The 240377-nt window shown below is 43.1% G+C and overlaps 6 protein-coding genes across 7 annotated transcripts; 3 read left to right on the forward strand and 3 right to left on the reverse strand.

The window, feature by feature from the left end:
* Positions 1 to 11884: 11884 nt before the first annotated feature.
* On the reverse strand, positions 11885 to 123048 carry ephb2b (eph receptor B2b; the record flags this gene model as incomplete). Of its 2 annotated transcripts, none has more annotated exons than XM_079156953.1 (16): positions 11885 to 12018; positions 12972 to 13127; positions 14001 to 14194; positions 16042 to 16191; positions 16557 to 16772; positions 20108 to 20355; positions 20511 to 20633; positions 22169 to 22236; positions 23462 to 23570; positions 25765 to 25927; positions 27181 to 27305; positions 39554 to 39889; positions 41692 to 41847; positions 68188 to 68872; positions 79248 to 79312; positions 122997 to 123048. In XM_079156953.1, 16 exons carry the CDS (start codon positions 123046 to 123048, stop codon positions 11910 to 11912), a joined length of 2955 nt encoding a protein of 984 aa, XP_079013079.1. In that variant the 3' UTR covers positions 11885 to 11909. The 2 variants fall into 2 exon arrangements, with proteins under 2 accessions (XP_079013079.1, XP_079013078.1); XM_079156952.1 differs by having other exon boundaries at positions 22169 to 22233; positions 79233 to 79312.
* A 32769-nt stretch (positions 123049 to 155817) lies between these two features.
* Positions 155818 to 167255, forward strand: lactbl1b (lactamase, beta-like 1b; the record flags this gene model as incomplete). Its single annotated transcript, XM_079186114.1, has 7 exons — positions 155818 to 155877; positions 157539 to 157707; positions 159381 to 159487; positions 160225 to 160382; positions 163545 to 163792; positions 164810 to 164915; positions 166277 to 167255. 7 exons carry the CDS (start codon positions 155818 to 155820, stop codon positions 167253 to 167255), a joined length of 1827 nt encoding a protein of 608 aa, XP_079042240.1.
* A 2573-nt stretch (positions 167256 to 169828) lies between these two features.
* On the reverse strand, positions 169829 to 175162 carry nmur3 (neuromedin U receptor 3; the record flags this gene model as incomplete). Its single annotated transcript, XM_079157171.1, has 2 exons — positions 169829 to 170247; positions 174319 to 175162. 2 exons carry the CDS (start codon positions 175160 to 175162, stop codon positions 169829 to 169831), a joined length of 1263 nt encoding a protein of 420 aa, XP_079013297.1.
* A 20134-nt stretch (positions 175163 to 195296) lies between these two features.
* On the forward strand, positions 195297 to 196452 carry LOC306715777 (guanylate cyclase activator 2B-like). The gene is made up of 3 exons (XM_079186250.1): positions 195297 to 195443; positions 195641 to 195833; positions 195950 to 196452. The coding sequence occupies exons 1-3, from the start codon at positions 195369 to 195371 to the stop codon at positions 196006 to 196008; spliced, it is 327 nt and encodes a 108-aa protein (XP_079042376.1). The 5' UTR covers positions 195297 to 195368; the 3' UTR covers positions 196009 to 196452.
* Positions 196453 to 200148: 3696 nt separating this feature from the next.
* Positions 200149 to 203258, forward strand: LOC306715684 (guanylin-like). Its single transcript, XM_079186132.1, has 3 exons — positions 200149 to 200277; positions 200520 to 200706; positions 202406 to 203258. Exons 1-3 carry the CDS (start codon positions 200206 to 200208, stop codon positions 202474 to 202476), a joined length of 330 nt encoding a protein of 109 aa, XP_079042258.1. The 5' UTR covers positions 200149 to 200205; the 3' UTR covers positions 202477 to 203258.
* A 17773-nt stretch (positions 203259 to 221031) lies between these two features.
* alpl (alkaline phosphatase, biomineralization associated) lies at positions 221032 to 237094 on the reverse strand. Its single transcript, XM_079185648.1, has 12 exons — positions 236975 to 237094; positions 234465 to 234631; positions 230961 to 231080; positions 229583 to 229698; positions 228326 to 228500; positions 227041 to 227216; positions 226306 to 226446; positions 226084 to 226153; positions 225811 to 225945; positions 222810 to 223001; positions 222572 to 222691; positions 221032 to 221918 (listed from the first exon to the last, which is right to left on the reverse strand). The coding sequence occupies exons 2-12, from the start codon at positions 234535 to 234537 to the stop codon at positions 221653 to 221655; spliced, it is 1584 nt and encodes a 527-aa protein (XP_079041774.1). The 5' UTR covers positions 234538 to 234631; positions 236975 to 237094; the 3' UTR covers positions 221032 to 221652.
* Between the last annotated feature and the right edge of the window lie 3283 nt (positions 237095 to 240377).

Below are 240377 nucleotides of genomic sequence, written 5' to 3' on the forward strand. Positions count from 1 at the left end.
ATAATCCACTACAAGTAAAATACCTGCATTAAAAACCTTAGTTAAGTATGTTATTATCAGCAAAATGTACTTTAAGTGCAGAAAGTAAAAGTACCCGTGCAGTAAAATGTACATTATTTGCCCCTGACCTGTAGTGCAATCTGAAAATCTCCCCCTGACGTCTGTGTCAGTGATATCCGGTTTATCCAAAGACGAGGATTGTAACCAATTAGATGTAGAGATAAAATGGAGACTGGGTCCACCCACTTACTGTCAAAAAGAAAAACTACTCGCGAGCGAGAAGAAAAAAGACTCGAGAGCGAGCAGAATAAAGTTTCGCGAGCGAACAAGCTTCTCCAGCGACTTTTGCTCGCGGAGTGATATAAAAGCGCTCGTCAAAGTAAAATACGCGCGCGCATGGATCTCATTTGCGCTCTCGGATTTTGACAGTGATTTGCCTTCATACAAACGGGCGGGTAGACAATGATTTGGCAGTGAGTGAGTGTGTATGTGTGTGTGTGTGACTGGGGTTTAAATAGTGGATGCAGCAGAGTGAGAAGTGAGTAATGAGCTGACGAGGTGGGTGTGACTGGCAGGTGCGCTGAATAAACTGATTAGGTGAGTGAGAGATGGACAGAACAGGATAATGGTGGCAGAGCTGTGACATTTACGTTTTGTTTTGTTTTGTTTTGTTTCGTAGTAGAGATTTATTATCCTTAAGTCCACACTCCAGATCAGTGGGTGGCGGTAATGCACCCGAAAGCTATTTGCCAACCGCCATAAAAATCAAAAGAAGAAGAGAGCTGTGACACATTATTGAGCCACTTTGGGGAGATCGCAAACGTGAAGTTCATGTCAGACAACCCCAGAATGAATGGGACCTGGGTGCTTTTTGTGTAGACAAATGAGCAGCTTTACCTCCTGAGAAAAATAAAGAGCCTCATCCACAACCATCACAAAAGACTGCAAGCCACCATTGGTGCTAAAGGGGGCAATACACAGTATTAAGAACTACGGGTGTGCAAACGTTTGAACAGGGACAATTTCTTTATTCGCTTTAATGCAATGTCTTCTTTATTGGCTGTGCTATTCTGTGATGACTTGTGGGTTAGTTGGAATCCCGTTGACAATAAAAGAAATGGGTTTTGACTGCTCACTCATGTTGTCTTTAAGAATGGTAAACGTCTTACACATTCTGCCAGGGTATGCCAACTTATGAGCACAACCGTACATTGAGTTTTATTGCATATTAATAAACCTTATTAGACATGGAGCTGAATGAGGAAGCCTGGCAGTGACAACTCAAAATCTTTGCAAATATATATTGTTGATATATAATCTATCCACCTTTTATTATTGTTTCTCTATATTTTAATACTCTTTTCATCTATCGTAGTGATTCTTTTTCTGAATGGGTCCAAGTACATTTACTTATGTACTGGGCTTAAATACAATTTTGACATACTTGTAAATTAATGAAATATTTCCATTCTACTACATTTCAGAGGGAAATATTGTATTGCTTCACTAAATGTGTTTGAGTAGTACTAGTTACTTTTTACATAAAACACATGTTTACATATTATGTACTTTTAATACACCTAGTAGTACATAAAGTATTTCAAAATTGCTCCACATTGACAAACTGGCTCCTACATGTATTCGCAAAAACAGAATTCTACAACACACTGAAAGGAGCAAGTCAGCATGAGGAGTAATTTGGCTTTTGAAGTAATCTTGCTGTACTTCTGTACTTTTACTTGAGTATCGTGTACAGATGGTAGAGCTCTTTGTGAATGTTAAATAAAGTTGACTTGATTTGAAAATGCACAGTCAAAGGAAAAGATAAGACATGCGGTAATGCTGTATCTTTCCCACTAGATGGCGATCAAGATCTATTATTTTAAAAGCCTCTTGAGTTGCACCGATTTATTTGGACTGCTAATTTCCATTTTATGTTGCATTATACCTCTACTCCACTTCATTTTGGAGACAAATATTGCACTTAGTTTGTCTGATTATTATCAATACAAACAAAATAAAATCAACAAAAAAAAGATGATGCATCTTTATGTAGAGAGCCACCCGGCAGTGAAGTAGTTAAAAAAATCAGGCCCACATTTACCAGCTGCAACATTAAAGTGATACACACATTAACACATCAATAAATATAATCCAATCATGTATATTATGCTGATACGGGACATTCTGCATGATGAGTACTTTTCGTACATTCCTAAAGTGTGCTGTTGCCACTTTTACTCCCTGTGAGTGAAAGATGACTTCTTCCACCACTGCATAGATGAGCTGCATGCCTCCCCATCCATCTCACCGCCTCTCGCGGAGTCTTGCCTCCATGCTTTGCGCCCTCCTGCTGCTCGAGGCAGATATGGAGCTCGGCCTAAAAACCCAGTGAGCACTTCGCCTCGAGATGGGGAAAGATATCCCCTTTTGGTTCTGCCCGACATGATGTGGCATATGTGGGTTGTGTAACTCAAGTGGAAGGGAAATAAGAAGAGCAGAGGTTTGGGGACTAACGGTCACGGAGAGTTCACATGTCTCTCGCATCACAGTGCAAATGTTTATTCTGCACTTTGATGGTTGCGCTCTTAATTTGACAGCAAGACAGTATTTATCATCTCCACATGTGTAGCACAAATGTCCCTTGTTTTATAGACTGGTTATTTGTGAACCGTAAATATGACAGGGAGTGTCTTTTTACTTCCCTTCTCCGTGCTCTACACTGGCTCCCTGTAAGAGCTCGCATCCAGTTTAAGACTCTGGTGCTAGCCTACAGGGCAGTGAAAGGAACAGCTCCTTCCTATCTCCAGGCCATGGTCAAGCCCTACACCCCCGCCCGACCACTTCGCTCTGCTGCCTCGGGGCGATTGGTTGCCCCGTCGCTCAGAGGTCGTTGTGGCCGATCGACCCGGTCACGGCTTTTCTCTGTCCTGGCCCCACGATTGTCGCTGCCCATCATTCGGCGCAGGCTGAAAACTCACCTCTTCAAGAAGTACTACCCTGAGCCTTCCACTTAGCACTTGTCTTCGTATTAGCACTTATTAGCATTTATTGTATTAGTTTGTTGCACTTATTGTATTCGTATTAGTTACTGTACTATACTTTTGCTCTGGTTTATGCTCTTAGATGCACTTATGAGTAGTTCTCTTGAATACCTATGTTGAATACACTTATTGTAAGTCTCTTTGCATTAAAGCGTCTGCGAAATGACTGTAATGTAATACACATGAATAGTCATATTGAGCACTAATTATAATCTGTTTCTTTGCAATTATCTCTGCATATAAACACTCCTCACCTGCAGTGCAACATATTTTTTCCTGAAAGTTTTTGAGGAAAGAACTTTGCAATAAATGATCATTAACACCGATAACGACGCTGCCGTCTGTCCTTGAGTGACGGCTTCTGTTCACAAGTGTCTTTTGATTTTCCTTCCCAGCCCAGAACAGTGTGGATCAAACATGGTTATTATTTACAACCAAGGCCCCTGCGAGGCCCGCGTTAACCTCTCAGTCTTATTTACTGTTGCTGCTGGGCTGTATAAGTGCAGTCAGAGACCCGTTAGACTTGGATGTAATTCTCCGTACCCCAAGCCCAGATGTCCAGATTTTCTCGGACGCATTAATTCACCGATCCAGGCAAAGGGGTCTTTTAGCAGTCTGTGCTGCATTAGCCACTGTCTCGTAACTCTCTTAAAATCTGGCTCCTGGGGTCGAACTTTTGAGCTTCTTGCCAATTAAGGGCAGCCGTACGGTAAGCAGATCCATTCCTCCAGTACCCGGAGAAATCACTCCGCCTTATTTCATTCTAATTCCACTTTCCATCATGTTTCGAGGAGCGGGACATGATGGGAATGGCTTGTGACAGTTCTGACCCATTTTGGAGGTCTTTCCACACAGCGTGAGCCCACGTCGCTCACGTTGGCCTTAATGTCCTCGCGGGCCGCAGTTCCTCATCTCACAGCCACCATTTTGGAAACTGTGCAGTGAGCCTCCTCCCTCCCAGACAGAGCGGTGAACGAGGACATTTGCCGTAACACTTTGAGACAGAACAGCAGACACCAACCTGGTGGCTAGACATCAAACTTGGAAAACACACCATGCTGTGGGCGAATGCTATTGTTCAACAAGGCATGTTTGTTGTTTACTCATTTGTTTGATTAACGTCTATATGATACATTTGTAATATCTTTTAAGAAGTTTTCGTCATGTTAATTTGCATTTATTAAAGGTTCATAAATCTGTAATAAGGCCTTTGTATGAACATCTGTTTGGGTTGCCAGAAATAAAGAAATGTTTTGTTTATCCTCCTCCAGCTTAATTTATCTTGTTTTTTTTAGCTGCTTTTAAATTCATAAGATGGAAACATCTAACAGACCATTTATCTTCTGGGAAAATGGCTGCAGACCATCTGGACAAGAAATAAATAAAGAAATCCATATTTACAACTAATTAACATTTCCAACTGCTGACTGGGTGGTTTATTAGAGAGTGAGAAACCCACAACTCTTTATTATTGGATTACTCATGTTTTGAGTTGTTTTGGTCCAGATGCTCTGCAGACGTTTTTCAGAAGAGGTACGTACGACTGGCGGTAAATGAGTGGGTGGTTCACCACCAATTACTGCTATTTCACATCAAACGCTACGTTGACAGTGTTGCTAAGGCATTTCTAAATAGTCACTTCAGCTCAGTGTTTTGGGGATTTTCTGTTCAATTTACTTTAAAGCATTACTTAATTCTTCATAGGTGATGGCTGGAAATTCTTAGTCTAATCTAATAAATACAAAATACATTTAGCAAATTGAGGAATTTATTCATGTATGACAGACGTCTATAATTGAACATTGTAAAATAACAATACTAATAAACTTTTGAATAAAACATTTTTTTTTATAAATTAGTTTTCAAAGTATATTCTATGGGGCAAATAAAAAATTGCATGCTGATGACATGTTTGAAAGGAAACCACTTTTATTCAACCATAAATAAATAAATAAATAAATAAATATAGAGAGCCGCTGTTTACTGTGTTGTAAGAGCTTAGCAATTACATCACAACATACACTGATGCATATGAGTATTTTCATATGGGCGAATGAGTATAAGCTTCTATAACTCTGTTTTATCCTGAAATGAATAAAGAAAAAAGAGGCTCATGGTTGAATAAGCTGCCAGGACGCTCCAATCACTGAATTATCTTCATACCAAAGAGTTTGATCATAACATTTAATAGCATATTTGTTTCCACTCTTCCGGCTCAGAGGAGGGCAGGATGAGATGGTCACAGGGCCGTAGCTATGAATCGTGGGCCGTGTGCAGAGGAGGCGACTGCAGGCACCTCTACACCTCCCTCTGATCCACCACCATTCAAACCACGACAACACAGCCTTTGTCTACTCGCCTGCAACTCAAACCAACCGCTCATCAGACATGACGTGCTGGGCCTATTCCTCAAAATATTGCCACTGTTTGACATTTAATCAGTCACCTGACACTCTGTAATCTCTCCCCCGTCCACACACACACACACACACACACACACAAACACACACTATTCCTACCCCACTTGTATATTATGACCCTCAGAGCTCAGATAAGGAGCCTCTCCATGTTGGTTCCCATGCTCGGCCATGGAGGCCTCCCCCGGGTCATCAAGGTGTATGAAGGTGTGTGTGTGTGGGGGGGGGGGGGGGGACATACGGGTGGTCGGGACTGGAAGTAAGAAAGGGTTTTGGTGTGCCGGTGGGGGTCCACCCCCTCCACTGAACTCCTGAACCCCCTCCCCTCCCGCTTCACGGGGTGAACCTTTTAACACGCGCCATTCTCCGCCGGGTCAGGCCGAGGTCTCCAGCCTTTCACACGTCAGCCGCTAATGAGGTTTCAAAATCTCCGAGCAAGGTGAGGGGAGTCTGACCTCCACTCAAGAAACTGAGCCGCGTTGAGACGGCAGCACTGTTGGTCAAATCACTTCTGACATTAAACCGCAGAACAATGTGCAGCAGTCTGGACACGAGGGTACACTGAGAGAAGTGATGCTCGCTCAAAGGCTCAGTCTGATCTCAAACATTATCTACGTTGCTTTTTGGTAAGTCCACCCATTCAATAACGGATCTACTCGAGAAATGTGTTAACTCTAGCCTACTTTTAGCTGAAGCACTTAAGGCACCAGAATATGAATCAGAACTTTGGTTGTTTTTGGTGTAAAGATCGGAGAGCTGCAGCATCTTTCAGTGTTTTTCAAATGTTTACTTTCAGAGAAGTTGGATTGTTTCTTCAGTCATTTTTGGAACTCTTTAGTTTGATGTGAGCTGAAAACTGATTGTCTAGAACTTTGAAACATGTCCTATTCTTTCTTTCTCTTTAGACATAGACTAGACTGGAAGTCAAAAGTTGTGTATTTAGAAATTATAGGAATCTCAACTAGCATAGGTTTAAAGTATCCAGGTTGTCAAACTAAAGTTGCCTTAATTTTAGGCATTTTTAAAGGTTTATTTTTCACCAAAAATAACTGTTAAAAAACAGATGCTGCACTCCCCCTTATAATCCTAAGAAAATGCTTTCTTTCATATTTCAACTACTTTTTAATATTAAGCTTTTTAAATGTTTTTAGCATTTACAGCAAGTAGTTCATGGGAATTAAATCTCTTCTGCAGTGTGTCTATCTCTATATTAAAAATCAAGATCAATAAGACACATTTATTCACAATTTAATAGATTGAAATATGTAAAATAAAGCTTTAACCACACCAGCCAAAAGCTGAAATGGCAGCTACTGTCAGTGGCCTGTTAGCTTTAGAAGGAGCTTAGCTGTTTTTTTTTAATCTCCGTCCTGATTTGATTTGACAACAATAACTTTTAGTTATGATCTAGAATTAGTTTTTACCAAGATGCCGCATCATCAAAATGTACATTTACAGATAATAACGAGGAAAAACAAGAAACTTTCACGAAGGCTACACCAGCTAGCTTGGATGCAGTACAGCCCTCTTCCATCAGCTGTTCCTCTGTGACAAAGAGCTCAATAGTGTGATATAGAGCAGATTAACAAACCAGAGTTCAGTAAAGTTTATCATTCTGTTTTGTAATAACTGCACATTTAAAAGGCAGTTTTCACAAACATAACATTTTTATTTTATTTTAAAACAATAAAGCAGTTAACACAATTTTAAAAGATCAAATATGGAGTTCTGGCATCTTGGCTATTACTAAGAATAATGTTACATTTATTTATTTTTATCAACATTATCATCTGATAATTTATAATGAAATTACAAAAAAGGTTATTAACATGTATTAATGGTCCCCTTTTTATATTAAAATGTCAGTTAGGTCCAACTGTAATGTAGATATGTTTTGGTTCTTTTAAGAATAAACATTAGTCACCAGTTATGTGAATTGCGCTGAACATAAGTAGTGGCTACACTATCATCATAAATTTTAAAAAATAGTTTAAATTAACAACGAATAAACGGACTACCCATCACTGTTTTATAACAGATCTTATTTTTTATTGAGGAGAGTCAAGTTGGGCTTTCCATTTTTAGAAAATAAACCAATGACAATATTACAAATAATGAAATTGTTACATCATTCACAGGGTTACAGTCAATATACATTTATACAGAAATACAGGAGCTCCCACATCAGTCACAGTGGTCTGAACCGGCACTGGGTTACAATGTGGGCTTTAGAGGACCGGGGAACACGTGGCGATCCCCTGCCTGTACTTGCCAACAGCCAGAGTGGTAGTGGGAGGGGAGGGGAGGGGGGGCAACAGAGGGAGACACGGGTCATGTTGGGGGGGGGGGAACACAGGTGGCGTAGTGGTCCGAAAGTTTGTCCAACAGAGGGAAAGACGGGCTTGTTCTGAGCAGTGTCCTGGACACTGGACCTTGCAACCCAACGAGCTACAGCCGACCACCGCAGCAGCAGAGGGCGCTCTGGCGCTTCGTGCTGCACCCGGGGAGAGAAAACAAAAAAACGCGGGAGCCATTTTCTGTCCGCCACAACAGGAGGCAGACCTCTCGCGCTGACCGTGCTGTAGTTGGGCGGCGTTCAAACGCGGCCCGGTGGGCACAACCTGGCACGGCTCGTGTTTATGCACGCTATCGTGTAACAGGAAAATTGGCACGCTGGCGGTGAGGGCAGGACTGAGTGGTGTTCACGGTGCTTCACAGATGTAACAGGAGAGAGGACAGTATATTCTGCTGAAAGTTGCAGTTGGCAAACGCTGTGCGAAACACTCACGAGCGTCACGACCACACGGCATCTACTTCAATTTCCAGAGGAAAGAAAAAACTTTCAAAACTTTGTTTTTTAGACTAGAGTAGCTGGAGTCAGCATGTGTGGGTGGCAGATTTTTGGTGCTTTAAAAATGTACAGTAAAACTGCATTAGAAAAGTTAAATACATATTGTTTCTGGTAAAGTGAACTGCATTGAAGGGTTGATAAGCAAGTGAACGTAACCTAAAGAGCAATAATACCTTTCTGTATATATACAGATCTTGAATTGCTATACAGTGGATTTAAATTTCCCACTGATCCAATGTTCAGCGTCTTACTGTGAAAGCCATTTACAGTAATGGAAAATAATTTAACTTGAATGAAATATTGAGTTTGATTTCACGGAGGCGATAAAAGAAACATCACCATGTCGAGTATAATTCCTTTTAGAAATATGCCCTCCGTATAAACTTAACCAGATGATATAAATTTCAATTTCTATACATTTTTCTATCATCTACAATTTGGACATCTGGGCTTTTTTTTCACAGCTTGAGCTTTGGAGGAGTCAGAACCACTTGAACCACTTGACATAAGTGAGTCAATTACTTCCCCCGCTATCATCGCTCGGCTCAAAGAAAAAAAAGACATTGTTGCAGTTCAAGCTATCAAAATCATACGATACATAAATACTTAATGCAGTGCTTTCAAACACTCCACATTCAATCAAAAGTTTTAAATACTGACAGTCTGCAACATGAAGCCAACTTCAGCACTATTTTATGTCTAAGCAATAAGCATGCCCGTCCTGTTTTTAAAGTAGTTCCTTGAAGCAAAAGTTCAAGGATAATTGCTTGATTAATAACTGAAAATCCTGGCAGCGTCCGTGGACGAGCATCCGAATGAGCTTTAATGGGGCCGGAGCAGGAACTCGCCGGCCTTCTGTGTACTTTAGATCCACTTCCTGAACAACATTAAGCGTTTTTTCCTGACGGTGGAGTATTTTGCCGTACCGTGAGAAGACGCGCAGCCGCGGCCTGACGAAATAAAACCGATGAGCTGTTAAGTATTGAGAAATGGAAAAAAGGAAGACGGGTCTAAAGCTCAGTTTGTAAAGTAAAACTGCATGTTGGCATCGGTGGCATTGAGGTCCACAGGATTGTGGGTGCAGAAAGAGAACAAAGAATTCTCTGGAAGGGCCGGGGAAAATGACAGGTAACTCTCTTCCACCAGGGCTTTGGAGCGAAAGCTGTCTGTAGAGACGCCACAAAAACTCAGGTCAAGTCTGAGGATTTGGTTCAAGCAAACATGGAAGCATTGTTGAGTCTCTTTTTTTCTCTTTCTTTTCACATACTTCAGTGGCATGCAGCACCAGGACAAGACAAGACACAACTGCCCCACTGATGACCGTCAGTTCGCCTGCTGCTGTGGATGCTTATAAAGTCGCAGAGACAAAACCAGACAACTGCTGAAAGCCGGCTGTGTGGAGATCAGACAGGTGGCTGACAGGCATTAATGTGATCAAGGGGAGAGGGAGAGGGAGGGGGGAATCGGTGCCTGGATAGAGCGGCTGTGATCTGCGGTGCGGCCGCCCCGCTGTGACCGGACACATCTGACCGATAGCTCACAGCTGGACGTCCATGTCTGCCTGTCGGGTCTCGGAGCGGAGCCCGGTAGGAACTCTGCACTGCTGATATCATTTAATGGCTGTGTACACAAACCCACGCCTGCTTCACTGTCTCCAGGGAATCCCGGCATTACGCCAGGTTACAGATGACCACGCAAACGATGATTGGCAGCCGTGTACTCGTGAGACGGCGTGGCACAGTAAGAGTGTTGTACTGTCTGCAAAATGAAATCCAAACCGGTCACAGGGAAATGCTGTTTATCTACATGGTTTTGTGCACCAACATGATTCATGTTTCATCATAAATGTATAAGCATTGATGGAAGATCCAGAGTGTTTGTTGGAGTCAAACAATAGACTCGTTGCAGAAAAAAAACAAAAAACCTAAAAGGTAATAATAACTCAATAATATCCATACAGAAATTGCAAAAATATAACACGTTTTGTTTTTTTTAATTCGACAAATGCCTGATTGTAAAGTCTATTCATGACTGCGTGTGGTATCAAAACTTGAATACTTTAAACGTAAAAATGTCTTTTCAAAAGGAAAACTGGAAGAAGAAGAAGAAGAAGAAGAAGAAACACGGGATATAATGCAGGAACATTATACTCTGTAAAGTGTGTCAAATCCAAGCTCTTACCAAACAGAGTAACTGCAGCAAATCAAAGCACTGTGAAATTAAGCACTCACTCAGCATGCTATCAAACACGAGCCCCGGCGCTTCGGGAGCCACTGCTTCTTTGTGCACGTGTGTGTGTGTGTGTGTGTGTGTGTGCACGACACAGACGGTGTCGGGGATGGAGGAGGATGCTATAACGGGACGTACTGTGTGTGTGTGTGTGTGTGTGTGTGAATTCTGATGTAAACAGTAGAACCTGTTTCTTTTTGTGTGAATCTATGTAGGATGTTGTTTTCTCCCCCCCCCCCTTTTTTCCAAAAGCTTTTCACAAAAGAAAGGAAAGAACGTGATGTTGAAAACAACTTTAAATCCTCCCTGTGTTCAGTTGTTTCCGCTCCCGGACTGATCAGTTCCGACTGTTTCTGAGTCACCTTGTAATGGCAGGTCAAGTGCATCCGATATGTACAGTACAGGATCCAGGATCGGGGTGCAAGAAGGGGGAAGAGTTCTATTTGGCAGGCTGTGAATACTTCACTCTGGAAGAAAAATAAAACAAACTTGTCCTTTTTTTGTCTATAGTGAGAGGAAGCATGGTGAGACGGAATTCTTCATCACAAAATTTCACACAATATAGAAAATGACTTGCAATTTTTTTTCTTTTTCTTGAGTGTTGATTTCACTGTGTGAACTGTCTGAATGAATGTGTGTTTGACATCAGTCTATGCCACATGTTGTCCATTTCATGTTGAGGAGTGCTCCTCTCTGCTTTGCCTTTCAGGAGGCCGCTGAGAGCCGTTTCCTCATGATGTCCAAAATTAAAAAAAGATGCAAAGAAAATATCCACACCTTGTTGAGGATGGCCTCGTCTCCCCAACTCTTTCTGGTTTCATTTTTTCTGTTTTTTTTTGCCCTTTTAAAGGGAAGCTTTCCTACTCACTTCGTCTAGTGTACAAGCTTATATCATCTATACATTTATTTAAACTCCTTGCCTTTTCTCCGTTTTCTTTTTTTTTCTTTTAAAAAATTCTTTACAAAGTTATCAGAAGAAACCAAAAAAAAAGAAAGTTCAACGTCAAATAAAAACTGGTGGAAGATTAAAAAAATGTGTTGCTGGTCACTTCCCGTGTTTCTGGCTCCATAGATGGGTCTGCTGTGTCCCTCTGATGTCACTTGGACTTTAGTTTCCACGACTCTCCACAGCTGATCCCAAAGATGCAGCGATGCAGAGTCGCGGTGAGGGGGACCAGAGGACAGAGGGAAGTGGAGAGGGGGAACGGGAGGGGGGGGGGGGGGGGGGGGTGAATGGTAGTCTGGTGGGAAGACCAGATACACTGTAATGCTGGAAAAAAAAACAAAAAGCATCCACACTGTCCTCCAGCCAGAGCCCTGCATCCTGACCGCCCCCGCCCCCCCCCTCCTGTTCTCCGCTCTGGAGGGTCAGACCTCCACTGACTGGATCTGGTTCATCTGTGCCCGCATCATCTGGACGCTGTTGAGGATCTTCTTCTGATGGCCTGCTAACGTCACACCGACCCCGAGGATGTCCCTGTGAGGAGAGACAGATGTCAGGGCTGTGTTACCACAGACTATAAACACTCCTGCCGAATATATCTACGGTATAATAGCCGTGCATTCTGTCCATCATCAACATCATATCGCAACAGACGGCATGACGAGCAGGCTAGCAGAGAGAGCAGCTGAAAAGAGGAGACGACAGCAACGTAACGGACAGGAAACAGCTGCGTGTTCATCCGTCTTTGAGGCCAGCAAGCTTTTATAATCATAGAAAAATGTTTGGATTACCAGTTTAGTGTATTTTTCTGACTACTGACTCATGCAGTAACCCCCCCCACACACACATCCAATTGTTATACCACCAGAACAAAAGCAAAGAATTACAAATTCACATCTCATTAACTCGAGTGTGTTGTAGACGCAACATCAAAGCGGCAAAAATAAACAAGTTCCCGTCTGTATCAAGGCAGCGGCATCAGCTTTCTTATCCATTATTCTCTGAATGCTGAATCTCAGCAGTAATCACGCTTATTGGATTACACGTTACAATCTGTTTGGTTCTAAGAATTGAAGCTCAACATCTCCGCGGGTTAATCTCTTTTATCCAGAGACAGGAAATGATTTTTATCGGTTTCTCTACAGGTGGCACTCTTAACAAGGTTATATCTCGTGTGTAAGGAGGATTGTTCTCCGAGCATTTTGGCTTTCCTCTCGATCCTTAAACCGAGGTCAGAGAGAGGCCTGCTGAACACATGGCAGAGAATAAAGGGCGAAGTTATGGCTTTGAGCTATTGTGCCCGCTGTTCAGCCTCGTAACTGCAGCGTTACGATCCGCTAATTACATGCAGAGCAGCTAGCGTCTTTTATAACGGGGCCAGAGGCAGAGTCTGCTGCTTGTTCAGGTTTTAGGGACATAAACGAGACTCTGCGATGGGTTTCCTTGCAGTTATCAGAGCCAGAACGGGAGGAGTCATTAGCACTTACTCCATGGTCATCTGGGACACCACATCAAATGTGGAGTAGTCGGCGCCGGCGAAATTGTCTTTGTACTGGCCCATCTTGATGGCATCCAGCCACTCGTCCACAGTGCTGAAGCTGGAGAAGTCTGGGATGCTGCGGTCCAGGAGAGGGAGGTGGACACTGAGGGGGACACAAGCAGGGGCCATTAAGAATAATGATAATACAAAATGGCAGGTTTCAAGTCGTAGACAGCCCGGACCACCTGCATGTAATTCAATCGTGAATTATTCCATTATGTTTTTCAAAAGCACAGAACTCGGAGAATCCCACTGGCCTCATCCATGAACCAATATTTTCCAAACTGATTCCTCACAAAGTGTATTTTCCAAATGAAGTGATAGGCTTTAAGGAAGCCAATATATCCACTCAGTGTCTGTGGAAAATCTGGCTCTCGGTCCTGCGCGCCACCACAAATGAAAGTACAGACGGGGGATAATGGAGATCAGTAAACCCCTCGCTCTCAAAAGGAAACTAACACCCGGAGCAGAAACGCTTCAGAATGTTTTGTTTCGAGCGACGCACAACTGCTTCAAATCCAGGTTTCGCCTGAAGCATTCGTGGAAAGGATTTGATCTATCGAACCCGAAAGGCTTTCATTTACATAACCGCTCGGCGCCACGAGAAACGAGAGACACTGCGATCGAGGGCAACCGTGCCACGGATGGCACTTTTGGCAGGAGCAATGGATTTCCTGTTAGGAAGAGGAAAGGCTTCACATTGAGCATCAGATGCATTATATTGTTCAAGATGTTATCCACATCAATGTGAAATGATGCTAAAAAACCAGAGGCCTGCAGAGACGAGATAAAACACACATGGCGATCTCGCACGCTGAGTGAAGGGCAGAGCAGGGGGGGTAATGAAGAACACACTTTTTTTTTAACACTAGCCTGCACCATGTGTTACGACTACGAGTGAGACCGACGCACAAAAAGCGAACACAAGTAAATCACACGACAAACAAATTTGATCAACAGCCTGACTGCCGCTCACCCTGAAGATAACGGGGTCATGGCCTTCAGCGCGTTGGGATTGCGGATCATCTTGTCGAGGTTGTTCACAATCTGGCTGAACTTGGGCCGGTTGTTGCGGTCCTTCTGCCAGCAGTCCAGCATGAGCTGGTGCAGCGCGCTGGGACAGTCCATGGGTGGGGGCAGCCGGTAGTCCTGCTCTATGGCGTTGATGACCTGCAGGGGGAGACAAAGATCTCTAACGGTTGCTATGAGGCTCTACAAAGAGGGGATCGATTGATGGAGAGGAGAGAGATGGTACGATCCAGTGTAGAGAAGTACTCATTCTTTACTTCAGTAAAAAGATAAAGACAAATACAGTCCTCCACTCTAAAACCTTCTGAGGTAAAAAGTACAAAAGCATTTGCAACAATTTGTTAATTGTAATGAATTGATGTAGAAGTAGCTGGTTTAGATGGAGCTCATTAGAACTACCTTTATATACTGTTAGCTTGCTCCAAAGGTTCACAATGATGATTTATGTGTAAGAAAAAAAAAGTTTTTAATCCTGAAACTCATATCTAAGCTTTGTTTTATTTTAAATTTGTGAAATGTTGAACAATTTAAACTTCTCACATGGTTCCATTTTCACAAAGTAAGAGGGTGGAACTGCTAACAACTCACAGACATCTGAAATGTGTCAAGAGGCCCCGCGTAGATACTTTACAAAGAGTCACAAACCAAAAATAACTGAGAACCATCGGTTTCATCTTTAACAGTTAAGTGTTTTTATAATCGTAGCCTGAAAGACAATTCACTGTAGCTGTCAGAAAGAAAGAGTAGTCTGAAATGTCGTCAAGTAGAGTATAAAGTAACATGAAATGTAAATACTGAAGTAAAGTACAGGTACCTCAAACTACGTGTGTGTATATATATACACAGTATGAATAACTGTGCTGAGTTTCTTTCCATTCCTCAAACGGTCCAATTGATAAACATCCTCTCTTCTTGTATAGAAGTCACGGGGACATAATAAACATGCTGTGATAGAGTGAACGGTCTTCTGATGAACCTAGAACTAGAGCATCTGTTCCTCTCACCGTGTGGTAAAAACTACTACTTTAGTCATTACTGTGTGTTACCGCCTAACAGTCACTACTGTTAAATTAACGTCATTACTTAAACACATATAAATGTATAACGACATCTATTTGTGGACAAATCACCGCGTTAGTTCTCCCTGTGTGGAGTTGTTAAACACCAGTTAGGTCATTAGGAACATAAACCTTATTCCACCAACTTCACATTCCTGCCAGATGTGACCTCATGTCTGGCCTTCACAAAGTGTGTAATGCTCTCTCTCTCTCTCTCTCTCTGTGCAAAGCCACATTCAAAATGTGTCTGGCTTGGACCCGGTGATGTTGTTGGTCGAGGGGCACACGGAGGAGGTGCACGGTTAACGGAGTGAAACAACCCGGAGGACACTTGTGAGGAGGACGCACAATCCCCTGCTCATTACCGGGGCCATTAAAGGAGCTCCATTCAGACTCGGATTAATCTCATTCATGAGACCTCCAAACGGGGACCCCGATGGAGCAGAAACACTATCTGGAGCTGCTAATAAGATAACCGTTGAGGTCCTCGGTCCCTCTCAGCACATTAGTGTTCTCACTTTCAATTTGAAACTATTTTCATTATCTCTCTCCCCGATAATTTGCTCTCTCCTGCGCTACCCAGAGGGAGATAGGAAATGGAGGCTCCAGTCAAGAGCAGAAATTGTCCGCTGAGCACTGCTGCCGTGCATTTCAAATGATCTGATTATGTCTCTGTGGCGAGTGTGGGGGAATTTTCATATAAAACCCATGAGTGAAAGCTGCTGTTTAGCTGCGGGAAAGCAGATACAATGACAACCCGTTTCTCTGAGGAGTCTGAGGCTGTAGTGGAACTCAGCCAGCAGATGATGTATGTGTGTAGTGAGGCCTTGTTTCACAAAAATGTTTTAACAGGGGGGGGGGGGGGGATTTGACTGAAGAATCAACAGCAATTTTAAAAACTAAAGGACTAAAGTCAGGGTAAATACATACGTCTTGATTGGTCATGTCCCAGTAAGGCCTCTCTCCGTACGACATGACTTCCCACATGACGATCCCGTAGCTCCACACGTCACTGGCGGAGGTGAACTTCCTGTACTGGATAGCTTCGGGTGCAGTCCATCGGATAGGAATCTTCCCTCCCTGCGAACACAAAAGAGCGCAACCTCAAGAGCGGGAAGCGAGACCGAAACCCGACCGGCACAGTGTCCCGGCTCCGGAGAGAGAAACACTGTTGACGGCAACAATGACGACGGTAATCCAAACTGGGAGGTGGATGTAACGAAAACCCCCTGAGAGTAAAGTGGTGGACATGAAATACTGGAGGAGGAGGAAGGGATGAACAGCTGAAGGGATGATGTTTGTATTGACAGGGAGGGCACTGTGGTGTACGTCAGATGAATGGCATTCTCAATCGGGGCAGTTAGTCATTCACAACATAATTCAACATGTATGAGAAAGGCTGTTTGGACTCTGTTGTAGTCAGGCGAGACTCGGATGTTTCTTACCAGAGCGCTAGTGTAGGTGGGGTCCGATGTATCATCCTCCAGGAAGCGCGAGAGACCAAAGTCGGACACCTTGCACACCAGGTTGCTGTTGACCAGGATGTTGCGGGCAGCGAGGTCGCGGTGCACATAGTTCATGTCGGCCAGGTATTTCATGCCCGAGGCGATGCCGCGCAGCATACCGACGAGCTGGATCACCGTGAACTGCCCGTCGTTTTGCTGCAAAACAGACACATATGTGCATACAATTTAATATTCTAGTTTATGTCAAAGACACACAAACGGTGGACTCTTATAGCATCACAGACGGGCGTTGTCTCCACAAAAGAAATATGGCGTCTGAATTTGAACAATGACACAAACACTTCACAAAGTGGCTTTAAGGCAAAATATCGAAAATACTTTTTGTTTGACTCAATCAAATGTAATGACTTTCTTTCTCTATGCACCCCCTCTTAACAAAAGGTGCCATTAGTAACACAAAGTGATTCCCTTTTTGTCAAATTGTAATTCTTTCTTTTCGACATGTCATGTGTAACCCAACCGTGTGTGTGGCTGATGTAGAAAGGTTACTTTGCAGTATTAGTTTCTGTGACGAGGCCCTGCAGGACACTAACGGCCAGGTTTGGGTTGGGCTCAACGGGCCTCGGCAGGACTAAGCTGGGTCTGGCTGTCTACAGCTGTTCCCCCTCCACAGCCTGGTGAGGGCTATACCCCATGCATGGGGAGCGTCTGGAGCTGTGGTGCAGCTGTGCCTCCAACTGTGCACACCTGCAGTCTCCCCACCACCCACCACGACGCCCGGAGAACACAGGATTCCAGAGAACGGGGCTCTGGAGCTCGGGGGACGGGGTGTACTGTGGACAGACGGAAAGGCCACGAGAGGGAAGTGGAAGGGCAGGCGAGCAGCGCCCAGAGCAACAGCCACGTGAACGGTGTGCACGACCGCTCCACCGGCCTATTTCCTTTTCAAACGCTCTGCTGCTCATTAATGGGAGCGGATGCTTCTCCTCACGTCAAGCTGCTGTTCCTCGTGTCACGCAGCAATTAAGCAGAATGCATTATTCATGAAACCGTCCTCTCTAATACACATTGCAACCTGGAGGAATCTGTGTGCTTGCATTTATTTTAATTGGAAAGATTCTTCCAAAGTCTTTCTTTGAGGTCAAGTTGAGTGGAAGAATAAACCTAGGAGCTGTGTAGAGCTGTGTGAATAAAAGGTCTAGCGTGATTTATTTGTATGTCGATGATGTTTTATTTCAAAGACGGACTGGAAATAATGTGCAGGTGCTTCCTAAGAAATAGGACTCCAATCGGCCATGTGGTGGCGCTGTAATTAACGAGCAAAACCACCTGTGAGTTTTATTCAAAACCACTAGGGGCGCAACAAATGCAAAAAGTTAGTGTGGCACGACACACATCAGACTATAAATCATAAATTGTTTGTCCAATCAGTACAAAACTAACAGGATATGTTTCATGACAATATTGACCCACGTGTGTAAAACTATTTAGAAATCTCTCAATAGGGGGCGCCACTAGTTCCAAACACGTACTTGGGTCTGGCACGAATTTAACCAAACATCTCCAAACTTGCTGGATATTATTAATGAAGCTGTTGAAACATTTCCCCAAATGCCAAGAAATGGGACTTAAGAGTGTGCATTTACTGAAAGGCTGCTTACATTGTGATGATGAAGCAAGTGTGTGACTGGTCTCACTCCTTCTTTAGACAGAATTAAACCAGCTTAAGGAGCTTTGTGAAGCCGCTCCCTTCTGCCTTTTTGGATTTTGGGAATAGAACAAGGGCTTGAACTCGCAGCTCTATTTCTCTTTCGCTGCTTGTAGTTTGGTTCCAGAGAGCAGTTCAGCTCCCATCGATCTATTCTCTTTGTACCCAGCAGGTTTTTCTGCAGGAGGCAGCGGGGGGAGACGATCCTCCGGCAGGCAGCTCGGCACAGACTCCAGTGACCATTTTAAACACCCGCCCACCAATCACCTCAGAGAAGACACAAACCCCTGTTCAGAGGCTTCGACGCTGTCAGCAATTGTTGTCATAAACTGTCACCGTGAGGTGCCGCAGAGGTTCCCCCGTTGTTTTGAATACAATGTGCAGTCAAATATGCTTAGCAAACATCTACATATACACAAACACCCTTCACCGCGAGATCAAATTCCGAAAAAGAGCTGATGCTTTGTGTCTCTGAGGTCGGAGGCAGAATGCAAATAAAGGCAGAGTCTGAGCAGTGTGCTGACGGGAGCCTGCACGTCTTCTTCTTGAGGGGTTTTGATGTAGGCTTGCAGCAGAGGGCTTAAACTGACTATCACGGTGGGTATTAAACTGGGGGAACTCGTCGAATGAGGTAGAGACTGTAATTGAAGAACTGAACAGCGTCATTAAATCGCCTGAAAACAGTCATTCACATGAAATGTAATGGTTCTTATTCACTGTGTGAATTATTTACTGTCTGCTACATGTGTGGCCAAAAACGAGAACTTTCTATTGTACAGTGCGATTGTGCTATAATGCATAACTTCAGGAAAGCCAATGGCTTCAGTTCATTTATAATGTGGCAGTCTCACTATTTCTGCCAGAGATACTACATCCCCAATTTCCATAAATCAGAGGCCCTTTGCTGCTCCTTCCAAAAATGTGAAGAGAGTTATTAGTGAGCATGAAAGCACACCAAAAAGTCATATAAGAAAAAAAATAAAGTTTGCATTTCTCTAACATCCCAAGATAGATGGTGAAAGGCCGTGTGACATCTCATCTTAGAGGCAGATTCATTTTTAAACATCTGACATCTCAATTTAAATTATTTAAATTATTTATGCGGGTCATAAATGGGGGAGCATGGTCGCTTCACTGTAATATCTCTCTCTGGTTGCATTATGAAAATTAAAAATCCCATGAACTTCTGATCTCTGCATATTTCTTGTGAGGGGGGAAAACGAGTGTGTGTTTCTGACATGCATCCACATCCAGTGCTGCACAATCAGCAGTGGACGAAATGTGCAGTGAAATAAACGAGGGAAACATCAAAGAGAATCCTAAGTCCTGGACTCTAACGAGCAAACGAGGAGGAAAATATGAAATGTATAGAGAACATGAAATATATCAATACAGGGGGATCACAGACATCTGAGTGTTAATAGAGAAGCATTACTGCATAGACCGAGAATACCTCTGAGGAACTCATGATTGACAAGACTCTGTGAATAATGTTTGCTTGAAGTGGGATTACTGTGCATGAGTGTATAAACCAAGTCTAATTACTGGACCAATATGTGTGTGTGTGTGTGCAACGAGGATATGAATCCATGTTTGTCAGCTGTCCTAATAACTAAAGTTAAGTGCTGCTCTGGCGGAACAATCCATCTTTTTTATGTCAAAATTGCACTTTGAAGGAGTCTTCAGATCTTGTTAGTAGACCACTGCAAATTAAAACTGCAGGATTGGTTCAAATAAATTGTAAGATGTTTTCTACAAAAGGTCCGTGTTCTAGGTGAGACTTAGAATACAATGCAAATAATCAAAACATGCGGTTGCTCACTCTGAGGAAGGAGTCCAGAGACCCGTTCTCCATGAACTCGGTGGTGATCATGACAGGACTGCTCTTGGTGACCACGCCCTCCAGGTGGATGATGTTAGGATGGTCGAACTGGCCCATGATGCTGGCCTCGCTGAGGAAGTCCCGCCTTTGTTTTTCAGTGTAGCCAGACTTCAGGGTTTTTATGGCCACAAACATCTCCCTTTTACCCGGGAGCTTTAGGTTACCGCTGCACACCTCTCCGAATTCTCCTGTGAAGAGCAATGGTGCCATTAAATTCAAAGCACAATGAGTGAGCAACACAAGCAGTTTTTGTTCCTCCATTTGTATTTAGAAATCAACTAAGACCCGAGCTACTTTACAGTGTTACATTCCGTCCACGTCTCAGTGAGATTTTTTCCATTACCTGCACCAATGACCTGTTCAATCTTCACACAGGATATATCAATCTCCTTGGCAAACTCCCTCACAGCCTCGTTGGGGTCCTCATATGTGAACGGATCAATATAAATCTTCATTCCTGGAGTCACTTGGAAAAAAGGAAAGAGCCTCTGTAATATTTGATTTTTGTCGTCACGCTTATACACTCCTACGGGCTCGACAGTCCAACGCATTCAGCCACATTAACAATCAATTCACCTTGCATTCACACATTACTGTACAATTATGTGACTTTCAGACGGTGAAGGTTGAAAGATGGTGTGGTTACAGTTGTGTGTAGCCAGCAATTCAGCCAGCAAGGACATGGTACCTGCAGTCTTCTTAGCTGTGGTAAGGCACGTTAATATATAGAGATATATCATCTGCTGTGAGTCATAGTGCCATTAACACTCGGGAGAGAATCCTGGACCCTATATCAGCATCGCTCAGCTCCACTCCCAAGAAATAAATTGGCTCTCCTAAGCCCTGACGCCAGGTAAATTGGCTTAAGGTGGCCTTTAAGTGTTCGGGGACTTAAGTGTCCTGAGTTTTAAATCCGATTATTCGGCTCTCACCTCCACATCAGGCCTGAGGCTATTTCAATGGATACTACATGCCTGGGCTGCTGCAGAGCCAGAGGAGCATGCGCGCCGTCTCAAAACCTGGCACACGAACGCTGAAGCAACGTGCCGCAGAGATGAACAGATGGAGAGGATCTGACCAGGCAAACCCCCCCCCCCATTACTAAAACCCTAAAATCTCTTCCCAAGCCGAAGCACTGTTCAACAGACCACCCTCCTATGATGCCAAAGACCACCAAACACAAGGGCAGAAGCCTGAACTGAGACTGGCGTGAGGACGGGATGCTAATAGCTGTGAAATACCAGAATGTCTCACTGGCACACGTCTCACCGGATCACAGACTGGACTTCTTTGCACAGCGTGATCGGATTATATTGGGAAAGCTCTCACCTTTTTTAGAAGGGAATTAACATACAAAGGATGAAGCGGGGTAGTAATTACGCAATGAAATAAACAAATTAAGATGGGGTCATAAACTTGAGGTGGGATCTGCGTTTTTTTCCAATCATGCAGGAGAAAGATGGATTAGCTTTAATATCTGAGGCGGAGCCACGGTGAAATGACTCCTCTGCTCTTCGTTTCCGCATTATCGTCAGTTCAGCTCTCTCGCTACTGTACTCTTAAGAAGACAGAACATCATTGAGGGCTTCCATTCATCCACCGAGTCTTTTGACATTTTTTAACAATGGCAAATGACTCATGTGGCATTAGCATGCTAATGGCGTTAACGGGAGTGACGACTGACCTATTTCGACCACAATGGATTTAGTTGACTATGAAACGTGATGATGCACAGAGCACACACTTGAACATTGGTTTTTGATGTGGTTAAATCCAGGCTCCGAGTGAGCAGAGTCAGACAACAGGCAGGATTACTAGTAAGTAGGAGGGGGGGGTGATGGGCAAATGAAGCGGCGCTGTGCTGGGCCGTAGCCAAGGACACCAGCCTGCAAGGTGGTAGCCATGGAGACAGGTGTGTGTGAGGCAGCGGAGACGACTGTGTGAGACGGTCGTTATGGAGACAGGTGTGCGTGATGCTGAGGGGAGTGGTGGTTTACTCACTGTGGCCGCTGGTGTAGTGCTGCAGTTTGTCTGTGTACTCTGAATCAGTCCGGTCAAAGCCACGCCTCCTGGGGGGAAAGACAAAGAACTCTAGCTCCGGTTCAAAAAGAGAGAGCAGGGAGGGGCAGCAGCACAGATCAAACAGCCCCCGGGTCTACCTACACTAAAGATACACCGACACGGATCAAATGAAGAGCCGGGAAAAGCATTTTTCTGTTTTCCTTGTTTGGAAAAGGAAGCCAGCCACACAACACAAACCTGCCCTTTCCTTTCCAGTGCACAACAGCTGGTTAGCGGCATGAATTGTTTCTAAATGGATGTTACATCTCACAAATTCATACTATGGGTAGGTAAACATGGTGAGCAAGTCATTATTACCAATTTTCATCTGGATGGGATTTTGTGTGATGCATTGTGGTACAGTTTGGTAACATTACTGCCAAAATAATATAGTAGTTCTACACAGTTTGTCAGCCAAGCTTGAACTGGCGAGCAGCCTGACGAGGACATATTAAAATATCTTTTTAACTTGTGTGATCTGGCCATCGCAGTGCATTAGAAGCTTTTTATTTCCTTAACTGTCCCGACTGGCTCTCAAAACTCTCAATCACACACACTCTTTCATTTTGCCCTGGCGACGTTCCCAAACGATCCCACAATGCAGCGCACAACGTCTATGTCATTAAGCCGTCACTGTCCACGAAACAAATGTACTGGAGGGAATCTACGTGTTCTGCTAGTAGTCGGAAATTCATCTCGTACAATCTCTTGTGTGAATCAGAAAGCTGTAAAGGAGCCGCGCTGCTGTTAATAGCAGTGGCCCCGGTGGGAAGTGAAACTCTGACCTTGGCAGAGCTACAAACATTTGATACCCGCTGAGCAGGAGCACCTACAGAACTTTAATGTGAGCAATGTTGACTTTTTCTTCTGTTGAAAGACTGGAATTTATTAAGAATGAATATCTTTTGAAACCAGATGGTTTCCTCTCTACAACTCACATTTACAGTTTTAATAAGAATCTGCTTTGTTGGCCAAGAATGTGAACACATACGAGGAATTCAGACTTTCTTCTTTGCTCTCAGTGGACTTGCACGCAGCTCCAAGAGCCATGTTCGGAAGATGGATGGCAATAGACTTACAGCTCCAAACAAGAATACAAAAGTGCAAGCCAACAGACCTGAATAAAAGCACAGCAGCTAAAGAAGGAGAGGAGTCCTCTTTACCAGCTAGTGCAGCTGCTTTATTGGCTCAAAGGCTCGTTTTTTAAAAAGACTGGGACAAGGACTGACTCACCGGTTACAGACGATGATGAGGACGACCACAGCGATGAGGAAGACCAGGCCGGCAGCTGCCGAGCCAATGATGAGCGGTAGCTTCTCCTGAATACTGGTGTTGTATTCCTCTATAGAAAGAAAAAACAAACGCGTACATTAACAAAGTGCCATGCGCACACACACACACACACACACACACACACACACACACACGCTGAAACATATGGGGAAGCATCTGAGCCACTACATATGGAGGGAGCAATGGGTGACAGACAGACATACGGCTGGGTGAACCACTGATCATCTTGGCATCTTGACTGGCAGCATGGACCCTTTCCCAAAGCCCACTGAATGTGCTCAGACGCCGCGGATATGGACAAATCATCTGGCAGAAAGCGTGTGAAGTGAGCGGAGAGAGCATGTTTGGGCGAGACCCAGACTGAGCGGGCAGCCAAGAGCAGGAATCCAGCTACTGAACGGGCCCACGGAGGCAGAGCCAGGCTCTCCTCTTGAGCTCGGCACATGACACACGACTGCACAATTTCTGCCAGATACGGGTCGGTGAGATGCCCCGTGGTTCTATGTGCTTGTGGATGGTGGATGGTGTAAATAAAGCATGGTGTGAACATTAAGTGTTTAAAAATACTCAATAATGTTGTTTTCCTTTTAAAGACTTATTATATACAATTACAACTGTGTTTCACGATGTTAAAGTACTATTTGTTTATACACCAGAATCCACTTGAGGGGCCCACAGAAAGAGTTTTAGTGTTTGACAAATACATAAATATAGTTTTTTACTAACATTCTAACTACTCTTAGCAGCATTCATGAAATATTGATACAGTGCTTTTGAATGCCAATTCGAGGGTTTTAAACTAAAGTGTCTTTAACCAAAGCACGAAACTCTGCTGAGGACTGTTGGTTTATCACACGCCTGTCCATCTGCACCGTTTATAACCCTGAAATACTGCAGGCCTGAAGTACCACCAGCAAACTACTTCAAAAGAAACGATGAGTCACGAGTAACTGTGAAAACTGGGTAAAAAACATACAAATCCAATTTGCAGAATTCTTTCCATCGTCTTTTATTTAACGTTTATATTTGCAGAACACATTTAAACGAGAGCCTGAATATTGGTATTATTCTGATATTGGTAGCCTACGTATAACACTGAATCTAATATGAAATACGAGCGTGCATTCTGTTTGGTTACTGATGAGAGGAAATAAAAATGAATAATTTGATTCAATTTAATTAGTTTGGTCTCATTTATAAAGTATTTAACATTTGTATATGTTTTCAATAACATTTGCATAAAACATAGTTGTGGTTCAACAAAATTGCTGGATTACCTATTGAAGATAATAAAAGGGGATGCAGACCTGGCAGTAATCCATTTGTTTATAGATGAGGCCTATTGTGAATTGGGTCGCGATGGTTTGTCATTTTTAAAAAGTGTGTCCCCAAAAGAAAAGTTTGGAAAACACTGGTTTGACCTTTAGTGAAAGAGACTTATTTTCACTTTCTGCTAACTTTTTCCTTCTTCACTTTTTCCTTCCTTCACTTCAGCATTTTCAGCTGTGCTCATCACAAAAAGTGCATTGTTTTCTTCAAACTATGGTAATCAGTGTCTTCTACTTTTTGGCTGCATAGGCACATCAAATCCAGGTGAAAATCCCTTTGGACTGGTCTGCTTTTCTTTTACAAAAGAAACAATTATCGGCACAAACTGAAAACAGTGAGCCTGATACATGGTGGGTTTACTGAATATTTACAGTTGTGATATATTTTTAGTGCTGGGATCTGTGCATGTAGCAGCATCAGGGACGTTGGTATGAAGGTTCAGGCTAATGATGGCCCTGGGCGCTGCAGGCTGAAGGAAATGAGATGTGCAGCGGGGGGGAAAACCCAGACCTTAGCTCTAACATTAACCTCCATGACTGATGTTTACTGAATGTTACTTCTTCTACCTGTACACAGTACAAAGATAAGACATGTTCCACCTCATCCTTGACTTCAAGGCAACGAGCAAAAAGCTCTTTGGCAAGGAAAAATAGGACATTTGTGTACCACAGAAAGGAAAGAAATCATGAATGCTGAAATATGAATGCTGAAATAATTACGAGTATAATGTGTGTGGGATGTTTCCCACTCGTCTGCTTTTGGAGTGCTGTAACTGTTTACGCCACAACAAGATTTCCTTTCATTCCCGGCAGCTGTCTGCATCCATGCTACACTACAGGGTGTGTCGACGGGCCCGGGGCATGAGAGGCGTCAACAGCTCTGCGTGCTCCGGGGAACATTAGCTGAATTCTCACCCTCAGTCATGGTCTGGAAGTACAGTTTGCCACTGTAGCGTCCAAAGCCGGCCACGGTGCGGGCCCGGACCTGGAACACGTAGATGCTCCCTGGCTTGAGGCCGCGGATGACCACCGTGTTGGTCTGGCTCCGGATGGCGGTAGCGTTGTATTCCGACTGGTCCTAGGAGAAGGAAAAAAAGACGACATGTTGAATTTGTGCACATTAGTAATTACAGTCCAATTGCAAAGGCCAACCATTATGATGTGCCACGTGAATAAATTACACAGTAGATCAGGAGGAAGGAATGATGCAACAGTATCAGCACACACAGCACTCCATTTAAGTATTTAGTCATTTTATAGATCATTTTATAGATCATTTAGCCATTTATAAGGAAATAATACTTTAAGTGCCTTGTTACTAAGCAGAAAATGCACCAAACAGCATACGGATCAAATCTTCTCCTGGGGATCTTGTTCTGCACTGTAACTGAAATATTGAGAGCAGACATGGTACGGAGGAGAAAAAGCAGCGAGACTCATCTCGACATTTATCTATCAAACGCCAACAGTAACCACAATGGAAGCACAAAAGAAAAAAGCATTGTGTTTGATGGGATCTGCGGGGCTGTGGGGGAGGCACACATCCGGCAGATCCAGTTTTAAAAAAAGGTAGATTTGGTGGCAGTTTCAGGTCAGGCGGCGTTTCTGAGCCGCGCCTTCTGATGATCAGAGCTACATTTCACTGCTAGCACTCCTGACAGGTCTGAGAGCAGCGGAGACCGGGACTCTTTTTTAGCTGCTCCCTTCAACCCGCTGCACTTCTGAGCCGCAGCAGGGGCCGGGACAATTGTTTTGACAGCTCTCTCCAGCAGTGTTAGAAAAGGGAATTAGACTCAAAAGTGGAACGGCTCAGCATGTAGACGAAAGCTCGACAAACGCTGTGTGTGTGTGAGTGTGTGATTGTGATTGTGTTCCTACGTCTGCGAATGACTGTGTGCGTTGTTTTTTTGTTAGTGATCACTGTTCATTGAGTCAACGCGTATTTGCGACTGCGAGTGTTCTTGTTGAGAAAGTGCGGCGATTCGGCGGGAGCTTGCCCTTTCCAATACTATTTTTACAGCAGTCGGCGCAGCATTGTTTGAACCGCAAGTCTCTGCTCATCAATCCCCTGCGGCCGTGCTGCAGGGCTGAGAGCGGTTTCCTTCTCCAGTGACTGACCGTGATTATAATTGAAAGAGAACGAGCAGAAGTTCTAAGCAATGTTCAGAAGCTCTGTCTGCCCGCCTCCTACGATGTGCTGTTATGCAAACGAGTGTGTAAGGGGATACTTAAATGTACGACTGAACAAAAGAGTACCATTAGCGTAAAACTTGTGTTAATATGGATCAGTGAGGGCTTGGGAGGACCAATGTGTCGCTGCATCGCTGATACCTTTTCATAATACTGCAGCTCATAGTCCAGGATGACTCCGTTGGGCTGGTCAGGCTGGGACCAGGAGAGGGTGATGCTGTCCACCGTGCGACTGACCTGGTGCATTATGGACACTGTGGATGGGGCTGCAAGAGAGGAGACAAAGAGAGTTTGTTAAAGGATGAGGCAAATCATTCACTGCTGACTCCACAAGTCACGCACAGAGAGTTTTACAGCATCTTTAATCTCAGAGACAAACACCGGGTTCTGCAAAGATGTACTACGTAATGCCATAAAGTCTATGTAATGTACTGCAGTCTCACGGCATAGACGTGCACTGCAGTTTGGCAAGTTACAACACCGGATAAATCACATGAGCAGCCTCACGGGACTTCCCAGTGTCAACTGTGATTTTCACGTGATTCATTTACTCACGACAAACCGCTGATAACAGACCACCGTCTCCAAATAAATCATTTTGAAATCGCCGGGACCACCGTGCATTACATGCTAGCAAGCCCATTTTGTGGGCCACACAAACTAAACAAAACGAATCGCGCGCAAATCACAAGTCACAAAATGCAACACATCATTTCGGTGCAGCGTGTTTGTCCTCCGCTTTCTAATTTGACTTTGCGAGTTGTTTATGAATGTGAGATGACAGCTTTAAAGGACCGTAGCAGAGGGTCTCTATGCTACAAACCACATGTTTTAAATCACTGCCAACATTTATTTTTTTCATGTTCACTTCCCAGGCACACGCTGGTTCCCTTCGCCTTTTTGAGAAAGATCTAAAAGTCAACACGTTGAACTTTCAACTGGCTCTATCTGGATAGGCCAACACAACAGCATTATGTACCAGTATGTCCCCAGGTGACATTGACTTGGGCTCTGAAAATCAAGTTAACAATGCTGTGACATTTTAAGATCTGTGAGACAACTGGTGAACCGCAACCTTTACAGTGAATATATCTAACGCAGCCATTTGCTGGCTGATAATTACCATTTGAAGTTTGCAGCATCCCGAACTACACCATTCGCTTTTGTCAGCATATGCAGCACCACTCACTGATAACACAACTTCACAATAAAACCAGCCGTGAGACTGTGATGGATTTCCTTACGAATCGACTTTGAAGTTGATTTTTAATGCAGAGACAATATCTCTCTCAAAGACGGAACATCAAACTAAAGACGAATGGAAAACTGTGGGCTGCAATGTGAAGAAAACATTTTTTTGTGAAATGATTGGTCAAATCTAACACCATTGGTATGGTCCGGTTAACAAAAGCCAACAAATTACTTTCACTATATCTGTCTTAAATAATAAATAAATAAAAAGTAGCTTTTCTCTTAGTATTGGTCATACACTTTCTTAAAACAAGTGACGATGTCTAAAAAAAAATTCAGGATTTAGTTACTTTTTTCCTTTTTTTTGCATCAAAACAAGTACAAATAATTGAACCTCATTGCTTGAATTTATTCCCTTATATTCAAGTGAACACAATTGTTAAGACTTGTTACGTCATGGGTGGCCCACAATAGCCCTGGGACCTGAAACTTGGTACATTCTTTTCAGTACAACACTAAGGTCAGGGGAGCGTGATCACCTCACGTCCTCCAACAACCATTAAGATTAGTTCAGGGTGCCGTGGGTCAGTGTAAAGCTAAGAGAGGCTGAAGATAAAAAGCTCTGTCTGGGGAGCCTGGCAAGGCCTGCAGGCCTCTATGTCTGAGCCGCTCCGTGTGTGTGTGTGTGTGTGTGTGTGTGAGAGAGGGTAGGGTGGGCTGTGGAGTCGGAGAAGGAGGGGTGCTGGCCAGGATTTATGAACACCCAGCCCCACACTCATCCCCTACAGGCCCGTGCTGCACACACATGCAGCCCCTCAGCCAGCAGCACAGTGGCTCCCCTGAGTCCCAGCAATAAAGAGAGAAGTCTCTCCACCGGCACGCGTTCTCTACGGAAAATCCACTGACTGGGAAATTACAAACGGCCACGCCTCTATAATGAGAGATTCTAAGGCTGCATGTGTGTGGGTTTAAAATCCTCTGTATTGCAATGTGGACGCTGTTCATGCAACTACTGTCCTTCAGCAGCGGAGAAAATATAGCTTGTCAGTGACCACGGTGAGTCAGAGCCAATGATTTAAAAAAAAGTCCTTCATTCTCATCAGCTAATCAGCACTGCCTCGCGTGCCCTGTGACCCAAACAGAAGCGTCCACCTCAGGCTACAAATTATGATGTCTCATATAAACTCTGATGGTCAAGAGACTGAGCATGTCGTCGTGTGCTGCTGCCAGCAGATAATAAATAGATGTTCCATATTTCATCTCAGCAAAGCACTTACACAAGGATGGCCTGCGACTCTGCAGTAGAGCATACATCATAGGCGCTTTCCTGGAGCCGGAGGTGCGGTAATGTATACAGTATCCAGTCGGGACGCCATCTCACTGTGCACACGAGTTTGTTTGCAGGCGCAGGACGACAGCCTAATAAGGCAAACAGTTACTCTAAGAGGAGCTCACGAGTATCCCATTACGGATGTACATATATCCAACACTGCCACATGGCCATTTCCTGCATAGCATTTCCATTAAACACACGGCGCAGCCATGCCTAGTAACCTGATACAGAGCCAGGGAAACAAAGGCAGCTCATGTATTCATGTGCAGAGGATGGACGCATGCCAACATGAAAAGCTGTTGGAGGAGAACACTGTGGTTTTCTTCTGCTAGAGAACAACTTCCAGACAGCGGGGTGGCAGTCGTCATGTCCCGATAAGGTTTGGTGCGACGGAAAACTAAAACTAAAATGAAGACATGTTTTTTTTTTTTTAGTGCAAAGTAAATTCTCAACGTGTTGAAACATTCGGCTTGTAGAGAAAATCACAATCCAGCTGTGTTGAGTATTTCAAGTCAATTCAGCGCACGCATTTTAAGCTAAGCTGACATTCCTCCAATTGGCTGTGGAATGCAGTGGTGCGCCGAGTCAACATCTCACATATGAAAACCATTTTCGTACATCTAATTTAAGTAATCTACAAGTCTCCATTGTACTCCAAGACATCCCCCCCAACTTAATCTATAATTTACAGGCTTGAGTAAACACTTGGTTTGCATTGTGTCAACATTATTCACAGAGTCATGCCGCCGAATGCATGCTTTAGTTGTTTCAAGCCAGTTCCTTTGTTGTTACAATGATTATTTTTAAACCGCGTGGATTGCACCCCATTAAAGACAATTAGAAATGCAAAACAAAGATGTAAGAAAGTTTCCCCGTCATTTATATACTGGAGACCAGCTAATCATAAACCATGTCAAGTCAGATACATTTGTTCAAAGTGGGCGAGCTCCACTTTCACCAGGAAGCTGTATTTATAGGTTTCCTCAATGACTGCTCCATTCACGTCCTTAAAACCAATGAAGCGGTTATGATGACAAAGACAGGGATTGTAAGTTTACCTAATTAAATTAGATGGCTGAATTGGAACGATAAATGGCCTTGATGAACATGTCTGTAACAGGAGTTTCCCATATACGACCGAGAGAGAGAGAGAGAGAGAGAGAGAGAGAGAGAGAGAAGGAGAGAGGGAGAGAGGGGGAGAGAGAGAGAGAGAGAGAGAGAGGGAGAGAGAGGGAGAGAGGGGGAGAGAGAGGGCAGAGGAGGAGTCGCAGCCATAATTTCTCATGTCAAAGCTGGAGATGAATCACTGATGATTATTGATGTTTCATAAAAGGTGTTTCATTATCCCCGCTCCCCCAGACACACGGTGCTCAACGTGGGATTGTGTGTTCAACATCAGTCCAACTACCAAAAGACTGTGTTTGATTTCTTTTCTCCAATATATCCATGTCTGCAAAAAGAGCTGCAAAAAGACAATAAAGACTTTTAATATGCCGGGGGCCCCAGGGGGGGGGGGGGGGGGAGCTTTGGTGTCCATCTGAAACTTTCAAGGTTGTGTATCGCATGGCCTGATTGTGAGAGGATGGGAGGCCCCAGCTGTTGTCAAAGAATTAGGTTTCGGACCCCACATCATTACCCAGCCTGGGATCTGATATGAAAGGCTGCTTTGGAGTCTATTCTAGCATGTCGCTCTGGCCTTGGCCCAACAACACAGAACACAAAGGGCCCTGTTTTGCTCAGCATCTCGAATAGATGTCTCCGTGTTGTGTTTGAACACCTAGTGACTTCCCTAATCAATTAAAGATGGAGTGTACCGGAGATATTTCCGCTCATTTAAATCCAAGCCGATTTAATGGGCCGTGCTTCTGCTTAACAGGAGCGAAGGCTTTCATCCGTCCCATTAATTTATGCCTCTTATCTTTTATTACACGACACTCTTTTGGTGGGCTTTTCCACCTCCTCTTTGACCGGTCCTGTGTTTGGCTGGAGTTCTACTGTTAAGCCTCATTACTAAGTAGTACTGCTATGAGCATGATGGGCATATTCATTAAGCCAGGCCGGTGAAGTGAGACCATTGTGGCTGGATGGCAGCAGAGGGAGCTCAGTCATGGGTGCCCATGTTCAAAACACCCTCTTTGGACAGGCTTTCAGGAGTGTGTGTGGGGGAGGGGGGGGGGGGGGGGGGGGGGGGGGGGGGCGTTCAGGTGCTCCAGGACCTGAAGACACCAACAGTAACCGTCACACCGAGCTGTGCTTGGAGGAGCGGCGGTGGGGAAGTTACGGCAATCCAAATAGTGTCTTTTATTCTCTGCAGGTGAGACAACACCACCTCATGATTTGAAACCTTTTGCTTTGTTAAAAAAAAAGAAAGAAGGAATAACCACCATCTTTTGCTGTCGCATGCATCACAGGCTTCTGAGAAATGTTCAAGGCCTTTTATCTGTCTCTTTCTAACATCCTAATGTGTCTACAACCATGTGGTTCTGATGATTAGACGTTCTGGTGCAGAGAGCAACGCTATGATTTGGAGAAGATGGAGGAGGTAGCGAGAACAGGTCAGGGCTCGTAAATCCTTTTTTCCTTTTTCATTGTAAAAAAACGGTTCCCCCACGGCGCAGTCTCTCCCGAAGGGCCCAAACCAGCTGGTTCTCCACCAAGCAGCCTCCCAAACAGGCTGCCGCTGCTCCGCTCTCCCCTGACCGACGTCCATTTATGAGCGGCACATCGAGCCGTCTTAAAGGGAGAGGCCCGTATTTGCATGTACTTTTAGCATGCTGGCAGCCTGCCCTGTTTCCCCAGCTGCAAGGGATTGTGGGTTTTTACATCTATAAAGATTTTCCAGTGCAGTAAAGCTACAAAAGTGAGATTTCAGTTGATCAAGCTTTAAACCATCTGCATTGGAAAAGATTGGGGACTATAATACACTCGTATACACACACCATAAGTTAATTATAAAATAGGCACTTCAGGGGCTTGAAGAGTTTTCAGATGCTTGCAGAGGTTAGGGCTTAAATCTAAACCAACCATGATAAGTATGTATGGAGACAACGCTGCAGAGAGAGTTACTCTGCAGCAACTGAGCCATCATGCAATCCTAAAACGTACGCTTCCTTCGAGGTTCTGTTGGTGAATACAACCCTCAGTATGTGAGCCACTGAGCTTTTAAATTATCGAATAGTTGAAGAGTACATGTAGTTCTTTACTGCAGTGAACGCTATCGGGACTTCCACACAAAAACACATGGTTCTTGTGTGGTTTAAGTGATATTCATCCGATTGATGGATGGTCAAAACGTCTAACAAGAACCTGCACAGTGTACTACAGCTTGATAAAAGACTTCTGTTCATCCCGTCCATATGTTGTATTTAATATATATATCAGTTTTCAATAAACCAAACCAACGTTTTTTTAGTGATTGTCTAACATGGACCAGATTATGGTTCTTGAAAAGTTTATTTGAATACAATAAAGTTAGTAAGTTCTCGAACAAAACCTTGTGAAAGACAGATTGTAACAATACTTAAGACACAACAGTCTGCTGTAGTCTTTTAGTCTCTCGGGGGGCGATTTGGTCTGAACAGACACAATGTTTGAGCTGATGTGGAATGAGGATCTTTCCTCACACAGCTCTGGGGGAGACTGGATTCTGTTTAATATGCAAGCTGTTTGTCTGCATTCAAAACAACTTCCAAAACTGGCATCTGCGAGGAGAAGAAAACTCCACCAACCACGGACTGCATGTCAATATTTCCCATTGTTGGAAAGACGAATGTGGGCCACAGCTTTCTTTTTTTCTCTGATTTGGTCAGTGGCACGCACAAAAATGTTGACTTTTATCGAGTTAATAACTGATAGAGGAAAAGAAAAAGTAGAACATTGACAAGAGCAGAACAGAGCTGAATAGCTGTTATATAATTGTGGATTGACTTGATTCAGTCCATGGTAACGTGACAATTGCAGCGAAATTAACAAGAATATGTGCTACTACGTACAAGTGTGTGGAACACAATTCATGTGTGGTGTTGTAAAAATACACACCTCATTACACAGTGTGAGTATTATATTTAGTAATGTCATATCTAGGGAGTCCCACCACCTCCTACTGTCGCTGCCGAGCAGCTAACAGGAACAACATCAAGACGTGGAAGGTGCCTGTAGCACATCTGCTCCGGTTCGACTTTAATGCACAGAGATGACTTCTGGCTTAACGTGGAAGTCCGTGCTCGTCTATGCACGCACTGGGAGGTTTGCGGCAAACGACTGGCACACAATGGCGAGGATTATAAAAGATCATCTCTGCTTATAAAGTTCCTGACCCCAATTTACACATGAAACCTTTAGAGGATGATGGTGGATGCAGATCGCATGATCAGCGCGATGATCTACACGAGTGAATCGAGGCTCCATTAAAAGATGAGAGGCATTAGTGACATCTGAGTGGGAGCGGGGAGGGGAGGGGAGGGGAGGGGGGGTGGGGGTGGGGGGGCGGGGGAGGCAGCTCGTCGTGTTCAAACCAGAAAAAAAAACAGGACAATGACGTCCCTGTTTTGCATCCGCCTTTAAAGGAATACTTGAGCTGTATGTCACCACAGGAACTTGAACTTCAAGAGTGTGTTTGGCAAAGAGAACGGGGGAGAAAGAAAACAAGAGAGAGAGAGAGAGAGAGGGAGAGAGAGAGAGAGAGAGGCTTAAAGAGACAGAGAGAGGAGCCATTGTGTTTATCACAGATCCATTTTCTTAATTGGTGAAGTTAACTCCATAAAGTTCATATACAACTCTATAAATCTAACACCCCCGTGCTGATTGGGTCAAGACCCCTTTTTGCTTCATCACCTTTTATTTATTATCTCTTTCTTTATTTTTTGGATCGTCGTGATCCTCTTGTATGTACAGAGTAAATAAATAACTGCGTCGAATTATTCAGGCTTTTAAATCCACAGCTAATGCACTCAACAATAATGAATTGTAGGGTTCACATTATGTTCCCTCTGATAGCCCACTGGGGCGAGAGATCATGTCCTTTTAACCTAGATTAGCACACAGGCGATGTGCATACTCTATTCCTCTCCTCCCTGCACGGGCCTGAGCCCGCGGATCTCATCCTGAAGGAAGAGATCCATATACTGTGCACAGGAAGTCACTGAATGATTTATCAGTGATCAATTAGTGAACTCATTTTGACAAATCGTGTGCTAATTCTCTCGTGGGGAGTCCTGATTAAATTCATATCGCGTTGATAGGTTATTTAAAGTCATCTGATGCGCCGCGCTGTCAAAAACCTTCAGGATGCTTACTGCACGCTTATCTCACTCTCTCTGCTGCAGCGCTCTTCTGGGCGGGTCTTTGTAAACAGGTTGCTCCGTATTGACAGCAGCATGAAGACGGTGTGTGTGTGTGTGTGTGTGACCGGCTGATTACCAGTGTGGCCTCGTCTCAAGGCTCCGTCAGTGCTGGGCTCCAGGTGCATGCTGGGGCCTCCTGTCTGTCTGCCATGGCTGACCTACACCAGGCACCCACCATATGTGTCCTTCTTAACGCCTTCTGTCACTGTCACGCAGTCATGTACGCCGGTGGTCCCTGTCTGACTCTCTGTCTCTCAACCCTCTTTATCGCTCTCATGCATTGAGAGCTGAATGTTGCTGATGGTACAGCAGCCTGAACTTGTTCATATCGCTTTATTTTTAAAGTCTATATATATATATTCACTCACAATAGGTCAAATTCATCTTCTGCCATAATTATCTTTTACATGCTAATGACTTCATGTCGATATTGTCGCCCCTGCATTCGCTGCCATGAATGTGCCATTGCACCACATATAATCTCCTCTTTTTTTTCAACCGGTGACACTGGCCTAAAGTCAACAGTGTAGTAGCCACATTTGGCTGGCTGGTGTATGGACACATTTTGGCAGTCCCACCTGGCTCGGCACCACGGCTTTTCACACCACGGGGCCCGGTGGAGCGGCAGAGCCCCCGGTAGCCTGGTTACTCTGGGCCCGGGCAATTGGCAGGTAATTAAGTCATAAATCTTCCTCCCCCTCGACCACATGAAAAGGGACGCATCCGACTCCGCCGCGCACCCTCTGAGTAATGTGGTTCACTTCCACAATCGGCCAGTTCACCTGATAAGAAACCAATTCAGTCCGTCTGCTTCTGGATGGCATTAGCAGCAGACGCCGTGGCTCACCTTGAGTTAATGAAATGCCTCAACAAATATGTCCTCTGGAATCTAATACACCCGACCACTACAGAATGCAATACGGCACGAGCATATAGAGGGATCTAACTCATCTGTTGTGCAATTCAGAATTATCTCACCTCTGTGCACTGACATTGATTAAACAGCGGCTCCAGAGTAAGCTCGCAGATAACTGGCAGTCCCGTTATGAGTTAGCTAGTATGTGTTTGTCTTCTTCATTTAAAGCATCAGACTGAAATTAGTTATTTTGTAATCCATTAAAAAACTAAAATAGTCTTAACTCTACTGCCTTCATATATGTACACTTGAATATTTAGCGATAACCACAATCTGCATCTAAGCTTTTTCTAACGTAAGTGTTTACTCAGTGTTGACCTAATTAAAACCAGTTGCACCACACAAGCTAGTTTTTTGCTAGAGTGCTAATTTCTGACCCGTAGAGTGAAGAGATGAAATGGAGAGAATCCGAATATCTGAGCTGAAACTTGACGAATGAAGTCAAAATGTAAATCTTGACAATTTTAACAAAAGTAACACAAAGTACCTCAAAGTATCCAAACTTTATTCCAATTTAACTCAAATATTTGTATGTCTGGCCTTTGATTTCCCCTGATTGACCTCAGACTCTGGAGGTGTCTGACCCAAGGAGGCGCCGTGTCGAGTGTGAAGTCCTTTGGATGAGCAGGTGTGCAGAAAGCTGCAATCAGCAAAAAACAGGCATGTTTGAAACTAAATGTTGTGAATAATGTCCGTCTGGTTCGCGTAACATATTTCTCTCTCATTGTAAACTGTATGAATACCAGCAACTCTGAAACACATTTTCTATGTATTTAGACATAACGTTATAGCTAGATTTACACTTTTGCACCTCCTAAAATGCTACTTTTTGGAAATGATGCTAGCTTGTAATGCTACAGGGACTTTTTTGTTAACATAGTTCATTGTGCATATGATAATGTCGTGTTAATAATCCAGCGCCTCTAAAACTAGGACATCGCAGGAATTGGGTTGAAATGGTAAAGTGGTTAGAATGTGTACTCTGAGATGATGTAGGTACTTCAGGTTCTTCAAGCACAGAGAGGGGTACTCTACGCTGTTTCAATGACCGGAACTAAACATGCTGCAAGACAAGAGCCCCACTAGACTAGTGAGTCACCTTGCCAGGAGTTTCCAGGCTGTAATGTGGTGACTATTTCATTACATTTCCGTTGCAATGTTGTCCAATACTTTTAAATAGGATCATTCCTAAATGATCACCATGAAGCCACTGAACTGAAGAACATTTTTCGACGCATGTTTGTAATGCATCGCTGCAATAATATATTTAAATGTGCTCCCTCCCCTGTAGTGTGACCTGACGCCTACTGTTTGTTGAGTCACCACTCTCTCACCTGTCAGACCAGTTAAATCATTGTAAGACCTAGACACACACACACACACACACTCTATGGTTTTCACCCTCAGTCCCTGACAGAAAGCACCCTCCGCTCATTAAATGTCATGCAAAAGAGAAACATTTTATAGACAGCTCAAAGCCAAAGGCTTACTTGTGACTCATTATTATATGTATTAAAAAAAAAGGCTTGGAGGGGCATTTCAAGGCTTCTACATAATCAACACAACACAAGTTTTGGGGAGTTAGTCATATGCTTATTAAACGGGCTGGAGCGCCTTTCAGCGCGGCATCTGCCTTTGTGTGGCATTACAGTGTGTAATCAAGCGCCGCACTTTCCAGGGCAATCACGTCCTTTTATCGCAGAGGAACCGTCGCCAGCCACCTACGGAGTGGGAGGATAAGCCCTGTGGGTAATAGAGTGTGGTGGGTGCTTGATTGGGTATGGTGGCGAGTGAGAAGTTCTGCTCCCGTCTCGCACTACCCCCCCACCCCACCCCCCCGCACGCCAACGAGTCATAGCTGAGGACGGACTTCCACACAGGATGTGGGACTTACTTTCTATTCACGTGTTTATTCGTTGCTTTCAGCCTCTGACCAAAGCCTACTGAGAGATTGATCAACACAACAGACAACATTTCAAACACTTTGTTTTTGTACTTTGTATTTTTAAAATGTTTTCTTCATCTAACTCACTCTCGGTGTAGGAGCGAGGCACAGAACTGCCTGAGGTAATTAGTGGTGACATGATGTTTATGTAACCTCCAAGCCTCACAAACCAGATGCAATTATGGGCTCCTGGTCCCCGTGACCCCAACCCCGCCAAACTGCAACGCCGTGTCCCAGGGGTGAGCCTGGTTTCGCGGGGTGATGGGGGTGGGGGTGGGGGAGGTGGGAGGGCAGAGTGGGCGCAGGCAAGAGTTGAGTTCTTTTCACAGCTCCCTCTGACGGGAGCCCTCGCTGCCTAATCCAAAGTGACGGGCACTTCAGTGGAGAGGGCGCAGAGCCCCCCAATTTCCGCCCAGGACCCCACGGCAGGGGGAAGCAGGAGAAGCCAAAGGGTTGGGGTGGCAGACTTATTGTGGCCCAGCGAGAAAGAGCGGGGCAGGGGCCTCATTACAACGCTTAACTGCACTCACAGGCCCTCATTAACCCACCACACCAGTGACTCAAATCAAAACAGACAATAAAAAGAGGTCGCCGTTTGAATAAAGGCCCTCCATTCTAGCCCGACTTGGAGCTCCAGCATAGTAAACGAGTGCTTTATGGAGCTCTTACACACACACACATTTCCGTAAACATTGAAGTTTGCAACAATGGGTCATTTTAAGTGTAGAAAACCTCCTGTTAAATGTTGTCATCCAACTTGTATACCCTTTCCATTTGACTGCTTGTATGTAGGCATCTGGACATCTGGCAATTCCAGAGGAAAGTAATGAGAGAGGGCGAGTGTAGTAAAACCAAACCCAACATGTACGTTGTAATGAAACCACAGTAACCGTTCCTTTAGGGAGCTCAGTCGTAGGAGTCTGCCCTCAGTGGAGGGGAATGGATGATGCGACATGACAGGCACTTACGTACGTTGCTAATGGGATGCAAAGCCAGTGCAAAGATAAAGCCCACCCCCCCCCCCCCGCTCATCAGTGCTCGGGGAGAAAGGCTTGGCACGCCAAATGATGCGTTTCATAGAGACAATTAAAGCGCAAATCAATGCTGCTGCCTCTGTGAAATAATTAGAGATGCGTCCGACTTCGACCGCGGTCCCATAGTGGAAAGAATGCAAAGCTCCGAAAGTTGTGAGAAGAAATATTGAAGGAGATTTTGAGTTGTATTTCTTGAAGGTCCTGCAGATTAAAAAAAAGGACCTGGTTTTCATTATACCTCGGGAAAAAAACTGGAACACTAGCTTCTTTAAAGTAGTGTTTACTTTACAAGGCAGCTCACACACTGTGCGCATATACCTATATACCATGCTTACGTTTTTAATCCTCCTAATGTACTGTAGCACTATTGTACAATCAAGTAGGTGGATGGAAATGGAGCAGTAATCACTGAACAGCAGATGAAGTGGAGGAGAGGCAGCACCTAGCCTGTGATGAGGTCACTCTGTTGAGACCAGCAGGCCATCACATTCTGTCTGTCACATCATCAGCGGCACTCTCCCTCCCGTGTTAGAGCCCTCAATCTGCATACATCACCATGCAGGAGAGGAGAGAAGCCAACTCAGTGGAGGTCTATGCGCTGTGCATTATGTGCTCAGAGAGGAACGAGTGTGATGAAGAGGGGCATCAGTGGCAGAGGAGCAACACAGAAATAGATATGGGGAAAAAGAATGGAGAGAGGAGAAGAGGAGAGGAGACCACATGGGGAACATAAAGACAGATGGGCCCACTTACCAGCCTGGTTAGTGGTGATGTTGACTGAGGCGTACTGAGGGGAGTAGGGGCTCTGGTCTGACACTCCGTTGACAGCCTGCACCTCAAACGTGTACTGCGTGTGGGCCAACAGGTCGCTGATGTAGACCCGGGGTTCTGTCAGGCCCAGCTGACGGGGCAGAAACTGAACGTTGTCCCCACAGCGGGTGCAGCCTCCCCGGCCGCCGCCGCAGCTCTTGCAGATGATGTTGAAGACGACGTCCTCGCGGCCCCCCGAGTCCCGGGGAGGCGTCCACTCCAGCATCACGGAGGTTTCGTTCACACTGGAGATGACGGTCTGTGGAGCTGAGGGGACGGCTGGAAAGACACAAGAGACATTCTGCATGTTAGCACTTGAGTGATTCAAACGGTACACCGACACTTTGGGAAGTAAGCTCCTTGGTCAATTTGATAATTCCTTTTGTGGTTTCGTCACTACAAGGGACCCCCTATCACATAGTCGCAGTCATGTGATCTATTGTTAAGTTATACATTTAGCTTGAAGCTGCTTTAAATGTATATATAAAGGACTACATGCCATTGCATTGTTGTGATTTTATGATGGGTGCTGTGTTGCGTACTTAATGACATAGAGGGCATGGTTGCCACCTCTACTCAAATTACACAGGTAAAGAGAAACTCCACACGCTCACTAAAAGGCTTCTTATAGAACGTCTGAGCTTCCCTCGGGACGCCTGTTCACACTCTCTCATTCTCCACGCTGGTGTCACTCTGTTTTCTTAGCATCTACTCCTGACAGCCTTCTCGAGGAGCGTCGTATAGAGTTACTGCAGCGGAGGGAAACCTAGCGTTTCTCCCACTGAGACATTCTGAGCGGGCTGTAGGCATCGCAGGGTGGAAACTTTCCACATGGTGCAGCATGTTGAGTGACGGGCCCAACAAACAAACAATGGGAAGTGTTTACCCTTTACAGCCATGTGCGCCTAATTATGGAAGTCGTAGCCTCCAGGACTAATGGGATAAACAGCTCCACTCCGCCCACCACATCCTAAATCTGAATCGATCACTTCTTAGTTAACCTCCTCTTTAATTGGCAGCAATTAACAGATCTCCGGCTCTGGAAGGAGGCCCGTTTGGAGTGCCCTTCTTGGTGTCTCTCATACATGGAAACATAACTCCTCCTTGGCATCTCCTTCATGGGGGGATGAGCTGGCCCCCCATGAGCTGGCGGGCTCTGATGGGCCCATTCCCTTGCTTTAATCAGGCCTGGGCCCTGCTGCGCTTAATACGAGTGACGTGACGCTGCTGCTTTCTCATTCACAACAGCTGCTCGACTCCCAGAGCCAGGCTTATGCAAATGTCCTTTGTTGGAGAGCATCAAATCTTTTCCCTCCTCGCTCCCTTTCAACAGGCAGAGAGGGAGAGTGAGGGGAAAAAAACACGACCCAAACGTTGAAAGGAGCTTCTTTTTTTTTTTTCTCTCACTCACCCCTGTTTTGTTTTAGTAAGACCGCACTCTATGCACTGATCCTTTTGTCTTTCTCACATACACACATCCCCTCTCCATCCCTCTCAAATTGCTTCTCCTTCATTCCTTTTCCCTCATGCTTCCCCCCCCCCCCCCCTCACTTTTGCTTTGGTCTATCCTTCCGCCTCTCTCTCTCTCTTTCTCTCTCTCTCTCTCTGAACTTCGGTGTCAGCCTCAAATTCAAATTCAAATTCAAACAGCTTCATTGGCATGACAAGAGAGATTCTCGCCCGGGCTCATTCTCCGAGGCTGCCCCCTCACAGAACAACGCGCCCTGGCCCAGTAACCTCTGGTCTGGCTGTGTGATGTTGAGGAGGAGCAGCCGAGCCCTGTGTGTCGGGTCGGATCTGTGGACAGCCACACTATGGGCATGTCAGCGTCGCGTTTGTGTGAGGGACATCTCTGACAGGATTTCTCTGTTTGGAGTTACACAGACTACCACTGTCCTTTGATCTCCGGGGCCTCTTCTGCTTGCGGGTGTGAAATGTGTATGTGCCAAAAAAAAGTCCATATTTGAAATCAAAGACTTTGTGGGTACGTATTCATGTCCGTGTACTTTGTGGGTTGTGTTTCTATTTTCTTCGAAGTGCAAGTTAAAGTTCACACTTAAGAACCGGAGCGCCGTACGTACTTGTGCACGGCATCTGGAGAGGATCGGAGTCGGTGCGGTAGAATCCGTTGCGGCAGACGCAGTTCATGGCGCCTTCGCTGGTGGTGCGGCTGTTGATGGGACACTGCATGCAGGGTTCGTCTTTCTGTGTCGGTTTGAAAAAGCCCGACGGACAGGCTGAAAGAAAGAGGAGGACACGTGTGAGAATTCTGAATAAAGCACAGAGAATGTCAATGAATCTGTTTATTTTAAAGTGCCCATCCCCCAGAGAGTCTCTGTACATTGAACAAGTCAGTAGGAAAATAAAACAAAGGATATTGCATTTAAAGTACACACACATACACAGAAAAACAAGGATGGGGTTAGTTCATTTTTTTTAAAACAGATACTGTATGATCTCTGTCTGTATTGGGCGAGGAAAGCAATCAGTGATTCGGATTGTCAGCCGGTGAAATTAAAAGAGGTCAAGAGAAGTTTTTTCAGTCTGGATTCTAAAGTATCAACTTTGTGCAGCGGGAGATTAATCCAGAGAAGTGGAGCTCAGTGGACAAAGTCTTATTAAATGGAGGGATGGTTAAGCAACAAGGCAACGTAAAGGGTGCTGTGTGAGGATATAAGATGCTATGAGGACCACCACGAGAATGTCAGCGTCGGATTGCAATCAAATCAAAAACAAACAACATAATTCATAGTACAACAGCAGCAGAACAATACAATGGAACGGTATAAGGGCTTCAACTGCTGTTTTATTTTTTGATTCATTAACTTGTATGTATTCACACTGTATAAATACATACGAGCACGAGAAATGTAAAGTTTGACATTCTTTCCATTCTTTCATTTTTCCTGGTGACATCTCGCGTTGCAAGAGACGTCCAACATATACATCAGCGCAGCACCGTCATATAAATACACAGCCGTGAAGCCTCGCATGTGAGGCAACTGTAAGACGTGGCAACATGTTGTCAGCTTGCTTTGAATTATTCACCATGCTCCACTTGCTCGAGAAATCTGGATGTACCCTTCACTCTGTTAAGAGCCCTTTTAAAGGCAACTGTGGAAACCTGGGAGGGAACTTACATTCATGCTAGAGACACGCCGCAGCTGCCATTAAATACTCTACATGCATCTGGCTCTGCGTGTGGGTGAATGGCGGGGCTGTGTATGAGGAGAACCTGTTTGTACGTCTGCCATGAGCATCCACCAGTGATAAACAAACTAGCTTAGCTGTGAAATCCCCTCATCTTCTCCTGAGTCACATACCGCCTAAACCTTCACTGCCAAAAAAGTAACTGTTTTTCAGCATTTTGCACCTGCACCATGTCAAGAGCTTTTTTATTTTATTTGATCTATCTTTGGGCCAAAGCAGCTATGGTTTAGCTCGAGGTAACGCGGCTTACCACCTGCCCCGCGCCGATAAAAGAGAAAATGCAGAGGTGTTGAGACAGAGGTACAGTAACATGAAACATTCACACACGGGACCCACAGCGTATATCTGGAAATAAACCCCCGCAGGTCTGTCCGTGCTGTTGTTTTTCTCCAGCAACAGTGGAAAAAGAACAAGATTGCACTGCGTTCGATAAAAGGAAACAAAATGAAGCCGCTTTCCCATGATTTTATGGTACTTCTCCAAATACATTTCTATTATTTTTATTAAGTTAAAGCGCTTCATAGGAATGTTTTTTTAAGCAGATTAAGAAAATTCTAGGAACAGTCCCCCCCCCCCACACACACACACACATTTTCTGTACATTTCTAAAAACTTACTATGACCGCAGTGTTCTACATCGTAAAGTAATAAAAATACAGACACTATTTCATTCTGAGGCTGCACAGGCAATTACAACTTAACTGTAGCATCTGGAATATGGAAACATCTGCAGCTGCAACTCCCATTTGAAGGAGGCCAAATCACAGAGCAGAATTAATCCAGGTCCAATCCCAATGTTTATATTAGACGGACACACCACTGAACTACAGGCCAGGGATTAATGCTCTTTTTCCCCCCTTTGTAACTCAAAGCACATGACTCAGCGCCGTCACCTTCTAAATCTGCCCATTACAATGATTCCAAAACCATGCGCACACTTTTTCTTTTTTTAAAAAGAAAGCAATGAGCCGATATGTTTCTGCAGTTTTGTAAATTCTATTAGTCCAGCTGTCTTTCTATCCAGTGGTTCAATGTGATCGCCCAAACCATACTACTGGAGAGTGGGTTTGTTAAAAACAGCTTTACGAATGTAGTTTGACATGAAGTGCCTTTACTGAAAATGGTTTCTCTTTAACCAAAGATCTTTGACTTCAGCACAAGAGAAAGACGAGATGACAAACCTGCAGTTGTGTGCTCTGACATGTTACTTCTATTCATGCGACACATAAAGCTGTGCATCTGCTATCTTTGTTATATCATCACAAATGTCTGCAGATTTATCGATTATAGTGTTCGATTATCAAACTATTTTGATAATAGATGAATGGGTTTGAGTCATCTTTCCTTCTTAAATGTGTTTCCTGGTGCTTCTCTCTCCTGTAACACTAATCTTTGAGCTGTGGACTGAACAAGAACTTTGATGATGTCATTTTTCACCATTTTCTGACATTTCATGGACCAAACAACTAATCGACTCAATTTGGAAAAAAAACATCGTTGTCAGTGGCAGGAAGAGTTATTCTAAAGTAATCTTACAGATCACCTCACTAAGTATTCGCTCTGACATGTTGTTCTTCTCCCATGATTGATGGAGGAAAAGGTTTTTGGGGGCGCAGAGCGAAACATGAGGCCTGGACATTCACACTGCCCGTCAACGGGGTCTGTGAAAGAGGCCCGGGCAACAGCTACCATCGAACCTCTGCGGCACAGTGAGGTCTGTGGGAGCGCGAGGAGGCAGCATAAAGACGTGGTGAGGGGAGGGGGAAGGAGAGAGGAGAAGTGTAAAGATGGGAACAAAGAGACGAGAGGGGTGAGGCGGAGAGTGGCTGTGTTTGGGAGAGGTTTGGGTTTGTAGTTTTTTTCAGCAGAGGAATTCGGCGTGTTACTGTGCGCACAGTGCTGCGCACAGTAGGCAGACCGTGCATAACAACACAGCAGTGACTTCAAAATCTGCGTGGGGAGGAAAGGGAATGAATAACATTTGATAAGCGCCTATAAAGCCCCACGATGCCTTGCTACCGCAGTGGTTGTATTGAAACATGCTGTGGTAATTGTTGGAGGGCACAATGAGAACATCCCGAGATGCACATTTATTGTCTACTACGATTCATTTAGTGTAAAAAAAATGAATCAAGAAATAAAAATAGTTGTTTTATATCGAATGGGATTGTTTAACGATTGGTGTCAAATTTGGACAATCTTTTACTACTTTTACTTTTGCCACACTTTGTAAATGCCGCTCATACGTGAATGCAAAAATGGAAAGTGGCAAATCCCACCGATATCTCTCCGTTTTATATATTGGTGGTTTGTTTTGTCCAATATGTGCCGCATGAGTTGTGCTCACAGTATCGAGATGAAGTACAGTTCCTTAAAGAGAAGTAAACAGCATTGTCATTAAAAGCTCTGAGGTATTTGTGGCATTCGAGGCGTTTCCCTTTGTCACGAAGCTTTCTGGGAACCTCACGGAGTTAAAACAACAAAAGGTATTTGTGGAAAACCATCCGGTTCAATAGGACCCTATACGTCTCGGCATGCCCTCTCTGCCCGGCCACGCTCATTATTTTGGGGGAAATATTTGGGGGATTTCCACTTCATACCCCAGATGACAGATTTTAAGAGTTGCAAAGTTGTCTGGTGTCGGATGTGGAGAGCAGTGATTAAAAAAAACAGATCAGAGCTTTAATTCCCTACCTCCCTGCCTGCCCAGATTGCTGCTGTTGAGCTGTTTGATCACCATCCTGGCAGTCTTGCTCAACATGCGAGAGCTAAGGGCTGTTTTTTTTGGATGTTTCCTCTAACGTCAAAAAAATCCTTCTGGCAAGAAGAGTTAATTACGGCGCGAATATTCATTGACAACAGCTCCTCTGTTGTTCCTGCCTCTCATACTTGAAATATAAAGCGCACACACACTAACACGCGCTGCTATTAATAACATTAATATCATCAAACAAACGTGCCACCATCTCTGGGGACTAAAAACGTGGATTCTGGAACTGGGACAAACAACGAAATGTGGCAATAAGTCAAGAACAAATGCCTCACAGAAAGAGAATTTATAAACACTTCAGAATCAATTCAGTGGTAGTCGTGTCAAAAGGTCCAGATCACCTCAGATGGGTTCCAGAGACACTGCAGGCATATTCACTCTTAAACGTCATATTTGGAAAACGAATGAAAACTTCAGCCTTGCGCGGCGAGTCGGGTTTGCTCCTGTTTTTTGATCGTTTAAGCACCATTACTTTAATCCAACACTTTAAACTCAATCTGAATATCACCTCCCCCGCGCACATTCCAAAGCCCCAGCTGCTTGTGTCTGTCTAATGTTTACGACTTTTAATAATATACAGTGACATAAAAGCTTTAATTAGAGGTTTAACTAGACTCGCCGAATAAAAATAGTACCGCGAGAGGCGAGTCGCTGCGCAAGGGTGCTAGTCAGTTTTTACAGCAGGTAATTTGCTGGTTGTTTCAAAGGTTTCCTGAATATTACTGCCAGAGAGATTTATAGCACGTCGAAGACGAGACCTGCAGCTGGAAAAAAACCCACCTGAATCCTGCAAAGCAAGTGCGACTGTGTGCTATTTATGTGTGTGTGAAGAGAGGAGGAGCGCACAAAGAGACAGATGAAAGAGACAGAGAGACAGAAAGAGAAGCAGGGAGGGTTTTTTCTTCTTCTTTTTTTTCGACGTGAGCAGCTACTGGAAACACTCCCTGTGATTCGGGCTCCTCTGACCAAAATCAGCAGTCACGCGCACACAAATAACACACAGAGCGAGGGCAAACAAAGACTGGGCATTTGACATTTCCATCATGGCCGCCTGGGCAGTTTTGGATGCTGTGCGAGCACAACCAGACAATCAGCTGGCTGGAACCAGGTAATCCAGCCTGAGGCCACACCTATAGGGGAAAAGGGGCAGAACCCCCCCCCCCCCCTCCCTCCCAAAAATAAAAAAATAGCCCAACACTCATCCAGTCTCTTTCACCCACCATCTGCATCCACACCGCCCGACAGAGAGACTCTTTGTCCAGCAGTCTGGGGCATCACAGCAACAACAACCCCTGTTCATGATCAAACCCGCCCTCCCCCTCAAAACTATTAAATGAACACATCATTAAAGAAGAGCCAAGGGAGACAAAAGACAGGCAAGGTGTATGTGTGGGTGTGTGTGTGTGTGGTGTGAAAGAGAAAAGGCTGGAGGGGTACAAAAGGAAAAAAAAAAAATCAGAGGTGCTAGGTTTTGTGAGCACAGCAGGAAAAAGTGCTGAAAGCGGTGAAAATGGCCAGCGACAGAGGGATCGTGTGTGTGTGTGTGTGTGTGTGCGGATGCTGGGTGTTTCCCTGTATTCCATTGTGACCAAAGAGGCCGCTACAGCGTACAAGTTCGGGCCTCTATTTGCTTTGGTGCCGCCTGTTAAAAGTTATTTATACTAACCACCGCGGGGACGGATCAGAGGCTATCGTGACGCGAAGCGTTTCTTTTACGAGATGGACCGCTGTGTTCCTCGAGGGGGGGGGGGGGGGGGGGGGGGGGGGGATTGAGATTTAGACAACCGGTTAGCTTTTTGTAGTTGCTGTCGATTTACTTCCCCTATACGCCACCACAACTACAGACCCAGCCTTTGAGCCAGTCACATCTAAGTAGAGCGTAACCTTGTGAAACGGTCATGGCCACAGATTAACCAGAGGAGAGCAGCCACGAGTTGTATGTCCCCCCCCCCCCCTCTTGCCTCAGCCCTTCCATAGGGAACACAAGCTAGCACTGTTTGCAACACAGTGTCCCCGCAATTCAATTAGGACCGCGGTCCTCCTCGCCATCTAATTCAATCAGGCTTGTGCGAAAGCTATTAGGCAACTGGCATTTGCTTCACCCCACACCACACACACACACACACACGGGCGCACAAATGAGATATTAATTTCTCCCTCTAGGTTTCCATGTCTGGTGCAATTAACAGGTCTGGGACTCTAGTGTGGCTCCTCCCGCGCTGTAAGCCAGGACAGTGCCAGCGAGCGAGGGTGACCAGTGATGACCTACAAGGTGTAAATCAGACTCAAGGAGAGCCCGGGGTCATTAAAGAGGTTCTTTTCTAGGAAAATGTTCAACATTTGTAACTGAGACGCAGCACTGCATTACCAGATCACTTTAACAAGTAACTAACAAAAAAGGACCCGGGCACTTTCACGGTCTTACCCAATGAAAGGAAAAACATTGCAGTTACTTAATGATTAGTTTCCATTCTTTACTCCATTAACTTTAGTGGCCAATCTCCGACTTCAAGCTGGGAAAAATGCCCAAAATCAATGCTGAAAGACTCCCGGACTCGCCCAGAAGTCAGCTTTTCACACACACACACACATGCACACACGCTTACTGACCCAGACGTGCGTCACTGTGTGAACGCGTGTTCGTGTACAGTCAGGGACTTGTGTGGAGGGACAGGGAGATGATCGGGGAGGTGACTTTTCCCTCGGTGTCTCTCAGCATTTTCTGCTCTAAGCTGCATCTCCTCTGCAGTCGTCACAGAGCTCACATCCCCCCCCCGCCTCCCCAAATCCGCCCCCCAGCAGCCTCCTCCGAGACAGATTAGGAGCCAAAGTGAGCAGCGGATTAGCCGGAAATGTGGGACACCTGGGAAATGAGCTCCGAGGGCGCAGGGTCCTCGGGAGGGCTCAGGCTCACAGCAAACACACAAACGTGTGCACACACCCGAAAACACATTGCACTGCACACGTCACACGCTGGCACCTAGAGCTCATTTAATTCCATCTTCTTCCGATACAGGTACATCAACACATAAATAAGCACCATAAAAGGAGAAGGCTGCTAATAAACCCCATCTGGCTGCTGGCCAGAGGACAATTTCAGCTCATACAGCAGGGGCTTAAGCTCATATACGTGGCACATATACACGCTTTGGTATTTACAAGGACAACGAGAAGTGTGGAGCAGTAGCAGCTAAAAATACTCTGTAAGGGAAATATTAGTCATGTAACAACTGGTGCAAATTAATTTCCCACTAACTGACCTTATTCCTTCTTATCTCCTTAACGCTGGCCGTAAATAACGCCAGCGAGCAACGGGGCAAAAAAAAACAAATACTGTGAAATTGAAGCACATATATGCAACTAGGGCTGCAAGCAACCATATTTATATTTAATATTGTTGTTAGATTGAGATTGAAACGCCGATGAGAGTTTCCCAAACGCTAAACGAGTCTTCAAACTGCTTGTCCAACAGTCCGAAACTCCCAAAAGATTCAGTCTAAAATGATTTAAAACAGAAAACAAATTTCACATTTGAGGAGCTGCAGGTGGTGTACGTTTGGCATGTCTGCTTGATGAATGCCTGAAGCGATTAAGGCAATTAATGTGCTGTTGATCGAGTTAATCCCTGTAGTCGTACGTCAGCACTCTGGTGCGTTATATTGCACTGAAGCAGGCGTACGCGCAGCGAGCGACCGCGCCACCCGAAACACTCTCGCTGCCCGGAGATAGTGCGTCATTCCTCCCCATGTGGCAAACGTTACGCTCTTGATTCAAGAGCGCAACGCTGGCAGAGCGGGCCCTCTGTTCAAGACCACAGCGCTCTCATGATGATCATCAGGTCATAAATACCAAAGAAAAAAAAAAAAATCAGTGAAAACTATCTTAACCGCAGTATTTCCATACTGTCTGATAACTACCATCTGTCAACAGAGGAGGAAACAGAGATGAAAGGAGAGCATCACTGGAGCCGTGCATGCAGCACAGTAATAACGTCTGGAATTTTCACTGCGCTTCCTTTTTTCTTCTTCTTCTTCTTCTCCCACTTTTTTCCAGCACAAGGGGGGGGGGGGGGTCAAATGTGGAATGGTGAAATTACAGGCTTCTGAGCCAACACATACACGCACAGGGCAGGAACATGGACGAGGCCGGTGGGCGGTAGAGGGGAATCAAGAGGAAAGGGTCATTTTGTGCGGGCCGCCCACTTGACAGCTTGCTCTCCGGAGGATGTGGGGGTCCAATCAGGTTTGCCGGCGGACCCCCTTTCCGTACACCGGCCTGCAGATGGCCGGGGTGTGGCAGGAGGCAGGTCTCTTTGTCGGCATTAATCTCCATTTGAGACGGCTTGTCAACCTTCGGGAACCGCAGCGCGTTGGGGACTAGCTGCACTGTATTCCATTATTTGTGATGACAGATCGTTACCAGAGCCGGGCAAAAAATGTCAATTAATGAATTTGAAATGATGGCGTGGTCCTGCCTAATCTCTGTCCTCAGAGGGTGTAATTAATTCAGTCAAGTTTCTGTGGCCGCTTGCATAAGGGTCGGAATTAGCAGATGTATGCGTGGTGTTCAGTGGTTACAAAATAGCCTAATTCAAATTAATTCAGCTCAATAACTTTGTGTAACGATTAAGAATTAATTGCCTTGCGGCCCTGATTTAGCACGGCTTGATTAAACCACATTGCATGTTGTTTTAAAATCTGTTTACACAATAACAGCCTCTGTTCACCCTTCCACCACCAGACATGTCCCCCTGTCTTTGTGGGACTTCATGCTGTTACGTAAAAGTTCTTCGCCACCAGACAAAAGGCAGTTTGGCGTTATTTAACATCGCAAGCGAGCTGAAAGCCGAGACCCGTACTGAACTTTCACTGTCACGTGACACCGAGCGTCAGCGATTGTGCTCGGAGGGCCACGATGTTTCCCATGGTGGGAAACGCTGTCCTTTCATGTACAGCAGGGCCTGAAGGGGCGTACACTATGGTGAGATTGAAACAGGTAGGAAATGAGGAGACTCCGATGTCAGAGTGTTAAGCTGTCATTGTTGAGGCGAACAAAAGAATGTGTGCAGCCTCCACCCACCCTCACGCTCACGGAAACAACATCACCTGCTGCACCACAGGATGCGCCAAATAGCACAGCAACACCCACCCACTTACCGCAAGATTGTACTGAGGGTGCAATGATGAGTTCTTCCCCTTGAAAAACATCCAATTTCCCCCCCTGTGGACGGTCGCTCACGTACATTCCACATCATCCCTACTCTCTCTAAGCCTCTCTTCTTCATACATGTATTTTAAGGCACAGAGGGCTGCGTTTGCTGTACGTTCTCTCCTAGACGCGCACATCGATGTGTCTCTACTCTTCATGAGTTTTGACTGGGGGGCTGTCATTGCCTCGGCCTCCCCCAACCCCCGAATGCGCCCTTCTTTTTTCCCCTCAAGGACGGGCTAGTTGCTAGGGCAACAGGAGCCATTGCCATGTGAGGCAGCTTCCCCGCTCCGTTCCGCAGGCTGCACCCGGACCTCGCAGCCCTGATCACAGCCTCAGACTGCTGATGACAGGGGGGGGGCTGCATGGCTGGAGAGCGCTCGATGAGACGAGGTGGAGGGTTAAAGGTAGAGAGGGAGGAAGGAAGCGAGACGAAACGGAGAGGACGGATGACCTCAGTGACCCGCTGCAACGTCTGGAATTCACAAGCTCGTCTTGGCAGAGATAGGAAAGCAATGCAGGATGGATTACGCTGCCCAGTCCGTGAAATACACACACCTCGGTAGAGTTGCCCTCACTGTTTTCGGAGCTTGCCGGAAAAATTTGTACAAAAATCATCAGCTTCATGCTGATTTCAATCTTCCCTATCTGGTTCAACAGCCGGCATTTCACGGCCAACACAACAGCCCTTGCAGCTGGCATCCAGGCCTATACAGGTGAGACGCAAGCAGGGAGAGGGAGGGGTGGTGGAGGCAGCGAGGGGGAGAGAGAGGGGGTCTTTTGTGCCTGGAGGCAGATGTAGGAAATAGCTGACGGAGGCAATCACTTGTCTGTATGTGTGTGTCTTTCTGCGAGTCTGTATTTGTAAAGGACAGCACAGAGAGCAGAAGAGAGCAAGACAGAGTGCGAGAGCGAGGGGGAGAGAGGGAGAAGAAGGGGGTCTCTACCAGAGCCCAAACAAAGGCAGCAAGCGGCAGCTCCAAGCTCGGCGACAGAGGCTCCCTAAGGTGCAGTGTGGCTGATGGACAGGTGGCATAAAGGGGCTGCATGTTGTCCAGTCAGTAGGGACAAGCGGGGTGTTACAGGAAAAGGGGGAGTCTGAGGGGAGGAAGGAAGGGGAGAAGTGTGGGGGGGTTGCAAGGAGCAGCTGGTGCTGAATCCTGTCACTGTCCCTGTGTAACCCTCTAATGCACATATACAAACACGCAGAACACACACACACACACACCTCAACCAGAGCCGAGAAGATAAACAGTAACCTGAGCTGGACTGCGTGAGTATCGTGTTCATAGGACGGATTTTATATCTCCGGCCATCTCACCCTGGAGTGTATTTATTAAAGATGATATTAATTATTCTGACCACAAGCATTTAATGAGGCAGCAGGGAGTCTGAGTGGATTCTGTTATCCATCCACAAGACAGCAGCAACAACAGCTGTAATGCAACCAAGAAACACACACGCATGCTTGGGAAGTGTTTGCACACAAACTGAAGAATTATTGAAATGTTTCTTCTGGCTAAAACTATTCATTGGGAGTTCGGTTCCCTCTTGGTTTCATACTTAAATAACATAACTTCTATAACTTCATAACTTAAGCTTTTTGTGTTTTATTAACTGTCCCACAACTACGACAGGTGTTGTGAGCACGAGCAAAGTGCTCTGAATGAAACGAGGTGAAAGTGTGCCACTCTCTGGTCATGTGACCTGAATCAGGTCATCTCGTCAGATGGATAATAAGCTCATTCAAACCATGACAAGCCACGGAAGACTTAAACCACCAAAAGAGGATTGCACCCAATATCTACACTCAAAGATGCAACCTGAAGGGATTAAAACACACATGTGCACACACACACACACACACACACACAAACATACAAACACAAATACCACTTCGCTTCACTATTACACCTGCGCCTGAAAAGGCTGGTATTGTTGGGAGGACATTCATTTGAAGGCTTTAATGGCTGCTATTTAGAGGTGGAATACATTAGATAGCCCAATCATGGCTGCAGAGTGAGGTGGTGGCCCCGGCAAATGTAAAGTGAGTGAATAGATCGACTAATTAGCCTTTAAATATGTCATTGATTCATCTAAAACAAGGGATCCCTGAGCTATTCATCTGCCCGCTCTGCGTCTCCTCCTCCTCTATGACCACGTCCTTAACCCTGACAGAGGAGGGGCTTGGCTGGCTGCTCTCCCTTCCATTTGTCCTAATCAATGGAGGCTGTTCAGCGCAGACCCAGGGGGTCAGTGAAATTAAGTACCCAGCTCACACAGCGAGGGATAGGGCCAAGGCTGGGGCGGGGGGGCGGGGGGGGGGGGGGATAGGCAAAGCCCTCTGTTACCTTGGCAACTCGGCTGCTGCTGAGTTTTGCCCAATATTTTCCTCGAGTCCAACTCCCTGGTTCGTGCCAAAATGGCTGCCCTATAAGAATATTGCTTTGTGTGCTGTGCAGTCATTTCCCTCCATGTGCGCTCCTTACAAACACAGTCCAGGTATTGATTCATACAAAGCCCTGACATGAGTCATACATTACTCTCCACCGCTCAACACACTTTATCGCCATGATAAAGTTTCAAAGGCTTCATGGAACTGCAAATACATTTAAAACAATGAAACTAGAGAGGCAGGAGGATGTTAATATCTTTCTAAAGATGGGCAAAATAAGTCATATTTCCAATAGATGAAGTGGAGACGAAGTAGCGATTGGGTGGTAAGATGTTTCCTCATCTCCCCACACGGTATCTGCCAATGGCAAAAGTCAGTGTGAATGAGCTACAGGTGGAAATCATACAGATGTCTTTTCGTTATGTATATTCATATAATATGAAATTACCTGCTGAGTTTTTGGACCTGTTGGATCTTTATAGATAGAAGCATTAACTGACATTCTGAACAAGGAGCAGGGAGTACTGTTTATGTGTCATTGGACTGTGTGGATGTGAGGTATCTGTAGTTATATGAGGGGGGGGGCAAAATGCATCTCCCTTGTTTCCCTGCCATACCCAGGTATGCTGTGTCATAGTAGCAGAGAGAGTGCAGGTGCAAGGCCAGTTTATTTATATAGCATGATTCATACCGCTACTGCAATTCAAAGAGCTTTACAAATGAGCAGATAAAAGAATCATCAAAGGATAACCATAAAAACATGGATATGTGTTATAGTCTAGGCTGCCTGCAACCATGCCTCTTACAAAATCACCATCCAAGTAAACTGCACTCTCAACTGCGTCACAAGGAAAAACGTGTTTTGGTTGCTGTTTCAAACACTTTGTTTGGCTTAAAATTACTACAAAATTGAAACAAAACAAAAAAAAAAAGGCAGAAAAAGTACTTTGTTCCAAAGCATCACGAGCAGCAGTCTCCTAGGTGAACCTAAAGTTTCCGCACTATGCTGTTATTTAAAATGACAAAATGCATTCAACTTCAACTGTTTTGCATTGATTTCTAATCAGTAGTTTCTGGGATTTAAGGGAGGGAGGAAGCAACGGTTTATTTTTCTGTAAATTTCGGATTTTCTTTTCTTTTTTCTTGCCGGGCCAAAAGATTAACTTCAGCCTCAATGTGATGTTAAACGTGTTCTACAGTTAAACCCTTAATGAAGAACTTCACGTAGTAAACTTACTTGACAGTTTGAATTGTTTGTTTTGTCACACCCCTGCTAATAGCTTGGTGGTTTTACGCACGGTATATGTAAACCTTAGGAAAGTGCTCTTTGTTCACTTTGTCGGCTGCTTGATGGGGTCATTAATCAATACTTAATGAGCGCTGGAGCGTCTCTGGTGTGGCCGACATGTCGAACATTCTCAGTCAGACTGGATTAGTCGTATGACTAAAATTCACGAGTCATACATGTCACACACACATGCGCATATAACCTTAATGCAACCCACCTAGCCTGAAGGCATAGCTCTCCCCTCGGCACACCTCGGCACATTCCTGTACAGCATATCTGACATATCCATACAGGCCGGCACATATCATCTTTGATGGTAATGCTGAGGTGCTGAAAAGGTCATTGTAAAAAATATAATGGTTGAATCCACGCCTCTACCTTCTGGGGAAAGCTACTGTATTTACTCATAAGCTGGAAGGGATGTGAGTCATCACAACTGTGTCTGTGTGTGTTCCCTCTGCAAACCAGCAATGTAAAACAGAGGAGGGTAGGTAGGAACTATTCAACTGTAAACAAACACAAATTGGCGGCCAGTTTCGTGGCCGTGATGGTTGCTAAATGTTTGTGAAGGATTTATAGAAATTTAAGGCAGCTTGGAATGAGTGAGGGCTTGCAAAAAAAGGAGACTGGCAGATTAGTCTTGGGTTCCTGGAGGCAGCAGGATTATCCCAGGGAGGCTAGTGGGGGGTCATGTCAGTTGCACACGAAAATCCCCATCCGAAGCAGACCTGGATGAAATGCCTTGTGCAAAAAAATAATCTTTACACGTATTTCAACCTGGCTGCAAATACCAGGTGTGGTTTTCAGGAAAGAGCCAGACAGGACTTTAGTTCATTTGTGGAACATGTGTGTTCTTAATGGTTTGGGTTTCCTAAACCCCGATCATCCCCTGCTGCAAACACATCAGAATAAATTGGGGAAAATGATGTGCAAAAACTATTTCCGCAGGTTCTGGCGCAGATGATGATAAAAGAGGAGGGGCACGGTGAGTCTTGCTTTGCTGCCTGGAAGTTTGATGAGGAAATAGGAAGGGCATCCATCCAAGACCTTCGATTCGTGGACCTCTGCCAACTCCCCTTAACCGGAGGCATAAGCAATCGATCAAAGAGTAAGGAGAGTCTTTACTTGCAGTTCTGCATGGTGGTGATTTTTAAGGGCTCTTTCCTTTGACTGCAACAACAGCCTTTGATGAGTGTATCAGAGGTCCAATCTAACTGGCACGATGAGAATCTGCCCTAATATTTACTGTCAATGTGGTGTCTGGAAGCCAGATTAATATTAACGTGCCCAACTCACCGTTCCAGTGCCAACAGACCAGGTGTTTTATAAGAGGCAATAAAAAAACAAAACAAGTATAGACAGAGATGATTTTCATTGTCTACCCGCTGGCTGAGAAAGGACCAACGGTACCGGGCCGCACAGAAAGAATAAATATTATATTATTTCAGTTTTATTGATTATCAGAGTCTGAAACAAGTTTTATTTTGAAAAATGACCGGATTCTCTCGCAATTTCATCCGCCGGTGCCTCTCGACACATGGCAAGACGCTAAATATCAGGAGTATTTCTGACGTGCCAAGCCCGCTCTACAGAATATGTGGCGACAGAGGAAGATCAACTGCTGGAGATTGTAAATGACGAGGGCCTTAAAAGTATGTTTGAGACAACAACTCTGCTGGTGCTTTGGATTAAAATCCAGGCTGAGTATCCTGAGATCACCACTAAAGCACTGAAAACCCTGCTTCAATTTCACACATCCTTCAGCGTTATTGTGAGTTGTATTTATTTATGCATTTTATATTTGTTTTAATGCCGATCGTATCATTTTATTTCGTAGTGTTTATCCGCCACACCTTGAAGGCCGGTCCGTGAAAATATTGTCTTACATGAAACCGGTCCGTGGTGCAAAAAAGGTTGGGGACCTCTGGTGTAGAGAACCACCAGTGGCCTCCGAAGGGGTCAAATACCTTCTTATCAGCACACTAACAGGTTCTGGCTTGACAAGCTCAATTAGCCGGCGCTTGGTGCAGTGTATGAGGGAGAGCGGCGCTCTCAGCACGAGGCCCATATCAACAGAACCAGGGAGATGACAGACAAGCCGAGCCCACAAAGGCCTGATTGTGGCGGTGCCTGGAAGGTCGGTGAATGGGCGAAGAGGGAGGAAGGACTTGTGTTCCCGGGGGTTTTGTGATGTGGCCGATAAGAATCTCCCGGCTGAATCACAATGAAAGTCTTCTGGATACATTACTTCCATTGAGGTCAAAAATCCTTGAATGAGCATAACAAAAGAGATAAATGAGAGTTTTAAATGAGAGATTGTTCCATTGACATCTAGGATATACTGTCTCTAATACATAGCTTCTTTTTGCATACTCTAGCTAGCATTGATTGACAAGGCCAGACAGCTCGCAGCACGCCTTTGACGGGTCGGCTGTACTTTCCTTTTTTTTTAAATGGGCAAAAAGATAAATGTTGAGTTGTTTAGGCTTGTCACTTGACTGTTTTCATAAAAACACGGCAGTATTTCTGGATCTCAGCTGTCTTGAGTAGCACAACAGTGATCCTGTTGATGCCCATGCCTCTTGCAACACTATGCTGACAGATAACGAAAGCCATCAAAGCTATGATTTCAATCACACAACAGTCATTCCATAATGGGAGGCCTGCCTGCTGGCAAGGTAATCACACAGATGGAATTCAAGCTGTCTTCTGCCAAGCTTTCATTGGCCCTTTTCCCCATTGCAGCACTTTAATAGCAATGAGGTACAATACTGTGAATAATCCGTACTTAATCACGCTGCTTGCGGGCCCAGCTGATTCTCGTGATTTGTTGAGATAATAATGAATGAAGATAATGATGAAAATAAAAACAAAAATCGATGCTTTAATATGTACGGAGTTCCTGCATAGAAGATACACACATGTGCTCATGTTGCCAAGATATGTTGTGTCTAGCTGGGCTCAGAACATGTGGCTGTCTTTCTTCCTCCTGCAGCCTCGAGACAAAGAGCGCACAAAAAAAAAAAAAAAGAAAGTACTTAACTACAAGCAATCTGTTGAAATAGGTCATTATGGAGGAGGCATGCTGTGAATGCACCGCGTCCCCCAATCAATACGTGAATTGCTATATTTAGTAAGAAGGTCGCAAGGAGGAGTTATCGAGGCTGTATGCGGAATGAGAGACGTCAACGTTATGGGCTCGGTGCTCGAGTCGGGCCTGCTGATTTCAGATGCAGATGGCTCCAAAATGGCTTCTCTGGTGAGGGTTTCTCTCTGCGGAGAGCGGAGAGGTCCCTCGTGGCGCCTGAAAATGTCACATTCTGCTCAGTGTCAATGTCATAACATTACCTTTCAAGGTGCTACACTGGGCAAAGTAATCTGAAATGTCTTGTGGGGGGGGGGCATTGTTATTCTCTACTGCGTCAATACAATAAACCATACTGACTCAATTAGAATACTTTTTGTGTCTCATCTTTAGAAAAACACTCCCTCGACCATTCACCACTTTGACTTTTTTAACCTCAATTCCAGAACGGTGTAACGAAATAAGTTATTTGAGATTTTAAAAAACAAATACATTGAATTGTATATTTGATTATTTTAACACTTTAGATATAGTTTCCCCAGTATTATCTTGTGAAAGGTACCTCCTGCCACTGCTTTTACTAAAAGCTAAAAGGTTACAAGGTTAATTTATTGTTGTCTTTTAATGTCCTTCCGGCACTTCGCAGGCACCTCTTGTCACCAATATCCCTGATGCTCGGTAGATGGGTACCAATGATGTTCTGGGCAGTATTAACAAACACAATTTAAGTGACACCTGCCATTGACAGCTCTAAACTGAGCCAATTCATATCATACTGTAAGAGGACAGGAATCCACTCCTTTGCTCAGTGCATAACATCATGTAGCGTGGTTAAGACAGACATAGTATAGGTCTACACTGTATCATGATCTCTTCCTCTAAATCCTCTAAAAAGTACATCTTACTCCCTGTGAGCTTACACGGTCTGTCTCTTTGTTTCAGCCAAAATCCTCAACATCGTCGTGACTTTGCACGGTGGAAAAAAAAAAAGCAAAGACAAGGGGGAGAGCAGAATCAAAACAACCTCATTAATAACTGTGACTAATGCATTCCAGACGGCTCTTTAAGCCTGTTACTTCATTGAGAAGAGGTGCATGCACTGGGAGGGGGTGGGGGGGTCGAGAGACGGTGCCATACTGAAAACGGTGCTGAACTCTCCCCCACCTAAACCGCCAAAATAACTCTGGGGAGACCACACAGCCTTGAGATGGCCACAATAAACCAGAACACTGGTCCCAGCACGCACTGAGCAGCTCCCAGGCATCAATGCGCTGTAAGGCCAATCCAGGCTTTGTAGTAAACACTGGCGGGTGGTTAATGTACGGTCCGCGGGAGATGAGTGCGTGACTTTGTCTGTTGACTGAATCTCTCTGTTTCACTGCCTGTCTTTCTTAAGACTGTCTTCTCTCTCTTTGAGTCCGATACATTCCAGACATGGTTTTCCATGTTTTCAGTAAATAAGAAATCAAATCCAAACCCAAAGTACTTCATGCTATTTTTCACGTCCATCTTTAAGACCCATCTCTTGAAGGGTGATGGATCTTCAACAACCTACTTGAAGAGTTCTGCATTGTTATGAACTATAGTTTGAGATACTGGACTTAGAACCATGTGCTCAATAAAACAACAATGAACACACTGATCTATCCTTTGGGTAAATAAAGTCTCAGCTAAGTCTTCTCCTGGAAATAATTCTACTTTTGCAAGTGACCACTCTGAATGCAAGGAAACCACCTCGTTCTACGATTCACAGAGCACATTTAACGGTGCTAGAAATAGCCGGAATTGAAAGAATATACTTTGGCCAATCGAAAAGCAATTACGCCGTGATTACCGTCTAATTTTCAAACCTGATGGGGACATGAAAACATTATGATATCCCAGCACTGTACTTTAACTCATGCTGTGAGGTGCACAGGAAGCAATTGTTATTTTTTCCACAATAGAGCAGCCTTCTCATTAGCTTGTTGTTTACAGTCTCACCTCCTCATCCTCTTCCATATAAATCCAGTATAAACAGGAGAATCCCCAACAGGCTTTACAGTATAAACTGTGGGAAAATATCTCTAATCACGACGCAAAGACGTAGAGGTGGAAGACAAGAACAGGGAGAGAGAGGAGTGACGCGGTGGGATTACTCTCACCCATAAACCACTGGTACAGAGTACAATGTACTGGTATGAATATTCTAACTGACTAGATAAGGATTAGCCTGGTGGATTGTGCTACGCCTTTCATCTCCCAAAGCGTGGGTAAAAAAGAAAAGCCGTATCCTTTCGATGAACCCGGTTCTCAATAAGAATGAGAAAAAGCGTGTCGAACCGTACCTTTCAGCTGAGAGCTCGGGAATTCCACAGTGGAGAGTGGAACGGCTCATTATAGTGAGTAATATATTTGCTTAGCAGCTGCCCAAGGGGAAGTAAAAAGTTTTAACATCCAGAAAATTCTGTAAGTAGTCCATTTACAAAGCTTTGCTGTCCCCCGCAGCAAATGAACACCATCCCCCTAAACCAGGCTTCCACAATTAAACCAGGCCACTAGAGCCAAGACTGTTCTCCTGCCCGCCATCAAGTACGCTCATCCCCACGACTGACTGTGACGAGCAGCAGTAGGGAGGGAGAATGTTCAATACTACTGACAATTAGAGACTACAACAGGAAATAAAAACTAAATCAACAACATATGGAGCACTGAGAAAAGTTTGTCAACCAAAGGTTTATTGTCTTTCCTGGCTTAAGTTATTTTTAGCCATACTAGCGACACGGCTCTGGGGATTGCACCACTGGGGTTCCAGAACCGTAATATTTCAACAGTCACTGGAGGGAATGCCGTGATGTTTGGTCCAGATATTCATGGTTCCCAGACGATTCTCTTCTAATTACGTTGGCGCTCCGCTGCCTTTCTCCTCTGGCACCAGGTTGGCATGTGGTTTTGAGTGAAATGTTTTATTAACTATCAGATGGATTGGCCTGAAGTTCCGTTTTAACATTTATGCCATTTACAGGATGAACTGTAATCTCTTTGGGTTTTGACCAAATGAGATCTAAAGATTTGTGGTATGAAGTCAAGGTGCAGGTGTTACTCTTTCATCAATATCCCCTGGGCCTTGACACTCAATATAGTGAATGACATAATCAATATGTCTTATTTGCATGGAACCTGGCAAGGAAAACAAAGTAGAACCGTGCAGCGGTGGCTGTCGACAGGGGAGAGCTTAGCTTTACATTGACCGGGGCTTTAGAGGCATGTGTTCAATTTCAAACTCGGGAAACCTCCCGGGGAGCCTTGATGACAGAAAACTTGGCTGTCCAACTTTTGAGTTGACGTTAGCCCGGTGGATTTCTAAACAATTTCGGAATTAAATCCCAAAGTAAAATAAATCTCTATATATAAACGGCTTGATTCGCCTGTTGGTTTTGCTCACACACTGCAGAGGCCCCAGTGGGGAGATGAAGCTCGCGTGATCACCTCGTAGAGAGCCGCTGAGATTAACAGACATGTTGCCCTTCAATCCAAGGATACGTTTCTGTTTGTTGCTTTTTTCTTATTTGGTCTCAGGAATTAACCGTTAATTGAACTCAGCCGCTTTGTTTTCCTTCGAGAACGGCGGGGTGCACTTTCTGAATCTCAATCACTTTGATTGCGCAGTAATTAAATGCACAGGACTTTGTCTTAATGACACTGCCAGAGAGATACATTGGCTCCTGAGAGATTTAGAGTGCCATGCTGACTCATGGCCCGAAGCAAAGTGGACCTGGCAGTGTCCAGCAGATGATCTACTCGATGTATATCTGTGTATATATATTGTATCGAGTACTGAGGAAAGCAGCCTTATTTGTAGCTTGACAACCACACTTCAAAATCATCAAATGTGTTTTGAAAGACGCAGTATCAGGAAACCTAAGTAATCCCCGAGTTGAAGTCAAAACACTGGCATCCCAGAATGCTGGGGTAAGGAAGTTCATAGCATTTATATTCTGTGATGTCTGCTCAAAGGAGACGATCTCTCGTGGTTATTAGCGCAGTATTTCTGATGGGCAGTGAGGCATATCACACTGATAAGAGAAGGACGAGAGGAGAAAGAGAAGCTCTTTGTGTGTCTTTGTGAACACCCCCCCCCCCCCCCCCCCCCCCCTTGCCTTTCCATTCTTATCCATCTCTACTCTCCCATCTCGCCGCCTCGCCCCGTGCAGCCGTTTAATCTTTCATCACCTGAAGTTTAACAGGCGAGAGATCTTTGCTGTTGGGTGATGTTACTTATTTTAGAATCCATTATACTTCTGGAGTCGGGGTGAAATGCCTCTGCTCTGTTTAACTGTACTGGGTCAAAGGGGAGGGCCGACTGCACACTGCAGTCGTACAGTTACGTAAGTCGCTGTTGTCAAAGGTCTTCTCAAAGCAAACGACTGTCAAATAATCCGAATGAACTGAGCAGCAACAAAATGAATAGCCGGCGAGTTACATAACCAGCAGATGTTTGAGTCATTTCTAGGGGCACACATTCAGGTTGAGCACATGCCGCGACAGTGAGCACCTCGATGCTATGATGTCGTATGAGATGGAATGACCGTCGGGTGTGAAGCTGAATATAGACTCAATCCCTTTCTGCCTCTTAGCGAGTGACCGAGGGGTTAACTGTGTGCGAACAACTGTGCTCATCTCTGGGGCGAGGCGGGCCGCGGAGCACACGTGGCACGGCCCGCCGATGTCGAGGACGGATAAGCTTCCCTGCCCGCTCTCACTTTTGAGAATAGCTCTAATGTAGGTCAACGGCACACAACACAAGACGCCGCGTTTTTTTCTCTCGGTGTTGACCGAGTTCTAATACATCAGTGGAAAACAAGGTCACCGATCCTCGAGAGGGACTCCTGTCTTTAACGGCGAGCGCGGTTGTTTCTCATCCTTTTTATCCAGACAGATGCTCGATCCATCAGTTTCCCTCAGCCCGGGAGAGCTCTAACGGGACACGAGTCGAGGACATCCGTGAGAGAGAGCACATGGTGGGATGTTTTGACAAAGCCCCGGCCTTGTCCCTGATGAAAAAAGTGAGGCACATGTGGAAAGATCTCAACACAATACAGAGCACAGCTCCTATTTCCTCAGAGCAAGGACAGTCTGTCCAAGGAGGAATTCATCATGAGCAAAAACCACGAGGTCTCAGGGTTGTCCCCCAACTTCGCTCTGGTGGAGGAACACCAGGAAGCTGTCTGTGGTCATCGGGCTCTCCGGTATCTCGGGGCTCAGCGTGAGACATGAATAGGTGTTACAAGCAAGAACCAGAGCAGCAGGAAGCCTCTGCAGCAGACCAGAAGACCAATAGCGCAAAGGGGGAGGGGAAAAAAGAAGTAGTGGGATTAAAAGAGGTCGTACGGTCCTGAATTTGAGATTCAAAAGATGGTGTAGGATAATGAGGAATGTGACAGAGGGGGCATATGGAGCAGGGGCCGACATGTGCTAAAACATGTGGAAAACGTTTACAGGCTTAGGGGGGGCCGTGATCTTTGAGTTCGGGGAGATTCGCGGGGATCGCAGGTCACGTTATCACGTCGGCATATGATGAATGTGCTGTGAAAAATGAGGATGATAAAGTGGATGTGAGTGGGTGCTGCGTGAGCACACAGCCGTGGGTATATATTTGCCCATGCACTGTAACGTGATCCGTGCACTCGCTGTACTGCAATGTATATTAGAAGGGCTGTATTGTACAGTGATTTTTTTCATTAGACTTTTCCCTTCCTCTCATTAGAGCCCACCCACCACACACTCTTTTTATTTCCTCTCTCCTGCTGCATGGATGTGTGCAGGGTGCAGAACAGACAGAGAAAAAGAAGACTGGTGAAAAAAAACAGAAAGCACCTGGCCATACTGAAATCCTATCACAGGGGGGGAAGAGGGAATAAAGGCCCCTGAATGTTCCCTGGGGCCTCTGCGGACAGAATGACACGTCTTACAGCTCGCCTGTTTGCATCCTGCTGTTACATCAGCCACACATCTTAGAGGCTTTATCGGGTCTAAATGAAAAGATCAGTAATGGAAATTAAGTGATATTGCCAATGGTTCAGAAATGAAGGCCTATTGTCTGCGATGCCATTTAACAGACAAATGTTGCAGCGATGAACATCTGCTCAGACGATAATTTGTATTCCTTGTGCTCGACGAAACGGCCCCTAACAGCAGCCATCAATCTAAGGGAATAAGTGTGGCTTTTACTTTAACATAACATTGTGTGGAGGCCTATTGTGTAGGCAGGCAGACTGTTGACATTTTGCTCTCCCTCTCTCTCTCTCTTTCTCATTTTCTCCCACTCACTTTCTCCCCCCTCTCTCTCGCTCTGTTGCTGCAGCCCAATGTGAACCTGGCTTCATCTTTGTTTGCACAATGCAGCAAAAAGCCTTGAGGGGGGGGGAGGGTGGTGGTGGTGGTGGTGGCGTTTGTTTTGTTTTGTTTTGCTTTGCGTCTTGTTCCGGGCACAGAGGACAGTCGTCCAGTCATCAGCGTGGTTGCCCCCCCCCCCCCCCCCCGCCGCTCTGTTAGTCAATTAGAGCTGCCATTAAAGAGCGGCACCCTGGGAAATAAAGGCAGCGCCGTGGATTTGTCTGCGCTACGCTGATTTCCACCCGTAAACCCTCTCCAGACGACGAGATTGTAATAATTGGGATTCTGACAGTGGGTTAGGGGGACTCATTTCCTTCAGCCTCCTCCCCTCCTCTTTGCCATGCAATCATGTCTATCCTTCCCGGCACCCACCTTTTGCACTTGATCCTCCTCCCTCTCTTTATCTACAACCACATTTAGCCGAAGAATTACTGATGCTTTTCCTCCTTAATCTAATTGCTCTGGGTGCAACTGCGGGAGCCTCGCTTCCAAAGCAGCCACTTTCCCACCGCTGACTGACTGACTGTTCTTCCAAATCATACACACTGTGACCCAAAAATGACTTACTGACTTGCTGTGGGGCCTGTCGAGCATGTTCCGTACAACTAGCCGTGTCCCTTTTACAGTACATACCATATGTACTCAGCCTCCGAGTGTGAAGGCTTTGTGAGAAAAATGCAGGTGAGGATGCGGTTCATTTTGAACAGAAACACTCAGTATTCCTTAATAGCGAGTTAGAAATATGCACTATTGATTCTCCAAATGTGAATATAGATGGTGGGAATTTATGTTAATAGGATACTCTTGCTTCTCTTTACACCGTCTCTTTACAGAGTTCCTCTCTCTCAGGCTGTTGGTCTCACAGTCAACAACGATCATTCCTCACATTGTTTCCACTGAACTCCAGAAGTGGAGGAGCGTGCAGAAAATGTAACAGTTGCACTTTCTTTTTTTTCTTTCTTTTAACCGCTGTCATGCTGTGTGTTGTTACGTGTTGACTTTCCTCCCTAAGAGTCCCGGGCACAAGCTGCGCCGCTCGTTTTTTCGCGGTTTTCTTTTCCTTTACCGAACTCCCGTCATAACAAAACAAAAGAAGCGCAACAAAACAGATCGTCTCCATCTGAACCGTCGCTGCTCTTTAACACGAGCCACGCTCCCGCCGACGAGACCCCTTGAACTCACAATAGCGTGGGGGGGGTTAGATGATCAGATTACTGTGAGGCGCACACATGGGTGTTGTTAAGGGAACATGGCTCTCATTGTGTGTGGAGAGAGGGCTTCTCCTTCTGGCGCATCTCTCTCTCTCTTCAAGGCCGTCTCTGCTGAACAGCCCTGGTGCGGTTCCTTCACTCCCAGCACATCTTACTGAAACTGAATCTCACTTGTGAGACAATCGCAGGAGCACAAAAAGGCCTCAGCAATTTGATGGAAGCACCACCACCCCCCCCCCTCTCTGCTGTCAATATTTTGACACATTTCATGACAGCGTAATTATTTGCTGGGAGCCCTGCCAAGGATTTAATTGTTACATGCGTAATTACACGTTTAGTTGCGGGGATGTTGGAACAAAGCGCTGGTTGCGTCCTTAATATCACGACACAAATAGCCTCTTTCATCTTGGGTGCTTTAACGCTGTCTCTGTGGCTCCATAATCCGGCTATGAAAGAGGATATTCCACAAACCCTCTGAGGGCACCTCTCACAAATCAATTCATCACCCCATAATATCGGCGGGCAAAGGCGCATCTTTCATAGATCAATTCATTATCCGACTTCTGGCAGTTGAAAGGCGGCGGCTGACCGCAGTTTCAAGTGGCGAGATCAGCTTTCAGTGTTTAGGAAGACGACTAGCGAGCAGTCCAACTGGTGACGGCCTTCCGTCAAAAAGAAGGGCTTCTGAACAACGGGGTAGGCGTAGAATGATATCCTCTTTAACGGTAATGCTTTTATTTTCCTTCTGGGTAAAATACACACTTCCCCATTTGTTTGCGCTGAGGCTCATAACTATTGTATGGGGCCATAAAATCCATCTCCGTGCGTAGCATTTTGCTGCATTCCGCGGCTGCACTCTCGGATAATGCATTCTTTTTCATAAAACTTTAATATACAGTCGGCGTGTCACGTGAACGGGGGAAGACCGAGTGACGGAGAGAGTGTTCACCGATATGTGCTTCCCTCAAGAGTGGCTACAGTTAGTCCACGAGCCGTGCAGCGCTGTGACTGATGCAGAGGGGACAGAGAGCTTCTCTTCTGGTGCACTTTGGGTAGCAAAGCCAGTGTAGAAGCAGGTGAGAAGATATGAACCTGATGGCGGTCAGAAACGGAAGGCGACTTAAAAAAAAAAGTCCAATGCCCAGCTGCGCGAGGATATAAACGAATCAACATGCTTTCCCCGTTAATCTGACAGCATTCAATTGTATAATCCCGTTTAGCACAAAAACACCGTGACCGAGAGGACACCCCCGAGATGTTCCAATCCACCACACGCATTGAATTACACGAGGGTCAAAACACAGGCAGATTTGTGTAATAACGCAGAGTAGCCGTCTTCATGCGGCCTCCCGTTGGCCTGTATTCCTTCAGGAGGAGCCGGCGTCTGTCCTCATTAGCAGTCATTGAACGGTGCCTGGCAAGTGTTTGAGAGGCAGCACCCATCACGCTGCTTCTCCTCCCAGCACACACACACACACACACTGGGGCATGTGTTGTAATTACAGGCGCACATAAGAGAGGCAGCGATGAAACGCAGGTGGGTGGTTTGTTGTGCCGGGCTGGAGCAGCACGGCTCCAGTCGGCAGGCGACGCGCTGCCGTGCTGTTTCCCAGTGATCGGGATCCCTGAGCACGTTGGCCAAATACCACCTGCCAGACGGCGGATAGGGCACGGCACAGGTAAACGCTGGGCACATTGATGTTTTGAAAAGCCCGAATCGATTTGCCAGTGAGGGATTCCAATCTATGAGAAAATGCGGGCAATTTTGCAAAAGATCCTCTTTGTCCTCTTGGGTGGAAGGAGGCGTTCTATTAACAAAAGATCAGCGAGGACATTTTACAGGTCCAAAATTGCTGCTCTTATTTTCTTTTGAATTTCTGTTAAGCATGGGTTCCTCTGTAGCCTGAAACATTTTCATTTTTTATGATGAAAACAAGGGCCGTTACCAAGGACATGCATCTATGTATGCATTCACACACACACACATCCTCACAGACCCTTAACCTTTAAAAAAAGGAACTCTCTGCTGAGGCCAATGATGCCTCTCACGAGCGTCTATGAGAAGGGGTTGACTAGTAACGGAGGGGGGCGTGGTTTAGGTATAGGGGCCGGGCTAAACCACATCAATGAAAGAGGTTGTCTACGACAAGCGGCTCATGAGTTAGGACAGAGGGCGGGGCAATCAGTCGCTAATGAAAAAGCAACATAATGCAACTTTTTGTTAGAGGCCACTCTCTCTGCCACAGCCCCTTTTTGCCAGTTGGCATGGACACAAGCACACACCTCCAAACCACAATGTCAGCCTCCTGAAGGGGAAAGTGTGGCCACCAAAGGGTGGGGAGATATTTGTGGACCGACCGACAGAGTGAGTGAGCTACAGAGCGGTCTCTGAACCCATCACAGACTGTTTACCTGCATTCGACCAAAGCCTGCTCGAACGTGATTGGTCTACACTACAAACACTAAAATGTTGTCCCTTTGCCTACAGACTGTACATATGAGTGCAGAATGTGTGGAGACAGGCTATGGAGCTGCTGGTTGCAGCAAAAATAAAGCATATTAATTGACTGGGCTGGAGGTTCAATTGTAGATGTGCTACAAGGTTCACGTGATGGAAAGTATTAAATCAAATAAATATTTTTGAGCGACTCCATTTATGACGAATGTTCTGAAATCACAACTTCAAAAGGCAGCTGTATATTTTTCAGATCAAATGATCATGTGAAATACCGTATTCAGCAGTGCAGTTCTGTTGGAAGATAAACAGAAAGGGGTGCTGATCATTTGTTATGGAAATATGGCAGCTCCAGTTAAATAATCTATGCACAGAATGTCTATACCTTTCCATCATGTTTCTTTGACTACATGAGCATGGATCGCTGGCTTAAACCATCAATTGAATGGGATTGAATAGCTGCCTGCAGCTTACTGTGAGGAATAAACACTGTGTGGATCATATCCTTAAGTGTTTGGATCAGAGCGGACTGATACATAAGGATTGGCAGATTTGATGAAAACATGAGAGCAAAACATACCTCGACAAACAGTCCCGTTCTCCACGGCCTCGTTCCCAGCCTTGCACATACAGCGCCCGATGGGTACCATCCACTCTCCGTCTCCGTTGCAGTACAGCTTAATGGGCACGTCCACCTCCTCTGCGTTGGGGATGCAAACTCCTCTTGCGGCCACCAGGGAGGTGCTCTCCGCTCCCGAGAGCGTCTCCTGGAACGAGGCGCCGTTGGTGATGATGCGCGGGCACTTCCGGTAAAAGACGCGGACGGCGATGAGCGACATGCAGCCGCCGTAGTCCTGGAAGGCCAGGTAGAAGCCGTTTCGTGACACGGGGCCGAAGCTCCGGACCTCGGTGTTGATCTTCATCACTCGGCCCCCGAGGTCCACCTGGGAGAAGCTCTCGTCCGCGGCAATGGTGTCCACTTTGATCCAGGGATTCTCCATCCAAGCCGGCGAGGTTCTGGTGGCCGTGTCGGCGTCGGATTCGTAGTAATAGAGGTTGAACGTCTCTTTGCAGGAGCCCGGCACGTTGGGAATGCTGCTGCAGTCCCTCACCGAGAACTTCATCTCCACGTGGATCCGCTGAGCGCCGCGGCGTCGGATGTACTTTGTCCGTACCCAGTTGTTCTGATTGTTGTCGAAAACATTGCAAACCTGGTACGTCCGGATGGTGTTCATGTTTTCATCGTACCCGCTCACCTCCTCCCACTGTTGGAAAGACAGAAACGAGGAGTTAACACTATTTTGTAATAGATTTAAATACAGAATTTAATAAAAATAATTGGTAATTGCGGCACAAAGTTAACCCGATTCACTCAATTAGGTGCAATTCAGCTGTAAAGCAGTAAATGGTCTGTGTGTGTTTTCTATTAATACAAACTGCCATAGATCCCCCGCTGATACCTATTTTTTTCAGCAATAACAAGAATGTTTTCATGTATATTTTGTAAAACTTTGATTACTGGGAGTAAGCAGCTTAACCAATGTTTTGATTGATTTGATTACATGGTGCAAAGACACAAAATATCTCCACTAAACCAATTTACATGGATGAATTAGACGAGTCTGAAGGAACAAATGAGAAGCAGCCTTCCAGCATGTCCTTCCATTTCTTAGGTTAGTACTTAGTATTATACCAACTCTACTCATAGGCTACTTACTCTGACCCTTCTTCCAGTTAAATATGGTGTTTTTACATATCCATAATAGTCAGAGGAGTGGTGTATTTTAGTGAGATAGAACACATTAGGGTTCACTATTTGTGGATTATGTGTAAAATGACTTCGAGAGGTACATGTTTTATCCATGAACAGCTGCTCTGTGATTACTGAACGAGTGGGTGTCTGAACTGTGTGCCATCTGTTACCTGACACGTTGTACCATGTATTACTGTGACAGGTAAGGCTGGCATTATGAAGTCACTTCAGGCCCTACTTATAGCATCAATCACATTGACTTTTTTTCCGATCTTCTAAGAGGAGTCGCCCCCTGATGGTCATTATAAAGAATGCAAGTTTAAGGCACTTCTGCATTGGCTTCCTTTTTCAGACCCGGAGGTTTGCCGCCTGGTTTATTGCATTTTGGGATGTTACAAAATGTAACCCCTGCTCTGTAGAGGCAGAGAGCTTTGATGTTTAGCCTCTCACTGAGGAAACCATTCACATCTTGTAATGCTTTAAGGAAAACTGGAGAAACGTGACAATGAGTCACTTGAACAGAGCAGAGAGGTTTTCTGGTTTACGGTTTTTTATTGTGTCTTATTAGGACACATTCATCGCACACACTGTAATGGGTTACTGACATGCTCGTGAAAGCTCCTTTCACTGCAGTGAAGCACTGAGGAAACATGACGTGAATGTTCCACATTCAAAGTCACACTAAACAGACATAATCATATCACATGGGTCGTCATGTAAAAAACAATCAAGGGGCACATTTCACTCCAGATTTTCCGAGCATGCTATTCGACCTCAAAGTGCACATATTGCACACCAATGTGAGCGCTCGCTCTGACTGTTTGCAGCCTCTGTGGCTTCCCTGCCCCTTGGCCACGGATCAAACAAGCTTTAAACACCATGCGCTCTAACCACCGGGCAGGTCAGGACCTTGACCTCGGCATCTCAGCCAAGATAAAAAAAAAAAAACTGTTCTCAACCCCCAAGAGCCACTTTGCATCAGCTGCACCCTCTGCTTCCTCTACAACTCCACCCCCCCCCCCTTCACTCTTCACTTCACAGCTGATATAATTTCTCAAATTAGTGCCCACTTAGAGAGGATTTTGACGGGTTGGGAGAAGAAAGTCACCCTTTCTGTTACAAACCGACGTTCCATCAAACACTTTCTGACTAATTAGAACAGCTTTGGTCCTTAATTCCCATGTCCTAATTAATCAGTGCTAGTGTGACGCTCGGCTTGACCCAAACTCAAATTCAAACCACCACAAGAGCCAACCAAAACAGAAAAGACTGATGTGCAGCCAAAAATAATAATAATGAGCGTAAATAGAAAGAAGCGTTTTATCTGCATCTCACTTATCAAAACTGGGCTTTTCTTCCTAATGAGCACAGTTGAAGATTGTCGAGAGTGTTTTCTATGTTATATCAGAGTGCAGTGCAGTGATTTACTATCTAGTAGCTTTAAAATCATACGAGTAAATGACGATGGTGATGTGTGCAAGCGACAGCTTATTGGTGGTGTGCTTTAAGGATGGATCTGTCTTTTGGCCCGTACTGGCAGACGTCATCATCGCAGGTCAGGAGCAGCCATTGACCTTCCCACTTGTTGAGGAGCAGTGGGGGGGGTGCCAAATTAAACAAGAGCGGGCAGTCCGCTCCCACTGAGCGCGTAGGGGTCGGACAATCGCAGTTTAATAAAATGAATGCGGAGACAGGTGGGGGTTGCTGCTAATGAGGGACGCAGACAGGGGGAAGTGTTGGCAGTGATGTGGGGGGAAGGGTTGATCCAGGCTAAAAAAGCCCAAACAAAATGTGTTTTGATGGAGGGCCCCTTTTTGTCCTGTCATGGCCTCTTTGCCCCGCTTTCATCACGGCCAGTGGATTGAAGCAAATGGGGCATAATAAGAGCCCAACGATCAAGCGCCGAGTGTGAAATTAGAAGAAACGTCTTCATCTTCACAGCTCTTTCCCCCGGCTCTTTACTGAGAGTGCTGCAAAAAGGGTGGTCATGTGTTTTAAGTATAGGAGGTGGAGGTAACCCTGGTCGTGGATGTCAAGATGGATTAGTCGAAGGCGACGAGCTGCCCTCGGATGACGATGGAAACAAAAGCTCTCCGGATCCTGTTACATTTGGCATAATGCTGTTTTTCTTGTTCTCTGAGTGTGGAAATCAACAGCCATAGGGCTGAGTGCACTAAGTAGTGCCCCACCATAACACAAAATAAATAGATGTTTAGTGGCAGGATGATCAAAAGAAATTTTCTTCAGAACCAAAGGCATTCCAAATATTATCAAAAGCTAATTTGCATTTGGGAAAGTTCCGAGACATAAGACTTCAAGGTAAATAAGAAGAAATGTGTTTTTCATGGTACGCTGAATGTGCCTCCTTCCTCTGGGAAACACAGAAACAAACTCTCACGATAAATACAGAATAAATCGATGGTGTGAAACAGAACGCGCGACTGGCTCCAAACAAAAAGACATTGTTTCATGATTTAATTGCTCTCCTTGGGCTCCAATAAGCCTGGGTCCAATAGTGTTGGCAAATAATTGCCAGTGTGTGGTTTAACCTGCTGGGTGTTACAAACACTGGGAACGCACCTGCATGTGATGTTTAATGCCGTACCTACACAAGCCATTTGGAATGAACTGTCACTGGATAGTAATTCTGTTCTATTCAATTCCTTGATAGCCGATGGTTTCCATAGACAATGCACTCTGAATCTCTCTGAGAGTGCACACCTGCTGTTTGGATAAAGCATGTTGGATATAGATCAAGCAGTAACATGCAGCTGCCCTTCACTGTTCCCAAAAACTAATTCCTGCACCTTGATCGTCTTGCCAATTCAACTGATTGCTAACCGTTACAAATGTTGCCACACCGTCTCTTCTTAATGAAACTACTTTCTCACACCAGCCTTGGGTCCTCTGTGGTGTGTCTATAGTTTATGCTACGCTGAGAGACAAAGACAACCTGTCCGACGCGAGTATAGATCGTGGTGGTTAGACTACGACCATATGTCAAGCTGCTCCTCTCTTCCTCTGGAGTTGTGCGAGGCGCTACAGTTCAGCGACGCTCACTGGGAATGAGCTTCGGAATCGATATCTCCTCTGCCGCTCCGGGAGAGAGAGAGGAAAGTTCAGCTGACCTGCAATCCATACGTCTCCATGACAGTATGGTCTCTGCTTTATCTGTAAAGCCAAGCGCAACGCACCGTCAAGCCTGAATTATAGACTGGAGTTACCTCTATAGCTGAGGCCAGACTCCAAAGACTGATTTTTGCCAACATTAGATACGATTTTTAACCAATACTTTAATCCTAATTGGTACACGGTAAGGAACAACACATAATTCATGCATTTGTATATAGACTCTAACTATAGTTATAGCCTTGACAGCCACTTCCAACCGTTAATCCTGAATAAAAACGTAAAGAATCCTCATTTAAAACTGAGAGAGAAACCTTGATATTGACTTCACGTCAAACGATATCCACTTTCAAGGACGGTCAGGCGAGCATCAGCAGCCAACAGTCTGCAGACAGATGTGTGTGGGTATGGATTTTGATGTGTCATCCGTTATATTGCTCTGTTGGGACTACTGTGCTCTTACTGAGCGTTCATACTGCATGCAGCACAATCAAGCTGTCAGAATTCTCAATTTCCTGTGCATCTGTGCGACCAGCAAAACTCTAGCCAGCGAGCAGACGGTCAACAAGTTCGTTGGCTGTAAATGGTTGACCACAATTACACTCTTCATGGACACTGGTTTTCAACGACCTGTCAATTTTATTATTCATAAATAGATCTGTTTGGCAAGCGCAAGTGGAAGAGTTGTTGACGGACGTTACTGTTTGAATGACTGTAAAACTGTTGAAAACTTAATGGATGATCAAACTAAACAGAGAACTGTAAACAAGTTAGATTATAATATGGCAGCCAATAGACTAAGGGTCTATAGCCATCGCCATCAAAATGTTGGCAACGGAAGTGGCGTTTTTACCCCAGCCATCCAGATGATTTAGCAAGCTTTAAATATTGACAACAAATGTCTGGTTGTTGCATGTTCGGTTGTCAGAATCAATATTCCAACAGCAGACTCCAGTTCCGCAGAACTCCGAGAGGATCCCGACCGTTTCAGAGCGTGGAGTCTGGTTCAACGCCAAATGCATCCGTGGTTGCTCGTAGAAACTTATACAACTGGTTGGCGTACATTTTAGGTAGGCAGGTTGAGGCACGCATGCCGCCAATGGCCTGAGGTAGCTTAACCAATGGCACGCTAGCAATAAGTGTGTCAGAGAGTTTTTGAAAATGTTGAAGTGTGCTCTCATCCGCATGCCAAATCACTTTGTTCACAGCCATTGGCAGTTTTGTGGCCTGTTATTTATGGTGGTTTGATTGATTTTTTTCCACAAAGACCCACCTTACTCTACCTCTGATTGGCTAGTACGTTTTGCCTTATTCGCAGATTTTGTTGAGTTTATTGCTAATGAGCAATATTGGTGGAAGGTTGGCAGGGTTCATGATTTTAACTTATATGTGTGTGTTTGTATAGGTCTCTCATATATAAATACAATGTCCTGATTTTGGGAGAAAATAGTTCAAATGTTGCTGTATGGAATAAAATTGCAGATCGGTTGGAGATTAAAATGTTGATCTGATGTGACCACTAAAGTTGGTTTTAAAATTGATTGAAGGCTTTCACACGGACGCCTATGTTCTGTTGGTGTTCTATATGGTTTCAGATCAGTCTCAATAATTGCAAATGCACACAGAAAGACTCACAAATGCAAACAGAACAATTCACAAATATATTCGATTTACAAATGCACGCAGAACAATTCACAAATACATTCCAATGCACAAATAAATAAATTACGATTTATATAAATGTAAAAAAAATCACAAATATATTTCTGCATTTGTATGTATTTGTTTGTGGATCGCACTGCATTTCTTTGTAAATGGCTTCACATTTATTTGTGGGTATTATGAGACTCCCCTGACACCGCTGGATTCACAAATGCGTTTTTTTCAACATAGACCTATCTGTAGCCAATCAGATGTCAGCCTCATTTTCAACCAATCACATGAGCGCAGCTCCCCCCTCCCCTCCCCACGAGACTGTCAGCTTTGTTGAATCAGGAAATAAATATTGTAGCCGTCTGTGTTCACCCAGAGCTCTACGATCCCTCATATCATAATACCCACAAATAAATGTGAAGCGATTTACAAATAAATGCAGTGCGATCCACAAATAAATACATACAAATCCACAGACAAATACATACAAATGCAGAAATATATTTGTGATTTTTTTTTACATTTATATAAATCGTAATTTATTTATGTGTGCATTGGAATGTATTTGTGAATTGTTCTGCATGCATTTGTAAATCGAATATATTTGTAAATCCTTCTGTGTGCATTTGTAAATCGAATATATTTGTGAATTGTTCTGTGCGCATTTGTGAGTCTTTCTGTTTGCATTTGTGAGTCTTTCTGTGTGCATTTGCAATTATTGAGACTGATCTGACCCCATAGTTCTACGGCAGCAAGCTATTAAACACGTTGAGTGCAGCTGGACTAATTGTGTTTGTAGCGGCCATTTTCAAACTGAATGAACTCAAACCTCGTGTTTGACCACAGATAACGTAGGTGTACTTGTCTAGTGACTTATTTGCCTGTAATGTCTGGTTGGTGTAACGGTACACACTATGTGAAGAACACAGAAGTAGGAAACAGACGGTCCTACGGCCCACAACCGGTCAGAACATTGCGACGCATCAGTCAGCGGTGTGAACGCGCTGTCAGAACGCTCCGAGATTTCTTTGTTTTGACATGCCATGAACTGAGTATTTATCACGTCGTGTCATCACAGTGTTTGAGTTAACCTGAACTAGCTTCACGGTCCGGAGCCGTATTGCGTATCGGCGCTCCGTCACTGACACAAGTAAATAAATTATTCACAGGAAAGCGGGGAGTGAGAGCCGGTGGAAAACTCCCGGCGGCACAGTCGCCCCATTTGCAGTTGTGGGAAATCTGTCAAGAGCAAGAGAGCCTCCCCGAGAGGGACAGAGGACAAATGACACCCACTCTCTGCATTCAATTACTGAGAGAGAGAGAGAGAGAGAGAGAGAGAGAGAGAGAGAGAGAGAGAGAGAGAGAGAGAGAGAGAGAGAGAGAGAGAGAGGCCATGGGAGCCGAATCCTGCTGGAGACCGGGCCTATCATGGAGAGGAGAGACTCTCTCACACACACACACACACAAACTTAAGTAGAACTGTCTGTTGCAGTCGGCTCCAATTACCACTGTCCACTACTAATGCACAACATGTGAAACTAAAAGAACAATTCAATACTTCTCCCCCCCCCTCTCTCCACAAAGTTCCATATGGATTATGTTTGTGTGTTTCTTTGCGTTTAATTGCGAATCAAAGTCACGGTCACAAATTAGTGGTCACTTTAAGCCCCAGCGAGTCCAATGCAATGAAGTATGTTCAACAAATGACTTGTAAAGAACAAGAAAGGCTACGTGAACAAATAAGCATGCAGTCGGTCTGCCGCACAACCCCACGCTTACACGTAAACAACCTCAATCTTATTCCAGAGGAATTTAAACACAATATGCAGTAACTTCGTTCCATCACGAGGAAGTGATTTGCAGTGTTTTTGCCTTGCTGCAGAACTTCTGCTGCGTGTCGTGTCCCCAAGTGACACAAGCTATATCCTGGTACAGCACATTAAGACACATCCATAATGATAACACGCACCACCTCATTATGTCCGCCGCATATGCAGGAGAACTTGGTTTTCCCTGCGCGGTATAGCTCCTTGTGCTTCCTGTGGCCGTGAGTCTATTTCTGCTGTTGTCAGTACTACAGGAGGTCCGACCTGATGTTCACACGTCTCTCAGCTCCACTCGAGAGGGACACGTTGACCACTTAACCCCCACTCTGCTGGCTGGCCATGCATTAGAGTGTCGAGATCTCTGGGTAGCTTCGCAAGGACTGATGATAAAGGAGCTGCTCCAGTTTCTTTGCAAATATGCCGAGCAGTAGTAGTTTTTTCTCCTCTTACAACTACTTCTGCTGGTCAATGGATGTAGAACCAGAATGAGAGCTTCTATACATATTAGCATTGTTGTATAATTATTGTGTATGTGTGCAAATGGGGTTGAGTCGCCGTGAGACACGTATCTAAATGCTGGTCCGACTGCACCGGGTTCCCCTGTGTGGGCGGAGTGGGGCGTGCGATACGTGAGTTCTCACAACGTTCAGGCAGCCAACTTCCTGAAGCTCCCCGGGTTTAAGACTCTGCTTTGGTAAATATTTCGTCGCTTGTCTGTGTTGTCGGCCGCGCTATCGAGGGTAATGAAGACGTCTTGCTTGTCTGGCTCAGGGACAACGCGAGTCTGGCTGTCATTGCACGTGATTAAAAGGAAGGAACTGCCTCGCTGTACACACGGAGGGTTATACAAGTTGATTTACAGCAGTTTAACTGGATCCCTTCTGAAAAGCTGCTGTAGGAGGTTGATTTTATAGCTGTGCTCTAAGGGGTTCCACTTGCCTGCTTGCCATTGGCAAACACTAATTGGCCACCGATTGTTGTGTTTCTGTTACATAGGGCAAGAAGCTAAATGTGTACTCCAAAAATCTATAAATTGGGAAGTGTTGGGCATCTTTGAGCTGGGCTGGAAATGATACTGTTGGGTTTGTTCAGTTACTGTAATAAAGCTTTTATTTTACAGTGCAGTTTCATTATTAATCTGATATATAACTACATAGCATCCCAACAACTCAAAATGACCATATTTCGGCGACCGAAAGCTGATGCCTGGCCGCCCCTCTTAAGTCAGTGATGAGACCTGTAGGTGATATTGAAATAATAGAAAGGAATAACACCAACTGCCATAACATTTCTAACTTAATATCACATTGTTACTCGACGGGCCTTCCATTGTGTCTCAAAGTATCACGTGTCGAGTTCGGATATATTTCATGAAGCTACACAGAGTAGTGAAAGCCAACTGCTGGTTGGGCGCTCTGCTGGACGTCACTGATCCACCGGCTAAGCCCACGAAGCCGCGCATATATGTGTGTGTAAGACAATAGCTTCTGTAAAGCACCTCTCGCTGTTCTACTGAGAGGCAGAGCGAGCTCTGTTTCCACACCTGTTGCCCCGGGGCCACCAGGGACCGGCTATCTCCACTCTGCACTTTCTGCCGTGTCGTCGTAAAAAAACTCCAGCGCCCACGCTGATAAGACCCGACCTATACCTGACTAAAGCCGCCGGCTTAGGGACTTGTTTGCATTTCATTGCACCCCAAAGAGAAGGATATATATCGCAACCGCATGTGTTTTTTGGAAACGGAGCACGGACATAAGAAAGTCCTCGAAGATAAGCCTTTCAGCCAAACTCAATGTGAATGTATTTGATTTGGAGGAGGAGGACTACCGCAGAAGAACCAAGATGATCCTTGAAGAGGCCTTCAGTTTGACGTTTTAGGACCTTCATTTTACCTCACTTTGACCAGAGCGGGGGCTTTTCATTGCACAACAGTGACCTTCCTGGATTCCTGCGTGCATTCAACTGTATTTTGGTCTGAAGTTTCCACTTAGTATTAAATCCGATTATGAAATATGGTTTGAGTGACTGTTTTTGCTGAATCGAAGGTTTTCTGCAGAGATGAAAGGAGGACTTGATGTAAACTGTCTTTGGAGTCTCTCTGTGTAAATTGGATCCAGAGATGGCGAGCGGGGAGGAAAGCAGGCGTCCTTTAGCTTTGCTATTGATTGTAAGGAATTAGTAGGGAGGAGACAACATGCCCTCAGGTTGGGAGGGATGAGAGTTATTCTAAATTATCGCTGAGCAACTTTGAAGTTGTATCACAGAGCCGTCGGAGGGCAGCTCTATATGCTGCGAGTTTCTGCTTTCTTTTTTTTTTCAGCGCAAAAAAGACGCAGCATGATAAAAAAAGTATAACTCGAACCATCTTTAACGCCGACCACAGAAGCATAAATAATTGAATAAAATCGGCGGTGGTTTTTTGAAATGCAGCAGCAAATAAGTCTACGACATTTTTTCTCTCTCTCTCTCTCACTTTTGGGCTCACTCTAAGAAGTCTAAATGTTGTGGTGAGGAAAGAAGTGAAGGAGACTGAGACTCTGGTTTTGGCCGACTTTAAGTGGGCCTGGCTTGCATGTGGCGAGGAGGAACCGATGCCCTGGCACACCGTGTGGAAATACTGTGCATCAAACACCAACGGGGCCCATATAACACAGAGCTTCAAGCCTGGCATGTGAACACACGCCTTCAGCTTTACGATTGTTCCTTATTACTGTGTTTGTAGTGAAGCAGAAAGTTCACATGAGGTTAAAATGTACAAAATAGGGATCATGTTTTTTGGAGTGAATATTTATCTATTTTGGGGTAAAAAATTGATGAGCTTTTGTGGAAGTACGGTAATATGCAAAAAGAGAGAAAGTGGTGGTATCGTCAAATTCGACACCAATTAAAAAAAGTGTTCTTCTTCATGTTGAGATCGCATCTGACTTTGCGGTTTGATTTTCCCCCTTCAGTTTTTTTGGGAGGAATAATTGAGCTCAGTCCCCCGGGGACGAGGCCGGCTCATTAGTCGATCTCTGACCTGAGAGTGAGAAAACCAAACCACCGGCTACCAGCAGAAATAAAGTCATCATGGGGGACTGAACACATTTACACATTAGCTGCACTTAAATGTGGAACAAAAGAGAGGGCCGCCGCACACCTCACCTTTGTCGCGGTGAAAAATGTTCCAAAATGACTCGCAATTATGTTATTACTGAGATAATAATTCAATTAAATCTGCATTATCAGAAGCAGATGGTTGTGAATGTAGAGGCCGTCACTTACGCTGTTGTCGCTGGACCCTGACACGGGGTAGACCGTCCAGCCGAGCTCCGCCGTGGCCGTAGTGGAGTCCATAAGTGTCTCTGTGGGAAGAAGCAGAGAGAGACCGAGGTCAGATCATCTACAACAACAAGACATCATCGCTGCGGATCCAGTGTTGAACACACATATTATGAGCGGCAGAATAAAGGTTTACTTTGTGAATGTTTATTGAGCATTCAGTGGACATCTTCACATTTTGTCTGACCAACAGCTGAGGGCTCAAGTTAAAAACATAATAAACAGTGGCTTTTTATGACCATTTTCAAGAGGAGAATATAAGCAGACGGGCTACATATCTGAGTATTATGAAGGGGCGGTTAACAGCTGTTTAAGTAGTCGATCAGCAATAAATCAACAAGTTTGTATTGAGACAAAACAAATTTTAAAAGTTATTTATTAAGCAAACATGCTGGTTCAAGCTTCGCCAATGAGATAATTTGCTGCTTTTTTTGTTGTTTTATATCATTTAAAAACATTTTAGATTTGTGTACTGTTCTCTCTGCAGTTTCAATAGAAATTAGATATTTATAACCTAAATGATTTTTTTTGAAGAAAAGAAAAAGTATTGACATAGCAATCGATGATGAAAAATGATCATTAGCCGCAGGCCTACAAAAAAAGACCCACGGGATACAATTCACATGTTAATTCATAGGGAAAGATGTCACGGAAAGTCCGCAGAGCTATGCCACGGTCCATATGACTCGTGGGGGAAACAACAGGCCGGTGCAGAGGAGGGCCCACCCTGTGCTCCACGGATTAGCTGGTGGAAAGAAACACCTCTGGTAATTGGGGTCAAAGAGAATGTGCCTCCTGTCCGTCACGATGAGGCCCTCCGCGCCACGCATTCCGCCCAGTCCGACCCAAACGTCTGTCATGGGCTTACTGAACCATTCGCGCTGTCACCTAACGCTCCTGACTTCCTCTCTGCTTCTCCCTGCGTGCATCACAGAGGGCAGGTCTAATGAATTTCCCCCCGCTGATGAGGCCCTGTGTCAGTCCTGTGCTCTGGCGTTGAAGAGCAGCAGATGGAGAGAGCGTTCATCGGGAGGCGTCAGCTGCAACTCCGAAATGCCACGGAGGGATTTAGACCCCCCCTCCCCCCGACAACCACGGCTCCTAAACTCAGCATAAGTCACAGCCAGCAGAGTCTGCTGAGACATTACCCTCTGCTGCAGGCTCGTCATTAATATTGTGGTATGAACAGAGTGAAGTGGGACAGAGCCCCCTAAAATCAGATAATATGTAAAAGAATTTTTTCGAGAAACGTATTACAGGCAGTGAGTGAAGGGAATCAAAGATAGAGGATCTGAAGTTCCGCCTCACAGGATTTTGTTTAACGCTCGCGTGCGTTCGCCATCTCCGTACCAGCTTGAAGGGTATTTTAGAGACTTCCAGTTGTTTCACAAGCCTGGATTTCCTCTGATTTATATTCCTGCGAAAAGCCACGGCATTTAATTAACAGGCTCCACACGCAAACGGTTATTTCGGGGGCCTTCTGCTGACTTTCCTGCGTCTCATCCGCGCGCTACACTCGCAGAGCATAATTCTACATTCCACATCCTTTTCAGTTATCACCGAGCCCAAATCGTATAATTAGGCAGACGAGACTGCAGTTGAGCAGCTATTGATAACCTTGTGTGTGACTCAGAGCCGAGCAGCATGCATGGGCGTTAGGGAGCGAGATGGTAATTATCCCCCATAATGATAACGATAATTACTGGAGGAGCAAAGTGAGAATAATGAACCCCCTCTGTGGTGGTTTAAGGACTGTTGTGGGCGACTCTCACCTGGAACGTTAACACGGACCGGCGACACCCGACCTTCTTTATCTTTTTAGTGCCGGAAGCTGAACTTTTCCTTCTGCTTCTACCTGCTGCCTCTTCCTATCCACTTTCCTGTACTCCTCAATAACTCCCCCTTCACTCTTTCTCCGCTTTGACCCTGTGTCCCCTCTTTCTCCTTACGTCTACTCTCTCCCCCTCCTCCCCTCTCCCCCCGCTATCAGCGGCCCACACGCCGGACAAGCAGTATACCTCACGCCCCGAAAGACGGATCACTTTACTTCCTCTCGCTGTCTCCACTTCGGTCCGGGCGGCCACACCGATTCATTAACTCCCGTGGAGCAGAGCGGCACATATCTCACCGCCGTCGGCCCACCTGCTCGTTCACAGTCCGAACCCCAGAGCATGGCCGCTCAGCGAGACGCGCGTGGCCATTAATCAGTCTGAAGACGGGACGCGGAGCCGCTCGCCTGATTCCAACCGCATGAATCACTTGCTTCTTGTTTCGTGGGTGTGGATTTTAGTTTTCGCTCATGGGTCTGGCTGCGATGTGTACTGATACACTGTACCTACTGCACTACATGCTGTACTGGGTGCACAATAGACAACACACCATGTTGGTACAGAGGAACAGATGTCATCGATCTGTATTGTTTACGCTCGATGGAAGGCCCTGTGAGGTTCAAACCGTTACACCAGACAAAATAAAGGCTTTGAGGGCTTTTCTCCGGGCTCTGCCCAACGCCGAAAACACACGAGGCGCCATGTTTTCAATTATTTGTAGTAGTTCAATAACGTCTCAGGAGGAGTCACAGACTCTGTGTACTGGTTAGCTGCTGGTACTGTCTGGACGCACTTTGACGCCAAAAGTTAAACTATCCCCAACTTCAAACGCGTGTAGAAGTGGATTACGTTTGCTTTTTACGTATCATGACTCAGTTTAAAATGAGTCTGTGTAGAGAGGAGGTGGATGGGTCAAAAGTACTTTTGTTTAACAATTTGCACAATTTGTAGCTTTGTTTTAGTACTCATTATTTTCACAAAAGACAGTTAATTAGTAATATATAACAAACAAGTACAAGTCATATCAGTTTTTATTAACTGATGCAATATCAACAACGTAATTTATGAGCTGTGCTCTACAAAATATATATATAAAAACATCTTGCAGTTGGCTCACGTGATTTATGAAGTGTTGTGCGTGGCGCTGTGTGAACCTGTTTGTACTCTAATGGATTTGCGTGTGACGCTCAGGAAGACACATCAAGGGCTCTCAGCTCTGATGACAAACTGCAGCCTCTCGATGTCCAACTTGCAGCAGTGAAGTGTCTCTGCATCATTGGTGTGGAGCTGGAGAGCGATGCATGAAAGTGTTTTAACTGTTGGAGCTCGTGGGAAAACGGCCTCCATGCATGGCGCTCAAAGGCAGCAGCAATACTTCACCGTCTACACACAAATAGCTGTCGTAAATATGAAACTCATGTGCAAACCTTTCATATATTTTGTCTAAAATGGCGGAGAGTTCGGACCACATTACAGTGAGTAATCAAAGCTTGTGTGTTGTAAACTTGATGCCCCGGACCGTGGAGGGGGGCTATGAATATGCAATGAGACCTGGGAGTGTAAGGAAAGCCTGCTAGACAGAGAGTGCTTCCTCCAACACTTCCTGAGACTAAGGAGAGAGTTTAGAGCCGATCTGAGTGAGAGCTCTCCAGTGAGAGGCTGTCTGAAGTGACGCAGGGGTGGGGGTGTGGGGGGCAGGGGTGTCCTACAACAACACTCCTCTTCTCTAAGAGGGGTCAGTGCTGCATCTCGGCCTTCTGAACAACGCAACCGCATTCTCGTTGAGGGGAACAAAGAAGGAGCTGTTCACGGAGGACATTTATTTCAACTCAAACAACCGCAGCGAGAGAGAAAATAAACGTTTTTACGCAGACGGACAAAGACTTAAAGGGCTCGAAGTAATCTACAAGCTGTCGTGTTGCTGGATGAAGAAAAGAGAGAGCATCTCTACCTAACGCGCTGTGGTTCAGTGTGTTCATACATTCACTTTCTCTGTCTGCTGGTGGTTCTGTCTTTTATTTGTTTCGGTTGGTTTACGATGGCGACTGACCGGGAAATCAGGGGTGTGACCGATGGATGGCCAATTAGTTAAGAGCGAATAGATTTAAGATATATATAAGATAAGATAATACGATTTCTGAAGTGCACTGCCGTGACTAATCCCTTTAACTATACACCTTCCAACTTGGACACCTTTTTTCCCCGGACAGGGACATCAACAAGTGCCTGAATCTCAAACAAAGAAACCCTTTCTATCACACGTGCAGAGCTGGTGCCTACTTTTAAATGGCTGATTTGAGATATTTATCCTTGACTTTCTTTTTTCTCAGCATGAAGAATCCAATTCGACAAATTGCTCTGCAACTTATTGCATCACCGCTGAGGGAAAAAACCCTTCCTGCAAATTACCTTTGGCACGGCAGTTCAAACCGGAAACAACGGGAATTAACCAATTCTCTAACAAACTAGCCTGTATGTGGGACATGCAGTTTAATGAGTTGACCTCCCAAACAGCTCGCAGGCATGACTTCTTTTTTTTAATCTTTCTCGCCAGCAGAACTGTAGCCTCTGCTCTGTACGTAACAAATCCCTCAACATCAACACAAACCACATATGGTGCTTTCCACGCTCGTGATAATGTCAGCTAGCAGGGCTAAAAGGCAGCTAAACGTTCTAGCCCATAAAACCCACGCTGGGTCCGTTTAACTGCTGCTGAAGGGCGCATGTGCATTTACTCGCCTTTCACTAAACACCTGAAACCAAAGCATTTGACGGCAAATGTGGGAAGATTGTGGTCCGCATGAGTAACACGAGCAAGCTGTTCTTTGTGCTTAAAGACAGAACCCATGTATGGTGGACCCGGCACGGAAATCTGCCCAGATTAAGGGGCAAGGCAATGATATACCCCTGAGGGAGCCGGTGCAAGTCCAGAGACGTGATTCATAGCTTTAATGACGGACGGGGCTACTGTATGGCCGGCTGGAAAGAATAACATTCTGTTGCATTGAGAGAGAAGAAGTGGATGGAGCCCCCCGGTCCGGAGGAACTCAGCTCAACTTGTCTGTCAGCGCAAGCTGGGCCCATTAAGGTGCAGTAGAGCTCCCAGCACTGTCACGTAACAGCATATCCCTGTGTGTTAAATGCATCTTTAATCCCTCTTTTACAATGAAACAGAGGGCTTTGTGGACCATGTGGCACTGGCCCAAACCCAAGAAGCATGGCTTGCTTTTTTTTTTCAGAGGCAGGCTGGCTTGCAGCCCTGGGTATCTGGGGCCGCTACCCGGTGTGCCACTGGTGAGACATCAGTCTGTCAGGGAGATTTATGTGGTGTGGTGTGGGGGGGGGGGGGGGTTACTTGGTTACGGAGTTTGGGCTCCGATGTGGGTGTTTTTTCTCCAAAATCTGCCCCCACCTCATCAGGGCTGCAGAGCGGTGTGCTTTCCAAGGCAAGGAAAGATGAGGTAGGAAGCTGGGTAGGTTGATTTTGGCAGAGGACGGAGCGGTGTGAAAAATGGCACCGCACACACAAACTAAGTAAAGTCGAGCACTCTCGGAGCACTAACTGTTGACAGAATGATACAGCGCGGCGCTCCCAGGGGCCTGGAGCAGGATATACGACAGTAATCCCTACACAGCCGAGCTGTGTTATTAGTCAGTGTAACTTAAGTTGTCAGCAGGGCCAGGGAGGCAAAACGGACTAAAACTAATGTAAGAAAGCAAAAAATACTCCATGACTTATGACTAAGGAGGCTGTCTCATCAGGGACCCCAAAGTCCGGTTCATTTCAGATGAGTCTAAACACAATGCACCGCACTGAGGCCCAGTTTGTCAATCCGTGCCCCTGGTCCACTTGAAAATGTGGTCTTCAGTGCGGTTCATGCGTGCTCGGGTACAAGTCGCATCAGGTGGGAACACCAACTGTGCCAAAACACGTGGAAGTGGACTGTGATTTAAAGCAAGAAGAAGTCAATGAGTAGTTTTGACGAGGCCGGCCTTTTTTTCAACACCGCAGGATGTTGAAACAACTGTTACCGCCTCTAAGTCCGTCTCTCTGAAGAAGCAGATACTGGATCTGCTGCGGCATTTCCTAACATTTAATGTCTTTGTTTGGAACTGTTCAATTGCAGCCAACATTAACCCAGGGGCATGACAATGGTGTGGCTGATGCCCTCTGTAGCTCAGGATGACACCAGCATAGAGTGCTGCAGGAAGGAAATGAGTTATGCAGCCGTGGTGTAGTTCATCTATAGCCTCACGTTGGCTTTTTACTTCTGTCGATTGCGTTCATGCTTCAAAAATGATAGAAATCATTCGTGAAAATGATCTTGCTGAACAAAACGTGTAAGTATCATAAACCTGTGTTCTCCACACAGCTTATTTTCTGCAATAATCCGAAACGGAAGAATCCCATTGGCTTTCTTCCGAGGGAAACCAGTGTGATGCTTGTGAACTTCCAGAGTTGGCCTACAGCCTTTAATTCTCTCTCTTTTTTAAACATCTTCCCCTTTGTAACACTGATGTTTATGAGCTGCCATTTTCTACAATAGACAAGGATACTTGACCATAAATACAACGTATTAACTTCAAGTTGTTAACGTCTGCTTAGGTCAGCATCCCTGTACGCTCTCTGTTTGAGGGTTTTAGAACACACTTCCAGCTAGTTGGTTTGGGATGGCACATGTTATTCTCTTTGTTTGATCCCTTTTGTCTTTCTTTAAATAAAAGCTGCACACAAAAAAACGGACTAACAGCTGTGTAAAATACAAGTTAGCCGACAAGCTAGCAGGAACAATTATTTTCCCACAATCCACTTCTAAATGCAAGGCTGCAAATCCTGTTTCAGTAACTGTCACCGTCTTATCTCACCTGTGATTACAACAGCCCATTGTCACGCCAATCATCCCAAAGTATCGCATTTCCTTCCACCAAAGCGTGGTGTGTTTTTGCCATTAGCAGCACCTGTGGGTGTATCATTAGTGCCGTTTCACCATTAAAATGTAGTTAGTCCTGAGTGACACCATATTTCACAGCAGAGAGACATCAATGTGCGCAATAAATTGCGAGCGGGGAACGGTCACCTGGCCAATCGCGAGCTGTGTGAAAGAAACCTGGCTAATAACACAGGCTACAGGATTTATAAGTACACTTTCCATATTTCCCCAAATCCCCGACAACCCACCGAGACCTGTTTAACCGATCAGTACGTTTCAAATTCTACGATGGAAAATTCTGTAAAAATGAGGGTCCCTCATTTTTATAAGCAGCAGCTGAAGAGTACATGCGCATGACTGAGGGGGGGGGGGGGGGGGAAGAGGCCGCACAAATGACATTCATCCGTCCGTCCAATCATTCTAAGTGCCACATGAGCACTGCGATGTGCGCTGGAAATACCTGCAGCAAAGATCGTGTACAAATCGCTTTTCATCAGAGTGACAGCCCTTCAAATGCCGCTACTAATTCACTTGATGGAAGTAATCATCGCGGGGCCCTCCCACGCCTTGCCTACAAGCCATTAGTTAAAAGTGGATGATTAAAAAAAATGTACACAGCAAGCTCATGCAAGAACATGAAGCAATCCTTTATTTCACGGATGTGTGGTCCCCTGACTTCTGATTTTCTTAGTCTCTTCCCCACACTCGCCCTGATCCTTGATCAGGCATTGTGGGTAATGACAGAGCTATGGGGCCCTGTAGGAGCAGTACGACCAGGATGCGCTCGTGTTAGCCCAAAAAAGACAAGATGTGCCCCCCCCCCCCCCCCCCCACAGCTTCAAATACACTCATCTGGCTCTGTGGTTGCAAAGGGACTCATTCCCCCTCCTGATTTGTCCTACATGAGACGATGTCTGAGGTAGTCAAGGGAGCAGCTGTCTCCATGGCAACAGTGTTGATTGGCAGCTCTGGCAAAATGTTGGGTTAATTGAGGAGGTGGGTGACACCAACTGAGAAGCGTGAGGGAGATACGATGCACACAAAAGAAGCACTTTGCAGATGAACAAAGTGGAGACTGGTACGAGCTCAACTTTGGCTTGAAAAACAAGTGTCGAGGTGTGTTTGTGTGTGTTTGTTTGTGTGTGTTTGTGTTGAATCATTGTGCCGGCCTATCCTTGGCTGACAGAAGGATTCGCCCTCTTTTCGATATCTCGCCGGACTACCTCCTCGCACATTATTTGTGCCAAGCCAAGTGGTCAGAGTCTGACAAACCGATCTGGTTTACGGGCTCTTCTACATCCTTTTTAAAGAGCCTTTCATCCTCTGCGAGATCCTTTAAAACCCTGCTGTAAATTCCTGTGCAGAGGCCCCGGGATGCTCGTCATTTTCAAGTTTCGGTGATATGGTTGAACTGTTGACCTGCGAGCGCCCTGGTCTTCAGAGACATTTAAGAAGCCCACAATGTCCCGACAAATCAGAGAACCGGTCTAACGGATAAACGTCGAGATGAAAAGAAAGGAAACAATATTCTACAGCGGCCACACAATAGAAAAGCGTCTCTCTAAACGATAATGCAGGTAATAATCAGGTAAATAGCAGCTTTTAAAGCCAGTAAACAGCAAGTAAAACCCACACAAAAATGAAATAAACATCCTTTTTGTTTAAACAAAGACTAAATAAGAAGCAACATAGTTCTGCATGACCCACAGTGGTGTTGGTGATGTCTAACTGGCAAAGCAGCACATTTAGAAAACACCTTTTGGTTACCCGAGACGTGAACCAGTCATAAATCTAGCTGCATTTAATCCATTTAAAGCTCAACTTTCAAGCTATTTGAACCAGACGTGTATATTTAGCTGTATTGCAGCCTTCAACTTTCAGCCGCTCTACTTGAGAGCCACGAAGACTGTTCAAAGATTTACCAACACCCCGCTGCTGCTAATGACAACTGAAGACCGCAGCGTGTGCTTGACAAATTAGTTTTGCATCTCATCATATATCAAACAAATCTGTCTCAAAAACACTTCACAGTGTTTTCTTTTCTTTTTCTTTTTTTTCCCCCTCCCTCCGATGGAGTTTCTGGGTCGAGTGCTCGGGGAAGGAGAGTGAGAAAGGTCCTCAGACATCCTCGCGTTTCATGATAAATGTGACTCATCTGGAGCTGTAAATGTTTCACGCAGTTTAAATAAATGAGGAGCGTTCTCCTCGCTTCCTGCTTCAAAACTGTGTTTGTCTCCGGCTTAGTTTTGATTACAGAGACACAGCGATGCAAAAGCGCCGTACTCGTGAAGGAATAATCAGCTGTAATAGAATGTACGGCAACTTCACTGACTGCAGTCAGGAAATGTGACACACACACATCTGTGTATTGGGGACCATGTGTGTGTGACTCTACCTGGAACTTAACATATTCTACTTAGTTCTTAAGGTATTGATCAACTATAGTAACTGCCACAGCCACAATAGTGCTTTCCAATGGATGGAAATAATAAAACATAAGATTTGTTTCATTTTGGGCTGAGAATAAATGACTGGATAATGCATTATACAGTGGATAATAAAGGAAGGATTATGAATATTCATGCATTAGTGTGATTGTGTGTTGATTTCCTCTGGTGTGGTTGGTTCAAAAGGCTCAAAAGTGACATCATCTTGTTAGAAAGATTATAAACACAAATGTGGAAAAATATCTCTCTCTTTCCTTTCACTTTAAATACACCGAAAAATGGAAATAAAATCAAAAATTGCAACGCAAAAATCAAGAAGTCCGTATGTGTTCAAGCACATCTGCAATGTGAACTGGCTGTACTCTGCTGCAGGATTTCCCCGCCACTGTTGCAATGCATTCTGTGAAATTAAACGCCTCCGCAAAAAGACACCGCAAACAAATCGAATGCACGCCGAGCAGGGAAACTTGGCATCCCCGAATAATTCACCCGTGCTGCTTGTAAGCCGCTAATGACTAGTTGTGTGTTCCGTCTCCAGGTGCAACACTTCCTGCCTCTGTGTCATGCCGAGGAATGTGAAACAGTTATTGATGTGTGAGAGAACATCACGGGGTCGATGCCGCCGATCTGCCAAGAAAGTCACCAGATCAGTTGTTTTCTCGGTCTGGGCTGATATCCCCTACACACACACACACACACACACACACACACACACAGGCACATCCACCTCCCACCTCTGGCAAGTTAATCAATGGCGTGACGTACTCTGCAAACATATTTCCTCACTTCCCCGTCGCTTGACTTTAGGCGCAGAGTCATACTTAAGACGAGGGGCCATAAATTAGGCGCGCGCACTAAAAAGCTAAGAGGTTGGTGCGGAAAAGGGGAAGGTGCTGTACGCGCTTCAGCGACTTGCAATAAAATAGTGCCGTTACGGATGATGCGGTATTATTACGTAGAGAGAGAGAGGAGGCTAGATGTCGGGGTGTAATAATGTGTATTAATGGGTTTGGTTATGTGTGTTTTACAATGCCTGCAGTCATGTAGGAATGGTGGAAGAGGAGTAATGATTTATTGTCACTTAGCAGTACACTACAGACACCGTGTCGGGCCTCTTCTTTACCTAATTTATCTCTCCTTCTCTTCCCCCCCCCCCGTTCCGTCTCCCCTGTTTCATCCTTCCCTGTTCCTTTCCTTGGTGTTACCTCTGCTGTGGCTCATTCGTATTGTTTCCTCCCCGCCACCCCTTCACATTGTTTTATTACACTGACAGGACACCCCATTTCCAGCCGTCGCCCCCTGCACTCCCCTGACCCGAGGAGGAGGCGAGCGCACCTCCCCACCAGCCGTGACTGTTTAACCGTCGCCACCGCTGTCTGTCGTCCCCACCACGCCTCTCCTGATGGAGACCACACATTTCACGGAGGAGCTTTGGTGAGATTCCAGACCCGTGAGCTAGCTCCTCTCTGCTCTCTCTGTGGATTTGGAAGAGTTATGGAGGAGAAGGGGGGTGGGTGGGGGGGTCATGACCCCCTGGAGGTCTATAAAGCAGGGGAATGGGAGGCAGTGGAAGGCAGTACCTCGGCCACATGCCTGCCTGGTGCACTGCTGGGACCTGCATCCAATCCCACGGACCAGCAGCAACAACAGGCCTCAGCGTGACCCAAATATCACTTACACTACACGGGCACTGCTGCAATCAACATGCTCTTAATCACCGGCTGCACGGCACAATGGAGATCGTGTGGGCCGATTCTCTCAGTCAAACCTACATAAAGTGGGAGATATCGGATACCAGTGGAGCACAAACAGAGAGCTAATGGTTTCATGGTGGTCAGCTGCGAACGAGTGGACGACAGCAACCGTATGAGAGAGGATGGATGGGGGAGACTTAAACAAAGACTGTTTATGAGAGGGGGGGTTTCTATGTCCTGTGTCTGTCCTCACAGGCTTACATCTCAAATCAACGTTTTCTAAGTGTATTTCCGAAGACATTTAAAGTCTTCGGGGACAGAATGAGGTCGTCTACAATTAAAATACGACTTGAATTACTGAGAGAGCAAACAAAAACACAATGGGACATTTTATGAATGGTTTTAAATTATGATAATCAATTCGCGTCCTTGTTTTACTGAATCATAACACTTTTACAAGCCGACTCGTCAATATTTCATGGATAGGGCACTGCAGCAAAACTGTTCCCTGTGTCTTTGAGAAAGTGCCGCGCAATCACAAATCCATATATTTCCTACTGGGGGGGAAATACAGATGTGGGGGTGGAAGCAGCTCTCAAAACAATAAGAGTTCAATAGAGAGATGCAGGTATGAGTCCTCAAACCTGGAAATGATTTGGCATTTGTTGCACTTCCGGTTCCCTCGTCTAGAAGTCAATGTTTGTTTGTTTTTAAGTGTTTGGTTGGTTAGACGCCTGAAAAAAGGTCTTTGGTCAACGGAAGCTGAAGGGAGTTAATTAAAGGGAGTTTGCTCTACAATATAAAATGTGTCTATAAATACCCCACTCATGAATTGTGTTAAAAAAGGCGGTTGCCTGCAAGTGGTTAAACGAGGCTATGAAACGCCATCACGCCGATCGTCCTCCATCACAGCCTCGTTGTGGTGCAGCTCGTTTATAGGCTAACGTTAGCTTTTTACTCATTCCGTTTGCATTCACGCTTCAAATCATAAAAGTGTTCATTGCTGTAGATTCTTCCTGAACGTGTTAAGTATCACGAACATGTGGTTGCCACAAAACCTATTGTCTGCAACGATTCAAAATCCAACAGAAAAAACATGTCATTTCGTTTGGGGGAATCGGGCGATGCTAAATTTCAGGTTTGGCCTTACAGAAATGTGTCATCTCTGCGGCACTTAATGTGTTGCGAAAGCGTACTTTGCTGTGAGAATGTGTTGTTCAGGGACATTCTTTCAAGCTGCACAAAGAAATCGCACAAGGCATTGTGAGGAAAGTGAAGAAGAAGACGAAGCGAGGACTTCTCTGCCTGTTTGGCCTTGTCCTTTTACACAGATAACAATGTGCCAGGCCAGCTCTGAATCAACTGAAGATTCCAAACGACAAGCATTTCCTGTTTTAGGATGCTGTCCTGTGCAACATCAGGCACAACTAGTTGCCTCGTGTGTCTGCAGCAGGAAGGTGTAAACTGACTCAGATAAATGTTTGCATTACAACCTGCGAGGTAAACCAACAGTGTCTGGCTCGAGTTAAGTCCAGAGGCGCTTTGTGGTCCTCTGTGGAATGCAAAGTCCTTCTTTGCTCCAAAGCAACCGGCCCTCCGTCTGTTTGTTTTGTAGCCATTACAGCCACTTAGCTTGACAGAGCACTTTGTTTCCCTTATCTCCTGAGCAGCTAAAACGTATAAGTGTTCTTCAGCGTCTGCTCAACCTTGGGTTTAACTCCTATCACCGCTGTTTACTCGTGACAGATCAAAGACCGATTGCTTTTGACTGAGCACTCGTAAAAAATAAAAAAAAGCCACGGTAAACTTCTGTCTGCGAGGGACTTTATGGTTTCATTCCAACAGGGGGAGAAGAAAAAAAGAAAAGTCATATTTCAGCACCTTCTGACAGGAGGAAGGCATCCAAACAGAGCTGGGTGGAGAGTAATAGCAGGAGATAGTGCAGAGACACCAATATTTATCCGTCTGACTGATTCGCCCGGTGCGGCTCGAAGCCGGCACTCGGTAAGTAAAAAAAAAGACATAACGGAGCGACTGCTTGTTGCTATGGCAACCGGTCAGCAGGGTGCCGAGGTGTGATGGACAGCGTGTCGTTAACAATGAGAGATGAGTCCATTCCCCCCCCCCCCCCCCCCAAGTGGAGATAGCACTGCCCTGTAGGAACAAGGGGGGGAGTCATAAAGGAAGCTGGTTATCAGCGGGAGAGATAAACCTGTTGAGACCGTCTCGCCATCCAGGTATTCAACGCTCTGGGGTCTGATTTACTTTACAAACACTGCCATCTTTGTTGCATTACAGTCAACAGCAAAACTAAAATCAGATCTCATTCTGCAGTTAAAAACCAAATACCAAAAACCTCTTTTTTTTTCTCTGAAAGCATCCTGAACCCCATCTGAAGAGCACGGCTGCGTCCTACAACAATACGAGAGATCTTTGGAACCGATTGTTCCACAACAGCTTCACTCCAAACGACCTCGTCTTTTTCCCCTGACACTCTGGGTTAGAAGGGAATTTGCAGATAATTAGACACGCATAAAAAACAGTAAACGGTTTTCGGAACATGCAGGGGGGCGTTTCTTTTAAAAAGTACAAATCTTCAGAAGGGGGCTTGTGTGTCGTTAGGGTCTGAGTAGTTTAAGATTTCTTATGTTGTTTTTTTAGGATTTGTTCATGCTGAATGAAACTTAAACTCACACAAAACACGAGATTGAAAGCGGTGTTTGTGGAGAAACTCGGATCCGTCCAATCGATCAACTCCTCCATTAGTCAACTAAATGGTATCGCTGTTAGTCGACTTAGGGATGTCTTTAGTCGAGGACGCTATTTTTGCTCAAACTCGACTTCAAAGAATTATGGTTGATGTTTTTGGGTGTACGGGGACAATTACTTTGTGGATCCTGAATCGAGTCTTCATTGCCGTTTGTGTGTGAAAGACCGAGAGACAGGATGTGTGTATGCGTCCGTGTCTTTTCAGTCTGAAAACCTTTTTTTATAAAAGGAGCTCACAAAGCCTCTGGATTGAAAGGCATCAACAGGTGGCAGAGAGGAACACTGAAGGCGGGGACAAAAGTGAAACGTCCTTGTCTCGAACACCAAAAGAACGAGTGCAGACGACAGGATCCGACGGGAACAAAATGATAGATAAATAAACAGATAGAGAGAGAGAGAGAGAGAGAGAGAGAAGGAGTGAGCCGGCTGAGGCACAGAGGGATTGATTCACAGGCGCGCTGCGCAGTTGGCATGCTAATCAAGCCTGTATGTGGTCGCGGGCAGGGTGAGAAGCGGGTGCATGAGGCGGCTTCACAGGCAGGTCATTTGCCAGCATTCAGCTCCCATCAATATCAGGACCGATTAATGAGGGGCCAGAGGGGAGAGCAGGGAGAGGGCAGAGAGGACTGTGTGGGAGGGGGGGGGGCAACGGCCAGGTGTCGGAGGAGGAGGCACAGAATGGGAATAAAGAGGGCGCGGGCAGTGATCCGCGAGGAATTCCAGCCGAGCGGCAACAAGAGTGGATGGGGGGGGGTGCGGGGGGCTGCTAGTCACGCACTGCAAAAAATGCCTGTTTAAAAAACTTGGTTCTGATTTCTTTTTAACACGCATCTTATCAGCCCAAATGAGGGAACATCATGTCAAGAACAAAGAGAAAGTATTTCCCAATCTTTATGGGCCACAATCCTTAAAACAAAAGTTTTACCATTCACAGTAAAATTAGCTTTAACCTTTTAAACCCTAAGCCTATTTTGAGCCCAAAGCTCGAAGATTTCATACCTAAACTCCTATCCAAGGTAAAAACTTATTTTGCAAAAAGATGGTATCGTGACATTCGTTGGGCCTCGGTGATTCCCTCCCCTAGTCTGAACTTTATTTCGGCCTGACTATTTTCATAAAAGCAATACTTTCTACTTCAAATATACAATTTCTTCCACGGACATTCATAATCATGCATGTGCAATATATCTGTAACGTTTTCTTTTCAACCCTCCAATATGCCGTAACATGTATCAACGTGTGTTTTTATCTGTGAGTATATTGTCGGCTCTGGACAGGACATAGAAGCTCTTATTGGCTCAAGTGAGGCGTCAATGAAAAGGTCTGAGTGCAGCCGCCATTTGTGGGTATTTATTGATATGATTATATCTTTTATATTAAATATTTTACTGGGTTGAATCATCTGGACCTTTTCCAATGTAACAAGACCAGTGGATTACTAATGAGGCTTCAGAGGTGAGTTGCCTCAATTTTGTCATCAGATGTTTGCTTGTTGGTGGTCTGGCAAAGACTCTTAGCTTTCCAAAGAGACATCGCATGAGGAACCAATTCATAAAAATAGCAGCTGTCAACACGGAGTAGTCGTGCGGGCGGTGTTAAGGAATGAAAAAACGTTACTTGTTCATAATGTTTCTCTGTATTTGTATCAAATCAAATACTACTGCCATCAGAACACATGTTCGACAGGAAGAACAAGGCTTTAGGAGCCAGCATTGGATTACGTGACTCATTAAGGTTTTCTTGCCGCGTGGAAGATACAAAGACATGACGCGGATAAAAGAAGGGGAAGTATGGCTTGATGTGCGTGTGTGTCTCTGTGGGGCCTTTTAATGTGTTGGCACGGAGGTTTAAAGGCTAAAATCATGTTTCGCCCTTGAATGGTGCCCCCCCCCCCCCCCCCTCCTCCTCCGGAGGGAAAGGTCCCAGTATGGATGACAAAGGGTCGTGTTCTTTTAGGCATCTACGAGCCCCGAGGTTGTGTTTTATTGCCGGTCGTGCCTGTTGTGCATGTGGGTGGCCGTGCGAGGAGTTATGGGTGGCGTGTGGATACGTGTGTGTACACCGATGCGTGTGTGTGTGTGCATGAGTGAGTGTGTATGTGGGGTTTTAGTGCGTGCGTCCGTGTGTTGACATGATGCGTGTGTCTGTATGTGTGTTGGCACAACAGCGCGTAGTGTGTGTGTGAGAGAGAACTGTGGGCCCAGGGGAGCAGGGATTTCAGGGGGACCACAAAGGGGGGGGGGGGGTTACAACCCCAGAGTGCAGTGACTCGCCAGGTCATGTGACCACTGGTTCTCACAGGGCCACTGGGCAGTTGGAAACAAGAGGGCAGCGTGTTAAGGCCGCATGCCTGTTTCATTGTTTGTGCGGGGTGCCTCACTGCTGAATGCAGACAAATCAATCCTGAAACATCAGCATCAACCCATCGGCACAAACCCCGGACCGGCCGAGGCGGGACAGAGGCGGCACTGTGCCGGAGTGTCTCTGGGAGAGCGCTCCCTTCTTATTTATCTGTCTGTGTGCCTCCTCTGTCTCGGGCTCTTCGTTTTTTGTCGGTTCCTGTTGTCTGTTTCTCGTGAGAAAGGACAGTATGTCTCCGTGCTTCTCTCTCTGTGTGCTCGCTCAAGAGTTCTCCAATTTGCTCGGGGGAGAGGTTGTAAATTCGACGACGACTAGAAAGGTACTCCATGTAAAAAAATGCAGAACGTACGAGCTGCAGGAACACAAAGTGCTAATTTGATATCCTCGGATTACGTCTCTGGTCCGACGCCCAGCAGGCGCATTCCTTCTCTGACGAAGTGCAAGACGGCAAGAGGAGCGGTGCACCAAGACGGCATTACAGTATTACCCAGGGTCGCATAAAAAACCTGTGTGATTGTGTTACCAAAGGTAAACGTTAACTTAGCAGACTGACTGGGAAAGCACTCAGATTTAAAAGGCCCCGTCCAGGATCGCAGTTGGAGAAGGGAAACACCCGCATATACTTAAGCCTCAGAGCTTGCTCAGTGGATTAGTGCCTTGCTCTATCGGGCGATGAGGTGATAGCTGGTAAAGATTAATGTCACTCAACTATCTTGAAGCTACGCGGCCATCAGGGATCCACACCAGGGACGGCAAAGGCCACGTCTCTGACCGAGTTGGCTTCCAGAACCGAAGCATGTACTCTGTGGCTTTTGACTACGTTTCAGAAGCCACAGAATAATTTGAAAGTCTTGCTCTGAGACACACTCGGCCTGCCAAACCGGCTGGCGGCGAAGTCTTTATTCGCTTTTCCCAATTCACAGCGAGCTAAAGATATCACAGATCGGTCGAGGTAGCCCCCCCCCGGCTCCTGATCGCTCCGCCGAGTTCTCGGGGTTGTGCTGGCGGTTATCGCAAGGTCAGCTTTCTACCATCGGCTAAATTAAACAAAATAAATAGGGGGGGATTCTGGCAGGACTCCTTGGGAAATAAAGGCCACCGCAGCTGTGAGAAAACCGCAAGACACAAAGGTCGCCTTGATTTCCAGACAGCTCAATGATTCCCAAGGGTGGGGACTGGGCCTGGAGAGGACAGTGTTAGGGGGGGGGGGGGGGGGGACACACAACTCTGACAAGTACTCTCTCTCTCTCTCTCTCTCTCCCCGGTGACCTGAACCAGCCCCATCCGCCACATTCAGGCGAGGGCTAAAAGGTTAATTGAAGCTCTGCGCTGCGCCTTCCCTCTGTGTAATTCACTGTGATTAATACATGGAGGTTACTGTCACACTCATTCACTAATTGTCCAAAAGCAGTACGTAATTAACCACATCTGCACAAAATGTGTCTGGAACTGTACAGAACACGGGGGCTGTGTCCGGACAACTACGTCCCACTTAGTCAGGATGCAGCCATCTCAGAACATCAGCTCTCTCGTTACACTGTCAGCCCGACTCAAAGGACTCCGTGTGCTGACAAGCTTTTTGTGTAAAAAGCCGTCTCTGCCTCTGCGTGTTGAATTCTTCCACGCTTTTTTACTTCAAATTTTTAGAGGACAAGCTCTCTCCTCCACCATCAGGAAGCAGGATTGCTGATTGGGGAGAAGACTTCAGAGAATCAACACCTTGTCGCTCAAAGCCCCCCCCATCGTGAAGGTATCCACCTGAAACTACACACACACACAAAACTTAACATCAAGAGACAAGCCAAAGGGATTACAGTGTACTCTCTTATAATGACTAACAATCCGATATCCAGGATAAACTTATCAAGTTTTCTTTTTACCCCCCCCCCCCCTTGTCTGGCTCTGTTCCCTGTCAGACAGCTCCTGTATGCAAAGCCAGCGTCTCTCTGAAGTGAGCGTGCCCTGTAGGTAGCTAAAGCGCTGCTTGTGTTATCTTTGTTTTGCAACAGCGGCAGATTTTCAAAAGCTTGAAAAGTAGCAGGGACAGTTTTTTTTAGGGGGGGGGGGGGGTTGCTTTCCTTGAGATAGCTGCAAATAAATACCAGAAATTACAAATATAATGTCAGAGTCTATAAGACTCTCGAGGGGCTTAAAATTGAATGGAGTCTCCGTTGTATGATTTTTGTCGACGATATGGACGGCCTGATTCCCCCCCGACGACGTGCGGCCCGGCTTATCTCTGGGTGTGCGTGTGCATTAATGTGCCCGTGTCTTCTCTCTGCTGGGGTGTGAGCCTGCATACGTTGAGCACGTTCTGCCACTGACCTCATGTCCCTGTGCGTATGTGACGTGTGTGTGTGTGTGTGTGTATGTGTGTGCTCAGTGCTCGGGGGTGCCCGGCCTCTTCCCCCGCTCCTTCTTGATAATGGTTGTATGTACATTATAATCTTGGATTACTCGGCTGACTCAGAGGAGGGTGCATGCAGACAGCCGTTTCAATACCCAGAAGCCCAAGCGGGAAAAAATCATTACCGTGCGCTTTCCTCCCATTTTAGCGCCGCTAACTCGAGGCGTCTGCAAAAGCACAAAACCATCCAGACTGAACCGAGACCAATCCGGGGAATGTAACGGATTCATTCTTCCCTCTTCTCTGCACAAAAGGAGACGGGAAATAGCAATCCAATTGAAAGTTGCCTCCTTTGAATGAAGGACAATGCTGGCACCGCCCAAAAATGTTTTGTGATGAGTACACAAACTGACAATGATTGCATTCACATCAATTAAAAATCACTTTCACCCTTAAGGTTTAATAAGATTTCCAATGTCACGTTTAAACAACAGTCTCCATATTTTCTGAGGGCATCGTTCGGAACTAATTACAGCAAAGTCAGACTCGCCTGCTGTTAATTGTTATTTATGAGGCTGAATTCATTTTGTGGAAGTTGAGGGCTTCTTTGAAATGTACGCTGACCTTGGCGATAGGACGCCGCACAGTAATGCATTCACACCTTTGGCAGATTTTATGCAAACTAAACTGAATATTTGATCATCGCCAAGGTTACATAGTTGGAGTTTTTTTTTATTTTCTGTGACTCTTTGATTCTGTTTGCTTTGTAGATGCTCCTATCTCATGACTTCCCACTCTGCTACTGTACAGAGAAAAGGTATCACAAACCATTCAAAACGTTTAAAAGCATGAACAAAATGGGATGTTTTCCCATGTTCTCGGGTTGTCGCCGACATCCAGCCTGATGAATGGAAATGCGTCTGCGGTCATCTCCTGGGGGAGCGCAGAGGGATTGTGGGTTGTAATTAATTTACTGCTAGATTACACTGGATAATGCCCGTATCATTGCAAAATCAGGCCGACAGTGGTCCCGGTGTAGACCGCGTGGGGCGCGTGTCAACACACGCAGGGAGACGTGCGTTAGTGTGTTTGTGGAGGCCGTGTGGCCCTCGAGACGTCCGTGAGTGAGAGCTGGTGTTTGATTATACACCAGCAGATGTACAGGCGGGCACACGGCCTGCATAACTCAGAGGAACCAAACAGCTGGAGCATAATGATGGAGACTCAGTGTGTGCCTCGAGGTCATGTGAGTCTTAAGCTTTATAACAAGAATCGTCAAAATAAAGCTCATTAAGTGGACAAAGGATTACAGTACCTTACCAAAATATTCTATTGTTTTGTGTCACTCATTCACTTCTTGTAGATGTTGCCGTCCTTTGAAGGAGAATGGAGCTCAGGAAAACGGTCTGAAGACTGAAGATTAAAGATTTTTCTTCATCTTTACGCCCAATCTATCAGAAACACGTGTTTTGCTCAGATATTGTTGAATGCTAGGGTGTTGATACCAATATTGGATATCGGGCCGGTAATGACAAAAATCATGTATCGGGAGACAAAGGGGCTGATTTATTCAATTCAATATATGCTATACACGTTATGTACTTTCAATTCCTGTTGATGTTTTCACTAATTAGTTGCTACGACATATTATTTTAATAAAAATTCAATACATTTTTACATGTATTCATTTGTTACATTTTGTTTTCCAAAGTTAGGAAAGCAATGTTTGGGAGAAGCCTTACAGCAGAATGATTGCAGTCACTTCCACACAGTGAATCAAACACTGGTATTAGATCCACTCAGCATACCCAGGTACGGCTCTCTGTATCTGGAAAGGTCGGATCGCTGCGTCCCTACTGAGTACACCACTTCAGAAAATCCTACATGAATATAAAACAGCAATAAATCGTTCGCCTGTATCTTTCATAAATTCTGCCTCTTAACTGCTGAAAGTTGCTGAGTGGGAAAGAAGTGACCAGAGTCTCTATTATTACAGCAACTGTTTCTCCTTCTTTATTCTATGTTCAACGAAGCAGAAACATGAAGGATTCATCCATCACCAACGTTTGCACACGGGGTCGGTCGTTGCTGCTCCGACCCGGACAAAAAGTTTTCAAGAGGAGAATTTCGGAAAACCCTAAAAGCATCGCGGCCCTCTGTCCTTCCTCTCACTCTTTTCCTGTCTTTTGATTTGCACTCACACAAAGGCAGTCAAAATGCAAAAAAAGAAAAAGAAAAATGCTTGACCATTGAACAGACGCTCTCCGCTCTGCATAAACTTCTCGGTTGCCCCTTTTGTCCGATTAATACCTTCATGTCTTTCACCCCCCCCCCCCCCCCCCCCCCCCCCCCAGCACCAACCCCACATCGCCATCCCAGACTGGCCTTAGTCCTCATTATACGCAGCTTCCACTCTAGTTCCCAAGATTAGGCAAATGAGGTCTATAGACCCCACTCCCTTTTCAAAATCAATCCTGACATTCACCAAAAAGTAAGAAGCACTTAATAAGTGCTATTTTACTTCCTCGTATAATCTCACATTGTAGTCTGATTTGATGTGAGCCACAATCACGGCAAGTGCCTCCTAAAATATCCTCCTTTTTTTCCTTCCTTTCTTAAATCCTCCGTGATAGATTGGGAATGAGCATTCCCATCAGTGACAATAGAACATTCTGGAGCAGAGGGGGGAAAAGCCCCGAACCCAAAATGAAGGCTCACGAAAACCGAACGCATCGCATGCAACGCAAACATCATCGAGCATCAATGGCATCGCTTCCTGTCGTTTCAAAAGCAGCGTGCAGTAATTCAGTATTGCTCACTTATTCTCCGGTGCATTCTGGCGGCTGATGGAGGAGAAATGCAGCAGTTTCTTGACCTATACTGGCAAATTCCATGCTTAGAAGTATAGGCTGTAATAAAGTGCATGCGTTCAAATGTCTGAAACATAGACGTAGCAAAAAAAAACACAATGAGCCATAATAAAGTGGGCACTTGGATCCAATTTTTGTTTCAATTCTTCAGGGACAGTATTCACTACTTGTGTGTTTACCATGATGGACACAAATGCAGTTTTCTTGTACTGTTGTCGTGTATTTTCTAATGAAAGATTTACTGTAAACAGTACACTGTAAATTCAGACCAGATGAGAGCAGCAGTCAAAAGCTAAAAAATAAAATTCTATATGATATGATTGGCCACATTGCACAAATTGCAAGTTCATTTAGACTGGGCTCAGTTGCACGCATTCCATTTCCAATTTACTTCCCGAGCACAATAAATACATTTGCTGGGAAAAGTCCAATCTTTCCTTATCAGATAATGAAATCTCATATTCGGGAGTCCCATATCCCAGCTTGGACTGCATCCCAGCAACGGGGATTTTCCATCAACACAGAATGGTACCGAGCCTCAGACGGATGAGGAGCTGATTACAGCTCTGTGGGTCCTCCAACAGCCTCGTGCTGCATTCACATGGAATCAGAAACACCATGCAATGAAGATGTGTTCCTTTAAATCATATCCCTTTTGTCGTCTGCCATGTGCCGGATTCCATGTCAATGCAGCATCAACCGCCTTCCACCTTTTCATTCCCACCAGCCATGACATAGTCAGCTGAGAGAGGGTCAATAGGGAGCGGGAACCTACTGCAGTCATCAATTTAAAATCAATTCAATCAGATGCTGCCCTTGTATTTATGCAAGAGTGTTTATCTTTCATGGGACAAATGTTTCCGTTTGTCTCAGGCTTGTATTGTTCACGTTACCGCAGCAGTGAGTACAATTGTATTAAAGGACTTCGTACTCCCATGACAAAGCATTAGTGTGTTCACATGCAATAGGAGTCCAAGCACAACGTCCTTGGAAGCGGTATATATGTTATGAGCCAAGTCAAACTCAAATGCATTGCCTTTGTTGAAGATGTGCAGTGTCTGGGTATTGTATTTGTGGCACATCCTCCTTCTTTTTCCATGTAGTTCAGCAGAGAAACTATATTATTGATCTGCAAGATTGAACTTTTGAGGATTGGGAGGAAAAACCTCTGTTATGTAGGTTTCTATGGATGGAACAAACAGTGCTCAATGAACGAGGGTTAAAAGCATTCAGTCTCACAGAATATACGTTGATCATGTGATCATGTGCTGCCTGTGACGTATAGATCCTAAAGACTGAATACATTTCATCACTCGTTTGTTACCCGGAAACCATCTGAGAAACCGAACGGAGAACGTCGGGCACTTTCAAAAAAATACTTGGCAGGTGATTGGATGAACCCTACATGTCAATCAAACTCTTGCCGAGGCCGGTCGGGAGAAGAGCGAAAACATATTTGCCGTCGAGAAAAGCCTTCAGTGCCGTCCTTTGCTCTGCTTCCAATGAAGGAAATACTCTCCAGCATCTACGCTAACCAGACACAACTAACTGAACAAAAATAAAAGAGTCCTGAGGTTGATGGAACAACTCTCTCCCCGGCTCATGGCATTAACCTTGATGTACACATGAGAAGGAGCAGAGAGAAAATTGTTGTTAACCCAGACAGAGCTCACTGCTTGACACTTGCTCCCAATTTATCGTGCTTTTGTGAGCTAATGTGGAAGAAAACGGGGAGGCTAACTCACTGTCTAATGGCTTCATGAACAGTACTTTGGTGGAATTCAAGAGGCGTGCATGAAGGAGACGAGGAGCAGAGGATGCGTGTAAGCCGTCCAATAAATCCAGAGCTCTAGCTGCATTTGTTTGGTTTATATTTGTCTGGGTTCATCCCTGTAGAGTAAGACGTGACGTATAGTTGGCAGGTAGAAACTCTTGCCTTAAATCCGCTTAATGCGGGGAGATGTTGCGGCCCTTTCAAACTTGGGAGAGAAGTGTGAATCCTAAGCAGGCTGCCAGGATAATAACAATTCATCATACACAGCTATTGGTCCGCGCCGAGCTGGACGGCCGCCAAAACAGCACTTTCAAGAGAGAAAAGACACCTTTGCCTTTTAAAGGAGCCATAAATCCCATTGATTGGAGTTAAATGCTTTCATTCTGTGGATACCGGCTATTACACCGAGCGGCGTGTAAAAGGGGGGAGAGATCATTCGGTAACAGCGAGGTACTCAACTAATGTTCATTTTAGATGAATTCAATATTAGGCTAAATGTGTAGAGCAGTACAGCAGATCAGGGGCTTCTGAAACCTCTGGAAACATGACTGTGCATATTTCCAACACGCAGCAAGTGTCTTGGGGGAAACGGAGCCTAACACGTGTCTTCACCTTTGTTCTCTCTGGTTATACCCCCAAATAGGACACATCTGTATCCTTACCTTGCATGGTACACTTTGCAGAGAGAGAAAGGAGAATTCAACAAATGCTGGTTCATGTCAGCATGTGGCAACATCAGCACCAGCCGCCTCAGTGTGTCCCAGAAAGAACAAAGACAAGAGACGGAGCATGTTGCTCTCTCACTGGAGGGAAACAGTTTTTCATGTCTGTGGACCACTGAGGCTATTTTTAGCATCTGCTTATTGCAGCAGAGCTCCGACACAGCTTTGACCCGAAAGACGGCTTTTTTGGGGGGTAAACCGTGACACCAAAGGACCCATGAAAGCTTTAATTGAAAGGGTATTACTGACAGAAAAAGAACTGCACAGACAATCATGAAGCTAATGGTGGTACACAGTTTACCCACCAGGTCTGAGAGAAGATAATGAGGGCCACTACACAGCGTCAAACTTCTAATTAGAGTCACTTCAATCCTAAAGAGCAAGCATAACACCAAATATGTCAAATGCACAGAACACAAAGAGACAAACTCGTCCTAATGCATTTCTTTGTTCTTTGTGACATTTAAAGTCTCCAGTGTGTCGGTAGCCGAAGCCTTTTCTCATACGTCTGATCCGTGTTCTCCATTAAGCCCAATCAGCAGCGTTAACGCTCTGAATAATTATGCTTTTCCTGGTTCTCCTGTGCATTTATCCAACAATCAGACTCGAGTCGGGTCAGGGGTCCGCTGTCCGCCGATCTCTCGTTACCGTCTGTGTTTATTATTGCGATAACGACACAAAATGAAATCAAGGACCTTGAACGTATCGGTGCGGGTTGAATGAGCAATTATTCTATAAAAGCCTGATTGCCTTCACTTGTTAAACCGAACAACACGCCAATCCACATCAATGGGTCGGCGAAAGCTAAAGAGGAGGAGTGATGATAGCAACGGATATAATCGACACTAGTAATAATCTCTGCATAACGAGCATTAAAGATAGAATAAAGAAAATTACTTTAATTGCTTGTTTGTATTTATTAAACAGTGAGATCTTTCCATTTACGGTCATTTAATATACTTTTTGTAAAATGACCAAATGAACACGTTATCCCTGACATGTCCCTTCTTACTGAGGAGTAAGACATTAGCTGAGGCTGTTTTCTTAGTGAGTTAGCTGAATTACTGTTTAGCTGAATGGCTTGTTGATTAGCCGTCTGGGGCAACAAAGGTCTCGAGTGAAGCCACTACAGATGAGCCCTCCCCTCCCCGAACGGTATGGAAATCAGCACAGCGAAGCCCCTCCGCTCTCACTGAGAGATGTATTGAGCCCGTCGATGGATCAAATCTCTGCAGTAATCTGTAGATTTTCTTTCAGAGAACCATAAACATGTCGGTCTAAGTGTGCGTATCTGTTCCAAGGAGTGCACGATGTGGGGCAATGATTAGGCGGAGCTGGCCAAATCCCCCCCGCTGATCGGCTCCGGGTTGATGTGAAAGCAGCTAAGCACTGGAAAACAAGGGCAGAGTTCCTTAAGCCACCCCGAGCAGACATGTCACTTACTGTATTAAGAGAAGGGAACAAAGGGAAACGCTAGAACACGCTGAGGAGAACTTATAGGGCCATGTTTCCCCCTGTGGTTTCAGTGTTGTTGCCGAGGGACATTACACTCCTTTAAATGCTTATCCACCCTTCTGTCTCTCTTTCGCTACAAAGTGGTGCAACTAAAACACAACTCTTACTCATGTGCAGCAAGAGACCAGAGAGTCCTCAAAGGGTTCACAAATGAGTAAGCTATCCTTACAGTCACTTGTTCCCCCTCTGGCCAGTGGGCTCAACAACAGGGACCGCACGCTGTCCCAGGGCAAGAAAAAGGCCCCGTCGGGCCAGTAGGTCGAGCAACTCAACAATTCATCCTTCCGCTTTTATTTATTTCATCTGTAAAAGATCTGTTTTCTGTTTTTATTTTATTTTTAAATGTACAGCGCAGTGCTTCTCTCTCACCTCTGTTGAGGTGTCGCACAGTACCACAGAACATGGCGACAGGTGAAGCGCACGCACACATTTCAGTCATCCTGGAGGCAGGAGATCAGTTGGCCGTCGCTCGGGGATGTGGGCGAAACTCCAGTTTCATTTACTGGAGATTAAATGTGACACATTAAACGAGGACATATAACTTTGCTCTTTGTCGTTATATGATAACAGCTAGTGATTAAATCTAGCAAGTAAAAACTGACTTTGGATAAGCGATATCTGGCAAGTGAACAAAAAAAACAACCTACAAACCCTTCACCTATTTCCCTAAAAGACAAATACAAATGCAAAGCCACTACTTTCATGCTTGCCATATTAGAAATGTTTCTGTCTCCACTCGCTCAGCTGTGTAACGTCCCTGCTTACCTCTCCAGACTAATTGTAGAGAGGAGGGGATGTGTCCATGATGACCCTACATCTAAAATACCTCCAACATATGCACACACACACACACACACACACACACACACATCTTCCTCATGGTGTCAGAAAATGAACTCCAGCCTACAGCAGCTGAGCCCATCTCCTGAGGCTGGCTGCCGTTAGGTAATAAAGGCAGCACACAAATTAGGACAGAAGATGACGTGCTGACTACTGCATTTGTAATGAGCAGATTAGGTAGGATGTTGCCCCTCCCCCCTGGTTCTAGTAGCAAACATCATGTGCCTTTGTAATTTATTGCTCGGACTCCATCCTGCCAAGCGTGGCTTTAATAATCAGCACATTAAATACTTGCTGCTGACAAGGAAAAAGGCAGTCGGTTGCAGTTAATTCAGGATTTTGCTCTCCGACAAAAATATGGGATTATTGTTTGCAGCGAGTCCCTCAGCAATCCCCAGACCTGAGTGTCGTGTGCAGGCTGTTTGAGCTAAGAGGAACTAATGAGTCATGCTCTGCTGATGGATCCGCTCTCTGTGGATGTGACGCTGTGTGTTTTAAACGGGGACGGGTGGGGGTTTTGGGATTAACCCCTCGCTGTCACATAGTCCCCGACCAAAGATGGAGGACAACAGTGAGCGTGTCACGGCAGGTTAATTCACTCAGGGAGCAGAGCGTGTTTACCGGCCCCGTTATCTACACGCCGGAGCATATGCTGCTCGCACGAGCGAGAGATCCTCGGTGCAGATGGTCGTCGGTGAGAATTCACGTCCGACTCCCACTCAGCCGTGTAAACTCCTGTTGGCTTGGCGGAAGGCGCTGTAAAGCCGTAAGCAGGGGGACAGAAATGAGCAACGACTGGTTCTTACATTGACTGAATTCAGGGATCATTGGGAGGAAGAAAGAAAAAGGCTCACAATGTCAAAATGAGACAATTTCTCCAATAATATTCATTTATTTATCATGTTTATTTGAAAGTTTTCCCCTCACTGAATTATTGACCACCTTTTTAAAAAGCAACATCTTGCCCACAGCGGGATGATTAATCAACCTCCATTGTGATCGGCCTGTAATTTGGTGAGCTGATGTAAAACACAGAATAGTGTGGAGGGGACAAACGCTGGAACAGGAGCTTCCACTGAATCAGTCGATCTGAGCTGTAGATGGACAACAGCCACATGGTGGGGGTGCTGTTTTCTATTTGGTGATCACAAGATGGACGCCTTGCTGTATGCCGAATACATGAATGGCAAAAAGAAAAAGTCACTTTCCGTTTTTCTGCAGCTCCTCCTGCGTGTGACAGCAGCTCGGCTTGACAACAGAAGGGCGTATCAAAGAAAACGCAGAAGAATCTTGGCTGCAGTGAGATAAATATAAATCCTCTCGACTGCTCACAGTATTTCAGATAATTATTGAAACTGAAGCACAAAAAGGAAAGCCGATAATTCAAACGGAGGATCATCTGCTGCTGCGTCGCTCTTGCCTGTTGAGATGGTATGAATGTATGAATGAACTCTTGCGTAGTGGATGAATAGACAGCGAGAGGATATTTGGCTGAATCAAACCGTCGCTATTTGAAGTGTGCCAAAGGCCCGGCTCCCGTTTCAAACTGATTGTAGAGCGAAGCGTTATCTCTGACTGAGAGCTGGAGTCCTCTGTGGCACCGTCGGAGAGCCGGACACTGAGGATAAAAAAAAAACGTCGCCTAGCCAGAGTTTTAATTGCAAATGGATGATTAGGGTTCAATGCAAAACTTAATGAATGCCATATTTAAGTGGTTCATCATCGTTTGCTTTTCCCACCTACTGTGCGTGGTGTCTGGAAAAAAATTCTCCTGACATTTTAGACAAGTGCCGGAAGGGCAATTACAACTATGAATTTGTGCATAAATTGTTTTCTTGGCGTATACGTCTACATGCTCCTGATTGTGTTTTTAGCATACAGCTGGTCCGTCTTGTGTTGGATGGATGGATCAATTATTCATTTGCGCTGCATTATGCTGTATTGTCGTAGTGTTGTGGCTCAGCACATCAGGCACCTCCACTCGTTATGCTCGTACGTCTAGCCGTGATTTGATGATTTGCAGGCTAGCCGTTTCCCCGACGGACCTCCGTGACGGCGCCTGCCACGGTTACTGGGAAATATGTGATCCAGCTGCAAAGCTTGGATATAATGAATGCCTGTTCGCTAAACCCAACCACACTTTGCTTCTGACACAACCTTGCACCTTCTCCAGAGGGCATCCCAGAGGAGCAATTCACTGTGTCAATGATAAAGAACCCCCCCCCCCCCCCCCCCCCCCCCCCCTTCCCCCAGCCTCCTACCCCCTTCCTGCAGCTCCCCCCAGCCTCTGCCTCTGACTGCTTCTGAGCGTAGGAGTGTGAGGGTAGCAGTCACGTTGCCAGATAAAGCGCTTAGGTAAAATGCCCAAGGGGTACTTCCTCTCCTGTTTCTGTTGGGATGCATTTGAACGCGGTGCCCAGCTGGTTTGGTAGGTGCTGCTCAAAAGCCGTCGGTACAAGTTCCCAGTCAACAGCTTGTGCTGAAATGTTTTAAGTGTGTGCACGGTGCATAAAACCTTCCCACCGAGCATGTTTTTGGTTGCGCCTGGGAGTTGGGATCTGGGATCTGGGCTGTGGCCGCAGTGGGAGGAAGAGGAAGAGCTAAGGGAGGAAGGTCGGGACTAAGCCGGGACTGGAGCCAGGCAGAGAGGAATGGGGCTTGGACTCTTTCGGGAGGGATGTGGTTGAGACAGCGCTGACTGAGGCCAACTGAGGCTTGGAAAACAGCAAGGAACTAAAAAAATCTTAAGTTATTTATCCATGTACTTAGCAGTTTTTAGTGAAAACACATGAAGACATGTCTGAATGTGACAGAGATAGTTGCCCTCTCAATGTAGTTTCCGATGCAGTTTCACCCCCTTTTGGACGCAACAAGAAAAACGATCGGTCTGTTTCTTTTGCCAAGATAATACCACCAGCTTTCAGAATCTCTAAACAAGGCTTCACTGGAAGCTAATTACATTATGTCATGGCTGATGTTCTTTCAGAGGAACATTTCAGTTTTAAGATAAAATGGCTAAAGTTAGTTAAATTGGACATTTTTGCCTGGAAAGAAAGTTGATTGAATAGAGACGAAAAGCAACAAAGACGTGGGTTTTCAAGGAGGAAAACAAAACAAAAAGGGACCATTACCGAGAGCTCCAATACTCCACATCTGCTGTAAAATACTCGAGCATGATATTAGTAATCAAGCAAAGTCCTCTGCTTCTGAATAAGAGCTGTTTTATCAGATCCAATTGAGTGATGAAGCGCTACGTCTGGCAGGATGATGGCTTCAGACAGCCCATTAGACCTGCTGGTTCTCACCTCCTCCTCACTCCCTGTGAAACGGACTTAACTCTTCCTCCGTCTGACACACGCTGAAGTGAGAAAAAAAAAGAAAGAAAAACACAACACCATTCACCGCACACATCTGATACTGCCTGCCTGACGCCTCCAAAAAAAAAAAAAGAAACACCCAGCACATATGTTTCTTTATGGCCACAGGCACAATCATGTCTCTCCTGACAACCTAGCAAAATGCCCTTAAATCATGTGGCGCCGGTGAAGTCCTAATCCCAGAGACAGAGCGACAGGTAATGTGTTTCTACGAAGCAGTGCGTTTCCATTCAGGCTCTCTGGGCTGTCAATGGTTCACATTAGCATGGGGATGACAGGTGGCAGTCGGTCGGGAGGAAGGCTGTTTTCACGGGACGGGGCCTGGAGCACGACAAAGGAGGTGAAGATGGCGTTTTGAAATTGGGCCGGTGAGGCTGTATCAGAGTTAGCTGTTGAGAAGTGCCCTCCAGCTACGAGTGAGAGTTCAGCACACTTCTTTTGTCGGACGGAGGATTTGGCGCTGCTGTGACTTGTCGAAACGCGAAAAACCCTCGAGAGCTACTGTTTCCTTAGTTAGTGCTGAAGTAATGACTTTCTGAAATGTATGATCGGATTCTTTTCATGCTTAAATGAACATTTTGTCAAAGAATAATGAAATACTTCCTCTGAAGTGGTGGGGCAGTACATGCTTCAGTGGACATGGTGTCCTGTGTAGAGGGCTGTACATGTTTGATCCCGTACAGTAAGCTGTCCATCAGTACCCAGCTGTCCTGGCTGCTTCCTCACTGTAAGCTGGTCGTCATTATATCCGTCTGTGTGGTGGTTGGAGTGCAGTGAAACATTAAAAACAGCACACTTACTGGGGATGGAGAGGCTCTTCAGACCCTTTTGGAAATTGTTCATTGGGGGTTTGTCAGGTTGCACCTGTCTTGTCCAAAAATTCCGACGCCATCTAATTCCATCACTTCAGTAAATACCGTTTGTGCATTCGTGTGGCGCAGTCCGTCACTGACATTTTCCACATCACAAATGTGCCACTAGATGCTTCGTCACGATGAATGTGAAATGTTTTGTTTAACTGACAACTTACAGTTCTCGTCTTTACGAGACAAAGCAGAGCTAACCTGCGCTGGTGCTCTTCTGAGCATTCAGAAATGATGTAAACAGTTTTAACCGTAATTACGGCAAGCCACTCGAAGCGTCGGTAGATAACATTAGAGACAGATTTAAGAAATAATCCAAAAAGAACCCAGCACTAGCTCGAAAAGCTGAGAACTATTGCAGGAATTTTGCGAAGTCTGCTACACTGACAGCACCGTCCCTTCAGGCTTTCCCCCAGCAAAATTATATATTACAAACATAAACATATCATAAAGAAGATAAACAACAAACATGGCTATTGTTTGTGGCTTGTGGGAGACTCAGAGTCGTTGGTAGGTAGACGGACAGGTGGGCCGTCCAATCATTTCATTCAGCCAGACTCAGCTGTTTATAGCAGCCTTGCAACAGCCCCACATACCAGATCTTTTGTTTTATTTTTCTTCTTTTTGTCAGAGCGTATGATTTATTGATTTCTGAGGACGTAAAAAGAATTTTAACAAATGGGACAAAGGAAATCTAAAATACAAACCCGTCCTTGAAGAAGCTGCCAGTTGCCATAATCTTTACTCAACAAAGGGATACTTAAGGCCGCTCAAAACACCTGCCTCAGGCTGCAACATGTACCAGAAGGAGAAGGAACGTACATTTCTTTCCCTTTGTGACAGCACACCTGTCTTTCAGTATGTGCGATAAGACACACAGGAGTAAAAGTATGAGGACAAAATGTTAGCTTAAAGGCCATCTTTGCCCTGACCTCGTGTTCACACCTCTCCACTAATCCAGCTTCAGGCCTCTGGTTTCCATGTTAATGCTGTAAACCGACGGCCCCACCCTGCAGGTGTTGGGTGTGAAACAGTGTGGACAGAAGTGTTCATACATCTGTGTGTGTGTGTGTGTTAGAGGGACACACAGACAGGACTGGAGAGACACAAAATGAGCATGCTAGTATCTGTGAAATACAGATTAATACGTGTTCATGCCAAAACCCTGTCTGTAAGAAGGAACACCACTAAACACTATTATGGGTCTCAATTTCCATTTTGGAAAAGAAAATAGGACGCATTACTGTCGGCACTGAGATCAAAGGATTCTTTTTGCGCCATGTGCTGTTTTTGCTGGTTCTCCCGGTGGGAAGTAAAGTTAAGTCACAAATTTAAAATGACCCAAAGCCTTTTAATTTTGCTCAGTGAGGCAAAATGAAGCGAACCCAAAACAACAATTGCATCTTTCTTTGTGTTAAAGCTCTTGAAGTCAATGTGCCCACGGGAAACGATCTCCCATCATGCATTCCTCTTAGCTGGCGACGTGAATAGGTTGAGCCACAGAGCAGGGGCATGTGTGCTGGCTAGCATGTGCAGGTCATGAGGCAAAATCTGTTTACAGCATGTGTGTGTGTGTGTGTGTGTGTGTGTGTGTGTGTGTGTGTGTGTGTGTGTGTGTGTGTGTGTGTGTCTTTGGCATTGTGAGAGGCTGTGTCAGCATGGCGCGAGACCTGAGGTCCAGCTCTACCTATCGCATCTCTCAACACCCAGAGAGTAGCGAGACCCCCCGGATGCCCCCCCCCCCCGTCACACAGATGAGGACAGACGGCTAATCCCGAACATGCTCTTTCAATCACTCCAACTAGCAGGCGTCCTGACAGCAGCGCCCCCCCCCCCCGACAACTCGCACAGGGCGCTGCATGCGTGTAGTGCGCCTGCCCGACCGCCACAGAGCGTCAAACCATTTCTAAAGGGAAGCAGATTGAAAAGTGCTCAGAGGAGGTGGAATCAGGCAGCATGTGAGGGACTGTGGCCCGGTTTTTAGGGGTTCCTTCCGTGCTGAGGCCACCCATGCCACACGTATATTTGTTCCCTTATGCTACTGTAAGGCACAAAATGGCTTGCAATATCCTTTGATATACAAATGTTGTGTTAAACAGCTGAAAGGTTTTGCACAGCAATTATTCTGTGTAAACTGACAACAGAGCGGCAAAACAGAAATATATTTCCATAAAGATCAAAAGAAAAATGTCAGCAGTTGCAAAACGTTGAAGCTTAGCCAGTTAATGGAGTATTGAAGGAACAAATGAGATTAATAATTTATTATTTTTGATTGATCGGCATTTTACAAGCAAAAATTAAAAAAATTACCTGGTTCCAGATATTCAAATGTGAGGATTTACTGCTTTATATTTCTGAATATATTTGTGTTTTGGACTGTTGGTTGGACAGCACAAGCAATAAAACATTTTAATTGTAACCTTCTTTTCTCTATTTTTTGACAACACTTAATCAATGGAGAAAAATAATGGCAGATTAATAAGTCCATTTAAATGAACACAGCTGGATTAGTTAGATAGTTACTGGTAGTTTTCTTTTTAAAGTTCTTAAACGAGCCCTCTTTCCAAATTAGTGAGGATTTGATGTGAGCTGGAAGGAAAACGTCCACGTATACCAAAGGCACGGCTGTTGGCCCGCTTTTATCTGAGCGTGCTGCTCCAGTGCTTCTTATTTATTAATAAAGCAGGACGAAACACAGACCAAACAGAGTAGCGCTTCAATTTAGCCGCTCTGTCTTTCCTCACCCTAACAACAGGCCAGAGACGAGATGGATTGCTCGCGTGTAGCGGTGCTTTCAATGCAAGACAATCTGTGGTGCCTTTATTGACGTCCATGCCTGCTTGTGTTATCCGCAGATGAAATACCTATTTGGACTGTATGAATAATAACATTCAACATGTTTAAACCTATCGTATGACATTGGTTTTGTTTAATGGTCTCAGCTGGATCTCTGTATTGATTTCACAGGCCCAGCAGGCCTCCTGAGATCCTCTATGGATTTCCCAGCTGCCCTCCCGATTGATCCATTGTTATTCCTCCCTGCCAGAGGAGGGCATGGAAAACACTCATCATTTCCCTGTCTCCTTATATAGGCTACCTGGCTCCTGTTTTGTAAGCCACGCTACCTCGCGGCCCCGTATTGTGATTCCAGACATGGTTTTATTGACCCCGGAGGACGTGTATCGGGTCTTTCTCTGGCAGCTCGAGAGTCGAGTGTTTCCTGCTGGAAATCTTTGAGCAGGTTTGGAATTAGAATAAAATAACGATGAATTAGTGGAACAAGAGGGGGACAATGTGTCGTGGCATTAACAGGAGCTCATACAAGTGCGAGTGTGCGGCAGATGCTGCTGATTGTCGCCCGCCCCCAACACGAGATCCACTCTCAGACAAGTGATTATGTAAATTCGGGTAAACTTTCTCTGCCCGGATGGTGTGTTTATCTCTGGCTTTGCTGAATGTGAAGCGGCTGCAATGAAGTGTCAATTGATGGGGCCCCGTAAACACCATCATGAGGGTATAATCTTTGCTGAGTCGAGGTTATTGATTTTGGACCTGGAAGCCGAGGTGGACTGATTACAGCGGTCGGAGGACAAAATACAAACGCTGTCTTTCATGCATCCAGATGATCCCTCTGTTTGAAATAAAATAAACCCTCACAGGAAAAGCACTGCGTGTCTCCTGATGATCTGAAATCTATTGATCGCTGACGGGGGCAGAGACGTATCCTCTCTAGTAATTTACTTTAAATAATTTGTCAAAACGTGAACAAAAAGAGACATTTCATCGTCTGACTCATCTCACAGTGAATGTTTAGTTTTAACAGGATTTTGGTTTGATGTGGTTAACACATTTCAACCCTTTTTACATCATATGAAATGCATCAGTAAATACCACCTCTCTGGACTTTTGAAGCATTTACCAAATAAAAAAGTCTCACTGGTTTGTTGTAGTCACCAGTGTGATGCTAACTTCCAGGGTTTGGCCTACAAAACCGTTCTGATGTTGCCTTTAACCTGGAAGTGTACTTTATGTATACAGCTTGCCTTGTAATTTACAGTTCAATTGATCTTGCATGGTTTTTAAGTTCATTTCTAATTATCTTCTACATTTTTCTGCTTCGCTGTACTTGTTTCTGTCCTGATGCTGCTTCAACACATAAACATCCCTTCTGGGGATCATTAAAGGCTCATCCTATCTTTCTATCTTATCTTTTAGTCCTTAAAATGTCATAAAGTCTTCAGGCAATAACAGATAAATATGCCTTTTAAAAATACGGTTTCAGTCATGAATTGATCTAGATTTGAATTTAAGGATGCTTAATTCCACATTTGATCTATTTTAAAGAGGAAAACAGAGTCTGCTCACTTATTCACGCCCACCACTTAAATGAATCATCAGTTTGTGGTATTGACTGCATAAATAAGTAACCGCTTAGAACAGCCAACATGCCTCTTTCTCACTACACTGTTCAGGTCAGGGTGTAATGTTTATGTCAGCAACATTTGAAGTCTATGACACAAATGGATAGAAGAACATACCACTCATGCACCAACCAATGTTAAATCACTCATTTCACTGACATATATCCACTTTTTGGGTCTCCCATTGTCGGGTTTACAAGGTTGCTGCATCTGATTGAATGCCATTTTTAAATGAATGTATGAAAACACAGGATGAGCTCCCGCTCGCTAAAACCAGACAAGTCACAGCCAAAGGCCAAATCAGCTAATTGCTTCATGTTAATTCCCTATTCTCCAAGCTAATGCAATTATGTGTGAATAGAAACCAACTATCACACTTTAGGACACAAAAAGTCATTCTCTCCCTTCCCCCCTTTGCTTTTTAAAAGTCATACCGTTTAATCTATTGGAATGTATTCATAAAGTGTCGTACAGTAAACGGGAGGTAGAAAGAGTGTTCTAGCGCCTTTGTTTCACCACCAAAACCAACATTTTATTTCACAGGATCTAGAGAAGTGGGCGTTCGGGTCAAAAAATATCGAAGGAAGATGGGGATTTTAAAAACGTCGTTGGCGTGATGTTGATGTAGCACAAAGCATATAAAGCCAACATAAGGCTTATGGTAAACTCGGCGGTACAAAAGCATAAGAAGATAATCCGAATAGGGGAGCTTGATGTATGTTATGGCTGCAGGATCTGCCTGTATCGCCAACACAAGACAACGGTCATCAGTCACAGCGGAGCAGAGGCTGCCTGGCCACCACACTAGTCAGACACAACATGTCTGCTTCCTGGTAGCACCTCGTCTGGGTGTGTTCTCTGTGTCCGAGTGAGGCCGATAGACGTGTTAGGCTCTGACAGCGGGACACTGCGTGCTGTCGGAGCTGCGATACAGCTGGCCAGCCACAGCCAGAGGGGGAAGAGAGCAAAAAGATGAGAGATGTGTTGGTGGCTCTTTGCAGTGAAAGATGATGATGATGCGCACAGCGCTCAGCACATAACTACCGGCAAAAAAAAAAAAAAAACGGTCAGTGCTGGTGCAGACTGAGAAGCTAGTTTCCACTGACGAGGGCGGATGGGGGGAGGGGGTCCTGCTGTTGATATGGGCCATGGTGGACAGACGGCGTGGGTCAGGGAGAGAGAATGGTGGGGGGGACGGACAGAGATGGACAAAAAACAAAAGGCAGATGTCACGTGGGTGTAGAGTCGCTGATAGATGTGATGTGTGGCGCAGCTCAGGTAGAAAAGGCTTCCCTTTGTGATGCAGATGACGACGCAATCAGCCCCGCTTTGTCACGGCCGATGGGCTCCGCTCCCGGGGACATTGAGAGCCAGACACTAATCCGCTGGGTTTGTGCTCATAAAGCCAGTGTCACAGTACCTGGGGTGTGTGCGGACGGGGGTCTCTGAAACGAGGTCTGACCTCTCTCAGGCTGCACTCTCCCTCCTCCCCCTCCTCCTCCTGTCTCTCTTTTTCTCCCCCTAGCTTAGTAGCATTGCTGGGTTGAATATCAAAAAGCGCCATGTTGTTAATGTGCGTTGCTCAATGTTCACATGGAGGATGTGAGAGGAACAGGGGGGGGTCGCATTAATCACTTCATCTCCGCCTTTCGAAAAAGAAAAGTCAGTTATTGTTTTTCACCCTTGATGAACAACAATGTTACTGCCAGGATGAGAAGAGGAGATTTAAAGCAACATAAAGACATAAAACACATTAATTCCACACAACGGCTGGAGAAAGACATCTGTCAAATTAAGGAGACGTGGACATAAAAATTCAGACGACAAATTAGGCCTCGATGTCGCGGGGCCATTGTGATTGTGAGCGCTAACACGTTTCCTGTTATGAATAATATCTGAAAATACATTTCACTGTCCCCTAATGATTTCTATTCCCAACGGCTGATAAATATGACTTACAAAGAGACAGCACGTTGCCAATTAACATGTGCTAATTAAGATAGCAGGATATAAGAACACCCTTGATCTAGATTCCTGTGTGAAATATCAGAGAGGTTACACGGTGGTAGAGCAAGTTTCTTCCATAATATCAGCAAGAAAACACCAAATGCAAACTTTGTTCCACGGGGTTGATTGAAGCCGGCCTATTGGTTCACTAACTCCAACAGAGTTAAACTCCCGAAGTGAATTTATAACAGCTGCCTGCAAACTTGAGTGGGTATACACAGCAGATCCTTCAGAACAGTTTGATCTGTTGTCCAGTTTTATATAACACCATCATCATCATACTCTTTCACTTTTTTAACAACGCTGTTTTCCCAACGACACGCTGAAACAATTATAGCCCTCCAATCGAACGGCACACCTGTCCTTAAAGCGCTGCAAGAAAAACAAATCTCAAGATCCCCAAACCACCCGATCCTTACGAAACAATACATTCCTGCACAATGCACCGCTTCACCATTCACAGCACACAGTAACAAGTTGGCAGCATGATTTGAATTGAGTTCTTCAACATGCATGTGTGCTTCATTTGGAGCACTTATTCTAAGCATTAATAATGTAGATTTGGTTTGTTTCCAAACAGTCTGGACTAGTATTAAGAGAAACTCGTGGGTGGAAAACATAAGCGCCAGAAACAATTTAAACAATCAAGGAAAGTATTTTAAAGTCATTTTGTGTATTTTTCTGGGACTAGCAATGAACTTAAAAATGTAAATCCCACCTATTAAGCACTTTGAGAAGGATGTATCAAATGCTACGGCTATCAGTTAACCTATGCATGTTTGTTTTTTCACCAAGCCTAAGCGGGTTGGTTACAGCTTTTTATCTCTGTGTGGTTAAGATTTATGAGATTGTAGAATAAGAGATCCTGTCAGACTTCGATCGCCAAGAAAAATATGTATGTACTTGCAAAGATTTCCTCATGGCTGTGAACCTGTGCTGATATGAATCACAGCTCTCAGGTTTTACTTTTCTTGGGGATAAACAAATAAATGAACCACAGTGTGATTCATTTTCTTTCCAGGTCCTGTGCTTTTATCTATTACATGTTTCCAATCGTTGCACAAATATCATTAGTAATGAACCAAGGAAGTCTAAAGAACCTCATATTCACTTTTAAAGGAACACTGTTTTCTGTTGAAAGCCTCGCAGCACCTGTTGATTATGAAAATATTTTCATTTTGTGATAGCATCAAGTAGCAGCCATATCTGACCAGCTGGTCTCTGCAAACCAAACGGGGCTGATTACAGACCAGAGAGACAGAAGATTAAACACCTGTTACTTCTTTCAGAAGCTATTAATAACAAAAGCCACTCTAAATCTGCAGTATGTGAGAATTGCTGATACAGTACCGCGAGCACACTGTACACGCACGTATAGTAATATTAAGTGCTAAGCCACTAGGTGCAGCTCACTTTCTGGCTTGGCTTCTGAGGTTGTCATTGAGGAGGTTCTACTGTGTTTTTAAAAGTCTAATAGTACTTCCCAGTGTGGTAGTTAAATGCAGGACTTCGGTAAACTGATCCTTCCACTCTGTACTCTGGAGTGCACTCATGGAGGTGAGTGTAAGCAAACTTGACACAAATATGATACGCAAACCGAGCATGTGGATCTGGGGGAGTTCTGCTGCAGCAACAACCAGAACCCAAGTCCTGTTCCCAATAGTGACGAGTCAGAATGTGCTTGGGAACATAGTCACAACACCAGCCCTCATCAGCCCGTTCAATCAGCTTATGTGTGGGAAACAACCCAAGTTGTGTTGTCGATCACACACTTTCAGTAGCAGACACAGTTTCTCATATGCCAATGATTACCTTTTTGGTCCACATGTTAGGCTATTATTTGCATTTTTTTTCCCACCGGTTCCTGAACATATCGGACGACACCGAGCACGATCCGACGGCAGTTAAAATAGGCCATAATTCCCTTTCTAATATCCATTTTATATCGCTTTAAAAACATATTCTTCAAACTACTGTATTCATTCAAGTTTTACAAGATAACATTTGAACACATCGTGATAATGTAATCTTTGCTCAATACTCACTTTTACAAAACAGAGCCTGTTTTTTGTGACTCAATGCAGCCTCTGTGCGTTCGGTGTTAGCGCCGTTATTTAGCCAATCAGCACTGCGCTACCAGCTAACATTAGCTCTACTGCCTATTTCAACATGGATTTGTTGTTCGCAGTGTAGCATTATCAGGGGTGTTTAACCACCGGTGTGCACCACTGGTTTGCACGTGTGCAGTACGGATCGGGCAGTGAGCGACGTGTGTTAGCGTAAATGAGCTGATAAGCGATATGATAACATGATAGTATTTCTGATACTGGTGTCTGTTTCACAAGCTAAAATGCCACCACTTTAGCATCACCTCCAGAGGGCAAGCATGTGTGGATTGGAACAGAAGAGTTGGCTCAAGACGGAGAACCACAGCAGTCAAACAGCTGAAAGCATGGAAACAGTGTGGAACCCTCCATCGCGTCTTCAGCTGAATCCTGAGTTAAATTGGTTGAACGAGCTGGAGCCAGGAGCAACACACGCAACTACTTTGCTTGCGGTGCCAGCTGGGACACAAAGCTACAACAATGAAATCCCACATGTGAAGGTTTTAATAAAAAGTATTCCTTCTTTTTTCCTGCTTAGCTTTTAGATAATGACCATTGTATACTCAGAGCTCTAATTATCTCACCGAAGGCTAGGTCTAACACATGCAGTGGCCGTAATACAGCAGTGCAGCTCAGTGTTGGTAACCTCATGCAATGGAAGACATTTCTTCAGCGAAGCGATGACACTTCTGCCTTAATCTCACCCCAAAGGTAGCCATAGATGTCTCTGAAATGTGACCCCCCCCCCCCCCCCTCCTCCTCTTCAAGTGAAACAACTGGTACCAGCACTAATTGAAATTTTGCATGCAAAGTGACAATGCCTGGGCCCTGGGCAGCATGGATTAAGGCTTGAATAGAGACAGATTCTTTGTGAAAGCCTACTGTGGCGGTTGGCGTGCAGGCCGGCTCCCTGCATCTGCTCATTGGGTGGACTGAGAAAACACTGGATTGTACACGGTCGCTCATTTTACCTTTTATCTAATCCTATTTCGAAGCCCACCTCCGTCCGTCTTTTGTTACTCCTCCACAAAACACAATGCTTCCATGTTACACTCACAAGTCTATTCCTCACTGAACAATTCCGGATTCAAAAACAGTTCCTGGATTTACATATGAAAACATCTTCGACCAAACTTGGCAGGACTTTCCAAACATTAACAATCGTACTGTTCCTTGTTTTTTGAGGGGGAAAAAAATGGCACAGGAAGGGATATGCAAAATACAAATGTAATATGTAATCTTCTGAACGAAAACTAATTTTAAAAAAAAAGTCAAAATTCACTTTAAACTGAGTGGGCTCCGGTGAAGGAATGCAGGCGCGTATTGAAATGCAATCAAACCTGCTGGACATTTTTGAAAGGCTCCACGCTGTGATGTCATTCTACCCCACTTCAACATCCTCCGCTGTGTTTTCTGTCCCGTTATGCTTTTTCTTCAAAGAAAAAAAAATGTGTCTCAAAGTCATCTATCATCCTGCTGACCCCCCGAACAACAACTTGCATACAAGTCCGGAGGAGGTTGTTATTGCATCATGGCAACACCAATCCTCCCAGAAAACATTTGCTGTTTGCACTGTACAAACAGTAATACCACAGCGGAAGGGGGGGGGGGGGGGGGGGGGGGGGGGGGTCGGGAAAAGCCAAGTGATCCATCTAGTAAATTTCATCTCCTCCCAACAATACATGCTACTAGAATTTTACTGCGGGGGATAAATCCGAGAATATCCACTCAACAGAATTAGATGAGTGGCTTTGTTAGCGTGGCTGTCGACTGAGCGCTGATGACAATGAGTGGGTAAACTAACGACGGGATAAATCCACAGCGTGTTTTCATAGACATGTTTGACATAGCTAAGCTAATTTCCCTGGCAGTACTACCGCCATTAATTTTTCGAAAAAGAGCCTTGTCTGTTCCTGTTTACTAAAGCAATAAGAAGTGGCATCGGTGGCAGATCACATTAACACTAATCAACGATTTACACTTGTTTCACATTCCGCTGGGTAAATGAAATGCCTTTTGAAAAATGGTTGCTGATGCAACGAACGGCATTCATAGTTGTCCGACATGGCGACATCACTAAAGAGAGTGTTCTGAATAGAGATGCCGACTTCACACGGTGTGCACTATTCACAAAAACGGACACTTGGGACACAGATAGGATTTTCTTCAGTTTGGCCCCCAGGTTTAATCCTCTAATCCTCTCCGGTATACGGCCCCCGTCTGATTTATTGATTATTTGTATAACAAGTCGTAGTCCTTTCATGTGTTTGTTCTATAGAAATTAGGCACACTTCAAGAAATGCTCCACTCAATGTATAGTAAATGTATAGTTCACGTTTACCCAAAGTATATTAAATGCTTTGGCGATCGACACATTTTGCAACACGACGGCGCAGTGTACTTTAGCAGGTAACGATCGTCAGTCCAAAACAGAACTACAGCATGCAAAGATGTCACTCTCTATTAAACTAAAACAACAATGGAGAAAATGTAGTGTCCCGGCACTAAATGTGTCAAAACGATCCAGTCGAGGCTTCTTTTTCTGTTGCATGCTGGGACGTGTTTTTTTTCGGATTATAGCTCCAGTGACCTCTTTTTCAACCCTTTATTTCTCATACGTAAGCCATCCTCGCAACTTCATTGGATGGTCGGCTAGGGTGATTCACAGGCTAAAATGGAGGGGGGGCTGGCGAAGGGACTAGCTTGTTTACGAATCAAACAGCGAAACACAAGACAATGCAACCTGCGTACTGTACGTCCAGCGTAACGCTAAATATCAACAGCAGCTTCTTAATCGAGCGAGAAGTGAACTTCAACACACGGAAATAAGTATTTGAATAACTGTGCCGATTGGTATTGGACTCGCTGTGTGCTCTCAGCCTACTCAAACGCTTCACAGCTGATTGTTACATGTGGACAAACAGTAACTGTGGCCATGTCTGCGTTTTAGAGGGAACCAACAAACATGGGGAAGTGGAACACGGTGTAGCGTCAATCTGATGTTATTTGTGGCATTTTTCACGTCCTGTGGTTTTTGGACAAAACAGAAAGAATAAAAAAAATAAATAAATAGGCCGGAACATTGTCAAAGTAATCATAAAAGCACGATATCAGTAATTAAAAGAAAATGAATCATATTGATTATTATGTGCCTGTACAACATGTGGAATATACAGTTACTTATTATGAAACGTATTTCTTTTTATTGAGGATTTTTACGTAAATGTAGTATATATCCATAAATTAAAAAAGTTATTCAATATATTATTTTAAAAGCTTCTTTATGCTTGCAAAATGTTCTATAATACAACAGAAAAAAATATACATTGAAACAATATATTTTATTATATTTCAAAAAAATACAATTTATGGATGCTGTGAAATATCTGTTGCCCGATGGTCCCTGTATTTGTATGGTGTGGTTTTAAAGCTAAGACTGGACCATACATATGATTCCCTAAAATAACAAGTGTGTGCTAAATCAATGTCTGCTGATAAAAGCTGAAATAAAATGTAAAAGCTATGACACAAATGCCAAAGCTATGACTCACATTGCAAAGCTGCCAATGAGAAATGTAATGTAAGCCTTCAGGACTGCTGTTAAGTCTTGGATGTAACCATAAACAGCAGCAGTCAGTGGAAGTCTGCATACATACGCATGACGTTTGTCAAAGCCGGTGCCAGTCCTTCATCGGGCCTGACAGCTCCGTCGACCTTCGCTGTGCACATTCAGGATGCTCAACAAATTAGTTTACAGTAAACAAAGCTGCTTTTTTTTCTCCCCCGTCTTTCTTTTTGTTGTTGTTTTAACCTGTGGTTGCATTTGAGTTGAGTGTCTACATAGTTTGTCAGCTCCACCTGTAATTATGAGGTTTAGTTCAACTGACCAGAGGAAGAAGACATGTTTGTTTTCTGACAGCATCATAAAAATAGCCTGAATAAATGTACGGCTGGGCTGTCACTTTCCATTCTTCACTGTGTATCCAATGTATCCTGTCCCTGTCACACGGAAAATTGAGTGCAGCCACATACAAATCACCTGCAAGTTATAATTCAAGTTGAAGACTGACACCCCCTAAATTAAAAGACACGCTAGCTTTCATAATCTCCAAATGTTTTTAAGAAGGTTCTGGCAAATGTCACAATAATAGTCCCTGTGGGTACTAGAGGGCCTATGTATTTGAATACGTATGGTAGGACCACTACTTTTGAGCACCACAGACTACTGTAAACACACACAGACATTATTTTCAACATTCAACCTGTTTCATTGTGCGTTGAGCCACGCTGCCTGTTCCTGCTTAGCCAAGCTTTGCGTACAAATGATGAGCGCGAGGACCAGACAGAGCCTTTTGTAAGTCAAACTATAAAAGGCATATAACGCACATTTAGTCTCGGACACGCCGGGATGGGGGGGGGGGGGGGGTGTAAAGGTGTAAGGAGAGGTTTTGTCTTTCACGTTATCATCACCCACTGAAACTAAAGCCAGTGGCACGCCTCTATGGACACGCGGGACGTGCGACCTACATGACATATTTAACGTTTTGCTAATTGTGCACCCCAATTAACGGTAATGACGTCCAACAGCATCCGCATACCTGCGGGTGATGCGGGAGCGTGTTTTTGTGCCACACCATCATCCCTCGTCGGCTGACTCCCAGCACCATAAACGGAATTGTTATAGCACATTAATGCATATTAATGGAGATGAAAAGTGGTTCATTTTCTGTTAGCCTTCTATCATAACAGTATCAAACGTCCATTCACGCGCTTTGTTTTAAAGTCAAAGACGGAAAGATGCGGCGTTAACCGTCGGGATGAAGACATTAGCTTACCTTCAACAGCTATTACGGCCGGTATGGTCCATAATATCCATAGAATATCCATTATTGGTCACTTATATCGCCCAGACATTCAAATAAAATACGTCCCGAAAGCCATTGACAGCACAGGCAGAGAGGGGACAGGCGGTCCTTCACCTCCAATAGAGCGAGCCCAGATAGCAGAGTAAACCAACTCAAATCTCAACCAAGTTTGGGCGAAACCAAAAATAACACAGACGGAGGGGAGCATCGAGCGACACTAAAAGTAGTTACAAATTTTAACGCTAAATTCATCCAGTCAGTCTTCTACAGAATATAAACAATATTAATAGGTGTATTATTAATGACGGAGTGTTTAATATATTTGAATTATCGATGCAGCCGCTCCACAAGAGGATCCTTCAACCCCTTCAAAGCCCCTTCAATTCTCCCCGCTGTCAATCATCAACAGGACAGTCCACGCCGCTGTACCTAGAGATAATTAAGTGTTTTGGGACCATGTGGGGCATTTATAAAAGATGGAGCCGCTTAATCTCACTGCCGCACCACTCGAAATGGAAATACTGGTCATTCTTTTGTCAGACAAAGCTTAAACGCGTCTGCGGGGTTCCTATGTGCTAAGAAGGGACTTCTGGCGCTGTAACAACAGGTGACGAACACGGCAGAACAATTAAAGTAAGTTTAACTATTTCTTTTAGCCTACATTTGACCTCTAATATTTATCGTTTAATTGGTTGCCACTTTACTTTGCACCAAGCATTTCTACTCAGTCCGTATGCCGCTATTTGTTTGAGTGGAAAATGTATGTAGGTAAAAGAAAAGAAATTGAATTACAATTGTATACTTTGATAAAATACGGGTATTGTTAGTTTTCTGCATGTTGATCAGTGGGTTTTTTTGTTGATAAATTGATTGTGGAATTCCGAACATAATTTATAATTATGGTCTACATTTTATTTCATAAATTAAATAAATGAAACCCTTATTTGTTTAGTTGTTTAGCATGTAAACACATTAATCCCATCGCTCAATAGATGCGTGTAATTACATACGGTATTATCTGTTTGTTACACAATTCAAACTATACCTCGAGATTGACTTGTACTATGATTTATGCCACATGTAAATCAGAATAATACATTTTTATTTGTCAGTGTGTATTTAAACTGACCCAATGGATTTCAAAACATGATGGATTTATATATATAATTCAATATTTGATTGCTTTTTTTTAGCTTCCACACATAATTTACTACTTTACCACCATTTTCAGCACAAGGCAGTTATATAATGTACTTTAGTGCACTGCTAATAAAGAAAATACTGAAGGCTTCAATCTGAAGGCCATAACTACAAACTATGGGGGCTGGTCACAGTTATAGCAGTCCTGCTGTAAAATAGTGCACTCTTGGATTAAAGTGAAGTATATAGCTATGATAGTAGCTGAGTTTGCATCTACTCAATTCAAAACTGCCATTGAGTGATTCAAACGAATTGTTAGGTCAATTTAATGACTTGGCAAGTTATAATACAAAAGAATGTCTACATGCTTTTACTTAATTAAGTGGTCCAGTAAAGGTTTGTGTCTGAGGGAGATGTCTAGTCATGACATGAAAATGAATTGAAATCTAACAATGAATGCATAATCCATAATGGCAGTATTGATTTGTGTTTGCGCAGTAAACCATGTTTACATTTGCATAATGTGAATTTCATATTAATTTAAACAGTCAAGCTGGAGGTGCTTTAGAAATATATGAAGTTGTTTCTTGTAGCTAAAACGCGGGGCAGCTAACCATTGTTTATGCATCACAAGGAAGGCATCATGTGACCGAACAGGCCTGTCAACCCGAACAGCAGTTATTTTCCAATAACAGAGCCAAAGAATCAAAGTCAGAGTGAAATATCACGTCCTCCAGAATGCAAAACGTTCCTTCCTGTTCATGAATCATCATAAAACCATATACCGTTGATGTAATGTTGGCCCAAAGTATTTTGAGACGCGGCACAATTAATCTCCACAAATTATTTGAATTGAGCTGCGTTTGCATTAAGTTGATTTAAGTTGGAGTCTGGCAGCCACATTACTGGCAATCATTTTTCCAACACGCCATAAAAATGCAATACGTAAAATAAATATGCATATTAGTAATCATAACACATTCAACTTTTATGAGTTTTCTGCTGATTTAATAGGATTACTCTTTTCCCAAAAAGGTCCAAGTTGTCAGTGACGGTTGGCGTAAAACAACTTCTGAATTTACTGTGCATCCTGCAAGCCATATTTTCATATCATAAATGTCCTGCCTCAGAAGCTGGTAGTAAAATTCCGGTTTCTTTACAGAGTTATGCTGGGTAAAGAATAAAACACAGGCTGGTTTTCATATGACAGGCATGGAGACAGATGCCATAGGGATACACTGAAGCAGCTGCAGAAAGGCTGTGTTTGAAATACAAAGATACCTGGAGAGAAAGCACGCTAAAGAAAAAGTCTAATGTACACAAATATGGCAAATAGCTTTTTGTACAAAGAAAGTGATGGACACCGAGAGGCAGACAACAAAAAAGAAAAAAGAAGCTGGCTTTCAGATGTGTTCATGAGGAATTACAATACACAAGGAATGGCTAAACCTGCCTGGAGAGATAGGCCAAGTGGATATGAAGTATGGAGCCACTAAAGCTGGATGGGAAAGAAGAATCTAGAGTAAATGATTTGTCATCAAACATGCCTTTCTTGTTATACGCGCCGCACCACTGCAGCAGCGGGACTCTCGTGGGTTAAATGAGCCAGGCTGATTTATTTGCCTCCACTGAGTTTGGCTGTATTGATTCCAGGTCACTTGACTGGCTGAGTTCAGATCATGTTCAGGTGACTACAACACAGATGGAACAAAACAGGCAAGGCACTGAGAAAAGCAGCTTTCCCCGAACTCTAATGAGTTCCATACAGGCTCAATATTGACTCGAGCCAGAAGAGAAGTGAAAGATGTTGCTGAAATGATATTAATACTGCCCACAGAGATATTTCTGCCACGCTAGCTTATAATGGCTGCATGGTAATAAAATATATATAATGCAAAGCAGAGATGTGTATGAATGGGGCATAAATCCTCTCATGCTCCTCAGTGGCTCTGATATCCAACATACTTTACTGTACCTATAATGTTCCCTGACACAGCACAGTCAAAACAGCGCCGTTTTACAGTAACAGTGGCCCCACCAGTCTACAATAAACACACCACATAACTCAAAATACATGCAACAAATTCCCTGTTAAATTACTCCCTAATAATACACACAAGGTGCACCGAGGAGAAAGGGATTTCAGCATGCAGTCCACTGTTATTATCACTGACGACATGATTATTTGACCAGCTAAATACTGTGAGGCAACGCTACAAAGCAGCAGTAATGCAGAGCCGTGTTTATGTGAAATTATTTAGCATGTTAGCATCTTTAAAAATCCCATATCATAATTTCTCTTTGTTTTGTGTGTATGTGTTTTATTTTACAAATAATAAAAATTATAATTATTCAAAAAAAGATGTAATAATGATTACATGAGAGGATATGTTGATTTTATATGTCATATGGAAAAATAGTTTCGTAATTATGAGAACATGTTTTTCTTTTAGACTTTGCATATGGACGACTGCATGTGAAGCATTAATTACTTATTTCATCTTTTTATGAATATCTATGTTATTTTGTGCAAAATATATATTTGCTATTATTTTATCTCAACAACTGGTACATTTGATTTTGATACATTCAGACATAAACTCATTTTTATGCATGTACCATCTAAAAAATGTTTACACAATTTATAGCAAATCCTTTTGTTTAATAATTATAATAATGAAAATGGTTCTTTGATTTAATAACTATTTAGCAAAATGGCCAGTGGTAGTCACGGCAAGTTCTTTATGATATTTATATTTTTTGTATCCAAGTTCTAAATATATAATTAATGTGACTAGTTTAATTCATGTTTCTTTTATAAATGTCTCAAACCTGCAATGAAAAATTCCTATTATGTGTCAATGTTAAAATTATTGTGTACAATTTTTAAAATAATCTGATTCATCAGAAATTATTTTTAAAAGTCAGAAATGAAATATAATTTAATACAAACTATATATTCATATTGACTGCATCAATGTATATATATATATATATATGGATGGTGATGGATATGAAGCTGTTCAGACTTAGACCCACAGGGATTTATAATGTAATGATTCAATATTGTACTTCAAACATCTCATAAATGAGAGATTTGAATGTAAATGTTTTCTATAAAATCAATGACATACAAAACCACGAGCATAACAGAAAAATAACTATAATATTTAAATGTTTTGGTCAGTAAAGAGGAGTTGTGTAACGTGCCATTGCATCAACACTGCCACCCAGAGTTTAAAAGCTGAACATTCAGTATTCTCATTCTTGAATACACTGGAAATCTTTCTCCAGAGATTATTCAGAGTAACCTGTTTCTGTTAACACTTAATTGCAAGTGCAGCTCTTGTTAATAAATGCCAGGCCTTATTAGTTTGCTGTGAATTGAAAATGATTATCTATCCACAGAAATTAAATGAAAAGGATTACTTGCTCTAAAAAACAACAACATATTTTTAAATGAATAATAATAGTTAAACTCTGAATATCCGCTCGTACGAAAAATATATTTTATAAAAATGTATTTTCATTTTTATGGCTTACTTGTTTTAGGGTAACTTAATTTAACTTAATGTAAACTAAACAAAAACTAACTGATTGGTGCTGAGTAATTACAACATACAGTAATATTCATGGTGCAGTTTATTTAAACTCACATTCATAGTTTAGCTGTGTTGGAGATCTTCTGACAATTAATCATCTATAAATGGATATACAACTTTTTTATATCAAAACAAATAATCATTGATTCAGATTATCTTAAGTTAAACACATGCTTTTATTTGTCGTTGAAGGTGAGAATGAGTTCCTGCAGTTCATGAACTTATTCGTATCCGTTGGAATATTTTGCCTAAACTTAAAGCCCATTCAAAACGAACACTCTGGGCTGGAATCGGTTTCACCTTTAGCCCCAAAGGGCTTACGGTGAAGTATCGCACCCAGTTGGCACCGGCAGCTGGATAAAGAGCGAGGAAATAAAATGACCCGCTTTCCATAGAAGTTGGTATGTGATCCCTGACCCTGTGCCCAGAAAGAGCCCCAGACTCCTCTAATCTAGACCTTTTGCACGTGGATTAACCTCAGCTGAGAGCACGTTTTCACAAGCAGGCGGAGGAGATTGAACTCAGAGGAAACAAACCTAACTTGGAAAATCCAGGTTTTTAAACATCTTTATTTATTTGTTTGTCTTAGAAACTTTGCCATTATTGGCTGAATGACATGTCACAGAGGACCCAAAATCATTCTTTGTCACTTTTGAAAAGGAAATATTTATTCAATGAAGCTAAAAAATAGATTGGCTCGCTGCTACACCCCACCTCACTGCAACCACCCACCACCACCTTCCCAGCATATTGGTTTACTCCTGCCAAAAATTGAATTCAATCCCACTAAGTTCCTCCAGCTTTAATTAAATAGACCAAAAAGCCTTGGCAGGATTTAATTTACTTTCTTGTTAAGTGAACGTTACAGACACAGTAGAACTTTCACTAGTTACACTGCCGGGACCTGAAAGGGGACTCAAGTCCGTCCCCTTCACTTCTTTATAATTAAATCACACACTTATCCAGCACTAACTTGTGGTTTTTTCCTGACAAATGAGGCGAAGTGAAGACTGAAATCAGTGTCTTCCTTGGTTTGTGGTGGGCCACCGACTCCTTAAAATGAAATGTGTATGAATGCCTGTCTGAGGGCAGACAACACTTTTTTATCATCATAATAAATCTAAGCGCTATTATTGCCATAAAACAGAGGCCCAGTAAAAAGTGATTCAGCTGACAGTCATGACGAAATGAATGCCTTGATAAAATGGCAGTCATCAATCACGGCTTTGGTTTTTTTTTCTCGAACGCCAACATCCCCTCTAAGCTCTCTACTAATTGATATGAACCGTTTACATAAATCAGCCGCTGTGTGTTGATGCTGCGCTCTGTTGTCGCCGTGGTTTGCGTTTCAGAACCCACACATACTGTAGATAGATACATGTGTTCAAGCCGTTCTCCTGTGATGTGGATAGTCTTGTTGTTTGAATAGAAACAGACTGGAATACGGTTATGAGATGTTAAAAGAGCTTTCGGTGTGTGGGTTCCTTTATATGTCTTCACTGAGGGGAAGTTGAACTGCTTTTGGGGGCCGCTCAAGAAATCGCTGATTTACTGTTGTAGATAAGTACAGAGTTTAAACGGTGTTTGAGATGATCCACAGTAGTTTTTCATCTGTAGCTGGAGCTTTCACGCAGATATAAGCTGCTAGATAAACTGCTGTAACACAATGGCATGGGGAGTTTTCTTTGAATAGAAAGGCTCATGGTCAAGATTAACAGTATTATGTGTAAATCCCCATGCAGCTCCTACATAATGTATATCATGTATCAAGTGGACCCTTGAACGCAATAGTTTGAAGTTATTATTATTTTTGTATTATTGTGTCATACTATGCTCAGCCCACATGCACTTACAGGACACCACAAATTCATACAATTCACATATAAAAAGGAAATAAAGAAAACCAACAACGTTCACAATCAAACCATCGATCTCTCACTGTCTACAACTATTCCATAAATAAATAGCAAAAAATATTTATATTACTGGAAAAATCTAAACAGATAATAAATATATATATATTTTTGAATAATTAAGAAATTAAATAAATAATCAAATAGTCCATCCCACCCTGTTTTACAGACTTTTGAGGGGAAATAAAATTCAGATATTTAAATATTTCAGGGTGATGTCGAGCCATTTCATGGAAAATAGTACCGTACAAAATCAGTTTTCCTCCTGAATATTTTTCCTCAATCGTTGGAGGAAGAATACCAACAAAGCCAAGATATTTGGCTTCTAAAAATAAAACGTAAATAAAAAGATGTAAATATGAGATAAAGGACCACATTTTTAGTTTGATATGATATAATCTTCCCTTAACATTACAATAGCGTAGACATTGTGTCGTATTACATTTGTATTTGTTTCTTATTTTATTTGTATTTCTTATACTATTATTCTTTTTTCTTACATTTTTGATGCTCAGACCTGGTGATGTGAGCTTGTGTTAAGCGTAGGCAACATTTTCTAAAAGATGTTTTTTATTATTTAATGTTTTACTAAACATATAACATAATTTAATAATAATAATATCACATAGCAGAACAAAAATACGCTTTGGGCACTAAATAGCCAGATAGACATTAAATATAGGGAATGCTGGATGTCATTTTCTGAAAAATGTAAATAAATGACTCCATCATGTCTCAAAGCCAGAATACAGTATGTGGTGCTGGTTCTGATCTTTTTTCTTTCCTCTAGACTGTCGGCCATCACAGAGCAACAGATGGAGGTGCACAACAGGATATTACCACTAAGAGGATTCCTCTTTCTTTGCCCGTCACTCTGGACTTTTTTTTTTTGCAGGGACAGACTCTTTCATCGTGACCCAGCTCGACTGGCTTACTGGAACTGGTGTAGAGTTGTTGGCTAAGCCCTCTGAAACACGCCACAACTAGTGTTGACCTGCTTGGCAAACAGAAATCCCTGATCAAGTCCGCTGTGATTGACATTAAAATAAGCAACCAGGTGGGATTAGAAAGTCCTGGTAGTGTCTTGAGCCTCTGAACTCTGACATTTCACCCGGAACTCTGAGGTAGGTGCCAGCTCTCTTTTGAATGGCCCTGTGTCAAGTTTACTCTCCTGTCCAGTACGTCAGTAAGACCCTTACCAGAGCTTTGTGTGCGTCCTGTTTGCGGGTAACTGTTTGAATTTAATTTGCACAGATTCATTGGTGATACATCTGTGTTATAAAACTAGTTTTTTTCCAAACAGAAATTTAGCTTTTCCCTGAAATAAGTGAGAATCTGATCAATGAATGTATTCTCTGAGCAGAGCAGTGTTACCTGAATTATGTTTTTTGTTTTTTTTCGGAGGTGAGAGGTGTTCCCTCTTCATGGTTATGAACACCATCTCCCAACTATTCATATTGAGATGACAGAGATGTTAAATAAGAGTAGACGGACATTCCCATGGAAATCAATGCAGCAGGATGGTCAGAGCGGCGGCCATTTTTGTGTACCATTGTAGCTGGCTAACTTCCGTATAAACTAAACCGAGGTGACGTTATGCAGTACGGACTCAAACAAGCAGCACATTTAACAACTCCATGCTCCATCCACACACTGCCACAGCGTAGGAGGCACTTTGCTATCACCAGATGAGTGACAACTTTGTTCAGTTCATTTTCTGTAACCACTGTAGCATTACAGCATGGTGGCATAAACAAGCTAGCTAACTAACTAGTCAGCTGGCCCCTGGTTAGCTAGCTAGCTTGTTAATTCCACCATGCTTTAATGCTACAGTGGTTACAGAAAATGAGCTAAACAGCGGGCCGGTGGCTAGCAGCAGCTCTGGGTCTAACGGCCCCACCGCCTCACTCGCCACTGCTCTGGAGAAGAACAAGCTACGTCGCTAACTAGCCAGTCGTCCATCTCCTCAGAGCTGCGTCCACTCTCTTCACGGCTAACTGCGACAACACTTTACGGCCCCACTGATGTGTGGTCACCATACAAACTAACAGCAATCGCCATTTACTTTTGTACTCATCATATTATATTTGTTCCACTCCAATTCTATTTCTGTGTGTTCAAATCAGCCATTTCCCATAATTTAGCGAGTGATGAGATGAATCAGTTTGGTAGTGATAATGCAATTGAAACCTCGTCATTCTGAAAACTCAGAATGTGTGGTATTATGTGCCTGATTGTATGGGTTAAAACATCTTATGAGGTTGGACTAGCTTTTTTTTTTTATCAGACCACTGAATGCGTCCTCTGTCTTTGGAAATACAATATTGCACAGAAAGCAAAAAAGGTTCAGTGTGGTAACTCAATTCCTTCTATAAACTTTATTGTGCTAACGCGTTGCAGAGAACTGCCTCTCTCCTCAGGGCGCACAAAGCATACTGACTCTTCTAGTATGTCTATGAACTGCCTGAAAGAGTTTTTTCTCCCCACTAACACACAGATGAAACCCTTGATATGACCGAGGTTGCTTGGTCACAGTACACATAATGGTTGCGAGTTTGGTTCCGTTGTTTTTTTTGCGGCACGGCATAATACATTTTATTGAACGGCTCAAGTTGCCATCCTTTGCGTTCTTAACTTTCGATGTGGTTTTTAACTGCATTGTGGTGGTAGTCTATAAAGCGGTATGGTTCTAGGGAATGTATTTGAATGTTTTTCTAACAACACCCCCTATAAACAGCACAGTGTTCTGCTGCCATGTATATTTCATGAGGAGATATCCATCAAATCGTTTGGTTATAGGGACCAGACGTTGCTTGTTTTGAATCCCTGTGTTTTATTACAAATAATGGAATTTGTTCGGAGTAGTGTTTCATTCAGATTATTACAAGTTACAGTAACTTCTTATTGTGAATTGTAAGAGAATTAGTTTGGAATGCTGTAGCATTAATATATAACTTGTACTGTATGTCTGTATATCAGTATTTCGTGAGCCATGTTGAGTAAGTGCTTTTATACAAGCACTGGCCTTCAACTACTCTACAGGTATTTCACACGTGCACAGTTCAATATAGACCTAATAAAAATCCCGCAGCCGTTTAATGACTTCATGGGATCTAGATGTAAATGCTTTCGCTGTTGGAAAGCGTAAAGAATGGTTAATTTAACTTGCTTGCTGCTCTGAGGGATATTACCACTTTATTGTATTTCCTTTGTATTTAACCTCAACCCTGAAAGGAAGGAGAGGGAGAGGAACTGGGAACCTCCTGGGGATCCAATTATATTTTCTCTCCTGTTCTCTTCAATAAAATTACTTTGCAACAAAGTCTCTGTCTCTGCTTTCTGAGTGTTGTTTCAGATTTTATCTCAATAGACTTGAGAAAAGAAATGTATGTTTCTTAGGGACCCTTATCTGACCTCTGTACATATCCGGTAACCACTTCACAATTTTAACCTAATGAACAATGATACAGAGCAAGAAGTACTTTCCTGAAGTCTGTGGTGGCAGCTCGATACCTGCAGTAAATCATCCAATTAAACTAAAAGTCATTCTACTCTCCAAACTAAAAACAATTGGATCGTATGCTACAGCTTAAAAACTAGAGGCTAAAATGTATCCTGCAGATCATGTTGAGTTCAGTAATGAAGTTTCAGCATCAACAGACATGGTAACTTTCCAATCCCAATAGCTTGTGGCTAAAGTCTTCCTTTACAGGCGAGCAAAAATTTGTCACGACCGACCAGAATTTATCTGGAGGCTTAAGGATCCTTAGATGACATTAAGCCGAGTTGACTTGCCAAAACAAGAAAAGAATGTCATTTTGTAAATCTGATTATAAAGTATTTCAAATTAAGCATTCAACAAGCCAATATGCAGAAATGTCCTTTGGCTGAACGTCCTAATATCAAGAGTAAGTGTGTAAACCATGTGTGTTTGAAAGGGTGGGGGGAGACTTTGTCCTGTGTGTGTTTGCGCATCCATGTATGTGTCAGCATGCATGCAAGTGTCCTGATGCCACAGCATGTGAACATTTGTGTGTGTGGGTGTGTGTGTGTGTGGAGAGAGGAAGCAGAGGGAGCTGAAACTGCAGAGCAGAGTGAGGAAATAGAGCAGAAGAATTTCGGGCCTGACATAAAGAAATCCTGGCTAATTCTGCCCTGAGATGTGCGAGGGCTGCAAAGAGCCAAGCGGTGCATCCAGAGGTCGTTCCCATGGCAACCTTTGCCCAGGGAGATCGCTGACCCTCCCGCCCCACAGTGCATGAGGAGCACAGATTGTAGGTCACATATGGCACCAGCGATCCAATCAGGCCTAATCTGGATCGACTTCTGGGTCATAAATTATACTGGATAGCTGGTTTACACTCAGGCTTATCTCATCAGGAGACTCAACTGTACCATAATGGCCGTGTTTATGGCAAGTTGATGAACTGACCCATTAAATGTCAACTAATGTTTTCTGTATCGGCAAAGAACAACTCGGCAAAGAACAACTCAGGAGCCGATGATACACTGCTAAGCATGAAAGCTTCATAATAAAGTAAATACAAACATTACCACATGTATACGAAATATGTAATCCAGATATTCAAGTATTTCTCCTTTAATTGTTAAATCTCTTAAACAATATATAATTAATTACATAAATATATAAATAATTACATTATTTTTTAATGTGTGAATGGCAGCTTCATATCACCCTCATTTAAAGAAAATGTACAGAAATATTCACACAAAAGTACCCTGAACTATTTAGCTTCACCCTATATCTAGATGCTAGTTGTCAAGTATTTAGAGAAATGAATGTGCCAAAATTAAAACTAAATGTTAATTACTTTGCATATTGTCTCAACAATTAGAAATTCTTGACATGATCTTTGTTTCTGTTATTATCAAATTATATTCAACCTCTGTATTTTTGTTGCCATTGGCTTGGCTTCCTCATTGTTAAGAACAAGAGATGTCCATCTAAGTAAGACTACTGGTTTGTATAAAGGATTAAAAAGGATTTAAATAAAATGTTTGGGGTTCTACAGATTCCAAACTGTTACACTATATGCGTAACAATAATAACAATTCCAGAATTTTTTTCACCATTATTTGAACTCTTTCCTTATGACCTTATTTAAACTAAATACGTAGAAAAGTGAAGCCGACAAAATAAAGACATTTTCAATACACCAAATGAGGAAATATTTCATGTGTAATGTGTTATTTGGGTTATATATGCATGAACAAATACATGTTTGCCAAATGTCATTCATAGTCAAAGAGATGTACATGATGTACATGTATATGTTGTTCTGGTGATGTTACTTTCTTTTGTGGTAAAGTACACCACAAGAAGATCTGACTGCCTCTCATAAACAATATATATCAGAGTTATTTGGGATTTTTGGAGGGGTAATGCTGCATAAAAAGATATATCAATGCCAATCACAGATATCCATTGTATTTAATGCTGTTTCACATCTGTATTACAGATGAATGTGTCATTCTCCGTGGCAGACTTCTAAACATGTCATTAGTTCAAAATTATATTTATGAGCAATTAAAGTATCTAATAGCTATCAAGTTTATAAAACAATATCAAGCATGTTTTTTAGAGCTGTTAAAGAGAGACCGGGGTTTCTAGGACCCAATTCAGTGAAAATAAATTGTATTTTAGAATGCACCTTTACTCAAATAAAAAGTTCAATTTCAGTGTGGAAGCTGTTAAAACATCTCTGAACACAGATGTAACATACTTCAACCACACGCAGACTTATCAGTGCGAGGAACTCCGGGGGAAGCACTTTATCTGGATGTGAGACTCATGCAGCAGAAACACAGATAGGATTTGAATGATTCATACGCCTCTATATTTCTGGAGTATTGAGAGAGTGCGGATAGCCGAAATCTGAGGGGCCATAGAGTTTTATGTGCCTGCTGTAAAGGGTTTCCAGATCCAAGCGCATACAGCAATGTGGGAGCTTAATACAAGCTGCCATTTTCTGAGGTTCAGAAAGCTGTAAAGTCCTATTTCAGGTCAAGTCAGCATCATGGTCTGGATCATCTAAATTCTTGGCACTCAGTTATTCATTAATACAACCTCGATCTGCAAATGGGAAAACATAAATTTTCTGCAAGCATGGCACCGAGGAAGTATTTGTGATTATGTTCTTGTAGTTCTCATCTCAGTCATGATTCAGCACTATAGACATGCTGCACACTGATGAAAAAACAAACACTGAATCTAATCTGGATGTAATAAACACAATGTTGGAGGAGACGGAAAAGCTTCTCGGTGGAATATAAATACTTCATGTGTGACAAGGTATTGGTTGTTTGCACGCCTTCTTTCTTTGTCACATTGTTTGCATTAAAATATGTGTTTGTCGGCTGGGGAAGCTGAACGAGGCGGCGCTCTGTGAACGGGATCAGTCTCAATCGGACAGAGAACAGCTCCTGGTCACTCCCCTCGCTCCATCACTGCCCCGTGGTCGGCAATTTCATGAGTGAGCTGGTAATAATCACGGGTGACTGGACTCTCACCTTTTTGCTGAGATCTATACATGGAGGCGCGCAAACACTTGTGAGGCCATATGGGAATGCTCGAGGTCTGAAGTCAGAGGGATCTCTACATCTGCTTCTCGTTGCTTTATCTGCTTCTTATCGGCTTCCAAGTTGAAGAAATTACAGATTACATTCGGCAAAATTGCTGTAATTATTTATAAAAAGAAAATGTAAATATAACTCACTGCAGTACAAATGCAGTCGTCACATGTTTTGATGATGTTTGTTGGAGCTCTTAAGAACATTTAAATGGTGAGACACAAATGTAATTGTACACACATGATGTGATGTCTGCAGTCTGGATTTAATTATTACTTTACTTGCATATTTGCAATACGTATTTCTACAGCTTTAGTGTATTTTGACAGTCATTCAACATATTGAGTGACTTTTTTTGGGGCAGCTCAAGTGGGAATTTGTTTTTGCAGTGTCAGTGTCTGTAGCCAAAGAGTACCGCATGACCAAAACTATACACTGCAGTAACCTGCGTCTCCTCCTCCCTGGACTGAGCCTCGGTCTTTCTTTCAGTTGAAGCTACTCTGCTCACCAGATCTTGACGTCTGCTTACACAAGAATAACTTATACCGAACACCACACACACACACACACACACACACACACACACACACACACACACACACACACACACACACACACACACACACACACACACAAAGAAAGCAACTGAACTGTCTCACTTCTTTTCCCTCAATGTCCTCCAACATTAACGCTTCAGTTTTGTTTTCATTTGGCTGATGTACGAACACTAATTTGAATATATTTTAATAAAAGAGGACATCACTCTTACAGTATAATCTGATTTATACTCCCCAAATGGCTTTATGATTTATTTACAAAAAGACAAAAGAAGCATTTGTAAAGTTGACAGTCGTCCAAAATGATTAACACGAGTCCAAGCAAAGTGTGCTCGTTAGAAATATTATAGCTATTTTGTGATATGTGTTTCAAATAAAAAAAGATTGTATTATTTATTGCAATGAAAAATATGTAATGAATAATAAAATTGTGTGGAATATTTTTGTTAGTGTTAAGCTACCGTGTGTTTTTATTTATGTGATTATTAACATAGTTTTTCTCTAAATTACAGACTAAGTTATTGGAATTTACTTTTGATATTTGTTTTAATGTTATTCTTCATGTTTTGTCTTTTATATAAATATCATCTGCAATTACCTATCATTTTTTGCTTTTATAAATGTAATATTTAAATGTAATTTGAATTGGCACGGCTGTGCTGACAAGACTCTGGGAAATTATCCCTCTATTTATATATATATATCTATATCTATAGATATAGATATAGATATATCTATATCTATAGATATAGATATGGATTCTGCCTAAAATGAAAGTTTAATTAACTCAATGTGGCCTTGCTGAGCTTATAAACAGTGGCCATCAGGTTCAGTCATAACACGTCAGTCAAGATATTTTCTGACTGTCACGTTGTCCTTCTGAACTCTGCGGCTGTATCTTTAAAATGTCTTCAAGGTTCACCGAGCTTGATGGAACTTTTTGGTACAGTCAAGTGCACACAGCATGAGTGATCAGACCTCTTCATGTTACTGAATCATGCAATGTTCAACCTCTCAGACGGCTTATTTTAGGAAAAGCTGCCTTCCCCGTCCGAACGCAAGGAAGAGAGGTACGGCGGGAAAGGAGGAGGAAAAAAGGTGACAAGAGCAGAACAGTGAGGCTAATGCAATCTGAAATGGCCTCTAATGCCCCGTTTCTAAATTGGAAAAATTGACCTTCCTCGTAGAGGTGACACGAGCCTGCACTCCGAGACGTTTCAGGGGCTAAGTGGAGGTTTTCGGAGCAAGCTGCAGCCGACCCTGGAGGCCAAGCAAATATTTCATGAGTAATTTAATATCTGGAACATGAGAGCGCGCTCCATTCAGGATGCTGGCCCGGATATAGACAGTGATCTGGGAAAAAGGAGGGGGAGAGAGGCTAAAGGGCAGACCAGTAAGTAGCGCTGCACATCAACTTTCCTCCGAGGGTGCTTGAGGGATACATACAGCACTATTCCACCACCTTTAAAAACGCATTACGCTGAGTACACTTATGCAAGCCCCCTAGTGGAAGATACATCAGCATCTAAAATGTATTTACACGTGAAGCTAGTTCAAAATGAAATAAAATGAAAATAATAATTGCATAATACTAGTTCTTCGCTTACTGTCACAGCACCAAGGAAATGCATTAAAGACCCTGACTACATAATGAGAAAGTTTTCCAAATTACTTAAAAAAGATCACATTCCTTCAACTCCCATAGAGTACTGCAGGGATGACGTCTTTTTGTCGGCCAACCCGGAAATGATCACACTGGTTCCCTTGATAAAAAAGACACATTTTTCCATTTTGGATTATTGCAGAAATTGAGCTGTGTGGCAAACACAACTTTATGATACTTACACATACAGGTTTTGATCAGCAAGATGATCTTCACAAATGAACTCTTTTGGGATTTTTGAAGCATTAAATGCAATCGGCGGTGGTAAAAGGCTAACGTTGTAAATGATACACGCCACAGTCGCATTACTCCAACGGCATCAACGTTAAGCTGAAGGTGGTGAAGCATTCAGAGCGCTGATGCTTAGTAGTCTCATTTAGCCACTTGTTAGCCACCGCCTTCTTTAAGACACACAAAAGCTTCAACATTTGTGATGTTTACTGGACTATTTTATGTCGTAGAACAACAAGTTAAAATCTCTTGTGTTAACCACAGACCTTATTTCAGACATAAAAAACATTGACTTTGAGTCAAGAGAACCGGAAGTGAAGGAATGCTCTTCTCACTTCTAGGTTTTAGGATTCATTCCTGCAGCACTCTATTGCAATGAATGGGCATCAGATACCATATGGCCATGCTTCCTGACCATGCGTGATATAGCATTGCTAGCTAGCTAGCTGCACACAACGGCAAGGATAAATTGCATTTAGGGATTAGGGATTATTCTGAGCTTTGTGTGGACTCTGTTTCTCTGAAAACAAAGGTTTTGGAAGATGTCTTTCACAGCAAAACCAAAGCGTGCGACAAAGGAAACACTTTGAAAAATAACAGTGATCATACAGTAGAGTAGCTCTGTTTCATTTCTGGAATTTGCCAGTCTAAATACAGTACGGTCGTTACCAGTGTTATTGATTACACCTGTGCTTTTCCTGCTAAGAAGACTAATATAATGGTCAGCACTGAAAAGGTCTAGAGCATAGAGGAGGATGCATTTGTAATTCCTGATTCTTTAAACAAACAAGGGGACTGAGGTAAAAAACTAACTCTATTCATGACATGAGGTCAACAGCTAGCTCTGGTGGATCTAGTGTGGGAGGGTGTCCTTTGGAAGCAGGGCAATGTATTTACTGACGGCTTCAGACAAAATGTTTGGGATGTTCATACCAAGCCGATCATGGTCACGTGGGACAAAAAGCTGCTGCTGGCACACACCCACACCCCCCCCCCCCCACACACACAAACACACAGTCATACTCATGTATAATTGAGAGGAAGGAGCTCCCAGGACGCATCGAGGAAACATGTCGACGCCTGGTTGAGAGCAGAGACGTCTGTAACCAAACAGGAGGGTTATTCAGCTGCGTGTAACACAATATGAAGCTGTGATGTCAGTCAGAAAAACTAGAATGTCAATGCCATTCCCAGCTAGATTTTTTACATTTATCTGAAGGGCAACCTACTGTACATATAGAGAAGAACAGCCTGCTGTTGACCTTATGGAAACAGTCTTTTTGTCCATTTGATAAAGCAAAATAGTCAAGAAAATGACTGAGAAATAAATTACAATTTGTTTTACAATATACGAAATACTGCTGCAATAATGGCTAATAAAATACAGTAAAATGAAGTTTTTGTGTGATTGTTAACATCTACACCGAGGTGTCGCCGCAGACTTGAACCAGCCCTGTGTTACAACGGGATTTCCCAAATTAGAGCTCCTCTCTCTTCACTAAGTGGCTCCTCAGTCGGCGACTCTCCAACGAATGATGTCTTTTTCTTCCACAGGAGGATGCTGCGAAGCTGCTGACATTAAAATCGATCGCCGTCAACGCGCTGCCAGTCTTTGCACCTCGAAGGGACATTGACGACCGTGGCAGACGAGGACACCCGGCCTCTGGTGTGATGCAGGAGACGGGAGGTGAGAGAATTTGCAGGTCTTCATGTACTCACCTGTCACTTCTCAGTCTCGGCTGCTTCCTGATGTGAGTGCACGGACACAGTTGTTTATGGTTTCATACTCAAGCCTGTGGTGAGATCATATTTTACAGTATATTTCTGTGTAGCAGAAATGCAATAATGCTTTTTTTGTTGCTTTTAAAGCTGCTTTTAAATATTAATTACAATCTGATTAAACGGTGCACTAGAGAATGATCTGAGATTAGATTTAATAGCAGTTTAATTCAGTTAAATAGGTAAGCTGGTTAATAAGGGAGACATAAAAATCCATTTCACAGGACAAACTTTAAGCATTTCCTCCTTCAAACGGTGCAAAAGATTACTTGAATTCTTTTCATATACATTTAAGTTATTTGAAGAAAAGAAATACACGTCATTGTTTGACTTATTTGCCACACAAAATGGCAAAATTGTGTGTGTGTGTGTGTGTTGGGTAGATGTGTTGTCAGCCTAACACTGGACGGTGAAGTGCTTGTGCTTCCCCAGCTTCGAGGCTCACCATAAGCCACGGCTGGTTGGATCAGGAGAGTCACGCGGGGGTCATGTAGAGTTTGGTCCCCTTAACTCTCCGATGTTAGCTGAAGCATGGAGGCATCAATGCTCCCACCCCTCGAGGCCCCGCTGCCGGCTAAATCTGTGTCAAACTGCATGAACCCGATACATCTTCTGTGCAGGGGGAAATAATGAGGGACGTCCGTTGTTGGCCTCTCCTGGTGGAGGCTGATCAATGGGCAGCCCACAGTTATTAAGCTGTGGGAAGGACAATCGACAGAATCTCAGAAGTGTGAAAACGCAGTTGACATTGGGATGGGACGGGCTCCAATGAGTCCCATGTGTGTACACCATTACTCTGAAGTGAAGATCATATTTTGATATTAAGCAATATCTTCTGATACTAATGATGAAGTCGGAATGAGTGAATTAAAGGATTTCCTGCTTCCAAACTCACTGAGACTCAATACGGTGTTTTCACTTCAATTTCCACAAATTTCTTGACACTTTTCCCGCAGTTTCCTGAAAAGGTTAGTATTTATCTATACTTAGAACCTAGTACTGCAAAGATCTGTGGTTCCCAATCAGGGGGTCAGGACCCCCACATGGGTCGCAAAACAAATCTGAGGGGGTCACAAGACGATTGACAGGATAAATTTAAAGGAAGAGTGTGTAACATTCAGGGGGATTAATTGGCCGCAATGGAATATAATATTCTTAACTATGTTTCAATCAGTGTATAATCACCAGAAACGAAGCATCGTAGTGTATTCAGAGTGATTTCAGAGGACATGAGGCAGGACTGATACTGACTGATATCTGTGTTCTTCATTCTTTATAAACTTCGCTCAGAAGTGTTATTCATTTTATTAACATTGTACATTTGTTTCCAGTGAGATATTAATGACTTTATATCGTGATGTTGTTGTTGTAAACATAACTGTTTCTGCTCTATAAACAATATTTAGGTATATTTTAAATTAAATATTTAGATGGTTGCAATCTGGAACGCATCACTAGATGCCAGTAAAACGTACACACTGGGCCTTTAAGATATCTTTTTTTTTCTTTTTTTTAACAATAACCATTCCTTTGCCACACACAATTATGTTTATTTAAATCTTTTCTGGTGGATACTGGTTAATGTTTTAATGTTTGGTAAAACCACAAATGTGATATGAGAGTTGAAAAATAAACATAGCTTTTTAGGGGTCCCAAGCCAAACCGTCTGGGAAATACTGGCTCAGATTATGTTTGAGTTTTTGAGAAAGAAGCAAGAAATGATGAGCAGTTGCTTCTAACAAGGTCACACATGCTGGTGGTACAAGACCTGAAGAGTGTGAAATGACTGAAAGGAGACGAAGATATTTTAGCTCCGCAGCTGATGGACGAAACCAGAATTAAACCAAGTAACTATTGGACATGTTTTCAAAAAGGATTTCATTGATACACTGTTTCTGCTTGAAATGTAAAATAATATGTTATGTCAAGATCTTCTGTATGGAGTTTGTTTTAGGTTCTTTCTGCCTCCTAGTGGTCAGAAATATCTTGACGCATGAAATATAAACAGGAGCGCTTTAAAATGACCCACGTTGTAAAAAGTGAGATTATTAAGCAGGTCTAAGTGTTATTGTGAATGTATTGAATTGCCTAATCCATGGAGACACACAGCCGTGTTCAGGAACAGTGCCTTTAAACCAGCTGTCATGGACCCAAGATGCCGCCTAGCAACTCAATTACGCTGAAACTTAAACGGAGGTGAACACAGGTATGTTCAGACAGTATGAGAAAAATAAAGAGCTTTTTGAACATTAAAGCATGTAAATGTGTTCTCGTAAAAAAACACATGTTTGAACCTGGAAATGATGACAACATGTCGCCCTTAAGGAGCGTCCAGTAATATCAAAGCCATTTATTAGCATGAACATCCCGTAATGCATCTCAAAAGCAAATAATTATACAAACCATATGAAAACATGCATGAAGCACCAAGTGGAATTGGCACCAGACGGAATTTTCCCCGAGTGCAGTGACATCCCATGAAATGCACATCAACCCTCCAGTTAGTCCTTTGCACTCTTATACCAAACCACACACACACACACACACACACACACACACACGCACTCATTCTCGATCTGTTTATGGTTTGCACAAGTGACTCTGAGGGAAATTTGCTGACCTACATAGATGCCTGTGTGTGAGTTGCTCTTAGTGGGAACGCTGCGTCCAGATGCCCTTCTCTGTGCTCTGGAGTGAAAATAGGTCAGAGGTCAGGAGAGAAGACCAATGAAAGAGGAGGATTCACACAATCATCAACGGGCTCCGTGGAGGAGAACAAAGAAGGGCTGCATGTTTCTGCCACGTTTGCACATCAGCGGGCTCTCTCTTGTCTGTGAGCCACACGTTGGACACCATGTGTGAAACTTCAGATCCACACACGAGAGAGCAGCAAAGCGGACAGCGAGTCTCAGTCTCATGCGCTGGAAGCTTTTAGAAATGTTCATTAGTACTTAGTTTGAGGGTCTGACATTGAGCGGTTTTCTAAAGGTCTTATGATAGACCCAGTGTTCCACATTATGCTCTGCTACCGGCGGTGAGATAAAGCATTATTACATGACACCACGGCGAAGGTCAGGGCCACCTCAGTCAAGTACAAGTCAATTCAAGGGACAAGTACACTTAATAGGCTGCTTCTGAAATCCCTCACTGTTTGCAATATGGTGCACACTTATCCTCCCGTTTGTTGGAGTGCGGTGCTGCGTTCCAGTCAAAGTCGGTGGTTGGAATTTCCCAGTTCACATTTCCAACTTCGGACCTCTAAGCGTTCCAGATACATATCGCCCAATGTAAACAAAAAACATGGCTGACCCGCTGATTTCTTTGGCAAGTAAACACACAAGTGAACTCTCAGCAGTGCAGCCTCCTTGCAAAAACAAAAACTGAGGAGAAACTAGAAAGGTGCTGTCAGTAGAGTGCAGATCTCCGCTGGGTGTGTCTGCAATGACCACTGCTGTAATGTTTGATTGGTAAATGCAACCCAGTTAAGAGTAGTGAGCGAGGACTCCGTCACTCAGTCAACGGTTGTATAAAACAGGAAATTAATGGTATTTTGAGAAAGTGTGAGTCAATGCAACCTCGAGAGGTCCTCGAGCACGCAGCCAAAATGTTATGCAGCTTGCTGCAGTAGAAAGAGAGATTAGCCGTGGACAGACAGACACAGAGGCGCTTACGCACTCACAGCACTCACATTGTTCTCAAGGCAGAGATAATGATAGAAAATGACACATGAGGTAACGGACGTCATTGAACATTTTATTTTACGGCGTCATATTTTGAAATCAATTTAAATGCAGAACGTGTTTTACTATAAGGTATGAGTTGTTTTAATTATATAAGAAAATAAGTTGCCTTTCAGTTGATTGTTTAGTATTGACAATATGCGCTCCCATTGTTGTGTGACGACCGCTTCTTTGTCAAGTCGGAGGAGATGGATTTGCCTCAAGTTAACAAGTAGGGAGTCCGACTTTGAGTAGTGTTCCTTTGTACTTTGTCGAGTAGGAGGTTGGACATTTTCAAGTTACAAGTTGTCTGGAACGCAGCATAACGTTTATGCTCCATATAGTGCCCTTGAAAAATCCAATACTACAAAAAGAAGTGTCCATGAGATCTGGATGTAGTGGTCACTACAGAGTAAAGTACTGAGTTTCACACTATAGGCTCAAACTAGAATATTGACAAAATGAAGTGCACTCAAACATGTCAGACTGAGTTGTTGTCCGTCATAGCTATTCACTGAGAAAATTGAGGAGAAACTCACAGCTACAAAAATGAAAACAATTGCAAAAATAGGTATGAAATCTTCATCAAAGTCACAGTTTCACTAAAATCTGCTGCCTCGTGCATCTTTCCCGAGAACCGAAAGAATAAAAGGATTTATTGTCCTGCAAAACCAGAACTGAATGCATTATTAGTATGTACAGTAGTAGGAAACTGGGACTGAGACAAATGGAGACCCTGCCAGGCAACAACAAGCAGTATATTGTTCTTTCCAGATCTGAAGATAACTTTAGAGCGTAATGTGTTTCTCATGAGGAGAGATCGCGTGGTCAATCTGCAGGAGCTCTATTTCTAAAAACCCAACTGTTCAGTGCAGAGAACATGACGCTACATTTCATAGAAGCAAGAAAGTCAAATCAGCATCAGACTTTCAGAAACAGAGGAGACACACTGCCCTGCATGTAGCTTTAAGGGGAGGGGAAAAAAACTACTTTTACAATTTATGATGTTAGCCATGATACACAATGATAGATAGTTACTGTGTTGGATTTATTGCGGCACTATTTGGCTTTCCCTCCTCTGATTAACCTTATTACTTACAGCTGTGGAGTCTGAGTCACAAGCCGGTCGTCAGGACGATTGAGCTCACCTGCTGTTAACCCGGCTTCAGCCCTTCCAGTCTGGTCCGCTCCACTCGGCTTGTTGTCTCTCTTTAGTTAGAATAAGAAGGCATATTTACGAGTCTCATGAGGCTGACCCTTTGTCCTTTCTTTCTTTCGCTTGTTTGTGACAGTAGCTACATAATAAAATGATAGGTCGATCATTTGTCCCAAAAATGTAACAAAAAAAGACCTTCCTCTTTAAAATGTGTTTTCAGTTTCTTGTTTTTGATACGTTTTCAAATGCTTGAGGGTGGATTACCCCCCTCTCTTAATAACAGGCCTGGAACTCCCTGTAATTGTTCATCATCTGGCCCTTATTGTGCAGAGTTTACATAGTTTGTCGGGTTCCAAAGACGCGAGGATTTCTGTGTGATGCAGTAATTTGAGTGTCACATGTCGGCGCGTTTTGCTGGAACGTTCCTCGCGCTAAACCGTCGCTCCCATGCGCTGCGGTCACGTGAGCGTTCTGGCAAACGGCACCGATTAATTTCCCACTTTTCCCCTCTCTCTAATGCTCCTGGCTCGACATGCTGGCAGGCAGCAGAACAGTTTGTTGCCATCCGCAGAGCATCACAAACCGAGACGCTGCACCCCCCCCCCCCCCCCACGGACCTGACTTGATTGCAATTTAGTATCAGGGATGGAAAGTCTTGCGGATTTTGTTTTTGTGTTGGTGGCAACTGTTGGAAAGACTGCTGAGACTTGGCACACAAATATCAAATTAAAAAAATAGAAATAAAAAAAGCAAGGCTGGGATCGGCCAAGACGCAACACAAGCCACCAGTGCTATTTACTTTAATAATGTTTTCCTCTCTGCCAGAAAACACGTGGCATTTAATAGCACACAATGCAGCACGTTTATAATACAGTCCCGTGATAATGCATCTCAAGCTTTCTGTCACACAGCAGACAGTCATGTTCTCTTGTATTTGCCAGTCGCAGGTATTTAGCAGCTCTAAACTCCACACCGGTGATCTGCTTGGTTAGCTAAACTGAATCTGAGACCGGATGGTTTAAAAAAAGAAAAGAAAAGTGGAGCACTATTGCCATCTAGTGGAGAACACATGCAACCACATACAGATTGTAATGAGGGAAGCCAAGAATGATTTCTAATGACACATCAACATTGTATTGGCCCAACACCAGGACCCTGAAACAGTCAAAATGTCTTCTGTGAAATGGCTTTATTGTTCTGTCTTCCAACAACATTTAGTGAAACCCACTCGGGGAGGGAGCGAGTTTCTGCATCTTCAGGCTGCTGCTGCTGCCTCGTCATGGACAGCTTTTTAATGTCAGCTCTCGTTTCACTGAACAGTATTCTGTCAAAACATGTCCGTCATCTATCTGTGGTTCATCTTGTTTGACCCAATGATCTGATGAGGACCTTGGCCTGACTGACTTGAAGACGAATAAGCTCTCAAAGAGTCGACCTAAAAGCTAGCTGAGTAATTGATACATCATTTTTAAACTATTACAATATAAATTATTATATAAAACCCAGAAACATCAAACTAATAACCTTACACCTTTGCATTTGTTTCCCTATTATAATGGTACATAGCTCAAATGTACTCATATTGATGATTTCAACACATAAAGTGCTTCTAAAAAAATAGATAAATATATATTAAAAATACAAATATAACAAATACGTGATAAATTAATCAAAGAAATAGCTCAACACTTTGGGAAACACACCAAAAATCTGCCAACCAGCTTTGAACGAGATATAACTTTAAAATAATTTGTGAGCTGTAGAAACAGTTTCCTAAAAATACATTTTACCGTGTTGATAACATCACAAAGGGATCATATTTTATTGTGGAATATCGTTTGATGTATCACAAATAACTTTCAAATGACTCCTGTGAATTTGTTACCATTGCACAGTCATGCTTGCGGCTTTACATTGTTTGTCATTGTGCTAAGCTTCAATGACATGATGAAATGTTTGATTATTAAATCTGTGTAATATAATCTCCGCTTGAATTCCTTTTGATTTCATGTGTTTCTACTTTACTTAAATATACAGACTACAACATATTATTTGAATTAAATGAGTCATGTAATAAATAATAAACAAATGTTTCTTTTTAAATTGTGCCTTAGACATTTGAATTAGTTTTCACCTGTTGAAGGTTAGAATGTAAATGTGACTGTATTCATTTCATAAAAGAACCTTGAAGGCATAAACTGTCTATTGATCTCACAGAGACCAGACATTGATTTCCAAGCACAAAAGAACCCAAATCAGTCGGTTTGCAGGAAGCACGAGCAATTACAAATAAACTAATCTTCTCTGGGTCTGACATTTCCTCTGAAGTTACTAGAGTCAGAATCATTAAAGCTTCCTCACCTCAGTCATCTTTTCAAACCTTTTAGGACAGCAAATTCAAATGAATCCAGAGTTATCCGACCACACTGGATCGATGTTTCTGTTTTACAGTGATTGATTTATTTTTAAACATATGATTAAAGCTGGTGTATCATCTTAATAAAATACCACACAGATATAGATGTAGTTTGCACATTGTCCACTAGAGACCAACATAACCTCTGCTGCTACCTCAGACTCTTAATGTCCTTCTAGCCTCGCTCTGAGTGGAGGTGAAGCGGTGAGCTCAAACACTTCCGATGAAGGTCAAAGGCAGTTGGCCTCTGACGTTTATACCGGATGCAACAGTACAATCATGAAAACAGTTCTACTGTTTATAAAACCCAACACATTCAGTGATAGTGATGTATGAACCAAAACAAAGATGAAATGCCATAAACAAGGGTTAGACCAATGTTGTTGTTAAAAATGAATTGGTACACAAACAGGACAACTAGATTCACTATAAAGCCTATAAAGGCTTACGGTTAACTGCCAAACACATTGTCTATCAACAGGAAGTACAACACAACAATTAATCAAGTTAACAAGAGTAAATAAAGTTAACAAGAGTAAATATAAAACGATAAAAATGCATAACAGTGGCCCAAAAGCTAATTATTAATTAATTACCGAAAAAGTTGCATTAGCAACACAAGGCTAGCTTGATTAGCAATAAACTAAAAATGTTCATGTAAATTACCTGCAGGTAGTCCTAATGGTCCAACAGGGTCATTTTGAGGGTGAATAAAAGGTTGTCAATATTTATCCGGTCGCAGATCTGACAAGACGGTGGATGTAACGATGTCGGTTAAACTGCTGTGGAACTGTGCCGGCAGGTGTTGCTACTACCAACAGGATATTTAACTAACTTAAACCAGCGCTTATACACTCTGATTGTGTGACGTAGAGTAAATGTGTCACATGTATATTTTGTGATTGTGACGGTTGAATATCTTGAATAACTATCACCATGTTCGGATAATTCCAGTATCATAATACAGGCCTAAGGTGCCAGAAATGACCTGTTCTTATTCAAAAACAGCTGTTTTCTAGTTAATACGGCACCAAAAGTATAAAACTAATACAACTATCACAGATTTGTTTTAATCATGTCCCTCTTATCAAGAAATAAATCTTTCTTTCTCTCCCGGTGGTCTCGCGCTCCCGTTCTTTCTGACATCCCAATGATTTTGTGAATGATGCCCCCCTGACTAACCCCACAAATATACTGTTTCAGCAAAAAATAAATTGAATTAAGGAAGAAATATGCTTTATGGGGACTATCTTTTTATTTCTGTATCTTTTGTTTCTATTGTTTGTAGTAACATTAGTTAGAAAATAGCAATACAAACAAGCTTCATTACTGTTATTATCATTTTAAAGCAACATTTGTCAAGAGTTTGTGTGAATACAACAAACCTGATGCGTCGAGTACATGTTGTACTTTCCTTGTTTACCACTGCAAAGGTCAATTAGAGCGTTTTCAGTAATGCACATGACCACTGTCTTTGATTATTGATGGAAAACAAAGGATTGGATTTTTCCATTTCCAGTAGCTTTACATTGTTAATGTTAAAATCTGAGGATTACTGAAGTCAGTTACAGTAATGAAGGAAAGAGTAGGCTCTCTTCATGCACTATACATCGCATTTAATGAATATAGAATTCATTAAATGGAGTAGAGATCAGAGGTGGACGTGATGTTTACACAATATCAAAAAAGAAGGTGGCAAAGGAAATGTATTCTCGGTCGATATTTAACGGTTGTGTCACACTTTTTAATAATATACTGCAATGTGTGTACTTTTCTGACTGCTATGTATAGATAATAATCCTGATGTTAATCAGAGGGAAGAGATTGTTCAGTGCATAAACAAAGAACATTTCATTTCATTAGAATATTCTCCAACATACATCTTCAAGTCCATTTGTCTTTGCTCAAAACCTCTGAGGGGACCAATCCCTCCACAACAACATACCTACCCTCCAGAAAATATATTACTGTGATGAAGGGATTATGTTTTCGTGGATATTCGATGGAGCAGCCTTTCTCATATCACCAGCAATCTTGTGTGCAATCAAAGCCCCGGTGAGGACAGCAGCTTGCAACTCTATGCAACAAGCCATGTTCACTAAAATGAGCTGCCTACATATTCAATTGCATACGTCTCTGCTGTAATTGCCCTCGAGCACTCGGTCCTTCCTACTTGCAGCCATTGAAAGACTGTTTACCATCTGTGTCGTCACAGACAACAAAGCGGTCTGGGCCCTTATCAGTTTTTATCTAAATGCATTTGAGTAACCAGTGGATGTTTTCCATGTTCCCCCTTCAATATCAAATGAGAACATTGCAGATAATTAGTTCAGGCGTCATCCGAAGCGGAGCCGGAGTCAGGGGGGAGAGAGGTCCACTTTAAGTGTCTTTAGATTTAGCTTTTGCTCATTTTTGTTCAGTGTTTTCCAAGAAAAACGGCTCCATCACGAGGCAAATAAACATGCATCTCAGTAATAGGACAGTAGAGCGAGCAAAGAGAAAGCTTTTAGGATACATCGTCTCGTCACATGATCACAAAGAGACTTGACAATACCAAACATACATATTACCCAAAAATGAGTAAACAATCAAGTTCATTTCATTTCTTTTTTTTTTATATAGTCTGAGGTTACGTCAACACAGTAGAACGGCAGATTGTGAAAGAGTCACGTAATGCAATCTATCTAGATATTTTTGTGTTGCTCTGAACAACGCTTTGTCGGGATGACATTTGGGCAACAAAACGACTTGGTTAGGTTGAGGAAAAGCTTCCTGGTTGGGCTTATAAATATAATATGTACAGTTAGGGTTAGGCAACGAAAGGAACGTTGGGTTAAGGCAACAAAACCACAATGACACTTTGGGACACGCGGTGTCAAACACCAGTCTTGTGCTTGAAAGACCGCCTTCTCTCCCGTTCAGCAAAAGTAGTCTTTATCTATACCTAAAACTACGTCACTAGCTCTGACGGTATAGCAAAGACACATGGATGCGTTTGATTTGTATATATGTCTATATTCCTGTGCCGTTTAAAGACACTAACTGCTCTCAGAGAGGGCTTCATGAACTAGTGAGGCGATCAGTCTGCAAAAAGCTGCCATCATGATTGAGCCACAAAGGGTTGTTTTTCTTTTCCGTTTCTTTGCTTATTTTGTATTCTATCCTAATCTGTTCGAGGATGTTCTATAAAAATATAAAACCCTACAACTGACCCGTAACCTCATTAATGGACTGTGTGATATTTCAGCACCAGTTGGCTTTTTGTTTTGTTGAGTGAACGTGTCCTCCTAAAACCTCACACCATGAAAATATTTTTAAAAAACACACACACATGCCACACACACACACACACTAAGAGGGCACTCATTTTTGTGCAATGGCAGATGTGTCCATTGGCTGCGATTGTTAATCCAGAATGCTGGGTTTGATACAAGAAGGATTTAACATAACCATGATACTGACATCTGTCAGCATCCTGCCTCAGGCTCTCAAACTCAGACGGAACGAAAGCGGAATATTTTTGTGGTATCGTTCTGATAAAAAGAGGAGCCGTCAATAGAGTCAGAACCTGAGGTAAGTGTTTGAAGGAATGAACCTATTCACTGTAGGATGCTTCATGGCCTAGAAAAGAGGCGCTTGGTTCATTACAGCTTATGTAACATGTTTTTCCACAGCCTTGATCCCAGTCGCTTTGTGCATGTGGCACATCACTTCATTCACCAATGTTCTGCCTTTCTTATCAACTGTGAAAAACAAACATGTATGAATACATCATCATCATGTGGGAGAGCTGTTCAAAAATCTGTTTACTGCATTTATTTCTGCAGAATGTTGTGGCTGTCATGACTGCAGCTAGTTGATGTTTACAGAGGGACACATACAGTGTTTGAATTTAGAAATTAATTCTAACTGCTCAGAAAGTCACTAATCCTATTGAAATAATAAGAATGATTGTTTGCTCTTACATATCACCACATTGCTCACGTGAAAAGGGAGAATCGAATTATGCTAACAGGGCACGTTTTAGTGATGCAGTTGCTTTTTATTTTGATATATCTTTTGACTGGAGCTCATCTTGGTGTGAGGGGCTAATTGCTTCATTTGTTTAAAATCGTATATCTTATCAGTCGGCACAAGCTTTATCACAGTCTCATCATGTCTACTTCTGATTAACTCACTTTTAGAGAGTATTATGCTGTTGTGATTAGCATCACTGAGGATAATGATCACATAAGTCAGTGGAGAGTTTTAACTGCGTAATTAAACCCAGGAAAATGTGTGAAGGCACACTCTTTAAACTCCATGCACGTTGAGATGAAGACCACAACAGTCACAGGTATTCCTTACAGAATCACACACACACACTCCCTGCAGCATGCAAAGACTGCGTAAACGGCATGCGTTGCCTCAATATAACAGGTAGGCTCGTGAATAGCATGAATATGGCAAGAGGGAGAATGCCAGTGGAGATTATGCTTTCTAGATTGATTGATTGAAATGAAATTGTAATGATGTCACTGCATTTGGGTCACTGCAGCAGGCAGAAGAGCAAGCAGCTCAAGAACACAGAAAGGCAAATGAAGAAGATAAAGCGTTATGCATTTAACAGCTTTCATCATTTCAACATTAAGCAAACAATCGCTGCTCAAGAGGCATAATCGATTAGAATAATGAATATGATATATTAATCGTAAAAACAAGGCAGTCCGATATGTGCATTAACTGAGGTTACTGATGTATTAGCTCTTGTGTTGTCTTAAGGATCAGAAATGAAAAAAAGTTCACAGGCAAAATATAATAAATAGAAAATCAGACAGTATAAACGTCTCTTCACAGCACTGTTTACTAATGCTAACGAATGCAGTCTGAGGTGGGGGTCATCTGCTATGAAGGTGCTGCAGATGGCCGTGTCCCCCCTGAGCCATGAGGGCACTTTCCAGTGCCAAACACGTTGTAGATGACCTTACTGCTTTACACCTTGTGGGTGGTGGCAATGGTGTAATGGGAAACGACTAGTATTTTGTAGTTGTATTCCACATTGTACAGTATATAAAAACTATGTTGCCATGAAGGAAAAAAAAAAAAATCCCAAAAAGACTTACAACTTGACTTGAAATGTAACACCCATGACTCGGGACGTCACTTGGACTTGAGCCTTTTGACTTTGACTTGATACCGTCCATTAAAAGCCAAAATATTAAGAAGAATGTAAATCAAAAAGTGTACAATGAATAAATGTGTTTCCTGAATCAACTAACTTGAACCCTTTTCATTCCAAGCTAAATTCTCTTTGTTTAAACCAGTCTGACAGCATCAGATGAAGTTTCAGAGGAGACCCATGAAGAACTAATGTTACTGAGCGGCAGTTGGAAAAGATGACGCCAGAGATTAATCGTCCACGTACAAAAGCTATGACGCGGCCAACAAAAAATGAATTGCGGTATGCAAAATGTGCGGGTCACTAATTACAGACAGACATGCAAACGGCATTACAGTTGGTGAAGAGTGCATTATGACTTGTTTAGGACTTGAAACTCAAAGTTTAGGACATGGGACTTAGACATGAGGCTTTCTGGTGACATGCAAAGCAATGACTTGGTCCCACCTCTGATCATCATGATTGTCACGGTCTGCCTCTTATCGTCTGATGTTAGCATTTACATTAACTGCTAACATGGCGGTAGACTCTCGATCTTGTTTCAAACACGATTCATTAATTTCCAACCAAATGTCCCTTTTAGCCAACTCTTAAAAGCTCTGGCCTCCTTTCAGAAGGTGAAAACAAGCAGTCTGTGTAACTGATAACCTGCCTTATACTGTGAACTTCACATTAATGATTAATGCCCTATACCCCGCTCTCTACAGTATACTCCATGTATTACAGAGATATAACGTAAAAATGTATATCGATCGGTTCCAACCACACGCTAATGACACTGCTGGAGAGATGCAGTCTGGTCAGCACTTCAGAAGCTGCTCTGTAAGCAGTTTGATTTGGGCTCATTAGCCGTGCGCCCACTGAATTAATAGCGAAATGGTGGGTCAGGTTTTACCTTGGCGCTGAATGTCTGATGGATTTTTTTATTGGCTTGGAGGACCTGAAATGTGGAGCCCATCTTTTTTTTCTTCTTTTTGGGTACAGCATTAAAGGCAAACATGCATACTCCTCTGTGCTACTTCTAGTTATAGCTGACTTTACCATCTCATTCATTTATTTATTTTAAGAAATCATTTCAGCAAAAAAATATCAACATTGTGTGAGAATTGTCATGCAGCGGGCGCCTTCCGCGATGGCTCATTCATCAACGAATGCTGGGATTTCATCTGACAAGTAAAGTTGCCTCTGAACAAAGGAAATATGAACGGGCCTGCAGGATCTGCTGCTTGTTGAACAAAAGGCAGAACATTTGTTGACTGTCGGGGAAGAAATCGTGGTGGTTGTTCAGATATTTATGAAAACAATAATAACCATGCTGAAGGTTACAATCAACTTGAATTAAAGGCTCTGTGAGCAACCTCATGTGGACTGTCTCTGTGAAGCTTTAGCAAAAACAAGACTCCTTTTAAACTTCTGTTAAAAAAATCAAACACTTCTGGTGCTGTGGTCTCTTTCTTCAAGGTGCTTCAATTAGTCAGCACAAGACGAGGCTCAGTATGAATGCAGGTAGATGGACAAAGAGAAAGGTTTGATGGAAAACATCATTTCATAAATCGTTGAAGGCTGACGACTTTATTAATTATGTCCCTGTAAAGAAACAGTACCAAGCCTTGCAACACCAACAGTTTAACCTGCTTTCACCATATATGCTGAACATAAGCTAGTTTCACAAGCTCCTCTATGTGTTTGAGCTCCCACCTTACATGTGTGTCAGAGTTGGGCAAAACCTTTAAGTTTAATGTTGACAGTGTGCCCCATCAACATTAATGTCGACATTAAAATAACGGATCTGTGCGACTATAACATAAATTTGATGTCATGTTTAATGCTATGTAGTCGCTCACACTTTATGTTATGCAGCCTGTGATTCACGGTGTAATTAATGCTGCATTCCATTTACCAAGGAAATCAGAATTAGGAGTTACGTCACACCCAAGTTGACTGCATTCAGTACAACAAGTGGGAACACTAAATGGCCATTTGATAACCAAACATTATGGCGGTGTTTTGCGCACACAAACACCGTAGCAGCATGTTCACAGGTAGAAGTTGGACAGTGGTGCATGTATGACTGATTCAATGAGACACAAGTAAGACGGAAGTGGCAATAAACAGCACATTACTACACTTTTTTACTGTTGATATGCAGAGCAGCCATCTTGGATTTTGATGTCCGGGTTGATAGAAATCCGACTTCAGGCGAAATTTCTTGGAACTCGAAAATGTCAATGTTCAAATGATAATGACAATAATGTAGACAGCCAGACTATAGAGAACCAAGGGAACAACAACTGGGCATTTTGGAGGAAAGAAGAAATAAATTACAACCATATAAAAGTTTAAAGAAATAACTTTTTTCTTCTTGTGTAATTAAAGAGTAAAAGGGGAGAACAGCCACACATTATATATCACAGCCCACTGTTACTGTGAATCGGTTGTACAATTCATCCCCACTCTCTGGGAGAAATGATTGCCTTTGGCAGCATCGAATACTCCTGTCAGTATAATCCTTTCAGAGGTGGGCACTTACAGTTTCACGAGTGGACAATGTTTCTCGGTCTCTTATGGCACCGCGTTATATCACAGCCGTCCTCGCTGCTGCAGCAAGGAGAAAATGTGCCACAAAAATAATCTTGGCTTCCTGTTGGTCTCACGTCCTTCTGCTCTACTTCCACATCTGTGGACCTTCTGGACAGAGAGCAGCCTCACCAGATGCATGGGGGGGAGGGGGGGGGGGGGGACACCGTTTTATGACATTAACCTTTTGTCTTACAGTAACGGAGCAAAAAGCAAACCTCAGCAAATTATGTGCAGAAGATATAACTGCTTGATTTTTATTTTTTTTATGTAAAGGTGCAGCGAAACCATGGGCAAGGCGGGGAGTAAAGTCCTGAGAGAAGCCTCAGTGGACGGGGTTCAAGCTCAGGTAAACAGCAATCACCTCACACACAAACAACTCATGCCTGCACACATGGACACACAAACACATGCAGGAATTGAACTAGCAAATCAATGCTTACTCACTGCAAAAAATGTGTTTAACTAAGAACACATTTCACTGCTGTGTATGCGCATGTGTGTGTGTGTGTGTATGCGTGTGTGTGTGTGTGTGTGTGTGTGTGTGTGTGTGTGTGTGTGTGTGTGTGTGTGTATGCGTGCGTGTGTGTGTGTGTGTGTGTGTCCTGACTGGTGAAATGGGCCAGCTGCTGTGCTCTCCATCTATCACAGGTTATGCAACCAGGATCATCCGCAGCTTGCTTTCACACTTCCTTTTCCCACATCGCATCATGATACCTATAATCATCAAAATGTATTACTGAGCTTTGGACGGGCCATTAATATCTTGTGAATAAACTGAGCAAAGGAATGATAGTCACTGGATGTACTATCAGTGGATGGATATAAATTATATTCAGGGTGTGTTTTACTTATATAAGCTACCTCGTAGAAGTTAATCAGATCTGCTATCAGGTTGAGTATAATTTAAAATCGTCATAGATGGTGTGATATTTTCTGGAAATTCAATGGAAAAAAACATTTATAGATAAAACAACCTGATAAACACCGGCTTTATTTTTTAATCTTGAGCGCACAAGATTTAAAAAAATATCTTTTAGGACCTTCAGGGACTTTTTCAGCTGATCGAGGGAATTGAATAAATACATTATACTTCATGGAATTTAATGCAAAAACTCTGCAAATCCCAAGTTCACCCTACACTCAAAAACATGTTTTGCCTATTATTCCTTCACCTAAAGATTTAACAAAAACAATATTCAAACACTCTTGGACTCTTGTTTGATAGCTGGCAGCGGTTTGAGTGAAGACGTCGTTGACAGCAGTGCATCTCATCCTCGGTCATTATCCAAATTCCCCTCAACATTCCAAATTGTCTGTCATTCCCTCACCCAGTTGATCCACACTCGCTGCACCAAAGGGATTGTACTTTTCAGCTCATGCTCCGGCTAAAAGGCGCAAAGTATCACCGCATCTCGACTCGTGCTGGCCGACTGCGCCATCTTGGTCAGCCTGTGCGGCTCGGTGGCGCGCTCCACAAGGCGAGGGCAGGACTGAAGTGAATTGATTCACAGGGATTAGGGATTAAGACTTCCCCCGGGTGCTTTGGTGGAGTAAATCTAGGGATTATGATGTCAACGGCCTGTGGCTGCAGGAGAGGAAATTGAAATGTGAAGGACGAGAGCGCCAATGGCCCAGGATTACAGCACAGTCAGTGACAAATCAGAGATGGGAGTCCGTGTTTGTGCCTTCACCTCCATGGGACACCATTTACTGCCTTTGGGCTGCAGGAATAATTTACATTTTGAGAATTAACTGTGTGCAATAAGAAGATTTCTGTGTCGCTGGTAATCCTTCCTGCTCTGGCCTGTGAAGCATCAGGTGGTGAGTACCGTTAAGTACAACAGGGAGCAAGGGGAAAGGGATTTGTGACGACTTTTTACAACTAGAATCAATAGAAAACATGGAGCAGAATATCTGGTCAAAGAATCCACAAACAGGAAACACTTTTAAAGGCTTAGTGCTAACCTTGTGTGGTGTGTTTTATGTGCCTGTCTGTTCGTATTCAAGCCAACTCCTGCTGTAGCTGCTCCTGCTGCCGTTAAATTCGAAGGACTCACCAAAACCAACAAGATGAAGGTGAAATGGACCCAGCTGGGTTTGGTGTTCTTCCTCGTTTTGTCACTGGTTATGACTGGATGCTTCTTCTGGCAATATCAGCTGCCAAAACTTTTGCCAGGTGAGTGCAAACGTGGGTTGGACCGCATTGTGTTGAGCTATGAGTTGTGTGAAGACTCCACCTTTTCTGAAACTTGAAATCAACAAATCCTTTAAAATGATTTCATCATCAGGATGCAATTATTCTTATTTTGGTCTGTAAAACCTGGAACATATGACTTTTCCTTATTTATTACATTCAACACTGAATCATAGCCGTTAGCTTGCAGCTAAAACTGTGGAAGCTCCTTTTTATCTGATCTGACGGCCACAGCAACAACCGATAATCTCAGCTCCAACGTTGATAATCAATAGATTATGCTCTCTTAATTAAAGAGCTATATATCTTGTAATCAGGAGATAAAACAATCTCTTAATCGAAAGATCTTTATCTTGTAATTATAAGATAAAGCGTTAGCTTGCTAAAATATTAGCCCACGGTGGTTTGTGCTTGCTGGGAGTGTCTATAATTACCAGCATCTTAACAAGATCTCAGTAGTCTGTGTCAGTTTAAACATATAGCAAGAAAAATCATTTTTCATTTCTCAGACGGTACAAGATGAATTTTGATATGAAAGACGGTTTGTCTTGGTGGTTACACATTGAAGTGTTTTTAATTGTTGTCCCTTTAATCCGGGGAAATCAGTGTACACGTCAAATACAACACCAGAATACATTATGTACCAGTGGTGCTTTAGATCAGGGGTTCTCAAACATGTTGGGGTCAGGGGGAGAAAACTTTCAAGGGCCTCCTCATAATCATAACCCAGAGTATGCATAATGCTTACTTCCATTCATGCCATTTCAATTTGAATCATGTTAATACCACGTTTTTGAAACAGAGGGTCATTTTATTCAAATGGCATTTGGATTCAACTTGACAGCATTTATAGGTCATTTTCAGGTCATTGATTTTAAAAGCTTTTTGGGAAATGAACAGTCGCAGACATTTAAACTTGAGTGAGTGCTTCATCTTTAAAATAATGATTTTCTATTGGGTCAAAGCTTATTTTATTGGTACTAATGTTCCTCCTCTGTAGATATACAAGTTTTTACGATACAGCTAAATTTGTATAATTAAAAGCCAATTATTTTTGCGGACCCCTGAGTGCCACGGCCCCTACTTTAAGAATCACTGTTTCCGATGAACGTTTTTGGTTGGGTTCTTCAGAGTCAAAAGTCTTTATTCTCCAAAACACAACCCAGGTTTATAATGTCTACTATATATGAATGTAAATGAGTAGAGTAACATCAGGTGATAGTATTAATGGGAAAAGCACAGCTCCACAGGCTCCCTTTTGTATTTTCCGATGTGCACTGATTCGTCTTTTATATTCCAAAAAATACATTTTTCACGTATAGCAGTCCTAGAATGAAAAGGCAAATAATGCCCTGAAGCCACAATGAAACATATTGAAATATCATATTGTTCGTCCAGAGTTCACAGTGGGAACCGGCAGCGTCTATCATATATCCTAACAAATTGTATCCCGTTAGATCAACGGGGTTCATCAGGAAGCGGAGAGAATTAATGAAGCCCCAAGCCAGCCAATTGTCCTGCATTACACTGGCCTTTGTGCCGCCGATACATTATTCTATCGAATATGAAGTGGGGATTTCAGTAGCCTGTCGCCCGGTGCTTCCTTTGCTCTTTCATTCTCTTTCCCTTTCTCTCATTTCCCACTCAACGCCCAGATGAAGGGATGGGTCGCAATGCCAAATCAGAGATGATGTGTCCTCGCTTCCCCGAGCCTCTGCAGCTGGAGCATCCGATCCCCGGTCTGAAAGAGGCCCTGGAGAAGGTGAGATGTGCCGTCCATCAAGCACAGATGTTATATTTCTATCATGAACACTGACGTCGCAGGAAATTTACAGGCCGACCGCGGTAATCCTTCACACCAAATGCCGTTGCAGTTGACAGAAGGAGATTAAAGATGTGGTGGATGAAATACTGAGCAGGGAGCCGCAGTGTTCCCAGTTGATCAACCACATGCAATGACATATATTAACACATCAGCTCCCAAAAGAGAAGAAATGAGTTGAAGGTGCACGTTGAGGGCTTAACTGTATATAGTGAAGGAATAGATGAACATCAGCATCAACATTTGACTCATTCATTCAAAGTTGAGCAGCAGTTTGCCAGTTCAATTACAGTTTCTAGATGCCTGTACTGAAAAATAAAAAAAAACTTCTTTCATCTCTTCAACCAAACACTTGAAGACAAACTGAAAAATGAAATAATAAAAAAACAGCATAATGACAGAGCTGTTGATGGAGCAGGCGGCATATTCAGCTTGTGTTGTTGTAGAGTTGTAGGGCCCTTAACTTAGGTTTTCAGTGTGAGAAGATCAAGACCACTCTTGTGTGTATGCTAAACACGTAGCTACAGTCAGCTGTCGGTTAGCTTAGCTTAGCATAAAGACTGGAAGCAGGGAGAAACAGCTGGCCTGTTTTCCTTAAAGTATTCTTCACAAACTTCCATCTGAAGTGGACACGTTTTCTGAATTGACCCCTCACGTCCTGCTCGGCCTCATTCCAGGTGGACGCTGTGCTTCGGCAGAGCATCAATCCCATCAGCCTCCCCTCTCTGTCGGCCATCGTGATCTTAAATGACACAGTTTTGTGGACCGGAAACTTTGGAAAAAGGAATGGCAGTGACCCTCTCTCAGGACCCCCCAATGAGTACACAATTTACAGGTGAGTGCTTGATGAAACACCAGGACAGCAGCCAAGGAGTGGAAGTCCCCACCAATAATAATAATAATAATAGTATCAATAGTCATGATAATTATAAAAATAAATACAATTAAAATACTAGTACCACTACTACTACTAATAAGAATCATAATCATAGTAATAATAATGTTTAAAGTTGCAAGCAGCGATGAACCAGGCCCATGCACATGTACGTCAGAGGTACTGGCGAGACGCTGGTCTATTTAGATTGTACTGATCACATTTGAGGAGGCTTTTTTGTACGTCTCCACATGTTACACATATTCAATTTCATAGAGCATGAAAGTTATAGAGCATAAAAATTAAGCAAGCAAGCCATTTTGTAACACCGAGCATATGACCCATAAAGTGTTCGCCAGTCCTAATGAGTGGGCAAAGTTATGTTTTCAAACAACTTGCGCCCCTCAAAAAGGCGATTCATTGCATAGAATAATAATAACAATAATAATATTAATAATAAAAAAATGTAAATCATGATCAATCAATTCAGCTTAATAGAATGAAGAGAGGCCGCTAAAAGTACAGATAATGAACTAGAATAAAATACCAAACAATAAAATAATGAACTGCAAATTTAAACCAATAAACGAAAAAGATTGTCGTGTGTAAGTCAATTATATATACTGCTTTTATTTATTTTATTTTTTTAAATGGAGCACGTATAACATGTCTCTATTTCCCTGTTTAGGATCACATTACAACGTTCTTTATATTTCACTTCTGGGAAATTACAGATCTGTAAAGTAAAGTGATGCATGCTTTATTTCCCATGAAGGTTTAAAAGCAGTTTCATCCAGGAGTAAAATTCTGGGGTAGAAATACTTAATTGTTTTTTCAAGTGTTGAATGTAAACTCCTCTCAAGGTCACTAAAAACCCAAAATGTCCACCTGACCTCAGTATCCTCAACAGTAGTACTACAGCCCTGATTATCGCTCCTCAAACACCTCTTTGATGAAGCTCTGCTTTGGTGCGTTTTTTTGTCATAATAATGTTGCTGGAGTCTGAAACACAAAACACATTTTTTGTCTGCTCTGCAGAGGAGGCAGTGTGTTTTCATTATGGGATGAGCATCATTACATCACTTTAATAATGGGATAGAAATATCTTTCAGCCAGTATACATCTGCACCGAAGTTCCTGACTGATGTGTAATGGATGTTGCAGCATGATGGAGATCATGTTACCCCTGGTTGTCTGATGATTACTCTAAAAAGGCTAAAGTCACAAATTAGAGTGTGCTTCTGCGCAGGAAGGGAAGCAACATAACAATCCCCCTTCCAAGGGAAAAGAAAGGGACAGGACCACGCAGACCGGCCAGACGGCATTAGCAGGGACAATTCAGCATTTCTTTATCAGTACGTAGATGTGTGAACACCTCAGTGGAAATAATCCTGTAGGTTGATCAATGATTAGACGGCCAATACACAGTTTGGTGTTTGGTTCATTCTGACACTAGAAAACTACCAGTCTGTCTCTCAGATTCCAGAAATCATTTAAATCTTCTCTATATGTAAAGCCCTCTGATAGGGTGAAGAGATATATGGTGTGGGGTAATCCCTGTGCTACAAATACTTTTTTGTTTCGACAGATTTAGACCAGAACTTTGTAGCAGAACCGCAGTTTGTCAAGAACTGGCCGACATGAAGCCAGTTGGATTTGGCAGTTATTAAAGTTATTTATTGTAAGAACAGATTGTTTTGATAAAGTTACCTCTCCAAAATAAAAATAGAAACATTACCTCAGGATCACAGTTCCTATAGTTTATTACAAGTCTGGTGCAATCAATAGACATAAAAGAGGATAAGCTGTCCACACAAAATGAAAGAGTATCAACTTTCATAGCAATCCACAGATTAACAGATGCAGCAGCTGTAACACTGGGCAAGTGTCAAACTAAGAAACACTGTCCTTAATTTGGTGATTTTAATGTTGCACTCCCATAAAGTTGGAGGCTTTGCTGAAAACGGATTGGCCCAAATTGATGCAGCAGAGGCCGAGATGTACAGACTTTTGGTCTCTAAACTGAGATTCTACAATTTCCGTTTTCTATTAAAAATTCTTCAAGCTCAATGCATGAAAACCAAGACGACATGATCGGGGGTTATTTTCTCTGATTTTAGAAAGCTCCTTCTGAGCCACAGGAGATTAACAACCATGTTCACATGCTGAGCGGTACTTGGGTGTAAAATTGGTGGCCTTTACAAGAAATAAGTAGATAATCTAAAAGTCCTCACTCAAATGTTACACATGTTGCGAAAATGCTAAAAGTCAGTTATATAACATATTTGATTCGACAACATATACACTGCCTGGCCAAAAAAAAGTCGCCACCTGGATTTAACTAAGCAAATAGGTACGAGCCTAGGTTCAGCAACAGTATGTGCTCAAAGAATGAGGTCAGCTGACTACCTGAATATACTGAATGACCAGGTTATTCCATCAATGGATTTTTTCTTCCCTGATGGCACGGGCATATTCCAAGATGACAATGCCAGGATTCATCGGGCTCAAATTGTGAAAGAGTGGTTCAGGGAGCATGAGACATCATTTTCACACATGGATTGGCCACCACAGAGTCCAGACCTTAACTCCATTGAGAATCGTTGGGATGTGCTGGAGAAGGCTTTCCGCAGTGGTCAGACTCTACCATCATCAATACAAGATCTTGGTGAGAAATTAATGCAACACTGGATGGAAATAAATCTTGTGACATTGCAGAAGCTTATCGAAACAATGCCACAGCGAATGCGTGCCGTAATCAAAGCTAAAGGCGGTCCAACGAAATATTAGAGTGTGTGACCTTTTTTTTTGGTGGCGACTTTTTTTTGGGCCAGGCAGTGTATGTGCACATACAATGTGCAGCATACGGCCCCCCCCAGCATAAGTGTCTCCGGAGTTTAACTTTTACAAGATAGAACATCTAATCGTGGGTACATGAATTGAGCCCTTTCAGATGAACTGTAAGTGCTCTGACTCCTTAATCAAATTTGAGTATTTCTATTTTTTTTTACGTACCATTGACTGTATATAAGAAGTTGTAAAGGTGGTCACCATGACGACACCGCTGTCCGATTTTCTGTCGGATTAAAAAACAACCACATTGCTGTGTCATCTGTCCTTCAGAATTGCAAGCCTATCAAAAATCTTCCCGACCTTGATGCTGTACAAACTGTGGGAAGATGGGAAGATCGGCTCCCTGGATGATCCTCTGGAAAAATATGTGGAGAACTTCACCATCAAAAATCCTCTGGGGAAGACGCGAGACTCTGAGCTGAAATACGTGACAGATGGCCTGATATTTCTGGACAGCGGGGAGGTTCAGATCCGCTCCTCATCAGTCACTCTGCGCAGGATGGCCAGCCAGCTCTCAGGTAAAAGCAGAAGGTTATAGAGAGCAACGTCAAAGTCAAGAGAGCCAACTTCTGTGGTGTGGCTGTTCAATCTATAGTTCAGGATGTGAAAAAGCATCTTAGATATGGGATTTATTGTAATGCTATAAACCCAAGGGAGATGACTCATTGAAACAAACACTTAAATAAAAGAGGAAGAAGAAGAAGACGCTGCTGGTATATTTGACATATACTGTTTTCTCTGATCAAAATGTGTGTTGAATGTAAACATCCAGGTTGCAGTTCCTTTGTGTTTCTGAAGTTTGAAGATTAAACTTCTTACTTTTCATTTATTGATTTTTAAGCTGAAACAATCAGTCAAATAATTTATGTTATTATATATCATGTTTTTATATCAGGATAATTGTCATTTTTAAGCAAAAATGCCAAACATTTCATCTTGTATCTGATTTAAATATCTAGAGGTTTTTTACTTTTGTTCAGACAAAAACAGTAATTTGAACACGTTACCTTGGCGAAACTGAGATGTGCTATTACAAAAAAGATGAAAAATAATCTTCTAGTTCGTATGTAAAGACTGCAATGGATACCTGCTACAGAAACATTTGAGCTGTTCAGATACTTATCATGCTGGAGTCAACAGTCACATCCATATGTTGTCACAGCAAACAATTTTACAATCGTCGCGCATAAACAAGCTTTTCAATCTGTAAAACTACACTCTGTGTAATGAGCTCAAATAAAAGATGAGGGAAACACCTGAAGCAAGACAAACTATGCGTCTTTAAATATCCCATTGTCTCCGTTTATCATCAAGGTATCAAACCTGAACATGATAATCACATTCAGAGAACTGAACCGAATTTGTCTCGTACCAGTACTCTACAAAGAACCACCTGACTGAAATAAAACATGAAGACTTATTTCATTGAGCAGGATAGAAGAACAGATGTCTCGCGCATACAAATGCAATTCATTTGTTACATTACCTGCCTTAAGTTTTTTTATATAACACTGTTGTATCGTGGGCTGATACAGGCCTACCCAGGAGACTTCGCGCCACAAGTCTGCTTTGGAAAGGAAAAACACAAACTGCAATCAATCTGCTGCAAGATGATGTCCTTGTCGCAGACCCAGGCACCAAGTAAGATTTGTTATGCTGAGTTGATTTCAGTATTTCAATATGTACATTTTTATTTTGCAAAGTGGGATATTAAATTGTGTTAGTGCATACATTTGGCACGGGAGGGCCTTAATCATTTGATGACGACAACATATTTTGTGTAATCTGTCTGATAAAAGAAAGTTTGACATTCTGGGAATATATATATGCCAATAACCACTTTCTTGTCAAGGGTTTGATGAGAATATTATTGGAATTTATGCATGGTGAACTTAAACCTACAGCCAGCAGCCCGTTTGCCTACCTTAGCATAAAGGCTGGAAACCCAGGGAAACAGCCAGCCTTGCTTTGTCCAAAGAGGAGAAAATCCATCGACCAGCACCTCAGAAGTTCACTGATTAAACATTTTTGTGGTTCTGTGTTGAATCTCAAAACTCCTTTTTTGATTTAAAATTATTGGTTTACATGCATGGATTCATTCAGTCAAAACTTGATTGCATTTGCAAAAATATGTGCCCTCAAAGTGTATGTGCCCTGTCAAAGTAGTGCTATGAGGTTGGATTTTACAGGGGCTGTGATAAATGCAAATGCCAATCGCACTGTTTTGTATGAAAAAAAAAAGTAATTTACTTAGATTTTAATAGTGGTGTTTTCTTTATACTATGACAGTTTTCCTAAAATTTGATTTAAAGTATCGCAATATATTGAATCGTAACCCCTGTGTCATGATACGTGTCATATTACCAGATTCTTGCCAATACACAGCCCTACTAATTATCACATTTGTGTCTGTTTAATCCGCACAAAAAGCAGCTAAAAGTGTTGTGGTTTATAAGGGATGTGTGCCAGACTCTTTCTTAGCCAGAAGCAGTGACTTCCTGAAGTCTCACCGGTTATTTATTTAGTTTTATTTATTCTATTTGCAAAGGCCCATGTGAAATATTAAACTTGAATGTTATTTAATGTATTTTATCAGAGTTAGTTTAAATTGTATTTTCATCTGCAGTTTCAAAGCAAGTTGTCAGTGCTGCCAGCCACATAACCCTTCAAAAAACCACAACTTGTGGCTTTTACTTTTCAGTTCTTGCACAGATGAAACAAACAACATATACCGCGTTAGTAAGTTTTAGAGGGTCTGGTAGGCAGGTTGGACGGAGCCAGGCTAGCTGTTTTCAGTTTCAAGTCAAGCTTCTTTATCCTACAAATAGTAGTGGTTTCAACCCTAACCGTAAACAACAAAGCTATTGAGCATAATCCCCAAAATATTGAACTATTTCTTCAAGATAGGTGTTGAGTTTGCACTTGTAAAATAGTTTATCTAATTTTTTGCATCAACAACCAGATTTTTGAAACCTCCATCTCTTTGACTTGCTACCTTCCAGATGTCACTACAGCAACCTTGCCTTCTCGCTGCTGGCTCACGTGATGGCCGAGCGAGTGGCCGCCGTTGACTACCAGCGGTGGATCACAGACAACATCCTGGACCGGCTGGGGATGGAGGACACCGGCTTTGACATCACCCCGGGGCTCCAGAGCCAGATGGCCGTGGGCGTGTACTCCAACGGGAAGCCAGCCCCGCTCTACGACCTGGGCTGGTACCGGCCTTCGGGTCAGATGTTCTCCACGGCCGCAGACTTGGCCAAGCTCTCCATGGTGCTGCTGGGCGCTTACCACCGCAAGATGCTGGAACCAGACTCATTAAAGATCATGCTAACCCCGCTTTTCAGGTGCGATAAGGACTACTTTGCCAACCGTACTGGGACGCCGTGGGAGGTGAATGAGCTCATGGGCTACGAGATGGTGCGAAAAGATGGCGATCTGGACGGCTACTCTGCCACCTTCTCCCTTGTACCCAGAATGAAGCTCGGTCTGGTGGTGCTTATGGCTGGCAGCCGGCCTCAGAACCAGGACTTGGTCACCAAGGCCTACAACCACATCATACCAGCCATAGAAAAAGCCTTCAGGGAGGGCAAGAAGGTCCTTTATCCTCCTCCAAACCCAGAACCTTACATTGGCTTTTTCACCTACAGCAACATCACCTTCTACGAGATAAAAGTCGGGTCCGACGGAGTTCTGATCATGCAACAGTTTGGGCCTCAGATTGAGGAGGTGATTCCAGAGAAGTACAGGACAATAAAGCTCAACTACCTGGTTGACCGGGTGTTTAGAGTGGTTTTTGAAAGAGAGTACCCTTGTGTTTTGCGAGTCGGGACGGCCTCAGTGTCCCTGGAAGCTCAAGATGGCCAATTGTTTAATTTCTACACGTTTGACAAGCGCGGTTTGTCCCCTGGTTTTGATGCACCGGGACTGAACACATACAATGTGGTCAGAATAGCCCGCAGGCCATCCTTCTCGAGCTGAACTGCAGTTGCGAGCTGAAGTCAACTGATGTTTGCTTGAGATACGTGAAGGACTGTAAAAAAAGAAAATGGGGCTGTGAATATTGAAAGACCAAATCATAAAGTCTGGGTCATTTTGGCGATCAAAGATGGGATTGTGCTCTTGATTTATAGAAAGCACAGAAAGGGACGGCAATATGTACAATGTCTTGCACAGAAAAGTAATGACTTTATGCTAAATGATGTGTATGACTGTCCTTCATTAGGCCTCCCACCTGAACATTCATCTTATGGTGCATGTGTTTTTCCTGCCTTCAATTAAACCGCTGTGTCATTGTCTCGGTCTCTTCTGTCCTTGAGTTTCACGAGAAATCACGGGCTCACAACAAACTTGTGTAGTTCTACCACATAAATATTTACATAGATTTCATTTTCAATTCTTGGACTATGATTGCAATTCCACAAATGAATCAGCTCATACATATTCATTGGTTAAATATATGTATGATTGGTTTTGGGGAAAATAATATTATATTTCTTTGTGTTACTATGAATTAGCTTGTGGCAGGTAGAATCAGGACTTTAAAGCTCCACATGAATATGCATCACTTCTATTTAAATGCAGATGTTGCCACGGAATGGAACTGCTCAGCACGCACAAAGATGCAAAATGTTGTGGCGCCCCAATTAGAGGCGATAAAGGACAGAGAGGCTTTTGGTTGCCTGTGTGACTCATTGCTGTTTTAGCCCTAAAAATGGACTTCAATTTGTCTCAACCTCTAACACCAAGAAGAAGAATATACTGCTCTGACTGAAAATGACAGATGCAAGCTTACAAAAATAACCCATATGGCCAAGGCCGATGTTTTACCGCTCATATTAGATTATGTGTCTGAATATATGATGGAAATGGGATAGACATTGAAAATGTACCAGGTGCAGTGAGTAAAATTGAGTCAATGTGAAGAAGTAAATCTACTGTGTCCACTTCATCTGGCTGTGGATGGAAATATTGAAACTGCCATTCAACTGTGAAATGCTATGTTGTCAAGGCCCACAGAGTTAAGCTTATTCTGATGGATGGTTTGGAGGAAAAATGCAGTCATGGCTCATGCAGTATTGTAACCCAGCAAAACCAACGTGTAAAGTACACCCCTTGTTGATTCTCTGATTTTGTTGAGGCTTGTTATTTGAGATAATTGACAGGCTTATGCAGCCTTCCACAAAGCAACAATCACACAATACAATCATGATGATGATTGTATTGTGTGATTGTCATGAAAGAAACAGAACAGCAAGCGTAACCGGGCATTACGATGGAATATAATAATAGCTATACGTGTGGACAGCTTTGACATATATTTATTTTAAATCAGGCATTTCACAATAGCCACAATCTTTTTTTTTTGCAATCACATTGAACAAGGACCAACCATTCAATCAAATCTTGTGCATGAGAAAAATTAGGAAAATCTCACAGCGAAGCATTACAGTCTTTGTTCACAAGAAGAAGCAGTTGACCTCTTTTTGCTGTCCGGCAACATATCAATTTTCCAAATACAAAAAAAACAAAAACAAGTACAACATGCATCATTTAGATTGGATTGGATTGTCCCAGTTTCCCTCTGGATTCTCCTTCTATGGCAGGGGTGTCAAACTCATTTTCACTCTGGGCCACATCAGCATCATGGATGCCCCCAAAGGGCCGGCTGTCAGCGGGGGGGGGGGGGGGGGGGGGGGGGGGTGCTGCTGCTTGCGGGAGGGCGACTGTTGCATCTCCACCACATCCGCTGGTAGTGGTGTGCGCGCGCGGATATCAAGTCTGACTTTACTTCTTTTTTGCTGGCGGATTCGCGGGCCACATAAAATGACGTGGCCGGGTGTTTGGCACCCCTGTTCTAAGGCATACAGCAATCACAGAATAAGACAGCAGGTGAAATATGCAGGCACTGTTGAACAATATTATTCATAGCAAACAAACAAATCAAAAGTTCACGTACAAGCTATTTGATGACATGTAAGTTTAAAGAAACCATTCAAAACCTTTGAGAAACGGCTTCACTTTCTCAGAGTGTTAAACGAGAATATAAATACCACTGGAGCTAGCAGACGGTTACCTTAGCATAAAGACAGGAAACAAAGGATATGAATCCGCTAATAAGCACCTTTAAATCTCACTAATTAAACGTTATAACCCTTTGTTTAATGCGTACAAAGTGTACAAACATCTTTTTGGTCTCATAAAACCCAGACGTGTCATTTTTCAAGGAAACGCAAGTGAGAGCGTCTCCAGCTTCACCACTTGTTTATATGATGTCGGTTATCATCGTCATCCAAAATCTCATTTTATTGGCTACATTTATGGAACTGTTCCCCAGTTCAAAATGAGTCATTTTGCAAGAGAGAAAAGAGAGGGATTTTTCTGAAAAATACTCACTTATGATGTTACACTTCACATAGGTATTTAGGCATGTAACACGAGCTAATTTAATAATTAACATAAGGAGACATTAAAATGTATTTTTCATTTGAATGTGTCCAAAATGTCCAACTATGGTTTCTCTGTTGCTTGTCAGCTTATTCAAATCTAGTCTGTTAGAACACAGAGGTCTCTTTACATGCACATGTGAGGATTGCAGTGTCCATGCTCAGTGTCATGTTAGGAGACAGCAAAGGGATGCAAGTGTTGGAGTCCTTCCCTTCAGCCTGAGCTCTGCCACTTGAGACAGAGGGTTCCACTAAAATCTTAGGGAATGGTGGCGAATCTCTGACAGAATTGTTATCCTCCGTCTGGGAGCAAACGAGTTCTCGGAAACACTCCCTAAACCGCGTGGAGAGCAGGCTGTAGATGATGGGGTTGACTGCTGAGCTGAGGTAGAAGAAGACGCCCGACACGATGTGGACGTACTGATAAATGTTGTACATCAAATCGGTCCACTGGCTGATGGAACTCCACAGGAGCCTCTCGATGTGGAAGGGCGCCCAGCAGACTCCAAACACTGCCACCACGATCGCTAGAGGATCAGGCCAAAGAGAATGAGGCGGATTAAAATGATTTTTTGTTGCAGGTTAAACACTTTTCTTTGTTGCTGCTCTCAATTATTTATAGATTAGTGATGACGTTGGTACCCTTATGGGAAAGATCAAATTAGATGAAGATACTGGAAAGACAATGGAGCTAAATGCTATAAGAACATCATCCTACAATGGACACTAGTGGGGATCCAGATTTACTGCAACACCCTGTTTTTGGTATGACAAATGAGCAAAGTTTATCCGTAATAAAAAATGACAACTTACACTTCAGTACACTCGTGGGTTTTGTTATAAAGACTTAATTGGTGTGACCAGTGCTTACGGTGGCTTTTATTTGCTGATGTAACCAAACTTTAGGTAAATGTTGCTGTGTAACAAAGTCAGTTCACTTGTAGAGCTGCAAAATGGCCATCAACTAAATTGGTGCCTTTTCTGTCCCCAGGAAATTACATGTATAAATATGCATGACAAATATCTGTGTAATACATTATATTATCAAGCAGTAATGAGTGTGCTCCCTAATTGCAATTTGAAGATACATCATGTAAAACCTCAATGAAAACTACCTAGAACATAACAAAAAATTGGATGTTAGCCTGTCCCCACTCTCTAACACTAAACTTCACCATGAAATATAATGATTATTTTCAATTTAGACAAATACATTTTCTCATCCTAATATTCATCAACATGTTAGTTGAAATACACATTTAGTTATGTCCCTGTGTTTTCACTTAGCCCTGTTACCCTAACACATTCACCTTCTAAAAGTTTGGGACATTACACAAGTCACATGATCAACAGGAAGTAGCATCGTTTGAGCCTCAATTTCTGGAACCAGTGTAGCACAAAAGTGGAATTAGCAAAATAGCTAGCTAGCTGCAAATCAGTGAAATGAAACAACTTCATGCTTCTTCAGCACACTCTTGTCACAGGCTATTGTCAGATGAGTCACAGTTTGTGCTTTTTTTCTGTTACCAGTGTAGCATGAGAGCATGGTGGAATTAGTAAGCTAGCTAACCAACCAGCCAGCCGCTAAATAAAGGAAAATCTAACAACTTGGTGGAACATTCTTGGGGGGTAAAAAATAACACCTCCTGAGGGCAATGGGAAGACCAAATAGTTCTCTCACTGCATTTCTTTCTGCATTGTTGATCATATTGTAAGAAGAATGAGAATGTAAATCTCAATGTACCTTACTGTAGTCTAAATTATGTTTTTTTTTTAAGAGTTTTGATAGACCACTTTGAGATGCAAAGTGTTCTCATGCTACTAGCATTGATGTCATGTAGCTACATTGCATGTATTTGCTAATCCTTTTACTTTCAGTCGTGTATCTGAAAATGTAATTTTGAAAAGTCACAAGGTGCATATGGCACCAACACCGAAGAATAGCCCAAAAAATTCCATTAATCAATTTGTTGATCGGCAGAAAATGTATCAGCAACTATATCAATTAATTGAGAAAATAACCGGCAGATTATTAAAATATTAAAATAATTGTTTACAGCCCTTGCTCACTGACTTCAACTCACTCTCAATCAGGTTGCTTAATGTCTTTGAAGCAACTGACTAGTTGCCACTCCTTTCCACAGTGGCTGCTGTTTCGCAAAAGCAGTGTTGTGTCACTTTAAAAGCCACAATATATCCCCCGAAAAATCCCACACATCCTTTAAAGGTGCTGTGTGTAGGATTTGTTTGCATCTAGCGGTGAGGTTGCAGATTGCAACCAAATAAAACTTCTCCTGTATGCTCAGCATGTAGGAAATCTACATTCTCCAACGTGAAAAGGTGAATGGCCCTATAGAAACAGTGTTTGGTTTGTCCCTTCTGGGCTACTGTAAAATGACGGAGGCCGGCTCTGTGAAACGTAAACACAATTATTATTTTTCAGGTGATTATGCACAAAAGAAAACGTACCTTTTAATATTATATTCCCTTTAATGTATCTTCCTAAATGCTACAGACTGTATCTTTAAAAGTTATTTTTAGATAAATATGAGAAGATCTAATGACATTTACTTAACAGGATAAAGCTGGAATAATATTGTCCCATTATAGTTTATTTTTATATGGCCTAAAAAATAAAACTCAGCACACAAGTGCATAACGTCTCCAAAAAATATGGCATGGTCATTTAACTTTAAGTGTGGCAGATAATGGCGATAATGCACTCATTCCATTCCTCTCTTAATCGTCCATGCAAAATGCTCTCCGCATGAGCTCCCTGAAGGAGGTGCAGCAGGCTGTTTGGCTGTTTACGATGCTGGGCATATGGCATCAAGCTAACTGACTTTGCTTTGTTGGGAGCTTGTTGGCTCATCACACATTGAGAGCTATTTATAAATGTGAGTGGCAAACATTTGACGCTTCGTCTCTTTTTTACCAACGAGAGTTTGTGAGAGAGGTTTATTCACTTTTTCCGTCGGAGTCGAGCTTAACGGTTGGGGAAAGAATCCTCTTATTCTACGTCCTTTGGCAGAATCACATTTATATTCGGATTCATCTTGTTCCAGCTCTTTCCTGAATCTATATGATGTTTAGACTGAGTGAAATATTCAAACCCAAGGCGAAATACCTCGGACGATTTGTACATTTCATGTCTGTCTGGCGTGTACTTTTGGAGACTTTTTGATCTTCACTAGAGCTCTTACAAGTATTTCTGTAAGTTTCAACATGATGAGTTCAAACTCAAACCTATGCTAACATGTTGATGTTTTTGCATACAATGTTGACTTTGTTCTCCATCGTAGTTTAGCCTGTTAGCGTGCTAACATTTACCAATTAGCTCTAAACACCAAGAGAAGCTGAGGCTGATGGGAATGTCATCAGCTTTGCCGGTATTTGTTTAAAGCTACAAGGAACTTTAACTTTGGGTTGATTTTGGCGGTCACTGTGGATGAAGGTGGTAGTGTTTCCCGAATCAGAATCGGAACTGTTTATTGCCAAGTACGTTACACATACAAGGAATTTGACTAGGTGAATGGTGCATAACAGTAAACACAGTGCAATAGTATGAGACATCATTTCAAAAATTATATTACAATTTACAAAATAAAATATGGTAAACAAATAAAGAACAGTATGTTAAAACAACAAGTATATTATTAAAGTGGCAATTGTATATTAATAGAGAAGATGTGCAAGGGTGTAATTAAGAAATGATCCTGGGGATGCAAGTGTCTGAGTCAGTGGGGGTCATGAGCTTTATTGATGAACCCAACTGCGAGCACCAGATTCCCTTTAGCAAACCGCTCATTTTACTGCAGCATGGTTTGACAGTCTTCTCCGCTCAGTCCTGGTTCTTTAAAATGTTTGCTGTTTTGTTTTAAGTCTGTTATCTGTGTTTTTATGTGGCTTTCATGTACGCTGCAGTCTTGACCAGGAATCCCCTGTAAAAGAGATTTAAAATCTCAATGGAAGTATCCTGGATACATAAAGGGTGACGAAAATATAATAAAAGAAAATTGCAGTGGTGGAACAAAGTGGTGGATCCACTGACTGCATGTTGTCTGTGTTCAGATTTGAGTGATAGTTGTGTTTTCTATTTTTATAACAGTAAATTGGCTGTAGACATACCTGACCGATCAAGACCATAAATGCTCTAATCTTGGCGGTTATGTGAGATTTCATCACAGTAAGAGACTGATTCAGGAAATATGTTTTCATGTCCTTTTAAGATGACTCATTGTAATTTAATACCACCTACTAAAATCATTTGATGATGGATATATCAATCTAGAATGAAACTCCTCATACAGAAAAGAAGGAATCAATTAATTTAGAGTAAAGAGACGTACAGTGGGGGTAGGTGGACTGTAAGAACTACATAAAACCTCATCAAGCCCCAATAGAGGATGTGACTCACTCCAGAATATAAATGACTCACACAAAGAATTGACAGTTCTCAGGTATTATTTGCTCTGTGTTTCCCTGTCTTTAGGTACATGCCTTCGCATTGCTATCACAGATTAGAGGCTATATGCTGCTCAACCATGACAACATTTCACAGTAATAGCAATGTTTTCTGAAGAGACAAAATAACTCACAGAGCATCTTGTTGATCTGCCTTCTGCGCCCGTTCACACTGATCTTCCTTCGAATGATACTGCTACAGTTCCTTGCCAGGTTCCCAACAGGCTGGCGCCTTTCCCGGCACAAGTGAAGGCCCATCACCAGGTACAGCACGCTAATCACCATCATGGGCACAAAGTAGAAGCACACCGTGGTGATCTGCATGAGCATGTTATAGATCCACAGGGGCTTCAGCACAGTGCATATAGCCGACTCCTCCATTCTCTCTGGGAGGTAGAAGATCCCGTGCAGGGAGGTGTTGGGGATGGCACATATCATCGAAACCGCCCACACGATGGTGATGACCCGCTTGGCGTGCCGTTTTGTCGACAGGTATCGCGTTTTGAGCGGATACACCACGGCTATATACCTCTCCACGCTGAGAGCCGTGACGTTGAGGATCGAGGCAAAGCAGACCGTCTCGAAGAGGAAGGTCTTGAAGTAGCAGCCACCCTCGCCAAAGGTGAACGGGTAGTTTTGCCAAAGGTCGTAGATCTCCAGAGGCATCCCGAACAACAGCACAAGGAGGTCCGACACGGCCAGGCTCACCAGGTAGAGGTTGGTGGGGTTTCGCATCTTCTTGTGCTTTGCTATCACTGCACATGTGAGCAGATTCCCAGACAAGCCGGTGATGAAGATGAGAAGGTAAACACTGGTGACGGGGAGGAAGAAGGGAGATCGTTTTGGACCCAGGATTTCGAAGAGGTTGACTTCCGTGAATTGGTCGTTGGTGTAATTCCCAGTGGCGTTTAGCGGCATAATGGTGTTGTGGAACAGTGTGGATGCATTCCAAGAGGAGTCCTGCAGCGAGAGCTCCATTTCAGAGAGGAAAACTGGAGGACCAACGAGGAGCTCTCAATACATCCTGCGCCAATTTCAGGGTTTGTTCACCACCGGGGGCCTGCTGTAAAAGGAGATAATAGAAAGATGAAACAAAAAGTGCCACCAGAAGAGGATTGCATTTGAGTTACAGCTGTGCGATAATTATGGGGGTCAGACTTCAGTTTACCATTTCTTCTTTTTCTCGTTTCACAAATCACACTTTTAAACTTGGTGATTCACTTAAACTCAGGAACCTAATTATATCTTACAGGCTTGAAAAGTTTTTAATCTTGAACCCTATCGAGCTGAATGAATATTAAATTAAACCAGAAATACATATCACTATAGGCAGCAACTATTGATTGTTTTAATTCATCTTCCCATTATTTTCCTGATTATATTTTTGTCTATATAACGCATGGCATCTTCATATTCCTTGTTTTATCCAAACATCAATCCAAAAACTCAAATACATTAAGTTTGCAATAAGATATGAGTCAAAAACAGGTACTCTTCATGTCTGGGGAGTTAAATGAAGAGAATGTGTGGAGTTTATGCTTGAGAAATCAATGAAACAATTAATCAATGGTGGAAATAATCCCCGATAAAGTTTCTTTCCCCCTTCTAATTGATTAAGCGATTTAAGGGGATCACCTGATGTAGAAATGCTCATCTATCAAAACACACTTAGCAGTCAATAAATGTTGTACACATCTATTTCAATATTATTTTGGTAAGCAACTACTTTATTATTGTTATTGTATTATCAATACAAATTCACTTTTCTATTTTGAAAAGTAGAAACTATTTTCTGTGAGCCAAAGTATGCAATTATGCGAACAAGGACACTGCAGACAGGAACTGCAGCAACATCAGACCTAATTTTGTCTGATTTTGTCTAATTTTGTTAAGACAAAATACATTTTCTGTTGGTCATGAATTAGGAAGAATAAGTTAAGTGAAGAAAACTAATTAACCTCATATGCAAATGATAATTACCCCTGCCTGTTGAGGATCTGTTGAGCCACACTAATATGGTGGAAATCATTATCATCAAAAGACTGACTACACTGGGGTGTAATTGGCATTACACGCGGAAGATGCTAATGACTTCTTCTAGAAGGTTGATTATGCCCCGCACATTTCATGCATCACCCTGCAAATCCAAGGTGTCAATTATTATGATATGAGGACTATCGTTTAGGAATATATGGTCAATTTAATGTCAGTTTGTCAAATACTTAACAGCATCCGTCAAAAAGCACACACAAAAAAAGATGTAAATACAACGATAATACAGTTTATGAACTTCATCACATATATAGCATCCTACAGTTGTTGAAAATATTTCAATATAAATAAACCTCACCTTGATGCTGCTGGTGTGCGACCCGCTTCTTAAAACGCGCTCTGATTGTGTTTGTAAATGAGGAAGCAAAACGGCGCAAATGAGACGAAGAACACTGCAGAAAATATATAAAAAAAAACACCGAATGCAGAAGTTGTTAGACGCGCTTCCGGTCGCTACAGAGGAGAGGAGACTGAAGGAGGACGTGCCAGAGAATAAACCGGTGAGATGTACAGAAAAGAGGTAGAGAGGGGGGGGAAGAGAGAGGGAGAGAGAGAGAGAGAGCGAGAGAGAGAGAGAGAGAGAGAGAGAGAGAGAGAGAGAGAGAGAGAGAGAGAGAGAGAGAGAGAGAGAGAGAGGGGGAGACCTCCCCCCCAGAAATCAGCAGTAGGCTATATTCTGTGTAGAAATGTCCACAAATTCCGAAATCTAGCTAAAGTAAATATGAGGCTTTTAATAACAGTCTGCTTCAGCCAAATCCATGATATTTTCCAAAGTTAGTCTTTTTTTAATACAGAATCTTTGTGTTACTGTCTCCCAGGCTGTTGTCATTCACTGTTAGTAGCTATACCTACGTTAAGTAATTCAGGATCATTTTTTTACATCACTCACAGTAATCAATTCATGTGTAATCTGCGTAATTGCAAGCTGGAGCAGGTGACGTAATATAAATTGCGGTAAAGTCTGCATAGGGAGGAAGTCAGGGTGGACGGTGGCTGTTGTTTGTGTACCGCATGGAACCAGAAGTCAGCGTTGACTTAATTGTCACGTGACGTTCATACTTTGTACAAGATTGGGAGTATTTTTGTTACCTCTTAACATGGCGATAGCTGAGGCCACGGCTCGCAGCTAACAGCGCTAACGGTGCAAACTATGGCCAAAGTGCTGACAGAGCACTAAAAGCCTCTGGGAAAATAATACACGCAGAGGGAGTCTTCAGTCTTTGCTCAGGTAGACATTACTCTGTTATAGCTTTACAGCAAATAGTTGTTTTCGGCTATATCAATGCTCTGAACCCTGTGAATTGCCCCTTTAAGTAACACCAGTTCCATAGTTATTTGAACCCAAACCAAGAGCTTTTTTAACCGAGTAGTTTTGTTGCCTAAACAGTGCAGGGGCTTGCACAGGCCCCTGCACTGATGGCCACATTTGTGCTTCAAAAATTGTGAACATATTTGCATGTCAGCCTAAAGCTTCCTTGAGTTTTGGGTCCCCAGGCCTGTTACCTGTTTTAGCTGGTAGTCCAGCCACATGCCTGCATGCAAGGAAACTGATTTTGAGTTTTAGCTGCATTATTTTGAATGCCCTCCAGCTATGCAAAGGGATACCTGACTAAATCATTTAAACCAAGCCTAAATATAGAAAACCCAGAATATCTTATAAAGGCTGTTCCAAAGAACTTTATTTTGAAATGCTCAGGAATACTTGAGCGGAGACTGAGTTGTGTGTCCTCTGGTACAATTAGCTGGAACTACAGGAGAACAGCATGTTTAAAAGCTTGACATCACAGAACGTTTCAGTTGCATCTGAAAATTGATCGTGTAAAATTGAAATGTCATATTAAAGCAGCCATTTAATGGAGGCTGCAAATAGCATCTAGTTTTCTGAAGTCATTATATCTGTAACGTAGCTGCAATCAAAGCTAAACAAACAATGATTAAACTGGAACTCCTTATGTTTGTAATTCAATTCTTAATAAACCCATCCGTCTGGACAAATGGCTGTAGACTTCTTCCCTGCACGATGATGAGAAATGTTGGTCACGTTGGGGCAATGTTGCCACGGTGCTTTTTAAACAGATCCAGCACACTGGAGGAGGCAATTTCCCACCATGTTTGTGGTTTGTTTTGCATCAAAATGAGGCACAATCACAGTAGAATCTCACAGATTTCTATCAACAGCAGAAGGACCATTTTTCATTCTAACAATGTGACCTGACTAGCAGAGTTACGATTATCCACGAAATGCAACATTCAATTTAGCCAAAAAAACACTCATTCGGTTCTCCTGAAGTTTTTTGGTTTTCAGATGTTTGAAAAGTTGCAGGTCTTATCTAAAATAAATTCTTCAACGTACGCTGCACAAAAGTTTATATAGATACATATTGTATATAGAAGAGAAAGCTATTGATACAGTAGATGGATAGAAATACTGTGATTCTGAATAATCCCAGCTTGTTTTAAATGCACCATAATTTAACTCACATCTGGTTAAAGGGTAACTTTTGTAGTTTTTAACCCGTACCCTACTTTCACATGTTTTTGTGTCTTAAGTGACTAAAAGGCATAAAAAATGTTTTAATTCTTCCAGTATTGAGCGTGAACGCTGTGAGCAGCAACCACGAAAAAAATGCTTGTTTTCGCCGCTGACATTCTCAGATTGTTATAAGTGCCTGACAACATTGTGGAATGGACCCTATACAAAGTTTTTTCTTGCCTTTTACTTGATCCGGTCTGTTTGTTTTTGTGTCCTGCTCGAGGAGAAGCCATCGTTGTGAAACGTGAATATCAGCATACTTTAGCTCAAATATCAAATTCAATTCAGACCCCATCCGCATTGTCCAAATCAGCTAAATCAGCCAAATCTTTAAGATAACACTAAATTACACTTTCTAAACTCCAACACAACAAACTGCCCCTCCGTAAAACGATACCTGGCAACATTTCAAAATGATACTTCTCCCAGAACGAGAATAACAATAACAATAAGGTGCAAATCCAAAATACATACGAAGATGCCAAAATCAGTATCATACAAATATAAACAAGTCAATAGGGATCATAAAACTAGGCCTGGGTTGCATAATAGGTGTACAGTATCAGATCTGAAGTATAGGGAGGTGTAAGAGTCATGTCCATGATATTGCTGGTTGTAAGGAGTTTAGTTGTCGTGATGAAAAACCCAATGTTGTCCATGAGAGAAAACTTTACACAGCATCGTGGGACTAACTACTAAACTAACTGAAAACACATCTGAGCTAATAATAGAATAATAGAATGATTAGATGACAAACAGGATGAGACAGAGAACATTATTATTAGCAGCTGTCCTGCTGCTAATACGATGCTTGAATATATTCTGACATTGTGACTGACATGTCGGTGTGAAATACAGTGTGTGTGTGTGTGTGTGTGTCTGTGTGTGTGTGTGTGTGCACAGGTGTTGAAACTTGTTTTGAAAACCACAACTTATACTTTAACGTTTGAACTCTTAAAATACAAATCAAACACAAAACAAGCTGAGACATTTCCTGCCGACCACATAGATGATTGATTGTACCTGCTTCTTTTAAATTCCAGAGTTTCACAGCAAAAAACAAACAACAAACATCATTGTTTTATTTGTGGATGCACAATAAAATAGGCTGACTGCTGCATTTCTGTGTGTGTGTGTATAATCGTTCTGTCTTTATCCTGCTAAGATGACCTCCTTACTTCAAATTCATTCTCTCCTCAAAACGCATGAAGTTGCGATTGTTATTACTACACAGAAAAATAAAGGTGAAATCTGGAACCGAAAATGGTTCTTCGGAGTGATGCCATAGAAGAACCATTTCTGGTTCCACAAAGAACCTTTCAGACCAGGGTTCTTTAAAGAACCATTTCCTTAAACGGTTCTTTAAAGAACCCACAAAGGTGCCTCAAAGAGCCTTCAAAAAATGGTTCTTTGAAGCACCATTTCTGGTTCTTTGAAGAACCGAAAGAAAAAAAGGTTCTCCAAAGAACTGTTTTCAAAAAAGTTATTTATGGACCCAAATTTCAAAGGTTCTTTAGCTAAAAACGGTTCTTTGAGGAACCGACTTTTGGAAAACATGAAAAAAAAATTACATTTAAACAGCATAACAATGGAATCAGGGTTCCTCGTCTTTTTTAAAAGATTATATTCCAGGCTCTTTTCCATGATGATCTATAAAATCATCTTTAACATGCACAGGAATTATGGCAAATAGATTTTTGGGTAAAACAAACACCTGCAGATGTACTGCACTTCACTTTATTGTCAGAAATCAACTTTGTACAATGTAAACCATGTGCTACGTGTAGTGTCAGTGAAATGTTCAGAGCATTTGCCACTCGCTGCACAGCTACAGGTACCCGCGTGTCCAACTTCAGGATAAATGCCTCCAAAATCCGTGCTGTCACTCAGGGGCTCGCCATCGCTGCTGCTCAGGATAATTGTGAGTGTTGGGTTTAGTGGTTCCTGAAACCAAACATTTGAAACTTAAAGCTATATTCTGTAAGTTTGTAATGTTTACAGATCAAAGCTTTCTGATATGCTTAGTTGCACATAACATGCTAGTTTGTTGACAATATTAAATGACTTCATTCATTAGATGTCATATTTTTGAAATTGCTCTTTATCTCAATTTGCATATATTAAAATCCAGAATCTGGCATTACCTTTTAATATACATTTCCCTTTTTTTAAATAAACAAATTCAGTTGCCCCCCACACACACAAATGACTGACCTTACAGTATCTATTGCAAACAGCTGTGATGCATGTTCTTTGAAGACAGATGGTCGGAGGAGTACGGCTGCATTCACCAACCGGCCTGCAAATGACAAATCATTTTCCTACAAAAGTCACAACTCTGATTCTGCAAAGTTTTGGCACAATCATACCAATTTCCTTACGAGTGTTGATTTTGATAACAGTATCTAAATGTCAAGTCAACTTTATAGAGCACTTCTACACAAAACCCAGTCTATGGGATCTTCTAAAAGGCGTAAAGGCTTAAAGTATTTAACATTGATTAATAGTTTTTTAAGCTATTTATTTGTTTCAAATTATTTGTAAACTGGCTACTTGTAAAACCATCTTGTTGTGCATGTCGTTGCCCCCTTGACCTTGAATATTATTAACTGAACATGGCACTTGAACCTCAAAACTAGTAGTCAAAGGAGGGTTGACCAAATGTATAGGATTAAACCGAGTCTTAGACTTGCAACACTTCTCTGAGATAAGGTGAGCAATATTCTGCTCTGGCAGATTTAACTGCCTCATGATATTTGATGAAGACCTTCAGGATATCATAAGAGACTTGTGTGGCTTACCATTTCGCTCAGCATCAGTTTAGCTCTCATCAACAGACTGCAGGCAAAAGGCTCTTCCGATTGCTCTTTGGTGCCATGGACACAAGCTGGCTTGAAAGCTTATTAAATCCTCTGATGACCAGCTCGTCCACGTCATCAACCTTAAGCTGAGGCCTCTTCACATAGCTATTACAAAAACATGCATATTAAATCATTTAATGCTATCAGCGTTCAGAAGCAAATATGGAATCATGATAAGTTGTTCTATTTAAGCATTGGTATAATTATCATTTACACATGGTTCGCATGGTGCGGGAGGACAAACCATTACACTTACATTTAAGAAAAGTCACAGCCTAGAGCCATAGGACCTACGGTCTCAACAATTCTGTAAATATGATGCAGCATATGAAGTCTGGAGCTGCTCCATAGACAATGAATGTGGGAATGATTTTCTTTTCTTTTTTATACCAAAATGAGCTTTATTCTATTGTAGTGCTCTCAGCTGTGAAAAACAAAATGTACCCATACACTCAGCATGCCCCTGGACTCCCCTAGAGGGTCTGAGGTCCACCCGCCACAGTCTCACAAAATCCTGCGGGAAACACTGCACCACGAGTTATATATGATATAAAACACTCACCAAGATTGGAATAGAGAAGCAGGGGAATTCTTTTAAGACCTCAGCAGTAGTGTGTTATAGTATATAGTGTCTTCTGTACTTCTGTACTCTCTGGAGGCATTGGCAAATGATGTCCAAGTTGGATCCATTGCATCTGTTTGCTAAGTAATAAACAATGACACAATTAGGACTGAGCTGGAGCATGAAGTCTGAAGCATAAGATTCAGTTTAGCATTACTCTTCTAGTCAATGAGAGAATACTTACATATCCAGATCCATAACTTCCCTTCAGAAAGGTTGAGCAGGACAGACTTAAGGAGCTATATGGGCTGCCTATGACAGGTGCCTTGTGGTTTACCAGACAACCCTCTTAACCCAGTGAGCCACGGTCGCCCCCTAATATACAAGATTGACATTCCAGATCAGCCCAATAAACAGAGATACCAACCTCAAATGATCAGAAAGTGCAGTAAAAGGTCTGCAAATATCTTTTGTTCATTATGTCCATGACACTGTGTCCTTAATGACCGTGAGTGGTGCAGCACTGCGCTGTGCACCATTTTGAGCTGAACCTTTGGTTGGACGCCATTTATATTTATATTACTGTCGCATGCTTTGGAAATGTCAGAAGTACTACTTAGCCATTATTTTTAAGTGGTTGTTACGTCTCCAGTCTGATCTGGAGCTTACAGTTGATAGGTACATGGTTTGCTTACATGATGTAACGCATCACACTTGTTGCTGTCTGTCGCCATCTTCTATTATGGAACACAAAGTTACATTGTGTCTTGGCTCAAATGGTCAAACAGCGCTTGAATAAGCATGTTTTTTAATTCTGTTTCTGGCATGGGACTTCAGAGCTGCATCCTTGTTAGTCAGTGCCGTGAAGACTGTTGGAGGAAACCAGACTTCGCAGTTTATAATTGGTTGGACAGCTGGGGCTCTCTGACTCACAGGGGCTTCACTTTCACTGCTAAAGGGGAGGAAAATCTGATTTTAAAATAAGCCAACATGTAAAAAATCTACCAAAAACAAGACAAGTAAATCCTTAGAATCTTAATTAAATGACATGGCTTCACTGTATAACGTAACTAACACTTTCAGCAGACAGGAACTTCACTTGGTCTTTTATTTTTGGAATGATTCGCTCACTCATACTTTCAGACATCTGGAGTGTAGGCACATCTACTTCATTCTCTACATTGTTGAACCAAAATCATGTGAGGAGTTGGTATGTGTTGCCATGGCTCATGTCCATGTTTCTGATTTAACATTCTTGCCTTGCTTAATGCTGAACATCCTTGAATGGCCGATTTATCAATGTTATGAGGTCTTTACCGTCACAACTACTACATATGTCCACATCATTCATTGGTGACTGTATGACTATAGTGCTTAACCTATTACTGTATTGCGCAAGACATTGAAAACGAACAGCTTATGCTCAAGTCTGGGTGAGCAGCATCCATCATTCCTCACTCATAACAGTGTTTCCTGGCCCGTTTTGGGGCTGACTACACACGACAGCAAGATCGATCCGTGCACAGTAAAGGCAACAGGTCTGTTCTATGCAATCGATGCATCATCATTTATTATAATTATACTCGTTATTTCTGGCCATTTTGATATACCCAATTAATAAACCCAATGTATCTTTCTATTCACAAAAACACACAGACACGCCGACGGTCCTACTCTCAATGCAGAGATAATGTTGCCACTGACATTAGCAGCACATGTGTTAATATTAACTTTGTTTTGACAGATACTGTGTGTTAAAATTATACTATTATCAGAAAATGTCTAGAGCTATCTTTGCACTTGTTTGTACTCCAGCACATTAACAGGTTTATTTGCCTTCGACCAAACAAATCATTGGCTATACAAGCACCAACATTTTAAGGTCAACTAACATTAAATCCATTCTTTCTGCCTGCTGGAACATAAGAGTCTGCCGTATAAGTTACATGTCCTGTGCTCTCCCTTGAGTCTTATTCAAACAGTGTCCTGCTTCTTCCTCCGCAGCTGGTCAGAAAGCATATACATTGAAGCTTGTTTGTGTCAATAATGTGTATTTACACAACATTCAGGAACTTGGCATTGCTTTAAGGTCCGCATACTTTATATAATCACAAAATGTGGCTCATAGTATACAGCTGCCTTCAGTTTTTGCTGCTCACTAAGCTCTGCGCGGATCAGCACAGCTCTGTCTGCACTGACGGCAGCCACAACGCTGCTCCCTCACTCTCCCTCACCCACTCACTCACATCGCTGTTAGCCAAAACACTATCATATATTATATATATATATCTATATCAGCTGGCAGCTAACTACCCCACACCCAGATCATGGCAAGGTAGTTTTTCTAATTGATACTATGCCCCACCATCCAATAACTCAAACATGAATTAAGAACCCTTTAATATCCTTCGTGGAACCACACTGCCTTTTAAAGAACCATTATTTTTCTGCTCTCCCCATACTCTGTGAATACCGTATTTAAGACCTTGTGTTAGTGCCAGTCATTGCCTCTTTTAAATCCATAGCACTGCATGCTGTTTGTATTATCATAAAAGAAAGTCTAGTTTTATTTAATGTGGCAGATCTGGCTTTGCTGCCGCCTTCCACCTGCAGTTAGAGCTCCGGCGAGACGAGGAGCCCAGCAGCATCTCCTCCTCCGGCCACGAGCAGAGCTTTGGCTTCACAGCTATGCTGGTACCCGTTAGGGGGTAAACACCATCACCCCGCTGCTGGAGACCCAGGCCATATTGATGGGCCTGCTGGAGGAAAGGGAGGCACGGCAGAACCAGAACCAGGAGTGAGCGAGCCAGACTGTCAGACCCCGCTGCAGTAAAAATGAGGGGTTTTCTAAAAGGACTCTGGTGCTTGGAAACATGACCACTTTTGTCCACAGGGACCACCAAAATCAACTCAAAATGAAAGTTCCTAATAGTAGCTTTAATATACATTTTGTTTAATTATAGCTGCTTTAGTTCTTGAGATTTTAGGATCTTGAGATTTTGTCTGATCCAGTTTTGCAGGTGTTCAGGTTGATTTTATTTTATATCTGTGCTTTTAAGGTCCATATTTCTAAAGTCATGTCATGTTTAATCAAATAACCTACTCAGCAAACATGGTGCCTTGTAATATTCCTGCAGAAGATCACTGTAAATAATGCACAAAGATGAGAAAACGGGAGGTCTAAGAGACCCAGCTAGTGATTCATTTCAGGTGAATTTTCATCCTACAGCTGCTTTTTACATCAAATGCTGATAGCGCTATGCAACTCACACAGGAGGGGCTATCACTTGTATTAGTCTCTAGCACAACTTGCTACCTTGAAATGTCATAACAATTTGAATATTCGACAGTCATGTCGGGACAAGAGACGGAATAAGTCATTTGTAGCCTTTGAGAAAAATACTGCATCAATGCTATTGATGGGTTGACCTGAAAAAACAAGAAGCTATTTATCAAATGGATCGATATTTTTCTGTCATGAAACGCAATGGAAAATAAATGGTCACAGACGGCATTGTCCTACAATATCTCATTTCAGCAAGAGTCTATGTTTAGTTGACAGCAGCGGTTGAATAAGCAGGACGCTCTTTCAGCTTTACAAACACAGTTATTGCCCTCGACACCTAATGACGCCAACAGAGGGCACAGTACGTTCAGGTTGTATCAGACCGCTCACACATCCAGGGTGAAGACAAAGTAACGTGTGTGTGAGTGTTTGCGTGTGCATGACAGTGTCATTTATGACCAGATTTATTTATGTGTTCAAATTAATCATAATCCACTGTAGATAAAACATATCAGTGGATAGTCTGGCATTTAAATTGAAATGTAGCCATACTTATTTACATTTGAAAAAAGTGCTATATATCCAAAAGGTCTATGGACCTGTTGTGCACTTTTGGTCTGAGGCTGTTTTTCCCGGCTTCTATGGAGCATCACTGTCATCTTTACTGGCTCTCTCTCTCACTGCCTGATGAAAGTGTGTTTCCAACTAACCGACAACAACTTCAGCAGCAGTTTAGAGGAGGCCGGTTCCTGTTTCAACCTGACAACACCAACATGCACAGAGACAAATCCACAAAGAAAAGGCTTGTTTGGTGTGGAAGAAGTCGTTTGGCCTGCACAGAGCGCAGACCTCAAACTCATCCGACACCTTTAGGAGGAAATGAAGCCAGGCTTTATCGCCCAACACACGTGGCCAAACTCACAAGGTTTTCCTGGTATTGATGCTACTGAGCATTAAAAAATGTGGTTTGACTCACTTTGGGTCCTCCTCTGAACAAGTATGTGACGTTTGACTTGAAGTTCAAATGCAGGAGGTGTAACCCACTCTCACTGATGTTATTTGTGCCACAAAGTACTACTTCTGCATACGTCTGGTGGGATTATGCTACCATTATTGAGGCTAAGGAGGTCTCCAAGTTTGAAACTCTTTTGACACATTTTGAATGTGCACATTCATAGAAAGTCAGTTAAGCATGTGGTAAATGTCCTTCTCCTTGGTCCATGCTTTCAGGATTAACAAGAAATGGCAGGCAGAGCAGGACAAAGTGACAAAGTGCACTGAGACATCACGTTAAAACTTTAAAGAAAGTGTAATAAATGTAAAAGACTACGCTACACCTGGTGCACTGAAGAGACAGCAGGGCCATTCATCTTGCATGACTCGTCCACATCTTGCAGCACTTCCTCTTATCTTTATCATAAGGACGGGTTTCACGACGCTTGTTTTCACAAGCGTCTGAAATATCCTCGAGGACACACATCAAAAGGGCTGCGCTCTTTGAGGTTATGATTTACAGAAAAAAACACAACAATCGGGATTGTCTGCCTTAATATAAAATGAGATGAATGCACAAACCTGTATGACAGAAAGCAGGTTTTTGTTCAATGAAATTGCTTATGATTGAATCATATGAGAATGAATCCTAGTTTATGCAGAGTGGTGCAGCCATCGGCTCATATAGTACCTCGATTGAAACATCAAAGGCTTGAACAGATTTATCTTTTTTAAAAGGCCAGCAATCTCAAATCAATTTATGTCTGAGTGGCTGTTTTTTTATTGTGTGCGGTCGGTAACCAGGGCAACGCAGGACATTAACTGACAAGTTCAATGGGTTTTATGTGTTACCATAGTGGCCACATCAAATATGAAACTCATACAATTCACTTAATCTCCATTTGAAAGCGCTTTTTTAAACTCATGAAACTATCTAATTACAAAGGAATGAGACTCCTCCGCCTCCTCCTCCTTCTACCTCAGATAATGTTACATCAGTTTCTCTTAAAACACAGATTTTTCAAATCTCTCTCTCAATCAGACTCCACCACTTCTTTCAGATCCTTTGCAGTCTGTCCAAATGTCAATACACCGAACGTATCAGGCAAAGTCTCACCCGGCAGGATCGTTACGGATATGTTGCTGCAATATATTATCGCGTGTTTATCGACTAGTGTTTTGTTTTCATGTTTTACAATGAAAATTGTGACCCACATTGTTTGGGTCGCTCAAATCAATCAGCTGTGGGCCGAATAGATTTACTTTTATACCGCTTGATAATTACGAGTAATAACTTTTAAATAATCAAATTGTAAAAGTCATGGGAGCCAGGACTACACATTTTTCCTGTTTCCTCCAGCTCCTCCATCCTGTGTATGTTTTTTGTCTTCTTTATTCGTCACACCACAACAGAGGAATACCTGAATACATGTATTGGCACGTATGGGTGGTTATGAGTGAAAATGTAATCATCTTTTATATCGGACGTTCTTAAGGTATTGTGGGGTATCCACAGCACATCTTGCTCAGGGACCCAGCAATCATTTTCATATTATCTCATGTCAGCCCCGAATCATGCCTATGTGGGTCATCCTCACATCAACAAATAAATAAACAAACAAAAACACAGTGCAGTCTGAGGATCAGCCACACTTTGATGCAGCTGCAGCTGATCAGGACACTAGATCTAGATAATAAGTTACTTCACTTGGTCAGATAAACACGGCTCTGGTTGTTTTGTGCAAGGCATATACTAACACAACTCTTTTTAAAATTCCCACACCAGATAAGATAACGCCAACGCCCACTTTAAATGTAAACAGATCCAGTGTCCAATTCCATCACATCCGTGTTTGTGTGGGAGTTTTGTTGTCATTAGCTTTGTGTATAACGTATCATTTTTCAGCACAGCGGTTCCTTTAACTTTAATTTAAAATGAAGCAATCCAAAACTGCTTGTAACCAGTTCAACCAAAGAGTAAATATGTTGCTTGTTTCATTGGAATACTTTAAATCAAGTATCAAGTCATTTTCATTAAGAATTAGAATTTTACTAATCATTTTGTGACCTCTCAGATTCATCACGCAGCCCATTGTGGGGTTCCAAACTGAGATAAGAAACCACAGGACTACATCTACCGTCACACATTAAGTTAAAACTATTTGTTATTGAAATGTGGACGTGGCATCCAGTCTTATTGTAACTTTCATTATATTTCAAAGATGTCACAATAGCTTTTGTTATTATTAAATATTTGGCTGGAAAGGCATTGAAATTCAGTATTAAAATAAATCCCATTATGCAGTAAGTCCCATATATTTTCTTTATAAGAAGAAAGTAAAGCCTCAGTCTCTGTCTGCTGATCTATTGATATTGTTTTCACTCACATGTATATTTGAGTTTAAGGTGCTGGGAACATTGATCGCAGATACAACCCTAACCAGTATGACGTCCAGCCTGCAGGGAAAATAAACAACGCTGATTTATTGTTGAGGTATATATCGGCCGGGTGTAAATCTGACGATCTTGATAAATCCTGATAAATCCCCACAGCTGTAGTCTGCAGGTGCTGGACGAGTCATCTGTTTTAATTTATGGCTTCGTAGTGAAGCCGCCACTGTTAGGGCGTAAACTACAGCGTGAGACTAATCAGAGACCCTCCATAACACGATACATTTCTTCACGCCATGACCAGACTGTAAAGTAATGTGGATATGAACGACGGGTCGGGAAAATCTATACATTGTTGATCCAAATGATGCAGTAATAACAAAGATGTTTTTGGACTTTTCATATGAGAAATCAATTTGTGTCTTCCTTTAATTCCTTGAATCCCAAAATGTGTACTGTAAGTGTTGTGTTGTGTGACCTCTGGGTGCAGTCATGTTCCTTGCACTGTGTCGGCAAAATGTACTCCAATAAAATAATAACAGTTAGAAATAACAGGTGATCAGCAGTAAATAATAACACAGAACATTACAAGACATGCATTAGTGTTTCACATCATATATATGTAGCAGCCTTTGGTAACACAGGTGTAATTAACAACATTAATTTTGGCCCTGTGCAAATGTGTGTTGGCCAGGGCCCTGGTGGTGTGCATGCTGGCGCATTGGTATGACTGTGACACACACAATTGAATGAGACCATATATAATTTATTCAATTAATTCAAAAGGGCCTATTGATTTTAGCTGTTGACTGGAGGGTTTATTCAGATCACCGATTGTGCAGGGTGTGTAGAGACCGGCTCCTAATTAAGAATTGAGAGCAGCTTTGTGCTTTTCCCCCTCTTGACCAATCAGGGGGTGAAGACACCCTTGCTTTAGGGCTTTAGGGCTTATTGCTTTCTGATTCTTATGCAGACCTCATCTCAACATATAGCGGCAGCCAGAAGCGCAGGTCTTTAGCCCCTTTTGAGATTTCTTTGTCGTCGTTTGCTTTTCTGATTGAGGGTTATTTTGAGCACTGTGAAACCTATAGCTGCAGTGAATATTAAAGAACACCCTTCCAACAAGATGACCTGCATCAGGGCAGATCTTAGTACAATTTCTGCGAGAGTTTGTCCTTGCCTAACGATATCCACCTGCAGGTTATATTTGCTTTCCTTATTATCGTTAGGATAAAAGGGCGAGGAGGAGTTTTTTTCTTGTCCAACTAGTCACAAAAATATTCTGACATTTCCGTTTCTAGAAGCCAAAAGTTAACTTCATTTACATTTCAGGCGTTTTGACATTTCAGTGTATAATTGCTGTTTGAGAACAGCTCATTATCTCTTTATTTGCCGTGCTATTACATAACGTGTTTGACGCGGATGATTTGCTCAGTTTACAGCTTTAGACGTGACAGTCCAGTGTCTGTTTTACAAACCTAAAGGCTCAGATAAGAAGAGGTCGCAATAGGTCGTGGCACCTGAGTAATTTCATATAACTCACTTTTATGTGCTTGACGTTTAGGGATTCAAAGGCTCATGCAATAACTCAGATTTAATTTTGTTCCTCCTAAATGTCAATTTTCATAAGGCAATATGTTCATAAAGGAATAGTTCCACATTTAGAATGCATGCTTCGTTTGCTATCTTCCCGAAAGTTAGGTGAGAAAATAAATACCACTCTCATGTCTGTTTACACAAAACTACAGCCACCGGCTGGTTAGCTTAGCATAAAGGCTATGTGAAACAGCTAGTCTCTCTGCCCAAAGGTAGCAAAATATGGCTACCAGCCCCTCAAACACTCATTAATGTTGTATGTGAAGTGTTTCTACATTCCCCAGTTTCCAGTCTTTATGCTAAGCTAAGCTAACCAGCTGCTGTCTGCAGCTTCATATTTACCCTGCAGACATTACAGTATTGATCGTCTCACCTAATACTCAGAAAGAAAGTTCCAAAAATGTCAAACTGATCCCTTAAAGCCTCACCCTAACCCTAACCCATCCATTACAACATGATTGTAATAAACAAAACTGGAATAAACGTTTAGAGTCAAATTAAAACAATGAGCCAACCAAGCTTGTTCACGAACAAAAGTTCATTATATGTAAAATGAGTAATGTCTGCTTCAGCCACTCCCAGTGTGTTTCCTTTTATCCTTCTGGGAATAAGGCAGCTCATATCTGCATTTGTCATAACGGCTGTGTTAGTCACACTATGTTTTGACTTCCTGTAGAGTGGCAGCAGGGATTGGATGGTGAGGTCCAAAAGTATTTAAAAATGAGGAGCTGCATTTGATATCAAGTTTGGACACCGTTTTATAGTATTAAGTTTGGTTTCATTTTTACTAATAAATATGTCAACTTTTCACATCAATCATCAGTGAGAGGTCTGACTAAGGAAGGCGAGGGCATATTTTTAGGGTTCTGGCGTAGCCAGCGGATATCCGGGCCAAGACAAATTGTCCAACTAGCAACTTCAGATGTGAGAAGGGAGTTGGAGTTTAGTGACGACGCGTACGACCGGATTGTTTCACAAGCTAATATTAAACCAAATATCACGGTCAGCCGATAGCCGGTGGGTTCCCAGATTGCATTATGGCCAATGTGTCACTTTTGCTCTCCACACGGACTGTTTGCCTGCATTAAACCGAAGCGTTTCAACCAAAATGATACAAAAATCTTGTCCTGTTGCCTACATATTCTACATGTGAATGCAGAATCTGTTTATAGAGATTAATCACATGTGACGGCTTTTCACATATAAGAAAATTCAAATAAATGACTTTGACACATTTTTTTGACACTTTTTCAGACATTTCACAACTTAGTTTAACATGTGCGGGTCGAGGACATTTTCACCAAAAAAGCTCTGACTCTATGCTCACGTGGAGCATTTAGCTGCTATTTCCTCCAGGAGTTTGTGAAAAGCAAAACCGACCTAAAAGAGAGTGAATACTGGAGTTACATTAACCAGGTGGCCAGAAACATGATTTCAAATGAAACCAATGTTGACTCGTGTAAGTATTTTGCTAACACTTTAACAAGATTAAAAGTTGCTAGTGTGTCAGTGTTGTGTTTAGAGCTTGTTTCGTTTCCAAGTGGCCGAAATCATCAATTAAAGCCGGTTTAAAGAATCTAGATCATTTTATTCTCAGAGGGGGTCACAGATTCACGCTCAGCTAAAGACATAAAAAAGGGTCCTGAGGGAGAAACACTGCTTGCTGACCCACTTGACTATAAGATGTCTATGGTGAGAGGAGGTTATATAAATACTCTATTCACATTCAGGCTGATGGTTTACCGCCCTCCAGCCTACATCTGTCTTAGCTGTCTGACTAACTGCCTTTTTCCGCACGACTTGGAGACCTTTTTGACAAGCGCAGACGAACGGTGACTTGAAATCAATACCGCGCTTGAATTATGAAGTCAATTAGCACAAATGCGTTAACAGCTTCTATGTGGAGGTTTAGGTTGATGTGAACAGGGGTCACTGAGTGCAGTGAAATGTCAAAATCCATCATCTGTAATACGCAAACACTTCTTCACATCACATAAAAAGCACGAAAATTATGAATATTTCAACGAACTTAAATGATTTAAGTGGATCGCCTCCCCCTAATTTCTTTTACGTCACACCATACCACCCACACATTTTGGGCAGGGTAGCCGCATTCATTGCAGCCTTTTCGGCCTGATTTCAAAAGTTGGGCAAAGCCTTACCTGTCTGAAGTAAAGGTTATTGATTAACAATGCAATCTCAGTGCCATATACCACTCCCACCTGTCTGCATGGACTGTATGATACAGTGCAACCGATGATGAGTAATGCAGACGACGCTGCCGTTTTTTGTAGTCTTTCATCATTTATTGATCCATTATCTCGACCTGCTTATCCTGTGCAGCATCACCGGGGGCTGTAGCCTATCCCATCATAGGGCGAGAGGCCTCTGTCACAGGGGCAAAATGTAGACGGAATACCATTCACACACCCAACATGCGTGTCTTTGGACTGTGGGCGGGAACCCAAGCATGCTTGGATTAAACCACTAAGGAAGGAAAATGAGCTGTGGGTCCCAGTGTAGTCCAGTTAACCCCCTGCAGCTTTCTGTGCTACCAGGCACCCTTCTGGTCTGAAAAGTGAAGCCATTGCAGAGTTGCCTTAAACTCGCATTGTTTTTCTAATGGCCATCGGGGGCAACTCCTCTGGTTGCAAGAAAAGTGATAGTATAGAAGTCTATGAGAAAATGACTCTACTTCTCTCTTGATTTATTACCTCAGTAAACATTGTAAACATGAGTTTATGGTCTCAATCGCTGGTTTTAAGTCTTCTTCAATACAGCATGATGTTCAGTTAGTAGATTATGGTCCATTTAGAGTCAAATAGACCATAAAGCAGGGTATGCTTTTGGGCGTGGCTACCTTGTGATTGACAGGCCAAAACGTCAAACTCAAGGCCTCAAAACTGCAGTCCGCAAACCAATGGGTGATGTCACGGCGACTACGTTCACTTCTTATATACAGCCAAATGCGTAGTGTGTATGTATTTGTTAGTAATTGTTAATTTGTTTGTGGCAACTTTTGTTATCATGTAATGAAGTAAATTAGCACACTTTTATTTAGCCAAATCTGCTTTGCAAACAAATGACACAAGAAAGGGCTTGAAATAGAAAATGTTACACTCATCAACAAGACGGGGATAGAAGAGAAGTTAATAATAGAGGTACGATTCTGTTGTGTATACAGTTTTAACAAAACCAATTAGCAATGAATTAAATACTTGTTGGCAGAATCAAGTTATTGTTAGTTTGGGTTTCTTCAGAGGAACTGTTGATAGTTCAGATATATTAACACCTTATCCTCTACTGGCAAAAATCACCTCATAAATAGCAACTTCACACATTAACAACTAACTAATTAGATGTTGTGTTTTAGTCACTATTATATCTGACAGAAAATGAAAGCTTGATGACTGCTGTTGAGCTGTAATGTGCCACCCTGGAAGACAGATACACCCTTCATGCTCTGGAGCAGAAATGTGCTCAAGGAGCTCATTAAAAACCTCATTGGCCTGTCACAGCCTTGTGTATGTGGGAGCGTGCATGGGTCCAACAATAAGCATATTCAATTGATTATGTTCGCAGCCTCCCGCTGACCTTGAGAGGCATAGCGATTAGTCGTTTCATTACTGGAGGGTCATAGTTTTGATTTCTGCAGCGTTATCGACCTCATTACTGAAGCTTTTTTTGCTAAAAGGACAAATCTTTAGCGTTGAGGGAAATGCATCTATTGGTAATTGTGTTGTTTGTGATCTACAAACTTCTTTCCTAGTCCCGTTCCCTGAAAGCTTTTTCTATACAGCCAGTGTCTTGTTGGCCTTAAAGCACAAAGGTAGCATGCCCATGTCTTACAAGTGTCCCCGATTATTAATTCAGATCTGGACAGACTCGAGAGCTTAATAAATAAATAAAATGAACTTCATGTATTCTGCAGCAGAGGCAGAAATAGCTGTCAACTCATCCACCAGTTTTCAGTAAATACCATCTGAATATGGCACACTACGAGCTAATGAGAGAGCTGCAGGACACTCTCGCGGGATAACATTATATTTGCATTTATATTTAATGGTTTCAGCCTAGTTTCCTCACTCAGAATGTAAGTTAGGCAGAACAGTATCAAATGTAACAGCATATATTTTCTGTAGTATACTGTACATGTATATATAACACATGGGACTTTCATTTGAATATGACATGATATTTCAATATTCATTGAAATACAGAGGACTGTCTCTTTGGAACAACCTGCTTCCATCACTGTAATCCGAATCTGCTTTATCGTAAAAAACATCTGAAAAGGACTTGAATTAGCAAAGGTTGTGTGTATCTTTTGATCCTTTTACCCTCCTGTCAAGTATGACTACTGATACCTAACGGGGAATGTCTTCATAAGCCACCATTGGCTTTTAACCTCTAATGCTATGTATAATGTTAAATATATAAAATGTTTAAAGGTGTTTTATGTATATGTGCAAATAAACAAAATCCAAAATGATCCACAGGTCTGTCAGACATGCCATCACATGAAACATTTGCATGGATGTGAGTAACAGGACTTTCTAACAATGGGCTGGTGTGGCTTCACCGTCATCAATGGAGCAAATGGTAACTGTTTAACCAACCAGATTTGTGATCAATTCTGCAGAGCAAAACAACCATAACAATATTCCGATGAGGCCATAGATTGATTTATGAATTCCACTTTACAGCCCTGTAAAACCCATCACTACTCATTAACCCGTGAGAAAAACTTTGCTCCCATTTGGTCACGTGACCGCCGGGCTGCGGGGCCAGAACCGTTTAAAAAGGCAGCTTGTGGACGGCGAGAGAGCAGACACTGAGCTGAGCACCTGCTGAGCAACATCACGAGACAAACAAAGACGCTGCAAGATAAACCGCTGTCAACTGTAACCATGAAGGCCGCTCTCGCCACCATCGCTGTCCTCGTCCTGGCTCTCGGCTGCACCTCTGAGGCTGTGCAGGTTGAAGTAAGTGTTGACATTTCTGTGTGCCTGACTGGCCTTGACAATGGCATTGTTCACGCAGACTGCTACAAACCTGCATTCTGTACTCTCGTGGATTACAAACCACACTGTTGACTTCATTATTTGCATATTTAGCAAACTGGGCGTTTTGGTTTGATTGCAGCTCTTTTAATGGCAACATCTGCCTTTTTTTTTTCAAGGAGAACGGATTGACTTTCTCTCTGGAAGCCATCAAGAGGCTCCAGGAGCTGACGGAGAGCAGCGATGTGACCGGACAACAAAGCCCACGACTCAGGGCGAGCTCTGGGTCCGTCTGTGCCGACCCCATGCTGCCGCAGGAGCTCCTGCCCCTCTGTAGGCAGAGGGGAGCATCTGCGTCCCTCAGCAGACTAGGTGAGACCATTATATACGGAGCAGCGAGTCTTTGTGATGCAGTTTTAAGTCCGTCGATCGCATGCTCATCGAAGTACAGGTGATTCAACAGTTGTTGTTTTTTGTCTTTATTTCAGCTATGGTTCCCTTGGATGTCTGTGAGATCTGCGCCTTTGCTGCCTGCACTGGCTGCTAAATAAACGCAGCCAGCCAGAAACATCTTGCCCAGCTTAAGACTTGTGATTCTTCTCCTCCCCCCTCAAAACCATGTCAGGGAATTTCTCAAATGTTTGTCTGCAATGTTGAGATGATGACTTTATGTTCCCTGACCACAGAGGCTCTGACTCTGGCCCATTGGGCACTTTATACATTTTAAAGTTGCCGTTAGACATAAAACTCCCCCAAAAACAAATCAGACAAACTGAGGTCTGTTGTTTTGTGAACTGTTACTTTGTACTTTATTGTCTGCTGACAGTTCTTTACCGTACATTATATTTTTGGAATTGACACTGTTTGTTACATTTCTATCTTACCAAGCTTTGTACCGTACACATATTTAAAATAGAAGTTTCTTTTTTCCTCATGTTTCTTCTTTTTTATTACCATTGTTTTGAATAAAAAGCTTTCATTGATACATCAATCCGTACAGTGTGCTGTTTCCTGCATATTCAAACACACTATTACTATCATTATTACTATTACTATTTGCATTTTATTGCCATTTGTAAAAAAAAAAAGAAAACGTTTTGTTTTAAAAAAATATACTTAAAGCTGCTGTTTTGGCCAATAGGGGGCTGAAATGAACCAAAGCTGACAGACACAAAGTCACAACCATCTGACCTTATAGCTTATAATGTTCATTTTAACACATCCAGCAGACACAGAGCAACATTAGCCTTCATTTGGAGTCGAGTCTGTGGACACCTGGCGAATGTAAAGTCAATATTTACTGGCCTTTTAGCTCTGTTTTGGTCTCCTCCTGGAAAACATATACTAGATGCTCAACTTTCCTTATAAGCTCCTCGATCGCTAGTTTTTTCTTTCTTTGGTGTGTTGCTACAGTAGGCTGTTACATCAGAGTTTGTTTGCCAGAACGACTGTGTAAATGTGCTGTGTTCGTTTGCATTCAAGCCTTCTTGCCTTCACGTCAGCCTCATATCTATATATGTCCATGTTCTATATGGTGAATAATTTATTCTGTGCATCTAATCTGACTCAGCCAAACTAGCTCATTATACAGGTGTACTAGGCACTAGTGGATTCTCTGACACCTACAATATACTCACAGCCTTATGAAGGTATACTCATTAATGTACTTCTGAGTGTGCATATCTGAGGGATACGAATGTACGTGATTATATGTGCTACAGAACTTGCTGTATAGTGCAGTACGTATGTGCAGCAATGCCTGCAAGGTCAATTCTGGTACTTTTTGTTGACTTAAATGGGAAATAAAATGTAATGAAATGTTGGAATTATACCTTTGTATACAAGAAGGGGATGCGTTAAATGTTGACGTATCTGAATCAAAAATACGTTAAATATATTTCATTTCAGCCTCATAAAACACACAATGCCACGGGATTAACATTGTGAAACAATTTATGCAACAAAACTAACTTGGTTAAGATGATAGGAAATATCATGGCTTTTGTTCAAATCATAATGTAACAACACAACTAGTGTGAATGCACAACTTTCTCATGCAACAAGCAGAACAACGTTACGTTGCAACCGTAAATGTTTCGTCTTGCTTTCACACACAAACAGCTGTCTGCTGGTTGTAAGTAGTTAGTGGACTTTCTTGCTTCTTACGTTATTATTACAACTTTCAATAATGTGATAATAACACCTAATATAAAAAATAACAGCAGCTCAATAGACTACATCACTTTCTCTGACTATGAACTATTAGAATGTATTTGACCAGTTTAAGGCAATAGAAAAAAATACATTCAATTCAATGGACATTTAATAAAGTGAGTCAGTATCTTTCCTCCAGTATATCCTCTTGGAAGTAAAAAGAAGGATTTAAAATATAATGTATAGGAGATAGAAATTGTATTTATTTATACACAAATACATATGAACAAGTAAACAAGTTGATTCAAATACAGAGAAAACATAGACCTTCCAGAGGCTTGTTGAACAAGGATTGTTTTTCTCTCAGTTCTGGATGATGGTGATGTCACATTGTTTGACATTCCGCTGCCTCTGAGTCTCTCGCTCATTGCAGGTGATTAATAATAATACTCACCAGACTTTACCGCACGTGGTGCAGTAGGTTTGCTACTCCGATGAGCAACATAATAACCGCTGGTACTATTTATCTACAAAGCCCTTGTTGCCCATATCTGTCATCCGAACGCTAATGTACACCAGTGAGTGGTTGACGCACCGCGAGCACAGAGCCTGAGCTCCAACTCTGTGGTTATATCAGTTGTATTGTTTTTTTTCTGACTGAACTGATTAAAGGGCGTTGCTGTGAAAGAATAGGCATGCTCAGTACAATAAAGGTTAATTAAATGAATAGAATAGAAGATAACAAACAAGTCGGGAAGCACTCACATGCGGTTTAAAAATAAAAATAATCTCAGATTCAGTTGTTTGACTTTAGATTGAACCCTGTTCGCTGCATACTTAAGTAATGTTTAACTTAAAGCATCAGTGAGCTTCTACTAATATTCCATTCACATCCCATTAAAAAAAAGATATTTTATTATTCTTTATGAAGACATACTGTGCAGATTGTCTTTCACCTTTTACATCAGAAGCAAAAATCTACTTTCACTTTTAGAAGGATTATTTCACTAAATTGTGTCATAAACCACACTGGATCCTTCCATTATTAACGATTTAAGAATGTAATGTAATGTTCATTTATGTCCTGCACATCCTTGACTTGTCTAGTTTGGGAGTTGTAATGGTCCAGATGGTGCTTCCATTCTCTATTTTAACAATGTCCAGTATCTTCAACATGTTACCTCTCAAACCTGAACATACTTATCCTTTGGGCCGTGGATCTTTTCAAACATGATTTTTCCCAGAAGCAACATAAATATATATGAACTAAAAGCTTCCCATTATGTATTTAAATGTCCTCTTGGACCTTCATAAGAGTTATATAATGTGTAATCAACAGAAATATTTTAGTCTTTATGGATTTTCTAAATAATACTTACTAGTTACTTTATAGGGTTTCCATTAACAGCCAGTGTGTGTGTGTGTGTGTGTGTGTGTGTGTGTGTGTGTGTGTGTGTGTGTGTGTGTGTGTGTGTGTGTGTGTGTGTGTGTGTGTGTGTGTGTGACAGTGAGGGACATTTCTTTATCATATAGAGAGTATTGTGATCCAACAAGTCCCAAAATATACTTAAAGATCAGATATTATGTATCTGTTATTTATTCATATTTTGGTGGTCTACTAGTGGATCTTTGCATGCTTCGTTTCTTTTTTTGTCATCTATTGCCATAACGGTTCATTTTATCTCATGTCCCTTTAGCTAGTTGCAGAGAGTTTGGCCCAAAATACAAAACAAGCAAAGTCTGTCTCTAAGCTATAAAAACAATAAATACACAAGGAATCGGAAGCCTTGATTTCCTCTTGTATCTCAGCAGAGTAAAACCTGCCAAAATTGGTCGATGTTGTGACTCTGATGCGACCTCTGAAGCAGAGTCTGAGTTCACAGAGTGAGGATACAGACTGTGACTCCCAACGACGTCACAGCTGTGGCTCTTATCTGTTGTCCGACTGAGGTAAAGGGCAGCTCCTTCTCACCAAAGTTAACCGAAACATCCAAGGGGAGTCAGTGTGTGATATCATTTGAATTGGTGGTACTGACTGTTTGAGCATTTCGAGGGTTTATTAGATGTTTGCATTAAGGTGGGTTTTTCCCGACACATAAAATTACCATTTGTCTCTTGAAAGCGTCCTAATTTGCAAATATCACAGCCATGCAAACAAGTGACCTATATTGGGACAGCTTTGTACGCTTCCTTATCAGACAGCTCTGTGACAAATATCTGTGGGCGAGAAACAAGGGGTGAGATTTATTAGGTGGCCCTGAGGCATTGTATGCGTTAGTGTGACACCCAAAGTCAATAGCAAAATATTACGGCTGACGGAGTAAACGACAGAAATAGAGGTTGTAAACAAATTTAGAGGATAGTGATTATAAACTAAAAAAGAGGATCCAAAGCGCTTGCAGGGCGTAAACCTTTGGTTTATCTTTGTCTTGTAAGTTTCCCTTCTACCTTTACTCCCCTCACCCTGCCAGTTATTTGTGTTAATAAATCACTAATCTGTCCTGACGCCTTCATAAGAGGCAGAGCCGAGACACAGCGACCACAGAAGAAACTCCCTTCGATACTGAGAGGCGCCTTGCATCATCTGAAAATGAGAGTGCTCAGCGTCGTCCTGCTCGTGGTGCTGTGTGTGTGCAGAGGAGCTCTGGGTGTGCAGGTTAAAGTGAGTATCACTTGTTCTTTGAAATGCTGTTGACAATTTGTTTCTGTTTCTCTGTCAAGGGGCCTTTTTGTTGTTGTTGGAAAAATGTTGCCGGGCAGATCTGAGGATGTGTTTTACCTCATCTTACTTAAACAACTGCATTTTAACACCAAATATTCTGTCTAGTCATGTTTTCCTTTACTATCCAGTCCTCTCTCCATTCCCATGACAAGACTCCACACACTCTCTTTCTCACCCACCAGGTTGGAGACAGCAGCTTCCCCTTGAAGGCAGTGAAGCAGCTGGAGGAGCTGATGGATTTAGACGGCAGCGTTAGCCCTCACCTCGCCGAGACCAGCGTTGTAGCCGTGTGCACTAACCCCGTCCTGCCGCAGGTCTTTCGGCCAGTGTGTCAAGGGAAAGGAGCAGGCATGGTTTTCTCCAAACTAGGTAAGACTCAGAAAAGGCCAAACAAACAAACAAACATAATGAAAAATGTGTGTAGGACATCAGGTTCACTTTGGCACCAACACATTCTGGCGTTGAATTACAATGTCTCCTTCTATTGTGTTGAAAACCCCAACAACAGCAACAGCAACAACTCTCAGTAGTTTCCAGCTGTGGCATTCAGCCCCAAGGCCATTGGTTCCCTTTCTTTCAAAGGGCTAATCACTGCTTAATTAAGAAAGCCAGGCACTGTTTCTAGGAAACTTAGCTCAAACTGGAGTAAATTGTGCATTTGTTCTGTTGTATTTTTTAATTAATACACATTTGGTGCAATACAGACTTTTTTCGACACAAAGACAATTGTCAACTATTTTTCAGTTTTGTTTTTTAATGGGATTTGCTGACAATAATCATAATAATATAATATCACCAAACATTTCCTCTAACTAAGAGGCTGCATCAACTGGAGCTGGTTAGCTTAGCTTAGCATTTAGACTGGAAACAGGGGGAAACTGTGAGCCTGTTAGCCTCAAAGTTGGAGTTCCTAAACTAGACATCACATAACAACTGAAGCTCACATTGTCAATGGTAAACCATCAACTTAAAGGCAGCATTTGCTTCTATTTAATTACATAATGCATACTATCATATGGTAAACCTGTTCTGCATGTAGATCGATGTCACAATCTGTCGCCAACGTAATAGATTACTAGCTGGTTACGGTAAACAGTCTCTAAAAGTTATCTTCTCTGCACAAAAGTTATTGAGGAAAATGGTAAAAAGGCAGATGGAGGTTGCAATGCTGAGAGTTCAACATGCCAAATAAACATGCGTTTGTCATACATGTCATACATGCGTTTTGTTGACATTTGGTGTCTTTCAAGAAAGCAAATAAGCACACTTCTCAAAATGTCAAATATCCCTTTAATAACCAAACTGCTCCACTGGGCTAGCTGCTCATTGTCACTCCCAACTTCAACCCGTGACGCTCTACGTGCCCCGCTGCTGCACAGGAAGTTAGGTTGAAGCACCAAAACCGCTTAGTTAGGTTTACCGAAAGAGTGTAGCTGACGTTAACTTGACTAACGTGTCACATGACTAACGACCGACGTGACATTATGACAACATTTACTTTTCATCTCCTTGACGACAGTCCTGTGTTTGTTTGACCCCCCTGCCCTCTGCCTTGTGTGGACTATCTCGATCTTTGTGATACGACAGTCGCTCCTTCTCATAATGTGGCTGTTGGGTTCACAATGGAGTTAGTAAAAATCACACAGTAAACGATCTCAAACTTGCTCTCAGGTACCCTGTTTGATCAACAGTCGTGTTACTGAGACACACGCTCGCTCTCAGACTTGACACTAAAGACACGGACGGCAGGCGCAGGCTTCCACCAGTTCGCTTGCATGGATTCCTCGGTTCCACTGTTTACACATGGTATTATGCACAGCCTGCAATTGGTGCATCATAAAGCGGCTCTGGAATGATAATGCCCGACGAGAGGTCGATGACAGGTTGTTCAAATAGTCTTCGGGGGCCATTGAAGCTCATCAGACACAGACTGCACACGGAGCTCATTATCAATATTAGCCGCAATTCATTGGACTTGAAAAGATGGCCCTCGGATGGTACAAAAAACACATTTATGGTCAGATGAATATCTATGTTGATATGTTTTTCTTTTTTCTGCACTTTCCAGTGTCAATCATCACGTCTTTGGATCCTTGTGAAATATGTGCCAACCCCTCCTGCTTTGGGTGTCTGGACTGAGGCTGCCATCTGCTAGACGCACAAACGCATCGATTGAGAGCATCTCGGGTCGTCGTCCGCCTGAGTTCATGTAAATTTACATGTGTAGAAGATTGGCAAAACAAGTCCCGTCACCCAGCAACCAAGCCCAACGGGTTTCAGGGCTCGGTGGTCAAAGTAATACATTTTTCTAGATACATAAAACTATGTTGGTCCCCTTTTTTGAAATATGTTTTGGTAAATTCTTTGGGCTACATAGTACCTTGTGAGTAAAGTGTCAAAGCAGAAGTTCCGTAGTGTTTGGATATTACTCTGTTGTCTTCAACATGCTTTCATATTGAACTTTTAATTTATTGAGTCTGATGCTGCTTCTTGACAATAGAAAATGTGTATTCTTTGCACGCTTGAAAGCTGTTTTTACTTGTAGTTTCAACAATACAGTGATGCTCACAAATTCAGCGTCTTACCTTTACACACACACACACACACACACACACACACACACACACACACACACACAAAAAGGGAGTATGCTGTTACAAACTGAATGGAGAAAACAAATAAAGGCCATTACATTTAGTCAAATGGAAACACTAAAGTGAGTGAGACTGATTCCACTTTTAAAATAGAAGAGTTGCTATCCAGCTGATGAATCACTCAATTCACACACTGGGTTGCAAAACCGATAACTGTCTGCGTGTACATTCTCTCTTACTGTGGTTTCAGACAATCTTCTTTCTTTTTTCTATCAAAAACTACTACTATTGCAAAATAAACATTTGAGACAATGTCCGACGGATTGTCTCAGTAACCACCATCACGCGGCTCTGATTTTCCGTGTGGGAAATCTTCTCCCACATGTTCCAATAAAATGTCATCTGGCAGCAGGATAGCCAACTGGAGCAGCTAATTTATGGAACAGCAATCGGGAATGTGCCCTACTGACACCAGGAATCAATGTCTATGTCATCAGTTCCTAACCCCTGTGCTTCTCAGCCATCAGGTGGCAGACATGGTCAACACTCATTACAGGAACTCCTATTTGAAACTGTTTAAAGCTATCCTGCTGCCTGCATTCTGGTTATCTGCACCCACTGATCTATAAACCCTAAAATGTGAGTTTATTATTATCATTATTGTTATTATTAGTAGTAGTAGTAGTAGTAGTAGTAGTTGCTGTTGTTGTTGTAGTAAGACCATCCACAAAAACAACATTAATCTCAAAATGAGAAGACATGATTCATGCCAGATTTATATGCTAATTTCCGTCTGCAGTCCCTGGGCATAGACACAGAACAATCGGCAGACACTAAATACATTCATTTATATGCAACACCATTACGTAAACCAATTGCTCAATATAACTTTTTTTGCACCATGGGAAAAAGACCCAAAGATTAATGGATCAATCAATATACTAAAGGGATCAGCCGCAACAAACGCTTAATCCTCAGTGGCTGACTGATTCCCCTCCAATATGCGCATTTAAATAATTACAAATAATGCTGGGCCTTTTTATTTACTGTGGTAGTGACTCACACAAACAATTGTAAAAATGAATGACAATCCACATACGGAAAGTGACAAATTCAGAAAAATGTACTGTAGTTCAACCTAGTTCTTATTTTAATATTTGGAGCCTTAATTGGTTAGAGGGAAGAAAACATTATACAGAAGTATGTTCATGGCTACACTCTTTTTTTCCAAGAAGTCAGTCAAATGTTTCACAGACAGAAAATCAGACAATGTAGAAAAGAATACGCAGCAAACAAAGCAAAAAGACAATAGGCCTGGTTAAAATAATCCTTGAAATACAATAAGAAGAACAAAACAGAATAAGCACAATAAAAGTAAAATAAAATCGTGAAACAATTCTTTTTTAATTTAATTTAATTTTTTTTTTAATTCAATTTTCTAAACTGAGAAACAGTAAGAGAGAGACACGTCTGCCAACAGGAGTTAAACGAAGGCGGAAGTAGCTGGGAGTGACACCTCTTGCCACAGCCTCATCCTCAGCGTATGTCGACCTCTGGCGGTTGTTAAGCGACGTCACAACAACGTCAACGTTCCAGAAATAATGGACTCTTCCAACTCTTCTCACGTGGTGGAACACATTTACCGGGTCAATTTGTTTTCTGTTTTTTAAGACAAAAAAACAAAACACTTCACCTTTTGTCAACAGAGTCGACGTAACGTCAGGTAAGTCTGCTGAAACATTTCGCGTTGTGCTTGGTAATTGCTGTATTTACGTTTGAAGCGATCCTTTATTTCTTTGGAAATGTTAACAAAGTATTGGAATGTCGCTGTTGCAACATGAGGGCTGTACTTCACAGACAGTTGGGACGTCTCGTGGATCGTCATGATCTACCTTCGGGATAACTTGAAATACCATACAACGAAATTTCGTTTCTGAGGGCTACCAAATGAAATTTCGTTGTATCACTACGATGACAATAAAAATCTCTGTGACTTTACCTTTAGAAACAAATCTTGCTGTAGAAACTGTCCCTTTTTTTCTTTATAATTTTGCAATATGTGCTCATTTGCACCACTAGGCTCGTTGGTCTAGGGGTATGATTCTCGCTTAGGGTGCGAGAGGTCCCGGGTTCAAATCCCGGACGAGCCCTCGTTTTTTTTTTTCTTCTACGGGAAAGCTCTTGCTTCAGGTTGGGAAAAAGCTACATTGTAGGCTACAAATGCTCTGCTAAAACAGGTAAATGGAATACAAACACACACACACACATATAACAGTTTGTTCCTGCTCTTCATTGAAGCTATTATGGTTACCCTGAATTAAACATTCAAACCCCAGACCCAAGACATGCATTATTCCATCAAATGAAAAATATTGAGGATGGCTTGCTATTATTTTAGACATATTTCCCCAAAATTTAACCTGACTAAACTTTGTAATCTCAAGTGGAAAATAAACGTCTGCCGGTTGGATCAGTGTTTAGCTACACAACATTGGTTTGTGCTGTGTGACCCACCGATTTATCTTTTACAACTGCCTGATCACATAACATAATAACAATGATTTTAATTTGTATTGCACCTTTCATACTCAAATTACAGCTGAAATTAGGCGACTTTAGACATACGACTATAAATGAAAGAAAAAGATTGAAACAACAGTTAAAACTTAAAAATACATCCAAAAAGATACAACAAACAATAAACAAATGACACGGGTTCTGAAATGAAATGATAATGTTTTATTTAATCAACAACAATTATGATAGTAAATTAAGTCTTTTATCAAGCAAAAAGGCAAAACAGTCACTGTTTCCAGCCTCTCAAATGAGAGGATTTCCACATTTCTGACATTTTATTTAAGAAATCATTAAGTAGTAGATCGACAAAATATTCAACAGATCTATTCATAATGAAAGTAATTATTTGTTGCTGCCTTAAATGACTTGGTGGAAAACAAATAAGTACATGTAAAGTACTTAGTTTTTAGGTAATACTGTATATTGTCGTAATTTCAGAGGAAAATATTATAATTTGTATACATTTGTTTGACAGTTATATTCTTTGCAGATTAAAATGTTCTAACACAAATCACAATCTCTGCCTTTGAAATATGATGCATTGCATGAACTAGCACTGGATAAAGTAGTTAAAATAGCTACAGCATTAAAATGTCCCTTAAACCCTGAACATTAATAATGCAGTAGTATAACTTGTATAACAATATAACACTGAGACTTGTCCCTCTTTAAGAATGAGTACTAATGATGTCTTGGTACATTTTGCTGGTAATTCCCACCAGAGGGCACAATTTACTAAACTTTCTTTTCTACATTCAGCAGACTTCATAGCATGTTGGGTATAACCTCTGCATACATCTATTATCCTCATGCAATATTAGAGTAAACAATGAATCAGATTACAAATATGACTGTAGTTATCTGTGTCCATGTTGTTTCTCGTTGTACGTGTCCTGACTATGTCCTGGCACCTTTTTATTGGAAAAAAAGGGATTCATGACAAGCGTACGTGTTCACACTTGCAAAGGTCATGATAACCCCTGCTGAGTTCCAATGAGCCATGAGAAATCATGAGACTCCCTTATCTTCTCTGTAAAGGGACTGTTTTATTTTCACAGCTTGTCTTAAATATGAACATTTGGTTCTACAACTTATACTGTTCAGGGCCAAGCTGCTGGAGTATCCCAGTGTGCACTTTGAGAGAAGTTTGATGACAGTCCATGTTCGGGCCAACAAGCATTTAGACAGAAAACCACATTCACGTCGAAGATTTAGAGTTCCCCTCTCACTTAACGTGCAGGTCTTTGGACTGTGGGAGAACATGTAAAGTCTATAAGGCCCGGCGGGGTTCAAACCCACAGACTTTTTGTTGTAAGGCTATCAGGGAAACCAAGTGAAAACATCTGTGTGTTGACTTTGAAGTCTTTACGCAGCCCTGAACCTCCTCTTCCCTTCGCCCCCGCTCACCCAACACATTCTCACTCTCAACTCGTCGAGAGGCTCGGTCAGTGGCCACATGCCTCAAACTGTATGACGCTCCAGGCGCCCCTCTAGCGTCGGTCTTGGACGTGTCAGGGACGGCAATTTCAGTGTGTCGTGTCCACAGGAAACGTACAGCTTCCGCTCGGGCTGCAGCTTTTGATTATTAAGGTAATCGACTATTCTACCGATACTTCCATTGATTAATCGGATAAGAAATACTTTGGCTTTATTATTAAAGAGCGAAAGTAAATATACAAAGAAGAAAAGAAATTCAGGTTTCAAATTGCAAACCCATTTAGTGCCTTTAATTACATTCTGGGTTTTAAATAAAACATTTTCTGAAATTCAAACAAATAAAGAAAAAAAATATTTCAAATGACTTTAGCAAAGGTACACATCTTATGGGCTACAAAGGTACTGTAACTTCAACTGATCGAACTGTGATGATGTGTTTGAATTCAAAATTCAATCCACAAATTACATTTCTCCAAACCAATAACTGTTTTGGGATCGCTATCAACAGCTATCAACCTGCGCTCCATTGATAGCGCCACTACACGAACACCGGGGTGCGGGGAGGATTAAACAAAGCCTTAGTCCTATGATTTTTACATTGATGATTGTTAGTAATCAAGTTACTTGACGAATTGTTTCAGCCCTAATGCAGTCTCTTTTCTAAATAAACGTCCAACGCTTACTTATGCAACAAAAGTACTTGGTTAAGCTTATGAAAGAATCGTATAAATAACTAAATTTGTCAGATAACTGGCGTTAGCTAAGTACTTAAAACAAAAGTAAGGTAAAAAAAACCTCAATGTTGACTTGTCATACAGGACACGAACAGCTGTCTCCTGAGTGAAAGTCCTGTGTTTGTACGTCTCATGGGCCAGAAGGTGATGGTTTTGCCAAAAACTGAACATGACAATGATGATAAAAATAGTAATGATTGGTTCTCCAGCTGGCTATCCACTCGTGTTGGCTCCAGGAAAGAGACGAAGAGTCCCGTTGTAACGTCAGTAGGCTAAATCCAGAATCCAGCAGCAGAAGTGAACGGCCCGCTGCATGGCGACATGCATAGCTCAGTGTTCAGCGCCCTGAAGCCCCGCCCCCCACTGCTGCACAGTGTGCCGTTTGCTTGTTTATTCAAAGGTTATAATTACTGAACACGTCACGTGTCCAAATTGCAAGGCACTCCTGCCGAGTGTGAAGTAGATCGGATGAACAGTACAGACAGACAGATTCCTTTCCTTATACTTTCTAGAAGCGACCAGTTAGACATCATCAAATCCACATCGAACAATGAAATTCCAAACCTCAAATACAGAGTAAATCTGTGCCACCTTTGTTCTCTGGGAGCGTACCTCCCTCTTTAAAGATTCATCCAAAGGAAAGTTTTGCAGCGGAACCACCAACCCAGTCTGGAGGAGGACGTTTGTGTCCTGAATAATAATCAGAGCCGTCTGACAAAGTCTGCGATCAGATCCATCTGACTGGCTGTGTTGGAAATGTTAACTGGTGTGAAAGACTTTTGCTCCCACCTGTTCCCAAGCTATAACAAAACACAATGCAGACACCTCTGCTTGATGTACGGGGACATGTAATGAATACAATCAGTAAAAGGTGAGAAAGTGACAGTTACAGCTAAAGATGAAAACAAAATGTGACTTTTAATGTCCTCTGATTAAATCATAGGAAGTAAGTTTTGACACTTTCTTTGGAGGAGTGTATCTGTGAATTAATAAATATGAATGACACAAAATCTCACTGGCTCATAGCACTTTGTCCTTTTGTCCCCTGTTTGAATAAGAATATGTACATACTAGATCCTCCTTGCTCTGGACACACATTTTCGTAAAGTTAGAAATTGAACCCAGTTCATCCAAACAACGTGTCGGGTCAACCGGCAGGACGGACGAACACACTGTCAATTATTAGTATGAGCAACCTTTGGACCTTTGTTACGTTTGGCCGGCTGAGGCGTCCTGCTTCGGCACATGGCTCTCACAGCCTTAACGCAAGAAAAAAGAAACAAAAGCAATCCGTGCACACTGGAGGCCATGCCACAGCAAACAGTTGCTCTCCTCTCCTGCAGGGTTCACAATAAGCAGAGATTTTCTTCCCAGAACAGGATGTGGCTGGAAGGACACGTGAGACGACAGAAGAACACAAAGTGAGACAGAGAGAGCTGTTTGGTGTTTTAGTTGAACCAACCAGTAAGAAAAATAAGCAGCAGTATCTCACTGTCTTTCCATCTCTCTCTTTATATGTTGCATTTCTTTCTTTATTTTTTAGCCACATTTACTATATGGGGTAAGAATTACAGCCGCAATCACCTCACTGATCCTTCTGTCATTCAAATCACGTCCGCAGCAACGTCCTTGTATTTTAGAGAGGATAAAGATATAGTTTATTATTTAACTTTTATGTGAAAATGGAGCGGGTAAAAGAATTAAAAAGTGACAGAAATATTAATGTCACCAACACAAATGCCTATTCGAGAACCAATGTGATGACAGAAAAAAGTGAAAGCCATCAGAGGAGCAAGACCCCATAAAAGCTCACAAATGGGCTGTTTTAATGCCAATAGATACTTTTTTTCTGGTTTTCTCTTTTGAGCTCTATAGAGTATATTTGTTTTCATTTTGGTAAATTAGCATCATTACAAGTATGCTGAATTAGCTATAAGGTACACATTTAGTACCAGAACCTGACCATGTTTCTTATCTTTTAGAAAATAGAAACAAGTGTATTTTTCTTTTTTATATATTTGCTGTTGTTGTAGTTTCTGTTTCCCTGCACCGATATGTTTTGCTGCAGTGAAGAGTTCATTCCAATTTATAGCCGGATGGACAGATAGGAGGTCTTGGTTTAAGCAGCATGGGATTATCTTCTGATTACAAACACGTTTTGTAACCGATACTTTAAATTACAACATGTTCTGTATTCAACATTTACGGCATTAATGTAGCAGCAACTATTAACAGCTTTATACTATACTATATACTGCTATATAACAACTAATTCCTTTGTAAAAATGAAGTGGAGTAATGTCTCTGAGCAGAGAATGAAGTTGCTCTGCCTCTGTGTTGTGTTGTAATCCGAGCTTCCCTGTGCTTTGTTTACATAGCTGGGCCAGCGCGCATGAACGCTCGGGTAATCACTGTTAGCACAGTTAGCTGCACGGCCGGCGCCATGTTGAGAGCCTTTGGGAGGCAACAGATATGCTCTCAATTTCACGTTAAGCACATTTTAATTACGGCCTTTTACTTTCCAACGCACTCTTGCTTAGACGAGCCGATTGAGATGAAGACAAAGACACAATAGTTTGTAGGAACTGGAGTTGATGAGAAACGCAGACTTGATGAAGTCTATAAAACCGTAATCTTGCCGTGTCCAAAAAAATGAAATCGTCAGGGGGCTGAGTGGTCAAATGCAAGCAGATGTCTGCCAGAGTTCACTCCGCAGAAAACTACAAGCTGTCGTTGATGGACTCAGTCTGTCGCAGGGAAGAATGCACGCGTAATAATTAACCCTCCAGGTTTGTTTCGGAATGAGTGGATCGTAACAGTCACTCATTATATTACACATCAAAGAGTCCTCTGTTTCAGCAGAATTTCAGGGAGCCATTCATACGCTGCCGTCGTGAACAAGCATGAGAACAAGCTGCTCTAACGAAGAGTCACTCGACCGTCAGTTAATTGCCTTGTAACGAGGCAAAGACCCAAAATATTGTCTTTTGATTGGGGGCATTATCAACAGTAGCAGCCTGTGGGAGAAGGGATTTGGGTTCAGCGATCGGGGTAATTGGATATTAACTGTACTCGGCAAGTAATTCTCTCCTGCGATCATCGGATGAATTCGGCAGTCCAAAGTGTGACGCTCTGCAACAAATCTAAAAGGCTAGCGATCCGGATTCTGACATGTGTGATTACTCAAGAGGGAAACAGAGATGTCGAGGAAGAGCTTGTGTGATTGCTTTTCTAGCCCTGCCTGTCTCTTGGGAATCTTTCTATCCGTGCATGGGACAGATCGTTGAGTCTTGATGAACAACACTTCGTTCTGTGACCACCTTGCTGCTTTTGACTGTCTGGTTAAAGCCGGATCCAGCGGTCTGACAGAAAATGTTGTGTGCAAGATTAAAAAATAGCAAAATAACAAAGATGCTGCCCTGTTTTAGTTCCCCCTCCCCCCCCCCTCCCCCCCCTAAAGGTCACTTCATCTACACCGGATAAAACCACTAAGCCACAACCTACAATATTGTTTTTCAGCCACAGAAGAGCTGAAGAAGAAACGTGAGAGTTCTCTCCTGCAGGAAATCCGTCTTCCTGCACACGTGAACCTGATCATCCCATTTCTATCCATCCTGGTTCAACTATTGCAGTCACCACTATCTGGTTTAAATAGCTCATTAAAAGGTTAACTTGGCGTCCTCTCTCCCACTATGTTTTTTTTCAAGGCACAGTCAGGGGAACAGCACTCATGTGGATCAACTTATGCATGTAGCTGTGGAGCTGTGGAGGGCAGTCAAGTTGCCGGACAGGGGAAGGTGATGGAGGGTTGACAACAGAGGGCAGAGGGGAAACGTGTGAGCCAGGAGACTACAAAGGAGATCAGCTCTATTCCGATTCAAAGCTTTGCTTTCAGGAAACGTACGAGGGGGAGAAAGTCGGCACAGGGATGAAGCATACGAACCAATTCCAACTAAACTCGTTAGCTCATCCAAGACTTCTTTCCAACAGATGGTTTTGATTAGACAAATTGTTGCGCATTGACGCACTGCGTTAAGAATCTTGCCTTGTTAAAGCTTTGGTTTTCTCATACAGTCCATTTTTTTACTGTGTCCATCCATTGCATAATTTCATTTTTATGTCCATCTTTTACTGTAGTCAACATTTTTTAATGCAGAAGAAGATCTGCTGCTCACAGCTGCACAACAAATGGCTCTCTTGTTCCAGTGCTTCTGCTACTGTTGCTGCTTCTAACCGTTACTGCCGTTATTAACTGCTATTTATCCAGTGGCATCATCTGTAATGCAAGCTAAAAAACACACACAAACAGTCCTCATTTCGAAATGACAAATTAAGTTATATATTTCCGCAACTCAAGCATATCAGGTAAATTGAACAACAACACCAAGACTATTATGTTTGTGGTGATGACAGTACCAACCGTCAGCCCGACCTTCAACCGTACTTTTACTTTCTTATGCGTGGGAAAGGTTGTTTTTGCCAAGACACACATTCCTCAAGAGATATCCATGGCCGGAGGGCATTTACTTTTTTTGAAATGGAAGACAAGTCTTTCCCGGACTGCACTGTAACTTTAGTTTACACCTCAATTCCTTTCATTGTTTTTGGCTTAATCGACATTTACTGTCACACAGCGAAGAGCCCGAATTTTACACTCACCATTTTGCTTTAAAGTTGAGAGAATTCATTCAAGGAGCAGAGATATCAGTTTATACACCAGCAGCAGCCTCAGTAGACCAGAATGCATCATGTTCATTCATGTCATATTGGCTTGGCGCTTACCAGGCACCTTGTCCCACCAGCCAAAATAATACGGGTATACTGCTATCTTGTCAGTACACATTATGTTAAACCCTCTGCCGGCCAACCTTTTGAGACTAATAAAGCAGGTAACTGCTGCGGGCTGAAGGTAATTAAAAGATCTTATGTTGGGGCAAGCAGCACAAGCCTCCTAAACTTTCCAAATTCATGTAAAAAAGTAAACACAGAACAGAATGAGCAAAAGCGAACAGCGATGTGACTAAATGTGATTTACTATTGCAGCTAACTGCATAGGAAAGTTATTTCTGGACAACTTGCCGATAAACCAAAGGAGCTGACGAAGGCCACGTAAACATCCATAATGCACAGTTTCCGCCCCACCATCAAGTATTATAGTTTGTGTATACTTCAGAACGTGCCTAATAACCTTGGCGAATATGGAGAAGTTTCTTCTTCCCAAGCAAAAGTTATACACACATTCTTTCAGACCTGCCAAAAACTGTCCCATCATGCACAGTGTCAGCCCTTCTATCAAGTAGTGGGGCATATCGTCTTCGCAGTAAACGTGGTGGATACGAAGAATGTTTTTTTTTTCCCAGTGTAGATATAATGGGGTATCTATAATGCACATATGCTGCCCTGCCCTACCGTCATAATGGTACGATCTGACGTACAAAGTAAAATACTTGATGGTAGGGCAGAGACTGTGCAATATAGATGTCACGATTAGGCTTTGCCTCTGTGTTCTGTGTTTGTCTACCCTCCTCACTCTACCTGTCAGTCACTCCCTCAGCCTAATTCCCTTCACCTGCCGCTGATCAGTAATCAAGCACTTCCCCCTCATCAGCACAACTCTTCTCACCTGTTCTTCCCCCTACATAAACTCCTGCCCCTCAGTCACTCCTTGCCAGGTTCTTGTATTGTCTACCCGCCCGTTCGGCTTGTCCTGTTCCCGGTTTTCCCGTCTGTCTTCCCTGTCCTGCTGGAATTTCCTCCCTCGTCTCTGTTCTGCTCTGTGGATCCCCTGCCGATTCCTGTATGGTCTACATTTGGTTTGTTTTGTTTATTAAAATTACTCTCTTCATACTACTCTGCCTGGTCTGCGCTTGAGTCCTCCACCATGCCCCGTGACAGAAGAACCTGGCCAGAAGTGGACTCAGCAGACCACCATTGGGATGGTCGTCTCCCTGAGTGGGTTTTACCGTTTGTGGGAACCCGCCCTGCCTTTGGAGGGCCTCGGAGGGTCCAGAAGGCAGGCTGTGACTTGTGGGAGTCAGGGGACCAATGTTTCGAGCGCTTTTCCCCTGATTGGCATGAACAGTTTGCGGGAACCCGCCTGGTCTTGGGAGGGCCTCCGAGTCTTCAAGGGGCTAACCGTTACCTGGTGGACTGCCCTGTGAACCCTCGAGGGAAGCAGAGGAAGGGTCAGCAATTCCCCGTTCCCTTGGGGCCGCTGCCGTTGGACCCACTTCGGGAGATGTGCTGGGCCAGAGGAGGACCTGCAGGGCCGCTGAACCCCCAGCAGGCTAGCCTCGAGCTGGAATTAAGCCGCTCTGTTACCCCAAAGAAGAGGCAGAGGCAGCGAAGGGGTCAGTCTTCCATTCCCGCTGGGCCGCAGCGATCCCCCGTTCCCGCTGGGCCGCAGCGATCCCCCGTTCCCGCTGGGCCGCAGCGATCCCCCGTTCCCGCTGGGCCGCAGCGATCCCCCGTTCCCGCTGGGCCGCAGCGATCCCCTGATCCCGCTAGGCCACAGCTAACTCCAGCTCCCCGTGTCCTGTCTACGGTCCGACCGACTCCAGCTCCCCGTGTCCTGTCTACGGTCCGACCGACTCCAGCTCCCCTTGTCCTGTCGACGGTCCGACCGACTCCTGCTGTCGCCTCGGCAGCGCAGCCTCTCCCGGACCCAGCCGCCGACGTCTCGTCGCCGCAGCGGTTCCCGGCCGCCGTCGCCGCCTCAGCGCCGCAGCCTCTCCTGGACCTGACCGCCGCCGCCTCGGCACCGCAGCCTATCCCGAACCCGGCCGCAGGCGCCTCAGCGACGCAGTCGCTCCCGCACGCGGTCGCCGCCGATGAGGTGAGCCTATTCCTAGCAGGCTTTGCCATGTGGTTGAGCCTCGCCGCCTCAGAGCCGCAGCGACCTCCTGTGCCTGCCGCTGCCGCCTCCGTGCAGCAGCGACCTCCTGTGCCTGCCGCTGCCGCCTCCGTGCAGCAGCGAACTCCTGTGCCTGCCGCCTCCGTGCCGCAGCGACCTCCTGTACCTGCCGCCTCCGTGCAGCAGCGACCTCCTGTGCCTGCCGCTGCCGCCTCCGTGCCGCAGCGACCTCCTGTGCCCGCCGTTGCCGCCTCCGTGCAGCAGCGACCTGCTATGCCTGCCGCCTCCGTGCCGCAGCGACCTCCTGTGCCTGCCGCTGCCGCCTCCGTGCAGCAGCGACCTCCTGTGCCTGCCGCCTCCGTGCAGCAGCGACCTCCTGTGCCTGCCGCCTCCGTGCAGCAGCGACCTCCTGTGCCTGCCGCTGCCGCCTCCGTGCAGCAGCGACCTTCAGCTCCCGCCGCCGCCGAGGAGCAGCGACCTTCAGCTCCCGCCGCCGCCGAGGAGCAGCGACCTTCAGCTCCCGCCGCCGCCGAGGAGCAGCGACCTTCAGCTGCCGCCGTCTCCGAGGAGCAGCGATCACCAGCCCCTGCCGCCGCCGTCTCCGAGGAGCAGCGATCACCAGCCCCTGCCGCCGCCGTCTCCGAGGAGCAGCGATCACCAGCCCCTGCCGGCGCCGTCTCCGAGGAGCAACGATCACCAGCCCCCGAGCTCCAGCCGGAGCCCCAGTGTTCCCAGTCCGGCTCTCCTGAGCCCCAGTCTTCCCAGTCTGGCTCCCCTGAGCCCCAGTGTTTCCAGCCCGGCTCTCCCGAGCTCCAGCCGGAGTCCCAGTCCGCCCAGCCCGGCTCTCCCGAGCTCCAGCCGGAGTCCCAGTCCGCCCAGCCCGGCTCTCCCGAGCTCCAGCCGGAGCCCCAGTCTTCCCAGTCCGGCTCTCCTGAGCTCCAGTCTTCCCAGTCCGGCTCTCCTGAGCTCCAGTCTTCCCAGTCCGGCTCTCCTGAGCCCCAGTCTTCCCAGTCTGGTTCCCCTGAGCCCCAGTGTTTCCAGTCCGGCTCTTCCGAGCTCCAGTCGGAGCCTCTGCCCGTCCAGTCCGGCTCCCCCGAGCCTCTGCCCGTCCAGTCCGGCTCCCCCGAGCCTCAGCCCGTCCAGTCCGGCTCCCCCGAGCCTCAGCCCGTCCAGTCCGGCTCCCCCGAGCCTCAGCCCGTCCAGTCCGGCTCCCCCGAGCCTCAGCCCGTCCAGTCCGGCTCCCCCGAGCCTCAGCCCGTCCAGTCCGGCTCCCCCGAGCCTCAGCCCATCCAGTCCGGCTTCCCCGAGCCTGTCCAGCCCGGCCGTCTGCCAGAGCCCCCGCTTCGGCAAAAAGTCCTGCAGTCCGAGCCTGTCCAGCCCGGCCGTCCGCCGGAGCCCCCGCTTCGGAAGCAAGTCCTGCAGTCCGGCCGTCCGCCGGAGCCCCCGCTTCGGAAGCAAGTCCTGCAGTCCGGCCGTCCGCCGGAGCCCCCGCTTCGGAAGCATGTCCTGCAGTCCGGCCGTCCGCCGGAGCCCCCGCTTCGGAAGCATGTCCTGCAGTCCGGCCGTCCGCCGGAGCCCCCGCTTCGGAAGCATGTCCTGCAGTCCGGCCGTCCGCCGGAGCCCCCGCTTCGGAAGCATGTCCTGCAGTCCGGCCGTCCGCCGGAGCCCCCGCTTCGGAAGCATGTCCTGCAGTCCGGCCGTCCGCCGGAGCCCCCGCTTCGGAAGCAAGTCCTGCAGTCTGGTCGACCGCCCGAGATCCAGCCTCTAGAGTCCTGTCCCCCGTCTGATTTCCGGCCTCTAGAGCCCTGTCCCCCGTCTGATTTCCAGCCTGCAGAGTCCTATCCCCCATCTGATTTCCAACCACTCAGATCCAAAACCTAAACAACCTGAAACCTACCGCTGCTCTCCGGGTCAAGGACAATGTAAAGGCAGAGGACATGCTTTTCTTTACTCCAGATGTTTATGTACATCTCAGCAATCTGCGATGCCATCGACCAACTCTCTCTGAAGCTGCTCCGTTGACAGTGAATGGGAGACTTACTATGCGTGCCATGTGACCGTGCGATAAGAGATAACAGTGTTACCTTATCAACAGTTGGTGAGCGCAGCATGTGAAAGGAGTTTGGCTGACACAGAGACAACACAGAGAAGTCACTTACAACATTTTTCAGAGGGGAAATCTATCTTGTCACTGACACATCGACCTGATAGATTACTTATTTCCCAGCATGCCAACAAACCAAAGAATTGAGACTTTGTTTCACTAAGTGCCCCCAATATCAGATCGACCAGCCGTCACCCTAAAACACTTGTGTCTCTAATTGTTAATGATGGTCTTTATGGGTTATGTCGTTACTTTGAAACAATTTAAACCTTTGTGGATAATGTGGGATCTATTGTGTAAGTTCATGTGAGTCTAGTTAATGTGCAGATTTGCCTTGCACATCACTCCCTGGCTTTATTACTAAATCTTCCTCCCATAAAATTGTCCACCACGGCTGGTCTCACTCTCAAGTTCACTCATCCCCAGCAGTTCTCAGTCCCAGCACATTTTGAGGTCCCAGCACATTCTGAGGGGCATTTAAGGTTCTTGCATTCATGACTGCGAGGCTGTGCGGAGGAGAATTGGAGAAACCATACCATCAAAGCCTTCATTAGCCGCAGAGGGATTAGCCCTCATGCTGGCTGCCTACTGGGGGGTGATGGGCGCTGGGGAGGGTGTGTAGACAAAAGGCGATTAAGACACGTTCACCTCTTCACAGTAGGAAACGACAAGAGACTATGAGAGATCATAAACAGGTCCAGAAATGTGCAGCAAGTATTCAGCATAGCATTCAAAGAAAGTGCAATAGCTAGTAGTACAAACCCTTTCAAATTTCAAACATTTGATCCAAATTCATCAAAATGAGGACTGAGGTTTATTCCCAGTCATATAATGAATAATAATCGTTCTTTTTTGCATTTATAATTATTTTGCAGAGCAAATCAGGTTGTGGATTATTGTGTGCTTTATTTAATGCACTCAGCTGAACTAGATTACCCAAAGGACGAGGGTCATCGACTCCATTTTGCCCCGGAGAAGGATGTCTGCATTGAAAGGAGGAGAATTAGCATCTTCTTGCAGCCTCACTGCTCCTTTTATACAGCAGCCCCCGTAGCTGTCAGCCTTGCCTTGCTTTCTTAGTTTGATCTGTCTGAGGCTCTGAATTCCAACAAGCTTCTCTCCCCCTCGTTAGTCAACCATGCCCGCAGCGAATCAAAGAGCTGGAGATCATGACACAGATTCAAGCGAGGGTCCTTGATATAAATAGAGAGATTGATTGATATAAGACATCATAACACTAAAAGTGGTCAAATCAAAGTGGGAGAGGGAGATGGCGACCAAGAGGACGTGAAATGGAAAGCATCGAGCTGTCACAGCACGCTGCTGGGAGAGGTTGAGGCGGCGTGTTTGATGAGCGACTTGATGTCTGTGGTGTCAGGACGAGTGACGCTTTCATGGCACAGTCAGAACTTTTCAGGGTCGATCAAGATCTATATCCACAGCAGGACAGCTGCAGTTTTTTTTCCATTCCATCAGGCTGACCGTGAAAGCTCTTATCGCTACAACAAGAACTTCCATTTTTACATATACTATCATCTATAGCAAGTTTTTCTTCTTGATTAAACAAGTATCCGAAAAGGTTATTTATTAGTTTCATGTTCATAAAAATAATCTGTTGAATAAAATGTAACTTAGATTACATTAGCTTTCCCCATTTTTCACCTTAAACTTTAAGGTGAGAAAACTCCAACTGTACTCCCATATGACAGTATCATACATACGTTATACATCAATTTGTTCCAGCTGCTATACAAAACTGCTAAACGCAGGCCCGTTTGCTGCAGGTCATTCCCCTTGTCCCCACACTTCCTGTCTCTCTGCACTATCAATGAAAAGCACAAATTGTCTCAAAAGTCATCTTAGAAACATCCTGAACACTGCAAAATAGGTCTCTGCAGATATAGAGAGCACAACACACTTAGTGGGTCACAAGTGATGATTCAGAGAGATTATTTTTGCATGAGTCTATTCATTGTTTTTTAGGAAAATCCTACTCTTTAATATTAATACTGATTTCTTGTTGGGAATGTTGTATTATTTGCTTTGCCCTACCATATGAGAGGGTGATGTCTCCGTCCTGAAAACGTATTATCAGTCGACATCTTCTCAGGACTTTCCCTCTATTTCCTCTCTGTTTTCCTCTCCCTGCTAGGCGAGACAAATTACACCTTTATTGTCCTTATTGGTACCTGGAGGCCGATGACGTCCCACCTTCAACCTCAGCAGGTGTCTAATCAGCCAACACGGATGAAAACAACTGTGTGTGTGCAGGGACTTTAAGCGATGTTATTCCTGCAAATCGACTTGCAAAAGCTTGTCCAGCTGCCTCAATCTCGTCCGCGCTATGGCTAGTTCTTGTTGACTGTAGCTGATTGGTGCAGTTGTCTCTCTAATTAAGATAAACAGACATCATTTGGCACAACAGCAGGCCTTTTGAATCAGACATGGGCAGTGATTCAGACGTCTGTAACCAGGTCAATGACTGCGTGGAATGGTAGAAAAAGTCCACTCTAACTTTTAAAACACAAAACATCGTACATGCTGGCAGGATAAAAGGACAAGATCCCATATGGGGATAGACGGTTGAGACGTAGAAGATTATAGTGTTTCTAGTATGCAGCCTTACACATGGCTTTGTGATAGACACTATGGCTTGCCTCAGAAAATTGCACGTCTGGTGAGGCCCCCTCGAGCATTCATGTAGACCTGAGACGTGAACAGAAGAGGGAGACTTCGCCTATTGTCCATCGTAGCCCCTTGTCTTGTCGTTGATGGATAGATTGAATGGCAAAGCTTTGGCAAGGTTTAAAGTACCATACACACAGTACAAATCTTTGGCCTGGTTTCGTTTTAGAAAATGAAAGGTTTCATTATTCAGGAAACATAAGAAGCACTGCGAGCCATGCACAAAATATCTGAAAGCTCGAGGAAGTTGGGGGTTGAAAGCCCAATTGAATATTCATGCCCTACAATCTGATACCCATCGTCGTCTATCTCTAAATTTAGAATATAAAAGATAAATCAGGATTACGGGACAACGATTTTAAGCTGCCAAGAGGAATAGAAGAAAAATCCAAATCACCAAAGCAAGGCAAAATAAAAGCATGAAGTGGCCCCCGAGGGGCTCAGTAGATTCCACGGAGATATTGAGAATGTACAACTGACAGCATAAGGACCTCATTTCATACCCATTTTACACTGAACCTCCCCTTTTCATGCTTCAACCAACATGAGTCCTCCTCTGTTTTCGCAGTGACCGCATGAAGCCAAGGAATGAGTGGCTTCAGTCTATTCACATTCCACACAATGGAGCAGATGGAAAAGTACAGCATACAACATATGTGACACTCTGAAAGAAGGATGTTCACTGAGGTATTTCTGTCGTGTGACGAATCCTAAATCCGTGTGAAGTTTTACATGTGGGAAAAACCACAAAACTGTGTCATTGAAGTAACGTCTGTACAAAACCACTTCTTTTCAGCGATCAGCCTATTTTTGGTCTAGTGTCAGAAAGCTTCATTCCTTCATAAACGCAATTCTTATTGTTACATTTTGCTCTGTAAAAATATTCGAAAGAGATTAAAAACTACCCTTCGGGGACTGGCATTAAGAAATGACTTTGCAACTCTACCGTACTTGTAATGGTAATTTTTTACGTAGTATATATTTCTACTTTATTAGTATATATTTCTACTCAGTATATCGTGTTAATGCATGAGTAATTTTGCTCTGAACTTTGTTGAACTTCACCGTTTCTCTGTTGTGCAAAAGAAGACTTCTCCCTTGCCTGTTCACATAGATAACTAACTGTGTTGTATGAGAATATTACAGCACCAAGGCCATCAGGCTGCTTGTTTTGGTTGGTGGTTGTTTTTGTTCATTGTTGTTCCTATCAGTCTGAGACCAAAAGTCTGTAACCTTGGCCATCGGCCCTCACTTTTGCTCATTCTGTATAAAGAAAGCTTGTTCACTTTTTTCTTGGTTCTTCCTCACTGAGACTGAACGAATTCTGTTGTGATGATTGAACCTTCTCTGCGCAGAGAATAAATACTGAAAAGACAACCTGGTTTTTGGTATTATGTTTTTCAGCATTAAAAGACTCACGCAAAGCGGGTATAGGAATATTTTCCACAACATACTCGACTTAAAAAGGGACTTAACTTTTCAAGTTTTGTTTTTATTTTCTTGTTTTTGTTTTTTACTGATGTCTCAAATTTCCCCGCTGTGGGACTAATAAAGGATTATCTTATCTTATTTTAAGTAGACCTGGGCACAGATGAACCGTACCCAGGTAGAGTGTTCACACAAATCTTAAACAAACTGGACTTTAGGAGTTTAACAATGTTTAGGAGAAGTTTAAAACCAATACTGTTGCAACAAAACTGACAAAAGATGATCAGAACACATTTCTTTTATTGGTTAAGAGGTTTTACAACTTCTGTTATTGGACACAACAATGGTAGGTGGGCTTTTTCATGACAAGAAATATATTCCTTTTACTCTTGCCTCTGGTTCCGGCATAAATTTTGTCCATCGAAATGTGCCCTTTTGAACGCTCCATAATTACATGAGAGATCTTTTGCAAGTTTATGAGGTAGATTATGTTATCTGCACATTTAAAATATTAAACATATATTCAATATTTGCAAATTCAATCTAACCTAAAGGGTTTACATTTTACAAGGAGACTTAATGGGTCCTAAAACCCTTAACAAAAACAAACTATTCAATGGACAAATCACAACTGAGATCTCTGATTTTGTGGTGATCTCTGCAACACCACTTTTCATTTCAGTGCATCAAGGGGGATCAATTCTTTTGTATTTTTTTCCATATTTGCCTGAACTGCCTAAAACCGACATCCCTATGCTTTTCTCAATTCATTTTCATAACAAAAACAGAAACAGTGGTCCTATGATCAAGATAGCTTAGAGTAGAATTAGAAAATTTTAAAAAAATTTATAAATTGAAATGTATGAAGTGTTATGAATAGGTTGAGGACTATCAGGGGGGAGGTCAGCACAGAATTCGGGTGACTGTGAGAAGGGCTGCCATGCTGGAGAGGACGGGGCGTAAACCGGCAGACCCGCTGCTTGAGAAACAGTGTTCCCTGTTCTGGCCGATACAGGCTGCGTACGCCATCACGTGGGGGATGTAGTTCTGCTCGTGGACCCCATGCAGCAGGTGAGCCAGGGGACCTTTAGCAAACACAGCTACATCTTCTCCTCCATGAGTCTCCATGCTCAGAGGTACAGCTGCCTGGGCCTGGTAGTTGTTTTCCTCTGAGAGGCAGGGGCAAAGAGAAAAGGTTGTTGTTTTTAATTCCTGAAGCATGGAGGGAAAAAGTCCACCGCAAAGTTAACGGTTCCCTGTGGAGCCAATGGTTTCACACGATTTTACTGATCTACAGGTGGCGGTAACTGGCCAAGTAATGCACATGGCTGTGCAACAAAGCATGGAAGAAGAAGACCAAAAGTAAACATGGATGTAAAAAAAAAAGTTGGCTTTTCAAATGTCTTATGGGGAAGGAAATGCATTCGTAACACATTTGTTAGAACTCCAGAAAACATAGACGAAAATACATTTTGGTGAGTAACACTGAACGTAAATATAACTTGTGTTGATTCATAAGAAAACTCCACAGGGCACCTTTTAATTTTAGTTATGCAGCATTAATCTGAGATTATCTCGTAACTTGTGTTACAAGTCATTCTGTGTCAAGACAGAGCAATCCTCTTACTAAGTCATGTTTACTCAAACTAGGAATGTCTCCTCCTCTGCAATAGTTTCATCCTTGTATGACTAAAATAACTTGTGATATTACAATATCTACCATTATAAAGTTATTTTTGGGGAATCATAAAAAAATACACAATTATTTTTGAAAGTCAATGAAGTTTAGTTATGGCAATCTGTCCTTCTTGATATTACTCACGGTAGTCAACAGTGGAGACATTCTCCCTCGCGCCGTTAATAAGCTTGTAACCTGGTCCGTTCCCATATATGATGGAGGTGAAGGGCTTCTGGTCAACATCACTCAGCATTGGGGCCAGACCTGTGGATGCATTGAGCCCCATCATCACAACAGAACCAGACCTGAAAATGTAACTTACAGCACTAAACATGTGGTACGACAACGATACACACAGTACCGAATGCACATCATTACGTACCAAATATTGTGTTTCCTCTGACTGTGTAGCCCCCGAAGTTGAACACATGAGAATGATCAGCAGTAACTATTGTCAGTGTGTCATGGATGCTGGTCAAGCGGTCTGCCAGACCGATGGCCCTGTCCATTTCCACAGTTTCATGAAGAGCCTGCTTGGCCTTGCCCTCGTGGTGTCCGTGATCAATGCGTCCTCCTGACAGAGGGGCAAATATTTCCAGTTCGCTGTTAAAGACACAGTGAAATTTCTAATCCAGTTTTTCTGTGTTAATTGTTCATTTATCTCTTGAGGTAACATTGATGTATCCAGTCAAATTTGATGTGGGGCAACTAGCTAACCCCACCTATCATATAAAACCGCACTTGACTGCTAACTGGTGTCTAGCTAGCGCAGAAAAATCATAGTAAGTGGTGCGTGTTTGGATTCCAGCGTACAAAAACGTACATTTCCATTCCATTATATTACATTACAGTCATTTAGCAGACGCTTTTATCCAAAGCAACTTACAATTCAGATTCTATCACATTTCTACACCGTAGGCACAGCTACGGGAGCAATTTTGGGGTTAAGTGTCTTGCTCAAGGACACATCGACATGCGACTAGCAGACCCGGAGGCGGGGATCAATCCACTTAGCCACAGTCGCCCCATGTCTAAATCATTATTTTACCTTTATTCTCTTCTTTTTGATTTAACAACACAGGTAAAGAGGGCTGGGTGGAGGTTAACAGTCCTACAACTTCATATCGCGTAACAACATTGAGGATTTGATTTAAATCCTTTTTATAACTATACTACTGGCTACATATTCGGTTTGAATAGTATTGTTAAAATGTCACATTACAACCGCTAAAGATGCCCGAACTCCTGTTTCACTGGGTCTATTAATGTTGGGCTATTCTTTAAAAAAAGTAGTTTGTATGACATGTCGTGCGACCATGGCTGAAGCTGTTCGATCACTCAGAAAGTCTTTCTAAAAAGGCAATACTGGAGCTAGTGCCAAAGTATTTGTCTGAAGAATTAAAAATAAGACAACTTGAGAGGGAAGTTCAAACTGTGCTTACTGTCTTCTCTCCATAAACCTGACGGGTCGCTGCGTGAATGGGGCATGCTTGTCAGATTGTCGTTTTTTTAATGGTCCCACTATTTTGTCGTCTAAAAGGTTTGAGGGCCTTCTTTCACCTTCTTTCAGACGGTATTCAACGATCGGTCAAGCACTCTGTTTGATACATACTGACCCCCTTTTTTTCTCGCTCAGTCTGGCTGAACAGTCACTGTCATACTTGCAGGTGATTGACTGTAATCATGCTTCATGCACATAGTTATCAACACCACAACCTTCCTGTGCCTTCTGTTCCTCATATTGTTCTGGCCTTGAACATTCACAGATTTCTCAGTACTTGTTCCAATGATAATGATAAGACCAATACAGACCTTTTGTGCGAATGCCTCATGTTTTCTCTTCTCCTACATAAACTGCCTAGAATAACCAGCAACAGAAATATTTTAAACCACAAACTATAATGTTTCTCAGTTTTCATGGTTGATAATTGCTGTCTTATCAGTGTTGTCCCTTCCTCTGAGTCCTTGTCTGCTTTGCCTTTGATATGTTGTGGCTTTTATGTATTCATTTTATGTTATCTGCGGCAAAATGTGTTTCCTTCAAGGGATAATTAAGTGAAGGGAAGTTGGCAGCAAGACTTGAGAAATAGCTGCTTTTAAACTCTCTGGCTGAAGGACGACGGGCCACCCTGCTAGCGTATGTTTACAAAGCTGCCTACTTCTCGAAAAGAATGGATTCAAGCTGTTGTTAACATGCTCCTTGTAAAAGTAATTCAAAGGTTTGATGGACGTTTTCTTGTGTAAACTTAGCTATAAGTGAACCATCCATCCATTATCTTCTGCTTATCTGTGGTCGGATCGCAGGCTTGCCAGGGGTCCCTCTCCCCAGCAACGTTTTCCAGCTCTTCCTGGGCGACTCCAAAGTGTTCCCAGGCAAGATATCAATCTCTCCAGCAGTGTTCTGGGTCTACCCCTGGCCTCTTTACTAGTTGGATGTGCCCAGAAAACCTCTAAAGAGAGGCATCAATGAGTGCATCTTGATCAGATGCCACCTCAGCTGACATAAAGTAGCAAGAGCTACTCACCCTATCCTTAAGCCCAGCCACCCCAAGGTAGTCTACGTCCTGGTCCATTTTACCCTCACTGGTGAACAAGACAATCCACCGTTTTCTTATTCACATCCTGACCGCTTCACATTTGGCTGCAAACTGCCCCAATGCGTGCTGAAGGTCACCGCCTGATGGAGCCAACAGAACCACATCATCTGCAAAGAGCAGAAGAGAAGTCCCCAAACTGGACACTCACCTTCCACACACCTTTTGATCCTGTTCATGAAAATCCCTAACAGATCGATGACAAGGGACCACTCTGGCGGAGGCCAACATCCACTGGAGACATGTTTGACTGATCATACACACACAGGATGGCTTGTAGCAACGATTTTGGTACCCCATATTCTCCCAGTAGCTTTGTGATGTCTCTTAAAACAGCTTTTTCTTGTTTCTCTTTTTCATTCTCCACGGCATTGCTGGCAAACCGCAAACTAAGTCATGCTTTCCTCTTTGAAGTAAGTCAGCAGATGTCAGTGATTAAATTATTTTATTTTTGTGGAACAAAAGTGAAAGTGAAAAAAACACCCTCTAACGCCTGTAAAGATCCCTAATACTTTCATCACCAACAAACTGAGCTTGATCTCCTTCTTTTCATCACAGTTTCAGAAAGAAAGCAAACAAGTGTTTTACTATTTCTTTAATAATTTTTTTTTTTTTAAATAATGTTGGGTTGCAACTGTATTAGAAGGCCTTAAGGGATATTTACTATAGAAATCTGCAATGTCACCAACAGAAACTAAGATTTGACTTAGTCAGGAGATAAGGCTGACAGATCTTTGTGAAACCGGTCCGACGCCAAAAGATGACCTTCCAATTTCACCACAAGCTTACCTTCGACAAGCAGGTAAAATCCATTGGGGTTCTTCCTAAGGACCTTGATGGCCACTTCCACCATCTCTGTCAGCGAGGGATCAGTTTCACTGTTCCTCTCCAAGTCGTACGGCAAATCCATAGGTTCAAAGAGACCTGGAACAACAGAAGGCACGGTTCAAGGAGAAATAGGATATGAAACGCAGAAAATAAGCCTACAGCAAATACATACACGTATGGCTCTTCATTTACACTTCAATGAGAGTTTCATAATTACTGAGACTGGAAACTCACCCAATAAGTAATCCACGCTATTAGGGTTCAGTGATAAGAGCTGCTTCTTGTTCCATACATAATGACCTTTCTGCACAAAGACACAAATGTACAGCACAACAACAATGTGAGTGACAGCACTGCAGACACTTTGAACTCCTAAATATGGAAATTGAATTGGGAAGATAAAAGAGGGAGCCGAGAAACAAGGAGAAGTAAAGAGAGGAAAGAGGAGAAATGTACTTTATTCTTCATTTTGTCAATCCACTCCTGCACCAGGTTTCTTCCGTCTTTTCGTGTGCCACTGTGCTTCGCAACGCCGGGGTACTCTACATCCGACTGGTTTTTGGGGAACATATACTTCCTCCCCCCACCAAGAATCACCTGGAAAGTCGCAAGAACAGAATAAGAAGTTGCAATCTTTTTTTATCAGCTGTAGCTAGCTAATTATTCTAATTGATTATGCAAGTTTGAAAACAAGGTTTTTCGGAATGAATGTTTCAAGCTGATTCTTTCTAAATAAGAACCCTGTAAATTGGTCTTAAATATGCACTTTATGGCTAAATAACAACATGATATCATGCTAAAGACTGAAGCTGAAGTCAGTCCTAGTACTTGCAGTATGATAAGTAGAAATGCTTGTTTACTAGGACATATGTGGTTAGATTAATGCTTTATTGTTCATATTGTCAAACAGTACGTTTCAATTAGAGATGAGGCTTTTAGGATTAACATATAATTAACTCTAAGTTTGTCTGAGGTTGCTGGAGCATAAACTTTTTATTTGTGTGTAATGTTTAACTCCAGAAACTGGTTACACTATTTGATTATTCCAATGTTGGTACTCTTTCAGGTGACAAAACATAAGAAAGTGCCATTTAAATAAATAAAAGTCATCACTTGAAACTCTGAGGGGTTTTTCTAGTGAAACTTGATAATAACTTGTATATTAGAAATTGAATAATACTTTTAACTCACATCAATGTTGGGAATATTTTCAAAGAGTTGTCTGGCGATATCTTTGCAGCCGTCCTTCAGTGCTTCAGCTGGCAACTCACTGTCGGAGTACCAGTCTCTGTCCACGCAGTGGGCGTACGCAGCACTGGGAGTCGCATGGTTGACTCGGGTCGTCGTCACTATTCCCACTGACTTGCCTGAAGTGGATACACACACATGCACACACAGGCAGCTGTCTGAATGAGGGCTAAGCATTTTTATTTATCAAAATATATGTATTTTACATTGCAATTTTATTGCATAGTGCCACCTGAAAATGCTGGTTTTGCACATACCTAGTCTGAACAACATTGTGTAACAGTAATGTCCACCAATGATCAATGAACCTTTTACTTAAGGCATAACCAAACTATTTGTCAGTTAATCAATCTTCTGGATGTAAAAAGTACAACTTTAAAGGCAAAACCAGCAGAGGAAAGTCTTGTAAAATGATGGAAATAACTTTTCACATTTCTATTTGCTCTGTGCAGAGGGTCAGCTGCTGCCTGTCGTGTTTCTCCGAGGAACAATTGGATTTTTTATTATCTGTGACCCGTGAACCCACACATACCCTGACCCTCACCCACTTCTAACTTATCCCCACCACCTCCCTCTGAAAATCCATGGAACTCAGTCCTTTCCTTCTTTGTGGTGCATTTCGTCTGTGTTGTGTTACACAAGAAGCAGATTGCACAACACCGTGATGTATCCTTGAAGGGTAAAAACCAGATGTCATTCTTTGGGACATCTGTCAGTGTTTTAATCAAAACTTTTTTCATGAGATTTGGCTCTGTGTTGTGTTCTGACTTCATGGACTCAGCACTGAACTGATTCATGATATTGAAGCCACTTGTAGACCCATGTGCAAATGGTTTTAATCAAGGATGCAGTAAAAAAAAAAGCTTCATAGCAAGGGTGGCCAGATAGAGATTTTCAAAAAGAATGTTTGGTTCAAAACGTATCTCTTGGAATTTTAAATGAGGATACATCCATAAATAACTTTTTTGGGTTAAGTTGCTGTCAACTCTGAGGATAAGTTTGGTTCAAAGGCAGAAAAAGGGATTGAGCAGAGTGGAAAAACATGTATTAAGAGCATCACTTTGAATGTATTCCCACTTTCCATTAATGCCGCATTCAACTACAACAACATGTAGGTTTTCCTCGGTCATGAAACGTATGATAATTGATTACAAAAATTACAATTCAGCATCTCAGTCCCTGTAGATGGAGAAACGTCTGTGTTACGTTTTATTTAATCTCACTCTACCTGCATCCTTAGCCCATCTGAGGATGGAGGTGACCTCATTGCCCTGTGTGGTGTTACATTGGGATCGGACAGCAGCTGCACTCACGCCCACCGTGCCCTCGTTGGCCTTGACCCCGCAGAGGTAAGCTGTGGCGGTGCCGGCGCTGTCTGGCACCTGAGCGTTAGTGTTGTATGTCTGCAGAGTTAAACGCCATTGACAATTGTCAGAATTCAAATATCAAACAGGATTGTTAATAGTCTTTCTGAAGTGCTTGTGATGGGGGGTGTGTGTGTTGTCATGTGTTGGGACATGACACTTTAATTCCTACAATAGCAGAGTGTTTAAATGCTGAGTCAAACGATCAAAACCAACAGTGTGTCATTCTGTGCATATATGAGAAGCAAGTGTTACGTCACATTTAGTATAAATAGTGTGCCAGTATGGGATTCTGAGCAGAGCCTTTGTTTACTTGTTTTCTTTTTTTTTATTACAACTCAATGTTGCAGCTGTTCGTAGGATGTGTTAAGTTCTCTTTCAGTAGAATATCAGCAGGAACAGTGTTAGATGCACAGCGCATCATGTTACGCACAGCAAGTACCCTCATTAATTAGGCCTATTCAAATCTTTCTTCTATGATTCTCCCACACATTGTTCATACATTGAGATCATTTGTATTGTGTCCAACTTTTTTACTTAAAGCAAATCTCCAAACACTGTTCTCCTGTGGATTATCCAAATAGATTTGGTTTGTCAACCATATTATTGCTGGAGGTTCTCGGTGCGGTTTTTCTTCACTTGTATTTGTAACCCGATGGGACTAACTGGATGCTGCCTTTTTAATCAACTAATTAAAATAGAAGTAGTAAATAGTATTAAGGACACATATTTTTATATGTCCACTTCATGCTAGAGCTGGCATTAGGTGCATGTGTGTGTTTTAAATAGTTTTTGGACAACAATGGGAGTCTATAAATTATTTCTGGCTTTGGCTGCACAGACAACACTTGTTAGTCGGACCACTTAATTGTTGCTTTTTGTCTTTTCATGCGAATAAAGATAGAAAAATAAAGACCATCACCAGACTCATTTAAAGCCAGTATTTGCTAATGATTCCTGAGGTGTAAATAATCAATTTACTCTAATAGTCCTTTTATCAAATCTATAACATAATACACAGACCAGTGTGACGTGACACACTGAATGACCTTGTTTAATGGCCACAGCACGATCAATACATTGGGCCATGTTGCACATATATAATAATAACCAAGTCAGACCTTGGCCAAAGACACAAAGGGGAACTTGTCCATCTCCAGCTGCGTCTCTTCTCCACTCTGTCCGTTCAGCTGACCCTTCAGTATTCGAGCAGCTGTCACCGTGGGAACGCCCATCCCTAAACACCAAAAGCAGGTCCACCATTAGGATTGCATTAGTTTTCCCTCAGGGCGGGAAACAAAGCACCTGCACATGAGCAACACTTTTCATCCACTAATGTGCTCAGTACGCAACACATGAAAGAGTGTTGCTTTCTTTGACATTCTAGAACAAGGCGGCTGCTGTTAGGCAAAACATTTTCTTGGATAAAAATTACTTCAAAAACAAAAACAGAGATCAACAAAACAGATACTTTTTAGGTCACAGAAAGAAAGGAACATCTGTAGTTAATCTGCAGCATGCAGGATGTTAACGTCCATGATTCTTTTTTGTTTCCTGAAATTAAAGATAATAACAGGGAAATATAAGAAACCGTTTAAAATGCTCATTGGTAAGTCCTGATCTTGTCTTGCGATAAGCCACACCTTTCTTGTATTGTATATAAGCTGAAAAACAAATTGTGTTACCATTGGCCCCATGTCTGGGGTGATCACTGAAAATAAAGTTGAAGTCGGTTCCGTTCCACAAAAGCCTGAGGCTCAGAGGTACACAAAGGACACAGTTTGTGCATTTGAGTCACGATTCCTGTGAGTCCTGTGATTTTCTTGCCTAAACGCAGACAATGTCTGGGAAACATTTTCCAGTTATACAATCACTCCCTGCTTTTTTTTTTTTAAGATGGTGCCTGTTATTTTGTAACTACTCTGTCTCAACCCCACCACTCCACTCGGATGTGACATGACCGGGCGTGCAGCAGTGTGCAAGAATGTAATGTTGTGTCTATAGTCTGAACAGAGAGATAGAGAGAGAGAGAGAGAGAGAGAGAGAGAGAGAGAGAGAGAGAGAGAGCAGAGACCAGATGGAGGATAAAAAGTTTTTGTGTGACCGATGAGCGGCCCAGCACAAACAGAAGCCCAGTGATCTGGTGGCAGCACAGTTGTTTTGTTTGCTGCTATTCATTCACCCTGCGTGTTAGAAGAAATTTGAAAAATCTCATTCATTTGCTGAATGAATAGCATTCAGCAAATGAATGCTATTTGCACATACCTTCACAAGATCCTCTGTATCATCATTTCAGCTTCAATAAAACTGTTGGCACGGCTCCATAATTAATATTATTATATTATAAACAACAAACGGGAAAATTGTGTCTTTCCTAATGAACTTACTGCAATTCAAATCCTTCTGCACTAAAGTAACCTTCCACCTTTTAAGTGGATTTACACAGCAATTGGAGACATTTTCCATTAATTAGGAAGTAAACATAAAGATTTTTTTTACCATCTCCGAGGAAGAGGATGAGATTCTTTGCTTTGTTTATGTTGAGATTTTGCAGCGTCAGAGCGTTCTTCAGAGTCCGCTGGGCCCACTTATTCCAAAACTTGGGATCCTTCTCTTGTTCTGTGTATTAGAAAGACACAAGTCTGGTTAGCTTCGGATAGAAAGTCAGAGGATGAAAACCGCCCGTTATAATTTCCTCCAGCCCAAGGTGAGGGCTTCATGAGAACCAACAAAGTAGATTACCAAATGGGACGCCATTTCCATAATTATTCATCTTTAAAGTGGAAAGTTTGTAGTGCAGTCCATCAGAGGTGGCGACCGCCTTAATAAGTTACTTCAGAGAGGGATATGCTGGATTTTAAAACTTGATGCTATTGTGTATCCAGGTCTTAATCCGGCTTTTTTTTTTAACAAGCTTAGTCCCTCCATTGTTGTTGCTGTTATTGTAGCTATTTCATTGTTATGACTGTAATCATCACTGTGACTTTGAACTTCTTTTCCAAGCCTACATAAGGCATATTTATGTTGTGATATGCTGGTGTAATTTAGCCTCCTGGTCATTTGTTGGCTTTAAAAGGAATCATACTCATTGTATGTATGTAGGAGGTTAAGAAATATTGACTGTTAAGAAAATGTGCACCAATAAACTTTTTGGATGTAAATTGGTTGTTTCTTTTTTACTGCCATGTATTATAGGTTATTGTAGAACTTTTTGTTAAGTTCAATAAATTGATAAATGTAATTAAAATGAACATACCTTTTTAATTCAGCTGAAATAGAGTTGCAAGTTAAAACAACTACCCTAAGCAGTTCAATCAATTAACAAATCCAAATGAACCGAACTAAGGCACAAGTTTACACAACAAGGGATATTTAATCAAGATGACATTTGGTGAAGTTCAAAGAACAAATTCTATTAGTTCACTGAACTTAGAATTTTAAGGCAGCCCTTTAAGTCATATTTTTAAGTTGAAACAACATGTTATATTTTACAGTGTATGCGCAACAACAATCAGCGTCTTATGCGCTGGTCACTGCTGCTCCAAGATTTTAACATCGAGATTCATCACATTAAAGGAATGGATAATGTTGTAGCGGATGCGTTGTCCCGTGTAGGGTGTTGAGAAAACATTTCTTGGCGAGAACAAATGTTTGATCTTTGGGGGGGTGTTATGACTGCGAGTCATAATATAGGATTGTATACGTTGTGTGCCTCCCTGCCTGAGGGTGGGGCTGTGTATTGTGACAGTTTTCTGTGTATCCTGTAGGTGACAGGTGATTTGACTGGGGACTCATGAGGCGGGACATAAGAAGGCACCTGTGGAGGCCGGCCGTCTCTCTCTCTCTCTCTTCTCTCCGGCTCCCAACCGGACCGCTGCATCGGAAACGGATCGGGGCAACCGCCCTAGTACATTCTATAAACAGTCCATGTAGTGGTAGGGGTGAGCCGCTCTTTTGTTTACTCTGTTTTCTCCTGTTTTGGGTAGGCAGTTTCCTTTCAGGAGACCGGGTGTTGGTCTTGTTACCGGTGGTTGGCTCTTGTCTATAGGCAAAGTTCTGTGGGCCTTACGAGGTGGAGCGAAAGTTAAGTTATACTGATTATGTAATTAGAACGCCGGATAGGAGGAAAAAGTCCCGTGTGTGCCATGTCAACATGCTAAAATCGTATGTCATCCGTGATAACTCTAACATGCCATCTGCGGTTTCTGTGCCATGTATATCCCCTGCGGTGACTGTGGCGTCACCACCATCCCGTCCCGAGGAGAACGGGTTGCGTGAGCCCCTTGTATCGGTGCCGTGTCCGCGACTGGAGAACTCTCAAATTTTGGGTAAAATAGAGGAGCATTTGTCCTATTTGTCAGATCCGGCAAAAGGTGATATTTGTGACCTCATTCGCGGCTATGCATCAATATTTGGTGACAAACTCACTCAAACCACAGTATTACAGCATGATGTGGATGTTGGTGAAAGCAAGCCCATTAAGCAGCATGCATACCGTGTCAATCCAGTGAAGAGGGCTGTCATGCAGAAAGAGGTTGAGTATCTCCTGGCAAATGGGTTGGCTGTGCCCAGTTCCAGTCCATGGAGCTCGCCTTCGCTTCTGGTTCCCAAATCTGACCAAACACCTCGTTTCTGTAACGATTACCGCAAGGTGAACGCAGTCACCACGCCAGACTCATTCCCCCTCCCACGCATGGATGATTGTGTGGATCGAGTGGGATCTGCCAAGTTTGTCACTAAATTGGACCTATTGAAGGGATACTGGCAGGTTCCCCTTTCACCGCGTGCAGCCGAGGTTTCCGCTTTTGTCACACCTGATCATTTCCTTCAGTACACTGTCATGCCCTTCGGGTTAAGAAATGCACCTGCCACTTTCCAGAGGTTAATGAATACGGTTCTTTTGAGGGTTAAGAACTGTGAGGCATACCTCGACGATTGTTATTGTTATTGTGTAGGGTGTTGAGAAAACATTTCTTGGCGAGAACAAATGTTTGATCTTTGGGGGGGTGTTATGACTGCGAGTCATAATATAGGATTGTATACGCTGTGTGCCTCCCTGCCTGAGGGTGGGGCTGTCTATTGTGACAGTTTTCTGTGTATCCTGTAGGTGACAGGTGATTGAACTGGGGACTCATGAGGCGGGACATAAGAAGGCACCTGTGGAGGCCGGCCGTCTCTCTCTCTCTTCTCTCCGGCTCCCAACCGGACCGCTGCATCGGAAACGGATCGGGGCAACCGCCCTAGTACATTCTATAAACAGTCCATGTAGTGGTCGGGGTTCTCCTCTTGTGACTTTTTAACTGATATGTCCTACAGTAAACTAATCAAGGCATTTAAACTACATTGTGGGCTCGGGGCGTTTGTGCCTGAAATAAGCTCAAAGGCTTTCCTTTGTTCTATTGTGTCTTCGTATGTCTTGTTTTATGGGACTAACAGTCCAAAACCCCCAAATATTCTGTTTACTATCATGTATGACAAGGAACATGATCAGATCCTCACAATTGAAAGCTTAAACCAGCAAACTTTTAGGCATCTTTTCTTAAAAAGGACAAACTTTTTTGACTATCAACTTACTTTTCTGTCTATCGACTTATTGTGTAATCATCGCAGCTCTAATTCTCACCAAATCAGTCAAATCATCTAAAAGTGACATACAATGTCACATATTCTACACATTTGACTTTGGTCATCTCTTCTTATAAAATGTGACGACAAATACACAACTATCTCCTAAAGAGCAGCAGGGGGATCCTTTTTTGAGAAAAATGTTCTGAAACAATAAATTCCAGTTACTTTTCTTGACGTCACCTCAGCAGCAACAAATATCCAGTAAAAAACACAAACAGGAAATCTATTTTGATACGTAAACTTCCTTCAAAGGATCCAAACATTCCCCCTCACAACCTTGAAACCCTCCCGTGTGTGCTGAACATCTCCTGACGCATTACAGGCAGCTGACAGACCATTATCTTGTTGTTGCTGACTAACGACGCAGTAACTTACCAGGGAATTGCGGCTTCCCGAGACTCCCCGAAATCAGACAGGAGCAAACGATGAGCAGCGCTGTCACCTTCATGTTGTCGTCCCAGTGCGGCTGACGCGTTGCTCCAGACAGCGTTAAACGTGGCACTTTGAGACTCGGAGGATGCCTGTCTGCTGTCGCCTCACAGCTGGAGAGAGAAGAAGAACACACACTGGTTATTAAATATGTCATATTGTGATACACTGACTGACAAACATGTTTAATGTGTACTTACTCAAATGATGAATACACTTTCAGCAAAAAACACACCTCTCATTTATGCTGTATGGCTTCAAATTCTCTGTATGTGACCAATATACAGTAGATATTGAACTGGCAACTCCACTGGAGTATGAGTGGGAACTTAACAGACATTAGTAGTATTGGCTTATTCACCTTCTCTCTCATAGACTTTCTAAATAAAGAAACAGCAAATTACGGCTGGAGAATGCCAGCGGTCGGTCTGTTTTCGTGTCATCGTGTTGGGGGAAGATGTTTGTGTGTGTGTGTTGTAAAAGTGTCGGGTCCATCAGGCTTTGCAGCAGAAGCACAAGGAGAGCTTGGTAAAGTTAAGCTGGAGGCCTTGCTGTGAATGTAAGTAGTCTCAACAGGAGGCCCTTATGGGTCCTGGCCAGTCAGCCTTTCATTTGTGATTATTCACACCCTCCTCCTTTCTTCCTAGTGCTCATAGCCAAGGTCACTTTAATGGGATTGAGCTCCATCGCACCGAGAGGTTTAAGGGCCATAACAAAGCCGATTAACAGCGGATGATTGACTGGACACGTCTGGCAGTAAGGAGAAAAATACTGATACTTTTGTCACAACAAATCTATCACCGGTGCGATTCACAGAAGGCTTCTGATTGTTATTTTATTTAGTATTGACAAAGATGGGTGCAAACATCTAAATCGCCCGCTATTTTACTAATTGTGTGTCCCACAAAGCTTCTATTCTTGTAGCCGAGCCTACTACACACTATATACTATAATAAACTATACCATCTGAAAAATATTAAAATTCCAAACTCTGAGAGATCCCCTCGTCAACACATCCAAAAGTTAACTCTCACTGCTAGCTGGCATAGTTACTGGTTTAAGCAACAGGGAGGTCTGAACCAAAAGAAAACCATTGCATTAATGGATATAATCTCGAGGTACAGTATTAATCCAAAAAGGCCATGCCTGGAGCCAGTTGCTTTTACCTTTCTCCAGATGGCTAGTTAAAAGCCGCTAGGTCCGCCCAGGGGCGGCGAGCCAGCCAACCTGCAGCAAAAGAAGCAAACCAGTGCCAACACGGCCACCAGCAGGACACCAGACAGGACGGTGGTCAGGATCACATGAAGTCCCACTTCAGTCATGGTGTCACCAAGCACTTGGCTGCTCCGGTGTATCCAGCTGGTGTCGAATGAGGTGAAATTTACCCCGGCGCCAAATAAGTTCCGAGCTCCTTCCTGAGCTGGCATTGAAGCCCCTAGGCAACTTGGATATGTGTCACTTCAGCAGGCAGCAGCTCCAGCTGAAGCGAGGATTAGGCTGCTAGTTACGCTCAGGAGTGGAGGGCTGATAGATGAGAGGCTGCATGGCCTCCACAAATATTCTGTCAAAACTCCACATTTATCGGTCTGCGCCTGCTCCTCAGGCAGGCAAAGATGGTGTCCTCTTCTTCTTTTTTTTGGTTTGCTTCTCACACCAGGCTGCCTCATCCAGCCTCTTGTATGCACACAGAATAACTAACTGAATTTCACACTGGGGAGATGGGGGCATCTTACTAATTTTCTCTCTGTTTGACTGCAACTGTTTAGACAAATAAAAACATTTTTCTTTTTTTGTATCACTTTGTCAGAAACTCACTGGGTTGTGTCAGTTTAAAGTAGTGCCTCACACACTTGTCCGTGCTTCCCGAAATGTAACCTATCTGTAAAAAGTCCATGCTACATTCTGTCATTAAAAAAGAACAAAATCAGATAAATAGGGACATGATGATATTTCACTGCAGCCTCCTACACATCAAAGGGGCAAGGAATTAGTGGTGTGTGCAGGGAAACCCACGACTCCATTGCAAGCACTTCTATAATCTACCAATGTCTAAAGCACTTTAATGTTGCTTTCAAAGATGACATCATGACATCCTTGAGGCCATGACTTGAATGTATAAATTAAAACATGAATTAAAACTGTGTTTCTAAAGCCCATTGAGGACGAGCACTACATCCTTGTGAAAAACTGGATATAAAAACAGAGCTGGTCTCGGTGAAACAGAACCAAAAAAACAAACCTAGACTGGATTACTGAACATTGCATTGGAACAAGGATAGACTGGTAGCATTATGCAGAGCAGATGCTGAGAGGAAATATGCATAAACATAATGTAACAACCTGTTACTAAAATGTCAGCTGACGCTCCGACAGCGCGTTTCTCCCAAAGAAACACGTTATCTGTGTAAAACCAACGCAAATAAAATAAAATAAAGTTGTATTGTTGTTTTACTTACTGCAAGTGGCGTTTCTCCGGGACAAAAAGCTACATCCAAATATGCGTGCAGTTCATTCGGTCTTTCCCCTTGAAGTGTGTGTCCTCGTCGCTGCTTTCAGTCCTTTTTATAAGGCCACAGTTGTTCGACTCTGGCACTGGGGGTCTGAGAATAGCGGTCTGTATCCCACGAGGGAGAAAAAAAACCCTTAGAAATAACGATGCCATGCTGCTGATGCTGCTGTGGGAGTAGATAGACCGAGAGCTCCGCCTGTCTGACGACCGATGCAGTGCTTCCAGGACAGATCACCGTCATTATACTGTAACCACTAACAGTGAAATACCACAATATAAAAATACTCCATCATAAGTCAAAGTACTGCATTCAAAACTGAAGTTAAAGTACGAAGGTGTAGCCTATCTACAGCTTTTAGAGGTGGAGTTTATTAATGTATATATATGTAAGCTATTATGTTGCGTATACGTTAATAAGAGCTCTCTAGAAAGCAGTGTTGCTGTGTATGTTTCTGGTGCTTTTATTGTGGAGGATGAGACGGGAAACGTGGAAGAGGAGAGAGGTTCTGGCGAAGTGTGTGAGAAGTGAATAAAGTGTTTATTATTGTATTATTATCCTAGGCGCTACATAAACCCTCGGCTACATGTATGTATATAATATATATGTTCAATACACTTACTCAGTGCTTGTATTGGTAGTAATAGTAGTTAATAGTAAATGTTCAGTTACTTTGCACCACTTCTAACAAACTAAGGAACTAAAACAAAACAGATTGATAGCCACCAAATATATAAACAATGCTCGTTCGTTTTAGTAGACCTAATATAGTTGCTGGTAAAAATTGTAATAATTTGTATTCATTAAATCCTATTAAACAGTCATAGGCTTCAAATTATGGACAAGCTGATTATTCTGTTCATTATAGGCTCCTTGCTGTTTCCTGTGGTTTCCTGTGGCAGCTGAACAGGCTTATATGAGAAACAATCCTAAAATGTGGTCAAACATCTACAACCCTACTTCCTTTATTTGATTGATTTGTTTCAGAATCAGAATCAGAATCAGCTTTATTGGCCATGTAGCTTATGCGTGTGCATACATGGAATTTGACTCCGGTTACACATTACTCTCATGTACATACACACACATGAAATATATACAATAAACAAGAGAAATATAAGAAAAACAAGGACATTAAAGACAACAAAGTAGAACAGAGAAACTAAGCATAAACATGTAACATTTAATTACTATGTACAATATAAATATATATCTAAGAATATATATGAGCATAAAGAACAACAACAATGACAATGGACAATGGATTTGGGATATTAGTGCAGAAGGTGATAATACTGTAAATAGTGCAAATGAAGATGCTGTAGGTGACCAGCAACTTTCAGATAGTCACCGAGAGGCTAAGTAGGGGAGATTAGACGCGCTGGCTATCAATGATTTCCTGATCCAGTGGTTGAGCTTTGCGTGTTTATTTGTAAACAACAAACGTTGATTCTGGAATGCAGTCATAGGTCAAACAATGACAATAGTGCGTAATATCGTGACGTAGCGGTCAACAAAAAATAAGGCTCCCTCTCTCACCCCCTCTCCTTCCAATCCTGCAACTAAACCACTGAACAGCTGACATTGCTTTCCCCAACACCACGTGACTCAGTTACCGGAAGTGTACCGGAAGTGACCAAAAAAGGTATAATGACACAAGCCATACCTGGCTCCTACAGATGCAATATGTCTGATTAATTATTCATCAGAGTGACAGCCACTGGAAAGAAGCTGTTTCTGTGTCTGGTGGATTTGGCGTACAGTGCTCTGTAGCGCCTACCAGTGGGGAGGAGTTGGAACAGCTTGTGTCCAGGGTGTGAAGGGTCTCCTGTGATCATTCCAGCCCATTTCTTGACTCTGGAGGTGTACAAGTCCAGGATGGGGGGCAGGCTGGAACCAATGATTCTCTCTGCAGACCTGACAATCCGTTGTAGTCTGTTTCTGTCCTGTTTGGTGGTCGATCCAAACCACACAGTGATGGAAAAACAGAGAACAGACTGGATGATGGTGGAGTAGAAAAGAATCAGCAGCTCCTGAGGCAGGTTGAACTCCCTGAGCTGGCGCAGGAAGTACAACCTCTGCTGGGCCTTTTTCCTGATGGTGTCGATGTTGGGGGCCCACTTCAGGTCCTGGGAGATTGTGGATCCCAGGAACCTGAAGTATGGTGAGGGGGGGCAGTGTTGGGGGCTCCTCCTGAAGTCCACTGTCATCTCCACAGTTTTGAGCCTGTTTAGCTCCAGGTTGTTCTGACCACACCAGAGGACCAGCTGTTCAGCCTCCCGTCTGTATGCAGACTCATCACCGTCCCTGATGAGGCCGATGACCGTTGTGTCATCTGCAAACTTCAGGAGTTTAACAGTTGGGTCCTCTGAGGTGCAGTTGTTGTGTAGAGGGAGAAGAGCAGTGGGGAGAGCACACATCCCTGGGGGACACCAGTGCTGATAGTCCGGTGCTGGCTGTGATTTTTCCCAGCCTCACCTGCTGCGTCCTGTCAGTCAGGAAGTTTGTGATCCACTGACAGGTGGAGGCTGGCACAGTGAGCTGGGAGAGTTTGGGTTGGAGTATTGCTGGGATGATGGCTGAAGCTGAGCTGAAGTCCAAAAACAGAACCCTTACATATGACCCTGGGGAGTCGAGGTGTTGCAGCATGTGGTGCAGTCCCATGTTGACTGCATCATCCACCGACCTGTTTGCACAGTAGGCAAACTGCAGGGGGTCCAGCAGGGGCCCTGTGATGTCCTTCAGATGGGTCAACACCAGTTTCTCATAGGATTTCATGACCACAGACGTCAGGGCGACGGGCCTGTAGTCATTTAATCCTGTGATGGAGGATTTCTTGGGGACCGGGATGATCGTGGAGCGTTTGAAGCATGAAGGGACTTCACACGGCTCCAGTTGAAGATCGTTGTGGCCGATCGACCCGGTCACAGCTGTTTTCTGTCCTGGCCCCACAATGGTGGAATGACCTCCCCACTGACGTCAGGACAGCGGAGTCGCTGCCCATCTTTCGGCGCAGGCTGAAAACTCACCTCTTCAAGTAGTGCTACCCTGAGCCTTCCACTTAGCACTTATTGTATTTGTATTAGTTTGTTGCATTTATTGTATTCAAATTAGTTTGTTGCACTTATTGTATTTGTTTGTTTCTGCACTGTACGTTTGCTCTTGTTTATGCTCTTAGATGCTTGTTTAAAAAAGGAGATGCACTTATGACTTCTGGTGAATAGTAGTTCTCTTGAATACCTATGTTGAATACACTTATTGTAAGTCGCTTTGAATAAAAGCGTCTGCTAAATAAATGACTGTAATGTAATGTAAACAAGCAAGACAAATGGGCCTTAGCATAGCATGTAGC

Source organism: Pholis gunnellus, assembly GCF_910591455.1.
Source record: "Pholis gunnellus genome assembly, chromosome: 3".
NCBI classification, from domain to species: Eukaryota; Metazoa; Chordata; class Actinopteri; order Perciformes; family Pholidae; genus Pholis; species Pholis gunnellus.

Excerpts from the sequence above, each read along its gene's own strand:
- LOC306715777 (XM_079186250.1), top strand. The coding sequence starts at position 195,369 with ATGAAGGCCGCTCTCGCCACCATCGCTGTCCTCGTCCTGGCTCTCGGC. Across the intron at positions 195,444-195,640 it reads CTGAGGCTGTGCAGGTTGAA|GAGAACGGATTGACTTTCTC; the intron begins GTAAGTGTTGAC and ends TTTTTTTTCAAG. Across the intron at positions 195,834-195,949 it reads TGCGTCCCTCAGCAGACTAG|CTATGGTTCCCTTGGATGTC; the intron begins GTGAGACCATTA and ends TCTTTATTTCAG.
- LOC306715684 (XM_079186132.1), top strand. The coding sequence starts at position 200,206 with ATGAGAGTGCTCAGCGTCGTCCTGCTCGTGGTGCTGTGTGTGTGCAGA. Across the intron at positions 200,278-200,519 it reads CTCTGGGTGTGCAGGTTAAA|GTTGGAGACAGCAGCTTCCC; the intron begins GTGAGTATCACT and ends CTCACCCACCAG. Across the intron at positions 200,707-202,405 it reads CATGGTTTTCTCCAAACTAG|TGTCAATCATCACGTCTTTG; the intron begins GTAAGACTCAGA and ends TGCACTTTCCAG.
- alpl (XM_079185648.1), bottom strand. The coding sequence starts at position 234,537 with ATGAAGGTGACAGCGCTGCTCATCGTTTGCTCCTGTCTGATTTCGGGG. Across the intron at positions 223,002-225,810 it reads ATTTTACCTGCTTGTCGAAG|GAGGACGCATTGATCACGGA; the intron begins GTAAGCTTGTGG and ends CCCCTCTGTCAG. Across the intron at positions 222,692-222,809 it reads CAGAGGAAACACAATATTTG|GTCTGGCCCCAATGCTGAGT; the intron begins GTACGTAATGAT and ends ATGCATCCACAG.